General features: G+C 35.8%; 2 protein-coding genes across 2 annotated transcripts; both read right to left on the reverse strand.

The window, feature by feature from the left end:
* Window positions 1-1,848: 1,848 nt before the first annotated feature.
* Pex16 (peroxisomal biogenesis factor 16) lies at window positions 1,849-54,967 on the reverse strand. The gene is made up of 6 exons (XM_081739111.1): window positions 54,590-54,967; window positions 47,769-48,009; window positions 36,131-36,321; window positions 25,912-26,021; window positions 23,719-23,822; window positions 1,849-3,464 (listed from the first exon to the last, which is right to left on the reverse strand). Exons 1-6 carry the CDS (start codon window positions 54,708-54,710, stop codon window positions 3,215-3,217), a joined length of 1,017 nt encoding a protein of 338 aa, XP_081595237.1. The 5' UTR covers window positions 54,711-54,967; the 3' UTR covers window positions 1,849-3,214.
* Window positions 54,968-65,326: 10,359 nt separating this feature from the next.
* LOC145670436 (lysoplasmalogenase TMEM86A-like) lies at window positions 65,327-238,295 on the reverse strand. The gene is made up of 7 exons (XM_081739112.1): window positions 237,878-238,295; window positions 184,618-184,787; window positions 125,976-126,169; window positions 110,684-110,799; window positions 101,458-101,568; window positions 91,855-92,046; window positions 65,327-81,344 (listed from the first exon to the last, which is right to left on the reverse strand). Exons 1-6 carry the CDS (start codon window positions 237,896-237,898, stop codon window positions 91,864-91,866), a joined length of 795 nt encoding a protein of 264 aa, XP_081595238.1. The 5' UTR covers window positions 237,899-238,295; the 3' UTR covers window positions 65,327-81,344; window positions 91,855-91,863.
* Between the last annotated feature and the right edge of the window lie 5,498 nt (window positions 238,296-243,793).

Genomic DNA, 243,793 nt, shown 5'->3' on the forward strand with positions numbered 1-243,793 from the left:
AAAAGTCGAATAAAACCGGGACCTGGGTTTTCTGGCTATATTAGTGCCGCCATCTGCCGGTCAACGCATGGAATTAGTTGCAAACAGCAGCCATGTCATTCTTAGTTTAAGACAAAGCTGAGTAATTGGCTCCTTTGTCGTTGGCGATGTGTTGAAGAATTTGTGTAGAAAAGTTTTGATTTGTCTCCCATCGATAATATACTGCTGTTTCTTACAACTGGAAGACTGACTTAACAATACCTTTTTCTGTTGTTATTTCATGTCTTGAATCAGTATTTTTGTGTTCATTGAGAGGTGCTAGGCCTGTAGTTCTGAGTAATGGTGTAGTAGGATAAAACAGGGACCTCAACAGTCGGACAGAACCGGGTAGTACAGTGTAAATATGAGAAGGTTGGATACAGTGTCTTAACTGTAAAGGATGGGCACACGAATCTTGCAGCAATGTGGACAAGTATAATGAAACTTTTATTTGTAATTTTTGTTCTTAGATTTAACCAAGTCGTGACTTTAAGTTTCTTTTCTATGTTATTGGTCTAATATAGTCTAGCCCTCTATATTTTCCGTACCTTTTAGGCTCGCATATTTTTTTTAGTTGTATTCAGGCTTACTGTACTAGTTCTTGGAGTAATTAAATATTTTTCTTCTTAAAAAAAAAAAAAAAAAAAAAAACTTTTTAATAATTATGGTCGGACAAAACCGGGTTTTGCATACCCTTTGAAGAAAATGTTTTTGCTCTCGAATTTGTCACCTTTTTTACTGAAATAAACATTTTTGTGTCAATAACAAATCTATTTAGCATTTGGAAACTACAAATCTATTTAGCATTTGGAAACTAATTGAAGCTATACCATCCATACAGATGCTGGGGAACAAGTAAAAACATTTTGGGTCCCGGTTTTGTCCGACTTCCCCTACATTGTGCTAAAAATGAGAAACTGAAGTCGGTATTGATCAATTTATTCCATTTACCAGTAGCTGCCACTTCTTTAAAATCATCGAAACAGATGAACAAAAGTATATTAATCCTTAAGTGACAATTTTGGATTTACAAAATGGAATTTCTTTAAACTTATAAATTCAAATACAGGAAATTGTTTTAAAAAGTCCTTTTTCACTTTCAAATGTAAAAAATTCCTTACAAATAAATTTCAAATTTTCCCTGATACAGTCCCTGTGATATCTCTAAATTATCTAAACAGATAAACAAAATATATTAATCATTGATAAATGGTGAAAGGTGACAGTTTTGGATTTACAGAATGAATTTTTAAATCTATACTTCGAACTAGATGAAATTGCTTCAAACTAGATACAAATTTGAAAAAATCGGCAATAAAGGGGCTGGAAAGAATTTTGTACGGGTCACCGGCTTTAATCAAAATAACAGCAATATTTCTGGCCAGACCGGTGAAAAACCGGCCAGTTGGCAACCCTAGCTATAGCTCTGGGTCTACAAGTGGATAGGGGCCTCTACTCTGATCGAAATCTCAACTGTCTATCTAAAGAAGAATCGTGAAGATACAATCATAATCATAAAATAAAATATGACCGAAGATATGAAGTACATTACCTTAACTCTTCTGCTGTACTTTCACAGAAAAGTAATAGGCGAAGTCAGCAGGGGCCACATTTTTTCTAGCCCCGGGCCTCCACATGGGTTAAGCCGGTTCTGTATACAGCGTGTCTTCAAAGTCTGATCTTGGGCCATTTTTTCAGAAACGGTTCGGAGCAGGGCCGGATTAAGGGGAGGGCTTAGGGGGGTTATAGCCTAGCCCCAGGCCTCGAGATGGACAGGGGTCTCCACTCTGATCAAAATCTCAATGGCTATCTAAAAAGAATGATGAACGATTTACCATTTAACAATAAATACCACCTTTAATGTACGTTCAACTCATGTTTTTATTTCATACAGATGTATACTAGAGGTTAACTCAATATATACAGAGTACATTTACAATATATGCAATGTGGATCTATTTCACTGGTATAATGCTTTGCCCGAATAAACAAATTACATGTATAAATGTATAAAAGCAATTTTTCTATAAATTTAATGAGGTATAAAATATATTCGATGCCAAATTTACAAATTACATTCATCTGTACCGTTATCACTAGCACAATCGACGTGTAGACAATACCAGGTACCCAAGAAGTAGTGACTTACTATTGATACCTTACAATTTTAAAATATAAATGTAAAAGCAATAACATACAGAAATCAACAAGGAAAAAAAAAAAAAAAAAACGGAAATACTGTCAATATAAGTCAAACACTAACTGGGACAGGCATTAACAGGAAGGGACACATATTACATAGTTTATATATATATTTTTAAAGCCTCTGACACTTCCATTAGTGCCAACACATAACAATTCCGTTTGTACAACTTTGACAAGCGACGAAGTATATTTTATAATGAGAAATGATAAAAGCACGAACGTTTTTGTTGTGTTCATTTGTTTTCAGTAACAAACAATGCCACTGAAGGGTCGCATGCAATAAGATTTTGTGGAACCAGCATCACAACAAGAAAATCATCAGAGTTTGAATCACTGTTTTGAATTTTGATACTACTGAAACAATATTTGATGCATAGAACGGCCGGGCACAAACTGCTGGCGCTACTGTAAATATGGTAAGAGTTGCAAAGAATTTGTCTCATTACCAAGATAGCTCAAATTAGCACGGAACTGTCACCAAATATGGATATTATACGATCATCACTTCAAAAATGTTTAGGAGAAATAATTGCATCCCTTTTCACCCAGGCTTAATTCATTCGCTTTATGATGTTCAAATCGAATGAAATTTACATTTCATGTTTTTGCTTCACTACATATATATATATATATATTCATTTTACGATCCATTTTATTCAACAGTTCGTTACGAAACTACTATTTGATAATACTTACGTGCACATACTGAACTATCTACACGTATTTTCTGCGTGATTTGAGAAGAATACACAGAACAATGTTTGATTTGAAACAATGAGTCACAACTTCCTGGTTATCCTGTATACAGTGTTTTGTATGTCCCACGACTTACAAATTCAGTGTCATTTTTGTGGCACTTATCACAAAGTAATTTCCAAGTTCCTTTACCTCTTGGTTCCCATGTGTCCTTGTTGCATTAGAATTGACTAACAGAAAATACCACTACAACCCCACGATAAAACCCCATTTTAATACAATACGAAGAGCGCGATCATGTTGACCACATGTAAAAATACATACTTTGCCACTCGGGTATGTAATGCGATAATGGTCGACAGACAACACCAGCTAATGGAACTCTTCGACTGAGAAAGTCAAGAAATTTCTGTAGCCTTTCTTTTGTGTGTTTGTCGTAGAATGGAGATCTCAGGAGATATAGAAGCAGGCAAATAGTTCTCCTAGATAATTCCACTCGTTCCTTCTCAGTCAAAGTGCTATTTAATGACCGATACAGATGGAGACTGAAAAACAAAAATTAAACAGAAATTAATGCACACGAACTCCACTGAATACTTATGTTCCAAGTAGGGCTGCTAGATTTCTCAGGAAAAAAATACTATTTTTAGGGAGAAAAACGAATAATTTACATACAGGGTGGCCCAAAAGTAGGTATACAGACCAGCATCGATCAAGTATGCCATTTTAATTTAATAAGATAATGCATTTACTTGCTCGGTCTGTTCCGAGCTTAAGGTACAAGTAAAAAGAAATTACGAACAAACAATGAAAAAACTAAGTTAATACCTGTATGGATAATAAGTAAATGATATAAAATGTCATGAGTCGATGAGTACGGGACTGTATATCTACTTTTGGGCTACCCTGTATGACAAACACATATAGTTTCATACAGTAACGCGGAATAATTTTAAATCAAAACTGAAGCAGTTTCAATAAAAACAAATGCAATACACAAAATAAAAAAAAGGAAAGGGTTTTCCACAAAGAACGTAACTTTTGAATGCATAATAGCATACAAATTTACTGGTGAAATGAAGTAAATTATTTACATATTCTTGCAGTGTATGCTACCTGTGATAATGTATGAAATATGATATCACTCAAATACCCTCCACGGCACACTCTCGTTCTCTCAATGGAATTTTCCATAAATTTTCGGTATACTTGCACTAGTTATGAAATGACACACTGAATCTCGGCCTTGAGCTCTAGAAGTGATCATAATTTGTTCGCGTACACACAAGATTTCAAATACCCCTACAGAAAGAAATCACATGGTGCCAAATCACAAGATTTGGGTGGCGGATTCACCTCACCATTGCGAGTTTTCGCTACGATAATACGCTGTTCCATTGTGAAGCGCTCCATTCCCACTCGCACAGAAAACAGATGACGCTCATGCGCTATTCGGCGCACTGTGACTACTAACCACAAAGATGACAGATGGGGTGCCAACTTACTACAACAGAAATGAACATTTCAAATATTATGAGACACCCTTTATATTACAATTCCCGCAGGGAGTTCATACGGATCAGATTCCACATTACGTTGTAGGCCTAATCTCACATAGCCTCGGCGCTGAACTCCAATCCAACCAACCAAGTATACTACACAAATGTTTGTTGCTTTTTCATTTTGTCTTAATGAAAACTTTACATCTCTTAACAGTCCTACATCCTTTTTTTATACGTTCAAGAAGTACTTGTAGGACATGTCCAAGTTTCACAATTACGTGGATTGGAGTTCTGCTTTATTAAGTCTGTTCCTGATATCAGTATACTTCGATCGATCGAAACTGCGATTTGGTCGAGACGGTGTTGACAAATGACGGTTAAGGCGCTAAAAAAAAAGGGGGGTCCGGTTAGATGGAGGTAAAAACGCAACTTGTTGCAATTTCTCTCTGAATATTAAGTCACATCGTTGGGTTGTGTTCTTAGTATGTGAGAAATCAGTTCTTCTGAAAAAAAAATAAGTATTCTAGAGTTGAGTTGAGTATAACTCTCCTTTCAGCAGCGAGGCTATATGAGACGGGACCTACTGATTACCGTGAAATCCGAACCACATAAGCTCGCTCCCACCGGGAATCGAAACCGGGTATCCTACGCCAAAGGCGCGTACGCTAACCGCTTAGCCACAAAGGAGCTCATTAAGTGTTCAGGATTACAATTTCTTTTGTTTATTTAACGAAAAAGGCAGAAATCATCTTACGGAGAAGATAAAAACGTATAATATAAAACATGAAAAAAATACGGAAAATTGTAAGATTTTGCAGCCTTAGTTCCGAGAACAACTCGTCACATATTGAGCTCCTTCGTGGTTAAACGGTTAGCGTACGCGCCTTTGGCGTGGAGACCCGGGTTCGATTCTCGGTGGGAGCCCATGTGATTCGGATTCCACGTTAATCAGTAGGTTTACGTCTTATATAGCCTCGCTGCTGAAAGGAACGTTAAACTCAAAATCAACTTAACCCTACTCAACTCGTCACATACTAACTCAAGCTGACTTACCAAAAAGCACTCAGGAGATAAATTTTAGCGTGAACGTTTCAGCAAAGCGGTACTGCTATCCTTACCAAGGAAACTTTAGGAATTTACGGTGCTTAAATAACTATATTCCTGCTGACTATTTGTAAAAATAACATGTACAGATTCAGAAACAATGTATATTTATCAAAAGTTCTTCGCGGAAATAAACCTGTCAATCAAAGTGTAATGATTTTCTAATTTTATAGGAAACAAATTCAAACACAGGATATACATCGAATGTCGGCATATTTATATGACGAGTAATTTTTGACAAATATACGTTTCTTTGGAAATATTTACATTATTATAACAAGGGATAATCAATAGGAATGTAGTTACTTAAGCAATGTGAATTTCTACAGTTTTCGAACTGAAGAAACGTTCATAGTGAAATTTATCTTCTGGGTGTTTTCCGGTAGGCCAGCTTCAATTAAATGTTGAATATGCCTTCTATTAAATCATTAAGTAACTTATTACACCCATTGACATTTATACAACAAATTACGGCATCATTACGCAGAATGCATACAATTTATGTGTATGCAAATAGCAATCCATCAATACTAAACATTCTGTTTGTAGCGTCAAGAAGCCAGATCCTTGGGAGATGTCACTCTACACAGGCTGGTTCATTCCTAACTAGACATGCATAAAAGCCGTCTTTTTTGAATCTATGTTTTTTTTCACATAAAGCCGGCTTTTTTGGTTAAAAAAAATAATTTTGGAAATTTTGGCTTGTTTCATTTTCTTTCGTGATTTTTCTATCTAAATAACTTTCTTACAGTATACCCTATAGTTAAATAAGATTTCATGACAAATGCCATATTTCGCTCTGGAATTCACCATCATGATTGATAAGGCACATGTTCTATGAATTAAAGTAAACATAAAGAAGATAGTATCTGAGGGCAATTATAGAGGTTATTTAACTTTCTTTTAACTTTTGGGTTACCAACACTTTTTTCTTCTCTAAATCATTTCATTGTTTGTCTTCCGTGTTTCATTTCTTAGCGCTTAGTGCTCTAGCTTCTAGCACATAAGTTAAACTTATATTTTTCAATATTTTTATCCGTCAGAGCGTACTTCCCCATTTCTGTTATATTGTAGCTGTGCAGTGATTTAACAATAATCTTCCGGATACAACATTGAATACCATTTTATAGAAATAATTAGTAGTGGATTTAGAAAAGTATTTTGGGAGGGTTTTTTTTTATTAATGTTTAATTTTTCTAAAAATTTCTAATTTTTATTTGAGGGGACCTGAAGTTTAAGTAAAGGCATAACTAATATTTCGTTTGTTTTTAGAAATTCCGAAATTTCGGGGAACAGGCTTCAATCCGAAACACACACCCCACGCTAATTCCCTTCGCAAATCCGTCACTGCTGGTAATTAGTAACAAAACGATTTAAAAACAATAAGAAAGGAAGTCGGCCGGGACTGACGGCACATGCACTATCTCTACATTCACAGATGGAATTAAGAAAAACTTGTTAGAATGGACGAATGCGGGGTTGAATCTCGGACTTCCCGATAGATGCGCAAAAGCTAACCACTTACTCATGTTTGTTGTGTAGTTGTGCTTGACTTGACTTAAATGCATCCTCTCTATATATATGGCCTATGGAACCCGAAGATTCAAAGGGGCCGCGGTGGCTCAATGGTAGAGCGTTTTCCTCTGCTGTATGGGGTTCTTGGTTCGATCTCAGCTCGCGCCAAGTTAACTTTGTGGTGAACAAACAGTGTGCGTGGGTTTTCTTGGCGTTCTTCAGTTTCTTTCCACTATTTCCTTCATTTCTCATTATCACCGTCTTGTGGAGCCTAGCCGGCATACCCATGGGACGTGAAACTTAAGAATTTCATTTCATTTTCCCGAAGGTCCAATACCGCGTTCACAATAGCTCTCCACTGATTTCTGTCCTTAGCAATTTGACCCAGTTCCTACTTTGTATTCCTATTTCTGCGAGATCCATCTTAATATTGTCCTTCCATCTGCGTCTAGGTCTTCCTAATGGACGTTTTCCGATTGGATTTCCAGTTAAAACTTTGAAAGTGTTCCTACTTTCTTCCATTCTTGCTACATGACCTGCCTACCTGAGCCTCCTAAACTTGATGACCCTAACGATGTTTGGTAAACAGTATAAATTATGCAGTTCGTTATGAAATTTCCGCCATTCTCCATTCCTGTTCCCCTTAGGTCCAAATATTCGTCTCAGGATCTTATTCTCAAATACTTTTAGTCTGCATTCTTCCCTCAGCGCAAGCGACCATGTTTCACAACCTACAGTAAAACAGGTATGATTATCGTTTTATATATTTTGCGCTCTAATTCTTCGACAGAATTCGTGACGACAAAATATTTTGAACACGAATTTCCTGCTTTCAGTCGACATTTAATTTCTTCGTGGATATAATTTTGGTCTGTTAATATTGATCCTAGATATTTAAAGTATCCACTTTGTCGAAAGTATTATTTGATATTTTGACGCATACATAATTTGCCGTATTACGAGCCCGATGAACTTCTATGTATTTAGTTTTCTCTGCATTTACTTCTAAACCAAAGTCACAAGGGCTTAATAAGGCCTCTGCATTTCTTTCTATTATTTTCCTATTATCCTCTATTAAATTTACATCATCAGCATACGCCGTAACCTGGTAAATACCATTCAGCTCTAGGCCCTGATTGCTATCTTTGATTTTCCTTATAGCGTACTCCAGAACAAAGTTGAATAATAATGGCGATAACACATCATCTTGTTTCCGGCCATTCTCGACGTGGAAGCTCGTGGGGAAGAATTTTCCTACTGTTACTTTACTCTGGGGTTCATTTAAACACAATTTAATTAATCTAACTTGCTTTTTCGGTACTATAAATTCTGTAAGCCTGTTGTACAATGTTTCCCTCCTAACCGAGTCGTAAGAGTTTCTAAAATCAATAAATAGTTGATGTATTGTATTCTCATTTCTTTTCGAGTATTGTCCAATGGTAAATATCTGGTCAATAGTTGATCGATTTCGCCTATCTCCAATAATTTCATTTGTGTATGGGATCAATCTTTCTAATAGAATTTTTGAGGGGATTTTATAGGAGATTGACAGAAGAGTAATTCCTCGATAATTATCACAATGAGTTTTGCCACCTTTCTTGTGAACTGCAACAATGATTTTTTCCACTGTTCTTGAATGTATTCTTTATTTTTTTAAAAGGGGGAGTTCAGTAATGAGTAGTAGAAAATGGATCGATCTGGCTCAGACCTGGATCAGCGTTTAACAACTCACAAGCCCCTGGGAAATTGACCACCGTGCACCGTGAGCCCACGGTCTTTTACGACCTCCATTTTAGGGGTGAATTCGTTCCCTTTTATGAGCACTTTTTAGGGGGTGTATTCATTCTCTTTTACGAGCACATTTTTAGGGGTGAACTCATTCCCTTTTATGAGCATATTTTCCAACCCCTATGAACAAACAGCAGAACATCAGACTACGTAACATAACGAACATACAGAAGAGCAAATTGAACTCGTTCCCTTTTATGACCTCCATTTTAAGGGGTGAACTCGTTCCCTTTTTCAACCCTTATTTTAACATAGCAGAAATTACGAACACATAGAAGAGAAGATAACACATAAGAGTACGTAACACACAGCACAACAGATAACAGATAAGAATATGAAACATAGAAGGGGTGTATTCGTTCTCTTTTATGAGCACATTTTCCAACCCCTATTTTAAGATAACAGAAATTACGAACACATAGAAGATCAGATAACACATAAGAGTACGGGGGGGTGAACTCGTTCCCTTTTCCAACCCCTATTTTAACATAGCAGATAGCACAGCTAATAAAAGAGCATGGCATATTTTTCAACCCTTATTTTACCATCACAGAGACTAGGAAACATAGCGGACATAGCACAGAGGGTGTATTCATTTTCTCCACCCCTAATTGAACATAGCAGAAATTACACTGAGATTACGAACACACAGCAGACCAGAGAATACATCAAATTCATTCCCTTTTATGAGTACATTTTAAGGGTGTACTCGTTCTCTTTTATAATTACTTTTTCAACCCCTATTTTAAGACAATGAATACCTATGTAACATAGCGATTCGATACGCTCTTTGAACCGTTTTGGATGAAACTCAGCATATGGGGGTTTTCGACCATGCTGATTACAAATGTGATACTTATTTTTACCTGGGTCCTATAGTTTATGTGGCATACGCCCTTTCTATGACAATTTTAACCGATTTGGATGAAACTCAGCATATGGGGGTTTTCGACCATGCTGATTACAAATATCATACTTATTTTTACCTGGGTCTGATAGTTTATGTGGCATACGCCCTTTCTATGACACTTAAAACCTAATAACTCAAAAACGAAGCAACGTATTGAGATGGTATTTCCACATTTAGTAATCGACCACCAACTACTACAAGTTCCAAAATAGTGGCCATCGAGGTCAAAGGTCAACATACTTAAAACCTAATAACACGAAAACTGAGCCACATATTGAGGTGCTGTTTCCAAATCTAGTAACTGGTCATCAACTACTACAAGTTCCAAAATAATGACCATCGAGGTCAAAGGTCAACATACTTAAAACCAAATAACTCTTAAATGGATCCACATATTGAGGTGGTGTTTCCACATTTAGCAAGAGGTCATCAACTACTACAAGTTCCAAAATAGTGGCCATCGAGGTCAAAGGTCAACATACTTAAAACCAAATAACTCGACAACTGAGCCATATATTGAGGTGCTGTTTCCAAATCTAGTAATTGGTCATCAGGTACTACATGTCCCAAAATAATGTCCACCGAGGTCAAAGGTCAAAATACTTAAAACCTAATAACTCGAAAATGGAGCCACATATTGAGATGCTGTTTCCAAATCTAGTAATTGGTCATCAACTAGTACAAGTTCCAAAAATAATGACCATCGAGGTCAAAGATCAAAATACTTAAAAGCTAATAACTCGAAAATGTATCCACATACTCAGGTGCTGTTTCCACATTTAGTAATTGGTCATCGGGTACCACAAGTTCCAAAATTAGTGGTCATCGAGGTCAAAGGTCAAAATACTTAAAAGCTAATAACTCGAAAACGAAGCAACGTATTAAGATGGTGTTTCCACATTTAGCAATTGGTCATCAGGTACTACAAGTTCCAAAATAGTGGCCATCGAGGTCAAAGGTCAACATACTTAAAACCAAATAACTCTTAAATGGATCCACATATTGAGGTGCTGTTTCCAAATCTAGTAACTGGTTATCAACTACTACAAGTTCCAAAAATAATGAAAGCCCAATGAACCAATGAATGCAAATAACTCTTAAACAGAGCAACGTATTGAGGTGCTGTTTTCAAATCTAGTAATACGTCATCAACTACTACATGTTCTGAAAACACTGACCATCGAGAGCTTGTAAACGGAGCAACGGATAAATTTTGTACAAAGCAGAAAAAGTGAAGGAGGAATAAATTTGAGTGGTTTATTTGCTATTTTACTAACGAGGAATGCCATTTTGTACTACTCAAACAAACGAAGGAATAAATTTGTATTAACCTAAGAAAAGCGAAAAATTCTCATTTTAATTAAACGAATTAATAAATTTATACTAACTAGGAAAAAAAAGCGAAGAAGGACTATTTTGTACTACTCCAATAAACGAAGAAGTATTCAATTTTGTACCAACTAGAAAAACAGACCGAAGGAGGACCATGTTAACTATTTAAATAAACATAGTAATAAATTTGTACACCGAGGAAAAGCAAAGAACCAACCAACCAACTGGAAAAGTGAAGAAGAGCCACTTCAACAATCTTAGAATTTTATATCATTAGGTACTGTTTAAACAAACGAGAAATGACAATTTTAATTAGCTCAGAATTTATGTAACAAAAGAACAAATTTGAATGTTCTGTTTTTGTATCAAACCAGAAAAAACCTAAGAAGGATCATTTTAACAAGTTCATAATTTCTGTGACGAAAGAATAATCTCGATGTTCTACTTTTTATACCAACGAGAAAAAATGAACTAGCTGAATATTTAAATATACGAAAGAATAAATTTAAGTGATCTATTCAATTTTGTACCCATGAGAAATGGCTCAGCAAAAGGCGAAGAAGGACTATTTTAAACAATGGAGTATTTAGTTTTGCACCTTTTGGAGTATTCAAATAAACAAAGGAATTATAATTTGTGTCAACTCTAAAATCAATTAAACGAAGTAATGCATTTGAAAAACCGAAGTTGAGTATTTTATACCATTTTGTATTATTTCAACAAACAAAGGAATAAGCAAAAAAAAAAAAAAAAAGGATCATTTTATATCATTTTAAACTAGTCTATTTAATTTTGTAGCAACCAAAGGATTTTCACGAAAGAACAAAATTGTACTAATCAGAAAAAGCGAAGAAGACCCATTTTAACTAACTGAGAATTTCTGTACCTTTTTGTACTATTTAAACAAACGATGGGATAAATTTCAGTGACCTGTTTTTTGTACTAACCAGAAAAATCGAAGAAGGTTCCTTTGTATTAGCCCAATGAACGAAAGAGCAAATTTGGGTGTTCTTTTTATACCAAACAAGGAAGAACCATTTTAACTTGCTGAGTATTTTATACCATTTTGTACTACTCAAATAAACGAAAGAAAAGCAAAAAAAACTCCTTTTTAACTAGCGCAGAATTTATGTAAGAATAATTTCGATGTTCTACTTTTTATACCAACGAGAAAAAATGAACTAGCTGAATATACTAAAGAATAAATTTAAGTGATCTATTCCATTTTGTACCAAGGAGAAATGCCATTTTTATCTAGCTTAGAATTTCTAGTGCATGTTGTATTATTTAAACAAAACGAAGGGCTAAATTTGAGAAAGCGAACATGAACCATTTTACTCAAATTTGACCATTATGTAACTTTTGAAATACTGAAATGTTCTATTTTTGTATCAATCAGAAAAACCCGAAGAAAGATCATTTTAACAAGTTCATAATTTCTGTGACGAAAAAATAATTTCGATGTTCTACTTTTTATACCAACGAGAAAAAATGAACTAGCTGAATATTTAAATATACGAAAGAATAAATTTAAGTGACCTATTCAATTTTGTACCAATGAGAAATGGCTCAGCAAAAGGCGAAGAAGGACTATTTTAAACAATGAAGTATTTAGTTTTGCACCATTTTGGAGTATTCAAATAAACAAAGGAATTATAATTTGTGTCAACTCTAAAATCAATTAAACGAAGTAATGCATTTGAAAAACCGAAGTTGAGTATTTTATAGCATTTTGTATTATTTCAACAAACAAAGGAATAAGCAAAAAAAAAAAAAAGGATCATTTTATATCATTTTAAACTAGTCTAATAAACGAAGGCATAAATATGAGTGAGCTATTTAATTTTGTAGCTGAGTATTTTAACGAAAGAACAAAATTGTACTAACCAGAAAAAACCGAAGAAGACCCATTTTAACTAACTGAGAATTTCTATACCTTTTGTACTATTTAAACAAACGATGGGATAAATTTGAGTGACCTGTTTTTTGCACTAACCAGGAAACTCGAAGAAGGTACCTTTGTACTAGCCCAATGAACGAAAGAGCAAATTTGGGTGTTCTATTTCTTTTTTTTACCAACGAGAACCATTTTTAACTGACTTAGAATTTTATACCTTTTTGAAAAATTTGTATCAAATCGAAAAAAGCAAGGAAATACCATTTTAAATAGCTCAGCATGTTACTGCTTTTTGTGTTTTTGGTCTACCCAATTTAAACAAACAAAGGAATAAATTTGTGTGACCTATTCACTTTTATAGCAAGCAGAAAAAGGAAAGAAAAAATTTGAGTGGCTTAAGCAAAGAAGGTCAATGGTAACTAATCTTTTTTGTGCTATTAAATTTGAGTGACCTATTGAAGAATGAATAAATTTTGTTTGCAATTAAAAAAGCGGAGAAGGTCTACTTTCTGTACCAACCATAGAAAAACAAATTTGTTTGAGCTATTCACTTTTATAGCAAGCAGAAAAAGCACGAAAAAAAAGGGAAGAAGGTTCATTATAATAAGCTAGGTATTTTTATACCGTTTTGTATTACGGGTGGTCTATTTCATTTGTGTAACAATCAGAAGAAAAGCTCAGAATGTTATACCTTTGTGATGCTACATTTTGTATTATTTTTGTGTCATCCAGAGAACAATTTAAATTGCCTCTCCCGTCACTAAGAAAGGCTCATAAAATATTGTACGTGAGATTTAACAAACCAGAGTTGAGTCATAATTGTGTAGAACAGACTACATAGCAATTTGCGTAACAGCATACTTGACCATTTTGAATCACAGCAGAAGAAGAGATTATATCAAAGTAAGAGAAGTTTTCAAAGTTCCATGTTGCTGCAGATATTTAACATTTGTACTGCTAGTATAGTTAGGGTCCTAAGGTACTGCCTATTGTTCAACGATTCAATTATTTTTAGACTTTCCTTCCTCGTCTAAGTCAAAAAGACAAATACATATTTTTGCATTTATGTATTTTATTATAATGGAATATAAGTTTATGGAGTATATTTGGAAAATAATAGAACATACATCATGATGTTATATTGCCTTGAAAACATGTTATTAAACACGGAGAATGCATAGAATGCTTTTATTGTAGGTATATAAAATTATTTATTTGATTTGTTTTTGCTGAAGAGCAGAAAAATGACTAGCATGGAGATTGTTTATGTTTCACCAAAAAGATCACAACTGTTTGCTGCAGTATGATTACGAATTATTGCAAAAGGTGTGGACGATCTTAATTAAACGTGAAATGAGAGAAAAAAAATCTATAAACTTTATATAGAGAAGCATTTTAAAAGTTGTAATATTAAGAACACTTATACTTTGGAGAAAAAAATTAAATCTGGTATATGAATACATTACAGAGTGTGATTATTATATCAACAAAATAGTAGAAATGTTTTTAGAGAAAGATAAACAATTATTTAATTCTGTAAATGAACACTGAGCCCACTGTAGCATATGCATTTGATTGTGTAAGAATAGAAGAACTTGAACTGTTAACTGGATCAATTTGTAGTATTGTAATATTACAAACATTGGACTCTGGCAACTGATTTGTCAGGGAGAGGCAATTTAAATTGTTCTCTGGATGACACAAAAATAATACAAAATGTAGCATCACAAAGGTATAACATTCTGAGCTTTTCTTCTGATTGTTACACAAATGAAATAGACCACCCGTAATACAAAATGGTATAAAAATACCTAGCTTATTATAATGAACCTTCTTCCCTTTTTTTCGTGCTTTTTCTGCTTGCTATAAAAGTGAATAGCTCAAACAAATTTGTTTTTCTATGGTTGGTACAGAAAGTAGACCTTCTCCGCTTTTTTAATTGCAAACAAAATTTATTCATTCTTCAATAGGTCACTCAAATTTAATAGCACAAAAAAGATTAGTTACCATTGACCTTCTTTGCTTAAGCCACTCAAATTTATTCTTTCCTTTTTCTGCTTGCTATAAAAGTGAATAGGTCACACAAATTTATTCCTTTGTTTGTTTAAATTGGGTAGACCAAAAACACAAAAAGCAGTAACATGCTGAGCTATTTAAAATGGTATTTCCTTGCTTTTTTCGATTTGATACAAATTTTTCAAAAAGGTATAAAATTCTAAGTCAGTTAAAAATGGTTCTCGTTGGTAAAAAAAGAAATAGAACACCCAAATTTGCTCTTTCGTTCATTGGGCTAGTACAAAGGTACCTTCTTCGAGTTTCCTGGTTAGTACAAAAAACAGGTCACTCAAATTTATCCCATCGTTTGTTTAAATAGTACAAAAGGTATAGAAATTCTCAGTTAGTTAAAATGGGTCTTCTTCGGTTTTTTCTGGTTAGTACAATTTTGTTATTTCGTTAAAATACTCAGCTACAAAATTAAATAGCTCACTCATATTTATGCCTTCGTTTATTAGACTAGTTTAAAATGATATAAAATGATCCTTTTTTTTTTTTTTTTTTTTTGCTTATTCCTTTGTTTGTTGAAATAATACAAAATGCTATAAAATACTCAACTTCGGTTTTTCAAATGCATTACTTCGTTTAATTGATTTTAGAGTTGACACAAATTATAATTCCTTTGTTTATTTGAATACTCCAAAATGGTGCAAAACTAAATACTTCATTGTTTAAAATAGTCCTTCTTCGCCTTTTGCTGAGCCATTTCTCATTGGTACAAAATTGAATAGGTCACTTAAATTTATTCTTTCGTATATTTAAATATTCAGCTAGTTCATTTTTTCTCGTTGGTATAAAAAGTAGAACATCGAAATTATTTTTTCGTCACAGAAATTATGAACTTGTTAAAATGATCTTTCTTCGGGTTTTTCTGATTGATACAAAAATAGAACATTTCCGTGTTTCAAAAGTTACATAATGGTCAAATTTGAGTAAAATGGTTCATGTTCGCTTTCTCAAATTTAGCCCTTCGTTTTGTTTAAATAATACAACATGCACTAGAAATTCTAAGCTAGATAAAAATGGCATTTCTCCTTGGTACAAAATGGAATAGATCACTTAAATTTATTCTTTAGTATATTCAGCTAGTTCATTTTTTCTCGTTGGTATAAAAAGTAGAACATCGAAATTATTCTTACATAAATTCTGCGCTAGTTAAAAAGGACTTTTTTTTTGCTTTTCTTTCGTTTATTTGAGTAGTACAAAATGGTATAAAATACTCAGCAAGTTAAAATGGTTCTTCCTTGTTTGGTATAAAAAGTAGAACACCCAAATTTGCTCTTTCGTTCATTGGGCTAGTACAAAGGAACCTTCTTCGATTTTTCTGGTTAGTACAAAAAACAGGTCACTGAAATTTATCCCATCGTTTGTTTAAATAGTACAAAAAGGTACAGAAATTCTCAGTTAGTTAAAATGGGTCTTCTTCGCTTTTTCTGATTAGTACAATTTTGTTCTTTCGTGAAAATCCTTTGGTTGCTACAAAATTAAATAGACTAGTTTAAAATGATATAAAATGATCCTTTTTTTTTTTTGCTTATTCCTTTGTTTGTTGAAATAATACAAAATGGTATAAAATACTCAACTTCGGTTTTTCAAATGCATTACTTCGTTTAATTGATTTTAGAGTTGACACAAATTATAATTCCTTTGTTTATTTGAATACTCCAAAATGGTGCAAAACTAAATACTCCATTGTTTAAAATAGTCCTTCTTCGCCTTTTGCTGAGCCATTTCTCATGGGTACAAAATTGAATAGATCACTTAAATTTATTCTTTCGTATATTTAAATATTCAGCTAGTTCATTTTTTCTCGTTGGTATAAAAAGTAGAACATCGAAATTATTCTTTCGTCACAGAAATTATGAACTTGTTAAAATGATCCTTCTTAGGTTTTTTCTGGTTTGATACAAAAACAGAACATTCAAATTTGTTCTTTTGTTACATAAATTCTGAGCTAGTTAAAATTGTCATTTCTCGTTTGTTTAAACAGTACCTAATGATATAAAATTCTAAGATTGTTGAAGTGGCTCTTCTTCACTTTTCCAGTTGGTTGGTTGGTTCTTTGCTTTTCCTCGGTGTACAAATTTATTCCTATGTTTATTTAAATAGTTAACCCATTACTGCCCCTTGGCAACTTAAGTTGCCATGGCAATTTTTCGTCATAGCGCAAAAACTCATGGATTAGCATTGCTAGTTGTAACCGTCCAGTAACGTTGGGGTCTGTTTCGTTATAGAATTGTTGCATTTTCTTTGTATAATATATTGATGCGGGATTAGCACTGTTTTTTGGGTACAATGTGTTTAGAAGAGAAAGACGTAACTTGATTGATTTGAAAGACTCCAGAAGAAAGGATTGAGAGTCCGTAAAGGAAAGATTGATTTGATTTTGATAGTTATGATTTTCCAGTGTATTTTCTCCTTGAAAATTGTAACTTTTCAAAATGTTCCCTTTTTTTGAATATGTTGCCTGTTGGGAACTTAAGTTGCCGGGCTAAAAAAAACAAGAAAAAAACATAAATATTTTTCAAAAATATTCTAATATATATTTTAGAGTACTAGTAAGACCAAATAGGCGAAAAAACTTTTCAAAATACCAGTGGGAAATTCTGGGCACTAATGGGTTAACATGGTCCTCCTTCGGTCTGTTTTTCTAGTTGGTACAAAATTGAATACTTCTTCGTTTATTGGAGTAGTACAAAATAGTCCTTCTTCGCTTTTTTTTCCTAGTTAGTATAAATTTATTAATTCGTTTAATTAAAATGAGAATTTTTCGCTTTTCTTAGGTTAATACAAATTTATTCCTTCGTTTGTTTGAGTAGTACAAAATGGCATTCCTCGTTAGTAAAATAGCAAATAAACCACTCAAATTTATTCCTCCTTCTCTTTTTCTGCTTTGTACAAAATTTATCCGTTGCTCCGTTTACAAGCTCTCGATGGTCAGTGTTTTCAGAACATGTAGTAGTTGATGACGTATTACTAGATTTGAAAACAGCACCTCAATACGTTGCTCTGTTTAAGAGTTATTTGCATTCATTGGTTCATTGGGCTTTCATTATTTTTGGAACTTGTAGTAGTTGATAACCAGTTACTAGATTTGGAAACAGCACCTCAATATGTGGATCCATTTAAGAGTTATTTGGTTTTAAGTATGTTGACCTTTGACCTCGATGGCCACTATTTTGGAACTTGTAGTACCTGATGACCAATTGCTAAATGTGGAAACACCATCTTAATACGTTGCTTCGTTTTCGAGTTATTAGCTTTTAAGTATTTTGACCTTTGACCTCGATGACCACTAATTTTGGAACTTGTGGTACCCGATGACCAATTACTAAATGTGGAAACAGCACCTGAGTATGTGGATACATTTTCGAGTTATTAGCTTTTAAGTATTTTGATCTTTGACCTCGATGGTCATTATTTTTGGAACTTGTACTAGTTGATGACCAATTACTAGATTTGGAAACAGCATCTCAATATGTGGCTCCATTTTCGAGTTATTAGGTTTTAAGTATTTTGACCTTTGACCTCGGTGGACATTATTTTGGGACATGTGGTACCTGATGACCAATTACTAGATTTGGAAACAGCACCTCAATATATGGCTCAGTTGTCGAGTTATTTGGTTTTAAGTATGTTGACCTTTGACCTCGATGGCCACTATTTTGGAACTTGTAGTAGTTGATGACCTCTTGCTAAATGTGGAAACACCACCTCAATATGTGGATCCATTTAAGAGTTATTTGGTTTTAAGTATGTTGACCTTTGACCTCGATGGTCATTATTTTGGAACTTGTAGTAGTTGATGACCAGTTACTAGATTTGGAAACAGCACCTCAATATGTGGCTCAGTTTTCGTGTTATTAGGTTTTAAGTATGTTGACCTTTGACCTCGATGGCCACTATTTTGGAACTTGTAGTAGTTGGTGGTCGATTACTAAATGTGGAAATACCATCTCAATACGTTGCTTCGTTTTTGAGTTATTAGGTTTTAAGTGTCATAGAAAGGGCGTATGCCACATAAACTATCAGACCCAGGTAAAAATAAGTATGATATTTGTAATCAGCATGGTCGAAAACCCCCATATGCTGAGTTTCATCCAAATCGGTTAAAATTGTCATAGAAAGGGCGTATGCCACATAAACTATAGGACCCAGGTAAAAATAAGTATCACATTTGTAATCAGCATGGTCGAAAACCCCCATATGCTGAGTTTCATCCAAAACGGTTCAAAGAGCGTATCGAATCGCTATGTTACATAGGTATTCATTGTCTTAAAATAGGGGTTGAAAAAGTAATTATAAAAGAGAACGAGTACACCCTTAAAATGTACTCATAAAAGGGAATGAATTTGATGTATTCTCTGGTCTGCTGTGTGTTCGTAATCTCAGTGTAATTTCTGCTATGTTCAATTAGGGGTGGAGAAAATGAATACACCCTCTGTGCCATGTCCGCTATGTTTCCTAGTCTCTGTGATGGTAAAATAAGGGTTGAAAAATATGCCATGCTCTTTTATTAGCTGTGCTATCTGCTATGTTAAAATAGGGGTTGGAAAAGGGAACGAGTTCACCCCCCCGTACTCTTATGTGTTATCTGATCTTCTATGTGTTCGTAATTTCTGTTATCTTAAAATAGGGGTTGGAAAATGTGCTCATAAAAGAGAACGAATACACCCCTTCTATGTTTCATATTCTTATCTGTTATCTGTTGTGCTGTGTGTTACGTACTCTTATGTGTTATCTTCTCTTCTATGTGTTCGTAATTTCTGCTATGTTAAAATAAGGGTTGAAAAAGGGAACGAGTTCACCCCTTAAAATGGAGGTCATAAAAGGGAACGAGTTCAATTTGCTCTTCTGTATGTTCGTTATGTTACGTAGTCTGATGTTCTGCTGTTTGTTCATAGGGGTTGGAAAATATGCTCATAAAAGGGAATGAGTTCACCCCTAAAAATGTGCTCGTAAAAGAGAATGAATACACCCCCTAAAAAGTGCTCATAAAAGGGAACGAATTCACCCCTAAAATGGAGGTCGTAAAAGACCGTGGGCTCACGGTGCACGGTGGTCAATTTCCCAGGGGCTTGTGAGTTGTTAAACGCTGATCCAGGTCTGAGCCAGATCGATCCATTTTCTACTACTCTAATGATATCTTGAATTCCTCTTGTTAAAAGTTCAGAAATCGTCAGCACTGGGTAAACCGTGAAGGTGATTATATATTCTAGAGCCTAGGAAACCACACGCCCAGATAAACAGTTTATTACGCACATGTTCCATGAACAGAGAATTTGGTACTTTCCCGATTCTAAACAAACTTAAGGAACAGTCAGTGCATTACAGAATTCGGGACTTTACCGATTTTGCAGGTCCGAAGCACCTGATAGGCGATAACAGATTATTACGTATGTGATCAATGAATGGAAAATTCGTTCCAAATATTCATACAATGTATATGAAAGTGTAAAATTGTACTGCACTGTAACTTCACTGTAAAATTTCAAGAATGTATAGAACCACCCAAGGCGAAGTTTTTGATGTGCAGCCTTTACGAATATCGTATAAATATATTACTTTCATGTTTTAATTTTATTTTGTTTCAAAAAGAGGGTGTGAGATATTTTGAAGTAAAAATACTACACACAATTTTGCTAGTTATTTTTTTTTAAAGTACTTACTTTTGTACATAAGAGGTTAAAAAATCCTTATTATATATATATATTGGGTAATCTTTCGGGATTCATAATGTAAATATACAGTGAAACCTCTGAATAACGGACACCAATGGGACATGAATTTTTGTCCGTTACTGAGGGGTGTCCGTTACAGAGAGGTTACAAAAATTTAATTTTTCACAACGGTAATTGTATGCAGTAATATACAGTAAATACATTATGTATTAGCGTAAATACGTAAAATTCAATACGAAATTGTGTATTTAGTACGTATTTGAATTACTGGGAGGGAGGAAGGAGAGATTCATTTCTGTTTAATATTATTGCTGGGAAATGTGTTAATATATTTGTATACTGCAAAATGTGCATGGGTGGGAAAGTGCAGAGGAGTTTTTCATTTATTTCAAATTCTCAAAACCTTCTCAAAAGATGTGTGAGGAACCAACTAACCGGCTAAACTCCTTTGTTTAGTGAAAAAGGCATACTTTTTCCTTTACAAGAGTAACATAACTCATTAGGAAGTGTCCTCTGAGAATCATAAGTAGAAATGTGTGTGTGCATTGGCGCGGTATATTCGTTGACGGAATCGATGAAAATATAAGTTATTGGGAGTATATATGTTTATTGACCTAAAAGGAAGCCGGAAAAACTCCAACCCAGACTTGTTTCAATATCATAAGTAAAAGAAAAATTTTGCTTTTCAAAAAAAAAAAAAAAAGTACGAGAGGAAACATTCCTCGTTGAAAATGTTATTGTAAAACAATCAATGTTTGTTTTGTTACCTATGAAATTGACGGGAAAGATACAAGGCCCAGAGGAAAAAGGACTAATAGGGAACGGAAGGGAAGATCTTTCGCATAGAATTCTTGCTCATACAACTGACCCTGCATGAGTGTTATTGCTTATTGAAGGTTTTCTAGGATTTCCAGAAGAAAACAGTTTATTGGGGCAGACAAAAAAAAGAAGAATTTCAAGTTCAGCTTGAAGCTGTTCTGTTTGATGGTTCGCCAGGTCTAGACTCAATAGATACACTTGTGGGGAAAATACTTTTCTGTTACTGTAATATATCACAGAACCAAGAATAATTCCTGTCCGTTATGAAGAGGTTATTGAAACGTTTGGGGAAAAAACGGACTGTCCGCGCCCGTATGTGAGAGTGTCCGTAAAAGGGAGGGTTTTGTTCCGTAAGAGAACATATATTTTTGCCAGGACATAAAAATCTGTCCGTATTGTAGAGGTGTCCGTTATTGAGAGGTGTCCGTTAAGGGAGGTTTCACTGTATTAAGAACTACAATTGTTTGAAAAATCTTTTTGAAATTAATGGTTTATTTTTGATGTTTTATATTATTATCTGCATCAACAACTAATTAAATGAGCTTTTGTGTTGTAGAGAAGCGAAACAAAGCCTACTTTATTAACTTAAAGCAGAATTTTGAAGCGAAGCAGAAAAAACATTTTTTTTTTTAAGCCGTTTCTTCTCCGAGTCATTGCATCTTTATTCCCAACCAAACAAATTGAAGTTGTTGCCTACCTACGATATTGCAACTTGCCACCATCGATCATACTCGATGTAATGGCCACCGATATAGACGATTGCACGACGTCGCAGTTTCCATTGTAGCACACATCATTGAGGTGTAATTGTCCCATTCCTGCTTGTAAGCTTTCCAGAGGCCATTTACCGCGTGAACCTGACGTGACGAAAGGCACTGTTTTAGAAGTACAAAAGCACAGTAATCTAGCTTCTTAACCGAAATATCCTCAAACGGAATATCAGGAATACCAGCTGCAGCTTCGTTAATACAAAACCAGTGATGTATGACTTGGAAATCCGTCCTAGCACAGTTCTCGCCATATAATGCTAATATTTCGTCTGTGTAAACTGAGGATACATGTTCTTGCTAATAAGCAGCACTGAGTTCTTTTTAACTTATGAATCTTCAGCTTCCCTCTGAAGCAAAAGCCAATGACAATCATAAAACTTTTTCAGAAACTTTCTTTGCATTGATGAACGAAATTACAGCAGTCTTTTACATGAACACCTCATAGCTGATGGCTCGAACTTCCCCATAGCCATCTAGGTAGATCCACGCTTTGTCAATTGTCACAAGAAATTTCTCGAAGCACCAGTTAGGTGGCGCTCGCTGGCCTTATGTACACTTTGTAGTCTCAATTGGTGATGGTTTGCACAATTCAATGTTCACTGGGACACGTCTAAGCGTTTGACCATAACACGGTGCGGTTATGGATTCTCACCTGCCGCCATATCTCGAATCTTCTTCACTACAGGTTTTATAAATTTCATTGGCACTCTTTGGAAGCGATTTCGTTTATGATGTACATTGTGGAGAAGAATGCTGTCCATAATGTTTAATTACAATACTAACAGTCTCCCGCAGGAAATGTTAAAATTTGTATGAAAATGTCCCTTCTCAAAAGCGACTTCTTTTTCGACGGCAATTTTCCCGTCTTAGCGACTTACAAACCACAATTTATATGTTTATCACTGATTTTAATGTTGCCCTTCCTGTGAGTGAATGAATGGAATGAAGATTGGAATGAATTTCTAGATAATTGTTACTTAGAAATTCATTCTAATTTTCACTCAGAGGAAGGGCATAAATTAAAATCAGTGATTAGGCTATAAACTATGCATCATACTTTTTCGTATCCTATAACATCAACCTATATCCTATAGCATTAGGGTGATCTCAGTAGAGACTTCTATCTATGACACGGGTATAGCACATGCTGATCTGGTACTTTTATTTAAGATTTTTCCACGCTGAATACACTACGTCCCAAATAATATATAGGCATTAAAAGAAGGATATATTTGGATTCTGTTCCTCTTTATGACAGATGTGAATTAATATTCAAAAAGACTTTGAAATGATCTTCATCAATTTCATCGATTTGGAAAGTTATAATCACACAATTCATACACTATACTTAGCCAAATCGTTGAGAAATTTTAATTTCCAAACGCAAATAAACTAAATTAAGTTAAAAAAAAAACTATAAACATACCTTGACAAATCCATCCCCAAAGCAACCAGCCACGGCTTCCACGTTTTCTGACCAAACAATGCTAGCGATGCAAGATAGCATAAGGGTTTAACAATAAAAATTGTCTGTAAACAAATAAAAAGAAAGTTTTAATTCAAGCACGAATTTAAGTTTACAATTATATTATAAAGTACGAATAATACATTATTATACGCAATAATACAGAAAACCATACTAAGATGAAACAAACCAAAAAGTTGTGCGTAACGAATATTATTACATGATGGGCTGTAGTGGCTCAATGGTTGAACGTTTAAACTCTTATGCATGGGGTCCATGGTTCAATCCCAGCTCCCGCAAAGTTGGTTTTATGACGCAGAATACCCCATGCGTGAGTTTTCTTGAGGTTTTCCCATTTTCTCCCATATCTTTATCATTATCAACCATCTGATTATCACAGTCTCCCTTAGCCTCATGTATACTCGTGGGACTTGGAACTAGAAAGAAAGAAAAAAAAAAAGATAAATAGACGAAACAAAGATTTTCTATTACACTATATCCTCCACAGGTGCGAATTCCATAAATTCAAAGACCACTGAAGCTCGATTGAAACGGGAACGAACCCAAAACCAGCAGTGCTTTTTCGTTTTTTATCATAAAATCTCTTCCGAATTTCTAGAGATCCATTTAACGTTATCTCGCATCTGTTATATATCCAAATAAGAACTTTCACATAAGTAAATTTTTATTTAAAAAGACAAAGAAAACTTGTCTTAACATCCTTGTATTAAACTACCGCACTTACAGCGTTACTATTTAAAACTTTCACATATACTCTAGACGAAATGAATAAATGTTACTGCTAGATTTTCCCATCTACATGGTGGCACCGACGAACTGGGGGAGGAAATAATAGGCATGAAATTAAGCAAAAAAAAAAAAAAAAAAGAAAAAATGTCTAATGAATAGGATCAAAAGCTTGTACCGTTTTGACGTGAGAGGCGTTGAAAAATAGGAGAAGGCGCTGATATAGTACCAAATACTTAAAGAGCACGGAAAAATACGATTGTCGGGTCAAAAGATTAAACAGAAAGTCGCACCCGACGGGAGATTAATGGAATGACGTAAGACGGGAGATTAAAGAATCATTCTTTATTCATAAATATAAACTGGCTTTAAATCTGGATTTTGGCAATATTGACAAAATCTGGTTACTTATCTTTGATATATATTTTAGATCTGGCAATAGTGAAGTAACACAGATATTGCTTCCTTCAACTCAGCTCATTCTTTCGCACTGTGCTCTGCTCGTGGGTTTTTTTTTTGTATCCATCTCTCACGTTATATTTATTTGGTGAGATGTATTCCTTTTTCCAAGCCATATTTCTCTCATCCATTTTCGTCCTTGTTATCTTGCCAGTGAAGACGGAACTAGTTTGTTGTTCCAATACGTTTGGGACATACTTAATTTTTCCATGGGAGAATTTATTGGTAATTAACCAATATTTTGTAAATAAGAAGTTGTGTCGTTAACCGTACAAGTTACAATTGCATTCGGTTTGCGAGAAAATGCAGTTGAAATTGGTGGAATATGTTTCCATGAAAAAACTGTCTTTTCTGACAAGGCTACATTTCACATCAGTAACAAGGTGAACAGGTCAGATATTCGTATCTGGGAAACCAAACAACCACATCGAATGATAGAATACTTTTTATTGAATCGTGCACGAAACTCACGCTGCACCGTAATTACAGATGTCGACACCTCAAAATGCAGGACACAGAAAGTTTTCTTCTACTGTGATGTCATCTTGGAAATTGCCTCTAGAATAAGCATAAAAGGCTTACTAATGCGAAACTTAGACAACTGCCAATGATCACGGTATATACTGAATGTATGTAAAATGATTATACGTAAGTTACTTTTGAAACAGCATCGTTCATCTGTGACCTCCCTTATAACACGTAAATAGTGTAAATATTATTAGTTTGTACAGTAACGCTTTCTATATTAAACGTTTTTTAGTTTTCTGTAATGAAGAAGAGATCTAGATTATGTAATTTATAACCAGTTAACTGGAATATCCTAATATAACTAACTACCTGACGAAGTTTCCAGAAGGATAAAAAGAAAATGAAATGTCATAGCAAAAGGAAATAATCAAATGCTTCCAAAGTAAATTATTTTTTATTATTAGTTTGTTTTTGTCTTACCTCAGCAACCAGCTGGGTTCTGGACGGTTGCCTATTTTGGACATCTTCCTCCAAATTGTTGTTTGGAGGCAGATGTGGAGGTTTCCACGTTCTGTACAACATTGGAGGAGCTGTAAAGTGAAGTAAATATTAGAAACATATGAAAGAAGGAGAATTAACCATTGTTATTTAAAGAACGTAAGGATCATTCTATGTGAAATCAACCAGTGTAGTATAACCGCTACCAGGTTATAGAAGGATTTTTGTGGACACTCTGTATATTTCGTAAAGACAGTGATTATTATTTTCGATTTATACTTTATTCTGCAACGCACATAAGTTCTTTCTTTGGTGGGAATTGCTTCTTTCCCACACAATTGGACAAAGAAGTCTTTCATCATTTTTTCATATATATATTTAAAACATTGCTTTTGCTGAGAACATTTCAGTTAGTGACTAACCATTTCAGTGTTTCTCCCTGACTCATTATATACACAGTATATATTCTATAGTTATTGGGAACTGAATTAAGTGCTTTCTTCAATCACTTATGGAAACATTACAATAGATTAGAGAAATACGGGCTGACCAGATGTCCAGTAGCCAAAGTGGCACCAGCCTCACAATTTCTGCAGTTCGTTATCTGTGCTTTCTCACGCCAGTGTTATCGCTGTGTCTAGTGCATTATAGGCAGTTGACTAAAATTAACATAAATTGTTTTCCGTATTCTGTTTGTATGTGCATACAGGTGAGTTCACTGAGTGAATTTTGAAATGAACTGCCAACACTTTTCCGTTGACCATTGCAACCCGTAGCTTGAGCTTGGATGCTCAAGGAGTTCGACTCCGGTGTTGTACGCAACCATCACGCACGTTGCGTTGGTTAAGTTTTGTGAAGGGGCACAAGCTATTTAGCCGGTGAAGGACGATTTCTTACGGCTAGCCCCAACTAGTGAAATCCCAGGTCCGCAGACCTTGTGCGTTTAAAATGTTATATACGCGCCCTCCAATATCTGTATTCCATTGTGGAGATCTTCTTTTGTGTGTTTGCTGAAGATTCACCTTTACGCTGCAGGACTGTTCAGCGTAACAACTGGATTCATCGTGGGACGATCCAGACAACTTTTCCCCAGTGCTAATCCCCCAAGTGTGTCAATGGTGTGAGAGAAGAATTTGTAGTGATATCTGAATCGTAATCATATATATATAAAGGGCTATATTGCCCGAAAAGGGCAAAGCGTGATTTCAGCGACTAAAATTGTTATACATCCTCAGTGTTCAGTGTTGTGTCCATTCCTCTTCGCTATTTTTTTTAATAGTGTTCTAATAAATAAGTATAGTGTTATTTAATCCAGTGTGTTTTCGTTGTTTGTATGAGTGATGTTTGTGTGCGTTATGGTCTGGATGACCGTCTGATCGTCCGTGAGGTTTTCGAGACGAGACGCCCGAACCTCTCGGCGCCTAATGCTCATTTCATTATTGAGACCGACGAGCTTTTTGGAAACAGTTTGTAACCTTTCTTGGAGAGGTCCTTCATAGTCCTGTCCAGGTAAGTTAAAGTATCAGGAAGATACCTATTGGTAGTACCACGAGCCACGAACAGCGGACATGAACACTCAATCGATTACAAATAAATGGCCGCCCGAACAGCGACTAGAACTCAGGACGGTTACAGTAGAATCTTCTTAGCTTCAATTGGCCATATATTGAGCTAGAGAGAAAAATAATATATCATTTTGAAGAGGAAAGAATAGGCTACAAGATATGTCAGGAGCATTTATTTGAAAATTAAATATTTTCCAGGAAATCCCTGGAAAATTTTGGATCAGTGATATCTCAGAAAGTGCCAATTTGATTTCCTTGAAATTGGGTAACAAGGTAGCCTCATATATCTGGCACAAGTGTACCAAATATCAACTTGCAACAAGAATGGGCCTGGAGTTTACAATGATTTTCGTGTGACCATGTCGGGAGAGACGCCTGGGTTGCCAATGTGGCAATTTGCCAATTTATCAATACTGGTGAAATAAGGTGTAAAAAATATTTAGCTATTACTGACCTGCTGCAAGTGATCAATTGTCAGTGGTGTCTGTGTTGAAACAGTCGACTGGCTCCTTCCATCTCTTTGTTGCTGAGCGTGTATGTACGGCCAGTTGCAGCCATGGGATCAATAAGAGAGATGATGTAACAAGAAGGCAGTAAGGGTACATCTGGATATACAAAGGAAGGTGATGGTCCATGAGGTCTCAGAAAACCAACTTTGCTGTTTCATGTGTTTCGTCACTTGCAGAACACAAGCAGCCACCAGAGGCCACCATAGGTGCAAGTAACAAATCCCCTGATTCTATCAATGGTAATGCCAGCTTGTACGCCATCTGCTGCAATTACTAACTCTTTCTTAATGTCTGATTTCGAAGAATATTGCCTCATTGCGGCCTTTCTTTGAGGCACAGAAACCACAGAGTGAAATTTATGGGTTGCAGGAATCCCATCGAGCTGCACCAAATCTGTCCTTGCTCAGACTCTGAGCTTAAAGTTGTGGAACCAGTTCTCGCAGCCACCGGGCGAAGTCCAACCTTCACCTTACTGCTATGACTGCTAAATGGATTGGCACAGCAGAGCCGTGGCAATGTTGACATTGTGGAATCACCTAAGCAGCAATGCAGCTTTTGAATGCACACAGTTACAGGTAATGCTGTACCTGGATCACGGGATTATCCAATACTGACACTCGGAAATCTGCTGTATAGTCACTTTGAATCTTACTAGCTATGCTTGAACACTATATAGACACTTGCAGCTAGACTTGTTGTCCAGTTTAGAGTTAAGAGCTTACTGGCATACAGTGTCAATGTCCTCTGCTTTTGTGCAGGTAACGAACCTTCCAGAATGTTCACATATTTAGGTCAATACAATGTACTACGATTGATAATGGAATGTTCCAAAGATCTCCACAGGATTAATGAATTACAGACTGCACTAGAAAATCATTACTGCTAGGTCAGTTACACCTTATTTCACCAGTACTGACAAATTGGCCATTTGCCACATTGGCACTCCAGGTGTCTCTCCCGACATGGTCGCACGAAAATCATTATAGACTCCAGTCCTATTTTTGGCCTAAGTTGACATTTGGTATGTGCCGGACATATGGGGATACCTTGGTACTCCATTTCAAGGAAATCAAATGGGTATTTTCTGAAATATCACTGATCAAAAGTTTTCTGGGGATTTCCCGGAAAATGACATTTGATTTTCAAATAAATGTTCCGAACATATCTTGTAGCCTATTTTTTCCTCTTTACAATAGTATTTTTTTTCTCTAGTTCAATATTTACGGGAGATATGATCACTTGAAGCTAACCTGATTTTACAAAAAAACATCAAATTTGTCCAGTTTTTCTCACCCTGTTCTCTGAAACTACAGGGGGTACAGGGCTAAAATTTGGTGCATGCTCATCTCTCACAGGGACCTAGTTTCACCTCTTTTAAGTTTCATCAAATTCTGGGGTTTTATTTTCCTGAAAATTTGGTTGATTTCACATGGAATGGCTCTTAAGTAACCTTTATAAAAATTTATCTCACACACCTTTATGATCTCGGAAGTTAGTTAATGTGTATAAATTTCTGCAATATTTCGAGAACTACTTGGTTTTTCTTCTTTCGAAAAGAAGTCTGCTACTCTTTCCACATGCTCGTACATGTTTTACAACCAGTATATGCATCAAGTTGGTATTACATTCATCACTCCTATAGACAATCCAGCAAGAGAAGGTCTCTGACAGCTTACAGCGGGCTGCCAGTATTCACGTATCAATGTTTTTAAGATGTCTCTATAATGGCAATTTTCTTAATTGTATAAAACAGAGTAACAGTGTTTGGTAACACTAGCACCAAAGTAGGGGCTGCATTTTCCCTCCGCACATGGTAAGAAAGTTCAGAGAGCGTCTCCTGATTTCTCTTCTATAGGAAATGAAATGAAATCTTTAAGTTTTACGTCCCACGGTTATGCCGGTGAGACTAAAGGAGACGGTGATGATAAGTAATGAATGAAATGGTGGAATGAAGAAAGTGGGAGGAAACGGGAGAACCCCGAGGAAACCCACGCATACGGTGTTTGTCCACCATAAAGTTCACTTGGCGGGGGCTGGGATCGAACCCGGGACCCCAAGCACCAGAGGTGAACGCTGATCCATCGCGGCCCCTACTTCCTCTATAGGAGCATGTCTTTCATTGTTAGAAGATATAAAACAACACACATACAACCAACTCCGTCAGATTGGCAATCACCGATGTCCTTTTTAACGGCACACAGATTCTTCCCGATTTTTTTGAAAATTACAAATGCGAATTAACCTTGCAAATGTGACATTTTGTTCGCTCGATGTGATCTATCGGTTGATACATATGTTATCTCTGGACAATATATATAGTTAAATTAAAGTTCAAGGGTCAGCCATAATTTTGGCCTACACTGTATGCTGTCGTCTTGCTAATGCCATATCGAAAAATGTGATTAGTGTATGTTACAATATCACTTTTATCTTAATAGCTTATCGTAGTCATTGTGCAACATTAACTTTTTAGTTTACAAAAAAAGTTTTCTCGGTTTCCTCGAAACTACGCACGAGGAATGCACTCCTCCATCAATGTCAGAATTGAATTCTTTTACATAATTACATACAGTATATACATTATGGCGCTAAGTTCGTTGTACAAAACCAGAGGGTGATTCCTGAGAGCAAAACAAACAAAAAAGTTCTAATAAACATAGGGCGAAAATCGCGTCGTTTACGTGTTATAAGCTGCCGAAAGCGTGGGAAAACAAACTTTAGAGTTAAATATTGCAAAAACTACTGAGCGTAGACGTGATGCGGCATGATATCATCAAAGGATCCTAACCTGCTCTATCCAAATTTACAGTTTTCACACTTGTGCAATGGCGGCGCAAGGGATTTCCCAAAGGACATTAGGGATTCCCGGACATTTTATGACGTAAATTGAGTTGACAAGAGTATGTAAAAGACGTCTCACTACCTGGAAATAATATCACGTGGCAGGTCAATACACATACACGCAGATAAAAGATGGTGAATAAGATAATGATCAATGTACATGTTTGCATACCTCCTCAAAAGGTACTAGTAAAGACGTTGTACAAGATTTCACTGGAAACGTCACGTCGCTACAATGTAAAAATACGTACAATACAAGCCGATAGGTAACAGAAAATAAAGAAATTCCGATTGCTAATCTGCTCATATTAATGATATCGCAACACTTTTGAGAACGCGTCTACCTTTAATACTACAGGAATTGAACAAGAACTGCTATTAAGAGACAAACAAAGAACGCCACGTGATATTATTTCCAGGTAGTGAGACGTCTTTTACATACTCTTGTCAAGTCAATTTACGTCATAAAATGTCCGGGAATCCCTAACGTCCTTTGGGGAATCCCTTGCGCCGCCATTACACAAGTCTGAAAACTGCAAATTTGGATAGAGCAGGTTAGGATCCTTTGATGATATCATGCCGCATCACGTCTACGCTCAGTTGCTTTTGCAACTCTAAAGTTTGTTTTCCACGCTTTCGGCAGCTTATAACACGTAAACGAAGCGATTTTCGCCCTATGTTTATTAGAACTTTTTGTTTGTCTTCCTCACTCCTCTGCTTTTGTACAACGAATTTAGCGCCATACTATACACACACACACACACACACACACACACACACATATATATATTAGGGCGGAGCGAAAAATCACTTTTTTATATATCGAAAACGCAATAGTGCGGAAAAGTTGTCAATTGATGTTGATAAAATACTGTAAAAATTTCGTCGCTGAAATCAAATATCTTGGGGTGGCGAATCGCCAAAAGATTTTGTGTATTTATAGGGTATGCAAACCCGCCGTACACATCATTTTTTTGTGTTTCTACGGTAAATGAACAAATTATTACCTATATTTCTTAACTTAAGTAGTCTATAAAATTGAAGAAATAATTTTTAGATGATTTAGGCAGATTTGTAACTATAAAATAGCCTATTTTAGCAAAACAAAATATTGTAAATCATATACTGTACTTGTGATTTCATATAAGGTTCTCGCATTGAATTAATATGCCGATAAATGTGTTCATTGTTCATTATAATTTTTGCTTGAACACTCTTTTTTCCTTTAAAAAAAATCTCGTACTGCTTTATAGAGTTTATCTTCCTCCCTACATAAGAATTCAATTTGGACTAGTCCAATTGATAGTAGCAGTATTAAAAAGAAACAACGTTAGTATTCGATAACTTTGTTCGAGTGTGGATGACAATCTTTTCAAGATATTTTGCGTTGTTAACATTGCGTTTCAGTGTTTACTTCGTTGTACGTAGTTGATAAGTATATAAGCAGTTTGTTTGTGTACTGTAAATTAAACTTGATGTAATTGTGAGATTCGTATTTTACATCAATATTGAAACTAACCATGCCAAAGATAAGAACAAGACTTGAACATTCAGCTGAGCTTTCAGGTGTACAGTTACACATAAAATCAGATGTAATAAAGCATTATTTTTAATTGGCAGAGCTTGACAAGTGTGAGAAAGGGTATGATCGATCTATAAAGATGGTGGCGAGAGATGTTGCTCAGTGTTTGAAATCTGTTTAGGACAAGGCTTCCATCCCTACTGTGTCGTTAGAACGTATAGTTCAGCTTCTACTTCGCTTGCACGGAAAGTATACAAGAAGTTCGGTAAATCTGAGAAGGAAAGGAAAGCTTCTGCTATTTTTTTTTAAGATACATTTAAACAAGATTACACGAAGTTCTTTGATATATGTTCCTGTAAATGTCATGAACTTCCCATGTGCTCATGTGAATTGAGAAAGTAAGTACTTAGGAAAGAGTGGACATTTCTGCAAGATCAGAGAACAATACGAGTAGGCAGAATAGAGGGAGTTGACTACGATGAGTCTTTAAAACTAATCGTACACACTAAAAGGAAATCAGGAGGGACCACCTTCCAATAGTCTTCTCACATATCACAAACGAATACTTCCAATGAACTCCAGACATCATCTTCTGATGGTGATGAGTCAAATGTTGATGATCACTTTGCGAAATAATAGGATATTAGAGAAAAAGAAGCAAGGAGTAACGAGATGTCCTTAGACCTCTTGTTGTGTTGGTAGACCGATTTGGAATATCTGATCGTGCAACTGCTTTGATAGCAACAGCTGCGATGCCAAGTTTTGGAATGATTGATCCAAAGAATGCTGACCAGGTGATAGACCGCTCAAAAATCCGGTGAGAAAGGGAAAAGATACGATAAAAGGAAGTGCTAATGGCCAAAGGAAAGGTTCTTAGAGGCTTATACTTCGATGGTCTTAAAGATCAAACTCTATGCAGGGAAGGGACTGGAGGTCGCTGGTTTTTAGTAAAAAGATACCCTACTTGTAAAGATGGATGGATGGGATGGGATTTAGATTTCTGGGCTTTCGGCATCTAAGGCCATTTAGCCCTTCACGTTTTGAGGGATGACGTCCCTCGGCGAGCACACAATCCGGGGAAAGGGAAGGAAGAAAGGATTGGGGAAGGAAGGAAGCGGCCTGGGACCTATAAGTTAGGTACCACCCCGGCATTTGCCTGGTGTGAATGAGGAAAACCCAGGAAAACCTCATTCAGGGTGGCTGGCCTGAAAAAGCGTTTTACACTTTTTCGACCGAGTGCCCCCACCGGGATTGTAAAGATGGAGCTGAACACTTATGACTAATGAGAACTTCAAGATACATACCACAAAAGGAGCGGCAACTGGTTCAGGAATTAATCCAAAAATAACTGTTATTTCGCACATCCGGAGAATATATTGCTTTCTTTGGTTGACAATGAAAGACTTCAAGTCAGAAAAGAGGCATGGAGAAAGATAGTCAGGGCAAGGGGAAAGGCTACGAACGAGAAGAGTAGAGATAATGATAGTAGCAACAGTAGGAAGACGAAACGAGGAAGACCTTCTAAAGTAGACAATGAGTCATATGTAAATAAGAAATATGCTATCAACGCGCAATTTCAATGCAAACGATTACACTGATCTTATTAACTGGGAATCAGTTAAAGTGACGCATCCTCCAGCGTTGTCTTGTTTTCCAATAGAGAAATATACTGTAATAACAACGAACATTCATTCATAAAAAGAGTTTTGAAATATTTCTGTCACATCCAGAATACAGAACGCTGCGTGAAACTTGTAACAGGAGCATCTGCATCAGTTCGTGGCAGATAGTTCTATCAGACTTAAACTAAAATCTCAATCTGTAAACCCAAAAGTAGAAGCAAAGGCAAACTATGCTCTCCAAAGAATCAAGATCTAATTTTGAACACACGTGAATGGATGGTGGGATGGGCATGGGAGGGACCCGACCTGCATCCACGTTCTCGTCGTCGGTCCTGGGTCGTTTCACTGAAACAAGCAGAAAGATACAGAAAAAATATGTATTTTGTATTAAGTAGATTGTTATTTTGATCAAATTAACTACTGTGTGATTCCAAATCTGCTTAAATTATGCACAAAATATTTCTTAAATTTCATATATTACTTAAGTTAAGAAATATAGGTAATACTTTTGTTCATTTACCGTAGAAACATAAAAGAGTTATATGTACGGCGGGTTTGCATACCCTATAAATACACAAAATCTTTTTTGGCGATTCGCCACCCGAAGATATTCGATTTCAGCGACGAAATTTTTACAGTATTTTATCAACATCAGTTGGCAACTTTTCCGTACTATTGCGTTTTCGATATATAAAAAAGTGATTTTTCGCTCCGCCCTAATATATGTATATATACACTAGCATCAATTACCCACTTCGCTGGGTTAAATTAAGAAAAAATTGTAATATGTCCGTTAGTCAATCACTTTTTATTACTAAAGCGCTCTTTGATACTGGTCATTTTCGATTATTTTTATATATCCCTCTTCTCTCCACATGTTGGGGGGTACGGCAACGGAAGCGTGACTCTTCATCTCAGCGACCCCGAAAACTATGAATTCGACATTGATATTGGTCATTTCCATCATCTTTATATATTTCCCTCTCCCCCAAGTTGCGGGACTGAATTTGGATTTAAACGGTATCAAAAGTGTTACTGTTCATCTCAGCGACCCGAAAATTAGAGATTCGACACTAATATCGGTCATTTTCGTTCATTTTTAAATGTCTCTTCCCATTCCCCTCCCTTTAGTTACACCGTCAAAGTGATATGACAAAAAACATCTCAGGTTCGAACTTCATCTAGTTGAAAATTTGATCGAGATCGGTCCGTTGGTTCAAGAGTTAAGTTTTATTTATATATATATATATATATAAATATCTACCCGTCCCATCCTTCTCGCCTAAGTTCTACCGTCGAAGTGAAATGATAAAAAGCATCTCAGGCCCGAACCTAATCTATGATAAATATTTGATCGAGATTGGTCCGGTGGTTCAAGAGATTAATAATCATAAACATAGTCACTTTCAATTTTATAATATATATATATATATATATATATATATATATATGAAAGTCACTATGTGATTTCGTACCTCTTGAACCATTCGACCGATCTCGATCAAATTTTTAACATAGACTAGGTTCGGGGCTGGGACGAACTCCTGAACCATGAGACCAGTTTCGATCAAATTTGTCAGATAGATGATATTCGGGCCTGGCCTGACTTTTATCATTTCACTTTGACGGTGCAACTTAGAGGAGGGGAAAGGGAGAGATATTTAAAAATGATCGAAAATCACCGATATCAGTGTCAAATCCATAGTTTTTGGGGTCACTGAGACGAACAGTGACACTTCCGATGCCATTTAAATCCAAATTCACCCCTTTATGTTCAAAATGAAACGTATTTTTTCCGTGCGAAGAACGGATATTCTGCTAGTTAGTGAAAAGAAATGAAATACAAGTGAATAAACGGCGAGAATTTCAAAGAAAGATTTTACTATCTACAAACCATCAACTTTACAAGATAACAGTTAGTACAAGGGAACCAAAGTCTTAAAGGTACAAGGATTTAGTTGAAAGACTACTAAAGTGGCATTTTATAAAATCTGACTGAGGATGGCAATAACCATTTGCACAAACATACACAGATGAATCAATAAAAGTATTTTAAAATAAGTAAAATTTTAATATGCATCCTATTGAATCAAGTAGCAATCGAGAGTCAGATACAAATGGAGTAACAACCATGTCACTAACCTGCATTTACAGTTCTTATTACCCTGCCAGATCTTCGAAGAGTAAATGCAACGTTTGTTTGTACACTTGAAGAAGCACCATCTGAATCAGAGGATTCTTCTGCCAATTTTCTCCTCTGTAATGGAGGCACCGGTGGGATCTGTACAACTCCTTCTCGGTGATGAAATACCAACAGTAGTCTTGAGATGCTCCTGTACAAAAGAAAGAAAATGAAATTTAGCACATAGAATTGTAAACTAAGAGTCCATTGGAATTTAAACCCGGAAGCGTGCTAATTGCATTTATCAGAAGAAAAGAATTGCTTTAAGTACGGGGGCGGAATCTATGAAATTAGCTTATACAAATTTGCAATTTGGCCTGAAAATCCTAAAACGATTGATATATCTCTAGTATAATTTCACCAACCAATCCTGTTGCCTCCAACGGCTTGTCAGTAATGAAGAGCTTCGGATTCACAAATATATATATATATATATATATATATATATATATATATATATATATATATATATATATATATATATATATATATATATATTTTTACATTTTATTCAATTTATTCCTTTTTTCACACAAAATATTGAAATCAGGAATAAGGTTTTGAAATTTTAGTGATCACTATATACACAACTAAAAGTATCAATATTGTAAAATTTGTGCTAGGTAGAACCATGTTAATGAAATCAGAGTCCAGAATCGACTCCCATTACCGGATTATTTATAAAAATCTTCCAATAACAACAGTATTTACAGAAATACTTTAGTAAACTTTTTCTCTATTGTGAGGTAGAAATTATGAGGCCCAAGACCGTTCGGTCGTGAACAGGAACTGTACAGAGCGGCGAAGGAAATTCCAATGCTCCGCAGCAAGCAATGAGGTGGATAATAAGTCACAGAGCCCCGCAGCAGGATAATCCAGGAGGAAAGGAATAGCCAAGAGTCCCGCAGCGGACTAGAGGCTTTGAGGTTGGGTTCTCCTAGTGCTCCAAGGCAAGCAAGAGGAGGAAGACCAGAAAACTGGTACCGGTCCACTGGTTGCTGTCCAATATATATAGGCGTCCTCAGAGAGGCGGTGGCGCTGCTGCTGTCCTGTCGTCATGTGATTTGTAGGAGGTTCTGGTGGTCCGTCGTCTGATACTCGTAATAATTCCAAATGGTGTGTAGTACTCCGACGTAAATACATGTGCTGATGTTTACAAACAGGAGTATATGATATTGTTTGTACCCAGAAGCACGTGATACGTTACAATAAAAATACAATCTACAATATACTCTTAACACGCGTTTCATACAATAAGTGAAATGTTTCACATTATATGAAACCAATGTTAAGAATACATTGTAGATCGCTGGTACTTCTAGTTTGTTGCGTGTGATAACTTTTATCACACTTTATTTTAGTTATATATATAAAAAAAGAAAGAAACCATGTTATCCTAGAGGTTATGTTAAACTTCCGAACACTCGGCATATGCAGCGCCTCTAGAGGAAAACTATAGAACTACTGAGTTTCGAATGAGCTGCGGGTTACCTAAGCGGCCATTCGGAACGAAATGTAGAACTGGGCACATCGAAATTATACTGGTTCTATAATATATATTTAAATTTAATCGGAATATGGTAATTCTTCAAAAGTTCAAGTGATTTAATATCCGAGTTGGCAAAAAGTGTTAAAGTTCTCCTGAAGTTAATCAAGTGTTATATAATATTATAATTTATATAAATCTGTAATTGGTGTCGAATTGTGTGATTATTTGATGGGATTCAGAGGCAATATTGTGAAATACTCCTTCTGGCTGGTATTTAACAAGGCATATAATTGTCATTGTCAAATGGTGAGTGTTATACTTTTTCAATTTAAATACTAGTAATTTATTCAATTTATCATATTGTGAGATATATTTAATTATTCTAAATTCTTATTGAATTTAAGGAGGAATTCAAAATCTATTAGTTATCCACAATTTAATGTATTATAGTATTAATCAAGTAGTGTCAGTTAATGTATCCTATGAACATATTTGAACACGTGTTGGCTTGTATGAATGGAGAATGTACTTACAGATATTTCATAACTGTTAATATTTTCTTCAATTGTTTCAATATCTAATCAGAATTTTCGATACATTTTTGATAATTCAATTCTTTTTGTTTTTTCTAAATAAAATAAGAAAAGATAATATACTGACTTTCCGTTTAAAAGAACCTGATATTGAATTACCTATAAAATGGTATATTTCTAGTGTAGTTCGTAAGTGTATTATTAATATATTTGAATTTAATGTTAAATTTATTCAGATTCATAATCTTTAGCCATAGATTTGATAATACACCAGTTAATTTCTTATGATAGAGAAAATAGGTCTAACAACTCTAACCCCTTAAATACTTTATACAGTTGTCCTGGATCTAATATCCAGTGGCCCAGAACGGCGTCCATCGAGGCACGTTACAAACATTTCGTTCCGAATCCTAATTCTTCTATAGGAAGAAAATTAGGAGTTAAAATAAAGGGGTTAGTATGTTCAACGCTGAATTAGGTGGAAAGAATATTAGTAGGTTGTGTCATTTTTGTAAAACTTTTGTGAACACCCTGTATATATTTATTAATGAAATAGCAAATCTAAAATTTAAGGTCAATGAATGTAAAGAGTCTATCGTTTATCCTAAAGAAAGGTAGTTCATACAGACATTACTTTGGTTTAGGAATAATAATTTTTTTTAGCCTTATTATTGTCTTAGAAAATATGGGTGAAAGAAATCAGTCGCAGTTGGTATTAAATGGCTTTGAAAATGGAAATGCAGGGGTAGTCATTCCTCCCAATGCTAGGCGGCGATGGGATCTTTCTTATTTAGAAACTGAGAGTGAGTCAAGGTCAAGGTATTCCTTGTCTGTTGAGGAAAACAGCGAGACACGTGAATTATGTTCGAACGCTAGTGACATAACAAGCAAGCTAGCTGCAATAGGTATATCACGTGATAGCTCACAACAGCTTTTGTCTGTAGAAAGTGATAGGGGAGGAAGTCTTGTTACCAATCCGTTTATTGACCTGGTGGTTACAGCTAATAGAAAAGGAAAGTACGAAGAAAACGAAAGTAAGAATCCTTTTGTAGTTGACAATTTGTATGAAGCTACCAATTTAAATACTGGGAGAAATTCCTTAATAAACAGTTTTATGCCTTTCCATATTAGGGTAGATAAATTAAATAGTAGTATTACAGGTAACTTATTTAATGAGAAAATTCAATCAATACCTAGTACCGATGGAACAAATGATCTTAATTTATTTCAATTTCTATTAGCAGTACATAAAATTATGAAATTAAAAATTTTTCCAGTCGAGTCAGTTTTAGTTGCTGCGTTAAGTAAAGCGCAAGGGAGGTTGAATCAAGAGTTGCTTGCTTTGTATGAAATGTCACATGACTGGAGGTTTATTTCTAATTATTTGTTTACTAAATTAGTTACACCTTTAGGAAAGCGATAACTCTTAAATCGGTATGTAAGAGTAATACAGAAGCCTAGAGAAAATATACTAGATTTTGTAAACAATATATGCGATGCATATGAAATATGTTATGGTACTGTGAATGGGAATAACTCTAGTGAATTAATTAGTTTAATAATGGATGGGATGCAGCCACAAATTAGGTTTGATATTTATAAGTACCGATACCCAGTATCAATGGAGGATCTAATGGGAGACATTATTGAGTATGATAATCATCAGCGGAACTTAGAATCGTATAATGCACTGGTGAGAAACTCTGATACAAGTAAAACCCAGAAAAACAAAATTGAGTGCTATTTTTGTGGCGGACAGCATCGTGTTGCTAACTGTAGGGCTCATAAACAATATCTTGTGAATAAGCAGTTAGTGAAAGTGAATATGAACTTAAACTCGGACGGACGCTTTGCAGAACTTAGTGACCGGTTAGAGGGTACTACTCAGATGAGGGGGTCGGAAGATCAAACCCGGAGCATTCATAGTGGTGTTAGTGCCTCCAATAAACAATTACCCTTTACTTTAAATAATAATGAAAGACGCTTTGCAGGTAATCGGTCAAGGTTGGGGTGGTCCGAGAAACAAAATAGTGAAAGTAATGATGAAGTGTTGACTCTTATGAAGGGGTCCGGGATTCGATCCCATGGGGGAGGTAGAAGTCATGAACGTAAGGGAGAACCAATAGAACAACACGAAGGGGTCCCAAAAGCAATACCAGTTAATGCGAAAGTGAAAGATAGAAATACGCGTGACCAACAGCGCGGAGACTTTGGTTTCAGTGGCGGTTATGGAGGGAACAGCTATAAAAGTAAAAAACACCTATTTAAAAGAAATGAAAATAGATTTTGCTATGATTCGCAACAACGAGAGATAGGAGACAGAAGATTTCCGTATTCTGAAACTAAAGATAGTGATAATAAGAATAAAATAAAAAATGAAAATGCCAATTCTTGTGGAACTTTGACTGCAGCATTGGTGGATGCTTTTGTGTTAGGACAAAACATAAGAGGTGGTTTGGACATATGTTCTACGGCATCACTAATAAACAAACAAAGGTTTATTAATTGGAATAAACAGTTAAAATACCCAATTAAGATAATTAATGAAAAATTCGTAGGAATTGGGGTTGATAAACAAAAGTTAACATTAGATCAGTGTGTGATCATTCCAATTAAGTTCAGATACCGTATTTACAGAATGAAGTTTTTCTTAGTGAGTGACTTAGAACCAGTGTTCATAGTTGGGATAAATGAACTTAAAACTCTAAAAGCGAACATCGACTTAGTGAACAATAAGTTGTTTCTCCCTTTGGAAGGGGCTTATGTACCATTAAACTTTACTTTAAACACCCTCCCCCCTAATTTGAAAACAGAAACTCGTCCGGGTGATTTATTTTGCAGTGAAGCGGCCGGAAACACATCCAAGCTATTCTTGCGTGAGTCGGACACTGATGAACAGTCAACCAGTAAGACAATGGTATCAGAGCGAGAGGGGCATCTCAGTGGTCCAGTTCATGGGATTTGCAGTGTTGCCAGTGCTGTTAATCCTTCTATTGAAAGCAGTTCTAATACCCATATGGAGCAAATGGCTTGTCCGTTGAGGGTCGATCCAGATGTACTTGAGGCAAACCCAGACTTACAAGGGTACGTTGATGAGATTTATAATAAATATCCTAATGTTTTTGCATCGCAGGTTGGAAAAATAAAAGATTTTGAGTATAAAATACAGATTAACGACTACACTCCTATACGTAAGAAGGCTTATCCATTATCTCGGAGTTCGCAAAGAGAAATGGATAAAATTTTAGATGAAATGTTAGAAGCAGATTTAATTCAGCCCAGCAATAGCGACTATGCTTTTCCATGCTTCCTAGTGAACAATAATGACGGATCCAAGAGGTTAATTGTTAATTATTCGGATCTGAATCGTCATTTGTATTTAAACACACAGTTCACTCCTAGGATTGAAGATATATTGGCAGAATTATCAGATGGAAAAGTGTTTAGTCATCTGGATATTTTAAAGGCTTATTTAACAATTCCTTTAACAAAAGAAAGTAGACACCTTACTGCCTTTCTTACGCATAGGGGATTGTATGAATTTAAGGTCTTACCTTTTGGTTTGGCTGCAGGTAGCCATGTTTTGTCTAAAATCTTGACTGACTTGTTATATCCATTGAAGGACGAAGGGGTTCAATGGTACATGGATGACCTCATATGTAAAAGTCCAGATGTTGAATCCCATAAGGAATTATTGGAAAAAGTGTTAAGATTAATTGAAGAAAAAGGTTTAACTTTGTCAACTAAGAAATGTACTTTCTTTTCCAATAAGATTTCTTACTTAGGTTATATTATAGAAAATGGGAAAATGTATATGGATCCTTCAAGATTAGAGGTCATAAGAAAACTACCTGCACCAAAAACTAAAAAGGGTTTAATATCTTTGTGTTGTTTCTTATAATATTATGCTAAGTTTGTACCGCAATTCCATGAAGTCATGGAACCACTTGAACGTTTACGTGGGACTTCAGCAGAATTTGTCTGGGGAGCGGAACAACAGAAAGCTCTCGATGATGTAAAAGAGTTATTTGCCAACCATGTTATGTTGAAACTTCCAGATTTAAGTAAGAAATTTATAGTCAATACTGACAGCTCTCTCAAAAGTTTAGGCGGGGTCCTCCAACAGTACGATGAGAATAATAACTTAGTTCCCGTTGCATTTTACAGTCGGCGTTTAAAGAAACACGACTTTAACAAACCTATTTATTTATTGGAAATGTTAGCTGCAATTGAAACAATGGAACGTTTCAGTACCTACTTACATAATCCTTTCGAACTTAGGATGGATCATTCAGGTTTAGTATATGCTATGAGAAATATGAGGAGGGTCAAGCGATATGGATCGCTATTGTATAGACTCTTTGCCTTTAACTTTGAAGTGAAATCTATAGCCTCAAATATGAATATTTCAGCCGATTTCATATCTAGATTATATGATCATAACAACTTTGAAGAAATGGAAACCGAACCATCCCATGCGGAACAGGTTAATAATTATTGCTTAATAAACATCTGGAACATGCCTTATGCTAATATTTCCATAAAAGAACATCAACTCAAAGATCCCGAGTTAGCTAATATTATAAAAGATATAAGAGCTAGGAAAGAGGTTGAAGGTTATAAAATAATTCAAGGAATTCTTTGTAAAAAGACCAAAGCAATTAGGAATCCCTATAAGGTTTGTTTACCGAAGGAGTTAGTTCCCAGCATTATTGAATTCTTTCATACACAAATTTTACCAGGTTCTCATGCTAGCATTAATAAGACAATAGCTAAGATCTGTGCTAGATTTACTTGGAGAGGTATCCTAGAAGACATAAGAGAATACGTATCTACTTGTGTAGATTGCCAATTAAATAAAAGTGATAACAGAAAACAATCTGGTACTTTAATATCTCAGTATGAGAACATTGTTAACGGACTCTGGGCTGTAGACTTGCTAGGTCCTTTGGTAGAGAGTAAGTCGGGACGATACTGTCTAATTGTAGTAGACTCTTTTTCAAAAAGAGTATTCTTAGAACCGATAAAGGTCTTATCTACACAAAGTGTAATAAACAAATTGTACAAATTGATGTGTAGAAATGGTTTTATATTCAGTATATGTCATGACAATCACTCAATCTTCACCTCAGCGAAGTTTAAAGATTTTGTATATGCTAACGGGATTAAAGATATTAGTATCTCACCATATCGCGCGGCATCTAATCCCAGTGAAAGATACGTGGCTACAATTAAAAATTCCTTAAGAATATATTTTGGTAATAAACAGAGTTCGGGGGGCAAAGGACTATGGGAAATAGAATTTTCCGTTAATAATGCGGTCCACGAAGAAACTAAATGTAGTCCCATGGACCTAGTTTTCAATTATAACGTTTGCAATCCTCTAGATGTTAAGTGGAAAATAAGTACTATGAATTTAACTCAAAAGGATCCAAACTTGTGGAATAGAGCTTTAGAAAATCTAGATAAAGCCTGGAAACGTAAAAAGAAATTGTATGATCAAAGACGAGTTGAAACAGACTATAGGATTGGCGATAAAGTATTAATTAAGTCACAGGTTTTGTCTTCATTGAAAGAAAAGAGAACTAAATCATTATGTGCAAAATGGCTTGGGCCCTATCAGATCGAGAGTTTCTTAGGTAGAAATACTATCAGAGTTGTAAACGTTAATAATCCTAGGGACATACGTAAAAGCCACGTTAGTTTAACTAAAAAGTACAGAGAGCCTAGAAATAATGCAACGTAAATATTGGTAAATAGTAATTAGGAATTTATCTAGTCTGCAAAAAAGAATCTAGTCAGTTTAGAAGAACATATTCAATAAATTCCATCTAGTCAGCTATTTAGACAAATGTAGTGTTATATATATATATATATATATATATATATATATATATATATATATATAAAAGGTTTTTAATGTGTTTTCTAATGCATGTTTTTATCAGTATTCCAGATCTGGATGTCCTTATGTCTATGTATTGAGAATTGTTTGTACGAATTGTCATTGTCCAATGTCCTACATGGAGATTTTAATGGAAACCGAGAGTAACAGATATATGGAAGCTTCCAAAGATTATTCCAAATATTATTCCAAAGGTTGTTCAAAAAATAGTTCTAGAGGTTGTACCAATGATTGATGGAAAATAATGGTGCTATATCAGATGAGTACAATGGATAATATAAAAATATTTTGTAATTTAATAATATATGTAAGATTAATATAATATTGTTACCTCCTGATATTCATATTAGAATATAAGGTATATATGAGTATTTTTTAAGAACATCTAAAGAGTATATAATGTAAATTTATGAATAGATAGACAACATTAGTAATAGCTATTTAATTTTAACTAACTTAGAGTGGTTGATAGATTGTTAGTGGTGTGTTAGAATTTTGGGGGGGATTTTTTTTCTTAAGTTTCGTTTAAATTTTTATTTTGTATGTAATGAATTTTATTGAGTGTGAGGGTTAGTTAGAGTTAGTAGTTAGTAGTGTAGTGTAGAAGTAGTTATAAGCTTAACCTACTAATAATAACTTATGCTATCTATTCATAATTAAGGTTGAAATGGAATAACTAAATATGGTTAAATTAATTAAATAAAAAGTTGCCTCAACTTTTTATATGCCGGGAGGGCGATATTTGTTGCGTGTGATAACTTTTATCACACTTTATTTTAGTTATATATATAAAAAAAGAAAGAAACCATGTTATCCTAGAGGTTATGTTAAACTTCCGAACACTCGGCATATGCAGCGCCTCTAGAGGAAAACTATAGAACTACTGAGTTTCGAATGAGCTGCGGGTTACCTAAGCGGCCATTCGGAACGAAATGTAGAACTGGGCACATCGAAATTATACTGGTTCTATAATATATATTTAAATTTAATCGGAATATGGTAATTCTTCAAAAGTTCAAGTGATTTAATATCCGAGTTGGCAAAAAGTGTTAAAGTTCTCCTGAAGTTAATCAAGTGTTATATAATATTATAATTTATATAAATCTGTAATTGGTGTCGAATTGTGTGATTATTTGATGGGATTCAGAGGCAATATTGTGAAATACTCCTTCTGGCTGGTATTTAACAAGGCATATAATTGTCATTGTCAAATGGTGAGTGTTATACTTTTTCAATTTAAATACTAGTAATTTATTCAATTTATCATATTGTGAGATATATTTAATTATTCTAAATTCTTATTGAATTTAAGGAGAAATTCAAAATCTATTAGTTATCCACAATTTAATGTATTATAGTATTAATCAAGTAGTGTCAGTTAATGTATCCTATGAACATACTTGAACACGTGTTGGCTTGTATGAATGGAGAATGTACTTACAGATATTTCATAACTGTTAATATTTTCTTCAATTGTTTCAATATCTAATCAGAATTTTCGATACATTTTTGATAATTCAATTCTTTTTGTTTTTTCTAAATAAAATAAGAAAAGATAATATACTGACTTTCCGTTTAAAAGAACCTGATATTGAATTACCTATAAAATGGTATATTTCTAGTGTAGTTCGTAAGTGTATTATTAATATATTTGAATTTAATGTTAAATTTATTCAGATTCATAATCTTTAGCCATAGATTTGATAATACACCAGTTAATTTCTTATGATAGAGAAAATAGGTCTAACAACTCTAACCCCTTAAATACTTTATACAGTTGTCCTGGATCTAATATCCAGTGGCCCAGAACGGCGTCCATCGAGGCACGTTACAAGTTCTAATACATTATACTGGTACTTCTAGTTGTTAGTTAGTGTATGTAGTGGTCACTAAAATTTAATAATTATTCCTCATTTTAGTGTTTTGTGTAGAACAACTCATAATTTCTTGCATAAGTTAGACTTTCGATCTCGGAAGATTCGGATCTTCAATCGTGAACAAGAAGATGGAAGAAACGGAGGAGGCGCAAAAGTATTAACTGCTGTAACACTTCAGGCTAGTTTGTAGCAACAACCGACAAGAAATTTCTGGTTTGGCCAGAAACAATTTTTGACCACGGAAGTTCTAACGGTGAAATGACGGTGTTGCCGGAAAAATGTGAGAAAGTAATTGAACAAAATGGTGTATATGTGGTTTCATACTGTTATCTTCAAATAACAATAAAGTATTCTAAATTTTGACCTCCAAAGGCTCAATATGTTTTAGACAACCTTATATTTGCTAGCACAAGTCCATCCATACTGCTCCGATGTAAGATAAATGTGGTATCGAAAAATTTCAAGACTAGTTCTATTTGCAAAAAAGTACTTTATTTATCTACGTCTACACACTATCACCTTCAAAACAGTCACCTTGTACAGCAACACAGGGCTCCCAGCGTTTCCGCAACTGCTAGAATGTGTCCTGAAAGTTTTCTTTTCGAAGCGTGCCAAGCACCTTCCGCAATGGTATCCAAACGCTGACCTTTGAGCTGGATCTTCAGCTTCAGAAAGATAGCCTAGTCCGCAGGAGGCAAATCTGGCGAGTGGAGTGGATGCGGGAGATCTTTTTGGTGAGAAACTCACGTGCGAGAACACGGTGACGTGCATTGTTGTCGTGGGACAGTCAGTTTTTCGCGCACCACGGATCCGGCCGCTTTCGCTGATGTCCTCCCTTAGACGCCTTAAAACATGGCAGTAGAACTCGCAATTGACGATCTGGCCCTTCGGGTCTAATTCATGATGCAAAATGCTGCGAATGTCGAAAAAGACGACGAGTATGCACTTGGTCGAGCTGCGGATCTGCCTCGCCTTTCTGCGAGAAGACTTGCATTCTTTCAGGGTCGTGCCCTACACCCAAGTTTCGTCAATAGCAACGATCTTCCACTGCACACTGACGGAGTTCTTGGCAGACTTCAACGCGATGTTGCTTCTGCTCCTGAGTCAGCAGCCCGGGGATGAACCTGGCAACAATACGGCGCATAAAATCACACGTGAGGATTTCCTGCACTGTTTTGAATGACACATCGACAATGACAGCAATGCTGTGGACTGTTCTCCGACGATGGTCACGCACAAGTTGCCGAATGGTTGCAACCTTTTTTGATGTTGCACTCGTTGAAGGTCGTCCTGATCTCTCATCGTCTTCCAGTGATGTTATTCCGCTCTTGAAGCACACGTGCCACTCAAAACACCTCGCACGACTCATTGCAGCATCGTCGTACACTTGCCGAATCATATCAAGCATCTCGGTGGCGGATTTGCCTAGTTTGACACAGAATTTCATGTTCACTCAATGTTCTAACTTGCTGTACATGATGAAATCGCAAACACGGTAACAGACGTAGTCAGAATAGAACCAGTTGCACTGCTCCAGTTGTACACAGGACGATGTCTCTTGGCACACTGACTTATAAAGGTTGGTACTCCCACCGCCTGCGAGTGCATCCTTGCGCTGCCATCTGCTGGCACGTTCACAGAACTATTCTTGAAATTTTTTGACAACTTCTCGTACTACAACCTTGTACCATGAAACCAGATTCTTAGAAGGATTTCCATCAACTATTCTATGTGAAAAAAAAATTCAATTGATGCAATTACATTTCAACCTTATCTCTATTAGTAAATACTCACTTGATTAACTGAACTACGCAAATAACGATCCATTTTCCTATTTCTCCCCATAATTTCAATGCAGATATTTCCAGAAAGACTTCGATATACTCAATAACAGTGAGAAAAATCTTCAGTTTGTCTCCAGTCTCTGGTGAAGCAAGTCTTCGAGAACTGTTAATTAGGCAGTCATTAAGAAGAACCAATAGGTTTGACAATGAATATACCAGTTCGGACAGAACTCCTGAGTTGTTGAAGCGACCTGCAAAATAGTAATAATAATAATAAATAGATAAATAAAATATAGACATAATATCTACCGACAGAAGTTATAGGGCACATATTCATAAGAAAAATAACTTCTGAGGGCACACGGTAAGTCACTTTCCTGTAGACGTAATACTAAGTACTTATGCAATGGCTCGAAAATGAAACGGCTTTTTGAAAAAAAAAAAAAAAATCTTTTCATGCTTTTTTTTTTTTTTTTTTTTTTTTAACATTTCAACTGGAAAGAAGAAATAATAATAGCTTCAAGTTTCACTCCTATTATGAGACTCTGTTTCGTGGTTATTTTCAAAAAAAAAAAAAAAAAAAAAAAAAAAAAAAAAAAAAAAAAACAAGAATCAAACAAAACTGATCATTCCATAGGAAGGAACAAGAGCAATCAGTGGAGCTTCCTAGTTCCAAAGAACTGTTTGTAGAACTATTAGAGTAATATTAAACAACAAAATATTCTAGTAAGAAGCTTAATAGTATTAGTAATAACTGTTCTGAAAATCTATTATTATTTACAATTTATTCACAAACTAACACTTCATCAGTAATATGTTCAATAAGTCAAATCTTCTGAACGGACATATGCGGAACAAGTGCGAGGGAAACTGCGTGTTAAACTAACTTCTTATACAAAATGCTTAAATTCTGTGAACTAAACTAATATTAGGTTGCATCAGAATATCTGAAGCTCAGGATAAAATATTTCTTGATCGAATAGTGAAATTTTATACCAAAATTACACTGACAGTTAACAGGTGAAAAATATACAACTGAAGATCTTATGAACAAGTAACTATAGATTAATAGATTCAATCAGTAGACAATGATGGACCATTTTGAATGGAGTATTCCTTTTAGTGTCTAATTCTATAACATGATGGATTTCAAATGAATACGAACAAAATTACAAGAGATTGAAAATTTGCCTTCATTTCGAAAAGCTACTTAGATAATACCTCAACCAATTATATAAACGGTTTTCGATAGATACGAAGATTACAATACTCGATTTTCGAAAATTCGCAACGTTTAAACATTTCCAAAAAATCAAGATATGGTTCTCAGATCTGCAACTTGTTTAGAACGTTGTCTACTATTTAATCCCTATGTAAACAAAAAATTGAAGGCGTGTGTGATTTATTTCGTTTCAAAATGTACATTCCAAAATGGCCATTTCTAGGTTTCCAACCTCAATGTTCAGACCTTCTTTTTTCGACGTTCTAAAGTATGTCTAAATGTACACAGAACATAGATTGTTGTCCATTCCATTATCTTTCACATTGTTTCGGTTTGAACTTATTATCTTTAAAACCTAAAAAGTTACAGCGTTTCACGGAATCCTCTGAAAAGTTCAAAATAAGCTCAGGAGTCTATAGAAAATGGCCGCTACAACAAAAACCTGCTCGTCTAAAAAATAAATCAATACCCGTTTTTAACTCCTTGAATGTGGTACAAACTCAGGTAAAAAATTAATAAATAAATTTGTCAGCAACCATCATTGATCGATATCATTTGGATTGCTCCGTTTGTGATACTATAGCATCCTTAGTTTGCAACACTGCAAAATCAGGTTGGCAGGGCAGAAGGGGTAAATGGGCGGAAAGCTTTCTTAAAAATTTATATTTTGCATTTTAGTATATTTTTACGGAATTTAATTACAGCCAAATTTTGGGTGGATAGATGTTTATCTGTCCACAGATAAACTGTTAAAATTTGTACCTCCCAATTACCGCCTGATGAGGTAAATGGGTGGAATTGAGCTGTGAATACTTTTTGCTTAGAATTCATTTAAATGCTTTTTTTTTTTTTTAAATTTTTTTATGTACACTTTTGTGTTTGTGCATTATGCTTATTAAGCTATTTTATTCAACTTAGGCCTCCAGTGGCCTTTGCTTATGCCAATTGTGCCGATGCTGTACATAGGACATGTTTATCAATCCAGAGTTCCAACACATGTTCTATTGTAATAGTTTATAGTTATTTTAGAGTTAGTCTTATTACCTTCTCCTATGTTTGTTAGAACATCAGGGCCTATTCTCCTGCTTTTTCTAATTTTTTTACGTTTTCGGCCAAAGTTTTGACCGGTTATATAAATATTTTTTCGTATGTGATACATTTTGGATTAAATTCACAGAATAATATACTATGCTATAAAAATAACTGGAAGATTAGAAAAGGCATTCAAATATCTTTGAGATTTAGAAATAAATTACTCCTTATTTTGCGCAAAACAAAGTTATAATTTTTTCTAGGCCACATAAAACTATTAGTTTTTAAGTGAAATACAAGTTATATACACCAAATGAAAGCTTGAGTTTTCTTCATTTACACCCAATTAACCCCAAGGGGGTAGTTGGGTGGAAATCAGACCAACAACAATAAACATGTTGCAGCATCAAAGGTAAAGATGCAGAAAGCTTATCACTACCACAGTAGGTGCACAAGAACCTGCCTCATACAATCAGTTCTTAAAAACTAGAAAAACACCTATAACCTGAGGGGAAGAAAGGTTGACAAAAACATACCTCCCAATTCCCCTCTTCTACCCTATTGTAAGTTTTCGTTTTATATGTACATTTGAAATACGTAATATTTTGACGTAGTACTATTTGAAAGAGTACTTTATGTTGGGTTGGCACCACTGTTAACCTTGTAGTATCACAGAGTATACCAAATTATACCCCCCCCCCCCTTGATCTTTGTATAATACGAGATTTCAATGTCTTTTGTTCATTAGTTACAAGGGCATGGCGTATCGAGATAAATGGTCCATCCTGGATATAAACATGTAAAAAATAAGTTGAGCTGTGATATATATCAAGCTTCAAACATGACAAATACCTTTTACAAATATGGGTAGTTGATGGCTACTTAGTATTAATAAAGAAGATGAGGTCTTAATAGAACTTCTTGCAGAATTCAATGGCATTAACAGGAATGCAAAATTAACCTTTCAGGAAGGTACAAAGACATTAACCCTGAACCTTCACATAACTAGATCCAACAACAAATTCAGAATCTATGTCTTCAGAGAAGAAAACTCTTGCGATTATTTTATCCATAAGCAATCTCTACACTTATTTTTAATGACGGCGAACATGTGAAAATTTCTAACGGCGTACAGAATTTCTTTATATGAATGATCTTACAGATCACCTGAAATTGTTCATGGAATCAGGTAAAGAAAAGTGGCAGTGACAAAACATGATCTTCAATTTGAAGGAACGATCTTGAAAACTTTACGACGAATCATAAAATATTCAGTCTACTCATCAAGAGAGAAAAATATTTTTTTCTCCCTATGCTATCAGACTTGTGCGCGTTCTTCGCGTCTGCTCCTATTTATGCAATCGATGTAAGTCCTCCAGCTACGCCCTCCTCTGAATCCGAATAAACTACCAAGCTAACTAGTGACCAAAAAGCAAGATTGATACTTTGTTCTTGGACTTGCCGCTTTTATGATATATAATATCATTATGTCGCTCATATATTACTTATGCCAGATATGCTCGCACGCACGCTATAGACCTGTAAGTATGTAATTTGCTTGCTGCATGCTAGTAATAGGTGAAGAAGTTTTTTATTTATTATTATTATTATTATTATTATTAAATTTCAGCGATATTGGAGCGGTAGTGGATTTGGAGTTTAGCGTCCTTTTCAGCAACGAAGCTATATGGAACTATAATTCAACGTGGGATGCAAATTACATGAATCTCCAGTGCCCAAAGGGGTGTACGCTAGTCACCTGGACACAAGGAAGCTCAAGCAAACGTTGTAATTATAGCTAAAACATTCTGCTCTTCTAGAAGTACTAAGAGTCGATTATGTTAGAAAACACAAGATGTATGTAATGAATATCTACTTGGACTCTATTCTCAATTTGCACCTTTCTTATTAGTCCTTTTAGCTAAACTTTAAAATACATGCTCCAGCTGCGCATCGATAAATAATATCGCTTTAAAAAAATACAGCAGAGTAGAGTAAGGCAAGGATAAGTAGCGTACGGTAGGGTCCCGTTAGCTTAGGGTTAAGGAAGTCCGGATTCATTTGGTTAAAATTAATGGGTTAACTTTAGAGTCGCTCCTCCATTTTTTATACAAATTAGGAAAATTTACAGGAGAAATGAGGTACGAAATTGATTTGGAGTTCTTGTGAAGTTTAGGTGTGTAAGTTTGGCAGTAAAGTAAGTTTAATACGAGAAAAGATATGTAGAATTGGGTACTATTTACAAGACGTGAAAGGTTTCGATGATTCAGCAGCATGGTAGTCGTATGGGATGGCGAATCGGTGCGTTCAATGTGATATTTCCACATTGAGTTTCACAGAATTATATAAGAATAATGAACAGAATCTATTTAATTTCTGTGAGAACCACAGATTACTGAATTTAAGTGATAATTGAAGCTTCTATGAGAACCGGTTCCAGTCATTGTTCTGGTCTAACTAAAGTCTGATCAGGTAACCTAACCTAACAATATTTAGTGTTTTAACTTGTTTGTGTTTGAAACTGAGGGGCATCTCTAAACTTAAATTAAATTAATGGTGCTGGTGTAGTCTTGGTGCACCACATTTTGGAAGATTTACAGGTGAAATTGAATACTCTGTATGAAAAGATATACTCATAAGGTACATATTCCTGCAGGCGACAAAATTTTATACCAGGGTTGGCAAAAACCATGGTTTTCATTGAAAAAAAAAAAAAAAACCGTTTTTTTATTTAAATAATTTATTCTATGTATTTATATTAGATATGGACAGAAATTAGTTTGTTTCGCGTTGGTGTTATTATGTAACAACAAGGTTATGCTGGAAGGAGTCACATAAGATTAAAGGACTCACATAAGAAATTGTCCATTTGGACACGAAACCGGGGCTAATTGGTCACAAATGCGATTGCCGACTCACTCACGAAGGTCTCCCGATAAATATACGTTGTACTGATCCTTACATGGGCCTACTTGTTAATATAATTGTCAAGAGTCATTTCAGAAGGACAAAAAGATAAACAGTTACACAAGTAAAAATATTATACAGAATTATATATAAATCGGGAAACTCCCGCCTTAGCCATTGGGAAAATCCTGTTATTTAAATGTATTTATGTGTAAAATTTTAAGGTCAACGTATTATAATTTCTATGCTAAAACTGAGGTATTAAATTACAAATTTGATATGTAGATATCATTCAATAAAATTAAAACGAAGTCAAATCCAAGCTGATGTTGAAAGCTACTTGGGCAGTTGATAAATTTGGCCAATTTCTATCAGTATGTTTAAGCAACCTTGGCTTCTTTACAAAACAATAGGCATTCATTCCAGTAGAAATAAATAATTTGGTTTCATTTCGTATGTTCAGGCTTAAAATCCTTATGAAATACCAATGTCATCACGGAAAAGACTTTCGCTCAAAGAGACACCTCAAATCGCTACTTGGTTTACACTTGAAAGATGGGTTGTGATTCGACCGAGAATTGAACACGGGACCGCTTGATTAAAAGGTGAAAAGTAGATAAACGGTTTGGTATGCGGGTGGTTTGATATGTGGAAACATCACCATTAAGTTCACACGATTTAAACATTTTTCGTTCTTTTCTTTTTTTGTTTAAACGTTTTTTTTTTTTAAAAAAAAAAAAAACAACTGGTTTAAACCAGCCAACCCTGTTTTATACAAAGTAATACAGCTGTATTTCAAGTTTACAAGTCTAGGGTTACTAGTGTAAAATCATTACAAGTGCTTTACGGTGGATGAAATAAGTGAGTGCATATGAAAGATGACTGTATCAGATGTTAATTTCCGCCGGCAGTGTATTTCTGCAGTGCACAGAAGCTGTATTTTATGTTTACAAGTGGAACGTTACTAGCGTAAAGCCATGACAAGTGCTATTGAAACTAGCATATTTCCACTTATTTCCACTCTCCTCGCTTGCGCGTATACCCACCATCGCGGACGCGGCTGCTCGCTTCGGACGCACCCCAGAACGGACAAACCAGCTTTATCCTATTCTGACTAGGTTAGATGGCATTCGTGATTTTTAGAGTCCACCTAGCACAGGTTGGTTTGTACTTTGCACTAGTTCTTATGCCGTATATACAGAAATCATATTTATACTCAAATCGACAAAGAATTGTAATTTTTCAACAATTATCTCTGGTGCCCCCCCTTGAATTTTATATATGCCCAAGATATTTTTATGTCGCCCAGCACAAATATTTTAGGAGACAATAAGAAGTAAATTAGTGAAAGAATTACAATTTTTCAACAATTATTTCTAGTAGTGTGCCAAAACTACACCTGCAGGAAATTAATAGTGTAATTTCTCGTCTCTGCATCAACTAGGGCGGACATTGTAAATTTAATCCATCTTTTTACTTTTATGACCAGCTACTCTGAAAAAAGCAATTATTTCTAACTGACACATAAAATCTTTATCATACGCTTTAGGAAGTACAGACTATAATATCTACCCCAAAATTCAGTGGATGATGCCATTAATTAAGCATTCATTATCTACCAGAAGTATGGATGATTTGCTTTACTTCAAATATACTTCTTACGTACTTACCTGCAAGAAAATAAGATATCCATTTCACACTTGTTTCTATGTCTGCTGCTAATTGTGGGTTCTTACTTAACCAGTTTTTGTATGATACATATAAATCAGAAGCAGACTTTGATAAAGACATATTATGTTACTTGGTTTTCTTTACATACGAACAACTCGGTAAACAATCAGAAACGATGATACACAAATTTTAGCCTTAAGCGTTCTGCACCGTGAACATAAACATGTTGCAAACTACAATCATTACGGGAACGCAAACGCAGTACTCTTAAAGGCAGTTCAAATCTAAAAGTTTCACTGGGTACTTGCACCTAATATGAAATTCTAATATCTGTTATTTTTTAAAAAAAATATCATTTTAGCATTTGTTGAGGAAGATCATATAATTAAATATAGCGTTAAAATACTTGGTTGGCCACACTGTAAAAACAAACAACTACTGCAGATCAAAAATAACAAAAGAAAGTGGTAATTCGCATTGTGGGAAATTAAAATCTCCCGGGTGGTTCCGGATTTATCACTGCAAGTGCTTCATGACAAATATATTAGTAAATAATGTTGTCTTGCATTGCATTATTGTATTCCGCCAATTTTTTAAAATAAAAATACAAATTACAAAGAGTTAGTGTTGTAAATAAAAAAAAAAACCGTTCGTATTTTTTCAGAAATGTACGTTTTTTTAGAAAAAAAAACATTGCCTCTCGTTTTTTTCTAAATTTCGTTTTTATTTCAAATACTCATTTTTAATGCATCTTACGTCTATTTAAGTATGGAATATTTTTATGTAGGTGTAATCACCGTAAAATGCAACATAAATTAAACACTAGATATTGATACGCTACAAATATTTTACAATTTATATGAATAGCATACCTACTAACAATTCGGGTTTCAGCAGTTTTCATCAATATCAAGTTAGAAATAAAAGTGGAAATGAAATTTTGTTTTTTCCTGAAAGCAGGTCTTTAATAAGTATAAAAATAATGTCACGAACAGTATAAAATTCAAATGACTTATCTAAAGGTAAAAGCTAATACTAATTTGCCTACTAGTATTTTTCTAAATATAACATATAAATAATTTGTCGACTATATATATATGATATGCAGAGCCGGCTCTACCATATATGCAACACGTGCATTTGCATGGAGTGACAAGTATGGAGAGTCCGGCAAAATATGTCATAAGTATATTATTTAAAATAAATATTTCTTGTTGGAAACAGACTTCATTATGATGGTAGTTACATTTACTAAGTTGACCTAATATTTGAATACTACATTCATAAATTGTGTTTAGGTCGCATTAGTTTAAGGTCACATGGACAATGCTAAAGCAAATGGTCAAATAAATCCCAGCACAAATTGCTTGATTGTTGTGAAATGCAAGAACTCAATTCTCGAATAGTAGCGAATATCTGTTCCATTTAGTTAGTTATAACAGTTTTGATATGACAACTAGTCTTGTTTTTGTCACAAACAAGTTCCTTATCATTGAAGATAGAAACAAGTTTTTTTTTTTTAAATGTTAACAGATGTAGAAGAAAAATCAAGAAATAAAGAGAAAAGAGCTAGTTGCACTGGAATTGCAAACTGATACATTGAGATTGAAGCTCGATATTGAATTCTGTAAAAAGGATTACCATCTTTCCTCTGCAGGTGTGTTTCCTTTATCTCTCACTAACATTAAAGATTAATATTTAAAGAAAAAACAGACACAAGGAGATTGTACTTTTAGTACAAGTAAGTAATTAAGCCTTTCTGAGTGCGACTGCACTTACCCTTCCCTTTATTGTTCATGCTGGAGTAGCATACTTAAAATCATGACTTTTAAGATTTGTTCTTTCTGGAGAAAGGGGGAGGCGGCAAATTATGCCATTGCACGAGGCGACAAATTGCCTAGGGCTGGCCCTGATGATATGTATATACAAGACATGAATATAGGATGACTCAATTTGAAGTAATGCAGGGTGTTTCAAAATTAATATTAGAGCTTTGAAAATTGGTAGTATCTATTGCAATTAACTTACAATTGAAGCGCTTGGAGGATAAAGGTATTATGTTACATTTTTCGAAATGTTGCATTCTGGCTGTTCATGCACGTGTTATATGCTACTCATGCTACCTAACATATTATTTGGTGAGTCCTCGTCCTGGTGCAGATATTTAGAAACGATGAAGGTGGTATGTTAACGGACAAAGTTGTGAAAGTCAATTTTCCCATCATATTCAATTTGTTACATACCACCTTTATCCTCCAAGCGCTTCAATTATAAATATTATCAAATAAAAGAGCAACTCAAACAGTTTTGTACACACACATGCACATACATTGTTTCCTCTGTCTGCCGTTAGAAAGAGCTAGTAGCAAAGATGAGACTAGAGAGCGGAAAGCTGTTTGTATTTTAATAAAGACTGAATCTGTAGTTACAGTGCAACCTTCTGTGTGAAGAATATTAAGGAGACGCTTGCAACTACGTCCTCATCGTTTGCAGTTGCTAAAGGTCTAAAGCCTATAGACTACGGTTTACGTGCCAATTTCACAGATGAAATATTGCTGCACAACAATGAAGATTTTCTAGATCGTGTCGTCTTCAGAGATAAATCGATATTTTACCTAAGAGCTAATGTGAATACTCATAATGTTCGCATCTGGCGGTCAGCAAATCCTCAGACGGTACAGTTGCAACGAAACTCCACTAAATTGAATGTTTTGTGCGGTATGGCGGAAAGTTTATGGGCCTTTCTCGTCTATCGACTAGATGTGTCCCGTCTGACGAATGAAGCTCACATCGAACACTTGTAGCAAAGACTGTTTGAGGTACTCTTTTACTTGAGGTATTGTATATAATTGTACGTAACATGTAATAAGTACTACGAAGACTTAAAACCCCGATATTCATTTTGATACACCCTGCATTTCTCAACAACAATATTGGAACTAATATGTAGAAAGGAGAGAAAATTTTCCTTATAAAGTGATTGTTTACAACAACGATATTATTATTAGTCGAGACTATAACTACAACAACAACACGGGTTAGTAGTCAAAAAAATGTAATAAAATGTACACCCGTAACCCTTTCGGATCCAGGTGGCCAAAGTGGCACATACGGGTGTGGCACTTTTTTAATACGCTCCTGTGTGGACACTAATTAAGGTATCGAGATATTATTTTTGCTAAATATGTTTGGACCACAGTTTATCATATTAATTTCTTTTTCTTCTCGGGGTCGAATTTCCTTCTCAAATTTCAGCCCAGTCAAAAATTCGAGAATTTTCGAATTTCCTTTACTTCTTTTTTCCTTGTAGCTTCCTTCATTGTAGAGAGACTTCCTTAAGACTTGCCAGGTAGATACCTCGGATGGACATCTAATTGTTGACATCAATTGGACGGGCCTGCGCGTAGTGTTTCCAATTAGGTAAATTAAAATTTCCCTAAATTTGGATAAAAAATTCGAAAATTTGTTTATAAATCCGTATCTATACGTCCGAGTGCAAGTCAGCTTACGCCAGTCGAACATTTATCCTTACTGAATAAACGCGGATACAGATCGTTACAATGGGGTAATTAGGGGGCACACGGAAAATTCGTATTTAGGTTCTTACCCTTGATTCTTCTAGTTTTTCCCTACTTTTCTGTTTACCGTAATATATTTTTTGGTAATTAGAAGCTTTGTTCCTTAAATATCGGCATGATACTTATAGGATATATTAGTGGTGTACCAATGTTTAATTTAAGATAGTTTTCGTCTATCAGGTAGCAGCGTTGCCAGCTACAAAAAAATGTAATTCCAGATTTTAGGGGGAAATTTTGGGAAAATTTTTTTGTTTTGTTTCTATTATTTCCCACTTGTTCGCTACATCGGAACAAACGTATCACTATCTGAAATTATCGTCTTTGCTCTACACAACGTACTATAGAAAGTTATTAATAGGATAATTAGGGGAAGTACAGTTGAGGTTTACAGTAGACCTTGTTCTCTAAGTGGAAAGATAACTTTTTTTTTTTTAGGTAGAATGAGATATTTTTATTGACATGCTTACTTTATTAGATATCGTCACAATACTTGTAGGATATATTAGAGGGATACCAAAGCTTATTTTATGATAGTTTGTGTGTCTGATAGCAGTGTTGCCAGCTACAGAAAATTTTAATTCCAGATTTTAAGAGGAAATTTTGAAAAATTCCATTTTTGTCTCTATTATTTCCCTCATGTTGGCTACATTCGAACAAACGTACCAGTGTCTAAAAGCCTCGTTCTTAGGCTACACAGCGCACCATAAAAAGTTTCACTAGAATAATTAGGGGAAGTACAGTTGAGATTTATAATAAACCATGTTCTGTAAATGGCAAGAAACTGGAGAAATTTCTGAGGTAGAATGAGATTTTGTTTTAATTTTATGGTTACTTTGTTAGATATCGCCATGATACGTGTAATATAAATTTTGGGGGTATCATGGTTTATTTTCAGATATTTTCGTCTGTCTGATGGCAGTGTTTCCAGCCAAAACAATTAATTCCCCATTTTAGGTGAAAATTTCGGAAAATTTCCCTTTCCCCGCTATTATTTCCCTCTTGCTGGCTACATTGAAACAAACGTACCACTACCTGAAAGCTTCTTCTTTGGCCTACAGAACGCAGCATAAAAAGTTTCAATGGGATAATTAGAGAAGCTTTAGCCCCGGTATATCTGTTGATTTTTGCTTCGGAGGCGTAAAAAGTGTCAAAATTTCATGTGTATGATGAAAGAGAATTTTTTGTTTCCCTCTTTGAATGGAAGCCAGTGACTTCAGGATTTCACTGTATCTTGTCAACACACCAAAGAATGTTTTTAGGTGACTTGAACCCATATGGCAGGAGTGGTACTAGACACAAAGAATTTTGAACTTCGGTTACGGAATTTTTTGTATATTTTTACCCCTACATTTTCTTCAATAATTTCCCACCCGTTGGCAAGACTGCAATGTAACTTACACCAAAATATAGCCACATCCATTTTCTAAAAAACAAGGCCTTAACCATATCAATTGAATAAACGGTTTTTGAGCAATAAGTCACTAACTGAAAATGTAGGAAAACGCCAAAAAATTACCTGGGTCCGAAAGGAATAATCACACAATTTTGCTAGTATATAGGTACAAAGAAACAAACGATTTGTAAGTTACGAGGGCTTCGACTTAAGTTCTGTTGATTATTTCAATAATCTGCAAAATAAATCAATAAATAATAGTTGCCAGAAAAAAACAGACATTTGAAAAAAACGTGAAAAAGAACGATGTTTTTTATTGAAAAAAACTTCACAGAAAAAAAAACGTTTTTTTTACAACACTACAAAGAGTTAAAAAAAAAAAGTTGCACAAAAATGCGCAATATCACAGTTGAATGTACGTACAGTATACTCCCACATAGGAAGTTATACCGTACCGATCTTCGCACAGCAACGCAACGCAAAACAAATGAAAAAAGAAGTCATTATAATTGCTATGTTGATTGTCGCAAATTATTCGTTACGACGATGCAAACTGGTAATGGATGACCCCCAAAACAGTACAGAGTAGGATTTGAGTAATTTTGAAAGAAAAAAAGAAAGAAAGAAAGAAGAAACATTTCGGAACAAATTTCTATCACAATTACTTCAGATAAAAAAGGAGTATTTAGTCCTTAGATTTTCTGTTAGAACACCACTGGTATCTCTGACGTGAGCATCATTTCAGATTTTCTCATTAGAGAGAGAAAGCAAGATTCTCGGTCATCATAGGAGTTTTATCTTTTTTGTTAGTATATTAGTGTACATTAAAAAAAAAAGCATGTGCTACTCAAAATCAGAGGGCAGTTGTCTCCCTTGCCCCCTGAAATAATGCCCCCTTTCCTGAGACAGGTGGAACATGGCCTTCCCATATATTGTTTAAGGGAACGAATAAAAGCTGAAAGTAACCTCCAATTGATCACAGTGCGTGAAGAATTGGGACAGCGCTACTATCTTTGCGTAAACTTGCGCGGTAGATCAGCCTGCTTCCAGCCGTGGTAGAGTGAAGGTTGTCTGATCACTAGTTCCACTTTTGTAGCGTCTCAAAATCAGGGTTGCCACACTCGAGACTATAGCGATGATGCCAAACACGGGTCTGAATTATGCCAAATTTTTGTAAATTATGCCAGATTTTCAAATTATCTTTCCTAACTAATTTTAAAGACCCGGCCGTACTTATCTTCATTATTTCAATGAAGTGTTTCACCTGTATTCATGTACAAAGCTAATATGACGCTGTCAGGTATGATAATGAAATAAATTGGTAAATGGCACATTATAGAGAAGGAAGGTCGAATTTATTTTTTTTATGAATGGATAACATTTTAAGAAATATATACACAACATGCCGCTTCCGACACAGGCCTGAAGCATTTCTTTTAGTGTATTACTAACTGTCCCCTGACGTTTATATCCCTCCCCTCTCAAGTTGTAAATTGAAAGGGACAGAAACATCCCAGATAACCAAACATTCAGGTTTCAGTTGACAGTAATAAAACTATGGGTAAGTAAATATGATTTGTAGTGTCACGTTTTGCTATTTTTGAACATTCTCTCAATTCAACAATAAATTACCACCGCGGAAATACTGACTGGCCTGATTGTTCCAACTATCGCTTCAACTAAGAAGAATAATTCCCGACGGTTCTTGAACCATCTAAATCTTAGTACTTTTTCTGTTCATCAGAGGGAAGAATGAAATTATGCTAGATTTGGCCAAGATGCTAAAGTCAAGATGCTAGATGCTAAATGCATGAGAATTATGCTAGAACTAGCACCAAGATGCTAGATACGGCTTCACTGCTCAAAATGTGTGTTACAACAGAAAACCCGCCAAGTGCGAGGTGCCATCTGTTATATGTTTTCTTACGGCAAAACAATATTCGGGAGCAACTATTCATCGGGAACTTTCTGTCGTGTGTGAACCAAGTGTGATGAGTGAAGGAGTCATTCGTGAATGGGTTCGTTCATTTAAAAGTGGACGAATAAGTATTCCTGACGAAGAGAGGAGTGGCAGGCCATCAATTGTCATTGATGAACTCCTTCAGAAAGTTGATGTAAAAGTTTGTGAAAATCGATGTTTCGCAATCTCGGAGCTTTCTGATGAATTTTCACAAATTTCCAGGACTCAGTGCTTTGGTGATGATGAGGAGCTGAAAGATGCGTTCACAGGCTGGTTGAAGACAGACGCGGGAGATTTTTTATGCTGATGGAATTTCTAAGCTAGTATAAGTCCTTGAATGTTTGTGGAAACTATGTTGAAAAATAGAGCAAAGTAGTTGTTTTCAGATGTACGGTATATAATAAATTCTTATTTACTTTGGTGTTTCTTTTTTTTTTTAACCAATCGGATGTTACTTTCCGAACTGCCCTCATGCGTATAAGGAAGAAGCAAAGAAATAGGAAAAAGCAAGTGGCTGTTATATCTGTTCTTAAGTAGCAGATTTCCATTGTGTAGTCATTAGGACCACGCAAAGGGGGACTTTTAAGGTTGTAATGTTAGTGCTTGCGTCCGTCCGTTACTCCACACGATAACTCTTGAATGAAAGCGATACAATCGACAGGAAGAGACATTATCTTGATCGAAATAGTTAATGGAGACAATCCAACAAAATCTTAATGGGTAACAGTGAATTACGTCTGTTCGTTATCGCACATGATAACTGTTGAATGAAAATGAATTTTTGATTTTTTCTGTTTTTGCAATACATTACTAAACTGATTATCTTGGTTGAAAAAAAATGAAATCTTTGATTTTTACGTCCTACGGTTATGCCGGTTAGGCTAAAGGAGACGGTGATGATGACTAATGAATGAAATGGTGGAATGAAGAAAATGGAAGGAAACAGGGGAACCCCGAGGAAACCCACGCACACGGTGTTTGTGCACCACAAAGTTCACTTGGCGGGGGCTGGGATCGAACCCTGGACCCCAAGCACCAGAGGTGATCGCTCTTCCACTGAGCCACCGCGGCCCCTGATTATCTTGGTTGAGTTCATTGAGTCAATCCACACACACACACACACACACACACACACACACACACACACACACACACAATCTCTCTCTCTCTCTCTCTCTTGTACGAGGCATGATCAAAAAGTACGGCGAATCATTTTTATTACGAACAACGTAATAAGCTTATATAAAATGTAAATCAATATCCTTCAAAGTACTCCCATAGCTTGCGGTGCATTTATTCCAACGTTGATTCTACGATTGGAAGCACTTGTTGAAGTTATCTTTTTCTCAGGGTTTTAAATTGCGCCATCGTCACCTTCTTAATATCGAGAATGGTGTCAAAACGTCTGTCTTTTCGAACGGTTTTGATTTTTGGGAGGAGTCAGAAATCATATGGTACTATATCCGAAGAGTACGGTGAATGTGGACAGACCAATATTTATTTGGTCGCGGTTGTCCGACACAAGTCGAGGAACGAATTTCGCACTATTCTCATTTGCAAATCGGCGATTAAAATGCTTTCCACAAGCCCGTATGATATGTTTAGTTCTTCGGAAAGCTCTCGAGCAGTCATTCATCTCTTTTTTTGCACGTTTTCATGTCTTTTTGACATCGAAGGCTGCCCCGATCGTTGCTCGTCTTCAACCGTTTCATTGCCGCTTTTGAATCGCTGTACCACTTGTAAAGTCTTCAATGTCATCGCCATATACTGATTTTAGCATCCAGTGAGCTTCTTTGCCACTTTTTTGCAGCTTAAAACAAAACTTAATCGCTCGACGCGTTGCTCGAAATCCATCATGCGCGACAGACACACTTAACACGCCCTCACTTTTCCGCCTCTGGAAGCCAACTGGCATATCACAACTCGTTTAAACTCGACACTGACTGTCCCAAAGGTTCAGGTTATCGAGCTTACTAATCGAAATGGAAAAATGTCGATAGGTGGCGCTGTGCAATTATATTAATCGTACTTTTTGACCATACCTCGTTTATATCAGCGATTTTTAAAGCTGAATCACGTCACAGTTTGTTACACAATATCGCAGAACTGCGACGCAAATGAAAAATCGCAAAACTGTGATGCATTTATGATTATAATTTATCAACGATGCCCGGCATCCCCTATAATTTATGCCCGGCATCCCCTGTTTCATTTTACACCCACCCACATTATATATATATATATATTGTTTGCTTTAATTATAACAATTATTTCCACTGCAATCTTCTGGATTTGATCTCTCGCCTTGTTTTGACAAGCGGAACCTACACATGTGCGTCACTCATGCACATTTTCTGACTTTCCTCTTGTATGCCACGTTCCTTGGGCTTTAAGGCTTACTGCAAGCATTGAGGTTTTAAGTCTGCTTTCTGTCGAATGCGCATGTCCAACTGCTTGTTTTCTTGCTCCTCATCCCTTCCAACCGGTAATTCAGAAACAAGAATGTCAAAAGGGTCGCAATTAGTTTTTCAATCCAGAGAGTATGTACAAAACCGACATTTTTTGGGCTTTTACATCCCTGGAAACAGGTCATTGAGGTTGAGGTTAGTTACTTTTGGAAATATTATTTATTTATTGAAGTTTAGTATTCCTTTCAGCATCGGAGCTATTATGACACAAGGACCTACAGTTTAAGGTGGAATCTGAACCTCGTGATGTGTTCAATTTTCCTTTCTTTTTATTAATGCTCTCCCACCGAGAGTCGGACCCGGGACGTGCTCCACTTTTAGGAATAAAAACAACCTAAGTTATATTTTGTTACTGCATTTCAGTTGTGGAAATCGCACAAGTCTTCTCTTTTGCTTGACCAGTATTTATTATTTAAGGCCGAGTTTCTCAACCTGGAGGTCGCGAAGGAAGGTGAATAAGATAAATGTAATTAGGATTTAGTAGCGGAAAAAATATTTTTGAAGGTTACTTTGAATTTCTTATTTTGATATACACCTTTTTATTTCTATATTTATTGTTATCCTATTCCTGTACAAGGCTTATACATACAGTGTGTCCCAGGAGGAAGGGGCAATACTTCGGAAAATGGTAGGATGGGTAATTCTAAACAAAAAGAGTTTACATGAACATGGATCCTAATCTCAATGGTTTTAGAGCTACAGGTTGTGAACCATTTTTGACTTCAAATTGATTCTTACTCACCCTGTATTTATTCTACAGAGGTAAGACATAACCGATTTGAAAGATGACAGAATTGCCTTTCCAACGGTATGCAACGTGTGACAGTGGAGTTTTTGGAAGGGAAGTTATTGAGGGAAATTTGGGAATCAGTGTTTCCATCCAATTCTCTTACAAAATCTTGACTTTCCTTCAATAAGTCCCTTTTTAAAGACACCACTGCCACATTTTGCATACCGTTGCAAAAGTCATTCCATCACCTTCCAAATTCGCTGTGTACCACATCTGTAGAATAATTACATGGTGAACAATATGCAACGTAAGTTCAAAACTGGTTCACAACCTGTAGCTGTCAAACCGTTGAGATTAGGACCAATGTTCATATGAATCTTTTTGCTTAGAACCACTCATACTACATTTTCCAAAAATATTGCCCCTTCCTCCTGGGACACATGTATACGCGATAAGCAGAAATAATCAGAAAGCTTATTACAAAGGGGAAAAATACTTATGGAGGTTGCTAGCAAGGGAATATGAAAGAGGGTCGTGATATGAAATAGGTTGACAACCTGACATAAGTAAGGAGTACAAAAAGTGGTGTTTAATTTAAGACAATTCATTCATGGGTAGCTTTTATTTGAATCACTATTTGTATTTACATTCAGATTTTCCAACAAGTAACAACGTGTTATTTCCTTGTGAACACAGATTACCATTGGCATCTTTCAGATCGTAGAACAATATGATTACAGATAACAGTAAATGACATGGAATACAATCTAATACACACATACATATTCAATAATTACATGTATTATTAAACAAGAAATAGAACAGGTACCGTATGGCATAGAAGAAAGTACCATTAAACATAAAAAACATTGAGTTACACTCTTATTTCCCTTCAAGATGCGGTCATAGACTGCACAAAACTTATCAACAATGGACAGACAAAGTAATAAAACAAAATTTATTCAAGAGAAAAATACACATTTATTTAATTCAATATTCACATTAAAAATTATTGCTTTTTAAGTTTCCTATATTTTCAGTTCAAAATATTTGACTGAAGCCCATACAATTTGTGGTTGTCACATTAAATTTAAAAGATATCATTCAACATTTGAACAGGTTTGCAAACAACGTGTGGATGAGCATATCACTTATTTAGTATTTAAAACTAAACATTTTCCTTATTTAGATGGTAACATTATTGAAAACAAGTTCGTAAAAGTATTTGAGATCTACACTCACCAAAAATTGTATATGTTCGTAGCGAGTAAATAGCATATGGGTAACATAGCAAAAAATCTGGTTGAATATTCATTATCCCCATTATTTACGTGTTTGATATGTTATTTTACACTGTGTCAATTCAGTAGAATTATGAATATATATATTTGTATACCTTTCGAGTCCTTGTCTGGAGACACAAATTGCACTATGTGGCAGCGTCGCAGATAAAGAGCCATAAATTAGATCTACCAATGTATGAAATAGTTATATCGATTCTTTCCGGATGGCAGCTAAAGTCGATATTGATTGACACTAGCATTAGTGTAGCAAATCCTTTCAACTGCTTATTAGTGTAGCAAATCCATTCAACTGCTTGTTGTAATCGTAATGCTAATGGCTCCAAGTTAATCTGCGACGTTAACACATTGTAGAATTTTGATTCCCCACAGTGGATGAAGGAGGGCCCCGAGGGCATACCATCATACATTTTCACTTTATTTTGAACTGTAGAATAGTGGTCTGTGGTTCGTGGGCGCCATTTTTTTGAACACCCGATATATTATATATATATATATATATATATATATATATATATATATATATATATGTGTGTGTGTGTGTGTGTGTGTGTGTGTGTAAAGCTAAGTGGCTGAACCATTTCAAAATGAATTTTTGAACATATTTAAATCTTTGGATGAGCTGTGCTTCTATTATTATTATTATTATCATTAACTTTAAGTGTTACAACCAAATATCCAAAAGTTGACACAAATTATCATCAAAGTGTCCGTTGCACTCCAATGGTCCAATTTCTCACTGTTACGGCTTGTCATTTGAAAATGTACATTGATTTTAATTCCATAGGAACATGTACAAAACGTTGTAAGAGAGAATTATTAGATCACCCATTGTCCTCAAAATTTTCATCATTGGGCTACTTTCATATAATTTACAATTCTCTTCACTTGACCTTATCTATTAATTTTCATTTAATATTTTTTTCGCAATTTTCAGTTAGAATTCTATTTCTTTTAGCTGATCACAGTGAAGCATTGAACGAAATCAACACTGTTATATAAAACGTGGAAGTTTAGAATAAAATATAAATTACTAAATTCTGAACAAGGCACTTCAGTTTTGCGACTATACTTGCATATTCACCAACTGTGTTAGAGTTTTCACATCGTTACAATATGTTCGTAAACATACAGTTGTAAAACTATAGTGCTTTGCTCAGAGATTAATTTTTTTCCAGTAAACTACCCAAAAACTTTAATTTTACTGCTTCTAAATAATTTAAAAGCGTTCTATACTTGCGAATGAAAAGCAAACTTAAATTGAATCTGTCAATATTAACTTTATGTATACAATTCTTATCTTGTTTAAATTTTTATAATAATAAATTCTGTACTAACACATTTTGATTATATAGATTCCTGTGAAAAGTTAAAAGTGTATTAAACGTTTCTTTCTGCATATCACTGGAAAATACCGGATCTATAAATTATTAATTCTACATTTATGTAAAAGAAATCAAAATACCAATCTTAGGCGACTTAGGATTGTGGGCAAGGTAGACAGCAGATCAGCTTTATACCTTCGTCTTTTAAGAACTATTTAAGTCACCTTCTCAGGTATCTTACACGAATTATGAAACATACTTCAATTTCATGACATTGACATACAGAATTCACAAACTTCCCATTTACAACTTAAAGCAAATAATAAGGGACAATGCGAATACGTTCTATTACACACCCATATATATATATATATATATATATATATATATATATAGAGAGAGAGAGAGAGAGAGAGAGAGATTTTTTACTGAATACCACAAGTGATAAGTAGTAACCTACATAGCATCATAATATTACAAGATGCTGTGACGAAATTAGGTAGCACTGCGAATATCTTGGAAACGAATTATCTAAGATAGATAGTTGTCAAAAAGTATTGGATAAGTCTTAATCCAGCAATGGATCGACAATTGGTGATAACTGTATGTACCAGTTTTAAATGTAAAAATAACCCTCACTACTACACTCATGTGATCCCAGTTCTCATTCTTGATATCTGAGCATTTGATATTAAGAAATAAACGCTTATACCTTGTTCTGAGAGATCATATGTTTAACCCTGTAGCTGTAAGAATTTCTAAAACCAAATATAGTTAAACTAAAATTTACTGTTTCTGGGTATAACTAGGAATTTACTGTTATGTCTGGGTATAACAAAGGGTTCTGCGAACTCGAAATATTTTAACCGGCTCTAGCGAACCGGCTGAATAGCACCACTACGTATATATATTATTAAAGAAATGTGAATTATAATTATCATACATTGTTGTTTGCAAACATGCTCATTTGCACTGCATACCATGATACTCCAAGACAATTACACAAACATGCTCATATGCACTGCATACCATTATACTCGAAGACAATTTATCATTCAAAAATACGAAATCGTTTTTATTCTCCTTAAGACAAGGTAATACTCTTAGAAGCATAATCTCACACAAGTATGTACACTCTTGAATTCAACATATACAAAAGAAAAAAAGAAAAAGAATCCTATTGGGTCCCATTTCCCTTCGTCTGATGTTAAAAACCTTACTGCTAAAGATATGCACATTATAGTTTTAACAAGTCAATACTTATCAGCGATATTAAATATCATATTTTTAATTAAGCATAAAAGTTTAAAATCTCTTTGTAGTGCATACCTTAAAGATTCAGAATTAAAATGATGGGTCGGTATAAAATTAATTTGATCGGATTTATATTTTGTACTTTTTTCCCTTAAATTTAAGACGAAAAGTCACTCAAATAACTCTGTTGTATACGATAACAAATGTTCATTTAAAATTATGCACCCAAAATAGTTTGATTGTAAATTCGAATTCAATAATTGCAACACTGAGCAACACTAGCACTGCAAGCATAAAAGTTCGTTCTTTTCTGGAAGATATTATCATTTGCGTGGATTACAAGAGTCAAGTGACTGATATGCGTTTGAAAATTAAGGGATATAAGCATACCAAAGTACAGACAAAAGTTTTGTTGCTCTCATCAACGAAGGCTACAACTATTTTAATTTCTCAATTTAAAATTGAAAGTGGCTATGTTTATGATTTTTAATCTCCTAAACCACCCAACCGATCTCGATCAAACTTTCAACATAGATCAGGTTCGGACCTGGGATTTTTTTTTATCATATCATTTTGAAGATGCAATTTAGGGGACGGGGTGGGAGATATTTAAAAATGATCGAAAATTACCGATATTAGTGTCGAATCCATAGTTTTGGGGGGGTCGCTGAGATGAACAGTGATACTTCTGATGCCGTTTAAATCCATACCACTAAAACAAAAACAGCATAATTTCAGGTTACCAAACACATGAGATAAGGTGTTGTGCATTTAAAAGGTCACTTCCCAGCGAAGCGCGTAATCGATACTAGTAAAAGGCTAAAATGCCCATAAAATGAACATTGATCAGGCGAGTTTTTAGTTCTTACTCTTTATTATTATTATTATTATTGTGTTCCATACGCTCACAATTGAATATATGATGGTATAACAAACAGTTCTGCGAACTCGAAATATTTTAACAACCAGTTCTAGCGAACCGGCTGAATAGCACCACTGACTACAAACAACATAAAGCGAAACATAGGGTCATATGGGATAAATTTCTTAAAAGGCAGATACCATGTCCCCTTTCGTCCTATGTGTTAAGAAAAAGCTTCAAATAAACGCTATAAAAACTATTGTAAATATCTTAATGTATTGTATCAATGATATGACAGTTTGCAGCCCTGTGATTGAGAGAAACAAAATAAGTCTTAATTGAAAGTTTTGCATTCCTTTATTGTTGTGAAAGTACTATGTTGGGAATCTTGTGCAGTGCGTGATGTACATAATGTATAACAGATAAATATTAAACAAGTACACTGCTTGCTTACTTTTTCTTTGTATCTGATTATTCATTTCCGCCTAGGTACTCTTGACTAACTGTAGCATTTGCTGTTTCTTCAGCTTAAAGTACAGTCATGTTTTGAAGATCTGAACAAAGTTGGCTCATGACAGGTGTAACCAGGGCCGTGCCGTGGAAAATTAGCGTCCGGGGCGAGAGTATACGGCGCCCCATACATATATTTCAAGCAATTTTTCCTATATTTTTTCCTTTTTTCTTTCTCCAGAATTTTTCTCCCCCCCCCCCACGGCACGGCCCTGGGTGTAACAATACCTGCACTAACAATGCAAACTAAGAACAACTACTATTCATTACATGTTAGCTTGCTAAAATGGAAATCGTTGCCTTTTGGTTTTCGAAAGACCATAACAGAGAAGAAAGTGTCACGAGAAAGAAAGAGAAGATCAATGGAATTATGCAAGAATGCCCCATGCCTAAAATGTTAAGCCTTGGTTACCTGCTTCTCTATGCAGATACCTAGTTATAGAGACAAGCTGCAAGCACATTAAAGAGTTTATCAACTTTACAGGAACCAGATAGCTGTTATAGGAAAAGATCAGAAGGAAGCAAGATTAAGACAAGGAACGTGAACTTTCACTTCTCTCGTTCAGCATCTATATAGAAGAGGGTATGAAAGAATTCTTTGATAAAAACGAGACAGGCGTAAAAGTAAATGGCCAGGTTTTCAGCACAATAAGGTTTGCTGATGACATAGTACTGATAGCGGGGAACGAAAAGGACTTGTAGGAAGCACTTCCAGACTTGAACGACCAACAAAAAAAAAAAAAAAAAAAAAAAAAATGCACAAGAACAGGACAGGAAGGCAAACGTATGACTAGATGGAGAGAAAATCGAACATGTTAAGACGTTTCCATATTTAGGAAGTCTAATATCCTCGGACGAAAGAAGTCAAAAAGACTTAAGTTCCAGTATAGCGCAGGCTAAACAAGCATTCAATAGGAAAAGAACTGCTAACATCAAGAAATGTATTGTTAGTAGCTCGAAAACGATTTATTAAGACCCTGGCATGAAGCGTGGCAGATTAGAGACGTGGACACTGAGAGAAAAGCTGAAATATCCCAGCTGGAAGCATTTGAAATGTGGTGTTGGCGCAGCATGCTGCGCATATCATAGACCGAAAGGAAAAGGAATGAAGACGTACTAAAGGAAGCTCAAGGGCGTCATTTAGGGAGGGCAGGAGGGGGCAATTGCCTCCCCCCCAAGAGTTTGAGGAATACATATATTTTAATCGATTGTCTACTGATATAGTAGTACAAAACGTGAAAATCTTATATCCGTGGTGCTCTTGCCCCCCTCAAGCGAAGTCTGAAATGAAGCCCCTGAGAAGCTAATGAAGGACGACAGATCATGAAGATAATAGGAAAAAGAAGAAACAGCATGCTTGGCCATCTTATTCGACACTCCGATTGGATCACTGTGCTGATAGAGGGAAAGGCAGAAGGAAAACCAGGAAGAGGAAGACCAAGGATAGAATATCTAGATGCAGTTAAGAAGAAGAGACCTTATCGAAATATAAAAGAGCTCTCTTAAGTTGTTAAAATTTCCATGTTGCCCACCAACCTACGGTTGAGGTGAGAAAGAAGAAAAACAATATATTTTTACAGCATTAAATAAGACTTCATTACTGTTCAAAGATTTAGAAGGAAAAAAGACTCTCATGCTGAAAGTGATCAGACATAATATCATGATTTCAATAACGAAACTTTTAAATTATATTCTGGAAACAAAAGAATATGCCAAGATGTCCTAGCTAAGATTCAAGAAAAAGATGCCTGTAATATATTAATTCAAAATTTTGCGTGAATAATTGATTTTCTATATTAAACTATTACATATAATATTATTATACAGACATGACTGTGTGTATTACATTATCTAGTTATTGGATGTAGAAGAACCAAATGGCTTATATTTCTATAATTTTGTAGCATAAGAACATTACGAGTTTTCTGAACTGGAAGACTAATACATTTTACAACATATATTATAATAAGGAAATATGGACAATAATATTTAACTGTAATAGTAACCTAGTTTTTCAGTCGGTATATGTATTATTACTAAACATGCACAAAACTATAGTCTATACACATAACACGTTAAGATATGATTGAATTTCTTTTCTTATTATTGAACATGTTTCAGACTTTACAGAACTGAAACAATATTTTTTAACAGACCACTGACTATACAATGGTAAGAAGCCCCCATCTTATCTAGTGTAACGTTAGTTTTCATTTACTATCCGGAGACGTGCTGATGTCAGTAGTGTTTAGCCAATTTAAATAAATTAAAATTGTACTTTTAAGTCCCCAAATTTCTATCTTAAACCTAGAAGTTATTACAATGAAATAAACACATTAATAACGAAGAACTATGATTAGAAGTATTAAAACAAGAGTCATTCTGATTACTGCAGGAAATATAATCTTTCAATACTTAGGTAAGGTGCTATATCTGAAAATATCAATTCAGATTTCTTTCCTTCTCTGGTTTCCGAAACACCATCCTAACAGAAATTTTTTACTAAAAATGGTAAAGTAATTCCTCTTCGAATAGTTCATAAACAATAAACTAGTATAGGGAAGCCCAAGAGGCTTAAAAACCTCCATATATTTGTTTCGGCCTATTCTTTAACTGACAGGAACAGACATAGGCATAGGCGTTAAGAAATATTTGCGACTAGCGAATATAAGTCGACCCAAATGCTTAACAGCCTGACATACCAAAAATAATACAAAATTTAGCATTTTTCTTTTGCTTGTTTTCCATAAGTGAAAGGAGTTAATGAAACGTAACTTACCACAATCATAGATACTGTTATTCATATCCTACTTTAAGCAATGGGTACCTATCTTGAATACCCTCAGTGCTGAAAAAGGGATGTTAACTCCAAATCAATCAATCGTCAGCAACGTAAGAATCGGTCTTGTTTAAAGCTGTTTTGCCAACAAATGTAAGAACTGACTGCCATCTGTTCTCAATAAAACTTTTATCCACTCATTTTCTACAATGTTCAAGCCATATCGCGATAGGAGTCAGACTATTTGGTTACATGAATTTCTTAGGCTATGAATATCCTTTTGTTGTTGCACTCGACACCATTTTCCTTCTGGGTAGCATTTGGAATAGATAACATAACAAATGAGTAACAGATTTATATTAAAAAGAAAAAAAAAAGTATACCAACGTACAGCAGTTCTTTGGTAGTAATTAGCATGTTGACTTTACAAATTTATTATACGTACATGGTGAACTCAGAAGATATTTAATACAAGCAGTACTTTTATTCTTCACTATATTTCATTTATGAACTACAAAGTAAACTTAGTTAATAAGTATTTGCACAGGAAATGCATATACTGTATATGTTTCAATCAGTGGCGTATTTAGGGTTTTACTTCCAGAGGAGGCTGTGCACAACAAGGAGAAGCATGAGGGAATTACCCATCTGAGTTTGAGAATTAAATATATTTTAATTTATGCATAAATTGAAGTTTTAATGGCAAGAATTGGAGATTGGTGAGTCTTATGTGATATGATGCACACAAAAATTTAGCAGTGAATCTAACCTTTTATTTTATTCGTAGAAGAAAAAAAGAAGCATCCTCTTGACCTACCTACTTTCACCGGCTACTTATTTCCTTCTCTTGATTTTATGTAATTCAAACATTTACTTTTCTTTATAACGATGTAAATATTCCTTTGCTATAATAACTGAAGTCCCGTTATGTTGATATCCACGCAGGTTGGAGTCGAACACCAGTTTCGCTTATCAGCTCCTCTTAGTCTTGGTGTTACTGACAACGGCCGACTTGAATCACAACTAACAACGGTCGAAAATATGATAGAAGAAACAAAAGAAACAACCAAGAAAAAGAAACAGAAGAGTAAAATGGACGAAAGAGAAAAAAGAACGCAGTTCTTGCATGGAATGAAATTTGACAAATACAGTATTAGTTCTGAGCAAAGAGCATAAGAAAATGGAAAGTCAATGAAATTCTTAGAAATCGTAAGGATTATTGTTGTACCTGGATTGCGAGAAACTAACAAATTTATTTCGGAAGGGGGGGGGGCGGCTTGAGCCCGATAGCCCACCTTAAATACGCCACTGATTTCAATCTTCGTCTACAAATATATTTATTTTCAGTAGAACCAACACTGGCTATTAAAATGGCCAATGGAAATTTTTTCTATTTTAGCGCCGGAGTCACGCGATCAATCCAAGGTTAAAAGAGGCCTGAAGAGACATCTTACCACTATATACTCAATAATAGAAGTACTCGTACTCGATGTGCAACTTACTTGCAAACGGTAAGTAAACACCGAAAGAATCTTCTTTCGAATACATCAATACATTTTTTTACTATTATAAAATAACAGAACACCTAAAATATACTTTTTCTTTGATTTTCCTATATCATCTATGAAATTAAACACCAAAGTGTATTTATTTATCCGTGTAATGTATATGGATATATTTAAAACATACATTATATATGTATATAATAAGATTATATCACAATCATATGCGCATACTTGTATATAAATATATATTTTAAGAATATATATATATATATATATATGTATATACTACACATCATTCAAACACGTACATACAGATATATGTATCTATCATATACACTAAAACATGTACTTTAACATGCTCAATACCTACATATATTTAATAAGATACCACTCCCAAAGTGAAGTGACTATATTTGCTGATGAACAGGGACACAGGCTAGAAATAGTAATAGAATTAATATATACACACAAATTTTAGTTCTATTCAGTGGCGTCGTTCACCATCTAATCGTATTTACGAAGAAACTGCAATGTTTTTAAAAAAACTTTTGTTTTCGAATTTAATTTATTCTAAGTAAATGTAGTATGCCTAAGAAAGACTTTTGCGGCATTAGGCAGACGTCCTTTCATAAACAGTACAGCACGTACATAAAAGAATATCGTGGTTTCAATTTATTATAATGATGAGGTATGCCTAAGCACAGTATTCTTTCACGCCTAAAACAAAAGAGCAAAGATGAGATATTTAGTTGTGTACATGTGAGTAAATGGTTTCCCTGTTTTTCCACCTAACAGTGTCAGTAACAAAGATGGAGATACGTGAATAGAAAGCCTTAAGGATTTACAGCAGTAGTCCTCAACCGTTTTGAGTCTAGCATCTCCTTGAGTGAGTGCGATTGTCCTGAGCGTCCTCAGACATCTTAACCCAATCCAGCCATGTACAAGGTTGAACGTATATACACATATGGCCGGATTTTGGGGGTGCACCCCTCTTCGTTGTAAATATATACTATCTAAAATAAGAAGCTAGCAGTGAAAAAACAGCAAACACTTTCCGAAATTTTCTGACATGATGTCTCTGTTTCCAGCTGAAAAGAAAGTGGAGTTTTGCAACACGAATAGTTTAAGTTGGTTTCCTGAAAGTTGAAGGGAAAGGAGTCACCACGCAAAGCAATATAATATTTCTCAGGGAAGAAAACAGAAGCCCTCTTTAAAATACTTCCCTCCGTCCTATGCATCAACGTTGTCAGAGCTAAAGAATTGTCACATGTCACTTTAAAGAGTTTCAGTGTAATTGGTTATTTTGATAGTTATTGGTGCACTTCCCGTCAGAAAATCCTGGATTCAGCCTTATATATATAAGACATTTTATTTCTATAGTTTGTCTTACATTAATAATCTTTTCTGACATAATTTCCTCGAAAATGCATTTTCCTTTTTTTTTTTTTTTTATTTTTTTCAAGAACATATGCTTACCCTCACTTTCCACAAGAAAGGGACCAACTTCTTCGATCATTTTTTTTTTCTAAAGGAATCAAAATGCGTAATATAATCAGCATATTATTATTATTATTATTATTACTTGTAGAAAAGTTCAAACTTTTGGTAACTTATAAAATACATAATACTTTTGTCTAATAACAAAGAAGTCGAACATATCATGAAATCTCGAACGCCCATAAATAGTTCATTGCCCCCCAATTACCCCAGTTTTGTTCCAGCGTCCGCTTTGCATATGAGAACCCTTACGTTGAAAAGCACTGATTTAAAACATGGGAAGAACTCTTCTATCAGTTGGATGTGTGCAGTGCGACAAAAGAAGATACTTACATTGAACGTTTGTAGGGAAAAACTGTAAGTGTTGCTCAAGGGTAGCCCAAAAGATGTGCCGGATTTACGTATAAGCTAAACAAGCTCTAGCTTAGGGTCCCACTCGCTGGGGGAGAGGGGCAAAAATTTAAAGAAGAAACTGATTGTAATGTAATTTCCAAATAACAAGAAAAAGCAAATAAGGTAAAACGCACATACAACAATGGTATATTGTACTGATATGTACTAGACTTTTATGAAACAAGTAATAGGGCTCTATTTCTCAGCCCCACTAGTAATGAGGCCCCTGTTATCCAGCCCCGCTTATAATGGAGCCCCCATTTCCCAGACCTTGTTGTAATGGGCCCTTGTTTCCATTTATATATCCGTTAGGTCCATAAATTAGAGTATAACACATACTCATACCTAAAGATGGCGACATTTTGTCGCTAAGAAAGAAAGCTTGACGACGTATAAAGGGCCCCTTTCAATAGCTTAGGGCCCAATCAAACCTAAATCCGGCACTGCCCACAGGTGGGTTTCAGGACACAGGTTACGCCCATGAGAATGTTGGGGTAGGGAACATTTTTTTTTTTTAGTGAAAATGGTAAATTTGGGTGGAGAAAGGTAATTTTAGGAGGATAATGGCAAGAAAGAGCAATTTGGGGTTGTATCCATGCCTTTGCGAGATAGGTACTTTGCTGTTGCTCTTTCACTTTGTGTGAGATTCATTATTGAAAGTCAAATTTCAGATATATTCGTTTTAATACCCGATATTCTTTTATGTACGCCATGATATTAATGCGGAAACCTCTTAGAAAGGGATCTCGGTAGACACAGAAATTGGCAGGTTAATATAAAACAGGTAAATGTTAAGTAGTATTTTGATTAGATTCGATTGACACAATAGAAGATTTGTTCCAGTGACCATAATATACCTTCCAGTTTCTTAATAATAGAGTAAGGAGTTAGTTACTTAGAAAGTTTGAGAATTTTATATATTAATATTATAATCAATTAGGAAATAGATACACTAACTATTAATTACGGTTCTTCTAGTTTTTACTCCTATTACTATTTATTTCAACATTGCAGTTGCTAATTTCTTTTTAAGATAAGAAGTACAATTACGACTACTGTTTATTTAGTATATAGATAATCTTCATCTAACAGTTAACACACTTAAATACTGAAACTTATACAGGATATTTCCGAACTGTTGGCTAGGAACTGTACATTAAATTTCGATAACAGTTTTGAAGTGACAGACATTAGAAATTATATAAGCCTAATATATTGATATATTAACCTTCTGTTGTTGTTCTTTCTTCGGTTATAAAACACTGTCAAGTTGGTTCTGTAATAATGAAATTCCAAAATGGCTACATGCAGAAAAACAAGATAGTATTAATTCTTTCCATTTTGAATTTTTTCAAGCAATTCAGTCAAGTCTTAAGAGTCGCCATGTACGAGGGAGGATCAGAAACTAAGGTTACAAGGCGGATATTTGTGAAGTTCCGTCTTTTATAGAGGAATGAAGAGTGCATGATAATTGTAATACATGGAGTTGGCAACTATGAAGAGTTTCAGCCACCCGCCACCTACGGCGCTAGTTGTAGGTAAACAAAAATGGCGACTCGTTTGGAAAACTGGTCTGGCAAAGAACTCCGCTCAGTTATACGATTTCTGTCCGCGAAACATGTAACCCCGTCTGAAATTCACCGGCAGCTGGTACGGTACAGGTTTACGGAGAGATTGTATGTCTCTTCAACTTATAGCAGAATGGTGTCGAAAGTTTGCGGTTGGCAGAGGAAACGTCACCGCACAGTCGCCGACTCAACACGGCATCAACAAAACCACACGTTGTTGAAGCAGTCTCGCTGGGACATCATCGACAACCCTTCCTACAGCCTGTACCTCGCTCCAAGCAACTCTCATCTCTTCTCGAATTTGAAGGAGCACCCAGGAGGCCGTCACTTCACTTCACAAGAGATGATGAAACACTTGGTGACAACATGGCTGAACACGCAAAGACAGGATTTTTACCAGAACGCATTCTTCAAACTCATCCCACGATGCGACAAGTGCTTCAACCGATATGGAGACCATGGTCGAAAAATAATCTAATGTACAGGTATGTATGTTGGTTGTATGAGATAATATACACACGTTTCACTGCAAGCTTTGCAACCTTACTTTCTGATCACTCGTCGTAAGTAAAAATTATAATTTTAACGCTAGAAGAGAAGGAATTGTATGTACTAATCTAATTTTTCTACACAAGAGTTGCAACCCCAGGAAAAGTATTTTCCTTAAGCTTAGCGATAAAATTTTAATTTTTTATCAGTGTGACTTCTCTCAAGAGTCGCTACTGTAAGTATTACAGCTTTTTGTTTCAAATCCTTACCTCTCACTTTTGTTTTGGCGGGAATTTATCAGAAAAGAACAAACAAAACACACCTACGTTGAATAGGTTACAAAACAGAGAGGTGAATACACTAAATATCGTGAGTTAGACTTCTCTCATTATTTCTACAGATATGAATTGTAAAGCTGATGAAATTAATATAAAAAAAAAATAACAATACTTCCACATTCCTACAAATATTTTCGGCTGATTATTCGTTGTCATGATACAGATAAAGGAAACTTATTAAAATTATTCTTCATTTAGATCATTAAAACGTGTCGCACATAGGCTTAATTTCTGTTTAACACGTTCACTGCCATTTGACTGAGCCTGACTTACTAAGTACACGCAAAGGAAGATAACTTTACACTATATTTTGTTGAAATTATTTTAAAAGTAATTTAGAAGATTGCTGTTAATTTTTCTTTTTCTTTCTTGAACAGAGAGAATTTTTCATTGAAAATAACAAAATCAAACTTTAATTATAGTATAACGATGTTTTTGAATAAAATTGTTGAATAAAATTGAATGTGCAAAAATCAAGTTATCTTAATGTTTTCCATTGTACAATCCGCGGCAAAAAAACCCTGCAACATGAGCATATAAGTTTATTGTGAAATGACGAAGTCTTTTGCTCCAAAATAAGTGTGCACGGGAGGAAGACGAGGTTTATCCTGGCGTGATTCGTTGCACTTAGACGTTATGTTCATTCCCTGTGCTGTTAGGCGCAGTTTCACAATAAACTTACATCTTCATGTTGCAGATTTTTGCCGCGGATTGTACAAGCTTTGCTTTAATAGAGTTAAATCCGATTAAAACTACTCGCTGAGCAAAACAATACGTTTAGTGTAACAGTTTCGCCAACTATCCAATTGGCTTCATCAGACACTATAAATATGTATGTTTGTTCTATATGTGTGTCTGATGAAGTCAAGTGGGTAGTTGGCTAAACCGTTACACGTTATTAATTTTTACAATACAACATATTATTGTGTTCAGTGAGTCGTTTAAATCTGATTCAAGTTACGGTATCTTAGTTTTGTTATACTGAACTTCGGTCTCCTCTACCACTTTTTTGCGTGTATCAGAGGAGAGAATAATAAATCTTGGGAATTTCGCCTACGCACTTGGATGAAATGGACATCGCTACTAGCGAATTATAATAACTTGTAGGTAACATGATATATATATTTTTTATTATGTACTAGTCGACAGAAAAAAAAGCAACGATCTTTTAATAGAAACAATCATTATATTGATAAAATAATTAGAGTACTTAGTAATAAATGACTACTAATATACAGGATTAGCATAAATGATCCATTCCTTTTGAAAAGGCTTTATTTTCGAAAGTATTACACATACACACATAGTACACCAAGTTTATATACCCCCTACAAATCTTCAATATGTGTCCCTTTGGTCACACGACACACGTCCAGACGACACGTCTTTTTCCTTGCTTTCCCTCCATTTTCGACAGGACTAACTTCGTATTGTCACACTGCACACCCGATCGGAAAGATAATGGACTTGTGCTGCCACCTAGAATACACAATACGAACGAACTTGGTGAATTTCTGGTTCTTTTCATATACCTTTCACGTGTGTACGTATAATACTTTCGAAAATATAGCCTTTTCAAAGTGAATGAATCATTTATGCTAATCCCGTATGTTGATTAAATAAAACAGTCGTATGTAAGTACATGTTATAATTTCAATATCTATTACAGAGTAACATACAAACATAAAGAACAAACGATAAAATGTTCAAAGGCGAAGATAACAGATAATTATTTAAGTAGAACAAACATATAGGGAAATATATAACAACAACGATCGTAATATGATTATCACTAAGTTCGGAGTTTATTCGTTTCGCTTCTGATATTCTGGTGAAATTCTCATGGTTTAAAGTAAATACAAATGTTCTCCCACAATTAAGAGTAGATGTTGGGTCCTAGCAACATAAAACAGAACATCAAGTAGCTAATTCTTGTAGCAGTTTTGGAGGGCTTTTCGTTTTTAGATGTCTGTCTCCAGATAATAGTTGGCTGACCAACAGTCAAAATAACATTCCATATTTGTCATTATGTTTAACTTTGACGAAGGCTTCGAAATATCCTGTATTTTTTTGAATTGAAAATATTTTTGAATATATATATATACCATTTTCTAACTCTAGAAAGTATCTCGTCGAGAGCTAAGGTCCTAAAGAAACAAACGAAGTTGTTTATACTTAGAGTTTTCTACATATATTAGTTTTTGACATTAATTACCTCTAAATTCGCGCAATCCGTTGTTTTTATATAAAGAAACTATTCCTAGCAAGTCCCCATTCCTGTAAGTAGTTAGTCTACTAAATAACAATAACAAATAATAAATATTTCCTCTTATTATAACACAACTTTCCATAAAAAACTTACTACTGATAATTTACCAGTAGTACTATTTAAATAGACTTAAGATGTGCTACACACGGCACACATTTCCTTTATCTTTATAATACATATGAGTACTAAAACAAATGGGTACAACAATAGTACAGAGATAACATCTGAAGTAATATCACAAATAGATATTTATGCAAACTACGGGACCATTCCTTTGCTTCATATATATAAATACACATTAAAAAAAAAAAGTACTATTGGTGCGCCATGAAATACTTCTCTTGCAGATTTTCATTTCTTCTGACGGAAGAAGGTCATCAAGTGGAAGAAAGGAACATTTCATTTATTTCTATTTCTCCGTTGTGCGGAAACTTGGTGTTCCGTTGATAGGTTGTAAGGAGTTAGTCACTTCTCGAACAGACTAGTGAATACAAGGAGTGCGTCCCTGAGACCAGCCTGGGTGTAACTTCGAACCCTGAAACAAAAATGAAATGAAATGATATGAAATATTTCAGTTTAACGTCCTACAATTATGTCCCTTAGGCTAAGGGAGACAGACGATGAAGGCAAGTGAATAATGATGGAAAAAAATGGTGGAATGAGAATATAGGAGGAAACGGTGGTACCCCGAAAAAAAACACCATGGTGTTGTCCACCATAAGATTACTTGGCCGGGAATCGAACCAGGGGCTCCAAGCACCAGAAGTAAGAGTTTTACCACTTAACCACCGTGTTCCTCACCCTGAAACAAAAATAAATAAATAAACTAGTGATACTATGCATAGTAAAAAGAAGCGAGGATAAAAGAGAGAGAAAGATGGTTTTACCAGGTTTTCACCACTTTACCATTGGCCAATTTCAACATCAACCAAGAAGCTTCAAGGAAATGGACAAAGTGAAAAGGAGACAGGGGTGTAAATAAATAAAATAAAATAAAATAAAAACGAAATCGCAATGGAATGTTTCAGCATAGACAGTTCACGTGCTTGAACATCCCTAATTATTAAACGAGTGGTTACAAACCTTTTTTGACTCACGACACATTTTACTGAAATCCCATGACATCATAACACATTTGTTTGATTTTCCATTAATAATAATATAAATGAAACTAGTTTCCAGTATTCCTAGTTGATTTTAACACTGACCTCCTTCTTTTTTGTTTTAATAATTTTAAAATTAACTGCTTAATTACAAAAACAAAGGAGTAAGTGCTTAAGTGAATACTATGCGAAAGGTGGTTTCAAACATAAAAATGACTCAACTGATATTTTTAATGCCATGAGTGCACAAAGAGTATATGTGGTATTTATTCCACAATTTTGTAAGTCCGTAAATAAGTTTAAGCAACTAATAGCGGTGAACACACCAAATAGTTACGTAAGTTAAAGCAATAGGTTTGTTTGCACAAAAACTCAAAAAAGTGGTGAATAGAACTGACAGGAGTGTACCTCGGAATACTCGGTACTGATTTTTCTAATTACATGTTTTGGAGTGATATAATAAGGTAATTAAAAAAATAGATTCCGGACAAGTCCGTTGCCAAGGGGGGCCCCCTTCGAAACTAGAAATAAAAAATAATAATAATAATAATAATAATAATAATAATAATAATAATAATAATAATAAGGAAGGATGAAACAAAAAGAAATGAGAAAAGGAAGAATCAGCGTTAAAAATAAAAAGCTAAAGCAAGCGTTTGGTTACTCTTCCTTATGAGCAGCTTTGTATGGAGGAAATGGGGGAAGGGGGAGGCAAGTTAAAAATGGATATTATTGTAACGGAGCATTTCGAATTCAATCTAGCTCCATGCTAATCCTATAGATTACCAATGACGATCGATAAACCGCTTCTATCAGATAGACTTTCACGTAAATTTCAAACCTTCGAAAATATAGTGTCGTTCTGTAATAGTGTGGAAATCTTTGTCATATTTTTCGTTATCGCTTCTCTGCAGTATCAAACGGGTTATTTCAGAAACAACTTTTAACTTGTCATTTGAAACAGACAGTAGTTGACGGAATAATAAAAATAAAAAGTTATGTGAAAAGAAAGTTCTGTTAACTTTTGATTCAACAAAGAAAGGAAAGCAGATATTGTAAAATATTTTACAAGACATTATTGGATATGTACTTTTTATAATAGTTGAGATCATCATGAAAGGAAAATTATTTGAATGAACAGAGGAAGGAATGTAGCTATCGTAAAATATTTTTCAATATTTTTGTTACATTCTTTTACTCGAGATTTCTTCATAGTTTGTTCTTAAAATACTAACATATCCTCATTTTATTGTCCTAACAAAACAATATATGCTGCCAGTAAAATAGTTTAGATTGATCAAGTTCCTGATGTGATAACCAGAGTATTTGATGTTACGTCCCCCCCTCCCCCTTCTTATTACGAAATCCTGGCTATGTGCCTGTTTCAGGTGGCATCACGCTAACACTTGAAGATGATTCCAAAAAGGTCTGAAATATTGTGAAGATATTGACTTAAACAGGAATGGAAATTAGGAGCAGTACACTTTAGTTACTACAAAATAGTTCAGTTTCTACGAAGTAATGATTGGATGTAGTACTGCGCATTCTTGCTGCCGCTCGAGGCGTTCACTGGCACATTCTGTCTCAAAATTCATTTTAACTAACTACTAAGTGCTTCAATATTTTTAAATTCAAATATTTCCCTACACACCTTATGCGACTAACTGACACGTTGGGAACTAATGTTTTAAACTTTGTAAGATCAGAGATAATACTAACCAGTAGTTTACCTATTAATAACAAGTATTGTATGTTTCAAATGACAAGCGGCATGGCCTTGAGTTGGCTTCACGCGGCGTCCAATTAGCTTTGAGCGGTGTTGACAATTCGCGAGAAGCAGTTCTGCACGCTGACTTCTCGCGCTACTGCGAATCTTGACAATACCAGAGGCGCTTATTAGAAATATTGTATTAGTACATCAACTGTTCACTTTACGAAGTAGAGAAAAGAATTACGAACACATACGTGAAAACTACATCTTTTTATGTCAACTGGTTGTTATAATACACGCTTTTAAAGGTTTCTATATAAAACAATTAGTAAAACGAGCGATTAGTCCCGTATCTAATTTCAAGTGGATTTTTCTTCAATTTGGAAATAGAACTCAACTTTTATTACAGGATAATCAGGGGTGTAACCAGCAGGTTGTTCTAGGGGAACATTACTTTCAGGGGAAGGAAAGCATTTCACACATTTAAAAGAGAGAAAATGATCTCTTTCAGAATATGAAAGCATTTTAACTCACCATACGACTATACACATATTATATTTTCACGATGCTACCTTATCAAAAGACGGATCTTGACAGTACTGAAGCTGAAAACCGGATTGTAGGAGATGAATTAATAAGCTATTCAGAAGAAAACAAATGCTGTTTATAGCATTCTGTTTATCTGACTTTGTGTTTATGTGGGTTAAAACAGTAACGAAAAAAAAAACTCGAAAAAAATATCAACTCAGATATTATTATGCAATAATATAGTAGTGAGTTCATACAGTGTGCGCCCAGTTAGGGAAATGAGAATATAAAGCATATGATTAATTTTAGTTGTTTTAATTAGGTACAGAAACTGTATTGATGTTTGATTTTTTAAAAAAAAAAAAAATCATATTTTATTATAAACGTCCCTCATTTGCATTAACTATTAAATAAGTTTATTAAACATATACCAGACGAACCTCATTTTGGAGCTGGAAATAGTTTGGAATGACAGGGCCCCCTCTTCCCCTTGGTAGTGACGTTACTTGCCGCAACTGAGAAGCCTCCAAGCTCCACGGTCTTTCGCTAACCTCTTCGTTTTCACGTATGATTTCTGTTTTCATATCGTCTGTTAATTGTAGTCTTCTTCGTTCCCCTCATCCCTTTCCTGCCACGTTCCCCTCCTCCCTCTAGCACGTCCCTCGTGACACAGTTCCTTCTCAGCCAATGTCCCAACCAGTTTCAAATCCTCTTCTTAATAACATATAAAATTGTTTTTTGTCCCCCACCATTTTTGAGACCCTTTTATTCGTTTTAAGCTCGACCCAGCTAATTCTCTCCATTCTTCTCCACACCCACATTTCGAAAGCTTTCAATCGTTTTTCATCACTTTTCCGTAATGTCGATGTTTCTGACCCATACAGCACAGTACTCCACTCAAAGCATTTTATAAGTATTTTTCTCAACTCTTTATTCAAGGTCCCATAAAATAGACTTTTCTTCCTCTTAAAGGCTTCTTTCGCAGTTCCTATCTTTGCTTCTGTTTCAGGTTCGCACTTCATATCGTCACTAATAATATTACCCAGGTATCGAAAACCAGTCACCTGCTCTATTTTCTCCCCTCCTACTTCTATATTTGACACCAACCCTTTTGTTCCATTCACCATGGCTTTTGTCTTCCTAACATTAATTTTCATCCCATATTCTTCACAGCCCTCAATCAAGTTTTCTAATTTCTTATTGATTTACTCTTCAGTGTCTTCCAAAAATGTTATGTGGGACACTTCGCAAAATATTGTACCTAAACATCCTAGCGTCCAAGTGTCTCTCTTTCTGTATGATAGATTTATTGTACACCAAGTATATATGAATGATCTGCACTATAAATGAAGCACGAAATAATTCGATAACACAGTTTACATAATGCATAAATAGTATACATATAAAATATGTTAACTACATCTTTAATTGAACGTTTAATTGAACTATTGTTTAAATAAGTGAAAACCGCTTGTCTGTATATTGTGTTAAATGGTGTACGTTAATGTTAAAGAAACAAAAAGTGAAACAATGTCGTGCCTTCATATTTCCACCTCTACTCATAAGAAACTTATATATGAAGAAACAAGTAAGTGTCAGAATAGGGGAGGAAATGACAGAGGAGAGTGCAACTGGAAGGGAAGTTCGACAGGGATCCTGTATCTCGCCAACACTATTTAAGAGATAAGGAAAAAGAACCTATATAATGAAGATGGCATTTCATTAGGAGGTAGAATCATTAGATGTATACGGTTTGCAGATAATATGGTATCTGTGGCGAAATCCGAAAAGAAAACCAATAAGATGTTAGAAAACTTGAGGAAGGGTTATGAAGAAAATGCGATGAAAATAAATGTTAGAAAGACAAAAGCCACGGCAATTGGAACGAAGAGGCCAGTACCAAATATAGAAGTAGGAGGGAAGAAACTAGAACACGTGACTAGTTTTCGATATCTCGGTAGTATTATTAGTGATGATATGAAGTGCGAACGTGATATCAAAGTAAGGAAAGGAATGGCGAAAGAAGCTTTTAGGAGAAAGAAAAAACTGTTTTGTGAGACCTTGAACAAAGAACTGAGAAAAAGACATAAAATACTGTACTACATAGGCCGGAAACATGGACACTACGCAAAAATAATGTAAAACGACTGGACGTTTTCGAAATGTGGGTGTGGAGAAGAATATAAATAATTAGTTGGGTCAAGCGGAAAACGAATGTGAGGGTGCTGGAAATGGTGGGGGACAAAAGAACAGTTTTAAATATTATTAAGAAGAGCAAGAGAAACTGGTTGAGACATTGGCTAAGAACGAAATGTGTCATAAGGGATGTGATACAGTGTATGGTTGTAGGAAAAAGAGAGAGAGGGCGAAGCAGGCTACAATTAATGGACAATATCAAAACAGAAAAGTCGTACGTGAAGACGAAGAGGTTAGCGTAAGACCGTGGAGCATGGAAGCTTTTCAACTGCGACAAGTGACCTGCCAATAGTGGCCGAATACCTATGATGATGATGATAACGGTGAAACACATACACATACAGTTCGAACTTTCTGTGTCATGATTATGTCTGTAAAAAATGAAAACTAAGAAGTGATTTTTAAGATGCTGAATCGTGATCTGACGAATGCCTTTGCACCAGTATTTGATGTTGCATTTAGTACAGTGTATCTGTAAGCAACTGTGAGAAATTGACATTACAATTCCATGTTTAGTTAAATCATTACCGTAAGCCTTGAAGAAATAATAATAGAAAGAACAGTTATTATGGATATTAAAATGTCAACACTGCTACAACGGGTGTTTTGTAAATAGTGATTTTCTTATGTATGAAAGGTTATTTTTAGTATTTTCTTCTAGCGTTTGTTTAAATATCCATAAGTTGCGCATGCAATGATTTTGAACTTTAAAGCAAATATTTAAATAAAAATGAATACCAAATGTTAACAGACGAACAACGCAATGTTTTGAGCAAAAGAATGACAGAAAAGAGACAAACCTTTTCCCCTTTCTTTCTTTACCGAGATACTGGGATAAAAGTAGCTATGGGCACATCCAGGGCCGGATTTAAGGGGGGTGAAAAGGTGCACGTGCATCCCGCCTCGTTGTAAATATACACTCTCTAAAATGAGAAGCTAGCAGTGGAAATAGCAACACTTTTCGAACCTTTCTGCCATCATGTTTTCGTTTGGGACTTAAAAGAATGCAGAGCTTTGTAAAAGCAATAGTTTAAGTCGATTTTCTAAAGACTGAAGGAAAAGGATTCACCAAACAAAACAATATAACATTTAGCAAGTAGGAAAGACAACAGAAGCCAGGAGAAGAGAACATTTTTTTTCCTGCGTAACACTTGCGACCCTATTTAAAATACTTTCCTCAGTTCTATGCATCAGCGTTGTCAAGGGTAAAGAATATTGTCACATGTCACTTTGAAGAGTTTAAGTGTGATTGGTTATTTTGGTAGTTATTGATGCACCCCCCTCAGACAATCCTGGATCCGGTCCTGGGCACATCCTCTATAACATCCTTGAGCTGCACAGTAACTTCCATCTCTTGTACAGTAAGGGACACTTCTGGATGGTACACTTTTGTCGTAAATTTCCATATGGGTGTACCATCCAGAAGTGTCCCTTACTGTACTTGGACAAAGTATGTTACCATTCTAAATAAACACAAATAAACACTTCAACGGTGGAATATTTGAGAAATGAATGCAACGATTGATTTTCTCCAAAACTTAGAAACACATTTTCTCTCTAAAATTCAATAAAACCAATCAGCTGCACTACATTTAACCTACACTATATTTATGGTATTTTACTGATCTGTAGCTGCTTGGGGAAGGACTAAATAGCAACAATGTAGTATTTTGTAAGACAAGATGTGATACTCTACCCAGCTGCAGATTTTAGACTTAAAAATTATACTACGCATAAGGATGAGACGTCTTATACCATGACTACGTCTGTTTGTGGACAGATATCAGAGCAAAAAGGCAAGAGATAACCAGAAGAGGTGCCTTTGAAACAGACTCGCACTCACAGATTTTTGTTGGGAGGGATCTAATATTACTGCAAGTTATTATGTCTATATAGTATTGAACGGGTTCTGCACCTGAAAAGACAATAAGTAATTATAAAGTACTTTCACCTATATTTTCAGAAAAAAATATGATAGAACTAGATAAGTTTTTTATAAAAAGAGAAAGAGTATAAATGAAGTGTAACATCAAATCTTCATGCGATATCTCAAATTATTTCTCTGCGAAACAAGTATTGTTTTATTAAGAAAGTATACAACTGTATAATGAGTTAGGTTTTTTGGGGGGGAGGGGGTTCTAGACACGGTGGACCCCCGAATGGATTCGCTCTTGCTTTAGAATTGATTCAGCGTCCCAAGATTAGTTCCATCTGCTTCATTAATTCTCTGTTCAAACCAAAAGTTGTAGAAATCAACAACTTCCAGTTTTACTGTTGATCATCATAGAACATAAAAGGTAATAGATAACACGAAACCAATTTCTGGAATCCATTCAGTGTCTCAAGAATATATTCTATTTATATCTTGAGCTCCTTCGTAGCTAAGCGGTTAGCATACGCGCCTTTGGCGTGGGAGACCCGGGTTCGATTCCCGGCGGGAGCTCATGTGGTTCGGATTCCACGTTATCAGTAGGACCACGTCTCGTATAGCCTCGCTGCTGAAAGGGACGCTAAACTAAAATCAACTCAACTCAACTCTATTTACATCTTTACTAAAACCGTAAGTAATAGAAATTTATTACAACTTACTCTCACAATATTGATCTTCATAGAGCAAAAAATATTAAGGCATACCAAGAGATTACCTTTTTTTTTTTAAATATATATATATATGGATTTCGCGTCCCAAAAATAAAGTTCTTCTCAATTTTAATTATTCTATTCATTCTAGGAGTGGTGAAAATCATTGATTTCCGGTTTCAACATAGATTGCCATAGTCAAAAAGTGGGTAATAGGTACCACACAAAGCAATTTTTAAAATATGAATCCAGTTCCACCCCAGAATATTCCTTCATTCGTTTAGAACGAAAACGGTGACAGGAGATGATATAGTTTTTTTTAATATGGATTCAGAACCCCAAAACTACATTTCACCTCTGCTAAAACTGGAAGTCCGATTCAACAAGAAACAGGCTCGTAAGTCACAACTTCCGTATTAAATATTGGTTCTTATGTAGTAATAATTACAAGAGATAGTAAGATTGATTCAGCGTCCGAAGAACAAATTCCAGCTCTGGCCTTATCCCTGTATTGCAACCGAAAATTATACGGGTTCATGGTGGTCCAGGGATAACGTGCTCACCTCTTGACACGTCGGTACGATCCAGATTTGGGGCGTTTCTCGGGATATTCTGATACCCATGGTTTTAAGATTCGTGAACAAGGGGTACGATAAGTAAAACAGCGACCCCTATATTTATACAGAATGAAATTGATTACCGAGTTTCCCGCTGTCTTTTATATATTGCAATACCTTTAGAAAATGATGAGATTAATTTACAATTTACTGGAAAACAAAGCAAGTGCAAAAGCAAACCTATTTTTACGTAAGTTAGTGACGTATTTTGATTCACATTGAATTTCGATTGTTGCAAAATTTCCTGATTCTCCACTGATATAATAAAAGTTGCTCGTGGATTTCTATTATACTAGATAACGTATACAGTATACTATTTTTTTCCTAGCAATTTTATATGTATTATCTTTATTCTTATATGACTTTTTTTTTTTAAATTAGGTTAATACACTCTAATTAACGTAACGAACATTTCAGAATTGTAGTGTGTGTATACAACACTAGTAAAGAGGATCCCTCGAACAAAATTTCTCTATATTGTTAATTTCTTTTGTATCTGTTATAAAAAAAAAAAAAAAAAAACAGCATGTGATAAAAGTTATTACATTCAATTTTTTTTTTTTCTTTTTTTCAATCTGTGCTCCGAAGGATGACATTTAAATTATGATCGAGTATTGCCTCTAAATCATAGATTTCTGTACTCCTTTCCAAAACATTACCATTCATCTTCCACTCAAAGCAAAAGAAATCCACCTTTGTCTTGCGACGCCGGTGCCGTAGGGTTTATTTAATTCTCCTCTATTTGTGCTGAAATGTTTGTGCATGTTAAAGATATCAAGGTTAACAGCTGAGTTTACAAAAGAAGCCTATGAGAGCCGATACAATCTGAGTGTATAAATGCAATCCGAAATATTGACGTTTCAGCTTACGTTCTACCTTCATGGTACGCTGGAGTGCGTGAAACAATACGAGGTACGGTCGTACCATCATACCCAACCCTAGATCCGCCAGTGTTCTCTCACTTAGTCCCACTGTCTTTATTCCATTATTTCGTTCATTACGATCGTCTCTATACGGTCATAAAAGAAGGGATGTGGATTATAGCACAAAAATAAACTTTATAAGGAATATAGAGAGAATAGAAGAAATAGATAGTGAAGAAGAAACACAGACATAGAGAAGTTTCACAGTCTACTAGAAAAGAATGGGTACAAGACGGAGTTAAAGAAAAGGAGAATAGAAGAGGAAAGAAGGAAGGGAAGGAAAAAGAGAAAAGGAAGAGAGAAAATGGCACGGAATAGAGAGAATTGGAGAAAAGACAAAGATACGGAAGAACTTGTTACGAAAGAGATGTCTGAAGACATACAGGAAAGGGGGACGGAGAGTTCTGCAAGTGGTTAAGAAAATGAGAAATAGGAGAAAAGACATAAACGAAGAAGACGAAGAAGGAAAAGTGTATGAAATGGTGTGTAAAAATTGTAATATGATACACAGGAGAAACAGGGAAAAAGCTTAAGGAAAGAGTGAAACAGCATAAGGACGATGTGAGGCTTAAGAGAGAGAATAACGCTATATACAAATATGTTAAAGAAACGGGGCAGGATATACATTGGAAAGGAGTCCAAGGCCTCGAGAAAGAGAATAGAACAATAAGAAGAAAATTGAGAGAAGCGCGGAGGATTAAGAAAGAAGGAAGTGAAAGATTAACGAATTGGACAAATGGACTTCTAATCAAGAATTATGGGATAGATTGTTAAAACGAACTGAAGGATAAAAATCAAGGATAAGAGAAATGATTAAGTGAAGCAATAGAAATAAAATTATGTGATAGAACACTGAAAAGAGAGAAACTTCAAAATTAAATAATATTTGGAACAATTTATTAAAATAATAAATATAAAAGAGAAAAGTGAAAATAATAATGAAAACATTATATTATAAATTTAAAATTATAAAACGTAACAATTAGAATTATATAACAATAGTAATTTAACGTTATGAAGATCTCTCTTCCAGGTACGTCTGATGAAGATAAAGTTAAGTTATTGAAACCGTTGCGCCTTATTTTAATTTTAATAAATAAGTATATACTCTGGTCAGAAAAGTATTAATTATTTATGATCGGCGACTCTCTTAGCATTGGAATATAATAGAGGAACTTAAAAAAAAATGAGTTATAGATCTTGGATTTCAGTATTAAATTCCTATAGTTTCCAAGTCTACCGTAGCTTCAGAATGCTCTCTCGTTAAAGTTCAATATAATTTCACCCATGGTAAAATCAGGTGTTGGATAAAGAAAGAAAGAAAAAAAAAAAAAACTCAAATGGTTCCTTTATGTTTCAAATACTTATACACTTACTTCTTAATTACCTTTAAAAATCAATGGCTTGACCTCAAAGGAATAGCGTACTTTATCCTGTTGTTATTATTCCCATTCGAAGACACTGTGGCATTGGAGATATTATTCTGAGACTTTCTGGACTGGTTGTAGCTATCCTTTGAGTCCACAACACTCAAAGCAATACCCAGCTGAGCAAAATAATATGTGGTCATAATCAGAGCCTAAAAGAAACAATGAACGTTAGCTGGTACATAAACAAATTACAAGGCATATACAGAACATACAATAAGGAAAATGTCTAACAGATTACTATTAAATAGATAGTACTGGACTTTTACTGTACGTTTTTTGTTTAATTACGGTGAGATAATTTCAAGAACATTTGCTAATTTACTTTAACAGAGTTACAATCTGCCTCACTGTGTTAACATTAACTAATAGTCGCCTGTAATGCGCCCTGAGAATACTAAAAGGACTGTTCTATTCCTAATGCAATTTTGCAGATTTGTACATAGATAGATGTGCATAGGCTTGCAGTGAAACTTCTGAATAACGGATACCAATGGGACATGGTAAGCAAATGAGACGTGTTCGTCAAAGAGAAGTTAAAGAAATTTAGATTATAAATTTAAATTAGTAAATACATTAGTAATAAGTGTAAATATGAGTGACTACCGAAATCAGGGTGTCTACTAAAATTCCAAAATGAAATTTTGTGACTTTTTCGTAACCTTTTCTTCACCAAATCATACAATTTCGTAACATTCTCATCAGCGAATTAGGCCGAATTTTCATGCATGCGATAGAAGTATCTGCATGCTGTATCGAGAGTAAAAGTAATTTAATAACAACATGCAACATTATTATTAAATACCAAAAATGTACAATAGAGCTAATCAACTACGACAGTTTATGAATTTCTTGCGGAAAAGTCTGCAGTACTTATCCATCGTGTCACTTTGATCGAAACTTGCTTGTAACTTGTGGATGAGTGAAGGAATCAACTGAGAATTCACTTTCAAATCGCACAAAGTATTTTCTGTGCTAAATACATATGAGCCTGGGAATAATTCCTGTTTGTTATGAAGATGTTACTAAAACGTAGGGGGTAAAGGAAGGCTGTGTGTGTCTATAGAAGGGAGCGTCCTCTCCCATAATAATACATACATTTTTGGAGAAAAAAAAAAAACTGTATCATGGAGGTGTTCATTAAGGAAGCGGCTTCGAACCGGTGTGTCGCACAGTCCCATAGGTTGTATCGTGAAATTCTAGAATTTAAAAATCAGGAAGAATTAAATAATAAATTAAAATCAATTTTAAGAAAGACTGTACCAGTTAACGCCTCCAGTGGTTGCAACAATGTCAGTACTACATAGTGTCACTACTTTATAGTAACTTAAAGGCTTACAACACTATTATAATAATAAATAAATTGAACAAATGTGTCACGATGTCGTCTGTGTTTAGTAAAGTGTTTCATCAGTTAAAAAGGGTTGGGAATCACTGCGTTATGGGAGTTTTCACAGCATATTTTTTTCTGTGTATTATATTATATTAAGTAAAACTAAGTCGTAAAAACAAGTAAAGAGTTACAATCATAAAAATGGTTAGATTTTGGTATATCTAAAATGTGTGTAGTAACATTTCAACAATTTAATGGCGACTTTTGTGTATTGTGTGGAAAAAGGACTAAATTAAACAAACTAAAAGGTGAAGCCGAAGCTCTTCATTACTGTCTAGTTGTTAAAGGCAACAGAATTGCTAACCGAAATTATATACTAGAAATATAACAATCCTTTAAGGATTCTCAGGGCGCATTACAGAAGTGTTAGTTAAACTCTATTGTATTGTTCCTCGGTCACAATACACGTTTGAGAAACTGACGTCAAAGAACTCCCAATCATGACACTTCATATAGACAATAAATGATCTATCGTGTTTGTTTCTTTACAGCTATACATACATAATTCACCGTGTTCATGTTTCGAGACAATTAGATATATGAGTTCTTTCCAGTCTGTAAATTTTTGTCGTTTTGTATGATATGTTACGAGATACGTTCAAAAAGTAAGTTTTTCTAGAGCCGTGAACAAGAAGACACAGTGACCTTGAAACATTTATTGTCACAGAAATAGAACTAGTGACACCATCTTCCAACATATTCATCCCCGGAATTCAAACATTTGTCATACCGTGGGTATTCCGATGTTCTAAAAATCAGCCGCCTGAGAGTGAAACCAGTGCACGACAGTCGTCTGCAATTGTTTATCACTATCAAAATCCTTACCAGAGAGAAATGCCTTTAAGTGTAAGGAGTAGAGATGCAAGGGCTCGGAAAAAAACCGGCTTTTTTGGAAAAAAACTCGTTTTTTTCTGCTTTGCTTTTTTGCTTCGGAAATTTTGGGCTTTTTTTAAAATACTGCTTTAAATTGATAAAACAGACTTTGTATCGCTTCTCTATAACACAAAAAATCATTTAATTAGTGGTTGATGCTGATAATAATATAAAACATCGAAAATAAACTATGAATTTCGAAAAAATATTTCAAACAATTTTTCTTCAACATATTTACATTATGAATTCCACAGGATTAACCAATTTATATAAGAATTTTTTAACCTCCTATATACAAAAGTAAGCAGAACTGGCAAGAACCGTGGTTGTTTTTGAAAATGCCAAAAACCCGTTTTTTGGGGGATGTTTAAACCAGGCTTTTTTGACTTAGATTTTTTGCTTTATGTATTTATATTACATATTCACAGAAACAGCCTAAGTTTGTTTCGCCTTGATGTTATTATGCAACAGCGGGGTTATGCCGGAAGAACTCCCATAAGCTTAAAGAAGTGCGGTCAGTAAATTTCTTAAGTTGAGAATCTCCCGCCCTAGCCATTGGGAAAATCCCGTCATTACTTGAAATGTAAGACAATAACGGGAAAATCCTGTTATTGCTTTGCACGTAAAATTTAAAGGTCAACGTACCATAATCAGTACGCTAAAACTGAGGTATTAAATTACAAATTTAGTACCGGTACGTAGATATCATTGAAAGTCCAATCCAAGCTAATGTTGGAAGCTACGTAGGCAATCGATAAATTTTGCCAATTTCTATCAATATATTTAAGCAATATTGGCTTCTTTATAAAACAACACGCATTTAGGCATGTAGAAATATACAATTTGGTTTGTTTCGTATATTTAGGCTTAACATCCTTACGAAATACCGAGGTTATCAAGGAGAAGACTTTCGCTTAAACTGACATCCGAACCGCTACTTGGGTTACGCATGAAAGAAGGATTGTGGTTCGACCGAGAATTGAACATGGGACACCTTGATTAAAAGGTGAAAGGGAAATAAAACTATTGCAGGTGGTTTGATATCTGGAAACGTTACCATGAAGTTCACACGATTCGCATTTTTCATTCTTTTTATTTTTGTGGTTTAAACCAGTTATTAAAAAAAAAAAGTTGGTGTAAGTCAGCCAACCCTAAAAGTAAACACTTCTTTTTAAAGAATACACAAATAACTAGCAAAATAGTATGTAGTATTTTTACTTCAAAATATTCCATACCCTCTTTTTGAAACAAAATAAAATTAAAATAAAACATAAGAGAAATACTTAGATTTATATGATACACTTAAAGACTGCACATCTAGAGCTTTTGGTTCTGTATATTCTTGAAATTCTACAGTTAAGTTTTATAGAACCACCATCACAGTTTACCCAATCCTCAAGTTTTCTGAATTTTTAACAAGAGGGATTCAACATATCATTACGGAACTCCCCCCCCCCCCAAAAAAAAAAAGACTACGGAATATATTTAAGTTAAGCTAAATACAACTGCACAACAAACATGACTGAGTGATTAGCTTTTGCGCTTCTATCGGGAAGTCCGGGATTCAACCAGCATGCGACCATTCTGTCAAAGCTTTTCTTCATTCCATCTGTGAATGTAGAAATAGTGCGTGTACTGTGAGTTGGGCGACTTCCTTTTTTATTGTTTTTAAATCGTTATTATTACTAATTACCAGCAGTGACGGTTTTGCGAAGGTTAGGGGGGCGGTCTTTCGGACTGAAGCCCGTTCCCCAAAGTTACGGAATGTCTGCAACAAACGAAATATCTATTATTTATGCCTTTACTCATAAACTTTAAGCTCCCGTCAAATAAAAATTACGAATGTTTAAAAAAACTAAACATTAGTAATAAACCCTTCCCAAAATACTTTTCTAAATCCGCCACTGATTCTCAGTATAAAATGATTTTTAAAGTTGTATCCGGAAGATTATTGCTAAACATATAAACGAAACGAAATATTAGTTATGCCTGTACTCATAAACTTCAAGCTCTTCCCAAATAAAATTAGGACTTTTTAGGAAACGAAACAATCAGAAAAAACCCTCCTAAAGTACTTTTCTAAATCCGCTACTGATTATTTGTATAAATTGGTATTCAAGGTTGTGTCCGGAAAATTATTGCTAAATCACTTCACAGCTACAGTATAACAGAAATGTGGAAGTACGGTTTGACGGATATATTGAAAAACGTACGCTTTGACGGATAAATAGAAAAACGGGCAAGTTTAACTTTTGCGCTAGAAGCTAGAGTACTAAAAGCTCTTAGAAATGAAACACGGATGACAAACTAGAGAAGAAAAGATGTCGATAACTCAAAAGTTAAAATAAAGTTAAATAGCCTCTAAAATTACCCTCAAATACTACATTCTTCATGTTAGCTTTAATTCGTAAAACATGTGCTCCATCCATCTTGATGGTGAATTTCAGAGCGAAATATCACATTCAGGTCATGGAATTCTTATCTAACTATAGAATATACTATAAGAAAGCTATTTAGATAGAAAAATCATGAAGTTGAAAAAAGCCAAAATTTCCAAAATTCTCGTTTTTTTCCCAAAAAAGCCGGCTTTTTATGTGAAAAAAACCATCGATTCAAAAAAGCCGGCTTTTTTGCATCTCTAGTAAGGAGACATGAAAATCGCTCGGAGCAAGACCCATGCTATACGGCGGGTGACAACCGATCTTCTGTCTTTCCACTGCAGTGCACTGGGATGTGTTTCACAGCTGACCATCCACCAGTTATCAAATTAATATTACTGCGTAAATTTGTGGAATTTTTAACATGCCCTTATTGCAGGGATGCAAATAACCACTCGCTCACTCGCCCGGGGCGAATGGTTCATCGGTGCGGGCGAGGTTTTAATATCATTATTAAAATACCGAAGGTTAGTAAATAATTCCTATTGTGGGATGTGGGCTAGTAGTTTCTCTCTTGGGCTAGTAAAATTTTGTTGCTTATTTGCATCCCTGTCTTATAGCGTATTTTTAATTTCATTAAAGATTCCAAACAGGCATAGAGTTGAATGATACCAGGTTATGGTTTATACTGATAATATCAATCTGATAGCAGATGATATGACGGCAATAGGAAGAAATGAAGAGGTTTTATTAAACGCTTCCAGGGACATGGGTTTTGATGTAAATGCAAATTTATAGTGATCATATTCCTGCAAATTATGGATTCGTTCAAATATCAAGTACTGTAATATTTATTTATTTATTTATTTATTTATTTTGCGTTCAAGAGACCACAGTATTGTGCATTTGTACATGCGGTATAGAACATGTCATATTTTTGTCTATATAATAAACTACTACATTAGTTTCTTATACATCATATTAGTCTTAAAACATGATACATATTTATACATAGATATACCACTCCTTATCTATTTATCTACCTTGTTTTATTCATAGTGCGAGAATCTATTGTTTTTTATCCTCATTTAGTATTTAGTAAACATGTATTGAAGATATTTTATTAGAATAATATATAAATAAGTATGACCCACTCATGTAATAAAAAACTTAATACCTTCTTATTGATTCATACAACTACAAGTTTCTAGCTTGAGCATGTTCATAAAATTCCAAGACAATATAAAAGCAATGCTCTTGTAGGTACTTTGTTAGTATTTGTTTAAAAAGGTGATCAGATTTTGAGTTTCTTATGTTGATGGGTAAGCTGTTATAAATTTGTATTCCTATATATTTCGGACCTTTTGGTAAAGTGCTGTATTATGAATGGGAATTGCAACATCGCTTTTGTTTCTGGTATTGTATGTATGAATCACTGTTGCATTTACGAGACGGTTTTAGGTATTTTCTTATGAAGATTGCCGTTCGTAATATATAAAGGCAAGGCAGTGGGAGAATTTTAAATTATGGGAATACTTTTTTGCATGATACTCATGATTTTGTACCTTTCATTGTTCTCAGTAGCCTTTTTTGAATCATAAAAATTGTCTTACTTTCTGTTGCGTTTCCCGTGTACTATTCCATACGTAAGTAGACTCTCAAACTGACTATGATAAATTACTTTTAATGTTGATAGGTTGAATGGTTTTAACACTTTTTAAGGCACAGTGCACCTTACAAAGTTTCTTTTGGAATACAGATACGTGCCTATCCCACGTTAGTGTATCACTTACCCAGAGTTCTAGAAATTTCGTTGCTTTAACGTTATCTATATATTTATTTTTAATAGATATGACTGGATTATTTACATTTGTATTTCGAGAATGATGAAAGTTTATTACTGTAGTTTTATCGGTATTTAATTTTAATTTATTATTTTCAAGTCATGAGTTTAATTCTTCTATTGTTTTGTTCGATACTAGTTTGCATTTTACTGTCAGTGTATTCAGTAATGGCTGACTTGTATCGTCAGCAAACCTGATTGGTTTGGCTGTTTTTATGTAAGCTTGAAGATCGTTGATGAAAATTATAAAGAGAGTAGGCCCTAAAATCAAGCCTTGTGGCACCCCGCATTTTATTGGTTTGATGTCAGAGGTATATTCGGAATTTGTACCCCGCTGATCCGTGTAATCAGTTACTACGGCTTAATTTCTACCCTCTAAATAGCTTTGGAACCATTTATTTACAACTCCTCTTACACCGATATTGTTTAATTTTTCGAGGAGTATTTGATACGAAACAAGGTCAAATGCCTTAATTAAGTCTAGAAAAATGCTAGTACATTTTTTCCTGTCGTCTAAAGCATCCCGGATATAATCGAGATAATTAAATATCAGTTGACGTTTTGCGTTGGAAACCATTTTGAGAAATGTCTATTATATTATATTTTTCCAAGAAGCTTATTATACGTTTCTGCATAATTGATTCGATGATTTTTGAGAAGGGCGAAAGTAAGGCAATAGGTCTATAGTTTTCTATCTTATACCTATATATATATATCAGGGGAGTTCCCTCAAAAATTAAAGTTAGCACGTATTAAGCCAATTCATAAAATATATATATGAATTGGCTTAATACGTGCTAACTTTAATTTTTGAGGAAACTCCCCTGATGAAAAGGAAAGATTTATGAGATATGTCAAAGGTTCCTCTATAAGAGCGGAACTTTTCTTCAGTATTACCATTGAAATGTTATCAAAACCTACGGACCATTTGTCTTTTTGTTTTGAAATTATTTGAGCAACTTCGTTAGGTATTACTGGCTGAAGGAACTTTTTTTTTTTTTTTTTTTTTTTTATCCTATATTCAGTAGATTTTATTTCGAATTTAGTACTAGTTACACTTTTGTTTCCGATTTCAGTAAAATAGTTGTTCATAATATTAGCAACAAATACTGGGTCGGTTATTTTTGTGTCTCCATGATTCAATTCAATGTTTCCTATTTCCCTGGAAGATGCTTTATTACTTGTTACACTCTTTACCATTTTTCAAAGTGTTTTTGATTAATTTCTTGAACGCTCAATTTGTTTCTCACATTCCTTCTTTTAGCCGTTTTTATTAGACGTCTATATATGCGCTTGTAATTCGCGTAATATCTATTAAGTTCCGCGTTTGATAACTCTTGTTTGATTTCGGATTTAGATTTCTGGGCTCCGGCATCTTATGGCCATTTAGCCCGTCACCATTTATGGCCATTTATTATTTCTTTATTAGTCTTCTCTACTTATTTATTCACAATTGATACTCTAATAAGGTTATGTCTGTGCGGTATAGTGCTTAATATGACCTTTGTATGCGTTAGGTTGGGTAAGGGTTTTCTTAATACTTCAACTACACTCCGAGATTCATTTTTTGCAACGTCATTTGCGCCACCTATCACGATGACAGTATCGTTTTATGTCATAATTTTATCATTTGTTACTGGTTTAGTTATTTCACTAAGTCCTGCACCTGGTTTCACAATGCCTACAATTGACATATTTGCACTACTACGTTTCATTCTTTCAGCTATAACTCTTCCCTGACTATGTCCGAGTAGTAGAATATTCCTTTGAACATGAATATTTGGGGGTCTTCACTTTTGAATCAGTCTTCAACTTACTTTACCGTCAAAACTGGTTTTAATTTATTTTGCATTGGTATACCGTTTATGACATTTCTTGATTCGCGCACCATACAGTTTTCTTCTGATGTTAACTCAGTAGTAGTAGTCAGTATCTGAAACCTATTTGTTACCTCAGTATCTGTAGTTAATGCTTGCTGTTTTTTCGCACGATTTATGCCGTCTTTTTTCTTTACAGTTGTCCAATTACTAGTTTTATCCCACCCCTGTTGTTTTACTGAGCTATTTTTCATAGCATCATTATACAATTCTTGTATATATTGTGGATTGGTTTTACTTTCTTTTCCTTGCACTTCTCCTTGGCTATGAATGGAGGTTTGTGATTGGCTGAAATAAATGCTGGCTTGCATCTCTGTCCCTAAGAAGTCACCAGACACACATGTTCACATCTCCGGTCTTTCATTACAATCCCTGAAGATGAAAAAAAATGAAATGAAATTTTTGAGTTTTACGTCCCATGCTTATGCCGGTTAGTCTAAAGGAGACGGTGATGATGAGAGATGAATGAAATGGTGGAATGAAGAAAGTGGGAGGAAACGGGAGAACCCCGAGAAAACCCACGCACACGGTGTTTGTCCACCACAAAGTTCACTTGGCGGGAGCAGGGTTTGAACCCGAGACCCCAAGCACCAGAGGTGAACGCTCTACCACTGAGCCACCGCGGCCCTCAATCCCTGAAGATAGATGCAATGTCTGCATTCGAAACGTCGGATGTCAATACCTTCACCTGGTTGATAGTTCGAGAAGACTTACTAAAATCATGTCACCAGGAAAAAGATAATTATGTCTGTTCTGCTGTACAGTTCTGAAACATGGTAGCTTACTCTTAAAGAAGAACGCAGACTGAAATTATTTGAAAATAAAATCCTAAGGCGAATATTCGGAACCAAAAGGGATGGAAATGAGGAATGGAAGAAAGTAAGAATGCTGTCAAAATTTTAACTAGAAACTCAATTGGAAAAATACCATTAGGAACACCTAGGCACAGATTGGAGGACAATATTAAGGATTTTGCAGAAATAGGAATACAAAATAGAAACTGGATCTAGTTGGCTAAGGATAGAAGTCAGTGGAGAGCTTTTGTGAACGCGGCATTGAACCTCCGTGTCCCATACGCCATAGAGCTAGTTAATGTATTTATCTAGCCTAACTGCGTGGCTTGCCTAGGTATATGTACAACTTTTAATATAAACATTAACTTACGAATATTCTGGCAGAAAGACACCAAGGTATCTCACCTGTGAATATGGAATTGGTTGATGGAAGTGATGAAAGCCAATGAGAGCGTCAGATATCGCAAAACTGATTCCTCCAGCACAGGAACACAATTTTGTCCAAGTCCATAATTCCTGAAAGTAATTAAAATATATGTATTTTTATGGCTAATATTAATTACTATAAATTAACACACATATTTTGATTGCCATTTAAAAGATTTTTCTGGACTCTTCTCTAATCAAAACTATGTCGTGTGTCTCACTGATGATAATATAACACTCATACTAAACAAAACTATACTTCCTTTTGTTACAGTTCATGGAAGAATATAGCCAACAACATGGCTTTTACGTGGTTAGGTGATATCTGGTCAGGGCATCTGTGCCAGTAGTCTTTATTTCTGATTTCCGAGACCGGATTTCACTGCGTCTTAATTTTAATAATTCCCAAATTCCTTTAAACGCTGGGCCAACAACAACAATGCTGTGACCTCACAACAAATCGTACCAATATTCTACACATATCACATGTATATGACTGAACTCGGATGCTATTGTTGTTAAGTTCATTTGAGTAAACATTCCTTTATATTCCCATTTCTTCCTCCCTCTGAACAATTTACAACGAAGAAGTGAAACAAAGAGGTTTTGTTTCAATCTGCTTGTTGCCTAGTACTAGTTTTTCGATTATAGCATCCAGTGTCGCTTTCATTTTCTTTGTTAGTCAAAACCTTTCTAAAGTTTGAAACTTGGTTCCACAAAAAAATGTAGAGTGGAAAGAAAAGTGCTTTCTAGACTATTAATTTTCTTTTGTCAATACTTCAGAATAAATACATAAAACTAAACCAAATTTTCTTTATGTAGAGGGAACTTAACTGTCTAAAGTTACCGAAAATCCATTCAAATTCTATAATTATCTCAACTGTGGGTTTCGTGGCATTGATTAGTAGTATTATTAATATCCCCGTGGTATAGTGGCTATCACGTGTACTATGGGTGGGGGTAGGGTTGCCAGATTTCCAGAGAGAATAGGGGAAGATCTTTACAATTTCTAGAGGGAAAATGGAAGATATGTAATATTGAGAATTTACATATAACAAACATATATGATTTCACATTGTAAAGCAGTATAATTTTAATTGGACACTCGGTCAGTTTTAATGAAAATAAATGCAAAACATAAAACACAAAAAGAAAGCATTTTGCAATACCTACTGGGAGGTCATGTGGCCCAGATTCCACGTTAAGCCGTAGGTTCTTGTCTCATGTAACCACAGTGCTGAAAGAGACGCTATATTCAAATGCAACCAACGAAGTAAACATGAATCTTTTGTTGCCTTCTAACTGTATTTTAATGAAGGTTACGCCTCTGAACAGTCCCACATATTCTTTTCATAGTTCAAAAATACTTGCAGGACATATCGAAATTTACAAGCACTTGGAGTTCTTCTTTTATTAGTTCATAGTAGCTTCTGTTCTTGACATCAGTATATCACGATCGATCTAAACTGCGATATGATCGAGATGATGTTGACAGAAGAAGGCTAAGGTGTTAAAGCCAAATTATTTTTAATCGTGAGGTTGGGGTAACGGCTAGATAGGAGGTAAAAACGCAATCTGTTGTACTTTCTTTCTGAATACTAAGTTGCATCAGTGGGTTGCGTTGTTTACAGTATGAGAAATCAGTCCTTCTAATTTTACAAAAAATCACACTATTAAAATCGTATATAAACATTTGCCAATATGGCTCGTCCGTTCACGCGTTCTTGAGGAATGAAAAACCTGAGATAGATTTTATTAGTTTTAGTTTGAAAAACTTTCCTCGCTACCACCTACCACCTTACACTGGAATAGAGTAAGATTCTCAAGCCAACGGAAATATTCGAGAAAGTGGTAAAAATTTAAGGTTATGTAGGACAGCGTTTTTTTCTGCACAGTTCTTATGGGGCAGCATTTGTGACAAAAGCAAGAGCTTTTCTAGCAGCTCATTTTTGTCGATCTCACACTCGTTTTCATGGGTCAGAACCGACTGAAGATTGACGAAACACTTTCTCTAAGTTCAATACCATTTTAGAAAGCTGGGGGTGCCATACGAACATTTAAGGCTATCACTGTGATTTTGCACCTACTTGAGCTTTTCTAAAAACGAAGTGACGACTGTCTAAAACCACACAAGAAAAATTAACTTTGAAAGAAGTCCTTCCTGATAAGTTCATATGGACCTATGGGGAAAATGCATAGTTTCGGAGTTAGGGCTGCCCAAAATCGCCAAAAAAAAAAAAAAAAAAAAAAAAAACTAAATTTTAAAAGGCCCTATTTAGAATTCGGGAATCTATGGATGGTGGTAGTTATCAGCGTAAAGGGAATCACGCATACGCAATCCGAAAATGCATATTCATCAATGTTCAATTGGTGTACAGAGTATTCCCTTCAGGATATAATTCCCAGATATGCCATCAACCGAATTTTCAAATGTGCTCTAACTTTATGCTTGGTCCAAAGTAGGCGAACGATAGGCTTTGACAGCAGTGAACACGGAATCCTTTGGCGGGATGTCCGAAGTGTTAAGGACTGTCAGCAGCACGGTCTCTCGTATTCGAGAAAAAGCGTACTGCAATGTTTTCTTTCACGTTTATAAGGGCAAAAAATCTGAAATATACCGTGACGAATTACATCGCAGGACACGTTATTCCGAACACAAAAAACCGTAAAGGTGCCGGTTCCTACAACTTCCGACTTCCCTCCGAATCATTGGGTGCACATTGTTGTCAAGGCTTACATCTTTCCTACTTTGGACTCATCTCGTAATCAGGGCATACCTGAAAACACTGTTGAGAGCATATCTGAGAATTGCACCTTGTAGATAATACCCTGCACACCCCTGAACATTGATGAAATATGCATTTTTGGATTGCGTATGCGTGACTTTCCTTACGCAAAGGACCCCCATCCACAGTTTCTCGAATTCGAAATAGGATCTGTTGAAATTTAGCTTTTCCGAGATTTTGGATAGCCCTAGCTTTGAAACTATGCACTTCCCCTATAGATCCATATGAACTTTTCCTGTTATTTTGATGTAAGGAATCACCTCTTACAGTTTGTCGGTATAGTTCATTAACACCCTAAGTATATACATATACTTATTTTCGTGACCTGCTAAGTCTCATCTCCAATTTTTCTGTCAGCTCCCTCGCATTAGTTATGGCACAGCTTAGATCTTTCTCTGTTCTCAACCTTCCGAAATATTTTCGCACTGCCAACCAGGTCTAAGGGAATTTGTTAATTCAAAGCATTTTTAAAGAAATTTACTTACAAGAGTTTTTCTGAACAATATCTCTTACCATGTCACCAAACAACTCAAAAATCTAAGTCTCTCTTTCCAATACCATTAGCTGTGTTTTCTCCCAAAACGTCAATTGTAGGATCAGTTCCGGACTCTTATATTGCATTACATCAGCCCTGGCCACGGCGAGCAGATAGTGGAAAATCTCCTCGTGAACGCTCACGAGCATTCTACGAGCAAATACCGTTGTTCTTGCTTCGTGAATCTTCGGGTTTTGTCCTTAGAGGAGCGGAAGTGTTGTCAACCTTGGCGGTAATCACTAGCTTACCAAATAAAAAAAAAAGTATGTATGGTAACTGATTGCCATTTAGTGTATAGTGTTTTTTACAATGTGGTAACCGTTAACTATAGACAACACAAACTGGTAACAGCAATCAAATGATAAACTATGTACGTTCCTTTTCTTCTTTTCTCTTTCCTTTTGTTAAAGAAGGATGTGGTGGAACCAAACCGTCGCTTACATTTATAAAAATTTGCCAGTTTGCCCAATGGAAAACCAGTTTTCAATATATATATATATATATATTATCAAGTTCTTAATCCGAGTGTGGGTATGTTGTTTCGCTTTTTAGGAAAAGAGATAATCTGTTGATACGAAAAAAAAATACTGTAGCACTTGTTTGTAATTATCTAAGTATTATCTCCAGAAAATTAGCTTATGCATGTATGTGTGTACGAATAGGCTTAGCAAGGGGTTGGTTGTGGAGATTAGAAGCCACTATTACACTATCAATAGGAAGAATAGTATTTCTTACTCCACTTTTAAAGTGGGGCCGCGGTGGCTCAGTGGTAGAACGTTCACATCTGGTGCTTGGGGTCCCGGGTTCGATCCCAGCCCCCGCCAAGTGAACTTTGCGGTGGACAAACACCGTATGCGTGGGTTTTCTCGGGGTTTTCCCATTTCCTCCCACTTTCTTCATTCTATCATTTCATTCATTACTCATCATCACCGTCTCCTTTAGCCTAACCGGTATAGTCGTGGGACGTAAAACCCAAAGATTTCATTTCATTTTTTCCACTTTTAATGTTACTTTGATCGCAAAGAATCAAACAAAATATTAAGAGAGCCAAAGAGATTTTCCATTTTTAAGAGTGACCATTAGTGGGTACCATTAGTTTTTTTTTTTTTTTTTTTTAAACAAGGAGTGTCTTTTTAATAAGGAAAAATATATTGTCCCTGGCTGGTTGCTTGCCGGTGGCTTGTTAAAAGTGAAAAAGAATGTTAAATCATATCAACGACTGAAGCTACATGCTTGTCTTTCTTCGATAGTTACTGACTGGTTTTGAAAGTCACGATGTTGTAGGCCTACTGTAACAGCGTAAACTTGGAAGGGAACGTTCCAACTGAATGATACGAACAATTATTCCCAATGTCTTGAACATGAAACGTGGATTGCACGGATAACGCTTAAAGTGGGCTGAACTGCACTGGAATTTCCTTCCGGCAAATTAGTGTTTGGTCGGAACTCAGTTCTTCTGTGTAATTGTCTCTTAACACTAGAAGGACCAAGCCGTCATTTTGACGGCATCACATAAAACAATTTTCTATATCTCATATATTTCTTTGAGTTATGCAACCATTCTTTAGGACTTTTATTATTTTAAGGAGAGGTTTGATATAGCATATAAACATTGTGTGTCTATTTTAAATAAATACGTATTTTTGTTGTATACCCCTAGAAGGACCAAACCGTCAATTTGACTGCCTCGTTTAAAAATCTATATTTTGTTGTTGATGTGGACTGTTTTATAGGTTGTACGCTATATGGTAATAATAAATGTAATATTTCTGTTAGAAACAATAAATTTTGAAATATTTTACGTTATTTTTCCAACGAGTTTGCTATTTGATATATCTTTTATTTCTGGTTTTCATTGCTGTAAAGGTAAAATATTTGGTTCTTCTTTGATTGTTTTTTTCTTGAATTATGTTTTTATCTTGTTGGTAACAATGTTCTCTGTAGAAATAAAGGTTTTCTTGAAGGTACATATGAATAATTACAATAGCAACATGAGACCTGATAAAATGTTACGTGCTTTCTAAGATTTGAGTGAAAATGAATTTCGCTTGGACGAACAACAGGGAGATTGCTTCGATGAAGCCAGTAGTAGTAACTAGAATGCAGTGTCTGAAGCTACTTCTTCGGATAAGAGGAAGGAAACATATATAGAAGTTTCCAGAACTAATCAATCAAATGTCCTTATAGCAGGTCATGGGACACGTTGGACAGACAGAACAATGCTGGGTGTACTGCCTCACACATCCTTCGCGAGAAATCTGTTCTTTATATTATGCGTTACATCATATTGAAGATGGTGATTTTGGTTGTGCTTTTCGCTTGTTCATAGGCGAGACAATGTTGAGAAACATTCTGAAATGCACCGTTATTGAAGCTCAGACAGCGTCAAGATTCTCTGTGGCCATTGTCAATTGCAGAACACTTTCATTTTTAGCAATATTGATATTTCGTGTAGCTTCAGATATATCTGTAAAGGAACTATAGAACGTAAGCTGTGAACCTGTGTTTTACAGAAAGATTATGGAAAGAAGGATATTTCTTGAAATAATGAAGTATCTTCGGTTTGATGAAAAGTGCCCTAACTCTTCAAGGCTAAAAGCAAACAAGTTTGCTTTGGCAACATCTGTGTAGAACTTTTTCATTGAGAATTGTATCAGGCACTATAAAACTCACGGCAGTGTTTGTGTGGATGAACAGTTATTCTCTAGTAAGATGACATGCAAATACATATAATATGTGACAGACAAGCCTGACAAATTTGGATTCAAATGTGGCTGCTTGCAGTTCTAAAGTCACAGTATCAACTAAAAGGCATTCCCTACCTGGGAAACGACTAAGAACGACGTCAGGACTTAGAGTTAGGCGAATATATTGTTCTGAAGAGGATGGATTCTTTTCTCAACAGAGGACTGAATGTTACATGCGAAAACTCTCCTTACAAGTTAAAAATTAGCCGAATCTTTGAAAATGAAACAGTTGACCTTGATTGGTAGTATGCGTCCAAATAGAAGAGAACTTTCCAAAATGTGCTTGAATCAGAAAGAAAAGAATATGTTCACTACAAACCTTTATGGATATCAATCAGAAAATCCACTCACAGTACACAAGTGTAAACGCGAGAAAAGTATTTCTCCCTTGAGTTCAGTGCATACAAGTTGAAATAAAAATGTATTGATAATGTAAATTCACCTTCATCTAATAAAAAGTTTGAAATAAATATAATGATTTTGGTGTATTATACACTGGGTCTGTGCTAATGAAAAATAGCCCAGCCAATGTCTACAGGGCAGGTAGTGTGATCACGTGATTAGTAAAAAAGGATTTTATACTTAGGAATATACGAATTATTCCTTTATTTCAATTTTTCATGTGACTGTCCTGTGAACAAACTTCCGATATTAATATTATATTTAATGTATTGACGGGATTTAGTGGATCACCCTGTATTATATCACGAGAAAAACTTACATAAAACATAAGCTAGTCGATTAAACATATTAAATTAAAGCTAAAATAAGAGAAATATAAAGAAAAATGATATAAATCTCTTGCATTTAAATAGCCGTCAAAATGACGGCTCGGTACTTCTAGGGAGGTAAAAATTTTGGTCCTTCTAGTGTTAACAACATTTGAACATTTCTTTTAGATAATAATATCTAACTAACTCTATGGCCTATGGAACCCGAAGGTTCAATGCGGCGGTTACAACATATTTCCACTAACTTCTGTCCTTATCCAACTGGATCCAGTTTCTACTCTGTACTCTTATTTCTGCAAGATCCATCTTAATATTGTCTTCCCATCTACGTCTAGGTCTTCCTAGTGGTCTTCTTCCAATTGGGTTTTCAGTTAAAATTATGAAAGCGTTTCTAATTTCTTCCATTCTGGCTACACGGAATGGCCACCTGAGCCTTCTACACTTAATGACCCTAACAATGTTAAGTGAGCGGTATAAACTATGCAATTCCTCGTTATGAATTTCCTCAAATCCCCATTTTCATCCGTCTTTGGTCCGAATACTACTACTACTACTACTACTACTACTACTACTAATAATAATAATAATAATAATACGCATTATTATTATTATTATTATTATTATTATTATTATTATTATTATTATTTTCAACCTCCCGTCGTTCTGCTATCAATCTAGCAACGAAAGGCGTTCACAACTTAGCAAACGTGAAGCGAGTGACAAGTTACAGACCGAGTGCTAATGTAATGCAATGTCACGAATTGTGTAAGCAAGCTAAAAAAGGCCTGAAACAATTCGTTTCCGATTTTTGCAGTCGTTTTTACGTCTGTAAGCTGACATGTTTAATATTAGTTTCTTTCTTTCTTTCTTTCTTTCTTTTTCATTTGTTAGTTACTTCAACGCTAACTGTAACCTCTATCATGCGTCTTCCTAGATCAAAAAACGTACCAATTTTATTTCCTGTAGTATTTTTGCGTCACTGCTTTCGAAATGGGGAGGGGGAGAGCACACCTGCACATTTCACGCTTGCGTCTGCTCAATGCTTCAACATCGTGCAAATTTGTGACCAGGCTTGGCCGTAGGTTTTTTACCATCATGTGTGGTTGGCAACACTTATCGGATGCAGTGGAAGGGGCGGAGCTACCAACACCTGTGCTCACCTGTTTTTATCTCCGCTCGTTGTCGCTCACGCTTCGGCTCCGGGAGCCAATTCATGGGCAGGCCTGCATTACATACTCCATTTATATTATATCTTAGAGGCTCGAGAGCATATATATATCTATTTTGCTCTCACTTAGTGGTTTAAAAGTTTAAGTATATAACATTGTTCATCAAAATGCTCTACTTATGTGTGGGACGTAAATAGAAATTGAAAATCTCCTGTATAGTGCTAAAAAGAATCTAACACCTGTTTTCATGGGTGACTGAACATAACATAACAGTTTCTTAGTAAATATTCTCAGGTTACTAGCTAGGTGACATCCGACGTTTAAAACGTAAACATCGCATTCATCTTTAGGGATTGTAATGAAGAAACTGGAGACGTGAGCATGTGTATAATAGTGACTATTTAGGGGTACCACAGCTATGAATGGGGGATTCTAATTAGCTGAGAGAAATGCTGGCTTCTGATTGGCTGGGGAATGCTGGCTCCTGATTGGCTGCTGTTGTGGCTACGAGAACCCCTCAGCCAATCACAAACCCCCATTTCCTAAATAGTCACTATATATACATGCTCACGTCTCCGGTCTCTTCATTATAATCCCTTAATATGAATGCGATGTCTGCATTCGAAACGTCGGGTGTCAATATCTTCATCTGGCTTATAGCCCAAAAAGTCTTCCTAAAATCACGTCACCAGGAAAAATTCAGTTCTTTCTTCATGACAGAGCATCATTCACCATGAAATGTAAGAAATGGCTCCTACATGGTATATAAAATGCTCGAGGACTGAGGTCAATAATTCTTTTTTGACCACTAACATTTTTTCTTCTCATGTTTGAACTATTATCGAACCCCTGACTGCATGTTTTCAGGTTTAAGGATATTTTTCTTGATGAAAGTTAATCTTACGAACAGTCACTCAATTCCTCAGCAGTATTCTCTCTTACTTTAACAAAACCAAGAACATTTTCTTTCACTACGACTTTTTGTTCCGCCTCTGCATGAACAAACACGACTATCGCACTTCATGTCCTGTAACCTCGGCGTCCGATGTCGTCAAATAGTTTGCATGGGCCTTGCACCGGCCCAGGTGTTTAGTACAGTTAAACACCATATTCGAAAGTTTTTTTTTTTTTTTTTTTTTACAAAAGAGAGTGCATATATGTATTTACTTAAGCCATTAAGTCAAATTTAAGTGCTTTACTTGCAATTCTTAACCTCTATGACGTTAAAAATACTTACTTCAAACAACTGAACTCTTGCAATAGCTCTCCATGTCATAGTAATAAGCAAAATACTGTAGATTGGAACTCCTGGCACAAGAACACCAGCTAGACCAGGCATCAACTTGTACACCGCTGAAACAATAGAAATACGTATCAGAAAATACTTCTGAATATTACTAGTGACAAAGAGAGACATTTCTCACAGTGGAAAATAGTTCCGATCCTGAAGTCCCTATTAATACACAATCAATAAAAAATATCAATAAAACTTTCCTTTATGACGAAGTATAAATGGCTGGTGAAGCACTTTCTTAAAAAAAAAAAATAAATAAATAAATAAATAAATAAAAACGCAGTTATGTATCTTCTTGCAATGAGATGGCACAGTTGTACACTACCAAATCCAGAATCCCGTAACTGTAGTCATAGACAAGAAAGTACACGCACTTCTTGTTATATCCTCCATAGAAACTCAAGTGTTATGGTCTCCATAAGCATCACGCAAACGGTGCATCCAAAGTTGTAACAAATGTGCCTAACAAAACATCGCACAGCACATGTTACTGATACAATTGCAGTCAATTTAATGGTGCGTCGCACATAATACCATAACAAATAATGTTACGATGTTCTATGTGACTGTATTCCTGAGTGGAAACGGTCTTGTTACATCAAAGGAATGTTACGTGTTATAGTATGTGCTGGTTTGGACGATTTCTGCCCATACGCACGTAACATCAACTTATTTCCATGTTCCAACCATGGAGTGGTCACAAGAAGAAGCGCTTGTGTTGATTGATTGTTATCAACAAAGAAGTGTTCTGCCGAATAGCAGAGATCCTGATTATTACAATCGATTAAAGAAAAATGATAATAAAAAAGAACATTAAGTCATATAGTAAAGTAGACTCACTCCAGATGAATCGATTCACAAACACTTTCTTCAGCTATCATCAGCGTGTTTTCGGCTTCTTTTTTAGTGTGTGACGAATAAAAATATAGTTAACAGAGTCAACTCCACAGAGGAAGATAACGTTCCTAGTAAACTATAAAAAGCCTCCGTCAGCAAATGGAAAATATGATATATTACACGTTACTGTCTACATTTTTATGGACACCCGTAACAGAACATCGTATCATCGTGCCGTACATCGCAACGCACATGCTACGATGTACAGGCTTTACTGGACAGATGAACACATGTAACGTCCGTACCTGGAGGCCAGAAATTTCCTATGATTTTTCATGATGCAAAGAAGACTCCTGAAAATTAAGTTCTCTGTGCAATATCTCAACGGTGACTTTTCAATTTGTACTTTTTTGCTGAAGCGAGCATAACTAAAATTGCTTATCTGGATATATTCATATATGAAAAAAATCGCCTATAGCTTGGATGTATGTCGTGTGACAAGTTACTTACATTGAACATTTTCTGGGAATAACTTACTCTTTAATTTTATGTGCGATTCATTATTGTAAGTAGGGGGCACGGTGGCTCAGTGGTAGGGCAATTACCTCTGATGCGCGGGATCCTTGGTTAGATTCCCGGCTAAGTCAGTTTGTGGTGGACAACATCGTTTCCGTAGGGTTTCTCTGGGTACTTCCGTTTTCTCCCATTTTCTCATTCCATCAATTCCTCCATTATTATTCACTTGTCTTAATCATCCGTCTCCCATAGCCTAACAGGCATAAACGTGGGACGTTAAACTGAAAGATTTCATTTCAATACTGGGTCAATCCATCTGAAGTTAAAAAATGGTGAAAATGGTTGCTCGACCATCTCCGAAAAATATAAAAATTTCAGTGTGATGAACCGTGTGTATGGGAAGGTCAATAACATCATTCATGTTTTCGTATGTGCAAGTGTTCCTAAATGGTGGCCACCTTTGTTGTCGGTGGAGTGCCAATTTTTGCATGCGTTTAAGAAAATTACAGTTGCTCAGACATACGAATTAGACGAACACCAAACATAAACGTATGTTTACAGGAGAGACTGAGGTATACCGAGAATATAAACTTTTTCGTCTAAATAAATATGCAGGGTTGCAAACCAACACATGAAATAACCAGAAAAAACTACAGAAAATTACATTTTTAAAGGGGCTGTATTTTGAAATGGCATAAAGTGAGGAGTTCATAAGTTTTGTGCTGAATACAGTTGCACATAAATAGTCTGCAGAAATATCCACAGCTATGATACTACTGGCACCGTAGATTTATGGGGATCCGAAAGTTAAAGTTCGTGATTTTGATGGCATTTTTGAGGCGTAATATCTCAGACGGGCAAAGTGCTAAAAATTACTGCTTATGCCACAAAGTAATTCTGTATGTGAATAAACTATTGCAAAAAAATCATTACTGATATTACATGGATAAAGAAGTGTGGACATGGTAAAAATTATAAGAAAGCACTTGCGTGATGATGGTCGTAGCACGAAAAATTTAAATGTTTGAATTATATTTCATGTTAGATTTCAAAAACTATGAATGGCGCAGCAATTAGGCCCACTTTTGTTTGTCTTCAGTTGTGCAAATACCTGCGTGTGGTGTTTGTTCCATCTTTCTAGCTCCATGATCATTGTCACGTCTATTTGGTAAGGGGGTTAGATCTTCCTTGCACCCACGACACCCATCGTCAAACTGGACCGCGGTATTAAGGCACTTTATGTATCAGCAAAGTATCATTGAAATCCAATCCCAGTTACGGAAGTTAATATGTTCACAAAGTTTCGATATATAGGATAGACTAGTGTTTGGCTAGCTAGGAACTCCGTCCCAGATCCCCACGTTTGCTCGGGCTATGGCCTCGAACCTCTAAAACCTACAATTCTACTAAATTTCAAGTTTGTCCCCCAATAGATACCTTAAAAACTAAAAATATTCACTTTTGGCAATTTTCCTATTGGTTAGTTCCAGAAGTCTACAATCGTGCCATATTTCATCATTCTAATCCTGCCGGAAGTGCCTAAACATTTTGGGGTGTAGAAGATGTCACATATAAATAACACTGGGAAGATTTTTCAGTTCCCCATAAAGCCTCTTTACGGTTGAACTTTTTTTTTATTATTATTTTTTTGTGATTTACTTAAGTAACGCTAACGGAAACGTACAAGCATATTAATTTCAAGTTTTTATTCCAATTCCAAGTACCTAAAATATGAGATTATAGTCCAAAAAAAGGACTCATTTAAATAACATAGAGTACTTCTTCATCCCCCCTTACACACCCTAAAAATTAAAAATATTAACTTTTGGCTATTTTCCTGTGGGTTGATCCGTGAAAGCTACAATCATGCTAAATTTCAACTTTTCACGTAACCGGAAGTACCCTTTTATTTTGTCAGTTCATGTAGTTTTATATAGAGTTAGGATAGATATAACGCAAGCTTTTGAACATATTAACTCCCTTACCATATAGACGTGGCAATGATCATCGAGCTAGAAAGATGAAAAACAAAACTTGCAAGCTTTTACATAACTGAACACAAACAAAGCGGGCCTAATTGCTGCACCATGTGTAGTTTTTGAGATATAGCATGAAACATATCCAAACATTTAATTTTTTCTGCGCTACAACCATCGCCACGCACGTGCTTTCTTCGCGTTTTTACCATGTCCTCACTTTTTTATCCATGTAATATCAGTCATGATTTTTTTTTTTTTTTTTTTTTTGCAAAATAGTTTATTCACATACAGAATTACTTTGTGGGATAAGCAGCAATTTTTAGCACTTTGCCCTCCTGAGATATTACGCCCCAACAATGGCACCAAAATCACAAACTTCAACTTTCGGACCCCCATAAATCTGCGGTGCCAGTAGTATCATAGCTGTGGATATTTCTGCAGACTCTTTACGTGCAACTGTATTCAGCACAAAACTTATGAACGCCACACTTTATGCCATTTCAAAATACAGCCCTTTTAAAAGTGCAATTTTCTGTAGTTTTCTGGTTATTTCATGTATTGGTTTGCAACCCTGCATATTTATTTAGACGCAAAAGTTTATATTCTTCGTGTACCTCAGTCTCTCCTGTAAACATACGTTTTTGTATGGTGTTCGTCTAATTTGTACGTGCTGAGCAACTGTAATTTTCGTAAACGCTTGCAAATGCAAAAATTGGCACTCCACCGACAACAAAGATGGCGGCAATTCTGGAACACCTGTACATTCGAAAACGTGAATGATGTTATTGACCTTCTCATACACACGGTTCATCACACTGAAATTTTTATAATTTTCGGAGATGGTCGAGCAACCACCTCTGGACCACTTCGTATGGATTGACCCTACTTTAAGTCAATTTATTTTTAAGATCATGCTTGGAGGTTATAGGATGCGGTGATTACTGATTATGATGATTATAGATATGGCGGAACGAAGAAAGTGAGAAGAAACGGGAATACTACGAGAAAACCCACGCACACGGTGTTTGTGCACCACAAAGGCCAGTTCGGGCGAGCTGGGGGATCGAACCTGGGATCCTACGAACCAGAGATGAGCGCCTACCACTGCACCACCGTGGCAGCATTTAATGTGCCAAGTTCAAAAATATTGTACAGCTTTGAAACCATTGATAATTCTTTTATGAACATCCTGTATGTATGTTTCTGGTCGCTTACGCTTCCTCTGAAAGGGCTTCTCGATACCACTGCCGCAGGCCTCACAGGACGTTTTTCATTGGGTCACCTTCTCTTTCAACATAAAATACGTCAATGTATGACGACGTAACGAACTATCACGAGATCTAATGTTATTTCGATAATTCGTTTATTTTTTCTTCGAAAGTAATAAATTTTACTCAAGGTCTTGAATTATCTTCCTATATCATTATTTTTTCTTTTCTTTTTACAGATATTTCCATTGCAAAAGACCTGACCTGCGTGCAATTTGTATTTATTTGGTATTCACATTAGGTTTTAGTTTTGGTAAAATGGTTCATTTCCATACGAAATTCGTGTCTTCTGTAATGAGTTTTTCTCATATTTCCTATAGAACAATGAGAAGCAAAAAAGGAAGAAGCAAAATCACTAAAGAAATTCATATATTCTTCGGCCGTTGTGGTGGGATGGGAGTTCGTTAGAAACTGACCCAGTTCTGGGAAATAAATTTTCCGCTTAAGAGAGTCTTTGTTATATGTTGTTTGTGAACAGTGTCGTCACTCTGCCATATAAACAAGTTCATCATTTTCTCAACCTCAGAATACAGTGAACACTCTTGAATAGCAGAGCTATTTTCAATTTTTAGCTTAACGATGTATATGCAAGGGCGCCGATCCTGGGGGGACGAGGGGCCCGGGCCCCCCAAAGCTCATGTGGGCCCGCATTTGTATTTATGAATAAACAATATTTGGCATAATTTGAGTGCAATTTGTCTTAAAATCTTCATATATATAGTTCATTATCCAAGTTATATATATATATGAATCTCGTTAATTCGAACTTGGATAATTCGAACAGAAGTCCATTCCCCTTGAAAACTGTATTATAAACAATAGTAAAAAATCGTGAATAAATCGAACTTTTGAATCTGTTTTGGATAATTCGAAGTAAATACAGTTGAAAATGTTTAATGTTGGACAGATGTAAACAGAGAAATACAGTTTTAACGTGTTTTCAGTTATCCAGATGCAGCCATAGGGAAGAGTAATACAAAAGATAAATAGAAAATCTATGTAATGATAAAGATGAAGGTGAGTTGGGGTAGAAGTAAAGATAGAGAACGTGTGCCAATTTTATCTTGTTTCAGAATTGGTTGAAAATTTATGGTGAATTATTGATAAAGTCAACCAAATGTTATATTAATATCGCATTCCACGCAATTCGAGATTTATTGACCGTGCCAAAACAATCAAATTTAAGCAAATGAGGTTTACGACTTCTTAAAAGTGAGAACAGAGTATTCAAATTGTTACTGGTGTTTAATTGTTTGGGCTATTCAATGTATGTTGTAGTGTTGTACGTAAATATATTTTCCATTGTGCACGTAGTTTGAATTATGTGGAGTCAATGTCGTTTGTTAGTTTGCGGTATTCGATCACGCAAATAATAAGCTGCTTTAAAGGTAAAGTCTACATTATATGAATATGTTTTTGATGCACAGTACTTTGGTTTGTTTGTTGTTATCTATCTGAAAATGAATGTTGTTGGATAATTCGAAGTTTTTTCATGTCCCCTTGGACTTCGAATTAAAGAGAGTCCACTGTATATACCTTCTGCATCTGAATGCTCCCCTCCCCCAAATTTACAGACACATCGGCGCCCTTGTGTATATGGAAAGTCATTTTTCTGTTTTCTCTGAAATGAACTGGAATTCGAATAGTTTGATTTTACTGATTTCTTCTGTGTAAATAACATGAAATCTTTCAGTTTAACGTTCCACGATTATGCCCTTTAGACTAAGGGAGACGGGTGATTAAGGAAAGTGAATGATGAGGGAATTGGTGGAATGGCAATGTGGGAGGACACGGGAATATCCTGAGAAAACCCACAAGCACGAACGATGTTGTTCACCACAAAACCTACTTCGCCGGGGATATAACGAAGGACCCCACGCACTAGAGATAAGCACCCTACCATTGAGCACCGTAGCCAGCGAGGGTGGGCCCTTAAATGCAGAATAGCAAAGGCATTACTGAAACAGCGAAGAAGCTGCTCATCAACATATCAATGAATTCAGTAGATATAATATTACATACTTTAACGTGTTTGTTGAAATAAAAATAAATCAAGTAGGATTACTTTTTATATATAAAAAATGGTGTTACCTTTCGTGACAGAAGAGAAGTAGGGGTTCCCAGGAAAGAAGGCTTCGTAAAACGAATCGGGGAAACATATATACAGGGTGTCCATAAAGTTCTCTACCACCCTTAAAAATCGGAAACGGTTAAATATAAAAAAAAAAAAAACGAGAAAACACATATTTCATCATTTCAAAAGTACCATGTATTGAGGGAAACAAAGTTGCCCTAGGGTCCCTCCGAGGATTCCAGACGTGGTCCAACTCAAAATTTGCAAATGGCAAGGGGGGTCAAGTAGCATATCGTCTGAAAGCTAGTTTCAAAAGAAAGACGATGGAATAAGTTTCGATGCTCTATAGTAAACATGTATAAAATGGCGGCAGGTCAAAATGTTAATACAGTTTGCATCGAAAAGTCTTTGGTCACCCCTAGAAATCTGAAAAGAGCTCAATAGATATTAAAACTGAGAAACACGTATTTCATCATTTGAAAAGTACCACGTATAAGGGGAAACAAAGTTGCACCAGGGTGCCTTGTAGGGTCCCAGACGGGATTCAATGCAAAAGTTGTAAATGGCCGTTTGAAAGCAATTGTTAAAAGAAGGAAGATGGAACAAGTCTTGTGGGTATACTAACCCTGGGTGAAATGGCGGGGGACTGAAAATGTTAACACAGCCTTGTAAAGCAAATTGTAGTAATACTAATAATAGTACTAGTACTTGTAATAGAAATATTAGTAATAGCGTCAGAAGTACTAGTAGGCACACTTCTACTTGAAAGAGTATTGTCTCAATAAGTAATGCAAACATGGCATCCAGTTGATTAAACCTTTCAATAGATGTGGCTGTTTACATATCTCTCAGTCAGTGGCGTGCCGTGACTTTTCTCACAGGGGACTAGGTTCGAAGAGAATGTGTGCTGTACAGTGGAGGTCCTGACTAGTATTGTTGACACCAAATAACACAATTTATATGTTTCTGTAAACGCTTCTTCTACCAAGCCTCTTTCTTTCAAGAAATGGATAATTTCAGCCACAGTTTTATTTGAAAAATCTAAGAGTCTGTAAACCTATATTAATTCACTCCGCAAATTGTTATAATTAAAAAAAAAAAAAAACTCCTGTAACGATTTAAGGGTCAAAAACAATCAGGAAATCGTGATTTGAAGCATTGAAAATTCTTTAAATCTAACAGCTCAAGAAATTGTAACTCAATGAGATCTTGAAATCTCACCTCCATTTGTCCAATCGCAGTATCAATAATGTCATTGAAGAGACGCATATATTTAATTTTTGGATCTGTTGAGTCATCTACTTTAGTCTACGTCTTTTATTAGAAGGTTCCCGTTGTCATCCAATTCTACTTTTCTATAAGTCTCTTCAAAATCGTTTCTTGCATTTCTAAGCTGAGATACCATCTTTTGTACTTTTTGGATGCAATATTTCACATCCAAGGTTTTACTTTAAAGAATGTTGAATAGTATATCCGTGCGCGAAAAAAAATGACTGAAAAATTTTAGTAGAAATGCAAAATCGAAATCCTTCAATGATAACTCACACATTTTTTTGTAGTCATGAAAGCTTCGATGTCGCAATTATCTGAATCCTCTACAATCTTCTCAGAACACCGTAAGAATTGTATTTGATTTTCATTTACTGCATTCACAATTCTGGAATTGTAATTCCATCTTATATTGGCAACTGTTGGAAATCGCTTAATTACTTTTGATTCAGCAAGCGCGTTACAGCGTTTCAATGAATATGAAAAGAAATTTGGAATGCCACTTATTCTAAAAAATATTTTACATTCCTTGATGTGATTAACAGACTGTGGATCAACGACATCGAGTCTGTGAGCATAGCAGTGCATGGTGAGTGCACTCAAACACCTTTTCACAAAACATTGTAAACCGTTCAAATGTCCAGAAAATGTGGCAGCTCCATTAATAACCTAGTGCTACAAGCTTTTGCTTACAATTAAAGTGAGAGTGAACTTGGAAAGCATGCTCACTTAGACAGGGGCGGATCCAGGACCGACTTCTGGGAGGGGACGATGGGTTGCCATACTGCTACTTTTAAGAGCTCCAAATTTTGGGATGGGTTTTATTTATATATATAAAATCAGAAAGTTTCCTTTTCTGCGGGGGCAATCGCCCCGATCAGCCCCCTGGATACGCCCCTGCACTTAGAGCAGTCGCAGTGCAATCACTAGTAGCATCCGCAAAACAAATAAATCTTTCATGAATATTGCCGTCTTTCACGTACCGAATGAATGTTGAGAGATCTTTGCAATGTCCGTAGTTTTGTCCAACATTATTACTGTAGAAAGTGTATTGTTTAATTCGGACTTAATTTTATCCAGAATTACGTCACCAGCACATTTAATAATATCATTCTGAATCCTGTTTGATGTTCCTTTAAAGACTTCTGTGCTGTGAAGATGACAAGTCAACATGGGCGCCCGAGGGAGAGGGCAGGGTGTGGCCCGGGCCTTCCTCTGGCTCACGAAAATGTATACGTAATATAGCAAACCACGTATATTAAATACCAGAAATACCAGACGCAACATAGCATCTATGGAGATGGGCTCCTCCCTAGAACATTTTCTTCGGGCGCCCCTGCAAGTCCATTTAGTATCTTACTTAAAAAGTAACTGAATTATTTCAATATAGTTTCCCTAATTGACAGAATCTTCCTGTTCGTTATGACCTCTAAATGATAGCTCTTGTTTAGCCATAAAACAAGAGGCATAAATCAATCGGTTCATTAGTTCTCGGTTTGAATCAACTTCTGCATTGCTCGCTCAATTGAAAATCAATTCTGGTTTCCCGAAAGTTTTCAATTTAGTTATTGTGGACAGGTGTGAATAACACTTTTCGTGGCGCAACTTGGGTTGTGAAAATTGTTCATGTCACGAAAGCCATCATTATTCCACACGTCCTTTTCTATGTGGAACAGAATACAAGACCAGCAATACAGTTTGTTTCTTGTCTTACATGCAGTTAACTATTTTGAAGAAGCAAAATAATTCGTTTTGATATGTATATAATCTTTCATTTTTGTCTGAATGGAAATGCTTGGAGTTGTTCTACCACTGGTTATTACTTGTTGCTTTTCTTGAAAATTAAGGAATCCAAATAATACGATGAATAATTAGTCCAGAATACAACACTGAAACGGCCGATCTCCACCCCTACTGTCTCCCGTACCAATTGAAGTAATATCGCTGCTTGCGCCATCGCTTTGCTGCAAGGGACTCGGTTTTTCAAACGAGTCCCCTTCCATACTTTATTCTTCGAGTCATTTTCAAAATATATTGATAATCTAAAAAGTTCACACTTCACTAGATCTCTTAAAGTGTCAAGATTAATACTGTAAATTTGATTGCATTAAAACTATTAACTGTAAAAAGCAAACGAGCATTAAATTCGCTTACGACAGAACGCCCGTGCTTAGAGCTTAGACAACATAATATGAGGACTAGCTCTCTGGACCCTGTTCCCTTTCCCGAGAAAAGCCGATTAAAACCTGAGCGTTTCCGATCTCCACTTCGTTGTCGCACCCAGCACACGGGCGCTGACTAAAGTTGTGTCAGAACAATTGAAATAGTGTTATTTTACGGAAATAGAGAAATACAAACAATGTTTTCGTTTTCTTTGGTATATATTTATCACAAAATGCTTTAATTAAAATGCCAGGGGACTAGCCTAGTCCCCTAGTCCCCTTGACGGCACGCCGCTGCTCTCAGTTCATTAAATCTCTGTTCTTTCGGACACGGTTTGCATAGCCGTTCCGAACTAGTTTCATTTTCATTCTTTTACCAATACCTTTCAAACAATATGGCACTTGACCCTTTTCCTATTCTCAAATTTTAAGTTGGACCCCACTTGGAAACCTGCAGGGATTCTGGGACAAATATTTGCACATCGAAAAGCTGTGCTTTACAAATAAGGAAACACTTCTTTTAGCGTTTTGACATATTATGTTTTACCGTTTCGGATCATTGGAAGTGACATGGACTTTTCGATGAAGGCCGTGTTAACATTTTAATCCCCCGCCATTCACGCAAGGTTGGTATTGAAACATAAGATCTGTTCCATCTTCCTTCTTTTAACAATAACTTTCAAACGATATACTACTTGACCCCCTTGTCATTTAAAAGAATTGAGTTGGACCCCGTCTGGAACCCCCCGAGGGACCCTGGAGCAACTTTGTTTCCCCTCAACACGTGGTACTTCTGAAATGATGAAATGTGTGTTTTCTCGTTTTGACATATATTTCACAGTTTTCGATTTTTTAGGGGTGGCAAAGGATTTTATAGACACCCTGTATAAATCAATTCAAGAGGATCCGTTGTTATGGCTTCTGACAAGAGATCAAGTTTCAACTGTTATTCTTGAGGAAAAAAACTGACTTGGAAGGGTACCAATACCCTCTTCTACTATGGCCAACTCTTTCATTGAGGAGCCCTAAGTACGTATCTGCGCCGATGCCCAGAAGAGACGGCTCTGCGTATGTTATGCAATGCTAGAAATGGGTTATATACTTGTGTGTGATATACTACGGCACTTCCTTTTCCCATCTAATTTACATATCAGCATCTTTCATACTGAGATTGTACATGAAAAGTTTTTAATTGCAAAGTACACTTGAGAATTTATATCGAGATTTTCGTTATATTTTACATTACCCAGTTCGAAGATTAAAATAAATAACACACCCCATTAGCACATTTAGTTTTTATATATATTTTTACAAGAACCATCTATTATCACACATTAAAATTATATACAGCACAACTTACTTTTATTCTCAAATCTCCATGAAAAACTTTGTGTTGTCATATCAACACGAAACTATCATTATATAAATATCTATCTATTTCAACATATATTCTACATTTTTCTTTCTTCTTCTTCACAACAAATTGTGCACTTTTAAGCACCGTTGCCCAAAATAGCTATAATTAAAAATGGAAGTAATTCACAGATATCAGATATACAATATCGTTGTATATATGGCTCCCGACTAGGACTTCTTAAATTGGTTACAATTGAAGAAAGAATCCTGGACCATTACATATCTTATATACATGGTTACCTTACTTTCCGAATAGCCCTCACATATATAAATTATAACACATATATATTAATTTCATTTTGTCTCAATATTCTTACATTCATTTAATAATCAATTCCATTTTAATTCTATAAAATTACCGACGAAGAGGACTTATTTAAATACGACCCTTTTGCTAATTATTTAGGCTAATTATTTAAAATAGATTCTTTAACTCAATATCATTCGAGCTCATGACAAATTAAATTAAAGTGTATTGAAATACTACTTAACATTTCTTCCATTTGGGCATAATTGAGATGATTATAAAAGACTTTGAAAGCACAATATTGATAAGTGAAGCGAATTACAAAGAAATCATAACATGGATATTATGACAATACGGCCTTGTGTCCATCTTGAATAAAGAAAAAAAAAACACAGCTTTCTTACAAGGCTGGCTAGAATATTTATTATAAAAAATACACTAGAAAGGTAACGGTTTCGGAAGTATAGCACTTCCTTCCTCTGAGGAAGGAAGTGCTATACTTCCGAAACCGTTACCTTTCTAGTGTATTTTTTATAATAAATATTCTAGCCAGCCTTGTAAGAAAGCTGTTTTTTCTTTAAATTATAACAATACTCAAAGTGAAACAAAACAATAACATCGGACGCCATAACTTTAGCTTAAGTTACATTACCAAAAGATTCAATTAAGTTGCATTGAACCGCACAGTCTTGTATACAGTCCTGTATATTATGAATTCCTCCAGTTCTTTGGTTTCTATTTTGAGAATTTCTGCCACCTATGAAATTACTAGGAAATCCAGTTCGAGAAAAATTAGATATACTGTTTGCCTGATTTCTAAATGCTGTACGATTGCTATTTCTGTTTCTTCTGAAATTAGGTTCGGTTCTATTACCGGTATGATTGAATCTATCACTACTTCTTACATTAGGACTTACACTCTTCCCCCACATTGATATTTCGGATCGGAATATGATTGGGTTGGTTTCAGTTATTATAGTTTGGTTTCGATTAGTATTACTTTGCACCATTGATTGATTTTCGAAATTTTTCACTATCATAATTAGATGATTGAAATTAATACATTGTGCAGAAATCAGTATTTGCTGCAACCTAAAAAGTAACAATATCCGGATCGATGCTATAATTCGGGATTTCTGTTGGTATGGATTAATTGATTTCAACTCATTATAGACGGAAATCACAAAATCAGTAAGATTCTTATCAATTTTTGGATCATAACGTCTGTTTCGAACCAAAGCGTCTCGGTTTGCCAACATAAAATCATGTTCAAAATTTGAAAGCAGAGCGTTCTTGAAATCTAAATAATTACGTAAACTCCTCCTGATCGCTTTGAACCAAATAGAGCAAGGTGGTAGTAAAACGTGTGGCAAAATTTTAAGCAATTTTGATTGTCTACACCAATTAAGTCGCATTCTTTTTCGAATTTTTCAAAAATATATTTGCTGGTATGTCTTCCGACCTTCCACTAAATTTGGTTAACGATCTTATTTCGCTAAATCGGAAATGATGATGATTATTAGACTGTTTCAAATGTTCAGACTTTACACATTTGGTTTTCCTGCGATGTGATGAATACGGTCTTCTCTCTTCTTTCCCGATACTAGAGGCATTATCATCCCTCTCAGAATAGCTTTCAGGTATATCACTTTCTTCTATAGCTAGTCTGGGTTCAATTGGCATATGGTCTCTGTTGATGATCGGATCAGGATTACCATGTGATAATCTCTTCCTTGATAGTATTTATTTCTTCCTGTAATTCTCTAATCTGATTGCAATGCTCGTTAACTTGAGTTTCAACCGCTTCCACCGAACTTTGTACAATGGTAAATCTGTGCAAAATTTGTTCCATCCTAGTCTATTCGTTCTAGTTTAGAGTTTATTTGCTGTGTTATTTGCTCTAATTTACTATCCATTTGCTGTGTCATAGACTGTGTGATTTGTTATAACTTTTGTTCGAATTTAGTATCTATTTGCTGTGTTTGCTGTGTCAGTTGCTGTATTTACTGTGTCAATTGCTCAAATTTAGTATTCATTTGCTGTGTCATAGATTGTGTAATTTGTTGTAACTCTTGTTCGAATTTAGTATTCATTTGCTGTATTTGCTGTCAATTGCTCAAATTTAATATGCATTTGCTGACCTAGCTGTTTTATAAGGTCAGCTACATTCGTTGATGTATCCGATCCTGGTATTTCAACATCAACTTCATCAATAGGGGTCTAATACTTTCAACTCTGTGTATATTCATTTTAAGGTTACGATAAATTTTCCATTTACTTCTTAATAAAGTATACTCCGTGTTGACGGTTATTTATGAGATTGCTTACTTTGCTTCAACCAAATCTCAAGGTATCTCCTCGGCGGAAAACACCATTTATTATATAACGAGATTTTCGTTATATTTTATATTACCCAGTTCGAAGATTAAAATAAATAACACACACCATTAGCACATTTAGTTTTTATATATATATTTACAAGAACCATCTATTATCACACACTAAAATAATATACAGCAAAACTTACTTTTATTCTCAAATCTCCATGAAAAACTTTGTTGTCATAGCAACACGAAACTGTAACTATCAAACTATCATTATATTAATATCTATCTATTTCAATATATATTCTACATTTTCCTTCTTCTTCTTCACAACAGATTGTGCACTTTTAAGCACCGTTGTCCAATATAGCTACAATTAAAAATGGAAGTACTGACATTTCTTACTTCGCGCACTGATTATAAAGGGGATTTTTCGAAAATTAGGGAGATGGTAATCCTATTCGATTTTTCAAAAACTGAAATGTAAACAGTACTAGTTAGACGCACTACCTCTTGCCAGGCCCGTATCTACGGAGGTCTAGAGGGCGGCCCCCTAATTTTTTACGGTAGGTTTGCAAATGAACTATAATATGGTGATGAACTATGGTTGGACCGGCCCCCCCTTCATTTTTGTGCTGGCTATGGGCCTGCCTCTTACTCTTACAGCTTATGCCAGTACACATTGTTAAGAATGAAAGTACAGATGATCCATACTGAGGGACGCGTAGCCCATCGTTTTTATTTATCACATTTATATGAACTTCAGTTATCTTTAACGGTTCTTCTTTAGCTTAAGTATGCTTTTCATTTTTTTCCACTTCGTTTTCCATTTTTACCTTGCACAAACGCCGCGCCCCTGGGCAGGTGTAGTGTCCCCATTTGTGAAAGTGGGCATGGTTTCAATTAACATGTTATTGTTTTAACATATTCATCCCTCTACTCACACTTTTTTCCTCTTTTTAAAATTTCTCATCCTGTACCTGCATATAAACAGCTTTTCATTTACCCTTTCCAAATAGTCTTTAACATGTCTGCCCAACTGTATTTATGGTAATTAAAAACACATCTGAATAGCCTAATTTACGTAGAAAACTACAAATATCTTATATTAACTATTAATAAAATAATTTATCAAATACTCACCTAACGAACACAAAGTGTATAAGACACCTCCAAGGGTTAAATTCATAGGCTTGAAGCCAAATGCGCTTGTGTACATAATCTGAGCCACTCCAAACGACACCATTCCATGGATAAAATATGCAGGCCATACTAGAAACGCGTCACCTATACACGAAAATAGTAATCCTGTCAAAATCCGCCGGGAAAATGCATACCTGAAAGAAAGAAAGAATAAAACCTTTATTAGATAGAGCTGTGAAGATACTTCACGTTAACCAGTGGCGTACGCAAGAATAGGGTCTCGGGGTTTCAATCCCCCCTTGAACAAGGTATTATGTAAAAATAAGCATTTACCATAATAACTTATGTGCATAGGGTATACAAATACCTGAAATTATATGAGGTTGGGAGCTTGAAAACCTGTTTCCCGTTGACGAATTTCTGGGTAGGACCCCAGGAACTAATGTGCTCTATCCAAAAATACATGCTTCAGAATCCTGCAGTACTTCCGCAACAATTTTTATAGAGGTAGTTAGTGAGTACTTCAGATTATACGCCCCTAACCAAACTGCGTGTACAAAAATTGTTGCGTGAGTACCTTAGGATTCTGAAACACGTATTCTTGGATAGAGCACATATTAGTCCCTAACTAAAGTCTTGACCCGACTACGGCATGTCCCGTAGTTTTGGAGTTATGGACCTTTAAATTTCATTTTTTCATGTTTTCGGCAGCCTATAGCTCCGAAAGGAAGCATTTGTGCACCCAGGTTGGTCTATACTTTTCGTCTTATTTTGGTGTCAGGAATCATCTCCCAATCGTTGGTGTTGTTTTAAAACACCCTTTATATATATTAAAATGCTACAATAGCAATTAAAAGCGCCTGAGCTCCAACCTATAACTTTAGCTTTCAAATCTTTCATTTACGGTTATTTGAAATGGACACCGTGTTCCCAGACCTCACTCCGTTGGATTTTTTCTTCTGTGGGGCTACATTAAATCCTTTGTGTATGCTACCAAGATCAGGGACATTAACCACCTTCAACGCAGGATTATTGACGCGTGTGCCAGCATTCCTGAGGACATGCTAGGTACGGTATTGGACGACTGGCAGCAGCGGACACATTTAAGGATTGCTCAGGAGGGACGGTACATTGAACAATTGCTGTAACATTGGTCAGTGGGCCACATATTACCCGCAGAGTTATCTCCAGATAAGTACAGAAAATCGGTTAAAAGTTTGCAACGTTGGTCGTAAAGCTAAAAACGTTTCACTGAATTCCTGAAAAAAAATCAGTTCTATTTGATGTATCACACGACAGGGTTTCCATTCAAGAAAGTTCCCGCCATTTCAAGATGGCGGCAGATGGTACCATGTATCAAAAGATTCCCTTCTCGTCTGTTATCACCACTTTTTCCTTTCTTCCCAACTCTGAACGGTTTTGATTTTACTTAGGTGTTTCCACACTTTTGGACCACCCTCTCTATATATATGACCAATTTTACTTCAGCAAAATCAAAAATAAGTTTAGGAAAATGGACAAAATTAGAAGGCTAATTTAAAATATCTTTAATCCACTCCGGTGCATGGGCGGATCCAGGACGGACTTCTGGGGTGGCGGTGGGTTGTAATACTTTTAAGAGCTCCAAACTCTGGGATGGGTTTTATTTATATATAAAATAACAAAGTTTCCTCTTCTGGGGGAGGCAATGGCCCCGATCACCCCCTGGATCCGCCCCTGCATCCACTTCATTTTTATTCATGCTTCTACAGATAACCAGGTTGCTATCGTTAATGCAAGGTGACCAGACATCCCGTTTTAGCCTGGACAGTCCCTTATTTTCAACCGTTGTCCCGTTTTTTTCTGATTCTCAAACGGAACGCCTAAATGTCCCGTTTTTAAGCAAACACGACCCATGTGCCCGTAATTATTATTCAAAATATAAATGGTCAATGCTAATTATACACTTTTACCAACACTCATTGGGAAGGTTCAGCCGTGCTTAGAACTTCTGAATATTCAAATGAAAATTGAGTGTTCTATGGTTCAAGTGGGAATTGAGTGGGAATTCTGAGTGTTGAAGTAGTTAAAAGTATTGTTGGGTAGTACTTAAGTTAGAAACGCTGTGTTATCATTCTTATTTGTGTAGTTTGTAAATTGAAAACACTGCTGAGTCCCAAAATGCAATGTGGAAGTCACCCCCCCCCCGTCGCCGATTCGTATGCGTCCCTTTTTTAAAAGTGAAAGTTCTGGTCACCTTGCATTAATGTATTATTTGCGCCTCTGAACGGAAGCTGTGCAAACTAAAGGACATTAAAGCTTGGAGTTGGTCTCCTAAATGCTATGTACGAGGGCTATCCAGAAAGTAGATTACGTTTTCGTCTGTGTCCGCTAGGGGCGGGGCTAGCGCGGCCATCTTGGGGTCAGAGCGTTGCGCAGCTCAGTCGGCATCTAGCCGTGCTAGTGAGAGGTTCGTGCTGTGCTCCGTTAAGATACTGTGACGGTTTGAAATGTCTGCGTTAATTGAAAATCCCGCGAGCTGCGAGGTGCGTGCAGTAATAAGGTTTCTGACAGCAAAAAACTGTAAACTGATAGAAATCTATCGGCAGCTGTGTGAAGTGTATGGGGACAACATTATCACTGAAGGTGGAGTGCGACAGTGGGTCATAAGATTTAAAAATGGCCGAACCAATGTTCACGACGAAGATCGAAGTGGGAGACCCAGCAAAGTGACTGCCGAACTTGTCGAAAAAGTCGATGTTAAAGTCCGTGAAAATCGAAAGTTTACAATAACGGAACTTTCTTTGAGTTTTCCACAAATTTCGCGAAGTTTGTTGCACGAAATCATCAGCGAAAAGCTTGGTTACCACAAGTTTTGTGCAAGATGGATTCCAAAAATCTTGACAGAGGACCACAAAAATCAGCGAATGGCTGCAGCGTTGCACTTTTTGGACGCCTACAATAAGGATGGTGACTCTTTACTCGATCGCATCGTTACTGGTGACGAAACATGGGTGAAACACGTGAACTGTGAAACGAAATTGCAATCAATGCAGTGGGGGCACACAGGTTCTCCCCAAAAACCCAAGAAATGCATGCAAACAATGTCGGCAAGGAAGATGATGGCGACTGTTTTTTGGGACAGAAAAGGTGTGATTGTGGTGGACTTCCTGGAAAGAGGCACTACAATAAACGCTCAAAGGTATTGCCAAACTCTGCAAAACCTCAGAAGAGCAATTCAAAACAAGCGCAGAGGAATGTTGAGCTCTAAGATCTTGTTGATTGCAAGAAGAGGTAACGAAGTGGTTGAAGTCGCAGGCGGCCGAATTTTTCGACGAAGGAATTTCCAAGCTCGTACATCGCTACGATAAATGCCTTAATTTGAATGGTGACTATGTCGAAAAGTAGTATTTGTGTGTGGCTTTCATCTGCATATAATAAAATTTGTTTCCTATACTTTGTTGATTTTTTATTCCAAAACGTAATCTACTTTCTGGATAGCCCTCGTACTTTCCCAGTTCGTCGACGCCTACTGGACAAATAAATTCAAATAAATAAAAGGAAAACAAACATATATATAAACTGATTCGAAGTAACTATGCTCGATTACAGGAGAAGATATTCACTAAGATTTAGCGACTTTTCCCTTGGATTGGCAACATTAACTTCATCGCCGCACAGTCTGATATGAGAAGTGTTTTCACTATTATTACCCAACCTATGTATATCAGGGTGTACACACTGTCTAATTATGGCTAAGTGAGAAACATGCTAATGTCAGAATGCTTACGGTAATCATCATGATTCATTACACCGAGGTGGGGTGGGGTAACTTAATATGCTGTTTATTCGAGACTATTTCTAACGCATATTGTGTTTACAGGAACACAGCACGTGTCATGTTTTCGACACTTGTTACGAAAATGATCATGTTACAAGACGCGGTAACAACAAGGTGACCAGACGTCCCGTTTTAGCCGGGACAGTCCCTTATTTTCAACTGTCGTCCCGTTTTTTCTGATTCTCAAACGGGACGCCTAAATGTCCCGTTTTTAAGAAAATATGACTCAGGTGTCCCGTAATTATTATTCAAAATATACATGGTCAATGCTAATTCTACACTCTTCCGTACCAACGCTCATTGGGAAGGTTCAGCCGTGCATAGAACTTCTGAATATTCAAATGAGAATTGAGTGTTCTGTGGTTCAAGTGGGAATTGAGTGCGAATTCTGAGTTTTGAAGTAGTTAAAAGTATTGTTGGGTAGTACTTAAGTTAGAAACGCTGTGTTATCATTCTTACTTGTGTATTTTGTAAATTGAAAACACTGCTGAGTCCCAAAATACAATGTGGAAGTCCCAACTCCCGTCGCCTATTCGTATGCGTCCCGTTTTTGAAAGTAAAAGTTCTGGTCACCTTGGGTAACAACCGAATACCTATAACGAAATATAATAGTAAGCTATTTGTAATCCCTTAGAGTGAGGACAAAGCAACTTGGAAATGGATTTTTTTCTTCTCTGTTATGCAGTTTTTATGGCATTTCGCGAGACGACCTTGGGACGCTCTTCACAACAATAATGGGTTGAGAAAAGGTGAAGCTTTAATGTCATTAGGATCATTCAACTTCCGCTTATTATGTTACATTCTTTTCGTTCTTTTTTTGTTTTGTTTGTATACTATCTGAAGAATTATATAGGAATCGGAGATACGGAATTTTATGAAGTTGCATTTTTAGAATTTTGTCATACTTATGCGATTTAACTTAGTTGCCTTTCATTCGATTTCCAAACTATGCATAAGTATTGGAAATCTTATACAGGGTGTCGGAGAAGTCCTCGTACTCCTAGGTTTCAGTATCACAAAGCAATGCCAATGTAATTTTAGTTTATTTAGTACATACCATAACTGAGTACTTAGATCTGTATGTGGATATATATCTGTATATAGTGGATCTGTATGTGCTACTCCATCATGCTGTATACACAGATATATACGTGTATCTGTTCTTAACGTGTTGCGACCACAGTTGCCACCAAACTTTAGGGTAATTCTTTACCTGTCCTGCACCATTGATGAAAGACATATTGAATGATTTGGTTATTTCAAACAATGAGTTGTCTGGAGTTGCATGGTCTGGGCTTCGTGCGCGCCATTTCAATGGCTATAGAGGTTAAAAAATGATGACCAATCTAGCGGTCTAGAACTTGTTCATTACACAAATTATGCATCTGAAGACCAAAATGAACTAGTGTCCCGTTTCGCTATACTCACACACGGTCCATGATTCCTTTCTATTGCATCTGAGATATTAACCGCGTTCGCAACATATATAAATAAGAATATCCATTCACATATTCGTATTATGTATACCTAGATATAAAAGTAACGTGATGTCATCCCGGTCCATATCATTACAGGAAATGGGTTTAGCTCCAACTCTTTCACATAATCCTCTTATAGTGTTGCCACGAGACGGGACAGAACCCTCTTAGACGAGACACGAGACGAGACAGACTACTTGTCCCGTCTCGAAAACGAGACGAGACGGGACGTCTCGTGAAATGTCTCGTCTCATCTCGTGTCTTGAAAATGAAAACTCTGGCGGGAATGGCCAAAATTGAAATTGCCAGTGGTCATATAGATTGCAAAAGGAAAATCCCCTTTGTGAGAAAACATGTTGAAAAGCCTTCATAGAAAAGTGTCCTCTGTCTATTGAATGAAACAATCGTGATACATGAGCTTCCAGGAATATCATCCTTAATGTCTTGTCCCCAATTCCCCTTGCTGTAAACTGAGGAATTCTCATTTATTTTTTTATTTCTGGCTGGAATGATGACAAACAAAATCAAAGACAGGGAAGATTTTTACTAGGTCAAGAAACCGAACTACCACCACCATCTATTCAATTTGAAAACTGGGTAAGGTCTACACTTGTCTTTATTCTCTGGTGGCGGTATTCTTTTTGCTATATGAACCGAAAACGGCAATTGAAGTATGTCATCTTCCAACTAAAATTTTGTCTTCTCTCTCTCTCTCTCTCTCTCTCTCACACACACACACATAAAAACACACTTTTACCATTTTACCAATCGCTCGCTTATTATACAGCAGTCATGTTGTAAAATTCACCTCTTCGTTTGGAAGGCGGGCGGACGACAAAAGAAGCAAAGATATTATCGACGAACCCTCCAAATTGTTTGCTTTCAGCAAATTTATGATACTAACAATAACACTTTAGGTGAAGAGGTTTTACAGGGGGACCTTCGTTTTGTTACGCGGAAATGTTTGATCTGACCAGAGTGCGAAATTGCCCTCTGCTTCGAGAGGAGGGGAATACTTCCCTTTCCTAGTGAATAATATTCATTAGGACCTGAATTATCTTCAGAAATTGTTTCTTACAGGCGCACTAAACCTCTCGAACTTGATAAGTGTAAAGAACATTTGGTATAATATTCATGGAACTCCGTTGAAAGCAGAAAATATCATGAGAATGATCAAAATTCGAACATTGAAGAATATAATTAACAGAAAAGAAATAGGATACCCAAACCATGTTTTTAAACTTGCTATAAAATGTATATCCTATATTTTTACTAATTCCTTACTCCCATGAAAGTATCCTGGGGAGGATATTCTCTCCATTTTTTTCAGACTAAAATCCTTTTATCCCGTACGATTCTCCCCTCCCTGACAGTACGAAAAAACAAATGTTAAAATCCATACACATGACCCTTCCGGGACTCAACCCGGGACCTTCAAGCCGATGGTCTATCGCCGCAGACCGCTCGGCTTGGTATGAAGATGTACGTTGTATGATTGCGAATAGATCCCGACAATATAAGGAACTTTAATCCAAAATGGCCACCCAAAAATCAACTTTTTTTTTTTTTTTTAGCCATTAGCTAATCTGGGTGTACTGTCATGAGTTTGTTACACAAACGGGGCAAGCGCCACATAGTAGCACACACCCCGCGGTTATGGGAACAGATTTGAACCATGGAGATGAAGACTGGCCCCAAGCATTCTTTCGTCCGATGTATCGTTCAGCTCCCATTACTATGGCACTTTAAGTAGAGCTTAGTGTGCAGTAACATATAAAATTTCAAACAAGTACTTTCCATTACTCAATAAAATTATTTGGTTCCGAGCTTTAAAAAAAAAAAAAAATAACTGCAACAAGTCTATATATGCTAAAATGGAAAGTAGTTTTTGGATTGTTATGGGTTAACACTGTGAAACCTAAAGGCTGGAATATATGAAATCAAAGTGTACATACATATCTATCTCTCTATTTATCTATATATCTATCCATCTCTCTCTCTCTCTCTCTCTCTATATATATATATATATATATATATATATATATATATATATATATATATATATATATATATATATACAGACACTATAAAGCAAGTGGGCTGATAGTATACGATAGTGTCGGGGATGATGACACCTTTACATCAAACTTTGCTTGTCGTGTAAACATTATTTAACATTAGTGTCTTCATCTTCGACGTACCTATGAGCAATTTACTGTATATTCGTGTATTGAAACTGGTGAAACAAATTTCAATGTTTTAGAATTAAAAAAAAAAAAAAAAAAAAAAAAGAAGCCAGGGTCGAGAAGCCTCAGACAACTAACAGCAGAGATATATTATCTTGTAAACTATTTGTCCTTGCCTTGTGAGCTTATTTGAATTTATTTTTAAGACCGTTAGGCAACTTTGGCCGAATGGATGATGATGGGAAAATTAGTGGAATGAAGAAAGTGGTAGGATACTAGACAACTTCGAGAAAACACACACATTCGAAAAATGAAATGAAATGAAATGAAATCTTTGAGTTTTACGTCCCACGGTTATGCCGGTTAGGCTAAAGGAGACAGTGATGATGAGTAATGAATGAAATGGTGGAATGAAGAAAGTGGGAGGAAACGGGAGAACCCCGAGGAAACCCACGCACACGGAGTTTGTCCACCACAAAGTTCACTTGGCGGGGCTGGGATCGAACCCGAGACCCCAAGCACCAGAGGTGAACGCTCTACCACTGATCCACCGCGGTACCCACACACATTCAATGTTTGTCCACCACAAAGCTCACATGGCACTAACCGAGATCGAACCGACTACCACATACACCAGAGGTGAAGGCTTCACGGTGTAGCTACCGTGACATTTCTTGTCTTGTGTGTTCTGGGTAATACTTGTAACTTACAAGGGAAGAGAGGGAGATTATATATCGAAGTGGAAGATGGTTTATATACCAATCGAAAGCACTAATGAAGCCTATTACAAAACTGTAATAAAAATTTTCCGAATGCATATACTATGCGAGTTATATGGATATATAGAGTGTCCAGATAATCCGTTACCACCCCTTGAAATCGCAAACGATAAGACAGATGCCAAAACTCGAAAACATGTGTTTGATCATTTTAAAAGTACAACGTATCAAAGCAAAAATTCTTGTCACAAGGCCACCCGCAGTGTACTGGGCGGGGTCCAACTCAAAAATTACAAAAGGTAAGGAGGTCAAGTAGCATATCGTTCGAAACTTCTTGGGAAATGAAAGAAGAGGGAACAAGTCTCAATACTCTAAAATTACCTTGTGCAAAATGGCGGCCGGTCAAACTGTCAGCAAAAACGTCATTGTAAAGTCGATGGCCACCCCCAAAAAAATCCTGAAACGGTGAGGCAGATGTCAAAACAGGAAAACATGTGTGTCATCATTTCAAAAGTACAATGATTGGAAGTAAAAATATTTGTCTCAGGGTCCTCCACAACGTCCCAGGCGGGGTCATGTTCAAATTGTTCAAATGGCAAGGGAGGTCAAGTAGCACATCGTTTAAAGCTGTTATTAAATGAAAGCAGAAAGAACAAGTATGGACGCTATACGATAATACTGTGCAAACATCTTGCATTTTAGTTGTTCTTTCTGTAACCGGGTTTTTAGTTTATTTTCACTTTAATTCTTGTACTTAACGGAAAGAAAGGAAATGCCCCTACTGTGAGATTCTGCTCTTTGAGCCCAATAATATCTAAATAAAGAAAAAAATAATAATAAAATAAAAGCAAATTAAGACATAAAGAAAAGAAACGACAACATTTGACATCTTTGAGTATAGAACTGACTAGTTAACATATAATGTACTTCCTCGAACATAAATAAGTAGAGGTTGGAGCCATCAGAAGTAAAGACTCTTACCTCTATTTATTTATGTTTATGACTGCACAACAGTGGTACTTATGCTCGTTATCTGGTTTATCAATTATAAAATGATTCAAACGAAAGAATTCCTTTCACCAGGAAGAGTAAATACGTACAAATGTCTCAGAATGAAAACAAGTGCCGATTGCAAAATGGAAAGTGAACGTGCTCAGAAAATCGAAATGAAGATGTACATTTTGACCGGCCGCCATTTTACACAGGGTAATTTTAGAGGATCGAGACTTGTTTCGTGTTCTTTTATTTCTCAACAGCTTTATTTGACCATATTTGCCATTTGAAAATTTTGAGTAGGACCCTGTCTGGAACCTTGTGGAGGACCCTGGGACAAACATTTTTACTTTCAATCATTGTACTTTTGAAAAGATGACACACACACATCTTTTTCTTTTTTGACATCTGTCTTACCGTTTCAGTTTTTTTTCTTTCTTTGGAGGGTGGCCATAGACTCTTCAATGACGTTTTTTAGGAGACAGTTTGACCGGCCGCCATTTTGCACAGGGTAATTTTAGAGAGTTGGGACTTGTTCGTCTTCTTTCATTTCCCAAGAAGTTTCGAACGATATACTACTTGACCCCCTTACCTTTTGTAATTTTTGAGTTGGATCCCGCCCAGTACACTGCGGGTGGCCTTGTGACAAGAATTTTTGCTTTGATACATTGTACTTTTATAATGATCAAAAACGTGTTTTCCAGTTTTGGCATCTGTCTCATCGTTTGCGATTTCAAGGGGTGGAAATGGATTTTCTGGATACCCTGTATATTCATATAACTCGCATAGTATATGCATTCGGAAAATTTTTATTGCAGTTTTGTAATAGGCGTCATTAGTGCTTTCGATTGGTATATAAACCATCTTCCACTTCGATATATAATCTCCCTCTCTTCCCTTGTTAGTTGTATCTTGATTAGCATGGTGCAGCCTGCTACATTTTACTTTCGTTCCCATGGTATGCTGCTATATTTTTACGAGACAAGACGAGACAAAACGAGACAAACGAGACGAGACGAGACGGGACAGAACCTCTCGAGACGAGACACGAGACGGGACGACTACATTTTTTCGAGACGAGACACGAGACGAGACATGCTTTGCACGAGACGAGACAGCCTGAAGTCTCTTCTCGTCTCGTCTCGTGGCAACACTATCCTCTTATGTGAACTGCAATATCTCGCATATATATATATCCAAATAACATAGACAGCGAGACACAGTATTTGGAATATGGTGGCGACAAAAAGTTGCGGGAAAGAATTCCCTGACATTTCCAGGTTTTTCAGGCAACTTTTTTCCTGACATGTAATTAGCCACACAGACTTTCCAAAGTCTCTGCTCTTCAGGATTACGCTACGAAAATTTTCCCGGATCCAGCATACAGCCTGGACCTTGCACCCTGTGACTTTTGGTTATTTCCACTATTAAAGGCTGCTTTACGTGGTCGTCATTTCATGACGAACAAAGAAGTGATCACCGCAGCGCAAGTTTTCTTCAGTTCGCTACCTCACGATGAATTTTCAGACATTCACGAAGTGGCACAAGCGTATGGACGCTTGCTTAGCTGTTATTGGTACCACCTTTGAAAAAGATGTACGTCTATTCGATATGGCTCATTCTGGATAAAAATCTTTTGGTTTGTAAGTTTTTTTTTATTTTAAAGATTCTTGGAGAGGTCCATGTACATGCTCGTCTTTTAACTGCTACGGAGTTACTACTTTTTGACCTACTGTACTCTGGTCTCAATCAGAAACTAATGAACCAAATTTTCATCCTAGTACATGTGCTAGCCGATGGACGTCGCTGTTTTCTTACACAGGAATTATTCTCTCTTTCTCTGCGACAGCCTTTATGTATATGATCCAACAACAAAGATTCAAAATAGGGGAAGAACTCACAGAGTGTAACATAATCGACACATAAACGGATAAATTGTGAATTTAATCGTAAGAGAAAAGATTGTTTATTTCCTTTTGGGGATCCCTAATAAGGTGGTACACGACCGCGCCCAGATCTTTCTACATGAAGCAACATCTTTTTAGTCTTGGTATTCAAGATATAACTACAGCTCCTTACTCACCTAGCAGCAATCAGGCGGAAAGGCAAATTCGATCGATTAAAAATATTTTGAGAACATATGTTAATGAGCATCAATCAGATTGGGCCCAATACATCAAGAAAATACAGCATACGCTCAACATATGTGTCTCAGAATCGACTGGATTTGACCCAGTGGAGATCTATCTTGGCCGTAAGTTCTCTTCACCCTTGGATGTTCTGTAGGAATTAAATTTAGAATTAGATGGTACTCCTGATAAAGAGAAAATGGTGAAACTTGTAGAGAATATTGATCGTTCTTGGCAGAGGAAACAGATGTTATTCTAGTACCAGAGATTTACCAAATTATTACAGAGATCAGTTAGTTCTAGTAAAGAAGTTTCAAAAGGTCTCCATCATTAAACACTTTACACCTAAGTTAAGCCCTTTATTTGAAGGTCCCTTTAAGGTTTTAAGAAAACCCAATTTAAATACTTTGTGTGGTTACAAGATGTTGCTAATCCTAAACGTATAATTAAAAGGAACGTTAATCATGTCAAACCTTATAATTCTTCAAGACAAACATAAAATGTAATTTGTTAGAAAATTGTTTTAATATGTAACAGTAAATTATCGCTCAGTTATTTTGTGTGTGATTTCTATTTTTGTATTTTGCAGATAACTGGGATTGAAGTGTTCAATGTCTTAGTGAGTGTGAGAAGTGAAAAAGTGATTGATCCTGTCATAATACCGCGGTATTTCATCTTGTCTGTCATGTGTGTCCCATATATTTGTAAGTGGTCATCGCTGGATTTACTGTATGTATATTTTTCTTGTTTTCTGGCAATGGTCTTAGTTATTCTGCTTTATGTGCCGATTAACTTCTATAGCTATAAATATATATATGTATTTCATACATACATATTTTAGGGGGTAGAGGATTTTATGTAACGTAATCGACACATAAACGGATAAATTGTGAATTTAATCGTAAGAGAAAATATTGTACTAGATCTGGTTATAGAATGAGGACGATTACTTATGCCTAGTAATGCGAGCACCTCTAGTGGCGATTTTCTATATTAAAATTCTCTTTACTTGATGCGCAAGGAACGTCAGCCATTGCTGACTGAAAACTCAATCACGACAGGTGGTTAAAATTTTCTCTTCTAAGAAAATGTTGATTGTAACCTCGTTTAGGCTTCTAAATTGGAAAAGATAAGTTCCAAAAGTATGAAAATCAGGTTTGGTATATTAATATATTGGCGAGTAGTTTAAAATTCCCTATGTAGTTGTAATTATGAGAAGAGAAAATTGTAACTTAATTTTTGCTTTTGGATATGTGCCATGATATATATATTTCTTAGTCCTCTATTGCTTATCATTATTGATATTTAAAATACTTATTAATTCTAAGTGTCGTATCTTGTGTTAATACTATAAAAGTGTTTTTCGGCAACATTAAAATTATTTTGTAATATGTGTTCGAACATGTGCTCCGGAGTCTTAAAGTCACAAAAGGTCTGTAGTTAATTGGACTTTAGAAAAAATAAAACTTTCGCGAAGTGAAACTACAAACTGATCTAAATTAAAGGAAAATACTTTATGAATATTCTGCTTTTAGCTTGTGCTTGGTACATATATATTTTGTTACTGGGTTTAATAAAAGGAGGACTAAAAGTAAATAGTATTAATTTACAGCTACTTTCATGCTTTCCGTCATTCGGCCACCATCATAATTTGTATGTGCATTTTTTCTTCTGGAATATTTATTTCTAAAACCGCTACAAGAGGAAGGTACAATTGGAATGGAGTTCGACAGGGTGTATCAAAACATAATTTATTATTTTTTTTTAAAAAAATGAAGAGGTTAGCTGAAGACTGCAGTACATGCAATATTCTCAGTTGCAGCAAGTCAAGTAGTCGTAGGGCTATATCAGATCAAAACGGGGAGAGGTAAACACAATAGAATCCTTTTGTATTCGTAATTGAGAAGTTCTTTTGGAGCTGTCTCGTAATTTGAACCTTGTGTCAATTAAAGAAAGAAGGAGCTGTCAATTTAATGTGAGATATGGATGTTGGACAATACTTTAACTGTTGGAAGGCAGAGAGACATGTCAAATAACTTTTAGAAACATGAGAAACATGAAAGAAAAGGATAGAATTTGAAATTGACAAGCTTTTTGTAACACTGTTACAATTTGAACCTTGTGTCATTAAAAGAAAGAAGAAAGTGTGAGTTGAAAGTGACATGGGTGTTTGAAAATAGTCTAACAGCAGGACGTGAGAAAGTCATGTAAGCTAAGAATGGCGGGGGAGTGAGAGAACCCTTTGATAGGGAGTAACGAAAGAAACATAGACACAGCTGTACTGTAATTTTGGGTGGTCTAGAGTGATGGAGTTGGGGCGAAGTGTACTATCCTGGGGGAGTAAAAGACCATGTTTAATTGGGACTGTAACTTGCACCCTATGGAGAGATAACAGACATTATACTGAAGGACAGAGAATGTAAGAAAGAGATAGTTACGTGTCACTTTTAAAAGTTAATGTATTGCCCCATACTGAGAGATCGCACGTAGGATGGCATGGGAACTGTAATGTCCTTTTGAGGAAAGGGTTGATTTTAAATTGGCGTGGGACTTGTTAGGGAATAGTTAAGAACCTTAACACGTAAAGGGACATGTAGAAAATTACTACAATAGAAAGCGAAACATTTTTTGTGCAGATGAGAAAACGTCATGTTACTTTTGACCCACCTGTATGTCTAACTCTTTTTAGAAAAGAAAGAATTGAAATAGTTGAAAAAAAAGATCTTTTAAGTTGTTAGGATGTAGAAAGTTATTTGAGAAAACGTATGTGACATTTATTGTTGACGGTTAAGACCCCCTGTAATTTCGAGTTCAACGTAACTCTTTTTAGAAAAAAAAAGATTTTTCTGACTTGTTAAACAGAAAAATGTTTTCTACTCCGATAGAATAAAAAAGAAAGAAAGAAAAAGCCCTTTTTCTGGAAAAGATTCTTGTTAACTTTAAAGAATAGCTATTGTACTTGTTTTTGTGAAAAAACGGAAGGGTGTGTGTGAACGCTTGAAGCACCCGAGTTAACGAATATATATATATATATATATATATATATATATATATATATATATATATATATAAGAAAGTTGAAATGAGACCAGATTATATAGTGTGCTTTTGCGCGTTGTGGAAACTTGGCTTCTGTATTTTTCTGTGTGTGTTCTTTGGAGAATAATTTTGGAATTACGGGAAGGAAAAAGGTAAGTTAAAAGTTACCATTTATATAAATAAATATTGAACTTGGATTTTAAATGTATTTACATGAATTAAAATGACTTGTGTTTGCTTTTATTTATTGGATAAATGTCGGATATAACAGTTGTTATGATTGAAAAGACATTGAGATTTGTTTGTGAAGACTGAAATACGCAAACCAGAAATGCTGTGCATTTCCTGAATGGTTTTTATGAGGGTTTACCTACGATTTAAAACACCAAGAAGCCCAAAGTGGACAGATTGCTTACCTAGCATAAAAGAGCGTAAGAGAGCGAGAGGGAGGAAAAAAAAAGAAAAAAGTTTGCTTTATTGTAGGCTGCAGTACGGGTTGCTAGAAGGGAGCGGGGCGGAGGTGTGGCGGGAGGATTTTGTGCTTGTAGTTTGACGGAAAGAGTGCATGCGAGAGAGAGAAAGAGAATGTCTGCAAGGATGGATAAATGCGTTCGGTGCGTGAGAGGAGGGGCGGGAGGATTTTGTGCTTGTAGTTTGACGGAAAGAGCAAGAGAGGGAGAGAGAGAGAGAGAGAAAGAATACGGGAAGCACACACACATACATGTATTGGTGTGCGTGAGAGGGGTGAGGTTAACCTGAATGGTGCTTTAGGCGATTTTTTATTGCTAGTTGAATGGAATGGAATTTACGGTGTTTGAAAGGAACGGTGAAATCTTGTTTTTTGAACACAGAAACTGCAAAAGTTTGCGTAAGCCAAGAGAAAACGAATACCAAATGATTGAATTAAATGAACGAAAACGAATAATTTATCTGTTGATATCACTGGCGTATATGCGCGCGTTTATTGAGATTCTAAGTGAATATGTAAATGGTTTTGAGTGACTATTTTTTTCTTTAGCTATTTAGCGTTACTTTAAAAATATGTGTGTCATTTGAAATAATAGAAATGGATTTATCAGATATGCCTATGTAAAGCTACATTATACTGTATCGGAAAGCACATGTGAAGTATAGAAATGTTAAAATGTTGATACTTACCTAAGATAAATTGTCTTCTCTGATGTTTGAAGCACATACGGGAACTGTATATGATGAACTAATATATGGCGGGAAAAAAAGACGGGAAACAAAATATTTTTGTCGGTAAGCGTATGAGGCAATGCCGTTTGTACAAATAATACGAGACCGATACGGTTTGATGTTATCGGCACAAAAGCATGCATGGTACTGACATGTGTTGGTATATAGGTGGCGCTGATGCAAAAAGACTAAGATTTTTTCGTATATTAACTTTAAATGGTCATAAATCGTAAATGGTTGATCGTACGATAAAATGGACTACAGAAATGGATTTGTCAGGTCAAAATCTATATAGAAAGACACCCTACATGATAAACTTGAACAATTTTTATTTTTTCGATTTTATACCGGGTGTTCAAAAAGTAGTTTTTTTATTTTTTCGCTTTTTACGCCAAACTATTGGTCGTAGAAAGTAAAGAAAGGTATTTTCTTAATCGTTAGGACCTAATGAACACTACTACACAGATTAGAACATTGTAACTTTAAAATAATTTTAAATGCTCATATCTCGTAAACTATTCATCGTACGACAAAATGAACTACAGAAATCGATTTGTCAGGTCAAAATCTATATAGAAAGACACCCTACATGATAAACTTGAACAATTTTTATTTTTTTGGAATTTATACCGGGTGTTCAAAAAGTACAGTTTTTTTATTTTTTCGCTTTTTACGCCAAACTATTGGTCGTAGAAAGTAAAGAAAGGTATTTTCTTAATCGTTAGGACCTAACGAACACTACTATACAGATTAGAACATTGTAAATTGAAAATAAAAATTTAATGAATTTGCATAAACAATATGGCGTCGATTTTTTTGAAACTTTGGAAATATGCTTATTAAAGGATATATTTTTATATGAATAGGTAAAATAAATGATATTACTAAAATAAATACCATTTTCGCGCGTTTTTTACCGCAACCGGTGCGCGCCGCGCGGTATTTGCGCCCGGAAAAAAGGTTTTCGCGACGCGGGACGCGTAAAATATTGCCGCCCGGAAACTGCGCGGGGTATTGCCGGTTATAAAAAACAAACAACACTCGGTAACTTGCTATGGTACATGTACACACACGCACAGTCTTATACACACTAATGTGAATGTTATGGTACAGGTGGCGTTGTTTCAAGAAACAAACATGGCAAATGGATTTTAATGTGTTTTCTTTACATTAATGTAGTAAACGTTATTTTTAAAACACTAATAATTAAAAATTTAAACAAGTTAACACGAACTTAACCGAAGTTTTACGAACATTGCCGAACAAACAAAAATGTATCCACAATTTTCTACATATTGGTTAATGTACCACACGAATAGTTCCGAACTTAACCGAAGTTTCCCGAACATTGTCGAACATAAACATAACAGTTTATTTACAATTTGTGTACATGTTTATACATGTACCACACAAACGGTTCCGAACATAAACATAAAAATGTATTATGATTTACCGTACACGTTTAGTATACGTATACTTTGCATTAAATATAATTTAATTACCGTCAAAAATAATTATATTAACACGAAGTATAACACTATTACTTGTATAGGCTACAACACACTTTGTAATCTCGTACCCAAACACATTTCGTTTTGTAGTCTCGTACCCAAAAGCATTTTGTTTTGTAATCTCGTACGCAGGTGCTTTAACATATTTTAAATTTAGTAACAGTAATATTACACAATATGATGTAATTTGTAAATTTTATTAATTTGTTTGTTACTTAAACTCCGAGGTTGAACACATCATGTTACCTCAAAATGTGAGCATACCATAGATGATGATTACTGTTGCTTTATGTTACTGGGTTTAAAAAATTCCTTTGTTAGTAATGCTAGGAATTTCTTTTGTTTGCTTTGCTGCAGGTGTTTAAACTGGTTTAAACTGGTTTTATTATTTTTTTGTTAGGCATTGTGTATATATACCCCCGTTGCTAAGGAAATATTATCATATGAATGTTGGTAACCGTACCTTCAACACAATATTTACTTAGTTCGTGAATAAATTTATACAACCATATAATAAAAGAAATATTAAAATATTATATTTAAAGAGTATTAATATTAACTGTATTGTTACAGTTGTTGAAATTGAAAACAACATAAGAAAAAAAACAAAAGAAGAAAGGAAGTAAGGAAGAAATCCTGATTTTTACCAAGTTTAGAATACATACCAGATTTACTTAGAAGATCATCGTAAGTATATTTATATATTATACATATTTGAATGATAATGTTTTTATACTTTGATTAAATATAGTTATATAAAGCATTATTTTTAAAAATTGTAAACTGTTAAATATTTACAATAATATCCCATTTTAAAACAAACGAAAGTTGTTTTATCATTGCACAAAACGTGTTTTTAATAGATTCACACTTTATTTTGTGAACAAAGTTCTTGCAGAATTTTAAAAATGTTTACACACCATTTTAAGAACGAACTTTTTGCAGAATTTTAAAAATGATCACACTCCATTTTAACAATGAAGTTCTTGCAGAATTTTAATGATGATCACACTCCATTTTAACAATGAAGTTCTTGCAGAATTTTAATGATGATCACACTCTATGAGTGTTCTATTAACAGAAAAAATAAGTAGAGCTTCATAGAAGAAAACTAAATAATATTGTTAACTGAATAACACTATATTTTTATATATTGTTGTATTTATTTTAATGTATACTAATTTTTGTTTTTATATTTTACAGATGGAATTTCTCGGTGCATCGTTAGTAAACGAGTTTAATGAAATTGATGAAATTTACCTGGCTGGTGTTATAGAAGGCTTGCACACTAAGGAGCGCGTGTTGGAGACCTGGTGGCGTATTATGGATAAGCAACGCCAAGGATTTCGTGGCAGTGAAAGGTATGATACCTTGTTATCAGCTCTTTTTAATTTTTACCATGATAATCAAGCACTTATATTGCAATATACAATGTCTAGTGCTGACATTGTTGACTTATTTGCACACGGATTTTTCCGTGAGCAAATCATGTACCAATGGGCACATGATAAATTCATTCATTTTAATTATTTTAATTGTGCACAAGGTGATAGGATGAATGCAGCAGAGGTAGCCGAATTTTGTAATTATGGATCGCGTTTTATTTTGGTTCATAATAATGTGTTGCCATCTGTTGAAAATTCCGTAACCTCGGTCCACCAAGAAGGTCAACCCTTGGAAAACATACTTCAAGAAGAAGATTTTAATTTAATTGATGAAATTATTAATGAACAAATAGAAAATGAAGCAGCAGATGGTACACAAACAATTGAAAATTTCGCAGTTTTAGTAAATTCCGATGAGTTTGGAACAACTGATTATGTGGAGGCTTTATTAAACGAGTTATGTGAAAACGGACAAAATCCTGTGGATGTTGTAAATAATGAAGAACAGGTATCAAATGTACAATGTTCACGGGATACTCGTGGTTACGGAATGGGGTCTCCACAGCCAAGTTCTTCCGGTTACGTTCCTCCAAGTGAACGTACTGGACATACAGATGTTCAAAATACAGCGGAAGGTAATTTCGAAGTGGTACATGAAAGCAGAAAAAGTTTCACTAAGTTTAACTTGGTGGGACATAAAATTGCGGTAAGCCCAATGGGAAATGAAGAAATTAGAAATCCTGCGGCCTATATTGAAAACCTAATGAACTTCGCATTGGATAATGTATTGAACAATGCGAGACCTAATGATTTTGTTGGAATGTACATTGATTCGTCCAATAGTAAGGATAAGAAAGCAGTGTATGTTCCATGGAGACGCCGCAAAGATATTTCTGCTAAGTCCGTTTTAGCTTCTATTACTAGAGTGTTAAATAGTAATGAAGACTTCCTTTTAGGTAATCATGTCCTCTTTCGATTTCATATAGTAAATTCGATGTTTGGTGCTGGAAGAACACGAGATAATAATTCCACACTAAACAAATATTTACCGTTAAATGAATTTTTAGTACATTTGGTTGAGCTTCCGGGAACCGATAATGAAAAACTTTGTTTACCTAAAAGTATTGCTTGGGGTATAGCAAAGCATACTGATTCACAACGAAATTTGAGTAATTTAACAGATCCAACTAGAGATACATTAAAAGGTAGAGCAATTAAGCTTTGTACTGAGGCAGGTGTTAGCGTTAAAGATGGTTGCGATTTCAATGACGTAGAATTGTTTCAGAAACATTTAAGTCCAAACTATCAAATTATTATTTATGAAAAAGTACCCGAAAGCAAACGTGAATTTAGAGTACGTTATCCGGAAACAGAAGTACAAAGACCAGAATTGCGGGATGCAAAACCCATCTATATTTATTACGATGAAAGGGGAACTATTGGGCATTTCCGTCCTATTCGTACAATAACGTCATTTTTAAGAAAAGTACTGCTTGCATTGTTTAAAGGGATTTAAAGGTTTGAATCGTTATCATAAGTGTGAGTTAATGTGTTCATCTTGCGAACTTATGCACAAAGTAGATGTTACGATGTATAAAATGAAATGCAATGCATGCAATACATATTTTACTAGGGGTGAATGTTTTGACAATCACTTAAAAGGTAATAAAATTGGCAAGAATGTGTGTGAATATGTGAAAGTTTGCATCAACTGTAATGCACTCTATGATTTAAGAACACGTAAATCTGATCATACATGTGGTGAATACTTTTGCAGTACATGTCGTGAACATGTACAGGAAGGTCACTCATGTTATGTGAAGAAAGTAAAACCTACTCATATCAAGAGGTTTCTTTATATTGTCTTTGACGTAGAAACTATGCTCAAACCGGAAAATGAGCGTGGGGAGCGGGAACACGTTGTTTGCTTGGTATGCGTTAGACATGTATGTCATAAATGTATGAACACAGGCATTGATGAAGCCTGCAGTACATGTGGTGATGAAAACGGTAACCGTTCGTTTTCTTTTAAAACCATTGATGAATTTATTACACATATTTTATTAGATAGACCCCAATTTAGTAAAGTATGTGTCATAAGTCATAATGGTAGTCGATTTGATAGCATTTTCTGTTTGAGATCTCTCATTGAGTCCCAGCATATCATTCCAAAAACTTTAATTCAGGGTCAAAAGATTTTTAGAATTTCTATTCATAATAAAATCATTTTTAGAGATAGTTATTTGTTTGTTGGTGTAAAATTATCAAAATTACCTAAGACCTTAGGCCTTTCAGAAAATTTAAAGAAGGGAGATTTCCCATACTTGTTTAATACAGTAGAGAACCAAAATTATGTAGGACCATATCCGGGAATAGAGTACTATGATCCTGAATCGCGATCTGGTGAAGAAAGAAAGCGGTTGGAGGGATGGCACCAAGAACGGGTGCAATTGGGAGAGCAATTTAATTTGCAAAAGGAAATGCTGGAGTACTGTGAAAATGATGTGAGAATTCTCACAGAAGCTGTTATTAAATTTAGTAATATCATAGAAGAGAAAACGGGTGGATTACAATGTTTTCTAGTATCGTCTACGATTGCAAGTTTAGCCATGCAAACATATCGTACATCATATCTTCCAGAAGAAAGTATTTCTGTTATACCACCTTTGGGGTACCATTATAAAACAAAAACCAGTGAAAAAGCAATGAAATGGCTAAAGTATATGGAACACCAATTGGGTATAGAAATCCAGCATGCTGGACGAAACGGAGAACAATCTTTTGGAAGGTATAATGTTGACGGATACAATGCAGAGCTTAATGCCGTGTTCGAATTTATGGGATGTTACTGGCATGCCTGTAAAACGTGTTTTCCAAATAACCGTAATGCCATAATAGATAATGCACATGGTCCGTACAACACATTTGAAAAAAGGTACGAACATACGGAAATCCGGCGAAAATATTTCACAGAAATTCTAAAAATGAATTTGTATGAAATATGGGAGTGCTCATGGGATAATAAAGTACGCACAGATGTAGATTTACAAAAGTTCCTTAAAGAACATTGCAATACTACTGCCGACTTTCTTATTCCTAAGAGTTGCTACAACGGAGGTCGTACTGAAATTTTTCGTTCATATGTGAATTGTGCGGACGATGAATCCATTCTTTATTATGATATTACATCGTTATACCCCTACATAATGGCAAGGAAACCTCTTCCGGTAGGGGCACCTTCACGTGCAGGTAAAACATGTTTTGTAAATCGATTATTAAATGAACGTGATCAAATGTTTACTATGAAATTTAACGAAATTGTTTGGTGTTATGGTGCAGTCATACCAAATTTAGATGCAAGTTCAGAAATTCGATTTATAGAAGGTATTCCAGATATGAATAATTTTGAAATACAAGAAAATTCATTATTAATATTATATGACTTAATGTCTGAAACCAATGGTGATGTTGCAAACTTATTTACAAAATATGCACATCATAAAAAATTAACAGTAATATTTATTGTTCAAAATTTATTTCCAAAAGGAAAACATGCTCGTGATATAAGTTTAAATGCACATTATATTATAGTATTTAAAAATCCTCGTGATAAATTACAAATACAATATTTAGCAAGACAAATTATGCCACGATATAATAAACAAGTTGTGAATGTGTTCGAAGATGTAACACGTGAACCTCACACTTATTTGTTATTTGACTTAACTCAAAAAACAAATGATGCATTACGATTACGTACAAATATTTTTCCTAATGAAACACTGCATGTATATGCAAATGTAAAAGACAGTAATTCAGCCGTTTACGTTTAGTTTAGTTCAAGATGTTGAAGGTGAAACAACACTTTGATACTCTCCGTGCTTTGTGCAAATGCAAAAGCGCAAAGAGAAAACAAATTATACGACATGCATCTGGTGATTTAATACGTACTATTTCACAAGTTGCTAAAAACACAATAAAAGGAAACATTCCATTGAATTCGCGTCAGAAGCAACGTTTACGTAGACATAAAAAGATCTTGCGTGCTTTATCTGCACAACGTACAGCACTTAATAAGAAAAAGAAAATTTTATTACAAAAAGGTGGGGCATTTTTACCATTAATTTTAGGACCATTACTTGGTGCAGTAGCAAGTAGTTTGTTTGGAAGATAAGTATGTCGGAATTTCGTAAAATGATATTAGTGCCTGAAAATGCAATGCAACAAATGCATGCCAATATAAAATCAATAGATTCACATCAATCGCGTTTAGATGAAGAAATGAATAGTATTTTACAACGTCGTAATCTTAGTATTGATGAAAAATGGAAATTGTAGCAGCAAGCATTACAGCAATATTTAAATTATACTTCATCAGTTTCACAAAATCCAATTACATTACCTATTATTGAAAAATATGTTCCTCAAACATCATCATCTCAACAAGAAGAAAAAAATAATTCTATTTTACCCTTTGTATCAGACATTTTACAATCAGTACCAAAAACACAACGAAGGAAAACAGATCTATTATTAAAACAGTTAACAAGTTCTCATAAAATTCATTGGGATCAATCAGGAACAGTACGTGTTCAAGGAAAAATAATACCAGGTTCTAATATTATTGATTTAATAAATGATGTTGTTCGTACACGAAAATATTCAAGAAATCCTATAGGCATTCACGAATTTAAAAATTTATTGGATGAACTTAATGTACCACGTAAATTTATTTCTACTCCTATAGTGAAATCACATAGCAAAGTTAAAAAATCACAAAGTCCAACACTAGTAACAAATATTTTTAAAAACTGGAAAGAATATAAAATGTAAATAAAAATGGGAAAATTGTCAAAATTATATTATGATTATACGAATCCTGCTTCTTTATCAAGTATTAAAACATTACAAGGAAAAACAAAATTATCACAAAAGAAAATTAAAAATTGGTTAGCATCTCAAGATGCATATACATTACATGCACCAGCACGTAAAGTGTTTGAACGTAAACAATATTATGTTAGTGCACCAAATGAAACATTACAAATGGATTTAGCAGATATGCAAAATATTGCCAAGTATAACAAAAATTATAAGTATATATTATGTTGTATTGATATTTTTTCACGGTATGCGTATTGTGTTCCCTTAAAAACAAAAACAGGTCCTGAAATGGAAAAGCAATCAAAAAAATTTTTAAAAATTTTAAACTACCCGTGTTTAATGTACAAACGGATTTAGGTACAGAATTTTATAATCGGCATGTAAAACAATTATTTAAAGAATACGAAATTAATCATTATAGTGTACATTCAGAAATTAAATGTGCATTAGCTGAACGCTTTATAAGAACATTAAAAGAAAAATTATATCGTTATTTTACGGCTAAAAATACATACCGTTATATAGATGTCTTAGATCAATTTGTAAAAAATTATAATCATTCGTATCATAGTAGTATTAAAATGGCACCGGCAAATGTAAATTACTCTAATGTTGATCAAGTTTTGAATACGTTGTACGGTGATAAAACGAATAAAAACAAATTAACATGTAAATTTCACCCTGGTGATTATGTGCGTGTTAGTAAATATAAACATAAATTAGAAAAGGGATATTTACCAAAATGGTCACAAAAAATTTTTATTGGTGATAAATGTATTCCGACAAATCCTATTACATATAAATTAAAAGATTGGAGTGATGAGGAAATTAAAGGAATATTTTACACAGAAGAATTACAAAAAGTAAATGTAAATTCAAACAAAACATTTTTAATTGAAAAAGTACTAAAACGAAAAAAAGATATGATGTATGTAAAGTGGTTGGGATATCCATCAAGTATGAATTCATGGATTAAAACAAATTCTGTTCAGTCTTCAAAATGAGTTCAATGATAGAACATGATTTCTATGTTACTCTTCCTTCAAATACTAGTAGTGAAATTTTTACTAATAATACAACTTTTTCATTTATAGTAAAGTTAGCACAACCTATTCACTTAAGTGAAGGAGAATGGTATGTTGCCTTAACGCAACTTAATGTTCCTTTTAGTTTTTATAATGTTGGTAAAAATGAAAAAATTGTAATTGAAACCATCGTTAATGATGAACTTGAAATTGTAGATGTTGATCTTACACCAGGATACTATACTTCTATTGCATCCATTTTAGAAATGATTCCTGAAGAATTACGCATGTTAAAATATTATAAAAATAAAAATCAAGTTGGAATTAGACATTCTTTAAAATTGAAAGATTTTTGTGTTATTGGAATGACACGCGGATTGCAACATTTACTTGGATTTATAAATGAAAATACAACAGAGTTTACAGATGCTGTTTTTGTAAAACCAGTTAATGAAGATGTTCCAACCGTAACACGTGCAAAATTTCCATGCAATTTAGAATATAATATACCAAACGTTTTTAATGTTTGTGTTGATATTGTAAAACAACAAGAAAATATTGGACCAGTACTTCGTAAAGTTAGTGCCTATAATATTGAGCACGGAGATGTAAAATGTTTTCTATTTCACACACCACAATATGTTAAAGTTGTAAAATCTTATTTTAATACGATTGAAGTAAACTTAAAAGATGAGCATGGTTTAAAATTGCCATTTGAATTTGGAACTTCAAACTTAACACTTCACTTTAAACGAAAATGATTTCTGAAAGTATTGATGATAGTTTTTACATTACACTTGTATCAAACGCAAGTACTGATGTATATCCTACAAATAGTCCAACACATTTTATTAATCAACTAAAAAATAATATTCAATTATCAGAAACCGATTGGCATGTAGGAATAAGTGAATTACATGTTCCTTTAACATGTTATAATGTTAACGATGGAGAAAATGTTATGTGGTATAAAATAAAAAATGAAGAAGCACAAAAAGGTAAAATTGTAAGTGGATATTATCACTCTGCACATCATATCATTGATGAATTAAATAAAATATCAAAAGATAAAATTTTCTATATCAAATATTGTACAAGTAGATTGTAGTGATCGTGTTGAATCGGCCTTATTATCAGCAACATTAGCAATGCAATTAGGACTTCGTCAACATAAAGATCTTGTTTTGTATAAACGTGGATTTAAACAACCATATGTTGATATTGGATATCCTCATCAAATTTTTATTTATACTGATATACAATATCAGTTTCTAGGTGATACAAAAGCACCTTTATTACGTATTGCAACAATATCAAATGTAAAATACGGTAAAGTGAAAACATTAACATTTCAAGATATTCATTATCTTCCACTTGCAAAGTTTTAATTTAACAGTATTGAAATACTATTAAAAGACCATGCAGGACGAAATTTGCCATTTCGTTCTGGGACACTAAGTGTTACACTTCATTTTAAGCGCTCTCCTAATAAAAAGTAATTAATTAATTATATTTTAAATATGAAATTTACACGACATTACGGACATGGTATCCCATACTTTTCAGGACCTGTATATCAACGGGGACATGGTATAGGTAGTTTCTTTCAAGGATTATTTCGTTTTGCATTACCATTTCTTAAACAGGGTGCAAAAACTTTAGGTCGACAAGCAATACAAACGGGAATACAAGTAGCGGGTGATGTATTAGAAGATAAACCATTTAAAGAATCTGTTCGTGCACGTGTAAAACAAGCTGGTGAAACATTAAAGACAAAAGCTGTTAACAAAGTTGGTCAGTTATTAACTGGAAGTGGTAAGAGACGGCCACGCAAGCGTAAAGCTCCGGCAATTGTTCGTTTTGGACCTCCAACAAAACGTAAGCGTACAAACAAAAGCAAAAGCAAAAGAAAAGTAAAAAGAAAAGTCGTGTTACAGATATATTTTCATAATGGCACTACTTAATTCAAGCAGTGTGGAATGCTGTACCAATGATTTCGATTTAGTTAGTACTCCAATGACACAAACTGCAATTGAATCTTGCTTTAATGCTGAATACCGTCCAATTTCAACATTAAGTTCTGATGGACCTATTGAATTTTTTATTCCCGGTGAAACAGGAGAATTTATTCATACTGCATATCTTTATCTTTACGTACGCTGTAAAATTACAAAACCTGATGATACACCATTAGCTGACACTGATGTTGTAGCACCAACAAATAATTTCCTACATTCATTATTTAGTCAAATTGACATTTCATTAAATGATAAATTAATTACTTCTTCATCAGGATTTTATCCTTATCGTGCGTACCTTGAAACATTATTAAATTATTCCCGTGATACTTCTGATACACACTTGAAATTAGGTATGTGGTATAAAGATACCGCTAAACAATTTGATAGCATTGGTAATGCTAATGTAGGTTTTCAACAACGTGCTAATTATATTAAAAATAGTAAATCGTTTGAAATGTATGGTCGCCTGTATACAGATATTGCTGGATTACCAAGAGCACTTGTAAATAAAGTAGGTCTTCGTATAAAATTACATCGTAGTAAAGATGCTTTTTGTTTATTGTCTCCTGCAAATACTGCAAATATAAAGTAAAACTTGAAGATGTTACTCTACATATACGTCGCATTGATGTTTCACCTCATTTGGCAATGGAAATCAATACTAATATGAATTATGAAACAACAAAATATCCCCTTACAAGAGTACAAACAAGATCGTATACTATTCCTGCAAACGTTAATTCATACAATCTTGATAATATTTTTCTGGGTAACGTACCTAAAGGTGTTGTTATCGGGTTTGTTTCCAATTCGGCATTTAATGGAAAATCTGAACTAAATCCATTTCATTTTCAACACTTTAAACGTTAACAAACTGCAGCTACAAGTTGGATCAAAATCTTTTCCTCCCAATCCCCTCACCCCCGATTTTAAAAACAATTTGTACCTTCTAAGTTACCATTCTCTGTTTTCCGGTACTGGTTTATATTATAAAGATGATGCACATACTATTACTCCTGAAGAATATCCACACGGCTATACTCTTTATGCATTTATTCTATCACCTACAGCAACATTAGATGATTGTACGTGGGATCTTGTGCGTGATGCACCTGTAAATGTTAGTTTCCTTTTCTGAAAATTTAACTGAACCTATAACATGTATTGTGTACGCCCAGTTTGATTCTTTAATTCAAATTGATAAAGATAGAAATATATATACTGATAATACTTTTTAAAAGTATCATTTTAATAAAAGAAGTATAACTGTTTACTTCTAAGCATATGAATTACGTGTGTCCTACTGGTACAAAGTGTGTTAAACATTGTATATTGTAATATTTTGCTTGATTATTCAAAGAGTTGCAAGGTATCATACTATGAAGTTTGTCAAAAGTATTTTTTATGCGTTAGCACCATTCATCGTTATTGGAAAAGTTATAAAAAACTCTGTCATGAATATTTTAAACATGTTATTTCGTTTTATGAGAATATTCCATATACTCCACTAGGTCTTCCAACATATACGCGTATAAAGTGAAGTGATGTGATGTAAATTTAAAAAACAGAAGTTATGTACACGGATGATTTAATAAAAGTGTTACTTCGTGATAAAGTTACTGGTGCAAATGTGCATGGCATTTATCCTATTGATAGAATACCAAAAACTGTGCAACCACCGGCTGGACTTATTATAAATTTAAGCAATTCATCTTCAAGTGGTACACATTGGATGTGTGTATTCATTGATGAAAATCAAAGAGGATACTATTTCGATAGCTTAGCTTTACCATTTCCAAAAGAAATAAAAACTTTTTTAAATAAAAATTGTAAAATATATTTTACAAATAGTTCCGCATATCAAGATGATAATTCAATATTGTGTGGACAATTTGTGTTGTACTTTCTGCATCATATTGTACGAAAGAAAAGCTTTAACGAATGTTTAAATTTGTTCAAAAAAAATAATCTTAAACAAAATGATAAAATTGTATTCAATCATGTAACCAATATAATGAAAAAAGAAAAACAAGTAGATTAGTTTAATAAAAATTTTTTATTTACAATTTAAAATCTTGTATTTTTATTTACAAGAACATATCATTTCCTTTTTACAACTTTGCAAATGCATTAGTTAATGTTATAGTACGTTGAAACTTCCACCAATAACATAACTGTTGTGCATTACGAAATGCACATCCTGATTTTTTATCAAGTTTAATATTTTGTTCATGAAAAGCACAATAATCATTAAATACGTTTGCATGCATTGTGTTTAATGGTGGACACTGTTTACTTTCCAAATCAATAACATTAGCTAGTGCAAAAATATTTTTAATCCAAAGTGTTTTTTCTGCACCTTTACAATAAAAGGGTGCATCTTGTTTACAAAGTTGATATATAAGGTTACGTATGTGTGATACAGTATAACCGCATTTATCATTCCAAGTTAATCCATGTAAGTTTAATGTTAACCATTCAATTTGTTTTTGACAACCTAATGGAAGTATATTGTAATCTACTGGTGATTTTATTAAACAATGCAAATTTACTGTATCATCACACGCAGTTAAACAAAATTCACGTATAATAAATTCATTATTTGAAATCTTAAAACCTTGTATGTCAATAATGTATTCATTAACACATGGTGAAATTTTATGTTTACGTTCTAAGAAAAATGGTATAATTTGTCCAACAAATTCAGTGTTCTTTAAACAATCACGCACTTTGCGTATAAAGTTTATACTTGAAATTTCACTATGGTGTTCTTCAAACACTTCAAATAAATCAATAAGAGATGTCGTTGGATAAATATCCTACAGCAAAAGTTCCAATATCATCATGAAATAAACATTGATGTTCAAGATGCAGCAAGCATTGTTCACAAGAAATATTATTATTAAAACGTAAGTATGCACTTATAGTTTTTAAAACACAAACTTCACTAATATGTTCTTCACTACATGATACACAAAAATTATTTTCGAAATACATTATGTACAGTACGTTTTCTTAACACACTTCACTATAGTCATTCGATCTGTCTTTTTCAAGGAAAATACTTAAAAGTTCTTTTCGTACATTCACATCCACTGATAGTTCACCAAATGTAATATTAAAATAATCTCTTGTTAATGGTGTAATAACTGTATGTGTTTCTGCATAAATATCAAATAATTCCTCCTGTACACGAGGATTCACTAACACAGACCAAACACGAATGTCTAAAACGTCATCATTACAGTAAAAACATTCATGAGACCATTCACATGTATCGTGCCAATAACATGCATAGCATATTAAATAATCATTTGGTTTCCATTTCGCAATGCAGTCTCTTACACAATTTACATCCACATAGTTAACACCACATTCACAGTTCCAACTTAATTCTGATAAATCAGGTGAACATGGCGGCGTATCCACATTTGATACCACTTCGTCATTTGATTCCGCCTCAAAATCTGAATTATCTTGCGAAAATTCATACACTTCATTATCTATTCCAGCCTCACTATCATTTGCATAAACTTTTATATTTTCGTTTTCATATCTTTCTAATTCATTTTCATCAAATGTACAATCTGGAGAATCTGGATATTCATTCTCAGCGTTTAACTTATGCTTCACATCAATGTCTTCTACAAACTAACGGTTCTCCATCGCTAACAAAACTATACATGTCTATTTTTTAAAACCAATATTTAAATAAAAATTTCAAATGACGTCACGCGCTCGCGGGTATTTTCCGTTCGCGCCCCCGCGCCGCGTCCGCGTTTCCGCCACCGCCCGGTTAAAAAGTCTTTTTATTTCTTCTTTATAACAATCCACTATTGTTCATCACCTAAATTATTATTCTTTAACGCATACAGCTGCAAGGTTTCTCTTTTATTATTCTTTACATAAAACTGCAAAGTAATCTATAGTTTTATTATTCTTTATAACAAAACACCCTTGTTCAACGATTTTCCCAAGGTTTCTCTTTTATTATTCTCTTTTGTGTCACTCCTATACATACAATAGTACAACAACCATTACCTGTCATCATATGTCATTTAAACAATAGTGTATTTCTATACAACTATACTATCTACCCATTGTCTGCAGGGCGACCCGCTGGTGCTTCACTATTACAAATACAAAAGGTTTCTATTGTGTTTACCTCTCCCCGTTTTGATCTGATATAGCCCCTTGACTACTAAGTCATCTTCCGATAATGGTAGAATACCTATGATAATAATAATCTGCTACATGAAAATTAATGCAGCTATTTTTTCAATGTTATGTTTGAATTAGGATGATAAGCGTCTTTATATACATAAGTTAGTATAATTATCAATTGTTATCTTGTTTCAAGGAAATAGCAAATGTTTTTCTTATTTAATATACCGTCTCAGTACCTTAAACAGTATGATCTCTAGGCTCTACACATCAGTGATGGAACGGGTCACAAAGTTTGTAACACTTGGTGCGGGAAACCCGGGGACCCAGACACACAAATGACTTGGAGATGACGGAAGTGGAGAGTATGTATCAGGTTACTAATATAATTCTAAGAAATAGATCTCTCTTTTCTCACTAAATCAATAATTTTGATCTTCTCTTGTTTATGTTTGTGTTTCAAAGCATTGCTCTGAAAGATAACTACAAGATCTACCTGAATATATGAACACAGATCATAGAAATAAAAAAGCATGTTTTTCTTATAAGGAGGTAATCAAAATTTAATCGAGCAATACTGTAAAAAGTCTCATAGTCAAAATTTAATCGAGCAAACCTGTAAAACGTCTCGTGTGGAATACAGGATATACTATTGAGTTCAAAGATCCTTTTCGTGTAGTCTGTATTCAAAACCGCTGCATTACTTTTCAGTATGGGAAGATAAATAAACATTAAATTATATCCCGAATAGACAAGACGTGGCATTTAGATTTAGAAATGTCAGACTGGCAAACAAAACACATGAATATTAGAGCCCGAGTGATGACATTTCTAACCCGTTATAGAATTCTGCAATGATGCTATAGAATTGTTTCTGCTGCTTTTGGGTTATCGGGGCTGTCTGGGTCGCTGGATGACTCGCTGAGACTGGATCTGAGAAATGGTACCCAGACCAAAAGATGACGCGGACAGAGGGCGTAACCCGGAACTCATCAGTGTTGCACATACAGAATGACAAATATCGAAAACGTAGGACTACTTTTTGATATGTAGGGGTTATTAAACAAGTATCATCATCATAGGTATTATGCCATTATTGGCAGATCACTTACTGCAACTGAGAAGCTTCTATGCTCCACGATCTTCGCAAACCTCCTCGTCTTACCGTACAATTCTGTTTTGATATCGTCTATAATTGTAATCTCCTTCTTCCTTTGCCTCTCTTTCCTGCTATTATACCCTTTACCACATCCCTCATGATACAGTTCCTTCTTATCTACTGACACAACCAATTTCTTTTTCTTTTCTTTATATCTAAAATTGTTCTTTTCTCCCCCACCATTTCTAACACCCTCATTCGTCTTCCGCTCGACCCAGCTAATTCTTTCCATTCTTCTCCACACCCAAATTTCGAAAGCTTCCAGTCGTTTTCGCGTAATGTCCATGTTTCTGACCCATACAGTACAATACTTCACATGAAGCATTTTATGTCTTTTTCTCAACTCTTTAATCAAGATAATACAAAATAGGATTTTCTTTCCCCTAAAGGTTTCTTTCCCCATTCCTATTATTGCTTTTATTTCACGTTCACATTTCATATCATCAGTAATAATACTACCCAGGTATCGAAAACTAGTCACCTATTATATTTTTTCCCCTCCTATTTCTATATTTGACACCGATCCCTTCGCTCCAATCACCAAAGGTTTTGTCTTTCTCACGTTTATTTTCATCCCATATTCTTCACAGCCTTTCTTCCCAAAGCCTGCATTACTAAAAATAATACAAAATTTGTCATTTTTCTTTTTCTTGTTTTTCATAAGTGAAAGGAGATAATGAAATGCAAGTTACCACAATCATAGACAATGTTATTCTACAACAGAAAATATAAACCTGAAGAATGTTCAGTGTTGTCATCCATAAAAATTGCCGCGTTGCCAGAGAAACAACGCTCCCTAAAATCTAAGTTAAGGCAGCCACTTGAGGAACGAATTCAACTGCATTTGTTTACGTATCATGTTATTTTGGTTTCCTGTGAACTACTTTTTAAATAATAGTTGTATTTAGTTTGTAATAAACAAAATAGCTTTAACATACAGTTATTAAAACTAAATAATAATGTTATTTAAAAAATAGTTCACAAGAAACCGAAACAACATGATACGTAACCAAATACAGTTGAGATTGTTCCTCTAGTCGCTGTCTTAACTTAGGGGCATTGTTTTTTTCTGGCAACACTGTAATTTCTATGGATGGCAACACTGAAAATCCTCCAGGTTGATATTTTCTACTGTAGAATAACATTATATATGATTGTGGTAAGTTGTTTTCATTATCTTCTTTCACTTATAAATAAACAAACAAAAGAAAAATGGTAAATTTTGTATTATTTTTAGTAAGTCAGGCTCTTAAACATAGAAATCTCTAAATCTAATTACCATTACAAGTAATTTGTACGCAAATAGTACTGCGTCATCGTTACGAAAAGAAACATAGAGAGATATAATATCCTGTTTGACAATATGCACACACACACAGTAGATAATAAAATTAACCATTTCTTCCAGCAAATTAAAAAGCGCCAATTATTACCGGGAACAAGCCACACGTTTTAGTGCCACAAAAATTAAGTTTTTTTTTTATTTTCTCGAAAACTACATGTGAGAATTTCCCTCATGCATATTATCTTGTTCAGCTCAACCCGATCTAGCGACTGATACACAGAGATGGCTTGGGTCAATGAAAACTTGAGCCATGAACCAATGACCCACCACCCACCAAAACCCATCGTCGTCAACTCTGAACTATGATCAACGCCCTCCTCTCAAGTGACTAAAGAGTTTACAGTTGTAATAAAACAAGGCTGTGAAGTTATCAGTAATCGGAGTTTCAATTTGTACGGTCAATCGCTCAAGTACCGCTCTGTTACAATACCGGTGGACAGTGGCGTATTTACGATTTTATTTCGAGGGGGGCTTTGCTAACTTTCGGGGGGAGGCTTTGCCTGAAAATGTGAAAATTCTGCAAGATATTTCATATACTTTACTATAGTAAGATTTCAGGGGGCTTAAGCCCGGAAGCCCCCCTAAATACGCCACTGCCGGTGGATCTGACTTTTATGATATAAAATGGTAAAGTGCTTGTCATGGGCCATATTACGACGAATTTCAATTGAATTACCATATATAATTATTTCGTTGTTGAATTACAGATATTTTTCAGTGAAAAATAGAGATGAAATTTGGAAGTTTCATATTAAGGTAAAGTAGCGAAAAAAAAAACTGAAAAATTCGACTGTCTCTCGAAAGCTAAAAGCAAGTTCTATTGCTGTTATTACAAATCCAAAAGTGCGTGAAGTTATCTTTTCACTTAAATGTACCCATCTCGGGTAAGTAACTAGAAACAAAATAAAAAGGAAGAAAAATCGAAAATAAAACGTAGACACACTCACCAGTGTTCAGAAGATGCTGTCTAGAATGCACTGAGCAGAATGGGTCGGTGGATCGTACTGGGCCAGAATGGGTCACGGTGGGTGGTGGGTCACGTCCTGTTGACCCATGACTAGGATGACTAGATTATTGACTTGAAAAAAGAGGACGTTTGTCTAAAATAACGTGGACCTATATAATATATACCTATAATAATTGCCGTACACTGAAAATAACTTTATTGTGGTCTTATGACGTTGCCTATGATCATTTTAAGTTGATGAGGTGGTTGTAAGACTAATAAGCAATATCACACACTATCATACCATGAAAGGGTTAAGAATTTATATATAATGTAGACAGACATTCTGAGAGCTTTAAGAAATATTCATAAATTTCATATTCTTTTCTTAAACCTGGCATTATAAACAAAAATCATTGTTTGAACGGTAAGAGTACGTACAAAACTTTAAGTAGAAAATATGGTATACTATATTACTGTAATGAACTTAAAACGCTACACTGATTCACCAATGATGTATTTTCTCATACAAATTACTCATGCTTAATTGGATTCGCTTTTATTTTCAGCTGTATCATATTTCTTTGATGCTCATATCTTCACTAACATTTGTTTATTTTTCAAAAGGAAATCATAAAATCCACAACATGAATACTCTTTAAGATTATACTATACCCACGCAATATTTTTAATTGTTTCTATGAATGATCTACTCATTTCCTTTGTCCACTGACTATTAATAAGAGAAAACACTCTTCCAGCACTATGACTAACCAATGAGAAAAAATTCAGCAATCAGTAACTCCTGAGAAACATTCTTCATTTCTTGATTTAGAAAAGTATTTAACCCAAATATTGCTAAATACCTATATACAATCTGCTAAATTACCGGTACCGGCATTTAAGAATCTTTAAAGTTACAAAATTGATCAAAGGCTTTTACATCGTCAACTTTCACACCAACACTATTTAGTCTATTATTCTACGTCATACCCTTCTTGATCTCGTCTCTCTTTTATTTTTCCTTTAACTTTTAGAGATTTGAAATTATGCGTTTCTCTCTCTCCTGTATTGCCTATAAAACATTCTGTAAAATAGACATGACTTCAGCAACTGAATTCTCCCTTTCCATAGCAAGATTGAAATAAGTGAATGAATACACTTGCTTAACTAAGTTCTTAAAAAAAAAAAAAAAAAAAAGTATTAAGTGGGGGATGCTATCCTGAGAAAGGAAATAACCCTTCAAAGCTGGAAACATTTCAATTAATCTAGTTACGCATGGAAATAAGGATAACCACCTACTTTTTGAATGACATAGCATGTTCCTGTACTGAATATCTACAGAATCACAAAATTCTTTCAAATTCTCTGTACGAACAGAATATATGGAAAAATAATTAAATATTTTCAGAACTATGGATTCCACAACAATGAAAATAATTTCTTTCACATGTTAATTTGTATCAGGGGCGTCATTTAGGGAGGGCAGGAGGGGGCAATCCCCCCCCAAGAGTTTGAGTAATACTTTAATCGACTGACTACTAATATACTAGTACAAAACGTGAAAGTCTTCTTATGCCTATGGTGCTCTTGCCTCCCTCAAGCGAAGTCTGAAATGACACCCCTGATTTGTATGAATAACATGGTTCATAAAGGAGCCCGAAAAAAGAGGACATTTGACTATTTTCTATAAAATCCCCCCGAACGCCTTCTTAGAGTCTGAAAAAGAGGACATGTCCGTGTAAAAGAGGACGTCTGATCCAGAGTTGGCGTGGGTCAATGAAAACTTGACCCACGACCCACCATGACCCACTCTGACCCACCACCCACCGTGACCCACCACCCATCATGACCCACTCACCCACCATGACCCACCACCCACGGTGACCCACTCGGACCCACCACCCACGGTGACCCACTCGGACCCACCACCCACGGTGACCCACTCTGACCCGCCACCCACCATGAACCACTCTCATCCACTTTGACCTACTCTGACTCACCAAAATCCATCGTCATCAACACTGAACACGATCCACGGCCTCTTCTGAACTGACTAAAGAGTTTACAGTTGTAATAAAACAAGACTGTGAAATTGTCACTAATCGGAGTTTAAATTTCTAGTCAATCGCTCAAGCACCACTCTGTTACAATAACAGTGGATCTGACCTTTACGATATAAACTGGTAAAGTGTTTGTCAGTGAGGAAATTGAAACAGTTCGAGGTGGGGGAAATTAGTGTGTGCCTAAAATATACTTGTACTAAGAGAGTATTCTTGCAAGTGTTAATTTCTGAACGCATTCCACAAGAAACTGCTATTCGCAGGAAAATACCCCTGAACAATATGGAAAAGGTTATGGTTTCTCAGTTCACAGTATTTTTCTCACAAAAGACTTGAAAAATCAGTTGTTCATAGGGTATAAAGGTGCTCGGATACCCTCTGTGAGAGCGTCTCCACAAAGTATGCTCATAATTGAAATTTGTGTAATCACTAAAACACCACGTTAAATTTAAGTAACAAATATGCATAATTGCAATTATTATGAATATTTACTCAAAGTAGTTTACCTAAAGCAAAGAAGAGACTTACTAAAAATTAGGTACAAAGTTGAATAACACAAATAAGCCATTAGTAATACAAGTATACATTTTCCGTAAATCGTAATTTTCCACCTTAAAACAAATCTGAAATCGGATTTATTTAATGTTGGTAACTTTTTGGCGGTAAATCATCCGTAGTGGAATGATGTCCATCCTTCAGCCAAGAAATAACTAGCTCGTCTACTTTGAGCTTGTCTAGTGGTGGGCCATTAACATTGATGAGCAACAAGTTAGACAATGTTTGAGCACTTAGTGTATTTCTAATATCAGTCATCTGTAAATTCATAAGGGGAAATCCCCGTTCGCACTCTGTCGTGGAAATTGATAATATTTCTACGCGATTTCTGCAACTTCTCATCGACAATCTACTTGTTAGACTTAAGTCTGATAACGATTTTTCTTGGTCAGGTTTGAAATACTCAGCAAGAAATATCATCTCTATCACCATACAACACCTTTTCCATATCGACCATGTCAGTTGGCAATGTCGACCCATGTAGAACAGAAACTTCATCTACCACGCCTTTGATAGGGAATCTTGTGAATATATTATCAATTAAAGCCTGATAAACTGATGATTTCTTATTTGTTTATAAATTTAATTTTTGTAATTACACATGAAGGTTTGATAACATTACCAAGTTCCCTCTCCCGTCTAGAAAGCGAAAGGGAACGAGGTTCCTAGAAAGTGTTCAGAGGTGAATGGGGATTTCCCTCCTTCTTCAACTTCAATTACCACACTGCTGTTTGCCATGCGCCAAATTACGATGAATTTCAATTAAATTATCATAGTATAATTATTTCCTTGTTGAATTATCAATACTTTTCAGTGGAAAAAAGGATGAAATTTCAAAGTTCCAAATCAAAGTAAGTAGACCAACGTAAAGGGAGAAAAAGTGTAAAATTTTCCATACAATTATGCGTACAATCCAAACTTCAAATTTCCGTGTAATTAAGCTTACAGTACAAATTTTATGCCTATTTTTCTCACAACTTTATGGGTTGATTGCCCTGTGCTATAAGCGTTCCATATAATAAACATAAGCTTCAGCAATTATTATAGCAGAAAGCAATGGATATATGAAGCCAAGTACTGTATTTTTTGTTTGTAATTTTTTTTCTTAAATAACATCGATCGTTTTAGATCATTTTTACAAACCAACTCACTACCAATTTTCCATATATTGAAAGTGCTTTCCCCCCACATAAAGGAGAATATAAAAAATGCTAGGACACATTCTGTTTATTTTCAATAGAGAGTTAATACACTGAATTTCATCTCCGTAAATTGAACGGTTTGCGAGATACTCATTTTTTTTTTCGCAAAAATTCGAATTCTCACTACCTCCTTAGGATATTATGCATTATAATAAAAGCAATATAACATCCCAATTTGGATTAAGGTTTAACTATATACCAAAAGTAATTTCATTTGACTTTGCAATTTGACTGTGATGATCAGGCACACATAGTTACATTTAATTTTTTATATAATAATTTATATATTACAGTGATTCAAAAATGTATTTTTCCAGTAGTTAGCTCTAAAAACTCACAGGTCTCGAAAGCCAAGTAGTAGTGTAAGTCCTATTGCTATTATTACTATTAAAAATATCAATATCCAAAAGTGCCTGAAGTTCTTTTTTCACTTGGTTAGATATACTCACCTCAGGTAAGTAGACAAACAAGTGGAAAAGAAAGGGAAATCAAGGTCTTGAAAGTAAAACGGAGACAAATTTACCAGTCCTCAGAAGATACTCTCTACAATGCAATGAGCAGAGAGTGTCGGTAGATCATACTGATTCGGTGGGTCGCAGTGGGTCACGGTGGGTGGTGGGTCACAGTGGGTCACACGGTGGCTGTTGACCCACGACCCACTGACCCACAAAGAAAACTTGACCCACTGACGCATCGACCCACTCCATCTCTGGTCTGGTCACCCTACCCATAACCCACCCCATATTTGCTGATACATGTCTTAGAATATTTTAGTAGACATAAAAACTTGAGATCAAATGATAATTTTACCTTATATGTCATTAATTGTTTTGGCAATGTCAGAATGAAGAGCTCAATGAGAGTATATTCCTGTATTTCTTTCACCGCTATAAGTGGCATGGTTTTTGTATAGCAGCAATTTTTAGGTTTACATATTAATTTTTTTCCCCCATTTCCTTGACAACTACGCATGAGGTTTTAGATTGACGCATATGATCTTGTTCACATCAATGTCTCATCTTTGGACATTCTCTCCTTAAACGCTGATAATATTGCACTTTTGTTTTACGAATATATTTCTCTCTTTTATTATAGGTCAGCGTATAAATCAACAAATCAACAATGTAACAAAATGTCATAAACACTTAATGTCAGATCGAGAATTTTATGAAGCCTTCGCTCTCGCAGACGATGAGTAACTTCAGCACGTGATTAAATTATATTTTTAGATAGAGCCTAGATCGAGCTTCACGTGACGATTCTCACCGCAAAAAATAAAGTTATATTGTATAAATACACATTAATATAAACTCCGACGGAAGTTCATACATACTTGAACATTTAATAATTTCTTTTAAGAAAAGAAGGAAAAACTATTTCTGGAAAACAATACATTTATAGTAAAATGTATTATAATTTATGAACACTGTACGAAAATGCGTACACACAAAGCATTCTATTAACTTCTGATGTAGCAGCAACTTAAAATAAAAGTCACTCTTATAGCCTGCATTGTGCACATTATAAACACAAAATACATTCATAACCGTTAGTGTTTATATGTATAAATAAAGATTTTTAACTAACACACTTTTCTACCAAAGCACACTGATTTTTTTTAAAAATACTACAGTGTATTGTAATATCATTGATTATAAAATTATAAATTACCTTTTTGGGGCTGATGGTTTAATTAAATTGTGTATATATAGATTCAAACCAGCAGCCCCAAAAAAGGTACTTTATGATTTTATAATCAATGATATTACAATACGCATGAGACAACAGGTAAGTGATGAGCGCAAGAGTCTTGGTCTTGCAGTTTTTGCAAGAGTCTTGCATGCAGGACCAAGACAAAAACCATACCTGCAAGACCAAGACTCTTGCGCAAGAGTATTGCACACAGTTACCGACTCAGTGGTATAGCGTTCACCTCCGTGCATGGGGTCCTGATTTGATCCCAGCTTGCGCCATATAAGCTTTTTTTGTGGACAGACAGCGTGGGTGTGGATTTTCTCGGGGTTTTCACGTTTCCTCCTACTTTTTTCATTCCACCATCTCATTCATTTCTCATCATCACCGTCTCCCTTAGCCTCGGTGCATAATCGTGGGACGTTAAACTAGATATTACATTTCAAAACCTATTAGTAGCAGGAGTAAAAGTGAGGGGGAACGCCGTCCCCCTCAGTTCCTAAAAAATTACAATGGGCAAAGATAGGCAGGGGAACGGGCGTGACATGACGTTTCCTACCGTTCCCCTTTCTTTTCAGAACCACTTTTACCCCTGATTAGTATCCTCTTTCAAAACTAAAGAGAAATGTAGTATTGAACATCGGTAATTCCATACACCGTAGGTGCCGACTACATCGGTATGGCCTTGGCTCCGAGACTCAAGCATCCGTTGGAAAATTTTTAACATGTGCTCATCGAAATAACATTTTCATGACATTGACAAAAACTTAGTGCATGTGACCGCAAGCTTGATTTCATGGGCGGATGCTTATACATTGAATAATTGTTCATCAGTAAAATTTTTAGCCTCCTTAGGTATACGGCACATCGAGGATTGAGCGATATAACATTATACAACAATAAATAATCCATATTCACAAGTGAGAGTGATTTTGTAAAGTTATTTTAAATAACTCGGAGTTTGATGTCGTTATTTTGTATTTCTAATATGTCAAAAGTACTTATATAAATTGAGTATGCACAAAAGACATAGTTGAGTTTTCAGTTTTCACCGAAATTATTCTAAAATATTAAGAGGTTTGATTATAATTGTTAATACTTTAATTTTTTCTATCTTTTTGGTCAATATTGCTAAACATATCATCATCATCATAGGTATTCTTCCATTATGGCAGGTCATTTGCTGTAATTCAGAAGCTTCGATGTACGGTGGTCCTCAGGTAGTTTCTTCGTCTTGACGTAGCAATTTTCTGTTTAAATACCTTCCTTCAACTAGTCTTCTTTGTCCCCTTCCTCTCTTTCTTTCCACCATACCCTCTAGCACGTCCCTCATAATACAGTTCCTCCTCAGCCAACGTCCCAACTAGTCCCTTTTCCTCCTCTTAATTACATCTAAAATTATTCTTTCCTCCCCATCTGCTACTATTTCTAACACCTCATTCGTTTTCCGTTCAACCCAGCTAATTTTCTCCTTTTTTCGAAAGTCTCCATTTTTTTCATCACTTTTGCGTAATGTCCATGTTTTTGCTACTTAGAGTACATATTGGAATCAGTAAAACTCAATATTTATTTGGAAGTTTGTTCACGTGGTTGAAAAGAAAAGAAATCTGACGCATTTAGAGTGAAAAATATTTTGCAGTTCATGGTATTTTAGTAATCTGTGCCATCTTGATTTTCTTTCATGCGTCTCAGGGGTAGCCTCCCCAGTTTGGGAACTAGTGGAGTATTGGATCTGTTGGAAAATATAAAAATATTACGAAACCTTGTGATTTATCTTATTAGTGAAGCGTGGGCCCCCATTGAAAAACAAAATAAAGGTCATCGCCTATGCTATACACTATCATCATACTTATAAGAAGGTAAACTATATTACATTTAGAAACATAGATTGTATTTTCTTTACTATTGGCGCATTGTAGAATTTGTTCAGAATAAAATTTACCTATGGAAAGCATAAGATTGCTTAAAAGCATGACTTGCAAGACACTTGCAAGCAAGACCAAGACCAGGGATTCTAGTGCAAGACCAAGACCAAGACCATTTGGGTCTTGGTCTTAGTCTTGCGTTAGCTCATCACTAACAACAAGTGAAAGCTAATAAACGCAAGGGGCCGTTATGGACTAGATGGGGCTTTTCCTAAGTACAAAGTTTTACTGGTTCACGGGGCCATACTAATATGAGCAAGAGGGGCTCGTGAAGACTTTTTCAGAAAGACGAACTTAGACTTCCGCAACCTTTTTGGTAGGAAGACTCAAGAAAGCATTTGCGATCGCTAAAATTCGACCGAGGCCTACAGGTCCTGCGCCTCGTGATTCTTGCGGGGTCCATCGCCAAGTAGCCAACGTGGCCAGTCTGGCACCGCCCATAACCGGTCCTTTGCAGGTTCAGTCCACGCCAAACCATACATAAATAGTTGAGTGTAAACCCGGACACGTCCGTGGAGCATCAGGATGACAAGAAGAAGAGAACAAAGAAGGTGGAGGACAAACTAGGAGATTGCCCAGACCATACAGCACAACCAAAACAGACTCACATGAACTCAAAAACAGCACAGCCGTTCATACAATGTAACACCTACAAACACACAATTACACCCAGAGAACCCCACAGAAACGAATTACCTGAACCAACAGAGTACCCAGACATAAACGTACTTGCAGCACACACTCATAGACTTCTTTGCATCCGAGACCCTCGAGTTTCATTGCCAGGACATAGTGCAGCTACAGAAACGCTGACAAAGTGTGCTGCATGCTGATGTAGATTACTTCAAGACACTGAGTATCGGTCTGTTTCTGACGATCACAAACGGCAAAAATTTTTGGTTACCTTGAACTTGTAATGGTTTTTCATACGCTTTATTTTTGTTTTGACAGATGCCAGGGAAGATAAAGATGATGGGGGTCCATATTTTATTCCAAAAATGATAGTGAGGATGTTAGTGCTACCGCACAGAGCTTTTCACGTATTTTCTTTGAAGCAATGTTGGATGAAAATAGGGCATTAGGACAAATGTTAAATGCAATCCCAGAGCTACATACAACTTAGCATGTTAGTTTGGTGAAATATTTTGAAGCAATATAAGATGGAAAATAACTTCTCTCTTACAAATGCTATGCTAGAAATAAAAATGGTAGGTGCTACGCAGTAGTGTCATTCAATCGGTTCTCACTGGTAAAAAAATCTTTCTTCCTCTATATCCAACACTTACAAAAATAAACAAATAGAAAATATATATTTTTCTAGTATTTTTGCTAGTTTTAAGAACCTAGTATTTACATTTATTCCTTGAACAGACAATCAAGACATGCTGCTTTTGAGACATGATTTAATTTTCTACAGTATCTCACCAATGAAAATGCATTTCTGTTGACGTGTAGATATAGTTTGTTTCTGTGGTATGTGTAGTATCCTGTCGGAAATAAACCGATACGGAATGTGCCCCTGATTTTTTATTTTTGCATAATAACGTAATCATCTATACTCCGCGTCACCCGAATTGGCGTATGGCATCAGCCAATAAGCTCGCGTGCGCTGTTACCAAAAATTCAGTGACGAGGCTAATCATTCGTAATTCTTCACAAATACGAACAAAATCAATTACGAATGATTAGATTCCTCCTGAAGGTTTAGTAACAGCGCACTATGAGCTTATTGGTTGAGGCCATATGCCAATTCGGGTGACGCGGAGTATAGTAATAATATTAATACTAATTAAACTTTCTATATTAATCACAGAACGATTGATAAATGATTTGACTGACGTCACTTATTGTACCGTGTAGAGTAATACCCTACGTAATTACGAAATACACAGAGAGAAGAACGCGTGCCAAAGAAAAATCTTTGACCTTTCATTGTGTAAAAGTCCGTCTCACTTTTCCTAACAAGTTAACCACACAATTAAGAAAATTGGTGTGCCATTAACTACTTGTTACATTCGTTATGGAAGAACGCGGCAAAAATATTGGTGTATGTTTCTTCGCCTGTTGTTATATGTTGTCAACAAGCATGAAAGGAGAGCACATTCAACTTTCAGAGCATAATGCTGGTGGCGTATGAGAAATCTTGTTTACAACGATGGTGTAACTTGTGCAATGCAATGTAACGATATTATATGATACTTCTTCCTGCTACTGGAATTTTCTTTTCTTTTTTTTCCTGTATGGCGCAGAACATCCTGGCATCGCTCCAATGATCACCTGAGCAGAATGCATCCAAGAATTTTCTTATACAATTACACGCCTGTTCATCCTAACGAATCAGATCACAACTAACAAGCCACGATACATACGTATATTTTATATTTATATATATATATATATATATATATATATATATATATATATATATATATATATGCTTTACATACACAGCACTTGAACTAGAACTGAGGACTTCTTTACATACTTACCCTGTCTGTCTGGTATTCGTCCGAGAGACAAAAAATCTCACGAAAATGAAAATCTTTTAAGCTTAACGTCCCACGATTATGTCCTTTACGCTAAGGGAAAAATGGAATGAAATCTTGAGTTTTACGTCCCACAATTATGCCGGTTAGGCTAAAGGAGACAGTGATGATGAGTAATGAATGAAAGGGTGGAATGAAGAAAGTGGGAGGCAACGGCAGAACCCCGAGAAAACCCACGCACACGATGTTTGTCCACCCCAAAGTTCACTTGGCGGGGGCTGGGATCGAACTCAGGACCCCAAGCACCAGAGATGAACACTTTACCACTGAGCCACCGCGGCCCCTTTACGCTAGGGGAGACGGATGATTAAGGCAAGTGAATGATAATAGAAGAATTCTAGGAATTACAAGTACGAGGAAATGGAAGTAGCTATCCCGAGAAAATCCACGGACACGATATTATCCACCACTTACTTACTTGCTGAGTATCGAACCAGGGATCCCACGCACCAGATCATCTCTAAGCCACCACACCCCCTAAAAAGTCACCATCAATTTTGGCCAGAGTGTAGAAAATTCAGTTCAAAATCTTTTGTCATCGCAAATGTTGAGGAATTTGAAGCTTAAAATATACAAAACGATAATCGTACCTGTTGTAACGTACGATTATCTCTACTGCTTACTAGACCACATTCCCACGTTAAATGAATCTTGTAACTGTCATTAGAAAAAAAAAAAAAAAAAAAAAAAGCAACCCGATCTTTCTATTTACTGTTTAGATGTTACAACTTCCTGAAAGCAAGAAAGGTATCTACACAACATGCAGCACTGCACTCTAGTGGACAAACAGTAAACCTCCTCATTAAAAACGTGTATTTTGGCGCACTTTCCCTCCCTGTCTAAATGGATCCGTTGTTTCGGAAGCGGCGAAACTGGTTTTTTCCTTTATGTCAGCGGGAGGGCGATAGCAGGTAGCAAGCAAGACGTCCCAGAAAGTTGCACATGGTTCAACTCCTTGCAAGATGAAAAAAAAAAAAAAAAAAAGTGTGTCCCTTTCAAAACTATGTTTACATGGTAAAATATGGTAGGGTTTCAATTTTTTTTTTTTTTTAAATGATAGCTACAAGATTCATTTAACGTGGCAATGTGGTCTAAGGGACGAACGCAAGGCTGAAAGTATTTGAGAATGAAATCCTAAGATGAATATTCTAACCCAAGAGGAACAGGACTGGGGAATGGCGGAAACTTCTAACGAAGAACTGTATAATTTACACCGTTTACTAGACACTGTTAGGGTTAGCAAGTCTAGGAAGCTCAGGTGGGCAGGTCACGTTCCAGAATGAAAGTACGTCGGAACGCTTTCAAAATTTTGGACTGGAAGTCCAATCGGAAAACGTCAATTAGGAAGACCTAGGCGCAGATGGGAGGACAATATTACGATGGATCTCGCAGAAATAGGTATACTAAGTAGAAACTGAATCCAGTTAGCTAAGGATAGAAGACAATGGAGAGCTTCTGTGAACGCGGTATTGAACCTTTGGGCTCCATAGACCATAGAGTTAGTTAGTTAGTTGTAAAAAATCAAAGTTAGGAAGCAAGTTTGCTGACGGAGATGATTCACGCAGTTCATCTGAAGCTAAAACCACTCATGTATTCTCATAGAGGATTACCATTAGGGCCCGGATTTTTGGTGCTCCACCAAATCATAGAATTTGGTGTGTGTGCTGAAACAATGTTTTGAAGTCAGCAAACGGCTTTTGGGGCTTTAAACTCGAAATTTATGTTCACTATATTCTACCAAACAGAACCTTCCTCCCCCAAGGAAGAAACTGTCACAAAATAAGCAACAAATTTTAAGTTGTCGTTCGTTATCGGTACATATCGTACTAATATAAGCCTGTCGTTCTCTGTGAGTATGATATCGATTTATTGCGTCCGTTTATTATCTACAACAAAGCACGTAATTTTGTTTAAAATATGTCATAACACAATAGAAAAGATATCGAAACTTAAGCTTTGAAAGGCATGAAGTAGACAAATGAAAACGTTCCCTCGTCTCTCTCAAATCGCGGACAATTTAAATACTAACGCGACAATATAAAAACTTGCTGAAACTAAACTGTAATTTCCGCCACTTCTCCCTGCAATACAGGAATTAGAGCCAACACTGAACCTATACTTCGCACTGACCTTCACATCAAAAAACAGTTTCTCGCTAACAAGTATTACTATTTCTGTTCAATGGGGTTTTAGCACTGAAATCCTAAGTTGCAGTGTATTTCAACGACTTTCTGTTGCAATAGAGTAATAAGTGTAGAGAAGCGGCCAAATCTTCAGATTTTGAATTCGTATCAACAAAACAGTTTCATGCTAATTTTCACCGTTTTTGTTCCACGTCGATCCATGTTGAAACCGATCTACGCATGATGTCACACCGTCCCTCGTGCTTTTTTTTTTTTTTTTTTTGGCCATTGTAATTTCTTTAGAAAGTGGGGGACGCCACAGTTATTTTCTGAAGGTGGGGCAGGGGACGACGTTCGCCCGCATTCCCCCTCATTTTTACCCCTGGGCTGAATCCATATTATATATATATATATATATATATATATATATATATATAACAGTTTCTCGGTATCTCTTACGGCGTTTGCTCTTGACATTTGTCGACAGAGGAACAGACAGACATGGTCATTCTATACGACTTCTCACATTTACTTTACGATTGACCTGAAACTGTTTGCATATTCTGCAATGACAGATTTAGGTTTCTTGCACCTCTAAGCAATTTATGGCTGAAGGACCCTCACCTGCCATTTCACCTTAGCACAATAACATGAAATTTAGGTTTGTTATTTTAGACAGTGGTTCTCAACCGATGTGTCGCGAAATTTTAGAATTTAAAAATCATGAAGAATTTAAGAATAATTATTTAAAGTCGAGACAGACTGTACCAGTCAACACCTCCAGCGGTAGCAATAATAGTTCTATATAGAACCATTATAAAAAAAACTCATTGGTTTCACTATTATAACAGATAATAATAATAATAATAATAATAATAATAATAATAATAATAATAATAATAATAATAATAATAATAATAATAATAATAATAATATCATTTATTGTAATAATGAAACCAAATTTTTTAATGCTTCTACATAGCACTGAGCATTATTGTTACCGATAGAAGTGTTGACTGGTATACTCTGTCTCGATTTTAACAAATTATTATTAAATTCTTCACGATTTTCAAATTGCAAAATTTCGCGGCACACTTTAGGAGACTGCGTGACACAGCAGTGTGTCGCGACACATAGGTTGACAACCACTGCTCTAGCCAATTCGCCTTGTTTGCCTAATCGGAAATCGGACGCTGATATTCTGTCATCTCGTAGGCGAGAAAACGTCACAGATTTTAATTTTCTCACGAAAGTGAGTTCTCAATCGGTTAAGTTTTATACCTATTAGAGTTTTAAAAAGCTACTGAACCGAGAGGAAGTTTACCAAGTGCGAAGCTCTTATAATCAACTTTGCAAGTGCATAATGAAAGACAAACACCTAGATTTACAAACCGGTGCAAACACTGTAAAGAGTGTTAGGTAAACAGAGCTAATCAAAGCACTCCTGGTATTCTGGGAGGGCTTCTAGAACATTGTGTACTTCCATTGCCCTTATTGCTCGTGTTTGCTTTCAGCAAATGGCTTTTTTTCTTTTCTTTTTCAATCGATACATAAACATTATCTGGGAAAATCTGTTCAAACACTTGAGTGCCAAATAATAATTGCGTAGTTGATTCACAGCAAGCCATAACAACATGTGTGATGAGATGTTGAACAATGTCAATATAAACAAAATGTTAAGCTTTGAGCAAATTGCTAACATTATTAACACTTGTCATCCATCAAATCAAAGCGATTTTTACCAGCCGAACAAAACTATTTTTTCGAAAGAAAAAAAAAGTCCTGCTCAGTATTATAATTACTCAATAAAATATGTTAGTAATATTTATTTAAGACATCAGAATTCTTTCTAGGATGCTTCTAAATCAAATACCGTAGTTAATATTGGGTAATACAGGGTGTCCCTCATAAAACCGGCACGCCTCACCCACGAGATACATGTAACATTTTAACAGCAACGATGAACTAACAGTCAACAGATAATAGAAATGTTAAAACAGTTATCTGTTTATAAGAGATGTTGGAAGTAGTGGCCATGGACATGCAGGTATCGCTGACCTCGTTTGATGACGTTACTAGCAACACGCTGTAATTCTGCAGGCGTGATGTTGTTAATTTCTCTAGTAATGTTCCGATTTAAAATCGTCTATTGTGTGAGAATTGTCAGCATACACTTTGCTTTTCAGTGTGCCTCATAAATCAAAATCACACGATGTTAAGTCCGGAGTCCTTGGTGGCCAAAGGCATCTACTGACAAAGTCTGTCTTCAGGGAACACGTTGCTAAAGTGGGTCATACTTTGGGTGGATTGTAGGTGGTTGCTGCATCCTGTTGTACTCAACTTTCCGATAATGCAGTGTAGTCAACTTTCGAGACAGTGTTGTCACCCCACAAGCAATTTAACTAGAGATGATTAACCGGTACGTGAGGCGTACCGATTTTATATGGGACATCCTGTATACTTCCTCCTAATTACTCTGAAGTGCTTTACACAGAGTTTGCTGTGCATTTCGTTTCGAGTATTTTTATTTTAATAAATACAGAATTTTCATTTTAAAATAACTGGATTTTGTTTCACAATATGAAACATAGTAATTCTTCACTATGTATTTCCGGTTTTTTCAGCCTACAGGGTGGGCACAAAGTTACTTTCCCCAATATGTGAAGAAATAAAAGAAGCTAAGTGACTTGACAATCTTTATTGTACTTACAACTACTGTTCAAACTGTCTCTCACCGTATTCAATGCACAAGGCATATCTTTTCGGCACTGATTTGCAAATATCTTAATACAACCGAGGATAGGCATCCAATCTCTCGAATGATTGTTTGATTTCCTGTTTCAAATTATCCAAATCCTACAGTTGCCTGGAAAACACTTCGTCTTTGACAATAACTCACATGGAGCACTGGCATGGTAGGCAGTGGTGCTATTCAGCCGGTTCGCTGGAACCGGTTGTTAAAATAATTCGAGTTCGCAGAACCGTTTGTAATATCCAGATATAACAGTAAATTTTACCCAGTGATACCCAGGAAGAGTAAATTTTAGTTTAACTATCTTTGTTTTAAGAAATTCTTATAGCTACAGGGTTAAACATATAGTCTCCCAGAACAAGGTATAAGCGTTGCTCAGATATCGAAAATGAGAACTGGTGTAGTGGAGAGGTTTATATTTGAAATGCATACATATCATTATCAACAACTGCTGGAATAAAGTCTTCCCAATACTTTTTGACAACCATCTAATCTTGGATAATTCGTTTCCAAGATAGTCGCAGTGCTACCTAATTTCGTCACACCACTTTGTATTAGGATGCTGGTAAGTTACTTGTCACTTGTGGTATCTATTAAAAGATTTTCTTTTGTCTACCTTATGGTTTGCTTCTTTGTTTCCTAAGATTTCTCTCTCTCTGTTCACAATACCAAAGTGAAGCGGTGCTCCATCATGTCGCGTGAACTGAATGTTCTTGTAACGAGGTTTTTTTTTCAAGATCTGGAATGACAACTTCCTGCAACATGTGAAGGTATGTGTCACTGGTAACAGTTTCTTAAAAAAAAAAAAAAAAAAAAAATTCCAGTGACACCAGGGACGTTTAACTCTGCTGTTACAATTTCGTGTGGATTGGTATCACTCCAATGAACACAATTGTATCTGTTTACGCAACAGTTGATCTTGAATGAGGCTTCATCTGTCCACAAAATTAGTTTCCAGAAGTCTCATTGTCAGCTTCATTCCAGGAGAAACCATTCACAGAACTCAATACGACGGTCCAGATCACATTTTTGCAACGCCTGCACAAACTTTGGCCGATAAGGTTTCATCTTCAAATCTTTTAACACGTTCCTTAAAGAGGTAGTGTCATTCCCAGATCACGTCTACACCTTCTGATAGACTTCTTCGGGCTAGATACACGATTCTGAGCAACAAGTTCATTGTTTCCTTTATATCGTACACTTCGTGGTCGTCTGCTTCGCGGTAGATCATACACAAAACTTGCAGCCTCGAATAGTTGGTCGTGTACGTGGGTTTTCTCGGGATTCTCCCGTTTCCTTATACTTTCTTCATTCTACCACTTCATTCATTTCTCATCATCTCCTTTAGCCTAGCAGGTATAACCGTGAGACGTAAAACTTGAAGATTCGATTTAATTTCATTTTCGAATCGTTGGTTCACGTTTCTCATTGACTGACGTCACGATGGCTCCACACCTGAAAATCTCCTGAAGTCTGCTATCACCATATTTGTGTTTTTTGTTGTTTCTGTCGAGATTGAAGCACGAAAACGCGCTGTTCGTTTTTTCATTTGCGATTCCTCAACACTTGTACTACTTGGCAAACTTTCACTCAGTAAACAATTCCTTAAACATGTGCGAAAACATGCTTATCAGTCTCAGCCACACTTAGACCACGTTTCTATTTTTCATGAATCTTGTAACTGTCATTAAAAAAAAAAATCCTTGCAACCCGATCTTTCTATTTTGCACTCTAGTGGACAAATAGTGAACCTCCTCATTAAGGTAGGTTTCCACTTTAAATGAATCTTGTAGCTGTCATAAAAAAAGAAAAAAAAAACCCTTGCAACCCCATCTTTCTATTTACTATTTAGATATTACAACTTCTTCAAAAGCAAGAAAGGTGTCTCCATATATGCAGCACTGCACTCTAGTGGACAAACAGTGAACCTGCTTATTAAAAAGTGTATTTTGGCGCACTTCTCCTCCCTGTCCAAAAGAATCCGTTGTTTCGGAAGCGGCGAAACTGTTTTTTCCTTTACGTCAGCGGGAGGGCGATAGCAGGTAGCAAGACGTCCCAGAAAGTTGCACATGGTTCAACTCCTTGCAAGATAGAAAAAATGTTGTGTGTTCCTTTCAAGACTATGTTTACATGGTGAAATATGGTAGGGTTTCAAGATTTTTTTTTTTTTTTTGTTGTTGTTGTTGGACAGCTACAAGATCCATTTAACGTGGCAATGTTGTCTTAGACACAGTCTGCCAGTTTTACTACGAAAAAAGAAAAGAAAAAAAAACTTGCGGATAGTAGGTCTACGTTTATTTCTTCCCTTTCCTCACTTGTTTTGAGAAAAGTGATTTTGTGACCCTGTATTTCATATCGTGACAACCTTTTATCACATCCTCTTGCTAAAGTAATTTCAGGTTTGTAATAAGCTTTTTGATTATTTGTGTTTATCACGTCGCTTACAGTTGTATATGAGTCTAGTTTTCATTTTGAATTGTATTTTAATGTGCAGTTTTTGTTGCATTTCAATTTCTCTTGTATTTCAATACAGTTTTTCCTCTTTTACTACTAAAAAAACGGTTCTTTAATACTTCAAAATTTTGTTTTATGCGTTATGTCGTATTTGACAACAAATATAGACATAAATACATATCTATCAAAATGCAAAATTAATAGTAAACTTTAAAAATATTTTTCCGCTACTAGAACCTAATTACATTTGTTTCATCTCCGTTCGCGAACCCCCGGTTGAGAAACTGTCATGTATTGTATGTATATATATATCTGAACATTCTTCCGGAAGATAGATTCTAGCCTATTTACCCTAATGTAACTAGGCGGGACCAGTACAACCCCAGAGGAAGTGTTGTTTTTCTTCTATGGTTCAGAAAGATGTATGCCATGCTAGAGTAGAAGAACCATGTATCTAACAACAGAGATGGCGTGGGTCAATGAAGACTTGACACATGATCCATTGCTCCACCAGCCACCATGACCACTCTGACCCACCTCCCACCAAACCGCATGGTCATCAACTCTGACCCATAATCCACGCCCTCTTCTGCACTGGCTAAAGAGTTCACACTTGTAAAAAATATAAATAAATAAATAAAAATGAGGTTGTGAAATTATCACTAATCGGAGTTTGAATTTCTACGGCCCATCGCTCATGCACCGCTCTGTTACAATACCAGTGGATCTGACCTTTACGATATAAAATGGTAAAATGTTTGTCAGGGGCCATATAACGATGAATTTCCATTTAATTATTATATATTATAATTATTTCCTTGTTGAATTACAGATACTTTTCAGTGGAAAATATAGGATAAAATTTGAAAATCTCAAATCAGGGTAAAGTAGGCCAACGTAAGAAAAAAAAACAGTGTAAAATTCGATTGTCTCGAAAGTCAAGTAAGTCCTATTGCTGCTATTACAATTACAAATATCAATATCCAAAAGTGCCTGAATTTCTTTATTCACTTAGGTATATTATCTCAGGTAAGTAAATACGAACAAATGAGAAAGGAAGAAAAATGGAGGCCTTCAAAGTGGACAAATTCAGCATTGTTCAGAAGATGCTGTCTACAATGCACAGAGCGTTGGGTCGTAGTGGATGGTGCCTAGCAGTGGGTCACTTTCTGTTGGGCCACGACCCACTGACCTACTCCACCTCTGTCTAACAACTGTGTAATTATATAGGTTTATTATAAAGGTAATAGTCGCTTCTATACGTCGATTAGTACTCCTTTAGTATGAAGTCAATGAAGCTGACTCGAGTCGAGACGAGAAGTACACGTCTTAATTCGACATGAGACGAGAAATTTCAAGAGTCTCTTCGACAACACCATTTCTACCTGTATAAGATCAAGAGCTTAATCACTGTATTTCATACACTATGTGATCAAAAGTATCCGGACACCTGGCTGAAAATGACTTACAAAGTTCGTGGCGCCCTCCATCGGTACTGTTGGAATTCAATATGGTGTTGGCCCACCCTTAACCTTCATAACAGCTTCCACTCTCGCAGGCATACTTTCAATCAGGTGCTGGAATGTTTCTTGGGGAATGGCAGCCCATTCTTCACGGAGTGCTGAATTGAGGAGAGGTATCGATGCAGGTCGGTGACGCTGGCACGAAGTCGGCATTTCAAAACATCCCAAAGGTGTTCTATAGGATCCAAGTCAGAACTCTGTGCAGGCCAGTCCATTACAGGAATGTTATACTCGTGTAACCACTTCGCCACAGGTCGTACAGTATGAACAGGTGCTCGATCGTGTTGAAAGATGCAATCGCCATCCCCGAATTGCTCTTCAACAGTGGGAAGAAAGAAGGTGCTTAAAACATCAATGTAGGCCTGCGCTGTGAGAGTGCCACGCAAAACAACAAGGGGTGCAAGTCACCTCCAAGAAAAACACGACCACACCATAACACCAGCACCTTCGAATTTTACTGTTAGCACTACACACGCTGACAGATGACGTTCACCGGACATTCGCCATACCCACACCCTGCCATCGGATCGCCACATTGTGTACCATGATTCGTCACTCCACATAACGTTTTCTAATGTTCAATCGTCCAATGTTTACTCTCCTTACACCAAGCGAGGCGTCGTTTGGCATTTACTTGCATGATGTGTCGCTTATGAGCAGCCGCTCGACCATGAAATCCACGTTTTCTCACCTCACGCCTAACTGTCATAGTACTTGGAGTGGATCCTGATGCAGTTTGGAATTCCTGTGTGATGGTCTGGATAGATGTCTGCCTATCACACTTTACGACCCTCTTCAACTGTCGGCGGTCTCTGTCAGTCAACAGACGAGGTCGGCCTGTACGCTTTTGTGCTGTACGTGTCCCTTCACGTTTCCATTTCACTATCACATCAGGGACCTAGGGATGTTTAGGAGTTTGGAAATCTCGCATACAGACTTCTGACACAAGTGACACCCAATCACCTGACCACGTTCGAAGTCCGTGAGTTCCGCGGAGAGCCCCATTCTGCTTTCTCACGATGTCTAATGACTACTGAAGTCGCTGATAATGAGTACTTGGCAGTAGGTGGCAGCACAATGCACCTAATACGAAAAATGTATGTTTTGAGGGGTGTCCAGATACTTTTGATTACATAGTGTATATACTCCAAAAATCTACCTTGTTAAAATAACGTATGGAAAATAATCCTTACTTGACTACGACCTGTATACTTGTTATGTGCTATGAAGACCATTATGTTCGTTTGTGTATGGACACTAATTAAAGAACCAAGGTAGTAGGTATTTTTTTTTAAAAAAAAATTAATGCTAATTATTACTAAACATTATCCCTATATAGCATTTGAATCTTCTGTACTTCCAAATGTTAAGAGCCGTATATAAATTTACAAAACGAGACAAGAAAAGCTTTCCGAGAATTTAAACGACGTTTCTACAAAATTTACGACACGTCTTATCTTCTATAGGCCAAGAAGGTGGAGATACTGCGTTTTTGATGCTTACTGTAGTACATAGATGTTTTGCAATTTGCATCAAGTGACCTATCGGCAGTGGCGTACACAGGTCTTTTCGGGCTTTAATACACTCTTATTTAATACCGATATAATTGAAAATAAAATTTAACAATAAGATACGTATGTATGAAAAAGTCGCTTGTGTCCAGAAACGATATGAGGAAGAATCTATCCCCCTTTGATGAAGCTTTGTGTACGCCACTGTCTATCTATGATGGCATATATTAATGATGGTGGTCGTGATGAAAAGCGAAAGCGGTCCTGGCTTCGATTCTCGGTGGGGTCACTCGGTCGAAAAGGTGTAACAGTTTTTTCAGGCTAGCAATCCTGACTAAGGCTTTTCCTGGGCTTTCCTCATTCACACCAGGCAAATGCCGGCATAGTACCTAACATACTAGTCCCAGGCCGCTTCCTTCCTCTCCAATTCCCCGGGTAGCGTGACCGCCGAGGGACTTCATCTCCTATATGTGACCGGCTAACATGGTCATAGATGCCGAAAGCTCAGAAATCTAATATTAATCCTAGAGAAAAGTGAAATTTCTAGTTCCACGTTCCATACTTTAGGAGACGGATGATCAATAAGTAGAAGAAATAAAAATGGAAACATATGATTGTAGTCATTAGAAAAGTCATATATTCTGAATCCCTCATCCCGTATATGATCATTTTATCATTGTTATTTCCTTTGTTACAGGTTCTGTAAGATATGGAGGAGGATCTAAGGAAATTCGAGACGAATGAGCTTTGCACTGTCATGAAGGTTTTTGTGCTGCAAGACAAATCCTCTATGGAAACTCATAGAACTTTGCAGGATACTTTGGGATACATGCTCTTGGATATACAACAGTAGCGAAGTGGGTGAAGCGTTTTAAGACTGGCCATCGTGAGACTGAAGATGAACCTCGGCTCAGGCAGGCCTTCAAGTGCAGTGACCACGGAAAACATCGACAAAGTGCATGACATGATCATGGAGGATAGCACATATCGATCAAAAACATTGCTGCGTGTGTGGTGATATCGCGTGAGAGTGTGGGTGTCATAACAGCAGAATATTTGGAACATGCGGAAGGTCAGTACCAAATGGATTCCAAAATGTTTGAATGCTGACCAGAAGAGAACACTGGTGCAGATGTCACAAGAAATTTTGCAAAAGTTTCAAAACCCTGGAGAGTTCTTGTGCAGTCTGGTGACAGAAGATGAAACATGGCTGCACTATTATGATCCAAAAACTAAACAGCAATCCATGGAGTGGCACCACAGTGGATCTCCTCGACCGAAGAAGTTCCGAAGCCAAAGATCAAATGGGAAGGTGCTTGCATCGGTTTTTTGGGATAAGGACGGTGTCATCCTTAACAAATATCTTAAAAAGGGTGAAACCATCAATGCTGGGGTTTATTCCAACTATTTGAATGAGCTGAAGGAGGCTCTGAAGAAAAAAACGTCGGGGAAAAGTGAGTAGTGGTGTTCAGTTTCTCCAGAACAATGCACTCTTCCATAAGTCTCATCAAACCACGCAATTGCTTGTGGATCTGGGCTTCACCTGTGTACCTCACCCACCTTACTCACCTGATCTGACCCCCTCCGACTATCACCTCTTCCCACATCTCGAAGGTAAACATTTTCATCCGATGAAGCACTCATTGCGGAGGTGGAGGGCTGGTTTGCACAGCAGGACAAGACCTTCTATTTGCAAGGGTTGGAAATGTTGCAACATCGTTGTGAAAAGCGTATTGAGCTTCGAGGGGAATACGTTGGATAGTGTATTAAAATGGTTCTTCCAGGTAAATTTCTTCTTCGTGTTTTCATGACCTTTCCAGCCTCCCCTCGTAGTAACACACAATATGGTTAATGAAAACTAAGCTTTATGAATATATCAATAAAGAACCACAAAGACAAGTGTAATGGTTAAAAAGTAACTAAACTCCGTAGAAAGTGTGTAGAGTAGACACAAAATGCGATCGTAGACCTGACGTAAGAATATGAAACAAAGACACCACAACTGGGGTTCACTAGTATTCACCTGAGTATAGTATACCTCTGTAAGCAATGACGAGTGATAGAATGAGTTAACTAAAAAAAAAAAAAAAAAAAAAAAAAAAAAAGAAAGAAACTGCACAGTGGGCTGTCAAAATGCGGAGCAACCGAACAAAAACAAATGAGGAGACACGGAAAGTTAGTATTAAATTGCATAAGAAGAGTAAGTCTTTGAGAGAGATAACAAACCTTGTATTTTAGACAGACTTCCTTCAACAGTACAAACAATAATTGCGAGGTATAATATTTCTAACACGGTGCAAAAAAACTGGAAGACCAAGTGTGTTGAGTGAACAAAACAAACGTTACATCACTAGGGAAATGAAAAAGGTTCCGAAATGTAGTTCCATGCAATTGGCAACGGATCTGGAAAAACGTGGTGTTTAAGTATCAGCCAGTACAGTGCGGAATATTTGCAGAGAGAATGGGTATCATAGTCGGGGTGCCAGGAAAAAGTTCTGGGTGAACAAATCGTACAAAGAGACTAAAGTTTGCAAAAGAGTATAGAGATAATAGATCAGACTTCTGGAATATGGTCATATTTCGGGACGAAAGTAAATTTAATCTTTTCGAGTCCGATGGAAGGCGTATGGTATGGCGCAAGGTGAATACAGAGATGAATCCTCGATATCTCGTCCCTAAAGTAAGACACGGAGGAGGAGGGTCCGTGCTCGTCTGGGGTTGTATGAGTGCCTCAGGAGTGGGTCGTCTCCACCTTATCGGTGGAGTGATGATCCACAAAGTGTATATTAACATATTAAAGGAAAATCTGCATACTAGTACTCAGAAGATGGGTCTTGAAAACAATTTTATTTTTCAGCAAGACAACGATCCCAAACATACAGCGGAAAATACTCGATTGTTGCTCCTCTACAATACAACAAAACAACTTCGCACACCTCTCAACCTCCAGACATTAACCCCATTGAACATCTATGGACTGTTTTGGAGACAAGAACCAGAATGCACAGCTTCTCTACTACATAAAGAAGGCCTCAAAATAGTTATTCAAGAAGAATGGGACTTAATCAGTCCCGTAACTACAGAACACTTGGTGAAATCAATGCCAGGAAGACTAGAGGCAATCATTCAGGCATAAGTGTATGGTGACTTTTTGCGCTTACTAGATAGGAATTCTCTCTTTCCGTTTGAACAAAGCAGTGATTGTGTTTGTTTGACCTTTCTCTTGTATATAGAAATAAAATGTATGAATGTGTAGTCTTAATTCTGAATTTATATATATTTTCCACCTCCTGTTCTCATTCTAAGCTATTTTCAATATAAAGTGTACACGGTGTATGAACACTTTCTGCGCTCACTGTATAGTGGCCGCGACGACTCGTGAAGAAAATCACAGAACTGCTTTACCTCACATGTGATGCATCGGAAGAATTTGGTACGATTCGTAGAGCTACCTTCCGAACGCAGACGTGAGAATAAGCAGAAGTGCACCAACAACGTTGTTGAATTTACAGGACACGGCAAACGAGCAAAAAAATAGCACTTAAAGAACTATAACACGAACACTAACAATTGTAGAGTGAATATAAAATCCGTGCTAAGTGCCAAAAATTGAAAAGTCCGGTTTAATGTTAAAATGTGGCCTATGTACCTAACACCACTCTGTGAAAAACTGGCTATCTTGTATTCAGTTTGGAAGTAGTTCAAATAACTCCAGAAGAATGCGCGTGCCTATATGTTCCATCAGTTCTGAAGTAACTTCTGAGCTGTTTACTCAATATTTTCGTTTCGGCACTTAGCACGGATTTTATATTCAGTCTACAATTATTCGAATTAAATGGTAACAATAGTAATAAAAATATAAAATAACTACAGCAACAATAAAAACGAAACAAAACTTAGTGGCAAACCGACAACATTGTACTCTCTGGAGATGTTCTGCGTATAGCACGACAGATGACACTGGCAAAATTTCATGAGTGAGGAAAGGGGGTTGACGATGGGACACATTCTCCCTCGCGTTTTATTGGGTACTGAAACTGGTAAATCTAGATCAAGCTTCACGACTCCTCGCGATTACTATAGATTCAGTTTGCAAGGTTAATTACACTGGAATTATTATCAACAAACAACTTTGGAAATGGGAGTTCAGGGAATTAGGGAGTCAAGATGGCCGGACACCAGATTACGAAGAAAGAACAACAACGCTCGTTCGGTAATTTAAACCAATAATAATTGAAGAATAAATCATTGCAATTTATCCAAATGTGGTATATAAATATAAGAGTACTTACTCGTCTCCTAGGCTCATTCCATGCAGAAGGACAAATACAATGAGGCTGATGATTGGTAGACATTTGATGGCCATGGCGAAACATGATGGTCTCTCCACTGGTATGAATAGCACGAAGTAAATGGCTACTGTTTTGAAGAATGGGACCAATTTTGGACCAACGCTTTTTAACTGGAAATAAATATAAAAGGGAAATAAATATAAAAGGCTATTATCAATCTGTAATTATATAGGATGAGTACAAAAACCACTCTGCATCTGTTACACAATTAATATTATAAAACGCATTATACATTATAGAACGCGCACACATATATTTTGACGAGATTTTAATTGTATCACACTCGTAATGTGCATTCAGCTATCAATGGTATGTGTGGAAAGAATGACAAAACCAAAGATAGTATTGTTGTTATATAAGCAACACAGGGTGTCCAATACAATGCAACCCGGAGTTTGGGACAGTAGAACTTTTGAACCTGAAGCGATACATAAATAATGATTATACCAAAATGGAGCTTTGTTCATGCATATATTTTTACACTAGGAACTACACAGTGTTGCCAGATGCAACCGAGGGTTTTTTTTTTAAAGAAAACATGTAAATTGACTCATAACTCAGACGTATGGATGTTCTGTTGTTACTTTTCAGTTGGTTTAGTTGGAGTAGCTTGGAAACTATGGAGCAGGAAAAAGAATTTTTCATTTCCACCGATACCTAATCGGATGAGGCTTCTGTAAGGAGGAACTAGGGAAATCGTAGTTTTCATAGATTAACATTCTGAATTGGCAACATTGCTGATGTTTCAGTACATCAAAAGGTGTGTTAATGACCTGTGTACATTATGCAATTCTTGAAAACAACGAAAAAGAAACTTTGAAATTATCATTGTAAAACTTTTACTTACATGCACCCGGCAACACTGCTACTACCAAGAAACGAGTTATCAGCTCTACAGCGATGCTGGAAGTGCCTCTGTTTTGATTCGAACACTGGTTCACACGTATCACCATGTTGACCGCAACTTTGCGAAGAATAGAAGTGTTAATGTTCTCGATGGAAGTGCGAATGTTCCTTTCCAGGTCTTGTATAGTTCGAGAATTGTTCTAGTATACCTCTTGCTTTAAACAGCCCCATAGAAATGAATAGCAGTGTTGCAGGGTGCAGTAAGTAAACGTTTTATCATGATAATTTCAAAGTTTCTTTTTCGTTGTTTTCAGGAATTGTATAATGTAGACAGATCCTTAACACACCTTTTGATGCACTGAAACATCAACAATGTTGCCAATTCAGAGTGTTGATTTATGAAAACTAAGATTTACCTAGTTCCTCCTTACAGAGGCCTCATCCAATTAGTTATCGGTGGATTTTTTTTTCTCCACAGTTTACAAGCTACTCCAACTAAACAAACTGAAAATTAACGACAGAACATGAGTTATGAGTCAAGTTACATGTTCTGTAAAAAAAAAAAAAAAAAAAAAAAACCTGGCAACACTGTCCTAGTTTAAAAATATAAGCTTCATTTTGGTATAGGGCCATTCCATCGTCACGGGCAGGACATTTACACTACATTTTTGACGCTTTAAAGTTGTATATTTCTAAAAATACAACATAAATTCTGCTAATTGTATGATACATGAGCAGTACAGACTTAGTAGTATATGTAGCTGATGTTCTCAGTGTTTTTTTCTGTTTAGAGTAGAAAATATTAATTCCTAAACGTCTGTCACGGGCGGGGACAAAAAAGAGAAGTGGCTTTCGACACACCAACTGAATGTTACAAAACTCTGTGAATTCTTGGCTCAAAATCTTTTTGTTGAAACGGAAATGTATAAATGATGAAATTTGTTACCAAACTACACTTAAGAGAAATTTGCCAAATATTTATATTAATAAAAAAACTCAACTTTACTGTGTCACGGGCAGGACATATGGTTGTCACGGGCAGGACACCGTGTGAATCAACACACAAAATCTCAATAAGAATGATTTGAAAACTGAAATAAAATCGAAAATAAGTCAATTTCCGCTGTTCTGTTATATCATTGTGCACAAATAATGCTATTTCCTTTACTTGGGGCTCGCTTTTATCACATAAAATAAAAATATATAGTACACTTATTTCTCACCACCTACACTTTAGGAAATGGTTTTATTTGCCCATTTACACCCACCTTGTAGGGAACTTCGTACAAAACACTGTCTAACAGTATATAAAATAGGTGCTGGTATCCAGTGCCGTAGAAAATCAGCGCCCGGGGCGAGAGTATACGATGGCGCCCTCGTAAATATGAGTGAGGTCGACAGACCAGCCGCAAAGCATCACATGATTGGCGCCATGCGTAAGAAATTTTTTAAAAAATAAACCCTGCTTTTCCTTGATTTTGAGCACTATTTAATACTTTTTCCTTCCATTTTTATATATCTTTTATTTTTCCTCTTGAATTTTGCGCCCCCATACTTTGACGCCCGGGCCTGCGCCCCGCTCGCCCCTTTCCCCCAACGCCACGACACTTCTGGTATCACAGGCATTATTTGATTGAAATGCATGTAAGACACATCTTCAACAGTCTTGAAAATTTTACTGCAATTGCTTACGGTCTTCATACGAATTTCTTTGACTTCTTCGTCCTCTTCCACTGGGCTATGTGCGATAGTTGCATGTCTATGCTTTATTTTTTTGTTCACTAGAGAAAAATTCCATCAACAAAAATGTTCCTTGTGTTATATCTTCAACAGCTGGTCTAACACAAACCTTGTTAACATGCAAACCTAAGTCGTCGCTCAGGATAGCTTCATGGCTTTCGGAATCATCATTTTCAGAATCTGAATAAAAGTCTATTAGGAATTTAAAGATTTTACACGGATGAAGCTCTGATTAAAGAGTTCGACGAACTACTCAATTTTCGCTGTCAAATTGCAGGAAAAAAGTGTTTTGATTGGAGACATTCAATTGATAAGAGCATTTTCCCGCCTTTTATTCAAATCGTCTTTTTATTTCAATTTCTGCAGATGATAGTAGTAAAACAGATATATTTTGAAACGAAGAGCTTAAAGCTGCTACGAAATCAGCAACACATTCTACAATTACTTTCTTTTGTTTCACAAAGTTCCATACTGGCCTTCTTGTACATACTGCAATACCATCAACTTCTCCCTTGAAACGAACAAAAAGGTGACGCTAATAATAATATTTATATGACACTTTTTTTTACGTTAAAACGTCATACTGACAGTAATAGATAATCCTCTATTTAAGTAAATAATGTTCATGCTTAGAAAACTTTATTTTAGTACACATGGAATCATTGTCTATCATGAATAACCAATGTACACAAACTTTCCCACCAATGCCATGTCCACTGTCACGGGCAGGACAAGTTTTCAAATTGAAATAAATCGAAATATATTATTAGCATTAGTTCAAAATTTGGTAAATGTGAAGTACACATGCAAATTGTTACTTCTACTAAGTACGAACCACATTCTCAAATTTAGTAATTCAGTACAATAACTTTTGGTAGTTTTCTGTCACGGGCAGGACACTCAAGTTGACGTTTATATCTTTAATGATATTATAAACAATTTTTACCTTGTAAACACTTTTTCAATTGCAGTTTGTAGCAAAAAGAAGTATCTTGAATAGCTCGAAGTTACTTCAGCCAAACATGCACAAATTACCGTAAAATGTTGCCGATAACAAGAATAAAAAATTTCCTCGCAGCTGACATGTTACAAGTTCACAACTTAGATTTAAAATTTTACGTTAATTCTAAGTATAAATAAATTTTTCTTTGTGAAAAAGTAAATTTCGTTCTATTTACTTCATATATATGTAAAAATTCATTGGTTTTGACAGTTTTCGAAAATTTGGGTTCAGGCTCACTTTCGCGTGGAATGGCCCTATAGCCATTATTTGTGTACCGCTTCAGGTTCAAAAGTTCTACTATCCCAAACTCCGGGTTGCATTGTATATTGGACACCCTGTATAATGATGCTGGAAATAAAATATAACTGACAGCTGAAATAAAAATTGACTTTTGTAATCCTATGGCTGTAATAGACATTCTAAAATTTATGTGACGAGTGGCCAGAGAATATTAACATTTAAAATTTATAAGTACTGTTTATAAAAGCACATAATCAAATGTGTCGGAAGTTGCATTCGATTATGTGATTTGTTGCTTTTAAGTTAGATAGTGTGGAAGAGAGATAGTATAAGTGGCTTGACTTTTGCTCAAGCTGGTGATCATTACCCATAGTGTATGTACTGGCAACCCACGAACTTCGGTATTTCTTCCAGTCTTTTGAAAATTTTGACGATCATTTTCATTTCATTTTATGTCGTCTTTATAATCATACATACTGCACGAATTCGTGCATATGAATAACACTCGCCAAGGCATAAAGATACATAGTTGTGGCATATACATACTTATTACATTAAAATACTAGGCTACATCTACGGTTAAAGAAAAAAAAAGCAGAAAAATAGACATTTTTAACACTAACAGTAATCAAATTCGTTTACACATATAGGTATTCATTCACGAAATAAAAGCAGTGCTGTAATAGATAGGTTTAACAGTAATCAAATTCGTTTACACATATAGGTATTCATTCACGAAATAAAAGCAGTGCTGTAATAGATAGGTTTTCAGTAATCTCTTGAATTCCCCTCTTTGCTCTGTCATTCGAATATGCTGAGGAAACTTATTATATAACATAGTACCCAGAGGCGGATCCAAGGGGGATCTATAGGGGCTATAGCCCCCACCCTTGACGCTTAAGTATACACTAGATAAAATGGGCTTCAATACTACTTTACATTGGATAAAGCTGCAAACTATGTATTAGCCCCTCCCTTGGTCATATTCTAGATCCGCCACTGATAGTACCTATAAATGTTGGACTATTTTCGCATAACTTTGTGCGATGCTGTTTGCCGGGGATTTTATCCTTACGTCTGATATCGTATTTATAGGTTGATAGTGTGTTAAGTAATTCAACGTTAGTTTAAAATGCCTACAGTATCTGAAATTATGGCTTCAAACACATGTTGATCTCTTAATCCCTTCCACCTTCTAGAATTACGACTGTTAAGGCTCGTAGTTCTGATAAAGTCAACAACGAAGGAAAGTTAAAAGTGGCTAAAATAATGAACCACAAGATATAATAACACGTCAAAAGTCACTAAAAAAATCACGAACTGAAGACAATACACATAGATTGATTTAGGTTTAATGGAGATATTAACGGTATGGCTATATATCACCGTCCATGTACACCTAATGGTCAGTCAAAGGCGTACACAGAATGTCATCAAAAGGTGAGGATTTCTTGCACCCAAGTTCATATCGCTTCAGGACACGAGCGATTTTTTTTTTAAATAAATGTCTTAATATGATAAAAATATATTATCCCATCATATTTTGCAGATGGGGGAATTAAAACCAGATAACTCCTTCTTTACAGGAGCCACGGTGCCTCAGTGGTAGAGTACTTATCTCTAGTGCATGAGGTCACTGGTTCGATCTCAATTCGCGCCAAGTGAGTTTTTTGGTGGACAAACACAGTGTTCGTGCGTTTTCTCGGGGTTCCTCCGTTTCCTCCCATTTTCTTCATTCCACCATTTCATTCATTTCTCATCATCACAGTCTCCTTTAGCCTAGCCAGCATAATCGTGGGACATAAAACTCCAAGATTTCATTTTTCGCTTCTTACGCCACCGTGGTCAATACATGCTCTGTAAGTACAAAGTAACAATAATAATTTTAAAAACGTACAACTCGAATATAAATTCAGTGGAATAATAAAATCAGAGAAAAAACTATAAAAAATAAAAGAGATGCTTTAGAAAGCTAAAAGAATAAATAACAAAACTGACAGTATTAAAAAAAGGGTTAAAAATACCAATAATAGTACAACATAAATCTTTAAAAAAAAAAAAAAAAAACCTCAGAGAACGTTAACGATTTCAATTGCACCAACAAATGCGAGAATAATCACAGAATACAGAGATACATGCGTGAATAAACAGGGTTATCTCCTTGTTAGTGTTGCCAAGAGATGAGAAACACGAAAATTCTTGTCTAGAGAAAAGCTTTTCGGGAATCGAGACAAGAAAGAATTCTTCGACAATCAAGATGATTCGACAATTTGACAAAAATTTACTACACGAGACGAGGAAATATTATTTCTAGTTTCGTCTCATAAGCAACACTACTTCCCTTATACTAACCTCACCTATAATATCACAGAGTTCTAAATGTTCTCTGAGATTTGAGTATTCTGGACATTCTACAAGAATGTGCCGGATACTCATAGCCAAGATGCAGTTTTCACAATCTTTGTTTCCATTATTTCTTGACAGAGCATTTGTAATTTATTTTTTTTTAAAAAATGTGAATATATGCAGATATGTGTCGAGTTATACGCATGCAAGTGCTTCCTTCAAAAAATTGTAAAAATTGCTGCCGCTATTTAACTTGGTAGGTGGATAAAACAGCGAGGTGATAAGTACTTCCGTGGTTTCTGTACAATTTGTAACTATTGTTGTTACTACGTAACTTGGCAGGTGAACAAAGATACGAAGTGATAAGTTGCAGTTATGCTATGTGACAAAGTATTCATGTGCTTCGTCTACAAATTAAAACTACGAGGATGGATTGAAGCTCGTGGTCTGACCTACAAAATTAGAAAATATTTGGATAAGTTACGTTCTATTTCTCCACGTAATCCCCCTCGACCGAAATACATTTACGCCACCTCTCCGGTAACGCTTCTATACCACTTTTAAAAAGATTCCTCGAGCCCTGCAAAATAGTCCAGTACAACACTTTTCACCTGTGCATCCGAAGAAAATCACTGACCTCCAAACACTTTCTCAGGTTTCTGAATAAGAGAAAGTCCGAGGGGGACAGATCATTCGAGTAGGGCGGGTGCGACAGCAGTTGAAATCCACAGGAATGATTTTCTTCCATGCATGCAAGGGATGTGTAAGTGCGTGCATTGTTCTGGTGAAACAACACCTTTCTTCGCAACATTCCTGGTCTTTTAATTCTGATCAACCAGGATAATGCCCCTAGCATCCCAGAAAATTGATGTCATAAGCTTATTTGCCGACAACACTTGTTTGGCTTTCTTTGGGACAGGAGATCCGGGTCGTTTCCATTGATTGGATTATTGTTTTGATTCCAGCGTATGGTGGTGTACCCGTGTCTCGTCCATAGTCACAAATCTGCCAATGAACTCCTCCAGATCACTTTCAAACAATTCCAAACAATCACGGAAAAGGGTGTGTATATTGCGTTTGTGTTCAAGTGAAAGCAATTTGGGTACCTATCTTGCAGACACCTTAGAAAACCCTAATTCCTTTACGATAATGTTTTATGACGTCATACTTCCTCAAAATTTAGTTTTATCTCTATTTCTACCTACTTGTAAACCTAATTGTTACAGATGAAAAAAAAAGAAGAAAACAGAGAATGTACCGTAGAGTTTCGTAGGTAATTGAAATTTGAACACTTAAACCATGTGCGAAATTCACATTAAGACGGATATTTATTGCATGGTGGCTCAGTGGTTGAGTGCTTAACTCTGTCTGATACCTGAGGTCCCTGGCTCGATCCCCGGTCAAGTAAGCTTGTGGTGGACATCATCATGTCTGTGGGTTTTCTTGGGGTACTCCCATTTTCTCTTACATTCTCATTCCACCAATTCTTCCGTTATCATTCACTTGCGTTAATCAACGTCTCCCTTAGCCTAAAGGGCATAATTATGGGACGTTAAACTAAAAGATTTGATTTCATTTATTACATAGTATATTTTATATTGTAGAAATAAGTTTCACTATTCCTAGGTATACTTTATTATTTATAAAATACTACTTGATACGCAGGTACTAATTAATTAGTTACTGAACTAGAAATCTACAATCTACTCGTATAACGAATTTTGCTTGGAAATACAAATTTACCATAAAATGAATGGAATGAAATCTATAATTTTACGTCCCATGTTTATTATACCTTTTTAGATTAAAAAAATACCAATGATTAAAGAAAGTTTAATGAGTAAGAAATAACCGGTGAAATAAGAATATGGGATGAAAGAAAAGAACTTCGGGAAAACCCACAAACATGAGGTTGTTCACTACAAACTCACATTGCCTAGGAACGAAGAAAGGATTCTTGGCAGCAGAAGTGAGCATTCTTACCAATAAACCATTGTACGTCTGTATTTTCTCTGTAAGTTGGCCATTTTTGAATAAAACTAGGGATGGCCAACGTCAGAGATGATTTCACTGCTATATTAAACGGCCTATCCGGTTGCAATGATATGAACAGACTTTGGGAGAAATGGCTGAAATTCAGCTCAAATGCAGAAGAGGCTACGCAGATTCTATATTCCAAAAGCAAATTGTTCTAAACGGATGGAACATAGTCAAAAAAAAAAAAAAAAAAAAAAAAAAGCACGAAAAATTAACATTAATGTCAATGGAAAATCAATGAAAAATAAATAATTCCTCCTCCGCAACAGTACACATGTAAGTTTGGCAACGAATATGGCGTCCTGAGTAAGCATGAGATTCAGCCGCTAAAACTATTTCCGTAAACACAAAATAATATTTGGATAAAATGTAAAACATAACACGAAAAATGGTAATATAATATCCATATTCCGTAATGAGACAACTACTTGTAAAATAATTTATGCTTTTAAGTAAAAATTTCATAAAACGGAGCACAGGAGTAGTAAAATCTAACCGCAAGCGCCATCTTGCGTACTCCTCTTAAAACTGATCAAGTTTTCCTCTTATACTTTTCTAGCTAACAGAATACATAAGCACAGAAAATAGTACATCATGTTGTAGCTGACGCATAACTCTATTTTATAGTGTAATACTTATAATATGTGTCATTTCTTTACGCGTTGGTTAAGGCAATGAACTAATGCTTATACTGACTTCCGGGTAGTGATCCACCTTAAAAACTATAATAAGGAGATGGCTAACTGAAAGCTTATTTCACAGACATAATGAAGAGCTTAAAAACGATGTATAGCACGTAAGGTAAATATGGATAGAAGAGAACATTATCAAAAGTCATATTATTTTAAGTAAAATCAATAATAATCATAAAATATATGCATCTTCTGCGAATTACCTAGGGCGCCCTCGCCCCACAAGGATATTTAGGTGCTTGAAATATCTATCATCTGGATTTGTAATCTCCAGAATCGATTTAGCACGCAACTTGACTTTTGACCTGATCACGTGACACAATCTGGTCCTTATGGCAAATCGGACAGGCCCTTTGTATACATTGTAAAATGATTTCTACAAAACAAGAACTACTTAAAAACTATTAAAATCAGTAAAATCGAACTATTAAGATTTCTATTCATTTCAACGAAAGGAGATAAATACTTCAACATGTATTGAAAATATCTCACAAACTAAATACAACTTTCTTACAAGGCTGTCTATAATCTTTATTATAAATTAACTAGAAATGTTATAGTTTCGGAAGTATATCACTTCCTTCTTCAGACTACTACTCCAACTGAAATCATAAATAATCTTATTTATGATTTCAGTTGGAGTAGTAGTCTGAAGAAGGAAGTGATACACTTCCGAAACTATAACATTTCTAGTTAATTTATAATAAAGATTATAGACAGCCTTGTAAGAAAGTTGTATGGACACAAGGCCTTTTTATCACAATATCCAAGAAAATATCTCGTATATACACACACAACATATTGATCCAAAGACTATTCTTTCTTGCTTGCTGGAAAATACAATTAGTTCAAGCGGCAATTTGTTCGCTGCGGAAACAAAAGGAATATTTTCTCGTTTCCCTCATTTCATACATGTTAATGATTTCCACACAGATAACTACAAGAAGCGGGCAGGGAAACAAACAACGAAGCCTATATAAATCCTCAGCCCAGATGTCAGTTTGTTATGGATGAATAGTGATACCACAAGAAGGAGAAACATGTAATCAAGCACATACATAATGCATGGAGATCGTATAAGTACCGTAATTACGTCTTACAACGGTTTCCATAATCTGTCTTTTTTTTTTTTTTTTCGACATCGGATATTAATATTTCAGACGGAAGACCATAAAAGATTTCTTCAGCACGTAACTGAGCACTTTTGACAAATTACATTGAATAACAAATAAGATTATATAATTTTGTTTCTACAAACTTTTTTCAATAACTAGTTGGGAAGATAATACCGTAATTGAAAACCAAATTAAAAACAATAAAAAAAAACATTATAACTATTTCTATAATAAATATACCTTTCCAAATTTAATGAACAAATACAAGTGTCAGTTTTCGTATTGCGAAAAATTCACAAGTTCACGCCCTACATTTGATGGCCTATAATTGGGGGAATCAAAAGTTTGCACACCATAATACGTATTTCACAGCTGACGCAGCAGTTCAAGGTTTATCACCATGCCAAGTTTGATTCAAAGCGGATAAAAGTTCACTCCTAGTTATATGGTTAACGTACGCGTCTTCGCCGGGTGGAGACCAGAGTTTAATTCCTGGCGCAAGCTCATGTGGTTCTGATTCCATGTTAAGCTGTAGCTCCACGTTTCATATAGCTTCGCTGCTGAAAGGGACGATAAACACGAATCCCAAACTTGATGATTTTCTTTTACGAAAATGTGACAAACTGCAAACTCCAACTTCGATTACCATAACTCGAGGAGCAAGAGCCTACACATCGTAATATTTCACATGGTTGTATAGCAGATCAAGGTCTATCACAATGCTAAGTTTTATCCAGATCGGATGACTTTAGTTGAACTCATGAAATCGAACCCCAGTTGGAGGCCCACAATTCGAGAACCAAACGTGTACTAAGTCTGTCAATATCCAGCACTATGTTCAGCGTAGTTAAAAGTTTGATCGAGTGCCTGTAGACATTGTACTGCGAATATATATAAAAATGAAATCTTTAAGTTTTACGTCTCACGGTTATGCCGGTTAGGCTAAAGGAGACGGTAATGATGAGAGATGAGTGAAATGGTGGAATGAAGAAAGTGGGAGGAAACGGGAGAACCCTAAGAAAACCCACGAGCACGGTGTTTGTCCACCACAAATTCCACACGGCGAGCTGTGATCGGACCGGAACAAGCACCGGAGGTGAACGCTCTACCACTGAGCCACCGCGGCCTCGATATATAACTAAATTCAATCTTCAAACTTCCTGGTCCCATAATTCAAGATTTAAAAGCCTGTATGTACACACACGTTTGTATACCAGGTCAATGTATACCATTATTCCAAGTTTAAATCAGATCAAGTGAGTTTTGTTGAATTCCTATGATAGTCGTTGATTTTTCAGGAAAAGTCAACGAAGAAGGAAAAAATACCTATTTATAATTTTCTTTAGAAAACGTATGATTGTGCAGTTTAATAACAAATACAATAACATTTAAAACTGAAATGAAATCTTTCAGATTAACTTCCCACTTTTATGCCCTTGGGGCTAAGGAGATGATAGTTAAAGCAAGGAATAATGATGGAATAATTGGTGGAATGATAATGAAGGAAACGGGAGTACTCCGGGAAAAGCCATGGACACGATGTTGTCCGTCACAAACTTAACTTGATCGGAGATCGAACCAGGAAACAAAGGATTGTAGATCAATCCCCGATAAGCATAGACGGAACGAAACTCGTATCATTTTACGTGGAACACACGATACTTTATGTTTTAAATAAAACAGAAATCATCCATCGATTTCATATCGAAAAAGTTGAAATTATTAAAATTTTAGTGTATCAAAAGCAAGATATCTCGATCGAGTTGTAACATCAACAGTTAACACCAATGGTCGACGTGAGACGGTATGCGGTGGTATGCCATACCGCCTCTGGTTTACCAGTGATCAAGACATACCGTCACTGGAGAGTAGATGTTCCAATACCTTTAATAAATCAATTTTATACACAATAATTGACGAATAGCTTTGCACGCAAAGAGATTTTATTTCTTATGTAGAAATAATTTCCAAGTTGACAACACCGACATTTTTGGTATCTTTTCCCTCCCTTTAGTATTTAAAATGAGATGTCTTTAAAGAAGTTAATCTAGTTTCTATTTTGATGTGGCATATTGAATTGTTTCTTTCTTAACTGTGTGTATGTCTTCTTGTCTTAATGTACATAAATGTTATGTTTTGAGCATGGGCGGATTTAGGGGTTGTCTGATGTGGGGGACGGATCTTCCGGGGGTTGGGAGTACCTTTCAGTTGGGTGAGGGGTCCGGGAGTTTTCCCGCAGGAAATTGTTAATATAAAATCCCGGTTTTCGAGTATTTTCATGTATTTTCTATAACCCACCATAAAATGATATTTTTTATTTTTTCACCGAGTTGCTAGCGGATCCAATCATGTCCCTTGCTCCCGTAACTACAGAGAAACTCTCCAATGATTTTTAGTCATTATGTAGGCCCAAACAGAAATGCAATATTTAGGCAACATACCCTCACTGTATTTCAACATTTAGATAGCCGGTATGTCGAGTCGAAATCGATATAAAACATACCACCTCAGCTTTTTTCCCACTTGGAACACTGGTTAACACTGTACATAAGATAGCTGCGTAGTGGATATACGACTTAGATTTTGACACAGCACAACTAGGTTGTAAAATTCAAGTAGAGCAAATATGAATTTGTAGATTATTACCTCTAAACTCTAAACCTGGTTCTTCAATTTTTAACAAAATAAAATACATGATATTAAAGGGCTTCCGCAAGTAAATGTGCATTTTTTGTAATCTTATGACTAACAGCATGCCTGTTCTTCCCACGGGAAGAATACGTTTCATTTTGGATATAAAGGGTAATCAAAACCGTCACCAATCAACTTAGGGACCCCAAAACTAAGAATTTGACGCTAATATCTGTCATTTTCAATTATTTTTACGTCACCATCCCCCCTTAGGAGTGTTATTGGGGCTGAATTTGGGTTAAAACGGCATCGAAAGTGTCACTATTCGTCTCAGTGACCCCGAAAACTATTGGTTCAGCACTAATATCGGTCAAGTCTGATTAATTTTATATTATATATATATATATATATATATATATATATATATATATATATATATATATATATATATATATATATATCCCTTAAGTTCCAGGGCTGAATTTGGATATAAACGGCATCAGAAGTGTCACTGTTCATCTCAGCGACCTCGAAAACTATGGATTCGGCACTAATATCGGTCATTTTCGATCATTTTTATATATATCTTCCTCCCCTAAGTTGCACCATCAAAGTGAAATGCTAAAAACCATCCCAGGACCGAATTTCACCTATGAGGAAAATTCGATCGAGATCGGTCACGTGGTTCAAGAGTTATTGAGTTACAAAAACAGTCACTTTCATTTTTATTTATATAGATATTAATTTATCTTGGTTTTAAACATTTAGTGATACCACTGTTATGGATACGAGAAAGTCGAAATGACTAAAAAAAAAATAGTTTAAATATTCATGTTTGATGTTCTGCACAATTGGCGCCGCAACTTGCTTTCGTCCCAAGCCACGCAAATCGACGGGAAGGGGGAAGGAGACGGCCCTGAGTCCACAAGTTACACAGAATGCCTTCATAAAAATGTATGAAAGCTGCTTTTAAGAGAAGATTTAAAAAGGTGTGGTGATAGTCTGGCAGCCAGTCCATAAGATTTGCAGAGTACCTTGCATTTTGGGGTGACCAAGGTTTTTTGATGTTTTCTTATAGATTTTGATGTGCTGAATCCAAAACTGTCGGGTGCAACGCTGGCACCCTTGAGCATTTCCCACAAAACTCACTAACGATTTCCCCTCCCCCTTTGTATTAAAAAATCGTTGACTTCGGGGAAATTATCTGTAACTTCTACAGTAATTAACGTAAAATAACGGTTTAGACCTTGTTATGCTTCTATCTCAACAGTCTTTCCAACTATGTTAATCACTTGGGCTGCGACGAACAGGAAAGGGAAATAAAATAGGAAATTCTGGAAAATTCTCTCCCAAAGCATCTTTCAGCTCTTAATATTCAAGAGCCGTACCTCGAATCTCCATCCGGAAAGAAAATATTTTTATATTTTCATGGACTTTTGATACTTGCAAACAATACTAGGAAGGGTACCGCTCTGGCACCCTTGAACATTTCCCACAAAACTCACAATTTCCCATCATTTGTATTTTACCAAAAAAATATTAACTTCTGGGAAATTATCTGTAATTTCTACAGTAATAAACTTAGAATAACAGTTCAGACCTTGTTATGCTTCTATCTCAACAGTCTTTCTAACAATGTTAATCACTTGGACTGCGACGAACAGGAAAGGGAAATAAAATGGGAAATTCTGGAAAATTCCCTCCCAAAGCATCTTTCAGCTCTTAATATCCAAGAGCCGTACCTCGAATCTCCATCCGGAAAGAAAATATTTTTATATTTTCATGGACTTTTGATACTTGCAAACAATACTAGGAAGGGTACCGCTCTGGCACTCTTGAACATTTCCCACAAAACTCACAATTTCCCATCATTTGTATTTTACCAAAAAATTATTAACTTCTGGGAAATTATCTGTAACTTCTACTGTAATTAACGTAGAATAACGATTCAGACCTTGTTATGGTTCTAATGGAACAGTCTTTCCAACAATGTTAATTACTTGGGGCTGCAATGAACAGGAAACTAAAATAAAATGGGAAATTTCGGAAAATTCCCTTCCAAAGCATCCTTCAGCTCTTAAAGTACAAAAGGGATTGGGTGTATCTCCTTCCGAAGAAATATTTTATATTGTCATGAACTTTCTACATTTGAAAATAATCGTACACACGTGAACTGTAACCATGCGATACACACTTCAATAATTAAAATTTAAAAGGAATTTACATTTATAGAATTTATAAGTAGCACAATAGATAGTACAATTATCTTCCTCATATAATTTGGGCAGTAGGATATATTTAGTACTTGTGTTGTTGTTTTTAAGTTCAGTTTACGATTTCTGGCTAAAAGTTCATGGATTTTAATGTTTAAATTTCCTTTTATCTTTTCGTCGTTATTAATTCTAACGTTACTCCATGTATTAATTTAATCTTTTTATATCACATCACAGGTAGCAGCCATCACATAGACATAACAGTTTTTAGTGAACATGTGGATGAGTTTACAACTGACTAGTGCCAAGTGAATAAACTGTTACTGTTTTATGTTTGTTAACACGTTTCAAAGTGGTGTTTCATAGTGCAATTTTTAAAATCATAGCGGATGAAGAGAAGTGCATTTTCACATGTCAAAAAACACAAGAGCGGCTTATAACTGGAGGACCAGCTTGAGTTTGATCAATTATGTTGGCAAGTAGTCTTAGACGTGACGGACATTTTTATTTCTCTTGAGGAAAATGTGCCAGTATACTTTCATAAGGACTGCGTATCAACATATACTTCGCAGTGGCATATCAAGAGAGCCAAAGAGCAGTCAACTTCAACCTCCTCTGAACCACAGGTGAAACGGATTAGAAGATCAGACGCAAAACCTTTCAATTTTCGTACTGATTGTCTATTCTGTGCAGCAAAAAATCCAAGTCGATGGCGCAGATATCATCTTCTTAGAACGGTTGATCGTCCAGGGCAACCGATCAAGAAGCTATCCTCAAAATATGTGATGTTAGAAATGACGAATTATCCGAAGCTGTTCAAGTGCTTGTAAATGGAGCTGTTGGAGATCTACATGCGGCAGACGCTCGTTACCACAAAGACTGTTACAATCAATTCTTGCACAGTAAGTCAGCTAAAATTTGTTCACTGAAACGCAGCATAAATAAAGGAAGTGACGGAGATGGAATCAACGCAGTCACGACAGCTTTAAAAGAGGACACCTCTCGTATTTGGAACTCCATCGAAGTTTACCATCTTTATCAACAGAACGGTGGATCTAGAACTGATCGCCTTGCAATTATAAGAGATGTTCAGGAAAGAATAGGTAAAGACCTTCTAGTATTGTCCTCTCCTGGTGTATCAAGCATTCTTGCCTTTAAAAATGAAGCTTCTCTTGCCATGAATATTACCGAAGATGACAACGATGATGGAGAAACAATAAAATAACTAAGTACAAAGATAATGAATGAAGTGAAGAAGCGTGATGATAGATTGAAAAGTTACGAAACTACCCTCTCTGCAGACAATATTAAAAATAATGTTAGTGAAACTTTACTTTCCCTATTAAAGATGTTTGGAATTACTGAGCTACCTGCAATACTCATTGGAAACTACCTGCAATATCGTAACTGCAGCATTGACAAAGCAGCTAACTATTCTCCAGATTGCTCTTGCTATGCTTCTGAACAGCATACGTCTCATTGACGAATTCTATAAGTTTGGAATCACTTGTAGTTACAGTGAGACCCTAAGATTTAAAGCGTCAGCTGCAGCAGAAGCCAGCAAAGCACCAACTTTGCAAGGACTTAATCCCTCAACAGACGGATTTGTGCAAGCTGTTGGTGACAACTTCGACAAGTCTATTTCATCTCAAAATGGCCTACGTCAAACTTATAGTATGGCTCTGCTAATAACTCAAGTGGAGAAGTCATGGAGTTGCAACAGTAACAAAATTTGTCGCATTACAAAGGAAGAAATGAAGGAACGTGTGACTAGTGGAGTGCCTGTACACAGGGCCAAAAAAGCCACCAACGCCCCAACATTTCTCAGTAAATGAAGTGCCAACTCTAGCATTACTTTCATCTCAAGTTTATTCAGTGTACAGAGCACAGAGAATAGATTTCAAGTGTTTAAAGTCAATCATTAGGAGTCCTGAAGTCGCTCCTGAATATGGTGGCTATAATACAAGAAAATCAACAGCCATTAAACAAGTGTTAAAAGGAGTTACCTTGAAAAAATTGGGGTCTCAGGAAGAGATAACCAGTGATATAGAACAAGAAGCAACTGACTTTGTAGCTGGGTGCTATGGTGTAGCAAGTGTGAAGTCTATGATAGAAATTCGTATTAACGTTTGGAAGAAAAAACTGCATCTGCTCACACAAGAGCTCCACTACTTTGCTCTCTTCCACCGACGTCGGAAGCTTTTAAACTAAATGTAAAGCGCGCACAACTACAAATGCTAATTTGGTTGAGTGCAGACAGGGCAGACCCACCAAATGTTGATCCAACTTGTTATGGATGGACACGTGATGAAACAAACAAATCGTTAAGGCCAGTTATGCTTCCTCCAAATGCTGAGCCAGCTCCTGCCGATGTACTTCACCTCATCAAATGTTCCTGCTCGTCAGAAAAACCTTGTTCAACAAGAAGATGTAGTTGTGTAGGTAAACTACCTTGTATACACAATGTTCTGTAAATGCTTTGATGGTAGATGCTACAACAAACTAAACACGTACTCACATAACGACGCTGACGAGAGTGAAGAAAGTAATGAGGAATAATATTACAAATAAACATGACATACTTAAGTCATTATGTAAGTTTATCTTGAATAACCATTTTTTACATATAAGTGTGGTTTTTAGAATACAACTAGAACATTCATTTTCTAAGCGTGCGGAACCTCTCGAATTACAGGTGCTACATTTTAATCAAAATCATAAAAATCGAAGAAAGTTATAAGAATATCTTTTTTTAACGTACGATTTATTAATACACTTTACCGATAATAGAAAATTTTGAACACTCTGAATACATTACATTCGTGCTTAATAAAAACGTCTCGAAATTGCAAATGTTGCCCTAAGGGCTGATATCGTTGGAAAGATTATTCGAACAGAAGCAGAAAGAAATGAAGCATTATTCTGTGTTAATTTGTATAGAAGCTCAAGGTACATTTCTCGCAAAGAACTATTTTTAATATAGGTAATGAGAAATCATGAATTTAATGGGAAATGATCAAGGTGGCAACCTTTCTAATATTGTTTACTAATATTTCCATCGGAAGGAGATACACCCCATCTCTTTTGTACTTTAAGAGCTGAAAGATGCTTTGGGAGGGAATTTTCCAGAATTTCCCATTTTATTTCCCTTTCCTGTTCGTCGCAGCCCAAGTGATTAACATTGTTAGAAAGACTGTTCCAATAGAAGCATAACAAGGTCTGAACTGTTATTCTAAGTTTATTACTGTAGAAGTTACAGATAATTTCCCAGAAGTTAATAATTTTTTGGTAAAATACAAATGATGGGAAATTGTGAGTTTTGTGGGAAATGTTCAAGAGTGCCAGAGCGGTACCCTTCCTAGTATTGTTTGCAAGTATCAAAAGTCCATGAAAATATAAAAATATTTTCTTTCCGGATGGAGATTCGAGGTACGGCTCTTGGATATTAAGAGCTGAAAGATGCTTTGGGAGGGAATTTTCCAGAATTTCCCATTTTATTTCCCTTTCCTGTTCGTCGCAGCCCAAGTGATTAACATTGTTGGAAAGACTGTTCCATTAGAAGCATAACAAGGTCTGAATCGTTATTCTACGTTAATTACAGTAGAAGTTACAGATAATTTCCCAGAAGTTAATAATTTTTTGGTAAAATACAAATGATGGGAAATTGTGAGTTTTGTGGGAAATGTTCAAGGGTGCCAGAGCGGTACCCTTCCTAGTATTGTTTGCAAGTATCAAAAGTCCATGAAAATATAAAAATATTTTCTTTCCGGATGGAGATTCGAGGTACGGCTCTTGGATATTAAGAGCTGAAAGATGCTTTGGGAGGGAATTTTCCAGAATTTCCCATTTTATTTCCCTTTCCTGTTCGTCGCAGCCCAAGTGATTAACATTGTTGGAAAGACTGTTCCATTAGAAGCATAACAAGGTCTGAATCGTTATTCTACGTTAATTACAGTAGAAGTTACAGATAATTTCCCAGAAGTTAATAATTTTTTGGTAAAATACAAATGATGGGAAATTGTGAGTTTTGTGGGAAATGTTCAAGGGTGCCAGAGCGGTACCCTTCCTAGTATTGTTTGCAAGTATCAAAAGTCCATGAAAATATAAAAATATTTTCTTTCCGGATGGAGATTCGAGGTACGGCTCTTGGATATTAAGAGCTGAAAGATGCTTTGGGAGGGAATTTTCCAGAATTTCCCATTTTATTTCCCTTTCCTGTTCGTCGCAGCCCAAGTGATTAACATTGTTGGAAAGACTGTTCCATTAGAAGCATAACAAGGTCTGAATCGTTATTCTACGTTAATTACAGTAGAAATTACAGATAATTTCCCAGAAGTTAATAATTTTTTGGTAAAATACAAATGATGGGAAATTGTGAGTTTTGTGGGAAATGTTCAAGAGTGCCAGAGCGGTACCCTTCCTAGTATTGTTTGCAAGTATCAAAAGTCCATGAAAATATAAAAATATTTTCTTTCCGGATGGAGATTCGAGGTACGGCTCTTGGATATTAAGAGCTGAAAGATGCTTTGGGAGGGAATTTTCCAGAATTTCCCATTTTATTTCCCTTTCCTGTTCGTCGCAGCCCAAGTGATTAACATTGTTAGAAAGACTGTTGAGATAGAAGCATAACAAGGTCTGAACCGTTATTTTACGTTAATTACTGTAGAAGTTACAGATAATTTCCCCGAAGTCAACGATTTTTAATAAAAAGGGGGGAGGGGAAATAGCTAGTGAGTTTTGTGGGAAATGCTCAAGGGTACCAGAGTTGCACCCGACAGTTTTGGATTCAGCACATCAAAATCTATAAGAAAACATCAAAAAACCTTGGTCACCCCAAAATGCAAGGTTCTCTTGCTCTGCCACCAGACTATGAGCTTAGATAAAGAGCAGCATCATTCAAAGGGTTCAACTTTACAAGTATATCAACAAAGTCACGTTTCCGTTTGTTGCACTTTACACTTACGTACTTGTAAACACACATTTACACATACATAAATCAAGCGAATGCTAAATGCAATTAGTTATGTGCGTCAAATATATATGCAAACAATTACACACATAAACATTAGTCATCTTTGTTCGTCTATAAAACAAGTCATCAAAATGACAAGAGAAAGGCCATGGAAGCATCAATGTATGAAGAACATTGCGGTTGTTGTTTGGCTGAGTCATTATTCATAATTTTAACTCTTTTATCTCGAAATGTGTGCTTAGTTAGTTTCACATGCTGCTCATAGTAACACAAAGGCTTATAATAACATTCAAAGCGAAGTCCAAGGACAAAGTAGTACGCATCTACCATTTCAGTAGAAAATTTATTTTCAAACCTCCCCCCCAAAAAAATCACACATAGCGAAAGAAAGTTGATTGGTTAATTTACCATTTCCGTATAATGTTTACGTAATTCTACATTATCATTGGTGTTGAACGAGGGTAATGCTATCAATCGAGACCACTCGTTGAGCTGGATAGAACGATATAAGGGAACAAATTCTCATAAGTAGTTTGAGAAAATCGAGAAAAACTTTTTTTTTTTTTTTTTTTTTTTGTAAACCCAGGAATTGACGCTGTACTATCGTTAGCGCCACTCACCAAGAAAAAACGGATTAGAACCAGGAATTAGATTTCGGGGCTTTCGGCATCTATGGCCATTTCAGTATAAGTGATGACGTCCCTTGGCAATCACACTACCCGGGGAATTGAAGGAAAAAGGAATGGAGAAGGAAGAAAGCCGACTGGAACTACTATGTTAGGTACCATTCCGGCATTTGTCTGGTGTGAATGAAGAAATCCCAGGAAAACCTTTCTCAGGATGACTGGACTGAAAAAGCTTTTTACATTTTTTTTTCGACCAACTATCCTCCACCGGGAATCTAATCCGGGACTGCTCGCACCAAAGGCGAAGGATAAAACATACTGGAGTACACTCTCAAACTTTTCACTATGACTACATGCTGTATTACAGATTTATTTTCAAACTATAGAACGAATTTTTCTGTACTAAATACTATCAACTGAGAATAATTAGTCCGTTATGAAAAGTTAATAAGAGGTTTTGGGGGAAAGCAGACTGTCTGTGGCCATAACTGAGTGTGTCAGTAAAAGGACGGGTTCCGTCCTGTACGAATACGAGGGGGTAGATAAAAGTTTCCGGAATTCTGTTGTAGCTTTTATTACCACAACATAAGTACATATTTACTAGATCACCTTCAAAGGAGATACCTTCGGAAAACACAAACACATACACACACACATTCCAGCGATTCTCCGATTGCTGGAAACAGACGAAAGTCTTCTTTTAGTATCTTCTGAAGTTCAGCCGTCACGTTAGTTTTGATCTCTTCTACATTGGCGAAACGGAAAAGGCCCATTTTAAGCTTTGCAAAGAGCCAAACCTTCAGATGGTGCTAAACTGTTTTCAAAGCTATCAAACTCTCTGAATCAGATTTTCCCCAATTTGCACATGAACTTAATGTTTGCGCATTGCCCAATCTGTTAAATTGCACCGACTGATCACCACACACTACTCCGTTCAGCTACGCTACTCACACACTCTGTTATGATATGTTCACACATGTCAAATTCATAATTAGGCAACCTAAGGACTGTATTGCACATGATTTATTGTGGTTGCATCACAAACGCCAAAACTGTAACATCCCAGGAACTTTTTGACTGAACCAAAATAGTGTTACAAGCCAATATCTCGCGAACTATACATCAAATAAGAAAAATGTTAAGAGTCAATGTACAACACAGAGGGGCCTAAAAAATGAGTCAAACATGAGGTTCGCCCCACCCCCCATTTTTTGGGGAGGGGGTGTACGTGAAATTTTCAAATAGGAACATAGTTCGAGTGATACCTCGTTCGAAAGACCTTGGAAAATTGAACAATTTTTGTAGGAAACAATTTTTGATGTGGGGCACCTTTTTCAAGATGGCCCGCAAAAATGGTCCTGTATCAGATAAAATTTTCAGTACTTATAAATCGGAAACGGCCAAGTAGAAAAAGATGAAACAAAAAATGAAAAGGAAAACACCATAGGCAACGTGGAATGGTGTTGCCGCGGTGTCCCTAGGGCCACATCATGGGGCCCTGGGACTAACTTGAAACTTTCAAATGGGACTATATGTCGAGTGTTACCTTGTTTAATAGATCCTGGAAAACGAAACAGCTTAGTACAAAATTTATTTTGATTTCGGGCAACCTCGGGGGAACCTCGTGTTTAACTCATATTTTAGGCCGTCTGTATTGTGCACTGACTCTTAACACTTTTCTTATTTGACATAGTTCGCGGGATATTGGCATGTAACACTCAATTTGAACACTGCGCTTTGTATTTGAATGTGGAACCATTTTCGGCGGCCATTTTGACTTGCCCGGAATCAAAACAAATTTTGTACTAAGCTGTTTGGCTTTCTACGATCTATCAAACAAGGTATCGCTCAACCTATATTCCCATTTGAAATTTTCAAGTTGGTCCCGGGGCCCCATGACACCGCAACAATATCAGTCCACGTTGCCTATGGCTTTTTCCTTTTTATTTTTTTTTTTCAACTATTTTCTACTCAGCCGTTTCTGATTTATAAGTATTGGAATTTTTTTCTGATACAGGACCACTTTTGGGGGCCATCTTGAAAACGGTGCCCCATATCAAAAAATGTTTCCTGCAAAAATTGTTCAATTTTCCAAGCTCTTTCGAACGAGGAATCACTCGACATATGTTCCCATTTGAAAATTCCACCTACATCCCCCTCCTTCATATATATCTTTCCAGGGACAAAGGGTGTTTCCAAAGTTCTAGTTCCGTCGTTGAATAATACAAGGCTGAACTGTGACAACTTTGTCCAGCGTCAAGTGTAAATTACGCAAATATGGATGACTCGGTTAATTCTTGAGCCATTATTTTGTTTCTGTAGAAAGAAGGTTGACACTTCTAAATCGATTAACATTATAAGGAGTCTGCATAACCCAAAAGTATGGTTCGATTTATTTAAAGCTTCGTATCCGAACAACCCTAGAAGACGAATTCCGAAATGGACGTTCAAATACAGCTGTAAACGAACTTAACATCGCTAATGTGCAGAATCTTACGAAGAACCAGAAGAATAATTGGTCGGGAGGTTATTGTCATAGGTATATGGAAGATTCAAGAACTTCTGTACGACCATTTTGGAAGTCAGCAAGGTTTTAGCTTGTCTTTTGAAACAAACCCTTAGCCAGCCCAAAAATGTAGGGCCTAATCCAACCATATTGTAATTTATCACCATATTACAATGGCTCATTCGCAAGCCTACCGTGAAATATTTAGGGAGGGGCAGTAAATATTCAAGGGGGACAGTCCCCTGTGGATAAGGGCCTGCTTGGAACTCGTAAAGAACCTACGCAGATCCCATACTTCCAGTCAACTTCAAAACCTCGTTGCAGGAACTTGTTCTGGTAATGAATAATAGTACCAACCGAGGAAACAACAATATTTTCATCCACAAACCAAAAAATCAGTCCCAAGAGTAGCGCAGACCAGAAAATTACTTCTACACTTAAAGCATGTTGTTCCTTCTGTTAGTAAGCTAATGATTATAATATTCTGGGATTCTGATGGAATGACCTTAATGGATTACCTGGGTCACTTAGAATATTATATTATTCTAATATTTTGCCCGGTCCACTACAAATGTTTATATATATATATACTACTGTTCTAAAGTATTGCATGCATCGATAAAAATGTGTATTTTTCTATATTTTACGGAATAAAATAAGTTTTACGCAGTAATAAGTACGCATAAGTTATAAATAAATTAAGGAACAATTTAGAGATATTGTTTTGCCATATCTGGCTTCACTGCTAAATTGTCAGTGTCACGTGGTAGGGTTTTGTTGCGTCATCCGAGTCTCGTGGCCAAGTCATCGGTAAGTTTACAAAGGAACTTGCTTGTGATAGTGTGTTCTGGAAGTGTTATTTTATTTTTATCTGTTTATTTTGTGCACGTAAAGTATTAACAATGGGAAAAACTCAAGAATTATAGCACGGCCAACAAGAGATGGTCTCTGACGTTTCTTACCACATGCGGTGGGACATTGCAGCCTCTACTTTGATACCAGTGTTACCAACCACGATCACTCTGTCTTATACCATTAATTAAATTGCCACTACAGTTGCGCCGAATAAAACCTTAACACGCGAGTAGTGGCAATGTCACTGCGAGCTGTCAGAGACGTTCTCTTACTGGACGCGCTTATAACACCGAGGAAGAAGAAATGTGTTGAAGTATTAAGTAGGGAAGGACTAAACAATACTGAGATTGCAAAAAGATTGAACTGTTCAAGATCAGCTGTCAGCCGCAATCTCAAGAAGCTGAAAACCTTTGGCAACATGGAAAACTTGCCTAGGAGTGGTCGCCCACCCATTTCTTCACCCCGAGAAAACAGAATACTTCGCCGTTTGTGCCGCAGAAACAGGACAGCTACCTCTTCAGAGCTCGCGGAAGCGTGGAAACTAGCGACGGGGGTTAAAGCAATTTCACCAGTTGTCAGAAAAAGACTTTGTGCAATGGGTAGGAAGTCAAGAGTTGCAAAGAAGCCACTTTTGACAACTGCAATAATGAAGAAAAGACTGGCGTGGGCTAAACAATACGAAAACTGGACAGAAGAGAAATGGAGGACGGTTATATTCTCCAACGAAAGTCGATTTTCTCTAATGAGTGACAGACCGCAGCTTATCAGATGCGAACCGCATGAAAGGATGGAACCTGATTGCCTTCAACGTACAGTGAAACACTCTCCTTCGGTTATGGTGCGGGGATCAATGACATACCAAGGTGTTGGACAGCTATATTTTGTTACGGGTACAATGAATAGTGACCAATATGAAGTTGTTCTCAGGGGCCCTCTGATGAACACGGCTCGCGATGCTTTCCAGGATGGTCCGTGGATTTTTCAGCAGGACTTAGCGCCATGCCACACATCAAGAAAGGTAAGTTCATATTATCTTCCTTGTGAAATTTCATTATTTGTATCTTTAATACGTCTTTAAGGTCGGTATTGAGCAATATTGTGAACCTTTTTTGTTTTGCAGATTCGTTCTGTCATGTCTGAATTGGGTATAGAGGTATTGCCCTGGCCGGGTAATTCACCAGACCTTAATCCCATTGAAAATTTGTGGCGCCTGATGGGGAAAAAAATTCAAAAGAAAAGACCTGGTACCAAACGCGAACTTATGGAAGTGATTGTGAACGTATGGAATCATGAAATCGACAGCAATATTGTGAGAGATCTGATAGACTCAATGCCAAAAAGACTGAAGGCTGTTATTAAAGCAAATGGTGGTACAACAAAGTACTAAGCATTTGTGCTGAAACAAATATGTATCAAAATTATCATTAAATACGAGAAACTCAACAGCTAAAAACTAATAGTTGTATCAAATATTTCAACAAGTTTCTATGCTGCAAATATGTAGCATAACAAATATGTCGTCATTGTGTATATGTAATGTGTGAATATTGCTATTAAATTCCACTTGATAAAATACTGGAATTCCATTTCATTACAAGTTTCATATTTAGTAGGTTTCAGTGTCACTTGCCGAGTATAGTTTTTGAACGAAATATACAGCAAATAATGATTCACGTCTTTTAAAAGAATAACATACTTGAAAATTTCATTTTTTTCCTAGGCGTGCAATACTTTAGAACAGTAGTGTATATATAGATTATATATTATAATCTCCCTCTCCCCACGAAAATCTGCAATCCTTTGTAGAGAGGCTACTGTTCACATTCTTCGCAATTTTGTTTAAATGATGGTTGCAATTTTTATTAATATTCGTTTTAACTGTTATGTAGAATTTGACCCAACGCACGGATTAACATGATACAGGTGCAATGCAGGAAGTAGGTTACTACTGAAATCGCTGCAGGGTTTAAATAAAGAAAAAAACTAATACTATTACAGATATAAATATTTATTTCTTTATTTTTCTTCTATTGATTTCGTTGCCCTACTTTTCAACCAGAATAGAGTTTCATGTTTCAAACTTCTTACACAACCAATGCATTAACTTTCGTGATGCTAAGATTTCCTCTTTAACTCTGCACAAAGTATTGAACATCCATAAAAAGTTATAGCTTCGATCCCAATGGCCAAACTGCTGCTGTTCTCTTTTACCATTCCAACAAACTGAATGGCTAAATACAGAGTAACTCCATTAGAAATGTATACATAGGGTGGTCGAAAAATTGTGGGCTTGGAGCATGCACTTGTATAGGAAACCTTAAAAAGGTGTATCCTGTGTCTGTGGTACCGGTGGGTGTAAGCAAAGACTCGATCAGCGGTAAGCAAAGACTCGACTTTTATCAGAACATTTTTAACCCAAAAAATAAAGTTCACCTGAGGCGTTCAGATGCCAAACCGATTACCGTAACTCCATTTTTTGTTGTCCCCCCAAGTGAATTTTGTGGTGGACAAACACCGTGTGCGTGGGTTTCTTTAGGGTTCTTCCGTTTCCTCCCACTTTCTTCATTCCACCATTTCATTCATTACCCATCATCGTCTCCTTTAGCCTAGCCGGCATAACCGTGGGACGTAACACAAGATTTTATTTCATTTTCATTTTTTGTTGTTTTTTAGTTCTATACATTTTTGACTTTGAAAAGATACATTCTTTTCAGAGGCAAAATCGATTAACTCCATAGTTTAACAATTTGCCACTAGAATGCGTAAACGTTCAGATCACTCTCTTTTAAAATACTGTGGGTCTTATGCAGAGTTATTTTGACCTGTGATTAGCGTCATACTAAAGGTATGACTACTGCAGGAAACATGTTAGTTCAACTCTTTAGTATGGCACTAATCACGCGTCAGAACGACTCTGCATAAGGCCCATTGTATCTAAGTTGCTAAAATCCTCACAGCTGAAATTTCGTTTGATGGAGTTAATCGGTTTGGCATCTGTACGGCTCATTTAACGCTCTGTAAGACATTTAGAGTTTTTCTCACTGGAGAAATGGTTTCAGTAAAGCATATTTGCAGTTTTATTACCTCCATGAAGACAGCGTCACACACATGAGTAGAAATTATAACATATACGCCAAAAATTAGTGGTAATGATATCTGATAAAAAGTCAGAGTTCTTACCAGAAAGCCAGTATTTCACATGCTTTGTTGGTGGAACTTTCTTTACCAATTTTAATAGTGTTTACCAATTTTAATAGTGGAGCACTAATTTTGGAAAATGTAAAAAAAAAAAAAAAAAAAAAAAAAAAGTACTATGTTAGTGCTGACGATATTCCATGAGTGCTGTTTATCTGATCACGAAAATCAGGGATCAACTATTTTCTTCGCTAATGCCTCCTTCAAGGTTTTCCATATTATATATATATATATATATATATATATATATATATATATATATATATATATATATATATATATATATATTGGTTTTCTGTTACGAGGATTAATTTCCTTATACGCTGTATCGTCAACGCTATTTTAGTAGTAATTTTTGGCATTTTTACAGAATTAGTGCTGGAATTACTATTAAAACGGCTCAGGGTAAAGAATGTGGAATGTTGACTTTTTGGAAAGAGCACTAATTTTCTTTCTATGTAGTATCATCAGCACTAAAGTCTGGTGTATATTGGTGCTCATGTGAGTGGCGCTGTCTTCACGAAGGAAGTTTTCTTCGCCGAAAATAAAAATATATTCGCAAAAGCTGATATTGATATGAATATCTACATCTACATAATTTCCTTGTTAAAATATTACTTTATACTTGGTGTATCAAAAGTCCACAGGCTAACTACTGGAGTAAAAATAGAAAAAAGTACCAAAAAAAAAAAGGAAAGAGACAAAAATTGTTCCAAATAGGTGTTTTTTTTCAATCTACAATGCTCGAATTTTTTGCAATTGCACTAACTCTTTGAGCTCAATACTCGTAACGCGCTCTAATCAAATTAAAAAGCAACGTTGCCAGTTCAGCAGGCTGTTCCCTTGGACTCTCATCATCCCAACAATACACCATTGTTAGGAAACTGATCTGAGTATTCTAGGTTTTACTCACGTAACAATGCACATTTGCCATAACTTTTTTGCATACCCTTGACGTTGCATTCGAACAGTTTCATTCAACATAGGGCGTCTTAACAGTTCGGAGCAGCCCCGTAGCCAACCCAAAAATTTAGGGGCGGCCCGACCCAATCATATTATACTTCATCACCATATTATAGTTCATTTGCAAGCCTACCGTGAAATATTATGGGGGCCAACCAAAGTTTAGGGGGGCCCGGCCCCCCTTGGATACGGACCTGGTTCGGAGGTCAAACGGCTGGTGCAATTGAAAAAAACTTGAGCATTTGAGATTCAACACTACCTATTTCGAACCTTCTTTTTTATCTTTAGTCATAACTAGACATAAGATATTTATGCAAATTCATATTTTGTTTGCCTATATGCATCTCTGTTAAACTCGATAGGAGTTTCTAACAACAATAATACAGCTCGAATTTGAAGTTTTATAGTGCATATAAATGTATATTTCAGAGATTAGAGCATACGTTAGTGCTTAAGAGCATATATAGCATATTCTATAAGTTTCTATTTCAAATGTATACTTATAGCATGGAATAAATCCAGTTTTAGTTTGTATTTTCAATGCATTTACATGTCTATGCAACAGAACGGCTTTTTGCATGGGAGGATAGAACGTCTAGTTTATGGAGGGCCAATAATATTAGCAACCAATCAGCATAACAAAGACGCTTACAACTGCCAAGACGTTAACAGAAATCTGATAATGATAAAGACATTGTAATATTGTGTTGACATCAATTCAGAAACAAGAGATGTGACGAATGCTTCTCAGTGAATGTTTAGCTCTAGTTGATCAAGTTCGACACAAGTTCAGTCAGTTCCTGGTAAATTCGGGCGCTGTATGGAAAAGAATTAAGGTGGATCCCACCCGGAAGTCAGTACATATTTCAGCTCGTTCCCTTTACTACTGTGCAATGAAACGTTACATATTTTAAATATTGTGCTATAAGATAAAGTTATGTTTCAGCTACAAGACACTGATTCATTTGGTTGTATCTTCTGATATCGAAAAAGATAACAAATAAAAGAAAAATATTTGATTTGTTTTACAATGAGCACACAAGATGGCACTTGCAGTTAGATCTTACAAGAAGTGCTCAATTTTATGAAATATTTATTTGAATGTGTAAAGTGCTTTAAAGTAACGATCTTAATACAAAACAGATATATTGTTTGACCGTTTTTCGTGTTATGTTTCACATTTTATTTAAATATTAATTTACATTTAAGGAAACAGATTTTGAGAAGAAACTTGCGCAGAACGCCATAATGCGTTGTTGCCAAATTTGTACGTTTAATTCCTGGATTCTAGTGTTGCAGTTCGAAAGGCGGAACTAAGCTGTGGATTGCAGTAAGGGTCGAAAACTAATTTCTCCAGTAAGTATCCAAGCAGAATTCTATGATTACTTCCTTTATTATCTGGCACTAGTAAAGACTCGCCACTACCTGGCAACGCCGCACTATTCAAGCAGTTTTTATCATAGCACCGAGAACACGTAGTGATCCACCTTAACGGGTGTTATTGCCAGAAACTCCAACTACTAAACAATTGAAGATATGGGAAAATATCTTCAAGGGTTAAATTTCAACTAATCAGAATATATATATATATATATATTAGGGATGGCCAAAATTTTCCGGAATCCGGATTCCGGAAATTTTGTTTTCCGGAATCGGAAAATTTACTTTCCGGAATTCGGAAAAATTCCGGAATTCGGAAAAATTCCGGAATTCGGAAAAATTCCGGAATTCAGAAAAATTCCGGAATTCAGAAAAATTCCGGAATTCGGAAAAATTCCGGATTTCGGAAAAATTCCGGAATTCAGAAAAATTCCGGAATTCGGAAAAATTCCGGAATTTAGAAAATATCCGGAATTCGGAAAAATTCCGGAATTCAGAAAAATTCCGGAATTCGGAAAAATTCCGGAATTCGGAAAAAATCCGGAATTCGGAAAAATTCCGACATTCGGAAAAAATCCGGAATTTAGAAAAAATCGGAATTTTTCCGAGATCCGGAATTTTTCCGATTTTACTTTCCGGATTCCGGAAAGTAAAAATTCTGGAATTGTCCATCCTTAGCTAGTAGCTGTTAAAAGAGAAACACAATAATGAATAGACTATATATACTGTATTAATTTCTTGTAGTTGGATATGTCTTTATCATTTACGTAGACAATTGCTACTGCAGTTATTTACTACTTTATGAGAAAGGTCTTATTTTCACACACAAAAAAGTCGCCGGTATGTCTCAAACATTATCGCGTTCCCACCTGCAGCTGCTTCAAAGCACTGCAAACTACTTTTTAAATAGGCGAAAGGCATTGAAGGAAAATAAATCTCAACAAATATTCTAATAACATTCGCTTATTGTCAACATACGTACAGTGAGCACAGAAAGTGTTCGTACACCGTGCATACTTTATATTGAAAACAGCTAGCATGAGAACGGGAGGTGGAAAATATATATATAACCAGATTTAAGACTACACATTCATACATTTTATTTCTATATACAAGAGAAAGGCCAAACAAACACAATCACTGTTTTGTTCAGAAGAAAAGAGAGAATTCCTTTTTTGTAAACGCAAAAAGTCACCGTACACTTATGCTTGAATTAATGCTTATAAAGTATATTACGTTATTTAATATTTTGTTGGATTACCCTGTGCGTTAATGATTGTCTGTAGTCTTCGTGGCATTGATTTCACCTGTAGTAGTTCGTAGTTCTGTAGCTTCGGGACTGATTATGTCCCATTCTTCTTGAATAGCTTTTCTTAGGCCTTCTTTAGTAGACAAGCTGTGCCTTCTGATTCTTGTCTCCAGAACAGATCATAGATGTTCTATGGGGTTCATGTCTGGGGATTGGGGAGGTGTGCGAAGCTGTTTCAAGGTATTATAGAGTCAGGGGCGGATCCAGAGAGGGGCGATCGGCGCGATCGCCCCCCCCCCCCCACAAGAGGAAACTCTTATTTTATATATAAATAAACCCATCCATAACAAGTTTGGAGCTCTTAAAAGTAGCAGTATTACCGCCGACCGCCCCCCCCAGAAGTCCGTCCTGGATCCGCCCCTGGCAAACCTTGCAGACAGGCCTCGTTCAACAGTACAAACAATAATTGCGATGTATAATGTTTCTATCCCTGTGCGAAACCATAATAATAATAATAATAATAATAATAATAATAATAATAATAAAAAGAACTGGAAGACCAAGAGTGTTGAGTGAACAAGTTAAACGTTACATTATTAGGGAAAGAAAAAAGGTTCCAAAAAGTAGTGCTGTGCAATTGGCAACGGATCTGGAAACACGCGGTGTTAAAGTATCAGCCAGTACAGTGCGGAATATTTGCAGGGTATCATGGTCGGATAGCCAGGAAAATGTTCTGGGTGAACAAGACAAATCGTATAAAGAGACTAAAGTTTGAAAAAGAGTATAAAGATAAGGGATCAGGCTTCTTTCTGGAATAGGGTCATATTTTCGGACGAAAGTAAATTTAATTTTATCGAGTCCAATGGGAGGCGTATGGTATGGCGCAAGGTGAATACAGAGATGAATCCTCAAAATCTCGTCTCTAAAGTAAGACACGGAGGAGGGTCCGTGCTCGTCTGGGGTTGTATGAGTGCCTCAGGAGTGGGTCGTCTCCACCTTATCGATGGAGTGATGATCCACAAAGTGTATATTAACATATTAAAGGAATATCTCCATACTAGTGCGCAGAAGATGGTTCTTGAAAACAATTTATTGTTCAGCAAGACAACGACTCCAAACATACAGCGGAAAATACTCGATTGTGGCTACTCTATACAGGGGCGGATCCAGGACGGACTTCTGGGGAAGGGGCGGTCGGCAGTAATACTGCTACTTTTAAGAGCTCCAAACTTGTTATGGATGGGTTTATTTATATATAAAATAAGAAAGTTTCCTCTTGTGGGGGGGGGCGATGGCCCCGATCGCCCCCCTCTGGATCTGCCCCTGAGGTTTGCTATCTTTCTCAAAGACTTACCCTTCTTATGCACTTTAATAATTACTTTTCTTGTCTCCTCATTTGTTTCTGTTCGGTTGCTTCCCATTTCGACAGCCCACCGTGCAGTTTTTTCACTCTTATTCACAACTAAACTCATTCTGTTACTCGTCATGCTATACAGAGGTGTATACTCAGGTGAATACTAGTGAACCCCAGTTGTGGTATCTTTGTTTCGTATTCGTACGTCAGGTGTACGATCACTTTTTGCGTCTACTCTATACATTTTCTACGGAATTTATTTACTTTCTGACCATTAAACTTGTCTTTGTGGTTCTTTATTGATATATTCATAAAGCTTAGTTTTCATTATTCATATTGTGTGTGTTATTACACTTCTTAAATTTTCTGTTTCTTTTTCGCAGGCATTCTCGTTTCAATAGCATAGGTGTACGAACACTTTCTGCGCTCACTGTATGTACAGTAAATACAAATTTATAATTTTAGACTTTACGAAGTATACAATGTAATTGTTCAATAATTAACATAAGCAGGCATTCATTAATTTATATTAATATAATAGTTAACAAAACTAATAAGCGGGTGATTGATGACTCAGTGGTAGAGTTTTCATCTATGGTATTCTAACCCAGGACATGTGGGTTTTCGATGGCTAATTTTGTGTTCGAAAATTTTCCCGGTGGTACTCTTGGTTCCCTTTCTTATATTTGTTCCATCATCACTCATTAACGAATTTAGTTTATCAAAACTCTATAGCCATATATTCATTCTGTCCGTCAGTGAAACAAACAGTCTCAAGAACTATCTGATGGATTACCAATCAATTTTGGCCATGATGTACAGAGTCAATAGTTAAGAATCGAGTTCCCTGATGAATGTAATATTCAAACCGGAAGCGGTACAAATCAACCATTTCCGGTTTTAACGTTAATCATTATATAGTAAATATGGTAATAGATAGCGATAAGCGGTTTCCAGTAATCGACATATATAACATTCATGTAGATAGAATGTTACCCAGTTTGTGCATCTGCTGAAAATAATGAGCTTAGGTATTTAGAGAGCATTTTCCGCTTTAGAAAATGTGTGTTTGGTAAAGAATGTAGAGAATTAGCTGAGTCAGGCACGTAGCTAGAATATGGTAATAGGAAGGGGGGGGGTCTGTCACGAAATACTGTGGTTATTTACCAGGGGCTCAATCATTCTAAACTATTTTATTGGCAACATATATTGGTTCGTTTAGCCAAGATTTCTAATGGGGGCATGATATGAAATACTGTGGTTACACACCAGAGGCTCGATCAATCTAAATATTTTACTGACAACATACCCATATTGATTGGTTAGGACAATAAAATGAGGATATATTAGTAAGTATTTTAATAAGAAGCTATGAAGAAATCTCGAGTAAAAGAATATAAAAAAAAGTATTGAAAAAGATATCGTCTTCCGAGGTCATTCGAACGGTGTCGAGAATTTTGCGTCTGGGAAATTTGCGCCCTACCTCAAGAACAGGGAAAATTGCGCCTGCGATGTACCTCCACTGGGAAGTTTGAGCCCTGCGAAATAAAAGAACCTATTGGAGCTTACGCATTTCCTCGGAGGGGCTGACATTACAGCATAAACAATCCTCCCCCCACAACCATGCCATTTGTAATTTATTTTCATTGTGGCTATATAAGGGGAGAATAAACTTCAATATAAGCCAAAAGAACACAACGGATCAACGCAATCACTGCTTCTTCCAGAGATGATTTTGGGGGAACACTGGCCTCCCCAGAGCTCTCAGAGTGCCCCCTCGGAGGAGACCAAAATAATACGTCTATAATATAATAATAAATAGAATAGTACCAGCAGTGACCCCCCTCCGGAATACTAAATGTGCCCCCCGGAACATTTTTCCTGAAAGAACGACTGAACGCAATTGTGTGTTTGAAGTGTAATTCCAGCAAGTAAACACACTGTACATAGTTTTCTTGATAATATTACTGAACTGATTTTACATTCACTTTACATTTTCTTTTCTATATTTTGTGTCCTGAAAAGCCAAACAACTCGCAAGGATTGTGAACAGAGATATCTGGGTAGAGCGAAACAGCCTTTCGTAGATTAAATTATACTCTTTGATTATATTAATAAATAATTATATATCAGTCATTTATACGTTTATTGTAAATTTTGTAGTATAATGAAAAATTGTATTTGTATGAATTGCCCTTTAGTGAACTAAAATTGTATTTTTTTTTCATTTGTTCGGAATATTATAACGGATGGAGTAACTCACTGAGACGATGAGAGGCAAGCCTAGTTCAAGTGCGAGTGGAAGTTACTTTACACAATACAATAATAAGTTGAATTGTAGGGCGCTAACATCCCAGTGCAAATATATAGCCGGCGCATTTTCCCCTCTTTTTGGGGTAGAGGGCAAACATCCCAGTGCAAATATATTGCGAGCGCATTTTTTCCTATTTTTGTGGTAGGGCGCAAATTTCCCGGGCGCAAAATTCTCGCATTCAAGGAAAATATAATGTCCGTGAAGTTGACAAGCCACTTATGTCAGACTCCAATTTCGACTTTAAACGTCGCTAGTGCTACGTTAGTGTTCGATAGTGACGCAAATCGTTAGTACTCCAACTGCATGCCAACACGCCCACTTCTAAGAATCATCTCAAAAATGAGGTTAACCGTTAGAGCAAGTAAGTGCTCATTGGTGACATTAACATTAACGTTAAAGCCTCCATCGTACGGCCCTTTGAGTAATAATAACACCACGTTTTTTGCTAGTCTCAATGCGTCCCTATATTCTCGCGAACATTCTGACGTGCCCAAGTTAGTTACTTTTTTTTTTTTTTGGACTATTGTTTATCTGTTATTGTTTATTGTTTATTGCTAGTCTGCAAAGTAGTCCTTACATTAATATGCCATTGTCCTTGATAATCATTGCGTATTTACAAGCAATTTGTTATTACTGTTAGAAGATATGAAAAAACAACAGATAAAATCTACTACTTAACGGTTCATATTTTTCTTTTACAGTACATAAACGATTAATAATAATAATAATAATAATAATAATAATAATAATAATAAGACTATTCCAGCATAAAAGTTATCAATTGCATCACACTGGCAACAAGAGACGCATATTTTAACTTCATAAAAAATCGTTTCTCACGATTTTCTGGAAAACTACGTATGATAACATCTTCATTATGTCAAGTTGTTTATCTCAGTGTGATATATGACTTACCTCTGGACAATATCACAGTAAAACAAAAATTAAATAATAGGAGTACATCGTACTTTTGGACTACATCTCATTAACCATGGGAAGATTGAGTAGTGTATACTTTAGGATGTAAGTTTCAGCTTAACTTGCATCATACATTCTTAGGATTACAAAAAGGAATTTGTTCGTTTGCATTTGAACAAAATTCTTAGGATTACAAAAAGAAAAAATAATTTTTCCGAATTCCGGAATTTTTCTGAATTCCGGATTTTTTTCCGAAATCCGGAATTTTTCCGAATTCCGGAATTTTTCCGAAATCCGGATTTTTTCCGAATTCCGGAATTTTTCCGAAATCCGGATTTTTTCTGAATTCCGGATTTTTTCCGAAATCCGGAATTTTTCCGAATTCCGGATTTTTTCCGAATTCCGGAATTTTTCTGAATTCCGGATTTTTTCCGAATTCCGGAATTTTCCGATTTTACTTTCCGGATTCCGGAAAGTAAAAATTCCGGAATTGGCCATCCCTAATATATATATATACTAAACCTGCTCCTCTGTATAAATATTGTCCAGTAACAATCTACTGATGTTAACAGGTTATTCTCTGGCTACAAATATCACAACTAACATCATAAAATGAAGAGAAGCATCTTATATACTATAAGGCTAATTACGAGGAGAAAAACTTTAAGAACGATTTTTTTGTACAGTGGAAAAGTGTGGAAAAATAAGCTCATATTATTTCGTGTAAACTAAATGCATTCTAAAATACAAATGTGATGAAAAATTAGAAATCTTGTTCTCATATCACCGTGTTTATTTTAATCTCATAATCAATGTGTTTAAAAAAGTTAGGAATATATAAACTGTAACTATCACAAAAATAAATTCTAAAGATAATTTCCTGAAAGGTAGTTATATTTCACCTACAAAACTTCGTCACAATTTTGCTGCATGTTTGAAAATGCTCTCTTTTATTGTATTGTTAGTGCATATTTTAACATATCGTCGATCCAATGCCATAACTGCGAATGTGTTAAATTTGACTTTTGGTTTATAAGCATTTTAGTATTCAACTTACCCCGAAAAATTAGTATATAGACTTAGGTACATGTTTTAGAAATTGACGATAACCTCGAATATAGTCATATTTCACAAATGGGACTTTGGTATTGGAATCTGCGTGCTTCAAGTAACATGAAATTGCACTTAGGTGAAAATGGCAAAATTTGCACATTCGCGGTTTTGGCATCGGACCGACGATATTTAACAACATATTTGTATGTATATGTCATGAATTTTAAGTGCATGTCTACTAATTACATACAATTAAAAACTTATAAAATATTAAATATTAAGCTACTCTAGGACACTAATTTTCTTGAATATTTGAGTGATTTATCACCAAGCTTCGGTCTTCTACATTTAGGAATAAGAATTTCTCTTACTTGAAAGAAAACAAATAAAAATGTTGACCAAGACAAGTACATTTTGTAGTGAGAATTTAGGATGCCATCACGTTTTCGAGCCATAATCTTCTACTCAACGTAATTACAACAAAAACAAACTTTATTCTCCCTTGAAGAATCTCGTCATTACATGTGAGAAATTTCAGAAGTTGGTTGTTTCTCATTTACTTTTTTAATTTTCTTACGCAAATTATTTTTTTAAATGTGAGTACAAGTTACATTCCTTGTTTTTTATTTTATTAAAAAAAAAACTTTTTTAAGGATATCAAATCAGTAGAAAATCACTTCCGTACTAGCACGCGGTTTTTCGGTAACAAAATTTGACAATAAAGACCAGTTTCAAGTTTATTGAAGACTCAGTTTACTTTTCGACCACCGAGAATTTTGTAGGCGTTTGGTGAAGTATGAAAAATCCCATATATGTTGCCAATTTCGAGGAAAATTCCCATTATACATTTTTGAGAAATTAACGTCAAAAAATCGGGTTTTCCCCACGGCCTGGCATTACTCCTTTAACTCTTATCTCGTAAATAGTGGCGTGGCGTGTTTCGGAGACTATCGGGCTCGGCTACAAGCCCCCCCCCCCTTCGAAATAAATTTGTTAGTTTTTCGCATTCAACGTGCAACAATAATCGTTCTTACCATTTCTAAGAATTTTATTGACTTTCCATTTTCTTATACTTTGTTCAGATATAATACTGTATTTGTCAAATTCAGGGTTCCCACTCTCTTTTCCAAAACAATTTTCAGGACAAATCACCAATTTTCCAGGACTTAAACACAAGAAGGTATAACAGGATTGCAACTGTAGGTTCGAAACTCACAACAGTAAAATGAAAATACAGTAGCTTATGCAGTGAATATTAATGCAAGTACAGTATTAATACACAATAATTAAATACACAAAGCGGAACATTATGTGCTGATTTTTGTGGCCTCCCAATTCCCCTTATAACCACCCGATCCACGCACACCCAGCACATTTATTTTCATTCTTTCTACATGACATTTTAATTGTGCACCGAACAAATTCATAAACAGCAGAAATTTATTTTTCGTACATGTCATCTTCATTGCGTGACAGTGTGACAGATATAATTAGGGGGTAAAAAAGGAATTATATTAGAAGTTTTTCAACTGAGTATTGAGTTACGTAACTTCCTCATCTATAGACATAATCTCTTTCTTCTTTAGCAAAGCTGCTCTACAGATAGCATTTGACTTTGTCAATAAAGTAAAGCAAGACTTCTGCTCTGCTTCATGTGCAAGCTGGTTAACTTCAGTCTCCACAGCTTCACTTGTTTCCATCAATTTCCTTTCCTTTCTCTGCAGCTGCTGTATATTTTCACTTATCTCTTTCCTCTTGCTCTGCACTTCACTTTCTCTTTCAACAGTTCTTATTTTCTCCATGAGACAAAATCAGAAACTTCTTTATGATTAACAACAAATCTTTAAATTCTTCCGAACCATTCAACAGTTTTGTGTAGAAACAATCCAACCTCTTAGGGTCCAAATTATACCCTGTAAGTGCATTTTTAAACAGTTCAGTATTTTTTTCCCCCATACAAAACAAACAGCTGATCACATTCTTTGGGTGTAGCCCATTTTTTTCTCCAACAGTGACTGAAGAACATAACGAAACTCTATGGATGACACACTATCTGGATCTAGGCATGTAACATATATCACACGCCTATATTTCAGTTGACTCTTCCGTATGACATACAACAGCAATTTGCACAGGAATGTCTGGCACTCAACTCTGAATTGGAGTTTTTCCCTTTTAGTAATGTTCCTCTCTTTGCATGCACTACGGAGACTTCGTGAAGTTGCAAATCCCAAGTCCACATCTGATGCACTCACCATGTTGCTCTTTGATGGAGTGAATTGTGATAGTTTAGCACAGGCCCGTAGCCAGCCTGATTTATTAGGGGGGAGGGGAAGAAATGAAGACTGAGGAGGCATACAAACACCATAAAAAAAAATTTAAACTACATATTTATTTATTTACAGAATCTGGATATTATTTTTGAATTATCGAAACCGTAAATTTTTGTGTGCTTAATACAAGCTCTTTGCGAGGTACTTTGTTTCAAATTAATAATTAAACTTGAAGTATTTATTTTTAAAAACATTAAAACAAAATTATATAACATCAATTTTAGATTATATCAACACAAAATACAAGTGTATGTTTTATTCAACGTTTGAAGTGAATTTTCTACCTTCCAAAATAAGTGAGGCACTACAGTTATTTATATGCACAACTAACGTTGTGGACTATGGTACTAGACGAAGCAAAAAATAATTTAGAGGGGACACTGTCCCCTCTAGCCCCTCCCTGGCTGCGGGGCTGGTTTAGCAGTAAAAAACAATATCCCAAGAACAGATTTCTGGATGATTATGCCTGTCACTTTTATTCCAACTTCATACAGATCGTTAGTTAGGAATGGAACCAGAGGTTTATCACTTTGGTACCGCTGGTTCTCCCTGCCAACCACCTAGTTGGGAGAAAGAAAGCCTACCAACCTGCCACACATGCAGATCGTGACAAATTATTATTCAGCACAAAAACAGCAATTATGAAATACCTGGCATTCAGCATTTCTGTAAATTTCAAGGACAGGAATGCATTTTCAAGGATATTTCCAGGTTTTCCAGGACGAGTGGGAACCCTGCAAATTTCATTCCATGTACGAACTGCATTCTTTTTTTTTCTTTTTTCGTCCGTTCTACTCTTCTGTTTCTTTTTCTTGATTGTTATTTTCTTTCATTTCTTCTAACATACTTTCGATCGTTGTTAGTTGTGATTCACGTTGGTCGTCGTCAGTAAACCCAAAACTAACTAGGGATGTACTTGAACCTGAATCCACAAAGTGGGGGTGATGTATATATTTCCTGAAAGCTTGGGTCAAGGTAAGATCTAAACCGGTTACCAAAATTGGGGAGGTCTCAAGTATTCTGTTTGAGGGTAGCACGTTACTCATTTTTACTAACACCTTTAAGCGTGTTCATGAAGTCCGTTGCAACCCCGAAAAATCTGAAACGGTGAGACAGATATGAAAACAGAAAAACATCTCTTTCATCATTTCAAAAGTACAATGTTTCAAAGTAAAATAAATTGTCCCAGGGTCCGCCGCAGGATCCCAGACGGGGTCCAACTCAAAATTTTTAAATGGAAAGGGGGGGGGGGCGTCACAACTCGCATATCGTATGAAAGTTGGTGTTAAATAAAAGAAGATAAATCAAGTCGCGACTGTCTACGATAAGCCTGTGCAAAATAGCGGTGGGTCAAAATATCAACACAATCTTCATTGCAAAGTCTATGGCCACTCGTATAAATCTGAAACGGTGCGATCGGTGCAAAAACAAAAACACGAATATGTCATTATTTCAAAAGTATAATGATTTAAAGTTTAACAAAAAAAATGTTCCAGGGTTCCTCGCAGGATCTCAGAGAGGGCTCAACTCAAAATGTTGAAATGGGAAGGGGTTCAAGTTAAGTATCGTATGAAAGCTTATGTTAAGTGAAAGAAGAGGAAACAAGTCTCGACTCTTGATGAAAAAATCTATGGCCACTCCTGAAACGATGAGACAGGTGTAAAAACAAAACAAAACAAAAAACTAGAATGTTTCAACTTGTCTCAACATTTTCTTTCAGATTAAAACGTACACAGATAAAACTGAATATTTCCTCTTTTTTTTTTTTTTTTCTCAAATGATATCAGTTAAGTTCGAATGAGATTACAAATATTCAACGTGTGTTTGCCCGAGTGTCATTTCAGATTTGCCTGGGAGTAAGATCCTCCACCGAAATAGGAGTTTCACGTTTTTTCCCAGTATAAGTATTAATCGAAAATCGATTACAATATATGTAATTCTTAAACTCAGGTGTGCAATTGCTTCCTCGTATTGTGCATGGACCCCCAAAACAAAATCCTAAATACGCCACTGCTCGTAGACAATCCTTGTTCCCAGGAAAAAGGGCCGTCTAGTAACCATAATTTACGGGCATCTGGCATTGTAAATCTTTTACATCAAATAGTTACTAAGCTCTAATACGGGTTTTTACGAAAAACAGATTTTAGTTTAAAAAAAAAAAAACTTATTACAAAGGATAAGGAGAATTTTATACTGAGAAAACGATGTTGCTGATAAAGTCAGCAGGTACAAAAAAAGTACTGTAATAGCCTTGAGATTTTCATCTTCGTAGCGCTGACACTCCCTTACTGCATCTTTGAAGCAAACAACTTCTGCGTGCAACATGCAATGTCAAGGGGAAAAAATGACCATATTCACAACTGAAATAGTTTCCCTTCTTTCTAACGTTATGAATTATAAATGTTGAGAGTCAAATTGTTTAGCTTATTTGCATGCAACGGGATATAACACATTTTACAGAACTTAAGAATGAGTTTTCATTGAATAATTTTTGACTGAATGAGTTCCACATAGAGGACACAATTTAAGCTTCTACGAAACCGAAGAAAATGTCTTTTTTAATTACATTTTATTTAGCATCTGGAAAGAGTCTTAAAAGGAGCTGGATTTTCTTCTTATTCATAATCCAGGGATGCAAATAAGCAACAAAGTTTTACTAGCCCACATCTCACATCCCAGTCGCGACTTTTATGGTCTTTACTGTTATAGTAGGCAAGAGGTTATTTGCATCCCTGTCATAATATATTAAGAACAAAAACCTGAGGATATCTAATCTCGAAAGTGTATCGTGAAACTAATATCTCGGCACGAAATATACAAGTTTCTGTCCTGTACAAAATTTGAGTTTAACGTCCTACTCTTATACCCTTTAGGCTAAAGGAGACGATGATTGAAGTAAGTGAATGATGATGGAAGACAGCTGGAATCAGAAAGTGGAAGGAAACGGGAGAACCCTCGAGAAAACTCACGGACACGATATTGTCCACTACAAACTTACTTGGCCGGGCAGTCTCCGACTGGGGGGTATAGGGCCCGGCAGGAGCCTCACTTAGAGGGTCCCATCTTCCCTTCCCAAGTAGCATGTAGGAACCTCACAAGGTATACTAAGTTTCATATTATTTTTTTTATTCTGCTTATTGCAATGACAGTCTATCTCCAATGGAGTTTGATAAAATCCTAATTGAAAGATTATTAATATAACTTGAAATTAGAGCTAATATTCACAGATCGAGTATTATGAATAGTTATAATACAAAGATGACATAGCTGCTTCATAAAGGTTGTTTTAGTGGATGCACAAAAGCCTCCAACGTTGAAATATTTTAAGATTTTATATTGTCTCCTATTGTATACATGTACCAAATTTTATTTATAGTCTATATGTCTTTAGGAAACCAAAAGCTGTTAGTAACACACAGGCATATAGTTTATTATAAGTATTGAAGTATATAAGAAATATTACTGAATCATATTATGGCACTTCTGGCAGACTCAAAGGAAACACAAGATATTTTGATAGTTGAGCCTTAGAGTTTTCAGATATACCCTGTTTTCAAGGAGGGTCCAAAGTAGGGAAGAGGTAAGCCTTGACAATAATGGATATCCAGTGCCTCGGAGGGAAGTCGGAAATCTTAGGAAAGGCAGCTCCATGTTTCCTTGTATTCAGAATAACATGTGATGCGATGTATTTCTTCACGGTATATTTCACGTTTTGTTCACTGATAAGCGTGAAAGGAATCATCGCAGTATGCGTTTTCCCGAGTACGAGAGACCGTGCTGCTGACGATCCTGAACACTTCCGACATCGCGCCAAAGGATTCCGTGTTCATTGCTATCAAGACTTTCAATTTGCCTACTTTGGACCAATCATAAAGTCAGAGCATATCTCAAAGTTCGGTTTATGGCATGTCTGGAAAGTTCACTCTGCAGAGAATGCTCTTGTACACCCTTGAACATTAATGAAATGTGCATTTTTGGTCTGCGTATGCATGACTTCCTTTACACTGATAAGGACCACCATCCATAGTTTCCCGAATTCGAAATAGGGCCTCTTGAAATTTGGTTTTTTCGCGATTTTGGACAGCCCTAGCTCTGAAACTATGCACTTTTCGCCATAGATCCATATGAACTTTTTTTCTTATTTTGATGTAGGGAATCGGCATAGTTCATTAACACTCTGTATATATGGAGAGGGCCCGGCAGGAATCCCTGCTCTCCTACCCTGGTCAGTCCGAGGATCGACCCCACGCACCAGAGATCAGCGCTCTACAACTGATCCACCGCGTCCCCCTGTTTCTGTCTTGTCTTGTGCGCAACCATAAAGAGTAGAGAATGAACTATTTCGTTTTATTGACGACATGGACTCTTGCCGTGGAATTATAAGCACACTAGCAGAATGACCGTTCTTTGCATGTAATGTTTCTTACGAAACGAGAAATATGGTTATCTCGTCTCGTAAATTTCGTAAAGTCTCATTTCACTAAGTTTCGTAATTTTACGCCCTGAATTGTTTCTTAATTTTATCTAGAACTTATTAGAATCCTTTTGTGTCACAAGAGGTTCACGAAGGGTGTAATACAACATTGAAACCATATTTATTATTGGAGTATACGTGTAATGGCTTGCGTATCTTTAAACGTTAATAAACATTCTTCATTGTGTTCGTACAATCATTCCATCAATTTTACTTTCATTGTGCATTCATAGTGTGTAAAATGTCTCAAGTAACTTTTATCGGAACTCAGCCAAGAAATATCAAAAGAGCTTAACGTTTCGCCTGTTGTTATCTATTTTATCACAATATGCATCTTGTTAACATCAAAGGTTAGAAAGAAATATTAATTATAAGTATCTGCCATTATCTTAATATTTTTTCTTCGATCTGTCATATACTAAACTTCGTACTTTTGAACATACAATAAAACCCTATTTAAGTCATTGTCATAAGGAAGTCCGATAACCTTGGTTTCCCATAATAAAGAATTGCAAAGTTACAAATCAGCATCATCTAGAAACGTAATGACAAAATCAATAATATAAATGACAAGGAACGATTGTTTTGGCCTATAATGCTACAAAGGCGTCAACCCATAACCCATATTGATTTGACTCCTTCCCTATTCTACTCAAAGACCCTCCATCAATGTATATCACAGTCATGACCTAATCTTCGCAAAAAGGGTTATTTACATTTCAAGGAAATTCATTGGTAATTCTTTTTCCGACTACTGTTGCCAGATCCTAAGATCAAAAAGAAGCGTGGTTGTGCTCTAAAAGTTGCGGATTTGAACTATCTGTAGCCCAAACATAAAAATGAATTATTTTGCAGCTATACATTTTTATTAATCATATATGTAAGTCAGATGTCTGGATTAGCAACAGTCAGGCGGCGACCGCAGTTTAAGACTGTTGGCGGTGGTGGGCTAGGACAAACTACATACTAAATCAAGAGCTGTAGAACTGCAGTGTGGAGTAAACTGAGCACACGGTGATAATATAATGGGGACCTCTCTGATTTTTACAGAGGCATGTTTACTTAAGTCAGTTTTGTAGGTTCTTAAATACAATTCACAACGTTTATAGTATACTTTTTCACTGATATACCTCACTTATTTAATTCATTTGCTAAATTTTTATAGGCCTAGTAAGCAATGCGGTCAGTGAAACCGCAATAGCACAAACTCACAAAAGTTGTCTGATCTGGAAATTAAAACTACTAAAACAAGAATTTAACTAGTATGGAAATGTTAGTTTTAGTAAAATTATTGTTCGTTATGAATAGAATATTCGGCAAACAAAACTTTTATTTTATTATATAAAATCAATAATTTTTGATTTCATATACAAAAATAAGAAAGTAAGTAGCCCACAAGTAGCGTCTAACTCAAGTTGAAATTTTGATAGCGAGGGCACTTAAAAAAATATCGTCCAATCCAAACTTACTTGTAGCCCAATCTGACAACACTGTTCCTGACAATTGAATTGCTTTAAGAGCCCATTGATTTTCGTGTATTATTTCAACGTTCCTGAAACTAAATAAGAACTCGTAAAGCCCACTATTATTTTGTTGTTGAGTTGAGTTGAGTTTAACGTCCCGTTCAGCAGCGAGGCTATATGAGACGTGGACCTACTGATTAACATGGAATCCGAACCACATGAGCTCCCGCCGGGAACCGAACCCGGGTCTCCCACGCCAAAGGCGCGTACGCTAACCGCTTAGCCACGGAGGAGCTCCCCTATTATTTTATGGGTACTAGAAATAAATCTGCGGGGTGTTTGCTTAGTAGCGCACAAATCACGAGTGTCTCACTTACGAAATACCTTAGCTATAGAAGTACAAAAACATGGTTGATTTCACTGTCATGACCGGTCCTTTCATTTATGCGATATCATCTTGGTTTAACCCAGGGATGCAAATAAGCACTCGCCTGGGGCGAGTGGTTCATCGGTGCGGGCGAGTATTTAATAGCATACCGAAAGTAAGTAAATGATTTCTATTGTGAGATTCGGGCTAGCAGCTTTTTTCTTAGGCTAGTAAAATTTTGTTGTTTATTTGCATCCGTGGCTTAACCCTAAAGATCGACGTGACTAGGCGTAAAAAGCGGGAAATAAAATTTAATAAACGTTAACTGATGGGAAAACGGGACAGGACGTTTGGGCGCAACCATTTGGGCACAAAGTCGTTTAGGCACTAGACGTTTGGGCGCGGGGTACACAGTAAAAATCATAATTTACCACATATAAAGTAAGCTAGGCACTGAAAAATAAAGCGCGAATCAAGATATACTGGTATACATTTCCTACACTTCTATCTTTATCTCACCTCATTTATCTATCTATTTTCTATCTCTAGCTTATTTATTCATCTAAATTAAATAGTTTAATGCGTTTGTGGCATTTGTTGCCTAACCTCGTCATGGATTGATTTTTCGCTTGTTCACGATTCTTGTACTTCTGATCTAATTTTTGTATTATATAAGAAAGCTAGGAAATGAAGGAATCACACGAACTGTTAATAATTTTCTTAATGTTAATTAAAACATATTGATTTAATTTTTGTATTTTTTAAAAAGTTAATGATTACATACTTACGAATATTAAAATTTGTTTTCTTTCGTATTACGTTTGCCAAACTCTTTTCTTCCTTAAGTCCAATAAAGAACCATCAATAGAAGATTTCCGCGCACTCGAGTTGAGGGAAGTGGCCCCGCGTAGCGTAGTCGCTAACGCTCTCGCCTTCGGTGCGAGCGGTCCCGGGTTCGATTCCCGATGGGGGCATTCGGTCGAAAAAGTGTAACACGCTCTTTCAGGCCAGCCACCCTGAATGAGGTTTTCCTCATTCACACCAGGCAAATGCCGGGGTGGTACCTAATTTATAGGTCCAGGCCGCTTCCTTCCTTCCCTTTCCCCGGATAGTGTGCCCCCTCAAACGTGACGGGCTAAATGGCCTTACATGCCGAGAGCCTAGAAATCTAAAAATCCTAAGTTGAGGGAAAGATGTTAATACAGGGTGTCTAAGACATTGAGTTTAGGAACTGCAGTATGCCGTATTTCTGGTATCACTTTTTTAAAATTAACATTCCAATATAAAAATCAAAACTTAACACACTTTTCTTTCGTCCCATTGTAAGTATTTAATCTGCATTAAAGCAAGTGTCGAAAGAAAAAAAAAAAAAAAGAACAATTTCCAAGTGAAAAATAATAGTTAAGTATACATATATTGGTCATTTAGCCACTAGAAATGTGTTTGACATTCACACTTATTGCATAACTACAGTAGAAGGCCTGCTTTAAGTTTTTTTTTAATGGAATAGGCTCACTATGTATGTAATGCAGTCAATCATATCTAATCTGGTCTACTTACCTTTGGCTTGAAAACTTATCAAATAAAAAGCACACTTAACTTTGGTTAAAACTTAAATTTACAAAATTTAATTGTTAATTCAGTTTTCAGAATTTTGAAATTCCAGTATTTCTAGTATGTAAAACAAAATCTAGTACAATTCAAGGACTTCCACTACAGCAGACACCTCATGATATCTTGATTCGAACTTAGTACTCAGCGCCTAACATAATGACTTTTTAATTTAACTCGCGCCCAAACGTCCAGTGCCCAAACGGCGGGGCCCACACGTCCGCGTCCAAACGTCACGTACCGTGGGAAAATGTATTCTGTAATGACTATTGTAAATAGGTACAGCATCTATCCATATATATAAAGGTTGTAAGACATCCTCGAGGTTGAAACATACACACCTCTCAGATGTCAAAGATTAAACAACTTTTACAGTCCTAAAATTTTGGCCATAATATACCCGACCGCTGAATTTTTCTGAAGGTCAAATAACAATGTCAAAAATTCGAGATATGTATCTATGAGCTAATATACCCCTACAAAATTCTAATAATGGCGCTTTTTACCTCTGACATATTGGAAAGAGTACGGACTATCTGACTAAAATTTCACTCTTACTTCTTGGATTGAATCATACCTATTGCCAAAAAAGAAGTTTCGCATTTGTTCAAGAGGTATCGTGAAAAGTAACAGACGTACTAACATTACAATATTATATGTCCCATCTTCATGATCCTAATGAGAACCTTATCTGGGGGCAATTCTCCTTACCAGTGGTCATAAATTTCATGAACTTGTTCTTTCTGCATATTCTGCTTCTCGTTTGATGAGCCTGGGCTAATTAGGGCCTGACATATGAACATTCAAAAGTAAATCTATGAAATCTGCATTTTTCTGGAAATCGCCCTGTTATCTTTAATTAGTTCCCAGCGTGTGCATACTGCAGCTTATAGTTGTTGTTTTACTTCAGAAGGACGCACATATTTTATGCGAGACATTATTTCTCGGTAACTATTGGCCGGATATGCACCGAATTTGGTGGTCAAGTCATTGCCAGGCTCGGCTTGGCAATGGAGGCTGTGTTCCACAGCATTGCACGCCTGGTGCATCTGAGTTCAACTCACCTCTGATTGCTTATTTTTATATTTATATATATATATACTTCTGGGCATTACCAGGATTTATGGACTTAATCCCGTAACATTTGACGTCTCTCAGCGCGCAGACTATGCAGGGAAGCGGGGAAGAAAGAAGGGACTGGGATCCGTAAGTTAGGTCCCATCCCGACATCTGGCTTGTGTGAATGAGGAAAAGTCAGGAAAAATCTCACTCGGAGTGGCTGGCTTACAAAGCTTACATATTTTCGCTCGAGTGCCTCCTCCAGGAACTTAATCCGGAACCGCTTGCGCCGAAGGCAACAGCGTTAACGACTACGCTACGCGGAACCACTTGGATCTGTTATCCAGGCCATACCCTACAGAAGGGTCTTCATAACAAAAAGACTAAAATACATTTTTCTTTTTCACCTAAAAACAGGGTTGGCAAAAACCATGGTTTTTACAGAAAAAACAAAAAAACGCGTTTTTTTTTTTTGTTTTTTTTTTTGTTTAAATAGTCTGCTCTATATATCACATATGGACAGAAACAAGTTGGTTTCGCCTTGGTGTTATTATGCAACACTCGCGTTATGTTGGAAGATTCACATAAGCTTAAAGTGTAATCCAAACCGCTTCTCGGCTTACATCCGAGAGAAATTGTCCTCCATTTAAACTCAAAGCCGGGACTAATTGGCTATGCGATACGTCTGCCGACTCACTCACGAAGGACTCCTGATAAAAATATGTTGTACTGATCTTTACATACTTGTTAATTTAATTGTCAAGTCATTTCAAAAGAACAAAAAGATAAACAGTTGCACAAGTGAAACCATTATACACATTTACATATGGACAATTTCAAAATACTGCAGACTACAGAACTAATTTAGTCGAGATTAGTTCACTACGACTTTCATTAGTCCAACTTAAAGAAATACAACGACTTAATTTGCATATCAGTAAGAAAAGTGAATAAAGATACGAATTATTTTAGTCCGCTTTGGCTCTGGCCCATTTATACATAAATAGGTACCGTACCAAAGATACTTCTGATTTCAATAAATGTCTCTCATGGGGTTTGTATGACCCCCCTCCAAGAAAAAAAAGTACGGCAATTCGATGTATTTTATCAATAATAAACATCATTTAAAAACGAAACAATATTTAGAATTTTCTTTTGATTGCAATTGCATAACAAACTATTAAAAAAAAAATACAAAAGAAACATCCATACACTTATATAAAAAGTTGCTTTTGTATAATACGAATAATATACGGGAGTGAAACTGATAACTCACAAATGTGTCTTCATCAACATTTCATGAACACTTACACTTTTACTAAAATTTTTCGTTTTTTGGTTTAACCCACAAACGCCCAAGACCAGTTTTATTCGTTAGCAACTGCCTTGAACAATACTGTGTTACATCGAAAACCTGAGAAGAAAACTGAACGAAATTCGTACAACAAGAGAACGGGTAGTGTGCCTGAAGTGGAACAACGGGGGTTTAGCTAAATGAATGATATAGCCCATGTAACGTAGTGAAAAATAAAGTGGGTCACTGGTGGCAAAAGGAGCGTTTGTGGGTTAAACCAGTTTTTTTTTTTTTTTAACAGCTGGTTTAAATCAATTATGATGGCCAGTTATACTCTTTGTATTACGTGTTTTTTTTTTTTTTAAAGAAAAAGAAAATATCGTAGTATATAATCGATTAAGAAGTATGGACCTCTCAAACTCAGGGGAGCAAATGACTCCGTCTGCTTTTTACAAGTAACACCCCTGAGCAGAGTTCATGCCAATAATACAACTGCTACTACAGAGATTCTATTTACTTGTGGTGGCTTTAGGACATCCATCATCCAAAGTTCCTTCCCTAATCTTATTTCTGCATTAAAACTCTGATTGGGAGAGGAGGGGGCACGGAGGCTCCATCGTAGAGAACTTACCTCTGGTGTGTGGGGTCCCTGGTTCGATCCCCGGCCACGTAAGTTTGTGATGGACGACATCTCTTCGTGGGTTTTCTCGTGGTACTCCCGTTTCCTCCCACTCTTTCATTCCACTAATTATTCCATTATCATTCACTTATCTTCATCATCCGTTTCCCTTAGGCTAACAGGCATAATCGTTGAACGTTAAACTCAAAGATTTCACTTCATTTCATTTTATAACTCAGATGATAGCATTAACTAACTCTGGATGAAATATGATGATGTTCTAGGATTGAAGTAAAAAAATCAAATACAAAAATAAGCTTAAATGAACTTCCAGATTATGATTCCAACACGCCAGACTTAAGACAAGGAGTACGGTGTCTCAGTGGTAGAGCACTCACGCCTGACGCAAAGAGTCCCTTGTTCGATCCCGCGTAATGAGCGTTTGTAGCGGAAACCAATTAGGGTTCTCCTATTTCCTTCTACATCCTCGTTCCATCAATTACTTAATAATCATTCTCTTTCATTACTCGCCCGATTCCTTTTGATATAAAGTGTATAACAGTAGGACGTTAAATATGTTTCATTGTTAGCAGGCTTATAAGAGAGAGAAGGAAAAATGAAAAAAATGAAATGAAATCTTTGAGTTTTACGTCCCACGGTTATGCCGGTTAGGCTAAAGGAGACGGTGATGATGAGTAATGAATGAAATGGTGGAATGAAGAAAGTGGGAGGAAACGGGAGAACCCCGAGAAAACCCACGCACACGGTGTTTGTCCGCCACAAGGTTCACTTGGCGGGGGCTGGGGAGAGAGAGAAGGAAATGGTAAATTCAACATTCGTTCCATAAATATAAATTTTTAAAAAGTTGGTTTGATTTTAAATTTCGGAACTTACGGGAAAAAAAATCAAACATCCCACGATTATGCCTTGTGGGCTAAGGGAGACCATGACTACGCCAACTGAATAATGATGGAATTGGTGGAATGATAAAGTGGGAGGAAACGAAATGAAATCTTTAAGATTTACGTCCCATGATTAAGCCGGCAAGGCTAAAGGAGACGGTGATGATAAGAAATGAATACAATGGTGGAATGAATAGTAGAACTCCGAGAAAACCCACGCACACGGTGTGTGTTCACCACAAATTCCACTTGGCGGGAGCTAAGATTGAATCAGGGACCCCGCGCACCAGAAGTGAACGCTCTACCACTGAGTCACTGCAGCCGTGTGGGGAAACCCCGAGAAAACCCATGGGTACGATGGGGACAAACTTACTTCGCTGGGGATTGAACCAGGGGCCCACCGCACCAGAGATAAGCGCTCTATCAATAAGCCACTGTCCCCAACTGACTTATGGAGTAACAGTATTTTTCTTAATCTTAATACTGTACCTCTGGGCCCTGTAAACTTCGATATTTTTCGATGTCGGACCCACAATTGAAAAGAGTGACAGACGCTGTTCTAAATGTTAAGCTGAATAAAAGAGTAAAAGAAGATTAATAAAATAAAATAAAATAAAATAAAATAAAAATCAGAATGCTTCAACTACATATTGACGGGAGGTCAGGCCCGTAAACAGAACACTAAGTCACGGAACCAAGAGAATTTTTCTTTTTTGCGAGTGGGGCCACATTGAGTTTGCTTTACATTTTTGATCACACATCCATCTATAAAAACAACTCAAAGGTTCGTGGAGAAGGGATAGCTGAGAAAATAAAATGAAATTTTTAGGTTAACGTCCTTTGATTATGCCCTTAGTGCTCCCCCAAAGGAAATCGAACCCGAGACCACATGCACCAAAGGCACACATGCTAGGCACCAAACCAGTGGAGAAGGATTAGCCCGTTCTGCCCACCCCGTGCCTACGGGCCTGCGACAGATGATGATGTTAGTGGTGTGAATTCAGTGTACTTTACAGTGGTAGAGCGTTCACCTCTGGTGCTTGGGGTCACGGGGTCGATCCCAGCCACGTGAACTTTGTGGTGGACAAACACCGTGTGCGTGGGTTTTCTCGGGGTTCTCCCGTTTCCTCCCACTTTCTTCATTCCACCATTTCATTCACTACTCATCATCACCGTCTCCTTTAGCCTAACCGGCATAAACGTGGGACGTAAAACTCAAAGATTTCATTTAATTTTTTCAGTGTACTTTACAGTTAGTTGTGACGATACACTACAGTTAGGAAAGAACAAAGAGAAAATGTTATTGCTCTCTTTAAAGTTCACTTTACACATTTTTGTTTATCCAAGTTCTTTAGTTTCCAGCAAATGTAACAAGATACGTTTATAAGATTGGGAAAAAAAAATGAATGAATTTTCCTTTAAGTATAGCAGTTGATAATTCAAAACAAATCTGTCACGAGGGACCACGGGTCAGTTTTCAAAATATAAGTTCACGCCATATGCATATTCTGGTACCTATAATTTCACCTCTCGAAGGAATATTGTTTGAAGCAATAACTTTAAGTATTATCATAGAGTAAATATATAAAACATAGGAATACGCTTTCTGTGTGGTAATTAGTAACTTCTTAAGGAAAGCACTTTTACGCAAGCCCACAGTCCTAACAGTGATTATATAGCAATCTTACAAAGTGCAAGGCTAATTTTAGAACCACAGAATGAACCCCAGTTTCATACGGAAACATATAAACGAAGCTTGTAACAAAATATTATATTGATTGCAATAGAATATTCAACCACAGAGATATGAAAACAAAAATACGTAACATCATCGGCAGCATTTCATTGTCTTTGTCAACGCGAACGAACGACCTTCTGGGCTACGAACGAAGCATACTTCACGTGATTTATTAGTCACGTCTGTCAGCGGAATGATATAAACATCGCAATAAGTATAAAATGCCATTTGCGGTAGGAATACACTGAATTTGTAATAAAGAAACTTAATAAGTTATTTTTAAATAGTGTTACAGCTATAAATCCGCCATTACAAGTTTTTCTTTCTAATATATTGGAATAGCTAATTCTGTTCTTTCAGCCACACATTTATTTCTGAATAATAATAATAATAAAATCATAGTAGTTCATCACATATGCCTACGTTTTCTAATCGCGCTTGATCAGAAAGAAAGTTACTCTGTAGATGTAAGCCAGGATATTTTAGTTTACTCGTGTCTTCAAAATGTCATTTCTGACCTTTGATATTCTTACGTAGTTAGTTACGTAAAGCGAAAAGATAACTATTGTTAGGTCAGGTTAGGTCTGGCTCACATCTGCTTAATCTGACCCCAGAAATTTTACAAGTCAGTCAAATTTATACGTCTACATTGAGAAATAAGAGACGAATAAAACTCTTGTATCAACAATTTAATTGGAGTACACAGATCGATATCGGTGGGCCATTAGTATATTTATGCTTAAAAGTTTTAACTATTGTATTCATAAATTCGTTTGATCCCTTCCTCAAGTACTGCTGCAAATAAATTACTTTTGTTAAGTAATTAATATTATAGCTTTTGTTTTACTCACATATAGCATCGAAACGAATTAAAACACCAAATGAGATTTCATAATGACGCAACGTTATAATTTTCATGCACAGAGATAATCATGATTTTAGTTATAAGCAGGCCTAGTGCAAAGAAAACAAACGTAGCATACATAGGTTATGCATGATTCGCACTTCCGAAAGTTATTTTCGGGTAAACAATGTATTTTTTTATCAGTTTGTGATGAAAGTAAAATGAGTAATTATATCTAATCTACTTACTACTTGAGTTGGAGTAGTCATCGCTATTTTGATATCTTCTAATAATCAAGAAAACTTCAAGTATGCAACTACAATGCGCACAGCTGTTCCTGCACTCTGCCGACCTTGACAACAACTGCTGAACGTTTGTTTTGGTTCCAGCCAGAGCTCAACACAACACCACGGTTGCCATCTGCGAAACACTAAAAGCTGCCAAGGGAATTCTGGTAAAATGCCAGTTGACAAAACTGGAATCCGATTAATAAACCACAGACGTCCGCATTTAATTTCCTCTTTTCCATCAACATTTTACTACACGAGTACTTGTAATTGAAAGCCGCAACCAAGGCAAATACAAATAAATAACCATTGTAAGCAACAAGCGAATATTACTTTCTTTCTCTCCCTCTTTCTCGTCTGCCAAAATTCAACTGTACTAAAATTTGGGTGTGCTTAGATATGCATTAACTCATAAAATCTTCGTGGTGCTCGAAAGAGCTCATAGTAGAAGGTGCCAACTCTGTAATCGTCAATTGTCTGCTTTATCTATACGTATAATAAAGACATTTTTCAATATTTAAGATTGTAGGGCAAAACTCTAAGTAACTTTAATTGTACGTAATAGATACATTTAAATTTTTTGCAAGTTGTAAGTTATTCATATGGAAATGCTCACCCACACTTTGAATTGCTAAAATGTTTCTATTGGGCCTACGTCATTAACGGAACGCAAAATGTGATAACCGATGATTTTGCGATATAACGCCAGTGATGCAGATTTTGTCCTTTGCGATCACATATATAGGATGTCTCAAAAGTTCCCTGACATAGGGTAACTATGTTAATATCAGATTACAACAAACTGTAAGAGGGGAAACCGTCTCCAAATAAGATGTTTTCAATCTAAAGTGAAGGGATTTTTTTAAAAATCGGACAAGCTGTTTGGGGCTGTACACTCTTTATGCGTCCAACGTTAAATGAAGATGCAACGTTGCCATTTACATGGACCCACAATATAAGTGAATGAGTTTACTTTCATTTACGCTAACGTGTCGATTGCCAGCTCCCATTTCAAACATGCCCCGATTCACCATACGCTTACAAAATTTAATGTGGGTAGATTTTGTGACCGTATGGTAAATAGTAGTATGTAGTTTTACATGTGTTCGTGGCTGTAACTGTGGCCCGGGAAGTAGAAACGAACATGTCATCACAAATAGGGATGGGGCGGGGAGGGATGTGGGTAAATTTTGTGACCGTATGGTAAATAGTAGTAAGTAGTTGAAAATGTTTCGTAGTTATAAATGAGGCCCAAGGAGTAATTTCAAGAAATAAACCTCAAGAAATTAATAGAGGGACTGGGGGAGGGCAGGGTGAGGCGAGAAGTGGATAAAATTTGTAAGAGTATGGTGAATGGGAGCATGTTTGAAATGGGGACTTTCCATTGGCACGTTAGCATGAAAGACAGTAACTTCATTTACTTGTGTTATGGCGCATAAAGAGTGCACAGCCCTAACGGTTCGTTAAATTTTAAAAAATCCTTCACTGTAGAATGAAAATATTATATTTGGAGACGGTTACCCCTAGTACATTTTGTTGTAACTCTGATAATAATAAAGTCACTCTATGTCGGGATGTTGTGGTCTGCAAAATTTACGAAGGGTATACGGAATAAGGCCCCGGTTCCGTATCAATAATAATAAAATAAAATAATAAGTGTAAGTTCTTGATGAAACAGCTAATGATTTTGTTTTGTGCCACGCCCCTTATAACAACCTATGTTTGCGTGAGACGTAAATCTACTGTGGAATACAAAGTACATGTTCTTTTACGGGCAAGCAACCAAAGTTCCGCCGCATCAAAAGCGAGAATGCTAGTTATGTACAGGGGCGGATCCAGGGGGCTATCGGGGCAATCGCCGCCCCCAGAAGAGGAACATTTCTTATTTTATATATGTAAATAAAATCCATTCCAGAGTTTGGAGCTCTTAAAAGTAGCTCTAAGAAGCAGTATTACAACTCACCGCCCCCCAGCAGTCCGTTCTGGATGCGCCCCTTGTTATTTAACCATTAAGAACCCTCAAAGACAAGAACCCCCAACAAGAATTTCTACCTGAAGTGATTTTGCACTAAGTTTCTCTTTCTAATTTTCATAAGAGATAAGATCCTTGATTCATCTGATTGACGTTCCACATCTACCCCTGAAAAGGCGTGTTCCATTTGTCGTGAGAAGTTCCAACACCGAGATTCCGCGTATTCCTAGGGATTCTGCCATAAACTCTATACGCTATGTTCTTAATCAATCTTTTCATCTTGACGCAGCTAATTGTCCTTTTTAATATTATCTATAACGATTTGCTCTTTTTCTTCCACTACACTTTCTATTATTTCATACTCCTCAGAGTTAAGCTAATCCTCAAACTAGAGGCCGATTAAATAACTTGCCAATTTCTTCGTAACTTTGTGAGCGCAATGCAACACTTTTTTCCCCTTTTGGTCTGCGATTTACTTTGATGGAATTAAATATATCGATGTTAGTCGCATTGCAAATAATATTTAATGCCAGCTATAAAAAAAACTGATCGAAAATATTGCACGCAATTGCGATCACGCAAGTCAATATTTAGTTGGGTCCCTCTCCCTGCTATAAATTGCATTCAATATTGTTATTCCTTTTCATACTACTTCCAGCAATTTTCATTGGTTCTCTGTCTGTTCGATCAATAATTTTCTCCATTCTTCGTCAAACTCGCATTTGGAAAACTTCTAGTCGTTTTAAATTGCTTTTGCGTAGTATCCATGCTTCTTTTTCGTAGAGTACTATGTTCTACGCAAAATATTTGTTGAGTCTTTCTCTTAGGTGTTTCTACAAACATCTGAAAAAACATACAGCACTTTTCTTTTCCCTAAATGATTCTTTCAATATTCTTAGTCATGTTTTTATTTCACGTTCGCACTTCATATCTTCAGGCACCGAAAACTATTAGTCACAACTACTATCTTCTCCATTGTAATTCCATATTTGAAGCAGATCGCTTAGTTCCAATCAACATTGCTTCTGATTTTTCTAACGTTTATTTCCGTCCCACTTAACACAGAAGAAGTTACTATAATCCATCTGCCGACAATTCTAAAACGACTTTGGGAATGCATCCTTAAATGAAAAACGGGGAATTTGACTGTAGCCGCCCATGCTAAATTTGGTAGATGATCTTCCTGTTAATAGATCTGACTGTTAGAAAGTTCTTAAATTAGCAGGAAGATATAAACTATGCCTAAAGCCCATTATATGGCAGCAGTTTTCCATCAAATGTTGTATCAAAATTATCTTTGATAGTCATTTGCAGCCGTGTACACCAACGAAGTTTAATTGAGCGTTCACTCAAACGCGTTCAACATTAAACTTTCAAGTTTAAACGCGGTTCCAGGACTTTTGTTGCACCATTGAAAGTCGAAGTTCAGTACATCTCGTTTAAGTAAACTTCGGTCAATTTCTAAAATCGACTTTGATTGGTTGTAGTCTTTTGTCTCTAATCTTCGTTTAACAAAGTAACAAATGAAGAAAGCATACCATGTGCCTGTCGCATTGCATTTTTGCCGATCCCAAACGTTTCAATATTCGCACGCTACCCTAGCGAGCTATTTTATCATGTAGTGTACAGAAAAATTTGGACAAGTCTTTAATTTGCCCATTTGATGGCGAGAACAGAACGCAACCAACCCCTGCGGGGCTTCTAACCTGCTCCTACTATTATTACTTTTACTACTAATATTACTACTACTACTACTACTACTTTTACTATATATGCGTATAGTAAAACTGCAAGCTTATTTTAATGAAAAGAGTGTTATGAAAATTTAAAAAATAATCGGTATATCACTTTTTTGAGTATTATTTTCAAACTTATTTTAATGAAAAAAGTTATGAACATTTTTAAAAAATATTTCCTTGAGCTGAGTTTGAACCCACGCCAAAAATGATTTTCATTACTAGCAGGTTGCGCTAGCGTGCTCGGCTACGAGGGCCAGCAACGTTTGGCGTTTACTTTCTGCTATATATATGTTTTGATGTCCTATCAATATTGGCCAATAAGATCAGAGGATACCTGAAACGTTTGGGATCCTCAAATATACATACCGACCTTTTCGACTTTTGAGAATGTGTGCATAGAGATCGTATAAGTAGTTTAATTTCAGTGATCGTAATTGTGATGGAAAAAATAATGAAACCACGAGGAAAACATTTTTCCGAATACTACAGATTGACTTGGATAAACGAAGTTTAAACCCCCAAATCGGCCGTTCAAGCTAAAACCAAGTTTATCCACCATTTGACCGAGACTTCATAGTTTGCCCAACCTGTAAAGCTTATTGTTTAGAATATAAAACGTACCGCTGAGCCAAAACAGAGTTTTATTTTTTTAATGGGTTATGTTCAAAAACACCGTGTAGGAAGATGAATACCCGTGAAATTGTATCTGAAATATCCCAGATTGATTAAAGATTGTCCCACCAAGAATCAAACAAATGAATGTTTAAACTCAAACAGTGAACATCATTAATCAACTAAAAATTCTGCACTAGTTAAAAATTCATATCTGTAGATATTTTATTTCGGCTGCTTCTGAGTCGCCGGGTATGTTCAGGTTGTAATTTACTACTTCCCAGTCTTTGAGAAAAATGTTGAATAAGCATCGAATTAAGTTACTCCTGGTAACTTTAAAATTGCAATCTGGCCTGGAAGAGTAGTAATTATTACATACCTTAATGAAGGTAATCCCTATTGAAAACCTAGTATGTTGAAACGAAAGAAAAAATTGAAAGAATGACTTGAGTTGTCGGAATATTGGACATATAGGAAAAGACTGAGATGTAAATTTTAAATATGAACCGCCTTATGCAAAGTCGTTTTGACTTATGATTAGCGTCATACTAAACGCCTGACTACTGCAGGAAACTTATGCTAGTCGAATTCTTTAGTATGGCACTAATCACGCGTTAAAAAGACTGCATAAGGCCCAAAGAGTCTAAGATTATGTTCTCTCCGAACTGATAAATGTCGTACAAGCAACGATGTAGGAGGTGCATGAAATGTCTACAAACATATAAAAGAAATACGAATATGTTACCTGCATACTGAATATTTATTGTATATATCCAGAAAAGTATATATGAAAATATAACATGAATACTTGCACGAATTAAGCGCGGTATTGAAATTATAAACGCTTAAAGCACTTTAAATGTTTGATTATTATTATATCCTTTCGCTGGTTCTCGCATTTTGAATCAGTTAAAGACACTAATATTTATTTCACAAGTGGGAGTATAATTCTGAAGGTCACTTGCTTAGGGTGAATTAATTGATTATCCAAGGCTGCGATGAATTCCATTCCTTGTCATGATGATACTACTAACTCTCCAAGCGCCTTAAAGATAGTTGGCGGGACTATCACAATTGTCTTAACAGCTCGACAGCGATCTCACAGCCGGCAAACAACGCAGGAAATGATTCATCTTCTTCCTTCAATGGAAAGCCATTAACTCTCGTTTTAGCGCACTTTAACTATATTATCTGTATAAAATATAAAACGTTGAACATGATTATGCTATATTTAATTCTTGAAAAGGACCCAACGGGGCTCATGTACTGTATGGAGAACACTGATGCACTGTCGCTGACAAATGCGAAGTTTCTCAGCATTATCAGTAAAACTCGGTGTCGGTAGTAGCCTCCTTAAGATGTTACTAGTTGACGTATGAAAATCCACATATGAATGCATGGTAATTGTCCTTAGGCTGATCTGCTCAGTTCGAGTAACACTGAAAGTCACTATGCGCTTTTACCTCCTTGAGAAAATATTCAACATAGATTTCTCATGGTTCATTGTCTCCTATCCATATTTCAAACTAACTTCAATGGAAAATGTAAGGAATT

This window comes from Thermobia domestica, chromosome 14, assembly GCF_964235325.1.
Source record: "Thermobia domestica chromosome 14, izTheDome1.hap1.1, whole genome shotgun sequence".
Lineage (NCBI taxonomy): Eukaryota > Metazoa > Arthropoda > Insecta > Zygentoma > Lepismatidae > Thermobia > Thermobia domestica.

Excerpts from the sequence above, each read along its gene's own strand:
- LOC145670436 (XM_081739112.1), bottom strand. The coding sequence starts at position 237,898 with ATGACTACTCCAACTCAAGTA. Across the intron at positions 126,170-184,617 it reads GGAATGAGCCTAGGAGACGA|GTATGCATTTTCCCGGCGGA; the intron begins GTAAGTACTCTT and ends TCTTTCTTTCAG. Across the intron at positions 110,800-125,975 it reads ATACACTTTGTGTTCGTTAG|CGGTGTACAAGTTGATGCCT; the intron begins GTGAGTATTTGA and ends CTATTGTTTCAG.
- Pex16 (XM_081739111.1), bottom strand. The coding sequence starts at position 54,710 with ATGTCTTTATCAAAGTCTGCTTCTGATTTATATGTATCATACAAAAAC. Across the intron at positions 26,022-36,130 it reads AATAAGAACTGTAAATGCAG|CTCCTCCAATGTTGTACAGA; the intron begins GTTAGTGACATG and ends TTCACTTTACAG. Across the intron at positions 23,823-25,911 it reads GAACCCAGCTGGTTGCTGAG|ACAATTTTTATTGTTAAACC; the intron begins GTAAGACAAAAA and ends ATTTGTTTACAG.